The 288,358-nt window shown below is 46.3% G+C and overlaps 13 protein-coding genes across 29 annotated transcripts; 4 read left to right on the top strand and 9 right to left on the bottom strand.

The window, feature by feature from the left end:
* Window positions 1-16,014: 16,014 nt before the first annotated feature.
* LOC143776934 (E3 ubiquitin/ISG15 ligase TRIM25-like) lies at window positions 16,015-20,031 on the bottom strand. Its single transcript, XM_077266792.1, has one exon. It carries the CDS (start codon window positions 19,965-19,967, stop codon window positions 18,636-18,638), a length of 1,332 nt encoding a protein of 443 aa, XP_077122907.1. The 5' UTR covers window positions 19,968-20,031; the 3' UTR covers window positions 16,015-18,635.
* A 5,042-nt stretch (window positions 20,032-25,073) lies between these two features.
* LOC143776933 (E3 ubiquitin-protein ligase TRIM17-like) lies at window positions 25,074-26,611 on the bottom strand. Its single transcript, XM_077266791.1, has one exon. It carries the CDS (start codon window positions 26,595-26,597, stop codon window positions 25,383-25,385), a length of 1,215 nt encoding a protein of 404 aa, XP_077122906.1. The 5' UTR covers window positions 26,598-26,611; the 3' UTR covers window positions 25,074-25,382.
* An 8,145-nt stretch (window positions 26,612-34,756) lies between these two features.
* Window positions 34,757-36,320, bottom strand: LOC143776932 (E3 ubiquitin/ISG15 ligase TRIM25-like). The gene has a single exon (XM_077266789.1). It carries the CDS (start codon window positions 36,301-36,303, stop codon window positions 35,077-35,079), a length of 1,227 nt encoding a protein of 408 aa, XP_077122904.1. The 5' UTR covers window positions 36,304-36,320; the 3' UTR covers window positions 34,757-35,076.
* Window positions 36,321-39,360: 3,040 nt separating this feature from the next.
* CYREN (cell cycle regulator of NHEJ) lies at window positions 39,361-40,828 on the bottom strand. Its single transcript, XM_077266788.1, has 4 exons — window positions 40,679-40,828; window positions 40,081-40,200; window positions 39,923-40,004; window positions 39,361-39,595 (listed from the first exon to the last, which is right to left on the bottom strand). The coding sequence occupies exons 2-4, from the start codon at window positions 40,194-40,196 to the stop codon at window positions 39,407-39,409; spliced, it is 387 nt and encodes a 128-aa protein (XP_077122903.1). The 5' UTR covers window positions 40,197-40,200; window positions 40,679-40,828; the 3' UTR covers window positions 39,361-39,406.
* An 885-nt stretch (window positions 40,829-41,713) lies between these two features.
* WDR91 (WD repeat domain 91) lies at window positions 41,714-52,121 on the bottom strand. Its single transcript, XM_077266787.1, has 16 exons — window positions 51,906-52,121; window positions 49,715-49,846; window positions 48,791-48,970; window positions 48,423-48,630; window positions 47,921-48,003; window positions 47,695-47,813; window positions 46,475-46,658; window positions 46,217-46,372; window positions 45,836-46,035; window positions 45,589-45,739; window positions 45,418-45,512; window positions 45,180-45,342; window positions 43,767-43,875; window positions 43,500-43,612; window positions 43,005-43,202; window positions 41,714-42,110 (listed from the first exon to the last, which is right to left on the bottom strand). Exons 2-16 carry the CDS (start codon window positions 49,835-49,837, stop codon window positions 41,949-41,951), a joined length of 2,244 nt encoding a protein of 747 aa, XP_077122902.1. The 5' UTR covers window positions 49,838-49,846; window positions 51,906-52,121; the 3' UTR covers window positions 41,714-41,948.
* A 5,805-nt stretch (window positions 52,122-57,926) lies between these two features.
* STRA8 (stimulated by retinoic acid 8) lies at window positions 57,927-65,199 on the top strand. 4 transcript variants are annotated; one of them, XM_077266784.1, is made up of 9 exons: window positions 57,927-58,111; window positions 60,556-60,748; window positions 60,842-60,917; window positions 61,872-61,956; window positions 62,187-62,345; window positions 62,929-63,217; window positions 63,295-63,371; window positions 64,215-64,320; window positions 64,409-65,198. In XM_077266784.1, the coding sequence occupies exons 2-9, from the start codon at window positions 60,584-60,586 to the stop codon at window positions 64,484-64,486; spliced, it is 1,035 nt and encodes a 344-aa protein (XP_077122899.1). In that variant the 5' UTR covers window positions 57,927-58,111; window positions 60,556-60,583; the 3' UTR covers window positions 64,487-65,198. The 4 variants fall into 4 exon arrangements, with proteins under 4 accessions (XP_077122899.1, XP_077122898.1, XP_077122900.1 ...); XM_077266783.1 differs by having other exon boundaries at window positions 58,036-58,134; window positions 64,409-65,199; XM_077266785.1 differs by having other exon boundaries at window positions 58,036-58,134; window positions 64,218-64,320; window positions 64,409-64,546.
* Window positions 65,200-67,126: 1,927 nt separating this feature from the next.
* LOC143776926 (solute carrier family 23 member 1-like) lies at window positions 67,127-79,543 on the bottom strand. Of its 2 annotated transcripts, none has more exons than XM_077266778.1 (12): window positions 79,389-79,543; window positions 75,779-75,940; window positions 75,515-75,672; window positions 74,194-74,353; window positions 72,697-72,878; window positions 72,449-72,572; window positions 72,013-72,169; window positions 71,127-71,380; window positions 70,758-70,922; window positions 69,755-69,863; window positions 68,989-69,084; window positions 67,127-67,960 (listed from the first exon to the last, which is right to left on the bottom strand). In XM_077266778.1, exons 1-12 carry the CDS (start codon window positions 79,440-79,442, stop codon window positions 67,734-67,736), a joined length of 1,848 nt encoding a protein of 615 aa, XP_077122893.1. In that variant the 5' UTR covers window positions 79,443-79,543; the 3' UTR covers window positions 67,127-67,733. The 2 variants fall into 2 exon arrangements, with proteins under 2 accessions (XP_077122893.1, XP_077122894.1); XM_077266779.1 differs by having other exon boundaries at window positions 79,367-79,541.
* On the top strand, window positions 74,302-103,239 carry LOC143776927 (uncharacterized). Of its 2 annotated transcripts, none has more exons than XR_013215948.1 (4): window positions 74,302-74,374; window positions 99,601-99,795; window positions 100,279-100,429; window positions 103,058-103,239. XR_013215948.1 is itself a non-coding variant. In XM_077266780.1 (4 exons), exons 1-4 carry the CDS (start codon window positions 98,746-98,748, stop codon window positions 103,206-103,208), a joined length of 618 nt encoding a protein of 205 aa, XP_077122895.1. In that variant the 5' UTR covers window positions 98,558-98,745; the 3' UTR covers window positions 103,209-103,239. The 2 variants fall into 2 exon arrangements, 1 of the variants encoding a protein (XP_077122895.1); XM_077266780.1 differs by lacking the exon at window positions 74,302-74,374 and adding an exon at window positions 98,558-98,866.
* Window positions 103,240-107,021: 3,782 nt separating this feature from the next.
* On the bottom strand, window positions 107,022-159,813 carry CNOT4 (CCR4-NOT transcription complex subunit 4). 10 transcript variants are annotated; one of them, XM_077266774.1, is made up of 14 exons: window positions 159,460-159,813; window positions 144,732-145,018; window positions 144,341-144,538; window positions 143,509-143,595; window positions 142,948-143,049; window positions 142,517-142,642; window positions 140,817-140,950; window positions 138,340-138,495; window positions 137,026-137,091; window positions 133,274-133,331; window positions 131,663-131,912; window positions 129,585-130,076; window positions 110,707-110,919; window positions 107,022-108,843 (listed from the first exon to the last, which is right to left on the bottom strand). In XM_077266774.1, exons 1-14 carry the CDS (start codon window positions 159,743-159,745, stop codon window positions 108,539-108,541), a joined length of 2,760 nt encoding a protein of 919 aa, XP_077122889.1. In that variant the 5' UTR covers window positions 159,746-159,813; the 3' UTR covers window positions 107,022-108,538. The 10 variants fall into 10 exon arrangements, with proteins under 10 accessions (XP_077122889.1, XP_077122885.1, XP_077122882.1 ...); XM_077266770.1 differs by having other exon boundaries at window positions 144,732-144,909; window positions 159,460-159,599; XM_077266767.1 differs by lacking the exon at window positions 138,340-138,495 and having other exon boundaries at window positions 159,460-159,784.
* A 605-nt stretch (window positions 159,814-160,418) lies between these two features.
* NUP205 (nucleoporin 205) lies at window positions 160,419-183,466 on the top strand. Of its 3 annotated transcripts, none has more exons than XM_077266764.1 (43): window positions 160,419-160,602; window positions 160,987-161,129; window positions 163,127-163,298; window positions 163,479-163,623; window positions 163,752-163,911; window positions 164,090-164,318; window positions 165,763-165,927; window positions 166,019-166,194; window positions 166,573-166,689; window positions 167,099-167,236; window positions 167,527-167,677; window positions 167,964-168,163; window positions 168,404-168,586; window positions 168,659-168,709; window positions 168,843-169,052; window positions 169,134-169,233; window positions 169,431-169,568; window positions 169,731-169,920; window positions 170,015-170,135; window positions 170,361-170,442; window positions 170,523-170,687; window positions 170,771-170,895; window positions 171,032-171,146; window positions 171,498-171,647; window positions 173,108-173,182; window positions 173,798-173,955; window positions 174,031-174,111; window positions 174,253-174,444; window positions 174,536-174,806; window positions 175,478-175,576; window positions 175,768-175,916; window positions 176,311-176,502; window positions 176,730-176,851; window positions 177,108-177,246; window positions 177,549-177,675; window positions 178,158-178,234; window positions 178,409-178,537; window positions 178,651-178,786; window positions 179,331-179,497; window positions 179,583-179,706; window positions 180,015-180,140; window positions 181,537-181,607; window positions 183,166-183,466. In XM_077266764.1, the coding sequence occupies exons 1-43, from the start codon at window positions 160,575-160,577 to the stop codon at window positions 183,316-183,318; spliced, it is 6,042 nt and encodes a 2,013-aa protein (XP_077122879.1). In that variant the 5' UTR covers window positions 160,419-160,574; the 3' UTR covers window positions 183,319-183,466. The 3 variants fall into 3 exon arrangements, with proteins under 3 accessions (XP_077122879.1, XP_077122880.1, XP_077122881.1); XM_077266765.1 differs by having other exon boundaries at window positions 160,442-160,602; window positions 167,967-168,163; XM_077266766.1 differs by having other exon boundaries at window positions 160,589-160,750.
* An 18,904-nt stretch (window positions 183,467-202,370) lies between these two features.
* On the top strand, window positions 202,371-205,868 carry STMP1 (short transmembrane mitochondrial protein 1). Its single transcript, XM_077266763.1, has 3 exons — window positions 202,371-202,471; window positions 203,962-204,015; window positions 205,506-205,868. The coding sequence occupies exons 1-3, from the start codon at window positions 202,457-202,459 to the stop codon at window positions 205,578-205,580; spliced, it is 144 nt and encodes a 47-aa protein (XP_077122878.1). The 5' UTR covers window positions 202,371-202,456; the 3' UTR covers window positions 205,581-205,868.
* Window positions 205,869-206,246: 378 nt separating this feature from the next.
* On the bottom strand, window positions 206,247-241,617 carry SLC13A4 (solute carrier family 13 member 4). Its single transcript, XM_077266760.1, has 16 exons — window positions 241,369-241,617; window positions 238,073-238,201; window positions 227,043-227,179; window positions 224,285-224,466; window positions 223,959-224,013; window positions 221,967-222,006; window positions 221,789-221,866; window positions 221,504-221,691; window positions 215,403-215,522; window positions 215,216-215,317; window positions 212,958-213,059; window positions 212,664-212,770; window positions 212,382-212,518; window positions 210,742-210,903; window positions 210,512-210,649; window positions 206,247-209,260 (listed from the first exon to the last, which is right to left on the bottom strand). The coding sequence occupies exons 1-16, from the start codon at window positions 241,510-241,512 to the stop codon at window positions 209,123-209,125; spliced, it is 1,959 nt and encodes a 652-aa protein (XP_077122875.1). The 5' UTR covers window positions 241,513-241,617; the 3' UTR covers window positions 206,247-209,122.
* A 1,846-nt stretch (window positions 241,618-243,463) lies between these two features.
* Window positions 243,464-264,700, bottom strand: FAM180A (family with sequence similarity 180 member A). Its single transcript, XM_077266761.1, has 3 exons — window positions 264,421-264,700; window positions 252,188-252,288; window positions 243,464-245,502 (listed from the first exon to the last, which is right to left on the bottom strand). Exons 1-3 carry the CDS (start codon window positions 264,494-264,496, stop codon window positions 245,155-245,157), a joined length of 525 nt encoding a protein of 174 aa, XP_077122876.1. The 5' UTR covers window positions 264,497-264,700; the 3' UTR covers window positions 243,464-245,154.
* Window positions 264,701-288,358: the final 23,658 nt, after the last annotated feature.

The following is a 288,358-nucleotide window of genomic DNA, read 5'->3' as shown; positions in this document are numbered from 1 at the left end:
GCTCGGTCCATTTGACACAACGCCGCTCAGAAATAGTTCAGTAATTAGATCACCCATAGTGTGAGCATACATTTCTACAGGGACAAGTGTTATATTTGGACACTCTATAGATTTATTAAGCCTGGATAGATGCGAATAAACAGGTGGAAGGCTATATTTATTATGTGACATGGTGCCATAACATTAACCCTATACTGGGGTGGCTATGTGCGCAGAGGTGCTGTGTGGATGGAGGCGTGGGTTGTCTTAGCTGTGATGCCCATTGTCCTGTCTTGCTGCGGCGCTGTGTACGCATGCGCAGTAGTACAATATGAAAGCTATGTGACATAGGCGCTAATGTACGGCTCACCGCTCTGCGTTCCGGGGACCGGATATGGCGTAACCGGAAGTGATCACACTCCCGGCGCCTGCTCTCTAAGAGCTTGCGTTCCAAGAAGTGTCACGGTGTGTTTCTGTGACACACCTCTATGTGTGAGGTAAGGCCCGGAAGTGGGTGTATGTTTAGCCTGCTGTGTTGTGCTTTGTATATTAAATCCTTCTGGCCACTATTGGGATGGGTCTAATTAACTGACACCTGCTGGACGCCGAAATTTGATAGGTGATGGATCAGCAGGTAACTGGTGGGAGGGCATTGTTACTGATATTTAAGGGACGCCATTTTAGAATCCACCCATGATAGGCTCTGTGTGAATGCTAATGATGGCTGAGCATTTCATCATCAAGACCACTACGTGACTGTCCTATCCCCTGATGATTGCCCCTTTTTGGGATGAAACGCGTAGGGAGGTGGTCCTGAATAGGAATGGTCTATGGAGCTATGTATCGATTCGTTGGATCTCTGACTAACTGAACAGCAGGGTGCATCCCTTATGTGGCATCTTTATCACCGGTGAGATTGTTCCATATTATATTATGCACCCCCTATTTCTGCTTTTGCAAGTATGTTATGGGGGATTGTCAGTGGTACTGATTTATTTCACATATTTGAGCAAAAGTATACTGGTACAGCAGGGATGAACCTAGCCACACTGCTGCCTGAGGCGAACTTCAAAACGGCGCCCCCCCCAAACACATATACAGCACAGCCCCTATAGGGCTCCCATCTCATATACAGTCCCCCCCAAACATTACATGAGTGATAACTATTGTACATTCTACAATAGGTCATAAATCAGACAGTATAGCCCTCCATACAGTATTATGGGCACCACATAGTCCTCCATACAGTATTCTGCGTACCACAGTGCTCCATACAGAATAATGAGCCCCACATGATGCTCCATACTGTATAATGACTGCACATGATGCTCCATACTGTATAATGACCGCACATGATGTTCCATACTGTATAATGACCGCACATGATGCTCCATACTGTATAATGGCCACACATGATGCTCCATACTGTAATAATGGCCACACATGATGCTCCATACTGTATAATGGCCACACATGATGCTCCATACTGTATAATGGCCACACATGATGCTCCATACTGTAATAATGACCGCACATGATGCTCCATACTGTATAATGACTGCACATGATGCTCCATACTGTATAATGACCGCACATGATCCTCCAAACTGTATAATGACCGCACATGATGCTCCATACTGTATAATGACCGCACATGATGCTCCATACTGTATAATGACCGCACATGATCCTCCAAACTGTATAATGACCGCACATGATGCTCCATACTGTAATAATGGCCACACATGATGCTCCATACTGTATAATGGCCGCACATGATGCTCCATACTGTATAATGGCCACACATGATGCTCCATACTGTATAATGGCCACACATGATGTTCCATACTGTATAATGACCACACATGATGCTCCATACTGTATAATGGCCACACATGATACTCCATACTGTATAATGGCCACACATGATGCTCCATACTGTATAATGGCCACACATGATCCATACTGTATAATGGCCCCAAATGATGCTCCATACCGTATAATGACCGCACATGATGCTCCATACTGTATAATGGCCACACATGATGCTCCATACTGTATAATGGCCACACTGTTATGATCCGGTGGCTTTGGAGCCGAATTAGACTTTCTCAGGAGAAGTGGAATTTATACTGACCGCAGCCCCTGAACTAACACCGCAACTAGAAGTAGCCGTGGGGTGTGCCTAACAAACCCTAGACACCTCAACACAGCCAGAGGACTAAATACCCCTATAGATAGAAATAGGAATACTATCTTGCCTCAGAGCAGAACCCCAAATGATAGGCAGCCCCCCACAAATATTGACTGTGAATAGGAGAGGAAAGACACACACAGGCAGAAAGCAGATTACAGCAAAAGAGGCCACTCTAGCTAAACAGGGAAAGATAGGACAGAATACTAAGCGGTCAGTAATAAAACTCTAAAAATATCCACAGCAGAAAATACAAAAAGTTCCACAATCTAACTAAAGACATGGAATGTATATCTGCAACTCCTGAGAATCCAGCAAGACTAAGTAAATACTGATACAATCTAAGCTGGACAAAAAAACACTGAATAGCACTAAAATGTAAAGCACACAGCATGTGTGCCACAAAAAAACAGACACTTATCTTTGCAGATTTGGCAGCAAGACAGGAAGGAAGCAGGCAAGGACAAAACCTCCAAAAACAATGGACAACTGGCAAGGACTAATGAATCCTGCACGCCTAAATACCCCAGTCAGAACTGCAATTAGCAGAAACACCTGACCAGGGCTGCAATTCAGGGACAACTGCATTACCACCTACAACCACCGGAGGGAGCCCAAGAGCAGAATTCACAACAGTACCCCCCCCCTTGAGGAGGGGTCACCGAACCCTCACCAGAGCCCCCAGGCCGATCAGGACGAGCCAGATGAAAAGCATGAACCAAATCAGCAGCATGGACATCAGAAGCAAAAACCCAAGAATTATCCTCCTGGCCATAACCCTTCCATTTGACAAGATACTGAAGCCTCCGCCTTGAAAAACGAGAATCCAAAATCTTCTCAACCACATACTCCAACTCCCCATCAACCAACACAGGGGCCGGAGGATCAACAGAGGGAATAACGGGCACCACATATTTCCGCAATAAAGATCTATGGAAGACATTATGGATAGCAAAAGAGGCCGGAAGTGCCAATCGAAAAGACACCGGATTAATAATCTCCGAAATCCTATAAGAACCAATAAACCGAGGCTTAAACTTAGGAGAACAAACCTTCATAGGAACATGACGGGAAGACAACCAGACCAGATCCCCAACACGAAGCCGGGAACCAACACCCCGACGACGGTTAGCAACGGTGAGCCTTCTCCTGAGACCACGTCAAATTGTCCACCACATGAGTCCAAATCTGCTGTAACCTGTCAACCACAGAATCCACACCAGGACAGTCAGAAGGCTCAACCTGCCCAGAAGAAAAACGAGGATGAAAACCAGAGTTACAAAAAAAAGGCGAAACCAAAGTAGCTGAACTAGCCCGATTATTAAGGGCAAACTCGGCCAATGGCAAAAAGGTCACCCAATCATCCTGATCAGCAGAAACAAAGCATCTCAAATAAGTCTCCAAAGTCTGATTAGTTTGCTCAGTTTGGCCATTTGTCTGAGGATGAAATGCAGAGGAAAAAGATAAATCAATGCCCAGCCTGGCACAAAAGGCCCGCCAAAACCTAGAAACAAACTGGGAACCTCTGTCAGACACAATATTCTCTGGAATGCCGTGCAAACGAACCACATGCTGAAAAAACAACGAAACCAAATCTGAGGAGGAGGGCAATTTAGGCAAAGGCACCAAATGAACCATTTAAGAGAACCGGTCACAAACAACCCAGATAACCGACATCCTCTGGGAAACCGGAAGATCAGAAATAAAATCCATAGAAATATGCGTCCAGGGCCTCTCAGGGACCGGCAACGGCAAAAGCAACCCACTAGCATGGGAACAACAAGGCTTAGCCCGCGCACAAGTCCCACAGGACTGCACAAAAGAACGCACATCACGTGATAAAGAAGGCCACCAAAAGGACCTACCAACCAAATCTCTGGTACCAAAAATCCCAGGATGACCAGCCAACACAGAACAGTGAACCTCAGAAATCACTCTACTAGTCCATCTGTCAGGAACAAACAGTTTCCCCACTGGACAGCGGTCAGGTCTGTCAGCCTGAAATTCCTGAAGAACCCGTCGTAAATCAGGGGAAATGGCAGAAAGAACCACCCCTTATTTCAGAATGACGACCGGTTCCAGAACCTCAGGAGAATCAGGCAAAAAACTCCTAGAAAGGGCATCAGCCTTAATATTCTTAGAACCCGGAAGATACGAGACCACAAAATCAAAATGGGAAAAAAACAAAGACCATCGAGCCTGTCTAGGATTCAGCCGCTTGGCAGACTCGAGGTAAATCAGATTCTTATGATCGGTCAAGACCACAATACGGTGCTTAGCTCCCTCAAGCCAATGTCGCCACTCTTCAAACGCCCACTTCATAGCCAGCAACTCCCGATTGCATCATAATTGCGTTCAGAAGACGAAAATTTACGGGAAAAGAAGCACACGGTTTCATCAAGGAACCAGCAGGATCCCTCTGAGACAAAATGGCCCCTGCCCCTATCTCAGAAGCGTCAACCTCAACCTGAAACGGAAGAGAAACATCAGGTTGACGCAACACCGGAGCAGACGTAAATCGACGTTTAAGCTCCTGAAAGGCAGAAACAGCCGCAGAGGACCAATTCGCCACTTCAGCGCCTTTCTTAGTCAAATCGGTCAAGGGTTTAACCACGCTGGAAAAGTTAGCAATGAAACGGCGATAAAAATTTGCAAAACCCCAAAATTTCTGAAGGCTCTTTACAGACGTGGGTTGAATCCAATCATGAATGGCCTGAACCTTAACCGGATCCATCTCAATAGATGAAGGAGAAAAAATAAAACCCAAAAAAAGAAACCTTCTGCACCCCAAAGAGACACTTAGACCCGTTCACATACAAAGCATTGTCACGAAGGATCTGAAACACCATCCTGACCTGTTGCACATGAGACTTCCAATCATCAGAAAAAATAAAAATATCGTCCAGATATACAATCATGAATTTATCAATATAAGTCCGGAAGATATCGTGCATGAAAGATTGAAAAACAGATGGAGCATTAGTGAGCCCGAATGGCATCACAAGGTATTCAAAATGGCCTTCGGGCGTATTGAACGCAGTTTTCCATTCATCACCCTGCTTAATACGAACAAGATTATACGCCCCCCGAAGGTCAATCTTTGTAAACCAACTAGCCCCCTTAATCCTGGCAAACAAATCAGAAAGCAGAGGTAAAGGGTATTGAAACTTGACTGTGATCATATTCAAGAGGCGATAATCAATACAGGGTCTCAAGGAGCCATCCTTCTTAGCAACAAAAAAAAAACCTGCTCCCATCGGTGAAGAAGATGGCCGAATATGCCCTTTCTCCAAAGACTCCTTAACATAACTCCGCATAGCAGTATGTTCAGGCACAGACAGGTTGAAGAGTCGGCCCTTAGGAAACTTACTGCCTGGAATCAAGTCAATCGCACAATCACAGTCCCTGTGCGGTGGAAGAGAACTGGACTTGGGCTCATCAAATACATCCTGGAAATCCGACAAAAACTCTGGAATTTCGGAAGAGGAGATGGACATTAAAGGAACATCATTATGAACCCCCTGACAACCCCAACTAGTCACAGACATAGACTTCCAATCCAACACAGGATTATGTACCTGCAACCATGGAAAACCCAGCACGATAGCATCATGCAAATTATGCAACACCAGAAATCGACAATCTTCCTGATGGGCTGGCGCCATGCGCATGGTCACCTGAGTCCAAAACTGGGGCTTATTTTTAGCCAAAGGTGTAGCATCAATGCCCCTTAAAGGAATAAGATTCTGCAAAGGCTGTAAGGGAAAACCACAACGCCTGGTAAACTCAAAGTCCATTAAGTTCAAAGCGGCGCCTGAATCCACAAATGCCATGACAGAAAATGACGACAATGAGCAGATCAAGGACACAGATAACAGAAATTTAGGTTGTACAGTACTGATGGTACATGAACTAGCGTTCCTCTTTGTACGCTTAGGGCAGACTGAAATGACATGAGAAGCATCGCCACAATAATAACACAACTTATTCTGACGTCTGAATCCTTGTCGTTCTGTTCTAGACAGAATCCTATCACACTGCATAGGCTCAGGCATCTGCTCTGAGGACAACGCCACAGCGCGCACAGTTCTGCGCTCCCGCAAGCGCCGATCAATCTGAATGGCCAGAGACATAGAATCACTCAGACCGACAGGCGTGGGAAACCCCACCATAGCATCTTTAACGGATTCAGAAAGACCCTTTCTGAAAATTGCCGCCAAAGCATCATCATTCCATTTAGTCAGCACAGACCATTTTCTAAATTTCTGACAATACAGTTCTGCCACCTCTTGGCCCTGAGACAGAACCAACAAGGTCTTCTCCGCTTGATCTACAGAATTTGGTTCATCATATAATAATCCTAAAGCCTGAAAAAAGGCATCTACATTAAGCAAGGCCGGATTCCCCGATTCCAGGGAAAATGCCCAATCCTGAGGATCGCCACGCAGCAGGGAAATAACGATTTTAACCTGCTGAATGGAATCACCAGAGGATCGAGGTCTCAGAGCAAAAAACAGTTTACAATTGTTTTTAAAACTCAGAAATTTAGACCTGTCACCAAAAAACAAATCAGGAGTAGGAATCTTCGGCTCCAAAACAGGAGTCTGAACAATATAATCAGAAATTCCCTGTACCCTAGCAGCAAGCTGGTCTACACGAGAAGCTAATTCATGAACATCCATGCTAACACAAGACTCCTCAGCCACCCAGGGAAAAAGAGGGAGGAACAGGCAAAACAGACTACAGAAAAAAAAATGACTCAACACCTTTCTTCCCTTCTTCTGAGATGCATTTACCTCATTGTTGGCCAGTTGTACTGTTATGATCCGGTGGCTTTGGAGCTGCATGAGACTTTCTCAGGAGAGGTGGAATCTATACTGACCGCAGCCCCTGAACTAACACCGCAACTAGAAGTAGCCGTGGGGTGTGCCTAACAAACCCTAGACACCTCGACACAGCCAGAGAACTAAATACCCCTATAGATGGAAATAGGAATACTATCTTGCTTCAGAGCAGAACCCCAAAGGATAGGCAGCCCCCCACGAATATTGACTGTGAATAGGAGAGGAAAGACACACGCAGGCAGAAAACAGAATTCAGCAAAAGAGGCCACTCTAGCTAAATAGGGAAAGATAGGACAGAATACTAAGCGGTCAGTATTAAAACTCTAAAAATATCCACAGCAGAAAATACAAAAAGTTCCACAATCTAACTAAAGACATGGAATGTATATCTGCAGCTCCTGAGAATCCAGCAAGACTAAGGGTACCGTCTCACAGAGGCACTTTTGTCGCTACGACGGTACGATCCGTGACGTTCCAGCGGTATCCATACGATCTCGCAGTGTCTGACACGCAGCAGCGATCAGGGACCCTGCTGAGAATCGTACGTCGTAGCAGATCGTTTGGAACTTTCTTTCGTCGCTGGATCTCCCGCTGTCATTGCTGGATCGTTGTGTGTGACAGCGATCCAGCGATGCGTTCGCTTGTAACCAGGGTAAACATCGGGTTACTAAGCGCAGGGCCGCGCTTAGTAACCCGATGTTTACCGTGGTTACCAGCGTAAAAGTAAAAAAAAACGTACATACTCACATTCCGGTGTCCTTCAGGTCCCTTGCCGTCTGCTTCCCGCTCTGACTGTCTGCCGGCCGGAAAGTGAGAGCAGATCACAGCGGTGATGTCGCCGCTGTGATCTGCTTTCACTTTACGGCGGCACTCAGTCAGAGCGGGAAGCAGACTGCGAGGGACCTGGCGGACACCGGAATGTGAGTATGTACGGTTTGTTTTTTTTTACTTTTACGCTGGTAACCACGGTAAACATCGGGTTACTAAGCGCGGCCCTGCGCTTAGTAACCCGATGTTTACCCTGGTTACCCGGGACCTCGGCATCGTTGGTCGCTGGAGAGCTGTCTGTGTGACAGCTCCCCAGCGACCATACAACGACTTTCCAACGATCACTGCCAGGTCGTGTCGCTGGTCGTGATTGTTGGTAAATCGTTATGTGAGACGGTACCCTAAGTAAATACTGATACAATCTAAGCTGGACAAAAAAACACTGAATAGCACTAAATTGTAAAGCACACAGCATGTGTGCCACAAAAACCAGACACTTATCTTTGCAGATTAAGCAGCAAGGCAGGAAGGAACCAGGCAAGGACAAAACCTCCAAAAACAATGGACAACTGGCAAGGACCAATGAATCCTGCACGCCTAAATACCCCAGTCAGAGCTGCAATTAGCAGAAACACCTGACCAGGACTGCAACTCAGGGACAACTGCATTACCACCTACAACCACCGGAGGGAGCCCAAGAGCAGAATTCACAACACTACACATGATGCTCCATACTGTATAATGGCCACACATGATGCTCCATACTGTATAATGGCCGCACATGATGCTCCATACTGTATAATGGCCGCACATGATGCTCCATACTGTATAATGGCCGCACATGATGCTCCATACTGTATAATGACCGCACATGATGCTCCATACTGTATAATGACCGCACATGATGCTCCATACTGTATAATGACCGCACATGATGCTCCATACTGTATAATGACCGCACATAGTTACTTCTACACACGTGGCTGCGCTCCGTACACCTTGCACACACGGCTCCACTCCGCAGTCACGTGGCTCCACTCTGTACACCTCGCACACACCCAGCTCTGCTCCATACACCTCATACACACACGGCTCCTCTCCGTACACCTCACTGATACACACACGGCTCCGCTCCATACACCTTGTACACACGGCTCCGCTCCGTACACCTCATACACACACGGCTCCGCTCCATACACCTCATACACACACGGCTCCGCTCCGTACACCTCGTACACACAGCTCCGCTCTGTACACCTCGTATACACACACGGCTCCGCTCCATACACCTTGTACACACGGCTCCGCTCCGTACACCTCATACGAACACGGCTCCGCTCCATACACCTCATACACACACGGCTCTGCTCCATACACCTCATACACACACACGGCTCTGCTCCATACACCTCGTACACACAGCTCCGCTCTGTACACCTCGTATACACACACGGCTCCGCTCCATACACCTTGTACACACGGCTCCGCTCCGTACACCTCATACGAACACGGCTCTGCTCCATACACCTCATACACACACGGCTCTGCTCTGTACACCTCGTACACACACGGCTCTGCTCTGTACACCTCGTACACATTCAACTCCACTCCATACACCTCGTACACACAGCTGCGCTCTGTACACCTCGTATACACACATGGCTCCGCTCCGTACACCTCGTACACATTCAACTCCGCTTTTCCGTAAAAAGTTAGGCCCCAACCCCCCTACTTTCATGCAAAGTTGCGCGAGCCATGCCCACTCAATTTTATTGTACATTTCTGTGAAATAATGGTCCATTTTGGGGTGAGGGTCCGGCTTCGGAGCAGTCATCAATATAAGATAGCAGGGGGTCTGACTCTTGTCCCCCAATGATCAGATGACGGAGGCGTCTGTGTCGCTCTGGCGAGCTGTCTTACCTCTTTATGGTGCATCAGATACAGCGCCGCTCTTTAACAAGTGGCCATGCCGGGTATTGCAACCCAGTCCCATTTACTTTAATAGGGGTTAGGTGGTGTAATACCAGGCACAGCCACTGCACAGACCACCCTGTACAGAGGCAGCAAGGGGTCACAGGAGACCACCCTGTGCAGAGGCAGTGAGGGGCCACAGGAGACCACCCTGTGCGGAGGCAGTGAGGGGCCACAGGAGACCACCCTGTACGGAGGCAGCGAGGGGTCACAGGAGACCACCCTGTGCAGAGGCAGTGAGGGGCCACAGGAGACCACCCTGTGCGGAGGCAGTGAGGGGTCACAGGAGACCACCCTGTACGGAGGCAGCGAGGGGTCACAGGAGACCACCCTGTGCGGAGGCAGTGAGGGGCCACAGGAGACCACCCTGTGCGGAGGCAGTGAGGGGTCACAGGAGACCACCCTGTGCGGAGGCAGCGAGGGGCCACAGGAGACCACCCTGTGCGGAGGCAGCGAGGGGCCACAGGAGACCACCCTGTGCGGAGGCAGCGAGGGGCCACAGGAGACCACCCTGTGCGGAGGCAGCGAGGGGCCACAGGAGACCACCCTGTGCGGAGGCAGCGAGGGGCCACAGGAGACCACCCTGTGCGGAGGCAGTGAGGGGTCACAGGAGACCACCCTGTGCGGAGGCAGCGAGGGGCCACAGGAGACCACCCTGTGCGGAGGCAGTGAGGGGTCACAGGAGACCACCCTGTGCGGAGGCAGCGAGGGGCCACAGGAGACCACCCTGTGCGGAGGCAGCGAGGGGCCACAGGAGACCACCCTGTGCGGAGGCAGTGAGGGGACACAGGAGACCACCCTGTGCGGAGGCAGCGAGGGGCCACAGGAGACCACCCTGTGCGGAGGCAGTGAGGGGACACAGGAGACCACCCTGTGCGGAGGCAGTGAGGGGTCACAGGAGACCACCCTGTGTGGAGGCAGTGAGGGGTCACAGGAGACCACCCTGTGCGGAGGCAGTGAGGGGACACAGGAGACCACCCTGTGCGGAGGCAGTGAGGGGTCACAGGAGACCACCCTGTGCGGAGGCAGTGAGGGGTCACAGGAGAGCACCCTGTGCGGAGGCAGCGAGGGGCCACAGGAGACCACCCTGTGCGGAGGCAGTAAGGGGTTACAGGAGACCACCCTGTGCGGAGGCAGTGAGGGGTTACAGGAGACCACCCTGTGCGGAGGCAGTGAGGGGTCACAGGAGACCACCCTGTGCGGAGGCAGTAAGGGGTCACAGGAGACCACCCTGTGCGGAGGCAGTAAGGGGTCACAGGAGACCACCCTGTGCAGAGTTGCGCTCCTGACTCTTTGCTGCAAACCTGGGAAAGGAGATGACTGTACCCTCAGCGGCGCCATGATTATTATTATCATTATTATTATATTACTGATCCGGCATCTGGGAGGTTTTAGAACTAAAAAAAAAAGGAAAAATCAGATGATATTTTATTTAGTTTTATAGAAAAATAAAAGGGAACATGAAAGACAGAAAACACCAGAGCCAAACTGGGAGGTGACACCATGGGGGGCGGCTGAGGGTCTGCTGAAGTGGGACTTCTTATCTTCACCTCCGGGTGTGTGTGTGGCCCCGGGGTCAGGGTCCTGGTCGGGGGTCGGGGGTCCAGACAGGGAGGGGGGAGGATTGGCCAAATCTCAAGTCTCTTCAGATATAAACAGAAAGTAGCAAAACACCAGAGGAGAGAAGAGACGGCGAGGAGGAGCCGGGGCCACAGGAGACCACCCTATACAGAGGGGCCACAGGAGACCACCCTGTACAGAGGGGCCACAGGAGACCACCCTATACAGAGGGGCCACAGGAGACCGCATTATACAGAGGTGAGAGGGGCCACAGGAGACCACCCTATACAGAGGGGCCACAGGAGACCACCCTGTACAGAGGAGCCACAGGAGACCACCCTGTACAGAGGGGCCACAGGAGACCACCCTGTACAGAGGAGCCACAGGAGACCACCCTGTACAGAGGTGAGAGGGGCCACAGGAGACCACCCTGTACAGAGGTGAGAGGGGCCACAGGAGACCACCCTATACAGAGGTGAGAGGGGCCACAGGAGACCGCGCTATACTGAGGGGCCACAGGAGACCGCACTATACTGAGGGGCCACAAAAGACCGCACTATACAGAGGGGCCACAGGAGACCACCCTGTACAGAGGGGCCACAGGAGACCGCACTATACAGAGGGGCCACAGGAGACCGCACTATACAGAGGGGACACCGGAGACCACCCTGTACAGAGGGGCCACAGGAGACCGCACTATACAGAGGGGACACCGGAGACCGCACTATACAGAGGGGACACCGGAGACCACCCTGCAGTCTGCCCCAGCCTCATGCAGATCCATTTTCTGGGGTCTTTTTCCAGTCTGCCCGGTGATTCACCGGTTCACGTTAACTCTTTCTTCCCCGCAGCCGGCCGCGTCTCCTGTGACATAGAACTTGGGTCTTGTATCGCTGAGCTCGTGCACTCAGGTAGGCAGTCCTGTGCAAATCACATGACATATAACCCCCATGTAAGTCGCTGCGGACTGTGGGTTTCAGTTTCTCGGAAGCCGAGTCACAACAACCTATAATAACCTTCCCGGGACCCGTCCATCTCCTGCTGAAATCACAATGCGCCCATGTAGTTTTACATAGGACTGCAGGTAACCGGTCCTGTGTCTGCCTGAGCCACGACTCCTCAGTTCCATCAGGTGCCTCAGAGCTGCATTCACAGTGCTGCTGCCCCCCGGTGGTTGCTCTGCTGTGATGCACGTTGGCAGATGTGACTGTGTCTTTGTTGTTCCTTGGGGGCAAATACTTACTGTCTGAGTGGTCACCTATTTACTACACAGGGACATTTTATGTATTTCTGTCCTCTAGGTGGCGCTGTGTACAGTTTCAATGTATCATCAGAACGTGACATTCTATAAAGGGGTCTTCTAACCCGAACCAATAGCGACATCTCCCCAGAATATGACATTAATGATTAGTAGTTGTGGGTCCCACCTCTTCTATTGGGAGAAAAGGGGTCCGTGAAGGAAATGGGGTCAACAGCATCCTCTCCTTATAATTAGCGAGTGAAGACTTGATTGACCGGTGACAGCTGCAGCTCCTGGGTCTCCTTGGGAGGGGTTGTCCTCCATCTATGAAGACTACTCATTTTCCACCTATTCCTTCTGGTCACCACCATGGGTTCTTCTGGTCACCACCATGGGTTCTTCTGGTCACCACCATGGCTTCTTCTGGTCACCACCATGGCTTCTTCTGGTCACCACCATGGGTTGGGTGGTTGGACAGGGATTTGCGGAGGTTGCGTTCATGCAGAGTATTGACTTTGTATGGGACCCGTTGACTCCAAAAGTTTTTAAGATTTTCTGTTTTCTCCACAGTGTTTGGACCTTCTTAGAGGATGGAGGACAAGATAGTCAAGGAGCAGAAGACGAGTCCGAGCCTTCAATATCTGGCATACACAATCGTGGTAGCGCAGACCCTAATCTGCGTTCTCCTCTCCTACTCCTTGTTCATCGGGGCTGGGAACTTCCTTATCGATGGCTGCAAAAAGATCGGCTTTTACAACTTGTGCATACACAATGCCAATAACGATGGCGGCTGCCACTGCATCACCCAATTGGACGAGCTGAACTCAAAACTCTTCGTCTACGAAGCCAACTTGTCCCTCATTTTAGTGTATTCTTCGCTGGTATTCGTCCTCATGGGTCTCTTAAGCATGGTCATAGCTCAGAGCCTCAAGGATGAAACGCTGTGGCGCTTTGAACTGACTCTAAACGTCTTAAGCCTGGTAGGACTTTTCGTAGGAACAAGCATCCACCTCTTTCTTAACTGGGATCACTATGACTTTTTCCAAATGACTCCTGGTTTCTGGGCATTGCTGTTGGCCATTGGGGGGTTAGCTCTCCAGACTTGTCTCTTAAGTCGTTACATAAGACTGGACCATGTGTTGTCAGAGTGTAAAACTGAGGACCACGAGGCAAAGGAGCTCAAAATCTTGGTGGCCTAGTGGGGAACTGGTGACGTCCATCATGACCTCAACGTCTAGGTGGCCTAGTGGGGAACTGGTGACGTCCATGATGATTTCTCCTTTTGCGAACTGTTGTTTGAGGTGTCCACTGGAATACTCACCAGAGACTTTGAGCTGCACTGGTGACTACGTCTTCATGCTACACGGATGAGTGGGGAACGAGGGAGGAACATGGAGGATGGAGAGTTGCGTAGTGTCAGGGTCTACCTCCTTCTACTGTATTTTACTACTCCATTGATTTACTATAACTTTGTATTGCACTTTAAATCAAAATGTGTCTCGAATTGCGGAATATTTGTAATCCTCATCCCACCTGGCTCCTTGTATTGGAATCACCAGATATCGCACAATATGTAGTGCCTAATTACTACACTATATAGTGCCCTGTATGTGTACACTACTGGGGAGCCTCACCGATCCCGAAAATGGGGTCCACTCACTATTGCGGGCCTTATCTGAACATCATTCAGTCCTAAAGAAGAGAATAGAGTGGTGGCCGAGCGTCCGGCACTACCCTTTCATTTAGTCCGTTTTTAGGCTTGGAGGGGGTCCTAACGATGATGTATGTTTAGTGGGTCAACCCCTGTAACTGTACCGTGGAGAGGCCCGATAATAGTCCCAGATATGGGACTTACCAGCGGCTTTCAAAGGTGGGCAGGCTTATGAAAATGTGTCCAAAAATTATCCATTAGGGTGATGCTTGAAATGTCCCATAACTGGGGTTGAAATGATGGGAGGTGTGTTGACAATACAGTCACTTGACTCCATCACCATATAGAGAAGCATCATGCCTCCCCCAGACTCTGGACAACCCCTTTAAGTGTTTTGCAAATTTTGCTATTTTTTTTTTTGTGTGTGTTTTTTTTAGATGATTGTCTACTTTTTTTGTGTGAACTTGTAGTTACTGGGGAAGGTTATGTTTTATATACTGAATAAGTTTAGAAAGTATTAAGTGAAAACAAATTTGCACTCAAATTTAGAATTTGCCGATAATAATCGCCACGTGAATCTGTGTTATTGGTATTTTGTTTACAATAAATGATATTTTGGTGGTTTGATGACTCTTTGTGTCTCCTAACTGGGAGAAACCTGTAGACTGAGTATTGCCTCTTTGAAAAACTAAGTGGTTAATCTCCAAATCCTCCTCAAAAGTGCCAAATTCTCTAAAAATTTGGAAATTCTGCTCAGTTTCCTCTATAAAAAAAATAAATAAATAAATAAATAAAATTCAGGAAAAAGACTCCGTGTTCACATAGCCACCGAGCAGAACCTCTAACTTTTGAGGAGTTGTGAGTTATTGAGTAAAATTCGAAGAGTTTCCGATCATTTTCTACTCCAAAAACTTCTAAAACAAAAACCCTGAGTGCATATAGCCTTAGAGTTTGAAGTTTTTTGCTGAGTTTTCAGAGCAGAAACTCTCTAAAAATCACAAGGAGTTCACAAAACACCAGTTTTGATTTGAGTTTCTGTTCTTGAAAACTCAGCAAAAAAAACTGCGTGAAACAAATTCTAAAGGTTTATTCAGACATCAGCGATTTGTCTGGTACGAGAAAACCGGTGAGTTCCATCAGTGTTTTTGATCAGATTGTCATAGGAGAACGGTCAGAATTTCATTAGTTTTTCAAACTTTTGCTCTTACTATCGGGTCAATATTTTGTCCGAGGACAAAAGTCAGAAGTGAACAACACCATAGACTATCATAGGCTTAAGTGTGAAAAACTCAGATTGCACTTGTACGTAGAACATGGAAGTCTGAACAAACCCTTAGGGCTTGTTCACATGATGCGGAATTTGCTGCGGATTTTTCCGCAGCGGATTTGCAAAAACCGCAGTGCAAAACTGCGGTGGTTTTCACTGCGGTTTTTTGTGCGGATTCTACTGCAGATTCCACTGCGGTTTTCCAACTGCACTTTCCTATTGGTGCAGGTGGAAAACCGCTGCGGAATCCGCAGAAAGAATTGACATGGTACTTCTTTTTTTCCGCAGAAAATCTGCACGGATTTTCCAGCGGAAAAACGCAGCGTGGGCACAGCGGTTTTTGTTTTCCATAGGGTAACATTGTACTGTACCCTGCATGGAAAACGGCTGCGGATCCGCAGTGTCAAATCCGCAGCGTGTGAACATAGCCTTAGGTTGATTTTTTTTCTTGGTTTTCAAAGCAGAAACTCAAATCAAAACTGGTTGTTTTTTTTTAATTTCTTGTGATTTTCGGAGAGGATTTCCTCCAAAAATGCAGCAAAAACGCCAAATGTCTCATTCAAGTGTATTACACCTGAAAAAGCCTTCACAAATCAGATGCAGAAAATGAGCATAATATATGTTCAGTCTTTTGTTACTTCTTGGAAATAGTGAAGAGGTTTTTATATATTTAGTTATGGTCCAAGTTACAGAAAAAAGACGCTGGCAGAAGAGTCTCTGCAAAAACCATGGCAAAACCTCACGCAAAGACTGTTGGCTTTTTCCTGAAGCGTTTTCGCTTGGAAAACCTTGGCGGGTCTCACTAGCATCTTAAAATATGACGTGTGCACAGACACATCTTATGGTTATGTTCACACTGAGTATTTTGTTGAGTTTTTGGAGAAAACTCTCCAAAATCCTCCTAAAAAATCTGGAGTTATTGCTCAGTTTTCGCTCCAAAAACTCAGCAAAAAGACTCATTTCCTATTGTAGGTATTGGTGCTCTCCGTGAAATACACGAAGCGATGTCTGAATGAGCCCTTAGGGGGGGTGAAGACAATCGTCACTCACATCTGATGTCGCTTTTGTGGGAACAAAGGATTGAACACAAAAAAAAAGCATCCAGAATCAGCCTGCAGTTTTTCAAGCAGAAAATGCTCCTTTTTGAACAGTTTCTGGAGGATTTTGGAGAAGATTTGCTCTATAAAAAAAAGAAAAACATGATTGCATTATTCTCAGAAGCGGAGCCACAGGTTTCTACGAGTTGCGCGTTCACTTAAACTGTTGACATAAGTGGCCAATTTTCTGGAAGAAAGCAGCCATGTTTTCCTAATCCTGGATTACCTCCATTAATTCGTACACAACCAATCCTTGTTTTCCCCAGGAGCAGATAGTCTGGGCTATAATTAAAGGGGTTGTCCAGGTTTATGATATTGATGGACCCGTTCCTTGGACAGTTCAGATCTATGGGGGTCCATCACCCGGTACACCTATTCTTGAGCAATTTTCTGCTCCAGATGTAAAAATAGTGAACAGAGCCGAAAAAGCAGTAAAATTCTCTGGTACAGACGTATGACATACATCCTGAAAATGGCAAAGAATTATAAAAAAATAAATTACAAATTTTTAGAATTTTTTTTTATCATACACAGATTGGGGTTCTTTTAGGCAGATCGGCGAAGCAATTACAACATATTTTAAGATCAATTCTAGAAATATTAATATTAATTGTAAAATGTTATCAATGTAAATGAGGCACAGAACATTATCGATAGGCTTCAATCCTTCCGTCCTTGCACTAGGCCCGTTTCCCATAGCAACCAATCAGAGTCCTGCTTTCATTGCTCCAGGACAGTGTGAGGAATGAAAGGTGAGCTCTGATTGGTTGCTATGTGTAACAGGGAAAGTTGTGATAAATGAGGCCTAGTGTAGGAGTTTTAGCCATCGTATTACCTTAAATACAGTTAATAAAACTTCAGGAAGCCAAGGTGCGGCCCTGTACAGTTGGTCACAGTGTTTGCTTTTTGGGCTGAGACTATAACATAATTGCAAGGAGAAAAGTAATATTTATATATAAACCCTAATTTATATCATTTACAACCCCAAACTATGGCACGGGAATCCAAAGTAGCACACACCCCAAAATAAATGTAAATCCAGGACCAGCCCACTAAACACACATACACTCCTACACGGATACAGAACCTAGCCCCCTCAAAAAAAAGGAACCCAAACCCGTGAAATATTTTAAGATCCAGACAAGACTCCCTAAGGTGTAGTGATTAGAGATGGTGTCAATAGAATGGACCAGGTCCAGCAGCAAGGTCAGTTTTCTGCAGCCACCGCACGCTGTGTCCGATGCTACAGGTACTCCCAGAGGGGACAGGGACAGGATTGCTAGGAGGGCTGTGTGAGAACGACCAGCACTAATAATGATAGCGGGGAACCCACTAAAAAGCTTGCTGTGGGACCCTGATCTAGATATACCACTGATCCCTTAATCAATTCAGATCCCAGATAGACCCTGAACTAATGCAGACCTCTGATGGCCTTCTCGTAAATAGAGACCCCAGAACTAAAATCATATTGGTCAACAACCCAATATTATTTAACTGGGACAGTCCCAATGAAACAAAGTGCAAACCTAGTGCAAAAGTGGGTATTTTTAGGCATTTGGGGGCAGGCTTGGTGGTTTAGGAGGGCTTTAACATCCTAGGTTTAACTATTTAAACCTTGATAATTATTCTAAATTCACATTAGATCCTTCTAAAAAACTTTAGACTCAAGACGCTCTAAATACAAACCCCAGACAGGCCCACCTAAACTAATGCCGACGTCATCCCACTTAAATATATTCCAATCCAGATCCACTGAACATTTACAGATCCCCTAAAAACAACCACAGACAAGGTTCCCATCATTGACTACGAAGCCAAGACCAGACTCTACAGATACTTTCCTCATCTCGCTGCTGTAGCTTGCAGTGTTGAACCCTTGGTGGCCCTACAAGGCCCGAGGGTGGGGAGAACTTCAGGAATGAGCAGAGGGGAGTATGTAGAATATGGCTCCTGGATCGCAACAAATCCTATGGAAATCTATACGGCCTCCCCGATTGCGAGGAGAATCGCCAAGTATGCATTACATAATTCTAGTCAACTTGTCTTCGTGTTCATCTGCTCACGTTATTTTTTCAGCCAATTCTCCCACGTTGGCAATGTAACGTCTGGGATGTTGCTGAATAAACCTTTGTTTTCTGACCTGGAGGAAGCAGAGGGGCTTTCAATTATCATAAATGGCTCCCGAGCTACAGATGGTGCAGGGACAGAAGGAGCTGTCTGTTGTTCTCTGGACGGGAACAAGCTCCACCTGTCTCTGTCACCATGAAATAGCCGATTTATTGGCAAGAAACTAAAGAATGAGGTATTGGCTCGTTCCTCAGGTCCCATCTTGGTCGGATCTGTTAAATCATCAGATTTCTTTTCCACGCAAAACATTTTCTTCACTCCAGATACGATATCATCTAAATCTTTGTGCAAAGTGTCCGAGATCAAACCATCATCCAGATCAGATACAATATGTGACGTCACGTCACCTTCTGACTTATCTTCCCATAGTTTCCAGCTGACCGATTCTCTTAAAAAATCCAAAGAGTCTTGTACGTTACATGTCATCTCTAAATGGCGGATCTTCTCTGTCAACTCCTCTGTCTTTGTCTCCAGGTTCTTGATTGCATCCGAGACTGACAGTGACACCTGCTCTTCCTGCCTGGAGATCTCACTCAGGACCTTCTTCTCCAAGTCGTCCAGTTGGGTCCTCATGTCTGCGAACAAGGTGGTAACTGTCCCTGTTAAATGACTTGCTTTTCCCTGTGCCTCTCTTCTGTGATCCTGTAGACACTGGACCCTTTTGTCAGTCTCCTTCCTTTTTATGGTCAGTTCCTGCAGAACACTCCTCAGGAGATCTTTCTCCTTCTTATAGGCCTCATCCAACATCTCCACCTGGTGTTTTCTGTGGCAACCAAAGAAGTAGCAGCTGGAACAGATTGGTGTAGCATCTTCAAAGCAGTAATACTCCAAGAGCTCCTTATGGATGGAGCATTTTCTATTCTGCAGAGAGGTGATGGGATCAGATAAGACGTGTTCTGCTGATTTGCTGTGAACTCTCAGGTGTTTCTCACACAGAGAAGCCTCACACATCAGACAGGATTTAACAGCAGGTACAGGAGAGTCCACACAGTAAGTGCAGAAGATCCCGATTTCTGTCTGCGTCGGTGGAGTAAACAAGAAATTCTCCATGATGTTACGTAGAGCTATGTTCCTCATCAGTGCCGGCCGCTCCTGAAACTCTTCTCTGCAATCAGGACAGGAATAAACTCCAGACTCGTCCTGTGTATCCAGCACACGATCAATACAGACCCGGCAGAAGTTGTGTCCACATCTCAGCGTTACAGGGTCTCTAAAAATGTCCAAGCAGATGGAACAGTCGAGCTCGTCTCTCAGAACAGCAGACGCCATTACTTCCAGTGTGAAGGAAAACACTGCACCTTAGGTGCACACCCTATTCCACGCCTGTGTGGTTTCCAAATAAATCTCCTGACCTTTGTTCTGTGCTCAGCTCACAAAAAAACCTGTTTGTCCGCCTGCAAGATTTGTCTGTGGATCTCTTGGTGAGAACATAAATGATTGTTTCCTTCTGATCTACTTGATTTAAGGTTCATACAGACATCTGTGCAACTCGGTCCTATCTTGGACTGCAAGGCCCGAATTCGCTGTGGGTCTCCCGACCTGAGTGTGACAACCTCATAGACATATGTCTGGACTTTCACTTACTCAGCAGCGCAGAGTGAATCCACGTCTACACATATTTTTTAACCTCATAGAAAGACATGAAGCCATCATGCTCTGGTCGGGGGCCAGTCCATGCATTGTGATCTGAGAACATACGGACTGGCATGGAGGTCTGCATGAGCCCTTAGGTTGGCACACAATTGAGGGGCTGAATTTAATTAAAGGGGCAAAATATAATATTCCCTGGGGTCTGTTTATTTAAAAAAAAAAATGCGTTTTATTCACTGTCCCCAAGTCTAGTACAGAGTGTCCGCTCCCAGTGTCGAAGCTCTGATGTTACGTGGACAGCGAGGCAGCTAATCGGTGGTCTCAGTGGCTCCGAGCAGAGCTCTCCGTCTACATGAGCAGACCAGCTGAGCTCACGGACTGGCTGCAGCGCTGTCGACTTGACGTTAGTAGTGATGAGCGAGTGTACTCGTTGCTCGGGTGGTCTCCGAGTATTTGTAACTGCTCGGAGATTTAGTTTTCATCGCCTCAGCTGAATGATTTACAGCTGCAACCCAGCCTGAGTACATGTGGGGTTGCCTGGTTACTAGGGAATCCCCACATGTGTTCAAGCTGTCTAGTAGCTGCAAATCATGCTGCTGAGGCAATGAAAACTTAATCTCCGAGCACTCATAAATACTCGGGGACCACTCGAGTGTGCTAGGGAAAACCCGAACAAGTACACTCGCTCATCACTAGTGGAGACTCATCGCAGAACAGTTGGGTTGAGCTCCTGCTGTAGTTAGTTGTTTTATGCCCTAGGTGGAGGACAATCTCTATAAAGGGCAGTGTAAATGGGATGGAGATCAGAACGCAATGTTCGGACTGGCCAGACCCGAGTGTGACAGCAGCATAGAATATTATAAATCTGTCATGCTCGATTAGGGAGGCTCACCGGCCAGTCCGAGCATTGCCTTCTGATCTCTGTCCAATTTATATATCTGTCTGACTGAGCCCTAAGAGTGTAAAAGCCTCCAAAAATTATCCCAGACATTGGCTGCAGAGTTTCAGGTTTGTTTGGAACCCCAACACAACATGTTGGTGTTTTGCAAAGATGACCTCAAAGTCTAGACACCTGCTGAAGTAACCGTACACAAATAATCTCCGATAACCCCATTGTGGCCCATTGTTGAGGAGCCAACAGCAGAGACCTTCAGGAAAGTTTGAGCACGTCGACCTACTAGTTATCTGCCTTTTCCAATCCTATACTTCCCTTTTCCTCCCGGTCTGAGATCTTTGAGGACCTCAACATCCAGGATTTAAAGGGATTGTCCCAGAAACTATTACTTGTCACTGTAGCCTAATAACCTCTCTAAAAGGAACCATCCAAGCCTTCAGACATTTTCTTACTCCAGCTCCTCCATAATTGTGTCTCTCTGCCCACGGTGAGGTGGGCGACGGTCCTTCAGTGCTTCCCATGTGACCACTGTGAACTACATTTCCCACAAACACCTGCTTCTTCTCCATCCTCCCTGCACAAACATCATTAGCTGTTCACAGTGTCTAATACTATACTAATAAATGTAATTCATGTCTGTCCCCCACCGCCCTGTGTTTAGTTTCCTAATCCTCCATTTGAGAATATGTGTCCTCCCGTCGTTCCACAACTTGTCGTTCTTGCCCATAGCAACCAATCAAAGGGCAGCTTTCATTTTACCAGAGCTGTTTGAAAAATGAAAGCTGATTTCTGATTGGTTGCAATGGGAAATAAAAGACAAGTTTCTGGATTAGATAGCACGGATGGAGGCCTAGTTGTATTTACATTGTATTTATAGGTCGGTGTCGGCCATTATAACACATACTGACAGAAATATTCACCCTTTTAATGAGAAAAACCATTGCTGGTTTAGTCGCCGGTACTTCTGAGCAGGGACGGACCTCCATATTGTTTAAACTTGACCTCGTGTGGTAGTCAAAAGCCCATTATTTGTCTGTATTCATAATTCTGAGCTATGTCAACATCTTACAAAGACAAAATGGTGGCAAAGAAAGCGCAAGGGTCATGTAACCTGAGGGAAGACAAAATGGTGGCAAAGAAAGCGCAAGTGTCATGTAACCTGAGGGAAGACAAAATGGTGGCAAAGAAAGCGCAAGGGTCATGTAACCTGAGGGAAGCATGATGGTGGTCACATGTGGGCAACCCTCAGACTGGCAGATATCGGTTCACTTGTTTCCAATTTTCTAATTTTCAGAAAACCTTAAGATAAAAAAAAAATCACTTATAGGGCGCAGTCAGACGGCCATATAACATGGACGACGATCAAATTGCAATGCTCGGACTGGCCGGCGACTCTCGGGACACAAGCATGACGGCTGCATAGAAATACTGGCTGTCACGCTGGAGTCAGAAGAGCCGCCAGCCAGTCTGAACATTGCGATGCGAGCGTCCTCCATGTTATACGGCCGTCTGACTGCGCCCATAGGGTGAGTACATACCACCATTTTCTCTACATTCGAGAAAAATATTCTGATTATGCTGATCAATTTTTCGTGAAGGCGAAGAGAAAAAAAACCCAAAACGTTTCTCCACCTTCTCTGTTTTGTCAGTCCATGAAAATCGGATGTCATCTGAGTGCAGTCCGATATTTTCCATGGAAACATAGACTCGCATTGCCGATTTTGATCCGACACCGAGGAAAAAATTGGACACGTGCATAGAATAACGTAGGTACGAATGAGAATCACGGAGAGCACTCATCCGATATAATCGGGGCACGCACCAGCCCTTATGGTGACTTTTCTTGGTCAGCAGTTGCCAAAAATATGTGAAAAAGGAGTAATCAGCTCTCCTGTCCAGGTACACAGCAAAATAATACAGGTATAGTAATAGTCCAAACAATCGCCGGCATTGCTTTATTCATCCAGTAGTATAAAAGGCACGAAAAATGGTTGAACACAACAGCACAAAAACTGACATGACGAAGGACCATGAAGGTCTGAAAGATGTTCCTTGCGAGCGCAGCAGATACAGTTAGGTCCATATATATTTGGACAGAGACGACATTTGTCTAATTTTGGTTATAGACATTACCACAATGAATTTTAAGCAAAACAATTCAGATGCAGTTGAAGTTCAGACTTTCCGCTTTCATTTGAGGGTATCCACATTAAAATTGGATGAAGAGTTTAGGAGTTTCAGCTCCTTAACCTGTGCCACCCTGTTTTTAAAGGGACCAAAAGTAATTGGACAATTGACTCCAAAGCTATTTCATGGACAGTTGTGGGCAATCCCTTCGTTATGTAATTCTAAATTAAGCAGATAAAAGGCCTGGAGTTGTGTTTGCATTTGGAAGGTTTTGCTGTGAAGTAAACATGAGGTCAAAGGAGCTCTCCATGCAGGTGAAACAAACCATCCTTAAGCTGCGAAAACAGAAAAAAAACCCATCCGAGAAATTGCTACAATATTAGGAGTGGCAAAATCTACAGTTTGGTACATCCTGAGAAAGAAAGAAAGCACTGGTGAACTCATCAATGCAAAAAGACCTGGGCGTCCACGGAAGACAACAGTGGTGGGTGATGGCAGAATAATCTCCATGGTGAAGAGAAACCCCTTCACAACAGCAACCAAGTGACTAACACTCTCCAGGAGGTCGGCGTATCAATATCCAAATCTACCATAAAGAGAAGACTGCATGAAAGTAACTACAGAGGGTTCACTGCACGGTGCAGCCACTCATAAGCATCAAGAATAAAAAGGCTAGACTGGACTTTGCTAAAAAAATCTAAAAAAGCCAGCACAGTTCTGGAAGAACATTCTTTGGACAGATGAAACCAAGATCAACCTCTACCAGAATGATGGAAAGAGAAAAGTATGGCGAAGGCGTGGTACAGCTCATGATCCAAAGCATACCACATCATCTGTAAAACACGGCGGAGGCAGTGTGATGGCTTGGGCATGCATGGCTGCCAGTGGCACTGGGTCACTAGTGTTTATTGATGATGTGACACAGGAATGAATTCTGAGGTATTCAGAGCCGCCATACTGTGTGCTCAGATCCAGCCAAATGCAGCCAAACTGGTTGGTCGTCGTTTCATACTACAGATGGACAATGACCCAAAACATAAAGCCAAAGCAACCCAGGAGTTTATTAAAGCAAAGAAGTGGAATATTCCTGAATGGCCAAGTCAGTCACCTGATCTCAGCCCAATTGAGCAGCATTTCACTTGTTAAAGACTAAACTTCAGACAGAAAGGCCACAAACAAACAGCAACTGAAAACCACCGCAGTGAAGGCCGAGCATCAAAAAGGAGGAAACACAGCGTCTGGTGATGTCCATGAGTTCAAGACTTCAGGCAGTCATTGCCAACAGAGGGTTTTCAGCCAAGTACTAGAAATGAACATTTTATTTAAAATTATTTAATCTGTCCAATTACTTTTGGTCCCTTTAAAAACAGGGAGGCACATGTTAAGCAGTTGAAACTCCTAAACCCTTCATCCAATTTTAATGTGGATACCCTCAAATAAAAGCTGAAAGTCTGAACTTCAACTGCATCGGAATTGTTTTGTTTAAAATTCATTGTGGTAATGTCTATAACCAAAATTAGAAAAATGTTGTCTGTGTCCAAATATATATGGACCTAACTATTCATTTTCTGCTTTTTTAATTTTTGCGCTGTTGTGTTCAACTATTTTTTGTGCATTTTATACTACTGGATCAATAAAGAAATTCATTTAAGAAGATGTGAGTGCCGGCTATCGTTTGGACTGCTGCTTAAAAAGACGTTTATAGCAAATTTATTTAAAAATTGCTGAAAATTAGAAGCAAAAAATACAGCAAAATGCTTAGCTTTTATTTATGATTAAACACAACACATCAGAAATTACATTCAATAGTGAATATTACCGGCATGGTCAATTACAGCCAGTGTGAATGTCCACGTACGATCTACAGTTGGCCCCGGCATCAGGAGAGGTGAGGACCCGTACACCTGCTCTGTATAAATGAGGGCCCTGGTCTGGGGTCTACACTAATTTTTAGGGCTATGTTATTGAAATTATACAAATGGTCTATATAAATGGGCAGCATGGTAAAAAAAAACAAAGCAATTTTATTGCTATTTATAAACACAATAAAAATTACCATCTAGATTAGGTTCTCATAGAGCATAGTGCAAGTCCATAGGAATATAGGCTATGTATGGGGCTGGTGGTTTTTGCGCAATAGTAACCTTTTTCGGTTTGGCTTCAGTCCTCTTCTCATTTTCGACAGCTGAAGCCAAAGACAATTTGTCTAATCTTATACTAAGATCCTTACTTCCCTTCACATAAAATTTAGACATGGATTCTGTCAAAATACTAAGTAATCCCATGTGTAACTTATTAGACATCACCACCATATCCAGGTCATCTCCACCATGAGGCTGTTTATCATGTCCCCCTGTGTCACCATCACCTCCATCCTTCTTAGGATCACACAAGTCACCAATGTTAGGATCCTGTAAGACAGTCAGTGGATCCGTCATGTTACACAGCTCCTCAATGTGTCTCATCTTCCTGGACAGCTCGTCCTTCTTTACTTCCAGCTGATGGATCAGAGCAGACAGTGACATCTTCTCTTCCTGACTGGAGATCTCACTCAGGACTCTCTTCTCCAGGTCATCAAGCCGTCTCCGGATGTCTGTACACAGGGCAGTCACTTTTCCCGCTTGTACAGCTGCTTTTTCTTGAGCTTTTCTCCTTTGCTCCTCCAGATTCTTGACTTGTTCCTCAGTCTTCTCTCTCTTTGTGGTCAATTTCTGGAGAACATTTCTGAGTTTCTCCTTCTTCTTCTCAGAGGCCTCATCCAGCGTCTCCACCCGATGTCCCCGATGTTCTCCGGCCAAACTGCAGGTCACACAGATACATGAATCGTCCTTAGTGCAGTAATATTCTAGGATCTTCTTATGGACAGAACATTTCCTTTTCTCCAGAGAAGTGCTGGGATCAGATAAGACGTGTTCTGGTGCCTTATTGTGAACTCTCAGGTGTTTATCACACAGAGAAGCCTCACACAGCAGACAGGACTTAACAGCAGGTACCGGAGAGTCCACACAGTAGGTGCAGCAGATCTTGGTGGCCTCCTTACTTGCTTCAACACGCAGAAAATTCTTCATGATCTTACACAGAGCTAAACATCTCATCAGTGTCGGCCGCTCCTGAAACTCTTCTCTGCATTCAGGACAGGAATAAACTCCAGACCCTTCCTGTGTATCCAGCACACGATCAATACAGACCCGGCAGAAGTTGTGTCCACATCTCAGCATTACAGGATCTGTATAAGTGCTCAGGCAGATGGAGCAGAGCAGCTCTTCTCTCAGATCAGCAGACGCCATGGCTGACAGAGGAACAGAACTCAAACAGGAAGTGTTTTTTTTTGTGCCTCTGCAAAATGGGAGGTTAAGCGGAGGGAATACTCCCATTAGTCTCCACCCTTGTCAGCCGTGCTGCTACATTGAGAACTGTGCCTTTTTTCTTGGTTGACAAAGCAACTATCACATCAGACTTAAGGGGGCGGCCTTTTGACTAAGATCAAGTATAGTATCTTCCGAAGAGGTGGCCTGCTCCTTGATACACAATACACACTGGGTTGCTGCACTGGCCAGTATGCCAGGTGGCTGATACAGTCATCTGGTGGAAACCATGGCCCCCCAGGATCGAAGTTACTAGACTGGGTAAGGCTGAGTTCACACTTCGTTATCGGCGTCCGTTAGACGGACTACGTTACACCGCGGCATAACGCGGTGTAACGTAGTCCATTAACGCCGCCATTAATTCCTATGTCGGACGCATCGCTAGCGCACGCCCACAATGGGCGTGCGCTAGCGATGTGCCTTCATTGAGTGACGGACCCTGGGATGCGGGCTGCAGCGTTTGTGGGTCCGTCACTGCTAGCGCAGATAGAGCATCTGCTAGCTCAATGTCACATTGACACTTGCGTTAACAGCAGCCCGTTAACATATGTGTTGAACGGGCTTGTGAGGAGGGAGCAGCTGCCATCTTGGATACGGGGCATACTAACAGAGATTGGCGTGACTCCATTTTGTCTCCTATCAGAGTTCGCCTGGTCACAGGTCTGCAGGAAGGAGCGCTCCTGGCCCCCACCTTTTCCCTTACCTATATAAAGTTCCTTTTAGTATGGTAATGGACTGAGCACAGTGTAGCAGGCAGATGGCATTTCAAAGCCTGAGTGAGGAAGCCACACCAGCAGGGGACATAGAGGTGCCTGAGGGGCTCAATTAAAGCATGCATGTCAGGTGGTTCCAGGAGCCTAAGTCTATTATCTGCCCTAGCCGAACCGTCTCCAACATGAAATCATGAATTATGGTCGCATCGTCCGAGGTACAGGCTCATAAAAAATATCCCCCTCGCCCAAAAGAAATTACGCATCTGACAGTGCAACTCCCGGGTCCGTGGGAGTTCTGGAACCTGAGATATGGAGATCAGCCTCCTACAGCGACCGAATGGGTCCGGGTTTGGTCCCTGTGCGACCGGCAGAACAAACCTCGTGGGCTGGTACCACCCGTGTGCTGATCCGATCACCCTGGGAGCAGTTATCCCATAAATTAGATATTGGATACAGATCTTGCAGGGAACCTGAGGGGTGGAGATTGCTAGCCCACCCAGTTACAGAGGGGAGGGACACGGAAGGTTTAAGAGCTGGGACCCTTGGAGAGTGGGTCAGAACTCAGAGAACAGAAGATGACTAACTGAGGAACTACGAAAGAGGGCAGGCCAGTCAGAGGGGGGCAAGCACATGCTTTCTGGGGGCTGCCCGGAAACTAAGCTGTCTACCTGTGGAGCGCAGAGCCCCCCGGCTTCCACAAGCGACCTTCAACCTAGTAAATTGACCTCCAGCTATATACCTTTAAGCCTTGTATTATTATTGTTATATTTTACTCTGACTGTAACTCTTGATATATTTTGACTGTATATTTCTTGTAATTACCTAGTGCGCGCTTAAGGCAATTAAATCATAAATTAATTTTGGGATGATCCTTTTACTCTGATTGCGAATCTTAGAATACCCAGCGTGGGTAACAGGGCAGTCTCACCGGCGGTCATTTGCTCTAGGTGCAGTTCCCTTATTGACCTGAGAGACAAAGGGGGCGCCGGAGAGCTGTGCCTGTGTAGTGACGTCACGGATTGGTGACGTGGGAGGAACGGGTGTCTTTCACAGGGCTGCTATTAACGCAATGTGAACCTGGCCTAAGTGTGAAGGCTTATGGTGCAATGTGCGCCAGGAGTGGTCGCCCTGGTGCGAATCTGAACTTAATTGGAGTGAGACCCCAGATAAGTCTTGGACTCCATAGCACGCCGCACCTGGCCTTTCATACTTTCTTGAGCACCTTACCTATTCCTGGCCTTTGGGTAAGGAAGGGGAATTTTTATAAACCCGGTCGAAGGTCCGGTCAGCTTTGGGCTGAGAAACCAACACGACACAGGGTTCCCAGTTCCACTAGGGTGAGAGTCTGGTTGGATGCTGGGAGCACGAAAAGGTCTCTACCCTGGCCTTGGCTAGGGAGAGCATCGAAGACCCGTGACTCTTGCTGTGGCCTTCTGGCTTGATTTATTGGTGACCCTCTCCTCCGGTCCACATGAATACTCGCCTTGTGCGCTGTTTTGGTGTGACTTCGGTCACATTTTTCACAGCCTTGGATATTGCTTCAATCAAAAAATCAGACTTCAGGGGACAGCGACCTGGTGTATGTAGAGAAGAAGATTGCACCAGATGAAAGCCAGAGCGGCCATTACAGTTAGAGGGAATCTGTACTTTGTTAGTTGTAATCACACACAGCTCTGCAGTGAGATCAGGAGAGCAGACTGTCAGTCACTACATGTCTCACACTGGTAACTCTCCCTTTCATTTACAATAATCTCTGGATGCAGATTCTCAGGGAGATCTATGTCCGGCCCATAGATCTTAGCTCATTTACATATAAGAAAAACGTGAATTTCTCTGGAATTAAAAATCTGATCGCAGATATCAAGGTGTCATTGTATTCAGCTTCTATGACCTCCATGCTCTTAGACGGCTTCAGACTGATGGTGAGAAGTGTGCGATTCCTCCTCCCTCCCTGCAGATCCAGTCGTGAATGCTTTCTTCTCTCTGTACGAACACCACTTGCGTCCTTTACCCTCCCTGGTACTTTCCTCCCTATAGCTTGATCTGTGTTATTCGGCTTTCCCTCTTCTCTTCACTTTATACTAGACTGGGGCAAAATGTAACCTGCAGGCCCCTCTGGATGTTACCCATGGGTCGTACCATACAACCATCCTCCCCCACCCGGCACCCCGATGTCACCATTATATACGTCCTCAGGATACAGGGAGTGGTGAATGCAATGGTGGCTCATTCCATAATTCAGAGTGTGAGACAGACGGCAGAAGTCACTACATTGCGTCTGCTGTGTGGAGCGCCAGAGAACACAGCAAAGACGGGAGCAGAGCGCCAGAGCACACAGCAAAGTCTGGAGCAGAGCGTCAGAGCACACAGCAAAGTCCGGAGCAGAGCGCCAGAGCACACAGCAAAGTCCGGAGCAGAGCGCCAGAGCACACAGCAAAGTCCGGAGCAGAGCGTCAGAGCACACAGGCACACAGCAAAGTCCAGAGCAGAGCGCCAGAGCACACAGCCACACAGCAAAGTCCAGAGCAGAGCACCAGAGCACACAGCAAAGTCTGGAGCAGAGCGCCAGAGCACACAGCGAAGTCCGGAACAGAGCGTCAGAGCGCATGGCGAAGTCCGGAACAGAGCGCCAGAGCACACAGCGAAGTCGGGAGCAGAGCGTCAGAGCACACGGCGAAGTCCGAAACAGAGCGTCAGACGCTGTAAATGGGACGAGATCGAAACACAATGCTCGGACTGGCCAGACCCGAGCATGACAGCAGCATAGAATATTATAAATCTGTCACGCTCGAGTAGGGAGGCTCACCGGCCAGTCCGAGCATTGTCTTCTGATATCTGTCCAATTTATATGTCTGTCCAGTGGAGCCATAACAGTGTAAAGGCCTCCAAAAATGATCCCAAACATTGGCTGCAGAGTTTCATGTTTGTACAGAGCCCCAACACAACATGTTTTGCAATTTTGCAAAGATTACCTCAAAGTGTAGACACCTGCTGAAGTAATCGGTACACAAATGATCTCTGATGACCCCATTGTGGCCCATTGTTGAGGAGCCAACAGCAGAGACCTTCAGGAAAGTTTGAGCAGGTCGACCTACTAGTTATCTGCCTTTTCCCATCGTGTACTTCCCTTTTCCTCCCGGTCTGAGATCTTTGAGGACCTCAACATCCAGGATGTAAAGGGATTGTCCCAGAATCTATTAATTGTCACTGTAGCCTAATAACCTCTCTAAAACTAACATCCAAGCCTTCAGACATTTTCTTACTCCAGCTCCTCCATAACTGTGTCTCTCTGCCCACAGTGAGGTGGGCGACGGTCCTTCAGTGCTTCCATTGTGACCACTGTGAACTACATTTCCCACACCCACCTGCTTCATCTCCATTCTCCCTGCAAAAACATCATTAGCTGTTCACAGTGTCTAATACTATACTAATAAATGTAATTCATGTCTGTCCCCCACCGCCCTGTGTGTAGTTTCCTAATCCTCCAGTTCAGAATGTGTGTCTTCCCGTCGCTCCACAACTTGTCGTTCTTGCCCATAGCAACCAATCAAAGGGCAGCTTTCATTTTACCAGAGTTGTTTGAAAAATGAAAGCTGATTTCTGATTGGTTGCTATGGGAAACAAAAGACAAGTTTCTGAATTAGATAGCACGGATGGAGGCCTAGTTGTATTTACATTGTATTTATAGGTCGGTGTCGGCCATTATAACACATACTGACAGAAATATTCACCCTTTTAATGAGAAAAACCATTGCTGGTTTAGTCACCGGTACTTCTGAGCAGGGACGGACCTTCATATTGATTGAACTTGACCTCGTGTGGTAGTCAAAAGCCCATTATTTGTCTGTATTCGTTAGGCCGGGGACACACTTAACGTATAAAAAAACGGTCCGTTTTTCACGGCCGAGAATCGCACAAATGTTTCAAAAACAGTGATCCGTGTGCAGTGCGAGGATGCGATTTCCTCGCATCAAATGATCCGTGTGTCATCCGTATGGCATCCGTACTGCGAGATTTTCTCGCAAGCTTGCAAAACCGACATCTAATGGATTTATGTGCTCAAATGTTCGGGAAAACATATATACAGTATATATATATATATATGTCATTGAGACACATATATATATATATATATTCTGTATTTATATTTCATTCAGCGCGATATCTGTGAACAGTCGGTAATTCAATTGCCGGCTTTTCATTTCTCCTGCACAAACCCGACAGGATATGAGACATGATTACATACAGTAAACCATCTCATATCCCCTTTTTTTGCATATTCCACACTACTAACGTTAGTAGTGTGTATGTGCAAAATTTGGCCGCTGTAGCTGCTAAAATAAAGGGTTAAATGGCGGAAAAAATTGGCGTGGGCTCCCGCGCAATTTTCTCCGCCAGAATGGTAAAGCCAGTGACTGAGGGCAGATATTAATAGCCTAGAGAGGGTCCATGGTTATTGGCCCCCCCGTGGCTAAAAACATCTGCCCCCAGCCACCCCAGAAAAGGCACATCTGGAAGATGCACCTATTCTGGCACTTGGCCACTCTCTTCCCACTCCCTGTAGCGGTGGGATATGGGGTAATGAAGGGTTAATGTCACCTTGCTATTGTAAGGTGACATTAAGCCAGATTAATAATGGAGAGGCGTCAATTATGTCACCTATCCATTATTAATCCAATTGTATGAAAGGGTTAAAAAACACACACACACACATGATTTAAAAGTAGTTTAATGAAATAAACACAGCGGTTGTTGTAATAATTTATTGTTCTCTCAATCCATCAGGAACACCCTCGCTTGGAAAAATAATAAACGCACAATATACATACCTTCTGGTGAACCGTCACGTCCCACGAAGTAATCCATCTGAAGGGGTTAACTAATATTACAGGCAGGAGCCCTGCTAAATGCAGCTGTGCTCCGTGCCTGTAATTCCCCGGCGAATGAATGAAATGTAGGTCAATGACCTACATTTCCTTCAGTCGCGGTGATGCGCCCCCTGGTGGATGTCCTCATATGACCTGGAGCGTGGGAAAAAGTTCCCAGGCTGCAGTTCATGAGAACATCCACCAGAGGGCGCCTCACCGCGACTGAATGTAAGTACAGATCCAGCTTTCCTTTCAGCACCCGGGGATTACAGGTACGAGCGAGTGGTTTATCGCAGCTCTGCCTGTAATATTAGTTAACCCCTTCAGATGGATTACTTCGTGGGACCTGATCTGACATCAGAAGGTATGTATCTTGTGCGTTTATTATTTTGCCAAGCGAGGGTCTGAAAATGGATTGAGAGATCAATAAATTATTAAAACAACCGCTGTGTTTATTGCATTAAAATACTTTTAAATCATGTGTGTGTGTTTTTTAACCCTTTCATACAATTGGATTAATAATGGATAGGTGACATAATTGACGCCTCTCCATTATTAATCTGGCTTAATGTCACCTTCCAATAGCAAGGTGGCATTAACCCTTCATTACCCCATATCCCACCGCTACAGGGAGTGGGAAGAGAGTGGCCAAGTGCCAGAATAGGCGCATCTTCCAGATGTGCCTTTTCTGGGGTGGCTGGGGGCAGATGTTTGTAGCCAGGGGGGGCCAATAACCATGGTCCCTCTCCTGGCTATTAATATCTGCCCTCAGTCACTGGCTTTACCACTCTGGCGGAGAAAATTGCGCGGGAGCCCACGCCAATTTTTTCCGCCATTTAACCCTTTATTTTAGCAGCTACAGCGGCCAAATTTTGCACATACACACTACTAACATTAGTAGTGTGGAATATGCAAAAAAAAGGGGATATGAGATGGTTTACTGTATGTAATCATGTCTCATATCCTGTCGGGTTTCGGAAGGAGAAATGAGAAGCCGGCAATTGAATTACCGGCTTTTCTATAGAACACCGCTGCGTATTTCTCGCAATGCACACGCATGGTCCGTGTGTAATCCGATTTTTTCTCGCACCCATAGACTTGCATTGGCGAGTCTCGGCCGAGATACGCTGACAATCGCAGCATGCTGCGATTTCACTCGGATCCTGAATACGGCGGAGAAAATATCGGATGATGGGAGCTGAACCATAGATTAACATTGGGCTGAGTGCTATGCGATTTTTTATCGCATAGCACTCGTCCGTATTACGGTCTAGTGTGACCCCGGCCTAATTCTGAGCTATGTCAACATCTTACAAAGACAAAATGGTGGCAAAGAAAGCGCAAGGGTCATGTAACCTGAGGGAAGACAAAGTGGTGGCAAAGAAAGCGCAAGGGTCATGTAACCTGAGGGAAGACAAAATGGTGGCAAATAAAGCGCAAGGGTCATGTAACCTGAGGGAAGCATGATGGTGGTCACATGTGGGCAACCCTCAGACTGGCAGATATCGGTTCACTTGTTTCCAATTTTCTAATTTTCAGAAAACCTTAAGATATAAAAAATCACTTATAGGGCACAGTCAGCCGGCCATATAACATGGACGACGATCAAATTGCAATGCTCGGACTGGCCGGCGACTCTCGGGACACAAGCGTGACGGCTGCATAGAAATACTGGCTGTCACGCTGGAGTCAGAAGAGCCGCCGGCCAGTCCGAGCATTGCGATGCGAGCGTCCTCCATGTTATACGGCCGTCTGACTGCACCCATAGGGTGAGTACATACCACCGTTTTCTCTACATTCGAGAAAAATATTCTGATTATGCTGATCAATTTTTCTGGAAGGTGAAGAGAGAAAAACACGAAACGTTTCTCCACCTTCTCTGTTTTGACAGTCAATGAAAATCGGATGTCATCTGAGTGCGGTCCGATATTTTCCATGGAAACATAGACTCTCATTGCCGATTTTGATCAGACACTGAGGAAAAAATTGGACACGTGCATAGAATAACGTAGCTACGAATGAGAATCACGGAGAGCACTCATCCGATATAATCGGGGCACGCACCAGCCCTTATGGTGACTTTTCTTGGTCAGCAGTTGCCAAAAATATGTCAAAAAGGAGTAATCAGCTCTCCTGTCCAGGTACACGGCAAAATACTACAGTAATAGTAATAGTCCAAACAATCGCCGGTATTGCTTTATTCATCCAGTAGTATAAAAGGCACGAAAAATGGTTGAACACAACAGCACAAAAACTGACATGACGAAGGACCCTGAAGGCCTGAAACATGTTCCTTATGAGCGCAGCGGATATTCATTTTCTGCTTTTTTAATTTTTGCGCTGTTGTGTTCAACTATTTATTTTGTGCCTTTTATACCACTGGATGAATAAAGAAATTCATTTAAGAAGATGTGAGTGCCGGCTATCGTTTGGACTGTTGCTTAAAAAGAGGTTTATAGCAAATTTACTTAAAAATTGCTGAAAATTAGAAACAAAAAAATACAGCAAATTACTTAACTTTTATTTATGATCAAATACAACAGATCAGAAATTACATTCAATAGTGAATATTACCGGCATGGTCAATTACAGCTAGTGTGAATGTCCACGTATGATCTACAGTTGGCCCCGGCATCAGGAGAGGTGAGGACCCGTACACCTGCTCTGTATAAATGAGGGCCCTGGTCTGGGGTCTACACTAATTTTTAGGGCTATGTTATTGAAATTATACAAATGGTCTATATAAATGGGCAGCATGGCAAAAAAAAACAAAGCAATTTTTATTGCTATTTATAAACCCGAAAAAAATTACCATCTAGATTAGTTTTCATACCATAGTCCATAGTCCATAGGAGTATAGGCTATGTATGGGGCTGGTGGTTTTTGCGCAATAGTAACCATTTTCGGTTTGGCTTCAGTCCTCTTCTCATTTTCGACAGCTGAAGCCAAAGACAATTTGTCTAATCTTATACTAAGATCCTTACTTCCCTTCACATAAAATTTAGACATGGATTCTGTCAAAATACTAAGTAATCCCATGTGTAACTTATTAGACATCACCGCCATATCCAGGTCATCTCCACCATGAGGCTGTTTATCATGTCCCCCTGTGTCACCATCACCTCCATCCTTCTTAGGATCACACAAGTCACCAATGTCAGGATCCTGTAAGACAGTCAGTGGATCCGTCATGTTACACAGCTCCTCAATGTGTCTCATCTTCCTGGACAGCTCGTCCTTCTTTATTTCCAGCTGATGGATCAGAGCAGACAGTGACAGTGACATCTTCTCTTCCTGACTGGAGATCTCACTCAGGACTCTCTTCTCCAGGTCATCAAGCCGTCTCCGGATGTCTGTACACAGGGCAGTCACTTTTCCCGCTTGTACAGCTGCTTTTTCTTGAGCTTTTCTCATTTGCTCCTCCAGATTCTTGACTTGTTCCTCATTCTTCTCTCTCTGTGTGGTCAATTTCTGGAGAACATTTCTGAGTTTCTCCTTCTTCTTCTCAGAGGCCTCATCCAGCGTCTCCACCCGATGTCCCCGATGTTGTCCGGCCAAACTGCAGGTCACACAGATACAAGAATCGTCCTCCGTGCAGTAATATTCCAGGATCTTCTTATGGACAGAACATTTCCTTTTCTCCAGAGAAGTGCTGGGATCAGATAAGACGTGTTCTGGTGCCTTATTGTGAGATCTCAGGTGTTTATCACACAGAGAAGCCTCACACAGCAGGCAGGATCTAACAGCAGGTACCGGAGAGTCCACACAGTAGGTGCAGCAGATCTTGGTGGCCTCCTTACTTGGTTCAACACGCAGAAAATTCTTCATGATCTTACACAGAGCTAAACATCTCATCAGTGTCGGCCGCTCCTGAAACTCTTCTCTGCATTCAGGACAGGAATAAACTCCAGACCCGTCCTGTGTATCCAGCACATGATCTATACAGACCCGGCAGAAGTTGTGTCCACATCTCAGCATTACAGGATCTGTATAAGTGCTCAGACAGATGGAGCAGAGCAGCTCTTCTCTCAGATCAGCGGACGCCATGGCTGACAAGAGGAAGAGAACCCAGACAGGAAGTCTTTTTTTTTTTTTGTGCCTCTGCGAAATGGGAGGTTGGGCGGAGGGAATACTCCCATTAGTCTCCACCCTTGTCAGTTGTGCTCTTCATTGAGAACTGTCCCATTTTTTCTTGGTTGACAAAGCAACTAACACATCAGACTTACGGGGGCGGCCTTTTGACTAAGATCAAGTATAGTATCTTCCGAAGAGGTGGCCTGCTCCTTGATACACAATACACACTGGGTTGGTGCACTTGCCAGTAAGCCAGGTGGCTGATACAGTCATCTGGGGGAAACCATGGCCCCCCAGGATCGAAGTTACGACAACAATCCGTGACGTTGCAGCGTCCTGGATAGCGATCTCGTTGTGTTTGACACGCAGCAGCGATCTGGATCCCGCTGTGCCATCGCTGGTCGGAGCTAAAAGTCCAGAACTTTATTTCGTCGCCAGGTCGGCGTGTATTGTCATGTTTGACATCAAAAGCAACGACGCCAGCAACGAGCATAGGGGGCGTCGCAGCGTCTCCTTCTAGCCAGTCGGTACAGTCCGGCTGTTTGACATGGTGCTAACAACCAGCGAGAACGAGAAGTGAGTCGCCGTTACGTCACAGGATCGCTCCTGCATCGTTCTGGAGCTGCTGTGTTTGACTCTCTACAGCGACGCTCCTGCGATCTAGTTTAGATCGGCTCGTTGTTTATATCGCCGCAGCGTCGCTGAGTATGACGGTACCTCTAGACTGGGTAAGTGTGAAGGCTATGGTGCAATGTGATCCTGGCCTAAGTGTGAAGGCTTATGGTGCAATGTGCCCCAGGAGTGGTCACCCTGGTGGGAATCTGAGCTTAATTGGAGCGAGATCCCAGATAAATCTTGGACTCCGTAGCACGCCGCACCTGGCCTTTCATACTTTCTTGAGCACCTTATCTATTCCTGGCCTTTGGGTCAGGAAGGGGAATTTTTATAAAGCCGGTCAAAGGTCCGGTCAGCTTTGGGCTGAGAAACCAACACGACACAGGGTTCCCAGCTCCACTAGGGTGAGAGTCTGGTTGGATGCTGGGAGCACGAAAAGGTCTCTACCCCGGCCTTGGCTAGAGAGAGCATCGAAGACCCGTGACTCTTGCTGTGGCCTTCTGGCTTGGAGGGAAGGGGATGATTTATTGGTGACCCTCTCCTCCGGTCCACACGAATCCTCGCCTTGTGCGCTGTTTTGGTGTGACTTCGGTCACATTTTTCAGAGCCTTGGATATTGCTTCAATCAAAAAATCAGACTTCAGGGAACAGCGACTTGGTGTATGTAGAGGAGAAGATTGCAGAGGACGAAAGCCAGAGCGGCCATTATAGTTAGAGGGAATCTGTACTTTGTTAGTTGTAATCACACACAGCTCTGCAGTGAGATCAGACTGTCAGTCACTACATGTCTCACACTGGTAACTCTGCCTTTCATTTACTATAATCTCTGGACGCAGATTCTCAGGGAGATCTATGTCCGGCCCATAGATCTTAACAGCTCATTTACATATAAGAAAAATGTGAATTTCTCTGGAATTAAACATTGGATCGCAGATATGAAGGTGTCAATTTATTCAGCTTCTATGACCTCCATGCTCTTAGACGGCTTCAGACTGATGCTGAGAAGTGTGTGATTCATGAATGCTTTCTTCTCTCTGTACAAACACCACCTGCGTCCTTTACCCTCCCTGGTACTTTCCTCCCTATAGCTTGGTCTGTGTTATTCGGCTTTCCCTCCTCTCTTCACTTTAGGGTATGTCTCCACGGTCCGTTTAGCCGGCGGGATCGCCGCAGCGGCAAAGCCGCTCGGCACTAGCCCCGCCCCCTTTCTGGGACGCGATGGTGCCGGATGTGTACAGTACACATCCGGGATCATCGCACCCCTCGCCATAGGGCCCTGTGATATACCTTGCGGGGACGCTGCGTCCCCGCAAGGTGTACGGACATGCTGCGTTCTGAAAAGACGCGCAGCATGTCCGGAGTCGCAGGGCCGCCGCGTGCGGGTTTCCACGCATAGTGGAGACGGGATTTCATAAAATCCCCTCCACTATGCTGGAACATAGTCAAACAAGCAGCGTTTACGTACCGTGGAAACATACCCTTATACTAGACTGGGGCAAAATGTAACCTGCAGGCCCCTCTGGATGTTACCCATGGGTCGTACCATACAACCACCCTCCCCCACCCGGCACCCCGATGTCACCATTATATACGTCCTTAGGATACAAGAAGCGGTGAATACAATGGTGGCTCCTTCCATAATTCAGAGTGTGCGACAGACGGCAGAAGTCACTACATTGCGTCTGCTGTGCGGAGCGCCAGAGAACACAGCGAAGTCCGGAGCAGAGCGCCAGAGCACACGGCAAAGTCCGGAGCGCCAGGTGTTTGATTTTTAATGGGTAAATGTATGCGGGATGTTTGCCTGTAGGCTTTGTGGGGGCTTATACCTCATATAGGGGGCTATGTGAGTGCTTATACTATATAGGGGACTGTGTCTGTGGTGTCTATGTGATGTCTTATCGTGTATACAGGGGGCTCTGTGGGGCCTCGTACTGTATATAGGAAAGCTATGTGGGGGCCCATAGTGAATATAGAGGACTCCTACTGTATACAGGGAGGCCCTGAGGGCTCATACTATAAATAGGGGGTGCTGTGTGGCAGCTCATGCTGTATATAGGGGGATATATGATTGTCCATACTGTAAATAAGGGGGCTATGTGCGTGTCATACTGTATATGGGGGCTGTGTGTGGGATACTGTATTATAGGGGTGTAGTGTGGGTTCATACTGTATAACGAGGGACTGTGTGTGGGGGCTTTTACAATATTTAGGGGGTACCGTGTGTGGACTCATACTGTATATAGGGCGCAGCATACTTATTAATGATATAATTATTATATGCTAATGAGGGACATCCAGGGCTGTGACCCCGGTAGCGGCCGGTGCGAGGCACGAGGTCTGCGCAGGTTTCAGCCGTGGGATATAATCAGTAACATTTCTATTCACCGACAACAAGCAGAGATCCTGACAACTGAGGACGTTACAGACCCGTTTATTACAAATATGAAACGTTATTCTCTCCTCAGCTGAAGAAAATCTCCCGGACGTATTTTAGGGGGTCGTTGTCCGGGTCGTCAGAGTCATTACATGATGGCGGCTTAGTCCGCGGTTTCTCGGATCCGGCGGCGGTCGGGGGCGTCTCCTCACGGCCGGCAGCGGGGGAGGCCGCCTCTTTTTTGCTCTTCTCCTCATCTTCTCTCTGTACTTTACTCTAGAACAGAGGAGAAATGAAAAGCCTCTTTAACAGCAGGAGCAATATTGGGGGTTGTAGTAGGTGTGAAATTGCTTGAGAAAACCTCAGTGACTACAATCAGCTGGACGGAGGCAGAGACCGTGTGGGATGATGCGCCCCCTGCTGGCGGCTCGGGGTGGTGACTCCCATCACACCATCATGTACAGCAGCGCCCCCTGCTGGAGCCTCAGTTCACACCATTATGTAGAGCAGCGCCCCCTGCTGGCGGCTCGGGGTGGTGACTCCCATCACACCATCATGTACAGCAGCGCCCCCCAGTGGCTCGGACCCCTCACGGCGCAGTACCTGGCTCAGCACCTCCAGGGCGCACTCCACCAGCTCCCGCTCATTCATACAATACACCGTCCTCTTCCTGGAAGAAACCGAACTAAAACAGAAAAAAAGCAAAAAGTCAGAACAGCGCCGGCAGAGGCCCCCTATAGTCAGAGACCCCCATATCTCACACTTCTTTCTTCCTCTTCCGCGGTTCTGCGCTGTGCGGCTTCTTGGGCGCAGAGTTATCAGCTGTCATCCAGGAGGGGAGCAGCCGCCTCTTCACTGCGGAGCCAGCGGCGTCCATGTCACTAACAGACGACTGTAATTAATGCCTCGCCCACAACAATGGCGGCCGCAGCGCCCCCATAATAACTACAGCACCCCCATAATTACTGCACCTCCGTAACTACAGCACCCTCATAATAATTACAGCAATCCCATATTAACCAGCGCCCTCATAATAGCACCCCCATAATTACTGCACCCCCGTAACTACAACACTCAATTACAGCGCCCCATAATTATTACAGTGCCCCCATAACTACAGCATCCCCATAATTAGAGCGCCCCCATAACTACAGCACCCAATAATTATTACAGCGTCCCCATATTTACAGTGCACCCCCATAATTACAGCATCTTCCTCCATCATTACCACAGCGCTCCATAATTACAGTGCCCCTATTATAAGCACAGCACCCCATCACTGCTATAGTGCCCCCATCTTAATCCCCCTGCTCCAGCCACAGCGCCCCCACCAGGCCCCCTCCCATCACCGCCGTGTACCTGTAATTAACCAGTTCGCTGCCTCATACTGTATGACTTATGTCTCCACAGGTTAGTGAGCGCGCACAGGGTCAGTCCGTGCAGGACCCGCAGCCTCACAGCTGGAGACCCTCATGCTCACACCCGGATGGGCCGACTTCCTCAATTTACCAAGAACTACATTTCCCAAAGTGCAGCGCGCTACCAGCCGGAAGGCGGCACCAGTACGTTATTACAGCCGCAGTAACAACGGGTGACCGCTAGATGGCGCTGCTGCACTAGGAACTTATGAAAGGCTCTATTATTCACTGCACAGCACGCCTATTTACCACCAGGTGGCGCTGGCTGCAATAGAAAGTCCTCAGGAGTTCACCACTTACTGCTCTTATTGTGGGGGGCAGCTTCATACTGGGGGGTCCCTGGTGGTCAGGAGGAGCTGGCTGGTAAGTTCTGCCGGACTGTAACATTATTTTTCCAATATTTGTCCTGTGTAGCTGCTCCGTTAGCACCCGGGACCCTATTCTGGCACAGGTGGGTACTCCTAGCAGGGGCCTAACTACAGCGGGGGCAGCGCACAAAGCCTTAAACGAGACCCTCTATGAGGAGAGAAATACTGTTACAGATCCTTATAGTTGTGGCCAGGGTGGAGAGTTTCCGCGAGGGTCAGGCAGGGACATTCCCTTTAAGAAGCTCCTCCCTTTAAGAGGCAAGGTCTATTCTTCTATAAGCCCCTCCTGCCTTCGGTAGGTGGTCCCTTGATTAAGCTGCACCCTTTAGCAGATAAGCTCCTCCCTACCATCTCACCTTTTGATGAGCCCCTCCTCCCAGCACTGACTCCTCCTCCCAGCACTGACTCCTCCTCCCAGCACTGACTCCTCCTCCCAGCACTGATCTGCCGGTTGTCAGCGCGCGTTTTATCACCATTGTTGTCAGATTGCAGGAATTTACCACACACTTTGTGATTCTCTTGGATGCGTCGTGAGCAGACGTCCCAGTATAACCCTCATCACCACCGCCCCTTTAAGGACATCTATAAATAAGAGGCAGAGTCAGGACCGGGGGAGGGGAACACCACATTTGGGTTTATTGGAGTAATACGGTAACACATTAATACTGCGCTCGGTGCTGGACTGTGCGGCGGCCATGATGGCGTCTGCTCCGCCCTGAGAGGGGTCCTGGAGCACGCTATGTACCGGAGCTTACGATTGGTCCCGGGTGGTCGTCCATTGTGTCGTCTAAATATATCGGACCCTCGGACTTAAGGAAAATTCACAGGTGGCCGGATCCCCCACTATTTCTGGGCCAGCAGGGTCGTCAGCCGGATTTTTCCGTCCATGGAGGCCGTTAAGCAGGTGCCACATTCCACGGCCGTGCTCCAGTCCACAGTGACCACCGGGGCCCGGTGCCCCCCGAGGGACAGACAGTTCTCCAGCGTGCTGCCGTCACTGTTCAGCTGCAGGAAACGGAGAGCAAAGCGTGAGGACGGAGCACGAAGAGCAGCACAGTCGGCTCTGCTACACCAGCGTCTATACAGAGCAAAAAGCGGCACAGTCGGCTCTGCTACACCGGCGTCTATACAAAGCAAAAAGCGTCACAGTCGGCTCTGCTACACTGGCGTCTGAGGAGTATATACGGAGCAAAGAGGGGCACAGTCGGCTCTGCTACACCAGCGTGAGGAGTCTATAGGAACCAGAGAGCAGCACAGTCGGCTCTGCTACACCGGCGTGTGAGGAGACTATAGGGACCAGAGAGCGGCACCGTCGGCTCTGCTACACCGGCGTGTGAGGAGACTATAGGGACCAGAGAGCGGCACCGTCGGCTCTGCTACACCGGCGTGTGAGGAGACTATAGGGAGCAGAGAGCAGCACAGTCGGCTCTGCTACACCGGCGTGTGACGAGACTATAGAGAGCAGCACAGTCGGCTCTGCTACACCGGCGTGTGACGAGACTATAGGGACCAGAGAGCGGCACAGTCGGCTCTGCTGAACCGGCGTGTGAGGAGACTATAGGGACCAGAGAGCAGCACAGTCGGCTCTGCTACACCGGCGTGTGAGGAGACTATAGGGACCAGAGAGCGGCACCGTCGGCTCTGCTACACCGGCGTGTGAGGAGTCTATAGGGACCAGAGAGCGGCACAGTCGGCTCTGCTGAACCGGCGTGTGAGGAGACTATAGGGACCAGAGAGCGGCACAGTCGGCTCTGCTACACCGGCGTGAGGAGACTATAGGGACCAGAGAGCGGCACAGTCGGCTCTGCTACATCAGCGTGTGAGGAGACTATACGGCTTTGCTCTCACACCCCGTGGGTACCGCACATGCTCCCGGCCGCGATCCTCGGACCCTCTCACCTTGTATATGACCCCGCCGGTGCCGGAGCACGTCAGCATGTAGTTTCCTTCCGAGTCGAAAGCGAAGAGTCGTCCGCGAGGAAACTGCACCTGTTTGTAGCCCGAGTAGCCGGACAGCATGAAGGGCCCCGTGGCGTCGGGGGGCAGCGAGTACTCCGACACCTTCTGGCCGCTCTTGTGAATGTTCCACTGAATAAACTGGGGAGAAAAAAAAAATGTTATTCCCCGACGTCAGGAAGCGGAAACCGTCAGCAGCCGGTGGAGGCCGGACACTTAGCGATCAGCCGGGGACAGTGTTCAGACGCGTTTATATGGAAAACGCAACTTAGCGACTCGTCCTCATTAAAATACAGTGATACTCGTTTTGTGTATGCAGCTCCTGTGCAGATCTATGTGTATCCATGGTAACAGACAACAAAAAAACCTGTGTAGTCAGAGCCTGCAGTTATAGGACAGCGCAGGATAGGACTACAACCCCCAGCAGGCGCCGCTCACCTTCCCGTCCTCTCCGATGCTGTACACGGCGTTCTCATCGTAGCTGAAGTCTACAGAGTACACCTCCCCGCGGTGCGCCTCCCAGCTCATCGCACACTGGTGCTGCTGCATGTCTGCGGAGCAAAGACACCGACTGTACGGCCAGCATGCACAAGGACACGCCACTTAAAGGGACAGTGCACCCGAGCATGAAGAGGAAAAAACCAAGAAAGACAGCGCCCTCTACTGATGAGAAGGAAATAGAACACCACACACTGCGCCACTTACCAAAGAGCCGGATCACACCGTCAGCGGCACCGGTCACCAGAAGATTGCCGTTATGGTTGAATGAGGTGCAGTTCACAGCGATGGGAACGGGCTCCAGAGAGAACTGCAGCTGTGGAGGGAAAAACGGGGACGTAATAATGTAATGTATGTACACAGTGACTGCACCAGCAGAATAGTGAGTGCAGCTCTGGAGTATAATACAGGATGTAACTCAGGATCAGTAATGTAATGTATGTACACAGTGACTGCACCAGCAGAATAGTGAGTGCAGCTCTGGGGTATAATACAGGATATAACTCAGGATCAGTAATGTATGTACACAGTGACTGCACCAGCAGAATAGTGAGTGCAGCTCTGGGGTATAATACAGGATGTAACTCAGGATCAGTAATGTAATGTATGTACACAGTGACTGCACCAGCAGAATAGTGAGTGCAGCTCTGGAGTATAATACAGGATGTAACTCAGGATCAGTAATGTAATGTATGTACACAGTGACTGCACCAGCAGAATAGTGAGTGCAGCTCTGGGGTATAATACAGGACGTAACTCAGGATCAGTAATGTAATGTATGTACACAGTGACTGCACCAGCAGAATAGTGAGTGCAGCTCTGGAGTATAATACAGGATGTAACTCAGGATCAGTAATGTAATGTATGTACACAGTGACTGCACCAGCAGAATAGTGAGTGCAGCTCTGGGGTATAATACAGGAGGTAACTCAGGATCAGTAATGTAATGTATGTACACAGTGACTGCACCAGCAGAATAGTGAGTGCAGCTCTGGAGTATAATACAGGACGTTACTCAGGATCAGTAATGTAATGTATGTACACAGTGACTGCACCAGCAGAATAGTGAGTGCAGCTCTGGAGTATAATACAGGAGGTAACTCAGGATCAGTAATGTAATGTATGTACACAGTGACTGCACCAGCAGAATAGTGAGTGCAGCTCTGGGGTATAATACAGGGTGTAATCAGGATCAGTAATGTAATGTATGTACACAGTGACTGCACCAGCAGAATAGTGAGTGCAGCTCTGGGGTATAATACAGGGTGTAATCAGGATCAGTAATGTAATGTATGTACACAGTGACTGCACCAGCAGAATAGTGAGTGCAGCTCTGGGGTATAATACAGGAGGTAACTCAGGATCAGTAATGTAACGTATGTACACAGTGACTGCACCAGCAGAATAGTGAGTGCAGCTCTGGGGTATAATACAGGAGGTAACTCAGGATCAGTAATGTAACGTATGTACACAGTGACTGCACCAGCAGAATAGTGAGTGCAGCTCTGGAGTATAATACAGGATGTAACTCCGGATCAGTAATGTAATGTATGTACACAGTGACTGCACCAGCAGAATAGTGAGTGCAGCTCTGGAGTAACACTTTACCAGGCTCCTTACTTGCTGTTTCATGGTCTTGGTGTCCCACAGTAGCAGTCGTCCCGGCACTTGGTTGCCGCCGTTCTCTCCTGTCCCGGGGATGGGAAGCTCTGGGGCCGATGATGGCGCTGCGGCTGAGCACACGAAGGACGTCCCGCTGGGGTTACAGGCCAGTGAGAGGATCCTAGGAGCGCAGAGACCCTCGGTGTCACATACCGCACAGGTCCGTGATCCCGGACCCCCGTCGGGCGGCGCTCACCTCGGCATGTCGTCACAGATCCCGATCTCGCAGAGGTTTTTCTTGGCTTCGGTGTCATACAGGCGAACGGTGCCGACCTCACTGCCCAGCAAGAGCTGCGCTCGGGGAGAAGAACATAGTGGTGACGTGGTCTCCGCGGGTGCGGGCCCCCTGTACGCTGCCCGTACTCACCAGTCTGTCCCGCTTAGTCGCCCACTCCAGGGACAGGAGCGCAGATTTGGATATGGCCGACGCCTTGGTCTGCATGATACCGTCGATGGACCAAACCTTGATAACCCCGTCCACGTCCAGGCTGGCGACACGTCGGCCCGAGCAGTCGACCCTGGAAGGCAAGACAACAGCGGAGTCAGCGCGACCACCCATAAACCTCCGTCCGCTGCTGACAGTTTGTTACAGTGTATCAGGAAGTCCTGAGGACCTGCAGTGCATGATGGAGGAGTGGTGCTCTCCATACTCGTCCTGGCTGAGCACGATGAACGGCTGCTCCGCTTTCTCCCCTCCTCCGCCTGACGAGACCCCCTTCACCCCTCTCGTCAGAGCGTCCACCGGGTCATGCGGCGTCTCGGGGCGAAGCTCGGACTCGGTGTCTGATGTCTCCGACTTCTTGTCCAGGCTTTGCTGTAAGAGACGACACAAATTCACATTTTCAGGTTTCCTCTCGTGCTGCCCCTGCTCTCTAGAATGCTCTTTCTAGGCTCAGACTTGCCCAAATTCAATTCAATAGTCCTTCAAAGCCGACCTGTCCACGTCCCTCCCCCATTAAGAGTCTCATTCCCTCTTTTCGTAAATGTCTCCTCACCTGTGACTGCGTCTTGGAGAACAGCTCCTTCCTCTCCTGGAGGCGCCGCTGCCTCTGCTGCACCATACTGACCTCAGTGACGGCCGGGGCGCCGAGGACACTGGTCACACTCTTCACTTCCTTAGTCACACACAGGGTCTCTTTCGTTTTCTGGGCCTGAAAAAAGAAACATTTAATTAGTATTGTTCTCTGTTATCAGCCATGTCAGGCTACAAAGAGGCCGAGATCACAGTCCGGACACAAATGGCAAATCTATACCTGACTGTTCCCCGGATCTTTCTTCAGGGGAAGAACAGCGGCGCTCTGTGTCGGAGAGGAGATGGCGGCCTGGGGAGGCTTGGGGACTACCTTCTTACTCTGTGGCAGCAAAGAGGAGAGGAACCCGGTGGTCTTCTGGGACTGGACAGCGGATCCGGAGGTCCTCTGACTGGAGATCATGGTACTGCGAATGTGAGCACAACATTACCGTCACAGCAGTATTATAGCAGTTATATTCCTGTACATAGAGGCAGTATTATAGTAGTTATATTCCTGTACATAGGGGCAGTATTATAGTAGTTATATTCTTGTACATAGGGGCAGTATTATAGTAGTTATATTACCGTACATAGGGGGCAGTATTATAGTAGTTATATTCCTGTACATAGGGGCAGTATTATAGTAGTTATATTCTTGTACATAGGAGCAGTATTATAGTAGTTATATTCTTGTACATAGGGGCAGTATTATAGTAGTTATATTCTTGTACATAGGGGGCAGTATTATAGTAGTTATATTCTTGTACATAGGAGCAGTATTATAGTAGTTATATTCTTGTACATAGGGGGCAGTATTATAGTAGTTATATTCTTGTACATAGGGGCAGTATTATAGTAGTTATATTCTTGTACATAGGAGCAGTATTATAGTAGTTATATTCTTGTACATAGGGGGCAGTATTATAGTAGTTATATTCTTGTACATAGGGGGCAGTATTATAGTAGTTATATTCTTGTACATAGGGGCAGTATTATAGTAGTTATATTCTTGTACATAGGGGGCAGTATTATAGTAGTTATATTCTTGTACATAGGGGGCAGTATTATAGTAGTTATATTCTTGTACATAGGGGCAGTATTATAGTAGTTATATTCTTGTACATAGGGAGCAGTATTATAGTAGTTATATTCTTGTACATAGGGGCAGTATTATAGTAGTTATATTCTTGTACATAGGGACAGTATTATAGTAGTTATATTCTTGTACATAGGGGCAGTATTATAGTAGTTATATTCTTGTGCATAGGAGCAGTATTATAGTAGTTATATTCTTGTACATAGGGAGCAGTATTATAGTAGTTATATTGTTGTACATAGGGGGCAGTATTATAGTAGTTATATTCTTGTACATAGAGGGCAGTATTATAGTAGTTGTATTCTTGTACATAGGGGCAGTATTACAGCAGTTATATGTATTGGTGTTGTCCTGAAGTCACTCACAGCTCGGAGTCTCCCAGACGATCCATGTTGGAGACGTAGTGCGGCAGCTTATGGTGAACCATAGGGCCATCTTCACCTTCTTTTTTCAGCCGGTGCGCCTCTGCCTGAAGAGCAAAGAGCTAAGAAAACAACAGATGAAGTAATCATGGAAAGAAGAAGAGAAAAAAAAAGTAACATTTCCCTCTAGACCCTGGCCCTCGCCCTTCTTTCGCTCCTCCTCACCCACCTTCTGTCTCAGCGCCTCGTTCTCCTCTTGGACATGGAAGATTCTCTGACATTCTGCATCAAAGTTCAGGATAGTTGGGATAGGTGCAGGATAAAGTTAAAGGAAAACTCAGTTTCTAATAAACTTACATCATTACATTTCTAATTCATACAATATGGAACATTCTGTACTGGTTTTACATTATATTATGTTTTTCTTCTCTTTTCGGTCCCAAAGCTAAATTTTGGATTTAACAGGTTCGTTTTACCAAGGTACAAACGGCATTGTGGGAGTCTGTTACATTACACAACATGACATTCAATGTGCAGACCCTGAACAAGCAGGAATACTGGGGGATCTGCATATTTGTATCCGCAGACACTGAACAAGCAGGAATACTGGGGGATTTGTATATTTGTATCCATAGACACTGAACAAGCAGGAATACTGGGGGATCTGCAGAATTGCTGATTTCGGGAGAGTTTATCTTGCACCCTACATTTTGCTTTCCCGATAAGGATATGCATGCACTGGAAGAGGACGCTGAGGAAGTTGTGCAGAGACACGGTGAAGGTGTCTGCCCACTGCCGGGAGAAGTACGTGGAGAAGGTCGGGTTGACGTCGGGCGCAGGAAGAAAAGGAAGAGCGAACCATTCCTTCCATTCGGCCTGGTTCTGCAGCTCCGGCGCCTGCTTCTGGAAGAAGTCGTGCGCTTTGTCCGTCCGGCTGCTCTGTAATATAATATTACGTACGGAGGGATTAACAGTTGTACGCCGCTGACACCTAGTGGCCAAAGTGGCGCAACTACAGACAGGTTTAAAAAAAGTCTCACTTTACAGCCTACAGCAAAGCGTCTTAGGAGGATTAAGGAATATGTGTCCAGCCCCGTACCTGTATGGTGCACACCAGGTAATAGCGGAACAGGCTGGTCTTCAGCTTGATAACCGTCGGCCGATAGACGTCTTCCAATCGGCTGAAGAGCCGCCGCTCCAGGTAACTCCAATAATCCACCAGCCCGTTCAGGTCATAACTCTGGATAAACTGCAGTAATTGCTCCACAATGCGATCCACCTTAAGAAAAAAAAAAGTCATATTTGACCAGGTGCCATGTCCCTCCCCCATACTTTATACTGCAGCAATTACAGATTTTGCAAACCTTTATGGACAATTAAATACCAGATTAATGGAAGATAAATGAAGCAATGGGACGTAAAATGATTAGGTTTACAGGCGAACTACATCAAGATCCCATCTGGCTCCATTATGTGGTGTTTTCTCAAGACTGGGTCCAGGCACATGAAGGATCTTGAGGGACAGGGTGGATAGTAAAGTCAATGAATCAACCACTGCTCAAAAAGCATGTGATAAAGCTTTTATATATAGTAATTTTGACTTGACCTCCCCTTTAAGGAGGACCTGTCACTTGCCATAAATATTTAATTATTTACCCTGTGGAAATGTCACTGTTCTCCTGAATCCGGAGATGTTTTTATTTTGTTCCTGCGCCTCTCCGTTCCTGAGATACGGCCTCCTCTTACCAGTATTTAAATCGCGTCTTGGTACAAATGTGGGTGTGGCCCTAAGAGAAGTGTCAGGAATCACGCCCACTTGCCTTATAAGGCCAGATTTATATACAGGGAAAAGGGGCCGTTTCTCAGGATTGGAGAGGCGCAGAAAGAAAAAAAAAACATCGCCGGATTCAGGAGGACGGAGGCATTTACACCAGGTTAAAAAAAAATATTAAGTGCAAGTGACAGGAAATGTAAAAGAACCTATAGAACGATAAGACAAGGAAAAGCCCAGACTGTAACTTACACGGAAACCTTTCTCCTTATCTACTTTAATATCCGCCTCAAAATGCTTCAAGGTGTTGGTGAAGCCCCTGAAGGTCAGGTACTCCCGCACCAGGTCATCAGTGCGCTCCACCGCCGACGTCATTACTAACGTCTTAACATAGGAGAAACAAAAAAATAAGTATTAAAGAACAATAACAGATGGGAGGGTCCGCAACGATGGATCCATCACACGCCGATCCCCAGCGGTGACTTATAACGCCGTCCACCGGGGCCCGGGTCTGCTCCGCCATACTATGCACAGATGCTCCACTGTATGTGATCCGCCTCCGCGGTACATGATGGCGGTTATATCCCTAGAGGTTAGATCACAGCACTGGCCATTATTAGCTGCTGCTGCTAATCAGTGACATCTAAGGGGTTAAACTGCTGCGATCACAGCTGGATGGGTTACACTCCGGTGCCGGCTGTAGGACGCAGCTTCCATACATGTACAGAGGATGTTGCCCACTGATACCGGAGCGCTCCCTGCTACATGCCCAGGCGTGATCACACTGTGTGGGCTGCAAAAAAAGACATTATGCTGGGTGTACAAGTCAGGAGGTGGTCCCGTATGTCAGCCCCCCTCACATCACAATGGGACCCCTATAGTTTTGGCGCAAAGAACAGGGGGCTCCAGTTTATGGGACCTTCACTGGAAAGTGTTCAGTCTCCTGACCAATCGTTGGGGGGTTGACCCATACGATTTGGATGCGGGGGGCCCATATGAATTGGATGCGGGGGCCCCATACGGTGTGGATGCGGGGGCCCCATACGGTGTGGATGTGGGGGCCCTCATACGGTGTTGATGTGGGGGCCCTCATACGGTGTGGATGCGGGGGCCCTCATACGGTGTGGATGCGGGGGCCCTCATACGGTGTGGATGTGGGGGCCCTCATACGGTGTGGATGTGGGGGCCCTCATACGGTGTGGATGTGGGGGCCCTCATACGGTGTGGATGTGGGGGCCCTCATACGGTGTGGATGTGGGGGCCCTCATACGGTGTGGATGTGGGGGCCCTCATACGGTGTGGATGTGGGGGCCCTCATACGGTGTGGATGTGGGGGCCCTCATACGGTGTGGATGTGGGGGCCCTCATACGGTGTGGATGTGGGGGCCCTCATACGGTGTGGATGTGGGGGCCCTCATACGGTGTGGATGTGGGGGCCCTCATACGGTGTGGATGTGGGGGCCCCATACGGTGTGGATGTGGAGGGCCCCATACGGTGTGGATGTGGGGGGCCCCATACGGTGTGGATGTGGGGGGCCCCATACGGTGTGGATGTGGGGGCCCCATACGGTGTGGATGTGGGGGCCCCATACGGTGTGGATGTGGGGGCCCCATACGGTGTGGATGTGGGGGCCCCATACGGTGTAGGGGCCCCATATGATGTAGATGTGGGGGCCCCATATGATGTAGATGTGGGGGCCCCATACCGTGTGGATGTGGGGGCCCCATACGGTGTGGATGTGGGGGACCCATACGGTGTGGATGTGGGGGCCCCGTATGGTGTGGATGTGGGGGCCCCATACGGTGTGGATGTGGGGGGCCCCATATGAATTGGATGTGGGGGGCCCCATATGATGTGGATGTGGGGGCCCCATATGATGTAGATGTGGGGGGCCCCATACGGTGTGGAGGCCCCATATGTTATGGATGTGGAGGCTTCATATGATGTGGATGTGGGGGCCCCATGCGGTGTGGATGTGGGGGCCCCGTATGGTGTGGATGTGGGGGCCCCATACAGTGTGGATGTGGGGGGCCCCATATGAATTGGATGTGGGGGGCCCCATATGATGTGGATGTGGGGGCCCCATATAATGTAGATGTGGGGGGCCCCATATGATGTAGATGTGGGGGCCCCATATGATGTAGATGTCGGGGGCCCCATACGGTGTGGAGGCCCCATATGTTATGGATGTGGAGGCTTCATATGATGTGGATGTGGGGGCCCCATACAGTGTGGACGTGGGGGCCCAGCAGTGTGATCCCAGGGCTTCCCCTGCATTGGATGGCTCTCTGTGCACTACGTCCCTGGATCACACAACGTTCCATCAGATTCTCTTCGCCCCGCCCACGTTCCATCCCCCACGTGCAGTCACCCAACGTTCCATCCGCGCTTCCCCCACGGACACATCTACCAGAAGCCTGCCGCCCCCCAGCCGGCTCTTACCTCCCGGGACCCCCGCTCTGCCGCTGTCACTGTGGCTAATGCAGGCGGTCTGGTCACATGACAAAGCAGGAAGCGCCGGTCACGAGGGGATGTGAAAGTCCCCTATACAGCAGCAGAGTGTGCGCCACAGATAGAGCCTTTTCACATCCGCCATGTTGGAATGAAAGCGAGGCTGACACTCCCCAACCGCTTATTCCGCTGTTCTCTGCGGCCGTAATCCGCCTCCTGTCGTTAGGAAGTGTTTACAAAGCTGATTATACTGTGTGATGTGTTTATACAGCAATTACAATAAAACAAGCTTTATTGAAAGTGACGTTGTAATACAGTGTAGTCCGTACCGTACATAACGTCTCACCATGTGTTCCATTACCTTGCATTAGGCCGCGTTCACATGTTCAGTATTTGGTCAGTATTTTGTAGACACTTGCCATGACAGCTGGGGGTCTGCTGATGACCAGTCCGCCGTACCTGTTATGATCTTCCTGTGAACGTCAGCCCGTAGCCGACGTTCATAGGAGACCGTGTTTTTCACTATACATAGCTGCCCTGATGCCCCGCGGCCGCTACGTCTAGCACAAGTAATCAGACGATCGCAGCTACAAGTCCCCTAAGGGGACTATTAAATACCGTAAAAATTTTAAAAAAATATTAAAAAAATACAAAGTTCAAATCACCCCCCTTTTGACCCTTTATTTATTTTTTTTAAATACACATATTTGGTATCAGCGCGTTCAGAAACTCTCGATCTATAAAAATATAAAATAGATTAATCCGATCGGTAAATGGTGTAACAAGAAAAAAATCAAAAACATCGGAATTAAGTTTTTTTTGGTCGCGGCAATATTGCAATTAAATGCGATAACAAGCCATCAAAACATTGTCTCTATACCAAGATGGTATCAATCAAAACTTCAGCTCAGGGCGCAAAAAACAAGACGTCACCCGGCCCCAGATCTCAGAAAACGGAGACGCTATGGGTCTCGGAAAATGGCGACATAGGCAAAAACTTTTTTTTTTTTTAATTTTCTAACTTTTTTTCACCCTTAAATAAAGAAATAACTATACACGTTTGGTGTCTGTGACCTCGCACTGACCTGGAGAGTCATATTATCCGGTCAGATTTACCATATAGTGTCCATGGTAAATAAAATAAAAAAATGGGGGATTGCACTTTTTTGCAACGTCAATGCACTGGGATTTATTTCCTGCTTTCCAGTTCATCACATGATAAAATGAATGGTGTCGTTCAAAAGTACAACTCGTCCCGCAAAAAAACAAAGCCCCCATAAGGCTATGGGGAGGGAAAGATAAAAAGGTTATAGCTTGTGGAAGAAGGAGAGAAAAAAACGAAAACACATAAAATCGGCTGGTCACGAAGGGTTAATGTCCTTATCATTGACACACAGGGGCTTATTACTGCCTAAAACAGCGCCACGTCTGTCCATGTCTGGTACTGCAGCTCAATCCCATTGATGAGGATGAGGTGCAGTACCAGACATGGCCTGTGGACAGCTGTGGTGCTGTTTCTGGAAAAAGCTGCTCTTGGCATTGCTGGTTGGGGAAGGAATGCTGCTGAAAATAAAAATACAGGTTACCGCCTGGTACTGTCATAGTTACACTAGAGCAGGTAGCGTCATGGTGACACTGTGGTTGGTACTGTCATGGTGACACTGTGGTCGGTACTGTCATGGCGACACTGTGGTCGGTACTGTCATGGCGACACTGTGGTCGGTACTGTCATAGGGACACTGGTCAGTACTGTCATTGTGACACTGTGGTTGGTACTGTCATAGTTAAAATAGAACAGGTACAGTCATGGTGACACTGCTCGGTACTGTCATGGCGACACTGTGGTTGGTACTGTCATGGCGACACTGTGGTCGGTACTGTCATAGGGACACTGGTTGGTACTGTCATGGCAACACTGGGGTCGGTCCTGTCATAGGGACACTGTGGTCGGTACTGTCATATGGACACTGTGGTTGGTACTGTCATGGTGACACTGGAGTTGGTCCTGTCATACGTACACTAGAGCAGGTACTGTCACAGCGACACTGTGGTCAGTACTGTCATAGGGACACTGCTTGGTACTGTCATGGCGACACTGTGGTTGGTACTGTCATGGGGACACTGTGGTCGGTACTGTCATAGGGACACTGTGGTCGGTACTGTCATATGGACACTGTGGTTGGTACTGTCATGGTGACACTGGAGTTGGTCCTGTCATACGTACACTAGAGCAGGTACTGTCACAGCGACACTGTGGTCAGTACTGTCATAGGGACACTGCTTGGTACTGTCATGGCGACACTGTGGTTGGTACTGTCATGGTGACACTGGAGTTGGTCCTGTCATACGTACACTAGAGCAGGTACTGTCACAGCGACACTGTGGTCAGTACTGTCATAGGGACACTGCTTGGTACTGTCATGGCGACACTGTGCTTGGTACTGTCATGGCGACACTGTGGTTGGTACTGTCATGGGGACACTGTGGTCGGTACTGTCATGGCGACACTGTGGTCGGTTCTGTCACAGTTACAATAGAACAGGTACTGTCATATCGACACTGTGGTCGGTACTGTCATGGTGACACTGTGCTCGGTACTCTCATGACGACACTGGGGTCGGTTCTGTCATACTTACACTAGAGCAGGCACTGTCATAGCGACACTGTGGTCGGTACTGTCATAGGGACACTGTGGTTGGTACTGTCATGGCGACACTGGGGTTGGTCCTGTCATACGTACACTAGAGCAGGTACTGTCATAGCGACACTGTGGTCATTACTGTCATAAGGATACTGCTTGGTACTGTCATGGCGACACTGTGGTTGGTACTGTCATGGTGACACTGCGTTCGGTACTGTCATGGCGACACTGTGGTCGGTTCTGTCACAGTTACAATAGAACAGGTACTGTCATATCGACACTGTGGTCGGTACTGTCATGGTGACACTGTGCTCGGTACTGTCATGGTGACACTGTGCTCGGTACTGTCATGACGACACTGGGGTCGGTTCTGTCATACTTACACTAGAGCAGGTACTGTCATAGCGACACTGTGGTCGGTACTGTCATAGGGACACTGGTTGGTACTGTCATGGCGACACTGGGGTCGGTCCTGTCATAGGGACACTGTGGTCGGTACTGTCATATGGACACTGTGGTTGATACTGTCATGGCGACACTGGGGTTGGTCCTGTCATACGTACACTAGAGCAGGTACTGTCATAGCGACACTGTGGTCAGTACTGTCATAGGGACACTGCTTGGTACTGTCATGGCGACACTGTGGTTGGTACTGTCATGGGGACACTGTGGTCGGTACTGTAATAGGGACACTATAATCGGTACTGTCATAGTGACACTGTGGTCAGTACTGTCATGGCGACACTGTGGTCGGTACTGTCATTGCGACACTGTGGTCGGTACTGTCATGTCGACACTGTGGTCGGTACAGTCATGGCGACAGTGTGATCAGTATTGTCATAATGACACTGCAGTCGGTACTGTCATGGTGACACTGTGGTCGGTACTGTCATAGTTACACTAGAGCAGGTATTGTCATAGTGACACTGTGGTCGGTACTGTCATGGTGACACTGTGGTCGGTACTGTCATAGGGACACTATGGTCGGTACTGTCATGGCGACACTGTGCTCGGTACTGTCATAGCGACACTGTGCTCGGTACTGTCATAGCAACACTGTGGTCGGTACTGTCACAGAGACACTGTGCTCGGTACTGTTATAGTGACACTGTGGTCGGTACTGTCACGGCGATACTGTGGTCGGTAGTGTCACGGTGACACTGTGGTCAGTACTGTCATTGGGACACTGGTCGGTACTGTCATAGCGACACTGTGGTCGGTACTGTCATTGCGACACTGTGCTCAGTACTGTCACTGCGACACTGTGGTCGGATCTGTCATACTTACACTAGAGCAGGTACTGTCATAGCGACACTATGGTCGGTACTGTCATAGGGACACTGTGGTCGGTACTGTCATGGCAACACTGTGGTTGGTACTGTCATAGGGACACTGTGGTCGGTACTGTCATGGCGACACTGTGGTCGGTACTGTCATAGTTAAAATAAAACAAGTACAGTCATGGTGACACTGTGCTCGGTACTGTCATTGCGACACTGTGGTTGGTACTGTCATAGGGACACTGTGATCGGTACTGTCATCGTAGCACTGTGTTCGGTACTGTCATGGTGACACTGTGGTCGGTTCTGTCATAGTTACAGTAGAGCAGGTACTGTCATAGCGACACTGTGGTCGGTACCGTCATGGTGACACTGTGGTTGGTACTGTCATAGGGACACTGTGATCGGTACTGTCATGGCAACACTGTGTTCGGTACTGTCATGGCGACACTGTGGTCGGTTCTGTCATACACTAGAGCAGGTACTGTCATAGGGACACTGTGGTCGGTACTGTCATGGCGTACACTGTGGTCGGTACTGTCATAGGGACACTGTGGTCTGTACTGTCATAGGGACACTATAGTCGGTACTGTCATAGTGACACTGTGGTCAGTACTGTCATGACGACACTGTGGTTGGTACTGTCATGGCGACACTGTGGTTGGTACTGTCATGGCGACACTGTGGTCAGTACTGTCATGGCGACAGTGTGATCAGTATTGTTATAGCGACACTGCGGTCGGTACTGTCATGGCGACACGGTGGTCGGTACTGTCATAGTTACACTAGAGCAGGTACTGTCATAGCGACACTTTGGTCTGTACTGTCATAGCGACACTGTGCTCGCTACTGTCATAGCGACACTGTGGTTGATACTGTCACGGCGACACTCTGCTCGGTACTGTCATAGCGACACTGGTCGGTACTGTCATAGCAACACTGTGGTCGGTACTGTCATGGCGACACTGTGGTCGGTACTGTCATAGAGACACTGTGGTCGGTACTGTCATAGAGACACTGTGGTCGGTACTGTCATGGCGACACTGTGCTCTGTACTGTCATAGCGACACTGTGCTCGGTACTGTCACTGCAACACTGTGCTCGGTACTGTCACGGCGACACTGTGGTCGGTACTGTCATGGCGACACTGTGGTCGGTACTGTCACGGCGACACTGTGCTCGGTACTGTCACGGCGACACTGTGGTCGGTACTGTCACGGCGACACTGTGGTCGGTACTGTCACGGCGACACTGTGCTCGGTACTGTCACTGCGACACTGTGCTCGGTACTGTCACGGCGACACTGTGCTCGGTACTGTCACTGCGACACTGTGCTCGGTACTGTCACTGCGACACTGTGGTCGGTACTGTCACGGCGACACTGTGCTCGGTACTGTCACTGCGACACTGTGCTCGATACTGTCACGGCGACACTGTGGTCGGTACTGTCACGGCGACACTGTGCTCGGTACTGTCACGGCGACACTGTGCTCGGTACTGTCACGGCGACACTGTGGTCGGTACTGTCACGGCGACACTGTGGCTAAGTGTACAGCACCATAGTTGTCGCTGGCGTGTTCTCTGACAATGTTGCCCTTTGTTGAGGAATATGGCGCACAGTACGGCAGACACCCTGCGCATTACAGTGCCTGGCAGGACTGTCTCAGACCCTTGTGCCCGTCAGGTGTGGGCAGGATCGGTGCCAGCACCCGCCGACCGTGGACCAACCGCACCAAAAGGCAGAATCAAAATGGCGATGATAAAACACATCCTGAACAGGATGAGGAAAAATCGAAAGCGAACAGGGGCCCCAAGGGGCCACATAAACCTGGGTATGGCACTGGCTATAGGGTTGAACCTAATATGGTGAGTACTTTCTTGGGGTCACTGTGTCAGCAATTATAGGACTTTCACATAAGATTTATTTGGACACTTATAGGCCAATGGCCGCCTGTTCTGGGCCCCTGTATGGGGGGAGGTCACAGCAGCCTCCTGTCTGTGAGGAGGAGGGGGCTCCTATTATTTTACTTCATGTCCAGTCACGTTCTCCCGCCCTTTTTCCCTTTAGAATCCTGCCCTCCTGGCCTCCGCAGTACTGATACAGGTCTCCTCATTTCCTCTCATCTGATTGGTTGCCGAGAACGCCGATTGGGTTCTTCTTCCTTCCGATTGGTCAGAATCGTTGCTGGAGCGTAAAGTGATTGGTCTCCGCTGCAGCAGCTTCTAGTCAGCTGTAGATGGAATTCCGCGGCCTGAGGAGTCGGGAGAGCGACCAGGTGTGCGGGCAGGTCCTAGCGCAGTGAGTTGTGGGGAGACCCCCGGCATGTTACCTGTGCGGGGTCAGGAAGACCCCTTCATCTAGGAGTGCACTGATAGCCATCAACAAGCCAAGGGAAAACTCCTATGGAAGCCCCCTTCAAGGGGAAGCTACCCAGGAGAGTGGAGACCAGAAGTGTTGTCAGTTCAGTCCGAGTGCGACAACACCAAATATATTTAGTACTTTCTTTTCAGGCCATGTTTTATTTATTTTTTAAATTTAATGGTATTTTTTGGGGGGGGTATTTTTCTCTCATGTTTTTTTTTTACATTCACCATGTGGTATAAACAAAGCGGATAACGTTATTCCCTTTATTCCACGGCTCGATCAGAGTGCGACAACAACAAATCTGTTTATTTTTTTATTTTACATTAAAAAAAAAATCCTTTGATTTTGTGTTGTTTTTTTTAGTATTATTTTGGGGGGATTAAATATGACTTTTTTAAATCACTATTTATTATTTTGAATAGGGGAATACAAAAATCTATAATTTTTTTTATTCACTTTTTTACTGTGTTCCACATGTGTGTGTGAATTACCAACATCAATTTATACTTTGAGTCATTGCGGGTTTTTTTATTTTATTTTTTCCTTTTTTATTTTTAGTCCTTTTTTCTCCTATAATTTTTTTTTTACTTTTTTCTTATTTTTTAGTACTTCTTTCATCTATAAAGATTTTTTTTTTACTTTTCCCTTATTTTTTTAGTCCTTTGATCTAAAGGTTTTTTTTACTTTTTCTTATTTTTTTAGTCCTTTCATCTATAAATTTTTTTTTTACTTTTCTTTTAATTTTTAGTCCTTTCATCTATAAAGATTTTTTTTTTCACTTTCTTATTTTTTTTAGTCCTTCTTTTATTTATAAAGATTTTTTTTTTACTTTTTCTTATTTTTTTTTAGTCCTTTCTCTAAGGGCTCATTGCACGTCCTGATATTTCCGCTACTGTGAAAACCAGTACTGGAGATGTCCGTGTCTGTGTGTTTAATACTTGTGCCGTATCAGTATCACACATATCGGCGCCTGGGAATCAGCTGTCCTGTTCGTGCTGTTCCCCGGCGCCGGGTGCTGAAGACGGCTCACATCACCGCCCACTGCTCGCACTTGCAGGGAAGAATGTTGAGAGTTGTATTCAACTGATAACAGCGAGAGCAGGCGGTAGCTGATGGAGCCGTCGCCTGCGCATTAAATAATTTTACAAAAATGATGTGGGGTTCCTTTGTATTATTGATAACCAGCCAGGCAAAACTGACAGCTGCGGGATGCAACCTTCAGCTGTCAGCTTCAACAAGGCTGGTTATCAAGAATAGAGGGGTCCCCACACTGATTTTTTAAATTAGTTAAATAATTTTAAAAAATGGTGTGGGGTCTCCCCCCATTTTTGATAACCAGCCAAGCTAAAGCAGACAGCAGGGGGCTGGTATTCTCAGGCTGGTAAGGGGCCATGGATATTGGCTCCCACATCCTAAATAAAGCAGCCTGCAGCCTCCTAGAAAAGGCGCATCTATTAGACCCGTCAATTCTGGCACTTAGCCTCGCTCTTCCCACTTGCCCTGTATCAGTAGCAAGTGGGGTTCATATTTGTGGGGTTGATGTCACCTTTATATTGACTGGTGACATCAAGCCCACGGCTTAGTAATGGAGACTGGTGACTGAGTGTCAGTGACCGGCGGTGATGTCATTGAGGTTACCCCCAGTCACTGAGGCCAGTTTTTTCCCCTATAAACCTTTTTTTTACTTATTTTTTTTCAGGCCTTTCTCTTATAAAGCTGTTTTGTCTATAATTTTTTTAGTCCTTTCTCCTATAAAGCTTTTTTTTTTACTTTATTATTTTTTCATTTTTTTGTCCTATAAACCTTTTTTTTTTCTTTTTTTACTTTTTCTGTCTCCTATACTTTTATTTTCACTTTTTTATTATTTTTTTTAACTCCTTTCACCTATAAAGCTTGTATTTTTCTTTTTTATTTCTTCTGTCTCCTATAATGTTATTTTGACTTTTTTGTTATTTTTTTAGTCCTTTTTTCTCCTATAATACCATACTTGTATATTATGCCTCTCACAGATCAGAATAGGTAAAAGATGGCCTATTCTGGCATTATTAGGTCCCCGTACCCTGTCAGGGGCTTATGAGGCGACACAAAACTTCTTCCGCCCGTCTAACCGCTTAGATGCTGCAGTTGGTTTTCACAGCTGCATCTAAGGGGGTTAAATGACTGGGATTGGAGATATCTCTGATCCTGACCACAGTCAGCTGTCATAGACATTCTTATGTGCCATTCACTAACGGGTTAAAGGATTACTCTTAGGTAAGCGGCAAGTGACAAGTGGGCGGGGCATAACACAAGCTCCGCCCCTTTAGTAAGGAATGGATTCCGGTGTACTATGCTATGTGTTATCATTTGATCCAGATATACATGAAGGACGTGTGCGGTCTGGATGGACGCGGCAGGTGAAGGCGGCAGCCAAAAAGGGAGAAACAGCGGCAAGAGACCAGCAGCGAGAAAGCGGAAAGCGAGAACCCCGAGCTCCACATCTGTCCCGCAGCTCATCCAGAAACTACGGGACCTCGTGTTCCCCGAACCCGATACAAAAGCCACCAGGGTAGGGGAGCAAAGATTCCTCGCCCTAGGGCGCAATTCACACCCCCCACCTCAATTGTGATGTGTTGTTTTATGGACATTTCTCATAATCCAGAAAGAGGTTCTGCAGCAGGCGAAGCAGTACATCCTGCAGCTGGAGAGCACTCTGGACTCCCTGCTGAAAATGAAAGGTGAGCGTACAAAGATTGAAGCAGGACACAACGTTTTCTTATTTTTTATTTTTTTTGGGGGGGGGGAACCTTTTTTTTTTTTTTTTTGTACTATTAAAACTAGAAAACTTTTTGAGTCGCCAGAACTTTTATTTTTATATTAATTTAATTTTAATTTTTTTTTTAAGTTGACATAGCGACAGGACAGATTATTTAATTTGCAGGTTAAATTGATGTTTTCATTGGAGACATCCAAAACTTGATACCAAGTTTTTATATATTTTTTATTTTTTGTTTTTCCGTAATAACAAAAAAAATATTGTGGAGACTGAAAAATATAGATGATCAGCTACAGTATTTAAAAAAAAACAAAAACAATGTTAGAGGCCCCAGTGCTGACCCTGGGGACATGACTTTTAATCATTTTTTTTTTTTTTTTCTGAAAATAGCAATTCTTTTTTTTTTTTTGTGATCCCAGCTCTGTATATATACACCCAATAGAGCAAAGTGTCAGGAATAAAAAATAGATGTATTTAGCAATTTTTCATTGTTTTTTTACATTCCCCGGGATGTGACCGTACATCATAAGGAGGGTGCAGATATATTAAGGTCTCGCCACCATCTTGGCGCTGTGGCTTGGACATGATTACAAAATATTTTATATAGTACAAGAGATCAAAAAGGAAAATTAAAAAAAATATATATAGTAATAAAAAAAAAGGTTTTAAAAATATTTATAAAAAAATTAAGAAAACATAAAAATTGGAATCACCCATACAAAAAGAAATAAAGTGTTAAAAAAGTATATTAGAAGTGAAAAAAAAAAGTTATGGCTCTTGGAAGAAGGAGAGGAAAAAAGGAAAAGCGCAAAAATGAAAATTGTCCCAGTCTTTAAGGGGTTAATGTTAATGCAATGGTTGATTGGTGCATGTGCCATGGCCCGGTGTGTTATAATGTGGCCGCCTTGTCCCTCAGCTGACATTTTCCTGGAGCACAGCGCCCCCTACACCCTGGAGGACGTCAGGGAGGAATTCTTACAGCTGGTCAGTAGCGAGGAGGGGTAAGTGACAGAGACTAATGCAACCCATTTGGCCACCAGAGTAATGTATGGACAGGAGGCTATTTTTTTTGGTTGCTCTCCATTCTGGATGATAGAGGGGTGTCCCGGATGTTGGTCACCTTTTAAAAGATGTCATACGACAGAAAATAAAGGAGGACACATTGAGTACAACCCACTGTGAGGTTTTGTTTTGCCACTGACCTTTCACAAACTTATAATTTCAATGTTAGAGGCCCCACTGCTGACCCTGTGGATATCGATAACATCGACCCTGTGCTCCTGTACATGCAACCGGAAATTCAAGAAGACCTGGATGAAACAGTGGAAGAATTGAAAATCGAAAATACTGGAGAGCCTTTTTCCTCACCAGAGCTGATGGAATTCGAAAAGTAAGTATCATTTACAGTATGTAAAGCAGCTGTATTATACTCCAGAGCTGCACTCACTACTCTGCTGGGGCAGTCACTGTGTACATACATTACATTACTGATCCTGAGTTACATCCTGTATTATACTCCAGAGCTGCACTCACTATTCTGCTGGTGCAGTCACTGTGTACATACATTACATTACTGATCCTGAGTTACATCCTGTATTATACCCCAGAGCTGCACTCACTATTCTGCTGGTGCAGTCACTGTGTACATACATTACATTACTGATCCTGAGTTACCTCCTGTATTATACCCCAGAGCTGCACTCACTGTTCTGCTGGTGCAGTCACTGTGTACATACATTACATTACTGATCCTGAGTTACATCCTGTATTATACCCCAGAGCTGCACTCACTATTCTGCTGGTGCAGTCACTGTGTACATACATTACATTACTGATCCTGAGTTGCATCCTGTATTATACCCCAGAGCTGCACTCACTATTCTGCTGGTGCAGTCACTGTGTACATACATTACATTCCTGTATTATACTCCGGAGCTGCGCTCTATATCACAAATATATATATTTCCCCTCAGGTATCTGCGCTTCTACAAGCAGACGGTGGACCTTCTGGTGGAGAGCAGGGTGGTGTCTCAGGCGCAGGTCACGCTTCCTGTGGTGTCCAAGGCCATCTCCAATCTGTGGCAGGAGCTTCTCCAGAGCGGGAAAACCAACAATTATCAGAATTACTTTTCCCAAGACCGGACCGCCGCCTCGTGCTCCTTCTCCTCCCCGGACACCAGCTGCCCCAATGGGCGCATAAGAGACAGCGGGGCGGAGAGTCAGGAGGCCACCAGCTCGTTCCTGTCCTCCACCCCTGAAGATGTGAGTGATGGAGGTGGTCGGGCTCCGGGGAGACTCCTCGTCCGCCGCTGATCATCGCTTCCCTTTTCTGTCTTTAGATCCTGTTGGACGATGCGTTCGAATTGGCGGCTGTATTTCTAGATCAAGGAGCTAACCGGATGACGTCCAGCCCGGGGTAAGACGCCATCACTGCAGACGTGGAGCCCAGGTGTATGAGGAACGTGGGGGACACAAGCCTTACTCCAATCACAGCCAAAGCTGCAACAGCCCCTGCAATACAAGTGCATTTGTCTTTCGTTTACCTCTTAAAATCAAACAAAAAGTAATTATGTATAAAGTTACTGCACCAGCAGAATAGTGAGTGCAGCTCTGGGGTATAATACAGGATGTAACTCAGGATCAGTAATGTAATGTATGTACACAGTGACTGCACCAGCAGAATAGTGAGTGCAGCTCTGGGGTATAATACAGGAGGTAACTCAGGATCAGTAATGTAATGTATGTACACAGGGACTGCACCAGCAGAATAGTGAGTGCAGCTCTGGGGTATAATACAGGATGTAACTCAGGATCAGTAATGTAATGTATGTACACAGTGACTGCACCAGCAGAATAGTGAGTGCAGCTCTGGGGTATAATACAGGATGTAACTCAGGATCAGTAATGTATGTACACAGTGACTGCACCAGCAGAATAGTGAGTGCAGCTCTGGGGTATAATACAGGAGGTAACTCAGGATCAGTAATGTAATGTATGTACACAGTGATTGCACCAGCAGAATAGTGAGTGCAGCTCTGGGGTATAATACAGGATGTAACTCAGGATCAGTAATGTAATGTATGTGCACAGTGACTGCACCAGCAGAATAGTGAGTGCAGCTCTGGAGTATAATACAGGATGTAACTCAGGATCAGTAATGTAATGTATGTACACAGTGACTGCACCAGCAGAATAGTGAGTGCAGCTCTGGGGTATAATGCAGCCGGTAACCTACGACACCTGGTTTCTCGCGTTGCAGCAGTCCTACACCTGACGTTTCCCTATGGAGCAGTCCACAAGGTGAGGAGCAGCTGCACCAATATGTCTCTGATTTCTTGAGGAGGAAGTTCTCTCTTTGCCCGCAGGTAGGGGTGTGTATAGTGGGGTGTCAGTGTGGCCGGCGCAGTGCCCGTGACTCATACAGGAATATAACGCTTCCTTTCTGTTATTTAGGCCTCCGCTCCGCAGTACGATTACGAGACGCTGATGCTGAGATGCACAGAGAACTTCGATGACTTGGACGACCTCTGAGGATCGCTGCGCCGCCGTCCCGTACTGTTTGCCACTTCTGCCTCCTGAATAGGTCAACGTTTCCGTCCATCGTCTTGGGGAAGTTCGCTTATTTCTTAGTTATATAATTTATCTGGGAAAGCCGAGTGACGACCTCTGTCCGGGGATTCGTATCCGTTATCGCCCGGCTTTCCTAGAGGCAGACATTGCGCCAAATACCCCACAGCGTATAGCCAGTGTGAGCGGGAAATGCAAGGGTTAAAAGAACATGGAGAAGGACGGAATCCGGTCACATGACCTCCGACAACCATCCGTCACATGCGTCCCTGTAGTTGTCGGTCAGTTAAAGAGTATTATTATTATTTATTATTATTGGAGATCGGATTATTTTTGTGATTTATGGGAAAAATAAGAAAAACTTTTAAGATAAATATTTATTAAAAAAAAAAGTTTATATTTGTTACACTGTTATTAATGTTCAGTATTTTAATCACTCCCCCTAAAAATATTTTAAAAAAATTAATGCTGCACAAGTAGGCAGATTTGCCTTTCAGAGTCTGGAAAAGCTGGGTAGGAACCCAGATCAGTCATCCATCTTTTCACCCCAAAAAGAAACTGTAAGCAAGATTTGTGATGTCTGGGGAGCGACGATCTTAAATATTTGTGATGGTTTTTTTTTCGTGTTGTCTCGTTCACACTTTGTTACATATTATAATAAAATCTATTTATTGAGGAAATGTTCCGAGATTATTGTTTTATAATGGACTTTTACTAGATCCGGTGCGAAAAAGTCGACTTCTGCAATCACCCACATCCTGTCATTCCTGCAAAGAATGGAAATGGACTGTGAAGCTATATGTTCCCCAAGAGAGGACATTTTTAGTAGTCGCCTATTTTTTCTATTCACCTTTTTGATTTTTTTTTTTAAACATTTTTGCCGTTTTTTTTCATGACATTCATAGTATGGGTTAAGGTACAGTTTTATAGCTGGGATCAATAGAAACAGCATTTTTAGTGGTCAAATATTTTTCGTTTATTTTTTAATACTTTTATTTTGAATTTTGTGTTTACTTTTTTTTTTTTTTTTATCCCCCAATTGGCCCCATACAGTAATATTGTCTAACAATTAGCGCCAGTAAAGTAATTCTGGCCAACGTCTTGAAGTAATACCGGTTTTTATACTGTTATAATTTTCCCATCCTGATCCCTATTTTTGTAGTAATGTCCCTGTCTTGTAATAATGTCCCAACCTCATAGTAATGTCCCCATCCGGGTCCCTATATTGTAGTAGTGTCCCCCACACTGGTTCTCAGCTTGTTGTAGTGTCCCCATCTTGTAGTAATGTCCTCATCTTGTAGTAATGCCCCCATCCTGGTCCCCATCTTGTAGTAATATCTCCATCCTGGTCCCCATCTTGTAGTAATGCCCCCATCCTGGTCCCCATCTTGTAGTAATGCCCCCATCCTGGTCCCCATCTTGTAGTAATATCCCCATCCTGGTCCCTATCTTGTAATATCCCCATCCTGGTTCTCATCTTGTAGTAATATCTCCATCCTGGTCCCCATCTTGTAGTAATATCTCCATCCTTGTCCCCATCTTGTAGTAATATCCCCATCCTGGTCCCTATCTTGTAATATCCCCATCCTGGCTCTCATCTTGTAGTAATATCTCCATCCTGGTCCCCATCTTGTAGTAATATCCCCATCCTGGTCCCCATCTTGTAGTAATATCCCCATCTTGGTCCCTATCTTGTAATATCCCCATCCTGGTCCCTATCTTGTAGTAATATCTCCATCTTGGTCCCTAACTTGTAGTAATATCCCCATCCTATTCCTCATCTTTTAGTAATATCCCCATTCTGGTCCCCATCTTGTAGTAATATCCCCATCTTGGTCCCTATCTTGTAGTAATATCCCCATCCTATTCCTCATCTTGTAGTAATATCCCCATCCTGGTCCTTACCTTGTAGTAATGTCCCCATTGGCCTGCTCTTCACATACACATTAAAAAAAATTGAATTAATCCTTCTCGGTTGTCCTCGGTGAACAGCGTTTTCTTCTCTTCCACAGTCAGGGTGGTGCATGGTACGCCGACATCCGCTGCTGGCCACTGGCGGGTCGATGGCTGCTATTGCCCCGCATTACATTTCCATTGAATGTGCGCCCGCATCTTTTCCGGCATGTGATGGCGGTGTTAAGCCATCATCTGCATTTAACAGATGCAGCTGCTAACCTGTCCACCTGTGATGCCTGCACAGCGCGAGTCATCGATATGTTCACATGATGGCCAGGGGTCTTCAGAAGACCACCGTGCCTGTCATGAAGGTAGTCCTATGACACCCAACCTGGGGCTAGTGTTCATAGGAGACATGATTTTTGTGGTGGCATCCCTATGTCCACAAAAGGCTGATCTTTAACAAAATGTAATTAACTCAATCGTATGCTTTTCGCCACCACCAATTCTGCCATCGCCCAGTTGGTGGAGACGTCATGGAAATCGTAGATGCTCGTAATCTCGGGGACTTTGGAATGAAGTCTTTCATTGAGCTCTTGTGTTTAACACCAGTTTACGTGCAGGTACGGACTTTCTGGTCTAAGCTACTGGTCTACCCATGACGACTTCCGTTAATCTGAACAATAAACACCGGAGAAGAGACTTGGATCGGGAGGTTTCTCCAGCACAGATGGTTTAATAAACTCCTTACAAGAAGAATCACAGTATCGTAATGACCGTTATTGAGAACGCATGTAACAGGAAGACAGATCAAGGCTTTCACCTGAAGGAAAGGGATGATGGAAAGCACCCCCTTCGGTCACGAATTGAGGTCGTATTTGGCTTTTGCATTATCTGAAGGTCTTCAAGTCAAGGATTTTGGTGCTGAATATTTCATCCTTTCAAAGGAATCCATTTTGTTCGAAAAACGTCGGCGACGTAAAAAAAAGTGATGAATTCACGAATCATATTGTTCTCCTTAGCACCAATACATGAAAATAATTGGTCTTCAGATGTGTTCTTCAATCTAAATGACTTCGTGTAGGCCATTCTCTTGGAAGTGGAGAATTGGAGGTCCTTCCATGGGGAGACCGTTCCCATCAGTTGTATACAAAAGAGGAAATATGAAAAACCGTGACAAGATGCCCATTGCCATCCAATGTCTACAACAACCAGGTTTGCAGTCCTCAAGTCATAATGAAAGAGGTCCTGAGAAGGTCCTGAACATACTCATGTGTTGTGGATTGTCCTTGATTATAGGGCTCTTTGGTATAATTCAGTGGTTAGTTTCCGTGTAGCTATTACAATGGTTGTTCTCATGATCGACAAGAGGTAGTTTTCTGGGTTTCGGACAAAAAGGAATGTATCGGAGCCAAGAAGAAGTGCAGAATTTTGTGCCGATGCCAAATGGAAGGTCGTAGACGTCTTCAATGTCGGAGCAGTTCTCCTCGGCTTCAACATTGACCTTGTTCCATGACGCTATTCCTCTTTCTTCTTTTGTGCCTATCAAGTCATAATCAAAAGGCAAGGAAGATACTTCAGTCAACACCTCACGTTCTCAAGCCTTACTTTTACCGTAAGGAATAATGTAGAGGGAGTCCAGAGAAGAAGAAAAAGAACATGGAGCTCCATCATAGAGTAAGCTCTCACATATGCAGAAAAGGTGGCATTATGCTGTTAAATAGCAGGCAAAGCATTAGTAATGGCATGTAGAGAATGTTATAAGAGTCTTTCTTCTTGCGGCTCAACAATATTTGGAGAGCTGGTAGAGAGGACAAGTGAAGGAATCGAAAGTAAGGAGTGGTGGTGCATTCTCCACAGTTCTGCACTGCCCTAAATCTCTTCTCCCATCTCTGTCTACCACCCTACCAATACTCTACGTTCCGCTATTGACCTAAGACTTACATCCTCCATAATCCTAACCTCCCACTCTCATCTCCAAGACTTCTCATGTGCTGCTCCAGTTCTCTTGAATGCACTACCTTGGACAATCCGGTGAGCTCCTAGTATCCATGGTTTTAAGCAGAGTCGGTAAGCCAAACCTCCGACTCATCAATTTCCATGACACAGATTCCGACTCCACCAAAATGGGCTCCGACTCCACGACTACGACTCCACAGCCCTGCCAGGGCTGTGGGGTCGATAAGCCAAACCTCCGCCTCAATTTCAATGACTCCGACTCCACCAAAATGGGCTCCGACTCCACAGTCCTGGTTTTAAGCGTGCTCGACTGGCTCAATACCTCACTAATCTAACTCTTACCTGTTCTCCCTTCTTAAATTTGCCCCAGAATCTGGTCCTTCCTATTGTCCGTTTGCACACCCTCCATATATTATATTGTGTTGACAACCAACATCTTTGACTCTTGTTACTAAATTCTTTGTTTCGAGGAAAAATGGTGGAGAAGGAAAAGGAGAATATATCGAAAGAAGAAAAAAACAGTATGGATTGCCCAGTATTAGATGTTGTCCATGTTTTAGATAGACTATCTTCTCTTCTGGAGATCATTCTAGCTTGATGACCATCATTACCTGGTATGGTGTTGTCTAGGAAAAATCCAAGGAACCCGCCGACGAACATTCCCGTGGTCAACAGCACCATGATGATTTGGTCTAGTTGAAGAATACCTGTGTCAAAAATGGAAATATAAGAAGTAATCGACGTATCTGACTCTACTTGATGTAACAACAAATTGCCCTGGAACCCCAACAGAAGGAAAAGAGAATGTCCCCATTCTGGACTCATTCAGTAGGGTTCAATTCAATCCCAAACGTGACGGCGCCCATACACCTTAGGTCAGGTTCAGACCGTGACAATTCTCCCATTTCTGACTTTGTCAGGGACTTCCACTATATTTACCGAAAGACGGGGTTTACGAAATTGAAGTCCAAAAGATGAAACTTTACACTCCAGTTTATCTTCTTTTCGACGGAGCCAGTCTTTTTTGCCATACTCTGTAAGGTAGTCTACCATGGAATTAAGACCATATCCCCCCAAAAAATTAATGAACAAGGGCACTGACGTGGACTGAACCCATAGCCAAGATTCTTTTTTTTTTCAACCCCACCTCCTCTTCAGCCCATCATGCACATGTTCTCTAGGAAAAGAGTATGACGTTGCGAGACACCTCGGATGGCTAATCCTCCCCCATGAGAAAAAAAGGATGGAGCATGTTGACATCCAACATGTTCAACCTTTCTTTTTACGCAACACTGCTGGTTGGGGGAGAGTATATATTAATTGAATGAACATGCATGGCCACCTCAAAAACAGCGATTGTCAGCTTTTGCTTCTTACCGGTTTCCAGAAGTTCTGCATTATTGTTCACCCAGTTTGGGATAGAAAGGCCACAGAATATAGAGAAACCAATAATGAATATGTTCCTGGAGGAATTCATGTCAGCGTACTGCGAGTATAAAAACACAAAAAATGTTAATTTCGAAAAACTATTACCTTGTGTATAGCCGGATCCTGCAGTCATATAACTGAAAGACGAGGACAGAATGTCACATCCTCCTTGGAGATCTGGGGTTAGAAGATCACTATTTATTGTGAATCGCAGATCTTCCATTTAGCCTGTGTGTTTGTCTTTCATATTCAATGGATTTAATTTTCTTTCATGCTGAAAAGGTTAACGACACATCCTATGCTGGTTAGAAACGTGCATCTCCATCTCACAGTTGATCCTGACCTGGTCATTTCCTCTCCCTGTAAAATCTGGCCAGACCTTCTCTTCCTTGCCAGTTAAAGTTTTACTTCCTAGCTCCTTGGAGTCTCTGTGCTGAGTTGGAGGTCATCGTTGCTGCTGGAGATTGTTGCATGCTGTTTTTGGGTGTATGCTTTCCTCATTGTCCTATTCCCATTTGGTTTGTACATTTCTATCCATCCCTTTATCCCTTTCTTCCTTTGGGTGAGTGTTTATATGTTAGTTGCCTTCTGTTATCTCTGTTTGTCTTATGCGTTTATACATTAGCATTTCTGTCTCAGACCTCCTGGGGAAGGGGAGAACAGTAAGGCTGGTGACCCAAGCCTCCTCACCTTTAGAGGTACCTTTGAGAGCAGGGATAGTTAGGGCCCTAGCCCTAGGAACAGTGCAGGGCCCCTTTTGCTATTTATGTACAGTCACAGCGTGAGACAGAAACACAGACTAACAGGACGGCAGGATCAAACTTACAGACTATTGGATGACTCTAGGACTATTTCCTGCAGATGGCGCTACTTTTGGCTTACCAGACTAAAGGTGTATGAGTATACGGGAACAAATCAGTTGACCTCCATATGTGAAAGCGATATCATTTACCTGCAAATTGGACATCCCGACAGCAGCTATTACTCCAAACATCACCAGAAACATCCCACCGATCACCGGAGTTGGGATAGTAGCAAAAACAGCACCGATTTTACTGAACACGCCCAAGAGGAGCATCAGTACCCCGCCGGTAATGATCACCATCCGGCTCCCAACCTGGAAGACAATGATCAACATCGTATTGCTTGCTCGATCACCACTCCATCCAAACTTCTCTTGGTCTTCTAATTTGGAGTAAAGATGATTAGGGGGTCATCACTTTTGGCAATCGGACCGACCAGTGTTGCTGGTTGGAATTCCTCTTTAGAATCAATGTTCCATTTCTAATTCGGATCGGAACAATAGTGCGAGAACACTTACCTTTGTGATTCCCAGGGCGCCGACATTCTCACTGTACGATGTGGTCCCATTCCCGGTGCCCCATGCCCCGGCCAGTAAGCAACCGATCCCTTCTATACCAATTCCTCTGTTAATGGCATGCTTCGGTGGGGGTGGTGCCCCAGAAAGTCGTGCGCACGCATGGTAATCACCCACCGACTCCACCATGGATGAGATGACTCCGGCCAGGATCCCAAACACGCCCTCCAGACTGACGGTAGGCGTACCCCATTGGCCTAAAAGACAAAGACTGCCATAGTTTGATGTCATATACTGACTAATAGAAGGTACTCTCAACAATGCCCTTTACCAGTGTGCTGCCCTTTAACTAGGTCCCTCCCTCCAAAAAACCTCCTTTATTAGTCAAAGCCTCATCATTCTATATGTCATTTATCTTAATAGGTGATAATTTTTTGTCACCTGGAGACGCCATTAATTTAGAGTCTCAGTTTTGTGCCGTCCACTATTTACATATAGAAGTAGAAGAAGAGGTCTGTTCCAGGCTTGTTAGACCTCATCAGTGCAAGATATGAAAACCAGGGGTCTAAGAAAAGAAACCTGGCAAAAAAAGACTCGATATCCAGTCATATCATAAAGAAATGGGATAAATGGAACCAAAAAAACACCCTAAAGAGCCCTGACTCAATATAGCCATTTTTCTTATCTTGCCCTGATGAGGAGCAAAAAGACAGGAGCACAGAGCCGTACAATTATCAAAGATTTCCACACCGCACCATTGCGAGGCTGGTACACCTAACAATGAAGTCAAAGATAGGTTATATATAGTGTATGCAGTCATAATAATATGACCTCAGCTGCTGCAGAACGTCATAATACACAAACATGACACATGTGAAATGTTTCTTACCTGGATACGGAAAGCGGAACCACGGAGCCCGAAACAAGACATCCCCTTTGACGTCGGTACGAGCGAAATACCCATAAGTCTCGGGCTTGGTTGGGAAGACATTGGTGATGGTGAGAATGTAACAGATCAACCAAGAAATGGAAATGCCAAGAAGAACCTTAAGCAGAAAAGATGGAAGAAGTAAGGAATATGGATCCACACCCATTGGACTGTCAGAATGAGCTCACTGATGGATCCTCAGTTAACTCATTCTGCACTCAGTGATAGACAGTACAGCTCAGAGACAATAAAAAGCATTTTTTTTTGTAAAGAGACCTAATGGTAAAAATTATTTTTAGCCAAAAGTATTTAAGAAGAAAAAAAAAATTATCGGAAAAGGTGGAGATGGACAACCCCTTTAAATCTGGGCTGTATAGATAAAATCATAAGACATTACCGGAAAGATCTGGAAGACATATGTTCTGGAGTACTGCCACTTCCGGTTACTTTTTGAGTAGTACGGGATAAGGAGAGGAATGTTCCGTAAGTATTGGGAAAACAATATGATGAAGAAAGTTGTCCTGGAAGACAAGAAGTGAAGAAATCAATATTTAAAGGGGAACTCCACAATAAAATACAGAGTAACCTGAAAATCAGGCTCAGATCTTTAATTTTATTTGGATTTTTTTTTTCTTAGTTATTTACATGATGGATATCCCCCAGTGGGTTCCCGCGTCGTTACCAGCAGACTCGAAGAGGGGGAGAGCGATGAGCGTAATCGTAGGAGCGATCGTTAAGGGTCCAATGAATCTCATAAGGAAGCCAATCAATCCGGAAAATCCAACTAGGATTTGGAAGCAGGACGCGACCATAATGGCTCCTTGAACCTGGAAAAATAGGAGATTATATAGTTCATTAAAATGTCTATGTAATATATATATATTTTTTAAAAACATTACATTTATAATATAAATATGTAAAAAAATGAAAAATTTGAATCGCTGCAGTCTTCACATTGGCCACTAGATGTCAGTACAGCATCTGTAGAATCCAATTTAAACCATCTCGCTTTACACTATGCTGTGAAACTGAGTGGTACCGCTTTATTTTGCCTACAACGTGAAAGTTTAGTGACAAAATGACCCCAATTTGCACAAAAAGCCAAAAGCTCAACGACAACAACAGACGAGACAGAACGAGGGAGATGTTCAGTGGTCGCCGTATGGAGAAACATTTATCTGCAACTTTGGGGGAGGGTCCGGCTGTGTATGGAGACTAATTGGCATCATTCCATAGGGGAAAAAAAAAGTGTAAAAATTAGCTAACGGCGTATAAGAAAAGTTTCTCACTAGTGCCGCCTAGTGGACGTTGAACCCAATAAATCATTAGTATTACTTGTGTTTATAGACCGGTGATGACCAAACTCACAGAAATATCAAGATCATTCATGATGTTTTCGTATTGAAGAACGGACTCTGGACTTTGTCACAAGTTTCCTTAGTTGTAATAACTGAATTCCATTACTGCACGGCGGGTGTACGACGCTGTTCACATTGTATGTCTAACTGGTGGAGGCGTGATCAATACCATAATGATTAAAGAAGGGAAAACGTATAGCAGACTGGCAACCATCTCTACTGACTGGAGGTACCTGATCTACAGCTGCCATGTATAAGTACCAGTAGAATAGTGAGTGCAGCTCCGGAGTATAATACAGGAGGTAACTCAGGAACAGTAATGTAATGTATGTACATAGTGACTGCACCAGCAGAATAGTGAGTGCAGCTCTGGGGTATAATACATGATGTAACTCAGGATCAGTAATGTATGTATACAGTGACTGCACCAGCAGAATAGTGAGTGCAGCTCTGGGGTATAATACAGGATGTAACTCAGGATCAGTAATGTATGTACACAAGGACTGCACCAGCAGAATAGTGAGTGCAGCTCCGGAGTATAATACAGGATGTAACTCAGGATCAGTAATGTATGTACACAGTGACTGCACCAGCAGAATAGTGAGTGCAGCTCTGGAGTATAATACAGGATGTAACTCAGGATCAGTAATGTAATGTATGTACACAGTGACTGCACCAGCAGAATAGTGAGTGCAGCTCTGGAGTATAATATCTGATATAATGCATGAAATTTTCAGTTTGGACCATGATTTTTCCATCTGGTCAGAGTCTTATACCACATTACCTCCCGTAACCGTGATTGCCAAACTTCCACAAATTCTGGCGACGTTGCATTCACGAGGCTGGCATTTTGGGTCCATTCTGGGCATCTCCACTTGGGAAGCGATAACATGGCAAGGGTTGGGGTCAAGAAGGCAAAAGTTCCTCCTTGTAAGATTGGTAACCTATAAGAGACCGAACATCGGGTAAGCGACCCCAACATTACTTTACATCTACAGTACTTATCTGTTTTCTTAAAGAGATATTCTGAGTATAGACATTTTTTGGAACATCATGATATTTGCCTAATCTCCTGAGATATATGAAGGCTCCCAGATAAAGTTGAGGCCTCCCTGATTCCTGGAGAGAGTTAGCAAATTTCCAGGAAACCTTTGTTTTTCAGACTTTGGCGGTCCCTTGAACGCATATTAAGGGGGCATGAAGGAGGTGTGGTGAAAGTTTGCAAGCGGTGTGGCCAGAAGAGTCGATCTTGTTGTCCATAGCAACCAGACCTGAGCTTTTATTTTGTGTTTTTATTGGTTGCTATGGGCAACGAGGCCTAGTTTCCCAACACTTTTGATGCCTCGGGCCTATAATATGTCATCCAGTAACTCCTGTTTTTCCTTGTCGGATTTTTCTTCATCAGTTAATGACCTTGCGGCAAACCAGGGGAGTGAAACATTAAATATCTGTAAGGACGGTCTCTCTCAGACACAGCAGATAACAGGAGATAAGAGGACGCTCCATTTTGTTATTTTGCAGCATAACATATCTGTCATTTATCTATTTTTATGACTTGATGAGTAAAATATATATATGTGTGTATGTTTACGGTTGTAAAACAGTGAAATACTAAAATGCCAGAACGAGCGCCAAATCATGTCAGCAGATTGTCCATAGCAACCAATCACGGTGCAGCTTTCATTTCTGAGAGGGCTTAGGAAAGATGAAAGCTGCGCTGTGATTCGTTGTGATGGGAGGGAAGACATAACAAACATGTCCGCCAATAATCCAATAAGGCGTTTCACATCTTTTCTCTTGAATAATCTGTCAAGTGGAGTTGCTCAAAGTTGACAACGCCTTCCGAAACCGCCCCCATAACGCCACCAACAAGGAGGCCTGTCGCCCAGAAAGCCCCCGTTTCCTGTCCCCTAAACCATCCAAGATGACTTGGTCATAAAGGGGTTGTCCTGAATTGGAAAAAAAAACATGGCCGCTTTCCTTAGCAAATAGCGCCACCCCTAGCGATGGGTTGTTTCTGGTATTACAACTCAGCCCCATTGAAGTGAATGGATTAGAGCTATGATACGTGGACAGGGATGGCGCCGTCTCTTCTATGAACTTACCTGACCCCGAAGAGAACCTGCAGTAGAGTACAAATCCCAGAGACGAAAAAGATGGTGCTGATTAGGTGACTTTGGGTCAAGGGGTCGTAGGTCAAGCACAAGTCTTTGGATAGGATCAATGGAATAGCAACAATCCCTCCGAGGGCGGTCAAGTAATGCTGCGAAAGCAGGGAGAAAAAAAGTCAATGAGAAAAATGGCTGCCAACTAAGATGGCCGCCATCGGCTTGGTCGACCATTTTAAGGGTAACGTCGACCCCCATTACCTGAATGCCTAGGAAGATGCACAAGTACCAGGAGGGCACGTCCGTCACCGTATACGCCAGCTTGTTCCTGTCCTTGTCGCTCTGACTGATTTTCGTCTTTTCTTGGCCGGGGAGTTTTGTATCAGATGAAGATGTGATGTTATAATGATTAACATCTTCTACCTGTCAAAATGAAGGAACTTTGATTAGAGGTCAACGGGCCGCTGGCGCCAAATGGAACCATATTACATATTCGGTGGGTGTTTTACGGATTCCTAAACATTCCGCTCTTACTTGTTACAGCTGCAGTTTGTGCTCCAGAGCTGCTCTTCCTGCTCTAACCGGTAACAGAAAAGTCAACGCTTTTTGGGGCCTTGGAGTGAAAAGGGCCCATCCCTAGTAGGAATCTAATATTGGCACTCGGCTGGTGGTGTAGCCAGAGACAGATTTTGCAGTAGGACATGGGCGCTTCCCGTTACCTCTCCGGGATACACAGGATTCGCAGTGAGGAGCGCCAGCTCCGAGGTTTATTATAATGATTAACGATTGCAGAGCTGACACCAAGGGACAATTTCAGGAAGCATTAATCAGATCAAAACGAAATCTGTACCAGCCCCCAGGCCAGCCCCCATGCCAGCCCCAGGCCATTGTGCAATAACTTCACACATTGCAGGATCTGTACATATTCTATATGGGAGTAAAAATCCATTTAGGCTACTTTCACACTTGCGTCGCTTGACCTCCGTCGCAATGCGTCGTTTTGGAGAAAAAACGCATACTGCAAAGTTGCCCACAGGATGCGTTTTTTCCCCATAGACTTGTATTACCGACACATCGCGACTTATGGCCACACGTTCCATACGTTGTGCACTGGATGCGTCGGTATTTGGCGGACCGTCGTAGCGAAAAAACGTTCAAGGGAACGTTTTTTCGTACGTCAGGTCTTGCATTTTGAACTGCGCAGGCGCACCGGAAGTCCACCCCCTCCTCCCTGGGACTTCACAATGGGCAGCGGACGAGTTGAAACACTGCGTCCGCTGCCCACGTTGTGCAAAAAATCACCACTGTCCGTCGGTACGTCGCGCCGACGCTTTGTGATGGCCCCGTACCGACGGAAGTGTGAAAGAAGCCGGCAGCAATAACTGACTGCAGTGTGAACCTTTACTGATCGGTGGTTGCATAACAGTCTATTTATACAGAAAAACCGCAGTAAACAATGTGCACAGAGTGATCTGTGATGGATCCCTCAGCGAGCACAGGCTGCCATAGTGCTTGGCAGTGCGAGTCTTGTTTACACAGGATGATGCACTGCCGAGAACAAGGATCTATCATGCTGCTCAAAAGTTAATTTTACCCGATGAATGAGCATTTTATAGGCTAAAAGCAGATTAAGTTACATCCTGTATTATCCCCCAGAGCTGCACTCACTATTCTGCTGGTGCAGTCACTGTGTACATACATTACATTACTGATCCTGAGTTACCTCCTGTATTATACTCCAGAGCTGCACTCTTCTGCTGGTGCAGTCACTGTGTACATACATTACATTGCTGATCCTGAGTTACATGCTGTATTATTCCCCAGAGCTGCACTCACTATTCTGCTGGTGCAGTCACTGTGTACATACATTACATTACTGATCCTGAGTTACATCATGTATTATACCCCAGAGCTGCACTCACTATTCTGCTGGTGCAGTCACTGTGTACATACATTACATTAATGATCCTGAGTTACATCCTGTATTATACCCCAGAGCTGCACTCACTATTCTGCTGGTGCAGTCACTGTGTACATACATTACATTACTGATCCTGAGTTACATCCTGTATTATACCCGAGAGCTGCGCTCACTATTCTGCTGGTTCAGTCACTGTGTACATACATTACATTACTGATCCTGAGTTACATCCTGTATTATACCCCAGAGCTGCGCTCACTATTCTGCTGGTGCAGTCACTGTGTACATACATTACATTACTGATTCTGAGTTACATCCTGTATTATACTCCAGAGCTGCACTCACTATTCTGCTGGTGCAGAATAGCCAGATCAGAGGAAAGAGCTCTGTTTTGCACTAATCTTATTTTCGATTATATCTCTGGTTCTTGTAGTGCACCCTTTACTTTTAGACTTTTTTTCCTCTGTATTGTTTATCTGCTTTTGCAGCATCTTTTTTTTCTTCCTCAGTTTCAGGCTGCATTCAAGACTTTTGTAAATGTTTGCAGAATTGACCCAAAATGTCAATGTTTTGCTTCCTGAGCCTCTTCATTATCACTTTTTGCTTATGACATGGTCTCTGTCATGCTGGAAAAAGCCTCGTTCATCACCAATTGTTCCTGGATTATTGGGAGAAGTTGCTCTTGGGGGAGGCTTAGATCTCATTCTTTATTCATGGTCGTGTTCTTCAGCAAAATCGCAGTCTGATTCCTTGTTTCCTGCAAATTTATTTTCTCTGATGAAGCACAGTGCCCAAATAATGCCGCCATCTATTGAACACATAACAAAACAAACAGTGCCTACATAAAGCAGCCATATAGTCCCCTTACAAAGTACCCAACAGTGAAAACAAACTGATACCATACAGTGCCCAAATAATACCTCTATATAATGCCCTATATAAAAGTATCACAAAATGATCACATAACAGACCATGTAGTGTTCAAATAATGCAGCCAAATAGTGAACAAGTTGCACACCAAAAAGTACTCAAATAAAACAGCCATACAGTATTCTTACAAAGTACCCAACAGTGAAAACAAACTGATACATTAGAGTGCCCAAATAATACAGCTATATAATGTCCTACATAAAAGAATCACAGTGAACACATAACAGACCATGTGGTATCCAAAAAATGCAGCCATATGGTCTCCTTACAAAGTACCCAACAGTGAAAGCAAACTGATACCATAGAGTGTCCAAATAATAGTTATATAATGCCCTACATAAAAGAATCACATTGAGCACATAACAGACCATGTGGTGTCCAAATAATGCAGCCATATAGTGAACACATTGCAGAACAAAAAGTGCCCAAATAAAGCAGCCATATAGTCTCCTTACAAAGTACCCAACAGTGAAAATAAACTGATACATGGAGTGCCCAAATAATACAGCTATATAATGCCTTATATAAAAGTATCACACAATGAACACTTATCAGACCATGCAGCGTTCAAATAATGCGGCCATATAGTGAACACATTGCAGAACAAAAAGAGCCCAAATAAAGGAGCCATATAGTCTCCTTACAAAGTACACAACAGTGAAAACAAACTGATACCATAGAGTGCCCAAATAATAGAGCTATATAATGCGCTATATAAAAGTATCACACAGTGAACACTTATCAGACCATGCAGCGTTCAAATAATGCAGCCATAAAGTGAACTCATCGCAGACCAAAAAGTACCGAAATAAAGCAGCCATATAGTCTCCTTACAAAAGTGAAAATTCAATCCAATGGAAAGGGGAAAACTTGATATTTTGGGAATAACCCTATAAATAAAAACCCTAGATGGGTACATAAGGGGCCAATGACCCTAATTTCCCAGAATATATAAACATAGTGCCCCTTTTTCCTGAAAGTAAATGTCCATATGTTACATTGGTGACGCGTTGTTGTGACCTGGAATGTGGGGTTGTCCACGCCGCCATCGTTACCACTGCTCTCCTTCTCCATCTCTTTGGTTGCAGGTGATAGACTGAGCTCCGCGGAGTTACCTGCCCATCCCCAGGTTGGCAGGAGGCACCGGCTCGACCAACGCCTCACTGAGGTCTGACGGTTTCCCAACATCACAAGTCAATAAGTAATGAAGGAAGGAGACGAAGTGTGAGACTTATGTAAATCAGCAGAGCTCGGCCCCTCCCCAGTCACGGCCCGCCATCACTATACCAAATGGCACAATTATTATTGTTTATTGCCCAGGATTCACAACTATTTTAGGGAGCGGCGAGAAGATGTCGTAGGCACTTAAAGGGAACGACATGATGGCGGCATTATTTTATTACAATATTATATTGGTTACTGATCAATCCTCTCTTAAAGGGAGCTCATCCAGGATCTCGGCCCCTAAGAAAAATCTACAAATGTGCCCCCATTGGTTATGTACCATTTATAATACGGGTGTCTTCCTATGTGGCAGAGGGGCTCCTCTGTACCCCACAATGTTACCCTCACTTCTGTGAACCCGATCCGTAGGTCTCGCACATTTACGCATTCCCAGAAAATCAAATCCAAAAGGAATTAGCAATTTGGCGCCGTCCCTTTAAGGAATGATTGACTTAGGAAAAAAAACCTAAAAATAAGTTCTGGGGGGCCGTGTTGGGTGGGCTTTCTGGAGCTGAAGATAAGCAGGCCATATTTTATCACTATTCAGGCAATGGAGATGGTAAAATAAAGCAGCATATTTAAAGGGCCGGTACTACGACAATAGAGGGGACCTGACTTCATATATATAGTGCCGCAATACCGCCACCTGCTGGCACAAGAGCTTACACTTCTATTAGGTTCTGTTCAAGCTAGAAAGCAGAGACATAGGAAACAAAAAAAAAAAAAACATCTTTCTTACCTGCACCGAGACAGTGTCACAAACCCTCAGCTGTGAGCCGATGCATTTTACCTGCACTGATACATTGTAACAAACTATCAGCACCGCTGATGTGTTTAGCTACCATAGGACTGTTCACACTGGATGCAATGGTAACAAACCCTCAGCTGTGAGAAATATCAAGTCTGTAGAGGTTTGGGATGGAAAGAAGAACGGTTTTCAATTCACTGACAGCAAGCGGAGATGTTGAAAATTAATAGACAATGTCAAAAGTTGGGGTTCCCCTTTAAGCACGGAGTCACACGCAGGAGGGCTAGCTAGAATGAATAGCACTTGCCTTGAATAGTGACTTGTCCGGGTCGTTGTAGCCCTTGAGCCCCTCCGCGGCCGTCATCATCATCCTCCGGGCAGCTGACAGGCACGGCGCACCGTCAGCTCTGCTGTATCCTGCCACATGAAATGACAAGCGGCTGCGGTGGGCTGGGAACTTATCTGAGACTCATGTGAGTGGAATTATCACAATCTCATCCTAATTTGCCGAGGGATCGTCTCTTCCTGGCATTAAGGAGAAAGGGTAACGAAGGGTTAATGCCGCCAAGCTCTTATAGACTGCCACCTAGTGGTCTAGAAATCCTGAAAAAAACTGACTGCCTAGAACTGGAGGGCGACAATTGAGGGGAACGCCTGGGGTTCAGCTCCTACATTGGCAAAAGAGGTGCAAATTTCAGTGATAAGGCTACAGAGTTGCAGAATTAGCATCTGCGGGGGCCAAAAGGCCCCTCTGTCATATAGGAAGACCCCAGTATTATAAATGTCATATGGTTGGTGGGGACCCCATACAGATTTTGCATTGGGACCATAGAGCTTTTAATTAGCTCTATTCTATAAAAAAAAGGTTGTGACATCACTGTGTGTATTATCTCTGTACTATGACATCACTGTGTGCATTATCCCTATACTGTGACATCACTGTGTGCATTATCCCTGTACTGTGACATCACTGTGTGTATTATCTCTGTACTATGACATCACTGTGTGCATTATCCCTATACTGTGACATCACTGTGTGCATTATCTCTGTACTGTGACATCACTGTGTGTATTATCCCTGTACTGTGACATCACTGTGTGCATTATCCCTATACTGTGACATCACTGTGTGTATTATCCCTGTACTGTAACATCACTGTGTGTATTATCTCTATACTGTGACATCACTGTGTGTATTATCCCTGTACTGTGACATCACTGTGTGCATTATCCCTGTACTGTGACATCACTGTGTGTATTATCCCTGTACTGTGACATCACTGTGTGCATTATCCCTGTACTGTGACATCACTGTGTGCATTATCCCTGTACTGTAACATCACTGTGTGTATTATCCCTGTACTGTGACATCACTGTGTGTATTATCCCTATACTGTGACATCACTGTGTGTATTATCTCTGTACTGTGACATCACTGTGTGCATTATCTCTGTACTGTGACATCACTGTGTGTATTATCCCTGTACTGTGACATCACTGTGTGCATTATCCCTATACTGTGACATCACTGTGTGCATTATCCCTGTACTGTAACTTCACTGTGTGTATTATCCCTGTACTGTAACATCACTGTGTGCATTATCCCTGTACTGTGACATCACTGTGTGTATTATCCCTGTACTGTGACATCACTGTGTGTATTATTCCTGTACTGTGACATCACTGTGTGTATTATCCCTGTACTGTAACATCACTGTGTGTATTATCCCTGTACTGTGACATCACTGTGTGTATTATCCCTATACTGTGACATCACTTTGTGTGTTATCCCTGTACTGTAACATCACTGTGTGTATTATCCCTGTACTGTGACATCACTGTGTGCATTATCCCTGTACTGTAACATCACTGTGTGTATTATCCCTGTACTGTAACATCACTGTGTGTATTATCCCTGTACTGTGACATCACTGTGTGTATTATCCCTGTACTGTAACATCACTGTGTGTATTATCCCTGTTCTGTGACATCACTGTGTGCATTATCCCTGTACTGTAACATCACTGTGTGTATTATCCCTGTACTGTGACATCACTGTGTGTATTATCCCTGTACTGTAACATCACTGTGTGTATTATCCCTGTACTGTAACATCACTGTGTGTATTATCCCTGTACTGTGACATCACTGTGTGTATTATCTCTGTACTATGACATCACTGTGTGCATTATCCCTATACTGTGACATCACTGTGTGCATTATCTCTGTACTGTGACATCACTGTGTGTATTATCCCTGTACTGTGACATCACTGTGTGCATTATCCCTATACTGTGACATCACTGTGTGTATTATCCCTGTACTGTAACATCACTGTGTGTATTATCTCTATACTGTGACATCACTGTGTGTATTATCCCTGTACTGTGACATCACTGTGTGCATTATCCCTGTACTGTGACATCACTGTGTGTATTATCCCTGTACTGTAACATCACTGTGTGCATTATCCCTGTACTGTGACATCACTGTGTGCATTATCCCTGTACTGTAACATCACTGTGTGTATTATCCCTGTACTGTGACATCACTGTGTGTATTATCCCTATACTGTGACATCACTGTGTGTATTATCTCTGTACTGTGACATCACTGTGTGCATTATCTCTGTACTGTGACATCACTGTGTGTATTATCCCTGTACTGTGACATCACTGTGTGCATTATCCCTATACTGTGACATCACTGTGTGCATTATCCCTGTACTGTAACATCACTGTGTGTATTATCCCTGTACTGTAACATCACTGTGTGCATTATCCCTGTACTGCAACATCACTGTGTGCATTATCCCTGTACTGTAACATCACTGTGTGTATTATCCCTGTACTGTGACATCACTGTGTGTATTATCCCTGTACTGTAACATCACTGTGTGTATTATCCCTGTACTGTGACATCACTGTGTGTATTATCCCTATACTGTGACATCACTGTGTGCATTATCCCTGTACTGTAACATCACTGTGTATATTATCCCTGTACTGTGACATCACTGTGTGTATTATCCCTATATTGTGACATCACTTTGTGTATTATCCCTGTACTGTGAAATCACTGTGTGCATTATCCCTGTACTGTAACATCACTGTGTGTATTATCCCTGTACTGTGACATCACTGTGTGTATTATCCCTGTACTGTAACATCACTGTGTGTATTATTCCTGTACTGTGACATCACTGTGTGTATTATCCCTGTACTGTAACATCACTGTGTGTATTATCCCTGTACTGTGACATCACTGTGTGTATTATCCCTATACTGTGACATCACTTTGTGTGTTATCCCTGTACTGTAACATCACTGTGTGTATTATCCCTGTACTGTGACATCACTGTGTGTATTATCCCTGTACTGTAACATCACTGTGTGTATTATCCCTGTACTGTAACATCACTGTGTGTATTATCCCTGTACTGTGACATCACTGTGTGTATTATCCCTGTACTGTAACATCACTGTGTGTATTATCCCTGTTCTGTGACATCACTGTGTGCATTATCCCTGTACTGTAACATCACTGTGTGTATTATCCCTGTACTGTGACATCACTGTGTGTATTATCCCTGTACTGTAACATCACTGTGTGTATTATCCCTGTACTGTAACATCACTGTGTGTATTATCCCTGTACTGTGACATCACTGTGTGCATTATCCCTGTACTCTGACATCACTGTGTGCATTATCCCTGTACTGTGACATCACTGTGTGCATTATCCCTGTACTGTGACATCACTGTGTGCATTATCTCTGTACTGTGACATCACTGTGTGCATTATCCCTGTACTCTGACATCACTGTTTATTATTGTTGGCAGCGGATTAATCTCTGTACTGTCTTCATAGTTGCAGTGTAGAGACGTGCCCTCACTGCCTGTCTGTCACTAGGATGGTTCCTTTGGGGTTGATTTACCTTCGACTTCTGACATTCCAATCTGATTCTGAACTGAGTTGATTTTTGCATTTTGGTTGAGGAGAAGCCGTCCATCTTCTTCTCTTTGGACCTGGATTCCTAGATAAGATGTCCCATTTCCAATGCTGATTCAGAATTTTATTCATCTTTGCAATTTCCGTTTCCTCTTGATGAACCGTAATCACATCGTCCACATGTAAGAGAATATACATCCACTTTCCTTCTGTACATTTTCTGTATATACATGGATCTGCTTGACCTCTTTTATATTCTTCTTCCAATAATACTTTGCTCATTTTGGTGATCCGCGCTCTTGGCAATAGTTTACAACCATAGAGAGAATTTTAGTGGTTTGTCAATGAGATTCTCTTCACCCTCTTTGATGTAACCCTCAGGTTGTGTCTTGTCCATGTTCTCTTCAATGTCACCATTTAACAAGGCAGGTTTTCATGGACAGGTAGTTGTTGCATCTCATCCCATGACTGCGGTTCTGACTCAGGTAGTGTTTTGACAACTTAGGATAGACGCTTAGCTGGTATACCCTTGTTTGATCATACGCATTAGACCTATCTTCATCAAAATCTGCTCCTATCTAACCTCACTTTTCCTCCCATCTACTCACTTTCTAATCCCTGTCCTCCTCACCTGTCCTCCATGATCAGAAACTAGCACACTCCTAAAGAAACCTCACACATCTAGTTACTCAGACGCTGTCTGACTCTATTCGACCACTGTCCTCCACATCTTCACTCCATGATGCAGACAGTGCCACTGTTTTCTACACTACACTGGCATCAGCTATTGGCTCTGTCATCCCTCTCTTGCTTGGCAGAGTACGAAGAATCAACAGACAACCCTGGCACAACAACCTCACTAAAAAGCTTTGACAAGTATCCGGGGTTACGGAGCATCGTTGGAGGTAAACACATTCTCAAGAAGACTTCACCGCATTCGAAACAGCCACTTTCACCTGCAAATGAGCCCTCATCTCTGCTAAACTACACGACTTCACAGCCCTCGTATCTTCTTTATCCCACAGTTATTAAAAACTTGTAATTTCCTCCCCCGCCCTCCACTGCTCCATCTGACCACCCTCATCTCTGGAGAAGACTTCACCACACATTTAAAAAGTAAGGTTGACCAAGCAAGGCAAGTCTTTACTGCCCATCCACCACACACCACATCCCCTAAGTGTAAAAGACCACTGCTCCTCCCCCACAACCTTCCTCCCCACCATCACTGAAGGAGACCTCACTCATCTCTTCTCCAAATTGCACCTCACCACTTGTTCACTTTACTCCATCCCATCCCACCTTCTCCCTAACCTCACCACCAGGCTTATCCCAGCTTTAACCCATCTCTTCAACCTATCGTTAACCTCTTTTACCTTCCCCTCTGCTTTCAAACTTGCCACTATGACATCTACCCTTAAGAAGCCATCCCTTGATCCAAACTCTACGTCCAGCTATTGACCCATATCACTGCTCCCGTTCACCTCCAAACTCCTCGAACACCATGTCCATGCTGAACTTTCCTCCTATCTCTCATTTAACCTACTCTTTGACAACCTACAATCTGTCTTCCATCCCCAACATCCCACCGAAAATACCCTGTCCAAAATTACTAAGGACTTACTGCCAAAGCTAAAAGACTATACTCAATACTCCTCCTTCTAGACCTGTCCTCTGCCTTCGACACAGTTGACCACTGCCTCCTACTACAAATCCTCTCTTGGCATCAAAGACCTCGCCCTCTCCTGGATCTTCTCATACCTCTCCAACCGTACATTTAGTGCCTCCCACTCCCACACTACCTCCTCACCCGGCCCTGTCTGGGTCAGAGTCCCTCAAGGCTCTGTTCTGGGACCCCTACTCTTCTCCTTCTCCATCTATACTTTTGGCCTGGGCATCTCCTAAAATTCCATCGCTTCCAGTACCATCTATGCTGATGATACTCAGATCTACCTCTCTTGTCCAGACGTCACCTCTCTCCTGTCCAGAATCCCAGAGTATCTATCAGCCATGTCCTCCTTCCTTCACCACGCTTCTTAAAACTCAATGTGGACAAAACAGAACTCATCATCTTTTCTCCATCTCGCCTAACTCCCCTCCCTGATATGTAGTATTATATCATACTTTCCCCTGTACTGCAAGTCTGCCGCCCCCATTGGGGCTCACAATCTAACCAGGCTTTGTGAGCTAATTACCAAGGTGTGTTTTAATTAAGGTGATGAGAAACATTGGTTGGTATTAACCAGACCTCGAAGGAATCAATGTTCATAATATCTCAGAAGTGAGATCGAGAGACCAGAAGTTGGAAAAGGCTGGAACATCAATCACTAAGTCTCACATCACATATATCCTCTTCTTCAGGACCTCAGCCTGGAGCCCAGACTGTTGTAAAACCAATTCGGATGAATTCTGGGAGACGCGCCCATCTGTAGTCACGCGGCTCCTCCGCTAATTACGTGGCTGCATTTTAATTACATTTTCTTCTTTTCAGACCGGATGAAAATGTAAAGAGAAATGTCATTGATCCACCCCCAAGATTTGGCAGATCATCTGGTCACTAATGTGCACAGAGGGGAGAACAGTAAAAAAAGAACATAAGTGTGTGTGGCCTCATCTGGTGTCGGCGTTCTTATATGTGCAGGAAGTACAGTTCTTCTTATGAACAAATATGTGTTTCTTCCGGTGACTGAATGAAACAGAAAGTTCTGATCAAAGAAAGATAATATCTACTCCTCACAACCTGGGCATCCTCTGTATATAATAATATATGTACTGCCGATATAACCTGGGCATCTCCTGTATAAAATTACCGTATATATGTACAGCTGGTATAACCTGGGCATCCTCTGTATATAACTATATATGTACTGCCGGTATAACCTGGGCATCTCCTGTATATAATTATATATGTACTGCCGATATAACCTGGGCATCCTCTGTATATAATTATATATGTACTGCCGATATAACCTGGGCATCCTCTGTATATAATTATATATGTACTGCCGATATAACCTGGGCATCCTCTGTATATAATTATATATGTACTGCCGATATAACCTGGGCATCCACTGTAAATAATTATATATGTACTGCCGATATAACCTGGGCATCCTCTGTATATAATTATATATGTACTGCCGATATAACCTGGGCATCCTCTGTATATAATTATATATGTACTGCCGATATAACCTGGGCATCCTCTGTATATAATTATATATGTACTGCCGATATAACCTGGGCATCCTCTGTAAATAATTATATATGTACTGCCGGTATAACCTGGGCATCCTCTGTATATAATTATATATGTACTGCCGGTATAACCTGAGCATCCTCTGTATATAATTATATATATACTGCCGATATAACCTGGGCATCCTCTGTATATAATTATATATGTACTGCCGATATAACCTGGGCATCCTCTGTATATAATTATATATGTACTGCCGATATAACCTGGGCATCCTCTGTAAATAATTATATATGTACTGCCGGTATAACCTGGGCATCCTCTGTATATAATTATATATGTACTGCCGGTATAACCTGGGCATCCTCTGTATATAATTATATATATACTGCCGATATAACCTGGGCATCCTCTGTATATAATTATATATGTACTGCCGATATAACCTGGGCATCCTCTGTATATAATTATATATGTACTGCCGATATAACCTGGGCATCCTCTGAATATAATTATATATGTACTGCCGATATAACCTGGGCATCCTCTGTATATAATTATATATGTACTGCCGGTATAACCTGGGCATCTCCTGTATATAATTATATATGTACAGCTGGTATAACCTGGGCATCCTCTGTATATAACTATATATGTACTGCCGGTATAACCGGGGCATCTCCTGTATACAATTATATATGTACTGCCGGTATAACCTAGGTATCTCCGGTATATAATTATATATGTACAGCTGGTATAACCTGGGCATCTCCTGTATATAGCTATATATGTACAGCTGGTATTAACCTGGGCATCTCCTGTATATAATTATATATGTACAGCTGGTATAACCTGGGCATCTCCTGTATATAATTATATATGTACAGCTGGTATAACCTGGGCATCTCCTGTATATAATTATATATGTACAGGTGGTATAACCTGGGCATCTCCTGTATATAATTATATATGTACAGCTGGTATAACCTGGGCATCTCCTGTATATAATTATATATGTACAGCTGGTATTACCTGGGCATCTCCTGTATATAATTATATATCTGCAGCTGGTATAACCTGGGCATCTCCTGTATATATTTATATATGTACAGCTGTTATAACCCGGGCATCTCCTGTATATAATTATATATGTACAGCTGGTATAACCTGGGCATCCTCTGTAAATAATTATATATGTACTGCCGATATAGCCTGGGCATCCTCTGTAAATAATTATATATGTACTGCCGGTATAACCTGGGCATCCTCTGTATATAATTATATATGTACTGCCGGTATAACCTGGGCATCTCCTGTATATAATTATATATGTACAGCTGGTATAACCTGGGTATCTCCTGTATATAATTATATATGTACAGCTGGTATAACTTGGGCATCTCCTGTATATAATTATATATGTACTGCCGATATAACCTGGGCATCCTCTGTATATAATTATATATGTACTGCCGGTATAACCTGGGCATCTCCTGTATATAATTATATATGTACAGCTGGTATAACCTGGGCATCCTCTGTATATAACTATATATGTACTGCCGGTATAACCTGGGCATCTCCTGTATACAATTATATATGTACTGCCGGTATAACCTAGGTATCTCCGGTATATAATTATATATGTACAGCTGGTACAACCTGGACATCTCCTGTAAATAATTATATATGTACAGCTGGTATAACCTGGGCATCTCCTGTATATAGCTATATATGTACAGCTGGTATTAACCTGGGCATCTCCTGTATATAATTATATATGTACAGCTGGTATAACCTGGGCATCTCCTGTATATAATTATATATGTACAGCTGGTATTACCTGGGCATCTCCTGTATATAATTATATATCTGCAGCTGGTATAACCTGGGCATCTCCTGTATATAATTATATATGTACAGCTGGTATAACCTGGGCATCTCCTGTATATAATTATATATGTACAGCTGGTATAACCTGGGCATCTCCTGTATATAATTATATATGTACAGCTGGTATAACCTGGGCATCTCCTGTATATAATTATATATGTACAGCTGGTATAACCTGCGCATCTCTTGTATATAATTATATATGTACAGCTGCTATAACCTGGGCATCTCCTGTATATAATTATACATGTACAGCTGCTATAACCTGGGCATCTCCTGTATATATTTATATATGTACAGCTGTTATAACCCGGGCATCTCCTGTATATAATTATATATGTACATCTGGTATAACCTGGGCATCTCCTGTATATAATTATATATGTACAGCTGGTATAACCTGGGCATCTCTTGTATATAATTACAGTATATATGTACAGCTGGTATAACCTGGGCATCTCTTGTATATAATTATATATGTACAGCTGGTATAACCTGGACATCTCCTGTATATAATTATACATGTACAGCTGGTATAACCTGGGTATCTCCTGTATATAATTATACATGTGCAGCTGGTATAACCTGGGTATCTCCTGTATATAATTATATATGTACAGCTGGTATAACCTGGGCATCTCCTGTATATAATTATATATGTACAGCTGGTATAACCTGGACATCTCCTGTATATAATTATATATGTACAGCTGGTATAACCTGGGTATTTCCTGTATATAATTATATATGTACAGCTGGTATAACCTGGGCATCTCCTGTATATAATTATATATGTACAGCTGGTACAACCTGGGTATCTCCTGTATATAATTATATATGTACAGCTGGTATAACCTGGGTATCTCCTGTATATAATTATATATGTACAGCTGGTATAACCTGGGCATCTCCTGTATATAATTATATATGTACAGCTGGTATAACCTGGACATCTCCTGTATATAATTATATATGTACAGCTGGTATAACCTGGGTATTTCCCGTATATAATTATATATGTACAGCTGGTATAACCTGGGCATCTCCTGTATATAATTATATATGTACAGCTGGTACCACCTGGGTATCTCCTGTATATAATTATATATGTACAGCTGGTATAACTTGGGTATCTCCTGTATATAATTATACATGTGCAGCTGGTATAACCTGGGTATCTCCTGTATATAATTATATATGTACAGCTGGTATAACCTGGACATCTCCTGTATATAATTATATATGTACAGCTGGTATAACCTGGGTATCTCCTGTATATAATTATATATGTACAGCTGGTATAACCTGGGTATCTCCTGTATATAATTATACATGTGCAGCTGGTATAACCTGGGTATCTCCTGTATATAATTATATATGTACAGCTGGTATAACCTGGGCATCTCCTGTATATAATTATATATGTACAGCTGGTATAACCTGGGTATTTCCTGTATATAATTATATATGTACAGCTGGTATAACCTGGGCATCTCCTGTATATAATTATATATGTACAGCTGGTACAACCTGGGCATCTCCTGTGTATAATTATATATGTACAGCTGCTATAACCTGGGTATCTCCTGTATATAATTATATATGTACAGCTGATATAACCTGGGTATCCCCTGTATATAATGATATATGTACAGCTGGTATAACCTGGGCATCTCCTGTATATAATTATATATGTACAGCTGGTATAACTTGGGCATCTCCTGTATATAGTTATATATGTATAGCTGGTATAACCTGGGCATCTCCTGTATATAATGATATATGTACAGCGGGTATAACCTGGGCATCTCTGGTATATAATTATATATGTACAGCTGGTATAACCTGGGCATCTCCTGTATATAATTATATATGCACAGCTGGTATAACCTGGGCATCTCCTGTATATAGTTATATATGTATAGATGGTATAACCTGGGCATCTCCTGTATATAACTATATATGTACAGCTGGTATAACCTGGGCATCTCCTGTATATAATTATATATGCACAGCTGGTATAACCTGGGCATCTCCTGTATATAATTATATATGTACAGCTGGTATAACCTGGGCATCTCCTGTATATAATTATATATGTACAGCTGGTATAACCTGGACATCTCCTGTATATAATTATATATGTATAGCTGCTATAACCTGGGTATTTCCTGTATATAATTATATATGTACAGCTGGTATAACCTGGGCATCTCCTGTATATAATTATATATGGACAGCCGGTATAACCTGGTATCTCCTGTATATAATTATATATGTACAGCTGGTATAACCTGGTTATCTCCTGTATATACTTATATATGTACAGCTTGTATAACCTGGGCATCTCATGTATATAATTTTATATGTACAGCTGGTATAATCTGGGCATCTCCTGTATATAATTATATATGTACAGCCGGTATAACCTGAGCATCTCCTGTATATAGTTATATATGTACAGCTGGTATAACCTGGGTATCTCCTGTATATAATTATATATGTACAGCCGGTATAACCTGAGCATCTCCTGTATATAATTACATATGTACAGCCGGTATAACCTGAGCATCTCCTGTATATAGTTATATATGTACAGCTGGTATAACCTGAGCATCTCCTGTATATAGTTATATATGTACAGCTGGTATAACCTGAGCATCTCCTGTATATAGTTATATATGTATAGCTGGTATAACCTGGGCATCTCCTGTATATAATTATATATGTACAGCTGGTATAACCTGAGCATCTCCTGTATATAGTTATATATGTACAGCTGGTATAACCTGGGTATTTCCTGTATATAATTATATATGTACAGCTGGTATAACCTGGGCATCTCCTGTATATAATTATATATGTACAGCTGGTACAACCTGGGTATCTCCTGTATATAATTATATATGTACAGCTGGTATAACCTGGGTATCTCCTGTATATAATTATATATGTACAGCTGGTATAACCTGGGCATCTCCTGTATATAATTATATATGTACAGCTGGTATAACCTGGGCATCTCCTGTATATAGTTATATATGTATAGATGGTATAACCTGGGCATCTCCTGTATATAACTATATATGTACAGCTGGTATAACCTGGGCATCTCCTGTATATAATTATATATGCACAGCTGGTATAACCTGGGCATCTCCTGTATATAATTATATATGTACAGCTGGTATAACCTGGGCATCTCCTGTATATAATTATATATGTACAGCTGGTATAACCTGGACATCTCCTGTATATAATTATATATGTATAGCTGCTATAACCTGGGTATTTCCTGTATATAATTATATATGTACAGCTGGTATAACCTGGGCATCTCCTGTATATAATTATATATGTACAGCCGGTATAACCTGGGCATCTCCTGTATATACTTATATATGTACAGCTTGTATAACCTGGGCATCTCATGTATATAATTTTATATGTACAGCTGGTATAATCTGGGCATCTCCTGTATATAATTATATATGTACAGCCGGTATAACCTGAGCATCTCCTGTATATAGTTATATATGTACAGCTGGTATAACCTGGGTATCTCCTGTATATAATTATATATGTACAGCCGGTATAACCTGAGCATCTCCTGTATATAATTACATATGTACAGCCGGTATAACCTGAGCATCTCCTGTATATAGTTATATATGTACAGCTGGTATAACCTGAGCATCTCCTGTATATAGTTATATATGTACAGCTGGTATAACCTGAGCATCTCCTGTATATAGTTATATATGTATAGCTGGTATAACCTGACCACCTTTTGAATATAATTATATATGTACAGCGGGTATAACTTGGGTATCCAGGCTGGTGGTTTTAATGTTATGGCTGATTATCGTAAACTTCATCATATAGGAAACGTAGTGTCCGTCCGTAGTGAATTTTAGGAGTTCTGGACGTGATAAAGCTCATATTATACCAGACGTGGCTAATATTTTGTGCAGAGAGCAGGCTGGAATCAATAAATCATATAACAGGGTCAGGAAATACGCGTTATCTAATAATCTGCAGTTATCTAATTACTACTGGTGGTGCTGAGATTCTCTCACTCTCCGCAATCACATGATCTGTAGATCTGACAGGTTAAGTGCATAGTCCATCATGTTCTGCCGAGGAATGGTGAAGATGAAGGGAAGGGACATTCGCTGCAAATGCACCCCGCCTGCCCTAAAAAGCACGGATTCCATTCTGATCCCGAGTGTTGATCAACTGGAGCTGATCACAAGAGTTTCACATATTTATCTTATTTTATTCTCTTTTGAAACCGACTATTCTCACTGTGACGAGCTCCAGAGGTCATCTGTTCATAGAGTCAAAGCTCTTACAGTAAAGAACCAGCTACTGAGGTCGTCTGTTCATATAGTCAAAGCTCTTACAGTAAAGAACCAGCTCCTGAGGTCATCTGTTCATATAGTTAAAACTCTTACAGTAAAGAGCCAGCTCCTTAGGTCGTCTGTTCATATAGTCAAAGCTCTTACAGTAAAGAACCAGCTACTGAGGTCGTCTGTTTGTATAACCACTGCTCTTACAGTAAAGGACCAGCGCCTGAGGTCGTCAGTTCATATAGTCACTGCTCTTACAGTAGAGAACCAGCTCCTGAGGTCGTCTGTTCATATAGTTAAAACTCTTACAGTAAAGAGCCAGCTCCTTAGGTCGTCTGTTCATATAGTCATTGCTCTTACAGTAAAGGACCAGCGCCTGAGGTCGTCAGTTCATATAGTCACTGCTCTTACAGTAAAGGACCAGCGCCTGAGGTCGTCTGTTCATATAGTCACTGCTCTTACAGTAGAGAACCAGCTCCTGAGGTCGTCTGTTCATAAAGTCACAGCTCTTACAGTAAAGAACCAGTTCCTGAGGTCGTCTGTTCATAAAGTCACAGCTCTTACAGTAAAGGACCAGCGCCTGAGGTCGTCAGTTCATATAGTCACTGCTCTTACAGTAGAGAACCAGCTCCTGAGGTCGTCTGTTCATAAAGTCACAGCTCTTACAGTAAAGAACCAGTTCCTGAGGTCGTCTGTTCATAAAGTCACAGCTCTTACAGTAAAGGACCAGCGCCTGAGGTCGTCAGTTCATATAGTCACTGCTCTTACAGTAGAGAACCAGCTCCTGAGGTCGTCTGTTCATAAAGTCACAGCTCTTACAGTAGAGAACCAGCGCCTGAGGTCGTCAGTTCATATAGTCACTGCTCTTACAGTAGAGAACCAGCGCCTGAGGTCGTCAGTTCATATAATCACTGCTCTTACAGTAAAGGACCAGCGCCTGAGGTCGTCTGTTCATATAATCACTGCTCTTACAGTAAAGAACCAGCTCCTGAGGTCGTCTGTTCATATAGTCATTGCTCTTACAGTAAAGGACCAGCTCCTGAGGTCGTCTGTTCATATAATCACTGCTCTTACAGTACACTGCTGTTTTCTACATGACAGTACCCTGCATAGAAGACGCTGATTGACATTTCATGCTGTGATTTAGTCTGTGATCTACAAATCTCACCCGGATCCTTCTCTACAAGTGTCTCTCCTAGTTTCATTCCTCCTAGATCGGATTTCCTGCACATTTTTCTGCAGCTGCAAAATTTCCATCGAATGGTGCAGAAATTGCTTGGGCTCTGAAAATCCACGGTGAATATCGGCAGCTGAAATTGACATTCTGCTGCGTTTGTTTTTGGATTTTCTTTTTATAAAATCCGCATAATGCCATTTTTTCCTTTCGTGGATTTTATCAGTAGATTTAACTCTTTGCTATGACAATGGGAGATTTCACTGCAGATCAGCCACAGAACCTGTAATGGATTTTTACCATCTCCTGCAGTTATCATCCATTTCTAACGCTATAATGGCTCTCACAACTCATAATTGCCATTCTGGACTTTGGAATAGATGGGTCGCCCCTCCACACTCCCCCCTCCTTTGTCTATTAAGCAACTTCCCAAAGTTCCTCTGTATTTTCCCAGTCTCCTAGATCATATCCCACGGCATTGGTGTAGCTGGGCAGTACATGGGTTAAGCAGAGAGTAATCACATTGCGGTGGCTCAGTGGGAGCGTGCGCAATCTGAGCATGTGATACAAACTCTTGTGAGTGTAGTAAGGCAGCACATGCTTCTCATTGACTGGCAGACTCGTGCCCCGTAGTATCGACCCTCACGTGTCACATCCGTGTGGCCAATGCTTCGTACAAAGTTCCTGCATGGAGGCAATTTACTTTCTCACAGGAGGGTCTATTGTAAAAGCCAAGACGAGCAATTACCACTCATGTATGTAATGAACGGGACTTCCCCTTTAAGAATAAAGTTTAGTTGGATTCATGTCTCCTTTAACTGCGTACACTCGGTTCTAATGGAAAGGCTCTTCTCCGATCCTGGATTATATCCCATTAATAGGATTACTTTCGATGCAAAAACTCAAAATGAAATCTCTTTAAATCTGGCCGAGAAAAACAAGCGGAGAGTTCTAATTCTCACTTCGTCCCCCCCCGGCCCATAATCTGGTGCGAGGCAGAACGAGGCTCTATATAACACCCGAGATTAAGACTAATCCCGCTGCACGTTCTCACTGAGAGAAGTCTAAAAATCTGCCATCACCGACTGCGTTCATGGAGCGTCTCTTACACCATCCCCAAAACAACGGATGAAAAAAACAGGACTGGCACGGTGTAATACTTCTTTTCTCCTGTTGGAGTGCTGTGGGGAAACTGAACACTTACTGCTGATCCTTCCTCCAGATGATCTCAGATTGAGATTGGTAAAATTTAGAGACAAACATCACCTTTATCTCTTTGTCATGTCATGTTGATAAACAGGTTTCACCATGTATGGGGACTCTGGATAATCCAGAGTTAAGAATCGGGAATGTCCCATTTCATACTGCTGATTTCTTTGTGATAGACCACTGTCAGAGACATCCAGCAGCGGCTGTCATAGAGAAAACAGGAGCACTCGGCCCAAGTGAGCGCTCTTGTGTATGGGAGAGGCAACCGAGATGATAGCTTGAGTGAGAACCATGTATTATGTATGGGGGGGCCCCAAATCAATTGTCAGGGAAGTTAAGGAACCAAGATGTCCCAACGATTCCCAGAGTAAGACCACCGTCAAAGATGTCTGACAGTGGCTCTCAGAGAACACAGGAGCTTTTGGGCCAAGCGAGCGCTCCTGTGTTTGGGAGAGGCAACCGAGATTGCATAGCTTGAGCGACAACCATGTATACTGTATGGAGGGCCCCAAATCAATTGTCAGGGGAGTTAAGGAACCAACATGTCCCAACGATTCCAAGAGAAAGACCACCGTCAAAGACGTCTGACAGTGGCTCTCTCATAGAGAACACAGGAGTTTTTGGGCCAAGCGAGCGCTCTGGTATTTGGGAGAGAAGGACGAAATCGCAAACCTTGAAAAACCATCATATACTGTGTGGGGACCCTGGTCAATTGTTGGGGTAGTTAAGGAACCAGAGTGTCCCATTTTGGACTGGTGATCCCCAGAGTTAGAGCACCATCAAAGACGTTCAGCTGTGGCTCTCTCATAAACAACACAGGAGCACTTGGGCCAAGCGAGCGCTCCCGTGTATGGGAGAGACGGCTGAGATTGCAAAGCTCGGGCGACAACCATATACTGTGTGGGGGCCCTGGACAATTGTCGGGGGAGTTAAGGAACCGGTGTGTCCCATCTTAGACTGGCGATTCCTGAGAATAGACCACTGTCAAAGAGAGACAGCAGCGGCTCTCTCATATGTAACAAGCGAGCGCTCTTGTGTATAGGAGAGATGTCCGAGATCGCATAGCTTGAGCAACAACCATCTAATAGGTATGGGGGGGGGGGCCGAAAACAATTGTCAGGGGAGTTAAGGAACCAACGTGTCCCAGTAATTCTTGGAGCTAGACCACCGACGAAGATGTCTGGCAGCGGATCTCTCATAAAGAGCACAGGAGCGCTTGGACCATGTGAGGCTCCTGTGTATGGGAGAGACGACTGTGCTCACAAAGCTCCAGTGAAAACCATATAATGTGTGGGGGCCCTGGACAATTGTTGGGGGAGTTAAGGAAACTACATGTCCTAGCGATTCCCATAGTTAGACCACCATCAAGTATGTCCGGCAGCTGCTCTCTCATAAAGAACACAGGAGCGCTTGGGCCAAGCGAGCGCTCCTGTGTATGGGAGAGACGGCTGTGAGCGCAAGGCTCTGGTGACAACCATATAATGTGTGGGGGCCCTGGACAATTGTTGAGGGAGTTAAGGAAACAACATGTCCTAGCGATTCCAGGAGTTAGACCACCATCAAGTATGTCCGGCAGCTGCTCTCTCATAAAGAACACAGGAGCGCTTGGGCCAAGCAAGCGCTCCTGTGTATGGGAGAGACGGCTGTGAGCGCAAGGCTCTGGTGACAACCATATAATGTGTGGGGGCCCTGGACAATTGTTGAGGGAGTTAAGGAAACTACATGTCCTAGCGATTCCCGGAGTTAGACCACCATCAAGTATGTCCGGCAGCTGCTCTCTCATAAAGAACACAGGAGCGCTTGGACCAAGCAAGCGCTCCTGTGTATGGGAGAGACGGCTGTGAGCGCAAGGCTCTGGTGACAACCATATAATGTGTGGGGGCCCTGGACAATTGTTGAGGGAGTTAAGGAAACAACATGTCCTAGCGATTCCAGGAGTTAGGCAGCCATCAAAGATATCTGGAAGCGGCTCTCTCATAAAGAACACAGGAGCGCTTGGGCCAAGCGAGCACTCCCGCGTATGGGAGAAATGACTGTGCTCACAAAGCTCCAGTGACAACCATATAATGTGTGGGGGCCCTGGACAATTGTCGGGGATTTAAAGGATTGGCGTGTTCCATTTCAGACTCTTGGAGACAGACAGCCGTCTGAGGCTCTCTCATAGAGAACGCAGGAGCGCTCACTAAAATAATCGCTCCTGTGTCTGGGAGAGTCAGCTGCCAACCAGACGATCTAGGACCATCAGCCTCGGCGACCTTCTTCCATCGCTCCATGATCGGGTTGTGGGAAAACCGCAGCGTACGTTTATGGCACAATGAGTCTGACTTGTGCATACCCCTTTAAGACTCTCCATCCATATGTGAGCATTATAAAGGCAGCTGCACTTTATAAGCCTTCGGCTTTAGGTCTAATGGCCCTTTATCATTGTGAATTAAAAGGGATATCTGGTGGGCAGCGGCCTTTATTAAGGAGCTGGAATTAGAAGGTGGCGGATTACAGCAGAGGGAGAATTTGGGCGGATAACGGCACGGCTGGAACAGACATCACCGAGATATCAGGGCTGTCCGCACGGACATAGGACACGATCGTCGGTTCCAGGTCCGGGCGAAAATGGGAAAAGCTGAAATAATATGATTCCGATAATGTTCTATACGTTCTACATCATTCTACCCGGGATCAACACGTCCGGAGACGCGGAGGGTGGAAACAAGACACTGGACGCAGAAATCCCGCCCGCTCCCAATTCCTCAGGTAAGGGTCGCTCCACTAAGGTAATAGCATTTCTGCTAACAATCTTGATCATTTACCTAAAATTTGTCATTACTCCAATTTTTTTTCCCCAAATTTTGAAAAAAAAAACCCAAAACAAACAAAAACCCCCAAACAATAAAAAGTATCATCAATAAAAATATAAAAAGTTAATGAATAACCTATTATTTTTAATTACAACTGTAATATTTTCTAATTCCATCCGTGTCCTAGTGTTTTTTTTTAGTAGCAAAAATACTGTAAATCCTGATCCGACCCAAAATACGTTACATAAGTTTTTATGCAATCATAAAAAGTACAAAAAAAACTAAAAAATTGTAAAACTGCAAAGAAATTTTACATAGAAAATACAATAATGAAAAATTTGAAACCTAAATTAGAAAGCTACAAAAATATGAAAAAAACAGTTTTTTTAAAATCTAAACTAGAATTGAAAAAAAAAAAAAATCCCCCAGTTTTACAATATTTTTTTCTAAACCCAAATCAGAGGGTCTTTTTTTTTTTAAATTAAAGAAAATTCAGAGTTTTTTTTAACCTTGTTGAGGGGGAATATTGCAGATTATGTCTTATAAATATATATAAAAAACAAAAAAAATTAAAATTTAAAAATTGCAAACAAAGGAATTAAAATTCTAGAAGTTTAGGCTTCTTCTGTAGATGACACAAGATGTTCGAAACTATACACGTAAAAACCCAAAACTTCCATTGTGTTCTAGCTGCGGCGCTGTGTCCAGTTCTCGTAGCGCCACCTGGTGGATCGTTCCACATGTCTGATGCTGAAGAACGTTTCTTGGGCTCAGTAGCCATATTTAGCTGCCAAGACGGCTTCCAATTACTGGGATTTTATAAGCTCAGATGTCAGAAGAAAGGAGACGACCTCCAGTGGAATCATCAGGAACCCCAGTGTCAGGGTAAGGAGGGGAACACTAGGGTTACTCTCTGAATTATGTCATTCACTTAGCACCACCTGGTGTTCAGAGTGTGTAATAACGCTCACGTCCACTAAGCTCATGGTCGCACATGCTCAGTCACACTCTCGGCAGCCAAGTTCCTAGGCCGTGATTCTTTGCCAATAGAAAGTCTCCTGCCCTGTTTGTCAGGACAGGAGCAAAGGAGTCTGTGTCAGCTGCCAGAGGTGGAAGGAGACCGATTCCGTCTAGTTCTCACCCCTACAATAAGGGAGACACTTTACATAGAAGGCTGGCAATAAACAAATAGGACTCCTAATCCTAGAGTAGGACTTTAGACCAGTAAATGACAGCACAACCCCATTCACTTCAATCAGAGTTGCAAATCACACACAACCTATGGAGAAAAGTGGCGCTATTTTATTATAAAAGCTTTTTGACTTTTCCAGTCACATCCCGCCTGCATTTCTCATTTTCTGCTCACAGCCGTCTCGCTGACTCCAAATAAAGGTTTTCGCCTTGCGCTCATCATCTCGCTGGTCAGCTGCTTCATCATCATCACAATGTTTGTCGCATTCACCGTCTGTTGTGTGCGGGAGCGACAGCTGAGCCTGCAGCGAGAGGCAGCCTGGGGCAGGTGAGTGGCGTCCAATAATCTTTACGCTTAGAACAGGAATATTGGGCACGTGCATTTTGCCCTTTAAGGTCCGATCCATGAGACTGTCTGTATAATTAAAGGTCCAGGCTTTAAAAGGGAGGGTGTCAGAACATAAGACTATTTCCTGTTCAGTGCATACGCCAGTACCTAGATAATCGGTGCAAGCGCAAGATTTTGGTGCCGACTGACCCGGCTCTTGTTAAAGCTGGTGTGGTAGTGATGGGAGAAGGGCGGGAGGGAAACGGGAGGGATGCGGGAGAGACATGGGAGACACATGGGAGGAGACGGGAGAGACATGGGCGGGAGAGAGAAGGGCGGGAGACGGGAGAGAGAAGGGAGGAGACGGGAGAGAGAAGGGAGGAGACGGGAGGGAGGAGACGGGAGAGAGAAGGGAGGAGACGGGAGGGAGGAGAAGGGAGGAGACGGGAGGGAGGAGAAGGGAGGAGACGGGAGGGAGGAGAAGGGAGGAGACGGGAGAGAGAAGGGAGGAGACGGGAGAGAGAAGGGAGGAGACGGGAGAGAGAAGGGAGGAGACGGGAGGGAGGAGACGGGAGAGAGGAGAAGGGAGGAGACGGGAGAGAAGGGAGGAGACGGGAGAGAGAAGGGAGGAGACGGGAGAGAGAAGGGAGGAGACGGGAGGGAGGAGACGGGAGAGAGAAGGGAGGAGACGGGAGAGAGATGGGAGGAGACGGGAGAGATGGGAGGAAACGGGAGAGAGATGGGAGGAGACGGGAGAGAGATGGGAGGAGACGGGAGAGACATGGGCGGAGACGGGAGAGACATGGGCGGAGACGGGAGAGACATGGGAGGAGACGGGAGAGAGATGGGAGGAGACGGGAGAGAGATGGGAGGAGACGGGAGAGACATGGGCGGAGACGGGAGAGAGAAGGGCGGGAGAGAGAAGGGAGGAGACGGGAGACATGGGAGGGAGACGGGAGAGAGAAGGGAGGAGACGGGAGAGAGAAGGGAGGAGACGGGAGAGAGATGGGAGGAGACGGGAGAGAGATGGGAGGAGACGGGAGAGACATGGGAGGAGACGGGAGAGACATGGGAGGAGACGGGAGAGACATGGGAGGGAGACAGGAGAGAGAAGGGAGGAGACGGGAGAGACATGGGAGGAGACGGGAGAGACATGGGAGGGAGACAGGAGAGAGAAGGGAGGAGACGGGAGACATGGGAGGAGACGGGAGACATGGGAGGAGACGGGAGACATGGGAGGAGACGGGAGAAGGGGGAGATGGGAGGGAGATGCGAGATAGAAGGGAGTGGAGAGGGGAGGGAGACGGAAGGGGTGGAGACGGGAGTGAAGATGGGAGAAGTGGGGGAGGAGATGGGAGAGGAGAGGGAGACAGAATGGGGTGGAGAGGGGAGGGAGATGGGAGTGGATATGGGAGAAGGGGGTGGAGACGCGAGAAGGGGGGGGGAAACCGGAAGGGAGACGGGAAAAGGAGATGGGAGAAGGGGGTGAAGCCGGGAGAAGGGGATGAGACAGCTGACGGGAAGGTGCACCACACGACTTGACTGCGCATCTCAATTTCTTAGGACTAACGTGCATGAAGTTGTTGCAAATTATTTTCCATGATCTTCAAACGCAAATTTAAAAAAAAAAAAAAAAAAAACCTGCAATCTGTGGGGGATTTTGCTGCAGATCCATAGGAAAATTGACAAATTAAAATATTTTGGAAAATGTATAGGTTTCTTCTTCTTAATCTTCTGCCAGCCCCACATGGTCACGTAATTGACCGATCATCGTAGGCATCTAATGTAACATCAGCATAGGGGGAAGCAGAAAATTTATTGCTTGAAAAATCTACAACATTTAGGGCAGATTTGGGTGTGGATTATTTCCAGAGCAAACCAGATCTATGTGAACTTGGACTACAAGGTTTTAGAGAGAAAGAGAAAAAAAAAAAAGAATTTCTCTCCATGGTCAGAGTTAGAGGAAATCTGTCAACAGGTATATAGGTTTTTGCTATGATATCTTCAAGCTGCATACTGTAGGGGCTGAAACCCTGATTCCAGCGATGTGTCACTTACTGGGCTGCTTGGTGAAATTTTTTTTTTTTTATAGCATCCCTGTTTTCTCTGCTCAGAATGCAGTTATGTACAACCCCGCCCACACCACTGATTGGTAGCTTCCGGTGTACACTGCCAATCAGTGATGTGGGCAGAGTTTAACAGATTAGCAGGACTCCCTGGCACGTGACACCTAGTCTTGTAGTGATAATTTCCTGCTGATAAAACCCTTATTGTACTGAAACTACAACACACACCCTAGTAAGTGATACATCACTGGAATCAGGGTCTCTTGCTCTACATCATGCTTCCCTCAGATTAACTAAAATCTGCTGTCAGATTCCCTTTAAGCTGGGCCTAAGCGAGGCAGAATCCTGAGCCTGCATCACGATTACTCAATACAACCTGACATGAGGACAGGGAGGAATCACTGCAGGTGTGTTATGTACAGGACACAAGGTGGTAAAGTAGGACCCGTCTACCAATGGGAATGAGTCAGGGGCAGGTCCTGCAGCGCTCTAGGCCCCCACTACGAGCATGGCTGACCAAGAAAAGGCGCAAAGATGCAAATGATTTTTTTTTTCTCTGCAGGAGTGCACCCAATCCAGGGTTCTTCATGGAGACCCCAGTGCGGTTCGGCGGTAACAGTTTCCATCCTGACCCCCCGCAAGAGTCCGGCCTTTACCGCTCCGTCTACTTCAAAGGCCCAAATGGATTAGAAAATTGCGGTTTTCAAACATAAAAAAAATCAGCTATGTAATTTTATTGCTTACTCGTACTACAAGGATTTCATCGCAAAAAGTATGTTTTTGTAAAAATTAAAAAAAATGTAATAAAGAAAAAAAAAAAAAAAAGGACGTGTATTGCAGTGATGAGGACACATCGTCACAAACACTGCAGATCTCTATTCGGGGAAGGAGGTTCCGTCAAAAACAAAAATCCTGTTTACAGCAAAGCAAACTTACAGGTTTCAGAAAACATCCATTGCCAGACCATAAAGAGGTGAAACCCAGAGCAGCATTGTAAAAAAAAAAAAATAATAATAGATTGCTTCTATTCTGAATTTTTTTTTGTAATCGTTCATCCTTCGGGTAGGACATCAATATCTGATCGGTGGGGGTAGTGGTTGCTATGATGTCTCCCATACACAAAGACATAAGGGATTCTTGCTCTCTTTTTTATGTACCACATGTTCAAAAGCAGCAGCAGCAGCATGGAGGATGTTACAGACGTACTGAGCGGTATAGCTGCGAATCCAGCTCTTGGGTGACAAAACACTAATAGAGCAGCACAATCCGTGTGCGTGTTTCTGACTCTCCTCCTCCTCCTCCTCAGCTGTAATCACAAACCTCTGGGAACTTGCAGCCTGTTCCTCTGACAACATATAAGACAGTTTCCTATTTGCCGGTTCTGCTGCTTTACGCTAAACTTGCTGAAACCATAGTGACCATTTAAGCCATTTTTTTTTCTAATGGTGGTCACTATACTTTCAGAGTCTGGTCTTAATTGACATCCTAAATAGACAATCTGCAAATCACTAAGAAGCAGAAAACACTGAAGTGGTGAGTCCTGGCCCCTCTACAGGAAGTGTGTGTGGGGGGACGAGTCCTGGCCCCTCTACAGGAAGTGGGTGGGGGGGTGAGTCCTGGCCCCTCTACAGGAAGTGTGTGTGGGGGGGGGGTGAGTCCTGGCCCCTCTACAGGAAGTGGGTGGGGGGGTGAGTCCTGGCCCCTCTACAGGAAGTGTGTGTGGGGGGGGGGTGAGTCCTGGCCCCTCTACAGGAAGTGGGTGGGGGGGTGAGTCCTGGCCCCTCTACAGGAAGTGTGTGTGGGGGGACGAGTCCTGGCCCCTCTACAGGAAGTGGGTGGGGGGGTGAGTCCTGGCCCCTCTACAGGAAGTGTGTGTGTGTGGGGGGGTGAGTCCTGGCCCCTCTACAGGAAGTGTGTGTGTGGGGGGGTGAGTCCTGGCCCCTCTACAGGAAGTGGGTGGGGGGGTGAGTCCTGGCCCCTCTACAGGAAGTGTGTGTGGGGGGACGAGTCCTGGCCCCTCTACAGGAAGTGGGTGGGGGGGTGAGTCCTGGCCCCTCTACAGGAAGTGTGTGGGGGGGGTGAGTCCTGGCCCCTCTACAGGAAGTGGGTGGGGGGGTGAGTCCTGGCCCCTCTACAGGAAGTGTGTGTGGGGGGACGAGTCCTGGCCCCTCTACAGGAAGTGGGTGGGGGGGGTGAGTCCTGGCCCCTCTACAGGAAGTGTGTGTGTGTGGGGGGTGAGTCCTGGCCCCTCTACAGGAAGTGGGTGGGGGGCGGGTCCTGGCCCCTCTACAGGAAGTGGGTGGGGGGGTGAGTCCTGGCCCCTCTACAGGAAGTGTGTGTGGGGGGACGAGTCCTGGCCCCTCTACAGGAAGTGGGTGGGGGGGTGAGTCCTGGCCCCTCTACAGGAAGTGTGTGTGTGGGGGGGGTGAGTCCTGGCCCCTCTACAGGAAGTGTGTGTGTGGGGGGGTGAGTCCTGGCCCCTCTACAGGAAGTGGGTGGGGGGGTGAGTCCTGGCCCCTCTACAGGAAGTGTGTGTGGGGGGACGAGTCCTGGCCCCTCTACAGGAAGTGGGTGGGGGGGTGAGTCCTGGCCCCTCTACAGGAAGTGTGTGGGGGGGGTGAGTCCTGGCCCCTCTACAGGAAGTGGGTGGGGGGGTGAGTCCTGGCCCCTCTACAGGAAGTGTGTGTGGGGGGACGAGTCCTGGCCCCTCTACAGGAAGTGGGTGGGGGGGGTGAGTCCTGGCCCCTCTACAGGAAGTGTGTGTGTGTGGGGGGTGAGTCCTGGCCCCTCTACAGGAAGTGGGTGGGGGGCGGGTCCTGGCCCCTCTACAGGAAGTGTGTGTGGGGGGCGGGTCCTGGCCCCTCTACAGGAAGTGTGTGTGGGGGGACGGTCCTGGCCCCTCTACAGGAAGTGTGTGTGGGGGGACGAGTCCTGGCCCCTCTACAGGAAGTGTGTGTGGGGGGACGAGTCCTGGCCCCTCTACAGGAAGTGTGTGTGGGGGGGACGAGTCCTGGCCCCTCTACAGGAAGTGTGTGTGGGGGGACGGTCCTGGCCCCTCTACAGGAAGTGTGTGTGGGGGGGACGAGTCCTGGCCCCTCTACAGGAAGTGTGTGTGGGGGGACGGTCCTGGCCCCTCTACAGGAAGTGTGTGTGGGGGGACGAGTCCTGGCCCCTCTACAGGAAGTGTGTGTGGGGGGACGAGTCCTGGCCCCTCTACAGGAAGTGTGTGTGGGGGGACGAGTCCTGGCCCCTCTACAGGAAGTGTGTGTGGGGGGACGAGTCCTGGCCCCTCTACAGGAAGTGTGTGTGGGGGGGACGAGTCCTGGCCCCTCTACAGGAAGTGTGTGTGGGGGGACGGTCCTGGCCCCTCTACAGGAAGTGTGTGTGGGGGGACGAGTCCTGGCCCCTCTACAGGAAGTGTGTGTGGGGGGACGAGTCCTGGCCCCTCTACAGGAAGTGTGTGTGGGGGGACGAGTCCTGGCCCCTCTACAGGAAGTGTGTGTGTGGGGGGGTGAGTCCTGGCCCCTCTACAGGAAGTGTGTGTGTGGGGGGACGAGTCCTGGCCCTTCTACAGGAAGTGGGGGGGGGGGGCGAGTCCTGGCCCTTCTACAGGAAGTTTGGGGGGGGGTCCTAGCTCCTCTACAGGAAGTGTGTGTTTGGGGGAAGGGGGGCGAGTCCTGGCCCCTCTACAGGAAGTGGGTGGGGGGCGGGTCCTGGACCCTCTACAGGAAGCTGGGGGGGGGAGAGAAGGTCCCTCCATAGAAATTGGGGGACAGGTGCTGGCCCCTCAGCAGAAGTGTGTGCTTGGGAGGTGAGTCCTGGCCCCTCTACAGGAAGTATGGGGGGGCGGGTCCTAGCCCCTCAACAGGAAGTTTGGGAGGGGGGGGGGAAGAGGTCCCTCCACAAAATCGGGGGACAGTTCCTGGCCCCTCAACAGAAGTGTGTGGGTGTGACAGATCCTGGAACCACTACAGGAAGACGGGTTGAGTCCTGACCGCTCTACAGGAAACAGGGGAGGGAGTTGTGACAGGTCCTGGCCCCTCTACAGAAAGTTGAAGGGGGCTGGTCCTGGCCCCTCTACAGGAAGCAGGGAGGGTGTTTAGAGGGGCGAGACTGGTCTTGGAAGTGGGGGGGGGGCAGAGAGGGGAGTGATGGGTCCTTTTCCCTCCTCTACTGGACGCCGTGGGGTGGGTGAGGTGTGTGAAGGGTCGCAGGAGGGTTATGGGTGCTGGCCGCCCTACAGGGAGTTGAGGTGTGATGGATCCTGGACCCCCACAGTAAGGGGAGGCTTGGCGGGTCCTGATACCTCTACAGGGGGGGGGCAGGGGTATGATGGGTCTTGGCCCCTCTACACGAAGAAGGGGGGGAGCAGGTTCTGGCCCCCTACAGGTGCGGAGGGCGGGCGAGGGGAGTGATGGGTCCTGCCCCCCTACGGCAGGTCCTCATCTCTCTACAGGAAGCAAAGGTGTTTGTGCAGATTCCTTTAAATTCACATCCAATAGCCAAAAAAAAAATCCATCACAGAATTTATCATCAAGTTTTCTGTTTTATTTAAGATTTTAGTTTTAATTCTGTAGACAGAGGTACATTTTCTTGGTTTAGTTTTAGCGTCAGGTTATAACCAGGTTTTAATTAATCATATTTTATGTATTTTTTCTCCCCCCCCTCGTTGGCTTATCCTTTAATTTCTCTCAATACTGCAGATAATAATGCCAGAAATATTATAACATTTCAGTAGACGGGTAGTAAAGCCTGGAAATGAATTGTTTTGGGGGAAAAAAAAAAAAAAGATTAAATTTTTCACTTGATACTGAAATTGTTAACGCCTCTGAACCTCCCGATTGTTATGAAGGACGAAGAGAAAAAAAAATGGCCTCCTTTTCCCAAATTTCCATCAGGTAGTGACTTGAGAAGAAAGCAGAAAATCCACGTATGTGCAAAAGACAGGAACACGAGTCCAGGGAAGCAGCAGAGATACAGATCCATAATTATTTGATTTTTGGGGGATTAGAAAAAAAAAAAACGGATTTTTTTCTTCCGAGACGACCGAGAGTGACTCAATGATGGGAAGCGATCGCACCAACACCTTCCCAGATCTTCAAAGAACAAATGAAATCAAGCTTGCACTGATGAAGAGAAAATGCGCAGTAAAAAAATAAATAAAAAAAAAAGCCATTTTATTTTTTTTCCCCTCCAGAAGAGAAAAAAGTTAATTTTAATTTTTTTTTTTTTTTACTAAATCGCAAAAACTGCCTGAACATCATGGCCTGCTGCTGCTCATACCCAGGAAAGCACCCTAAAATCTAGCAAACATTACAAATAAAAAAAAAAAAAAAAATCAAATTTGCAACAAATTTTCCAAAAGTTGCCAAATTTGTTAATTTTGCCTTAACCCCCTTCAAACGTCAGAGGGGCACTAACATATATATTAATTTGTAAATCCAGCCCCCCTTTGGTCCTGAAGACAAAAAGCATGAAATGGTATACTTTATTAAAAAAAAAAAATTGCAAAAATTACTACTTTTTTTGTGGTGCTTTCCCCCCATTATCTTATAATTACGGATCAGGGTAGGGTTTCTAATTTACCCAATTTAACGTCTTACGATTACATTTTTGCTGTTAAATCACATTTTATATTAAGCTATTATTATTTTATTAAGAAAAAAAAAAAAAAAAAATTCATGCAGCAGACCACTGATCGTCCAGACTTGCAAAAAAATAAAAAAATAAAATATATATTTTTATTTTTTTAAAGTCATCTGATTTTTTTTTTTTTGTAGGAGGGTCTTTCCCTTATCTCTCACTTTCGTGGTTGGTGCATTCGAGATGGGAATAAAACGAGTCGCTTTATCAAAGGAACTGGCGAAATCTCGGATCGTCGGCTGTTAGTTTCGGAAATGCGTGCGAGGTATCGGGGGTCCAACTTCCAAGATTCTTGAGAATTCCAGAGAAGGACTTCTATGAGAAGGAAACATTGACATTGGATAGTTGGAGGGGAGGGGAAGAATTTCCCAAAAATTTTCTAAACTGTCCCTTGAAATTTTCAATGGCGGTCCAGGGCTGAGCTCTGTAGTAGATCTGTGGGGGTTTTGTTTGGGGGTCTGAAGGCTGTCTGAAAGCCTGGGGGAGGGGAGTGGAAACTGGCGGGGTTTGTCGGGGGAGGGTAGGGGCTCCAATTTGCTCTGTGGAGGGGGATCTGTGTGCTGAAGAGATTGTTATGGGGGTGGTGGGGAGGTATAGAGCTGCTGGGGCCGTCCATCTCTGTCAGGGCTTGTAGTGATTTTAACCAGTGTGGCGGATTGTCATCTTGCAGAGGTTCTAAACCATTTCCGGTGGATGATGGGATACCTACGGGAACAAAAAAAAAAAAAAAAAGTAAAAAAATACAATTAGAAAAAAAAATAGATTTTGCCAATTTTACAGTAAAAAGTGGAGAAAAAAAAATAATTTTAAATCAATATATTTTTATTTAACATATTTAGTGTCAGGTGGACAGCCTAAAGCCGCCTTTTTCCTCCGTTACAGACACTCAGGCGACCACAAGCACCAAAAAAATAATGTTTTATACACAAGACGACTTTATAAGACTTTCCTTTGAGTGAAGGACCAGTTAAGACTCTAGAATGACATTTTAGGCTGTGTTCACGTGGAGGTTGTGTGAACACAGCCTATAACTATAGAATTTGTTTTTTCCTCAGAACTTTACACATTCCTGCAGTCTTCTCTAACATGCCAAACTATGCGCTAGTAAAATAAACTTTTTATGGCACCAAAATATTACAGAGCCATGGGAGGTAGTAAGGCGAGTAAATACCATTCCACAATACATTTTTCTGCCCTTTATCCCCAAACTCAACGTAGATTGTATTGTCAGTAAAAGGAGGACCCATTGCTTGATCTGAAAACTTAAATACCTTGTGAAAATCCCTGTGCTCCCTCGATTTTGAAGCTCTTTTCAGTTTTGCTCTGCGACGCTCCATTGCAGAGATATTCACATTTGTTTCTTCTGGAGTGCAGTATGTGAAATCTTTTTCAAGTGTTTCTTCAGTCTTCCCGGGGGGCCGTGCACGTTCATCTCTCCTTCCCAGATGTGGCCAATCGCAGCTCGGCAGCTGATCTAGCAGTTACTAGTGATAGGCAGAATCTGGGAATGAGGGGTAAAAGTGTACGCCCCCAGACTAGGCTGAAGAAACACCCACGTTGGACTACAGGCAGGGATTTCACATAGCGATACAGTAACAACAAATGTTAATATCTCTGCACAGGAGTGATGAAGAGCAAAACGGAAAAAAAGTGGCAGAATCAGTGGAGCGCATGGATTTTTGCAAGGTAGTTAATTTTTTTGAGCTAGTGACAAATCCTCTTTATCGGGGTGGTCTGGGATTTTTCAAAAATGGACTTGGGGGGGGCCGAAAACTAAAATGCCTACTCAACCTCACTTTTGAGGACATGTGCCGTACATACCAGCATAACCACAGAAGCAAATGATTCGCTATTATCGGTCAAATGACGCCATCGCGGTTTCTTTAATCATTTTTATACCATTTCTTGCCCTTTTGAAAAATCCCAGACAACCCCTTTAAATCATCGTATAAATCCTCGGTCACTTAAAATCCAGTGTAGACAATGCCCTGAATCCAGACCGACAACGTAACAAACCAGTAGAGATTTGTTCGGCTCACAGAGCATTGTGTATAATGCTCTGTGAGTATAAACCAGCAGAGAGGTGCTCCGCTCACAGAGCATTGTGGCTACCAAGTTCCTACTAATAAAATTTAAAATATTGAAAAACTAAAACTCTGAGTTTGAGAAAAAAAAAAAAAAAAATCCCCCCCCCTAAAAAAAAATATATTTCATACAAGCAATCCTTTCATTCTACTGAACAAATGTGGAGTATGGTTTGAGAGTTCAAATAATTTGGCCCACACCCCACTTAATATTTTATTTTTAAATAATTTACTTAATTTTTAAGTAAAAAAAAAAAAAAAAAATCTAAAAAAAAAATTCTGTGAAGGTAGCTAAACTAAAATGCATCTTTTGCTCCTGAGGAAGGTCGACAAAACGAATTCAGCGGAACGAGGAGAGTTCTTCAGCTCACTGTGGCCGACCATTCACAACATGTAACGGAGGGGGGTCGCCGATGGCGGAGAATGCGGCCGTCATGTCCTCCGCCCGGGATGAGATGTCAATGAAGGAGGAAGAAACGGTTACCTGTGATTATGGCGGGATCCATCCAGCTGCTCGGGCAGTCCCAGTTCAGGCTGTTAGGTGTGGCATGGTTGGACGTTGGCGCACTGTGGGTGGCGTTTGAAGGGGAAGAAGCATTTTGCAGCCCACCAAAGTTGATGTTTATGTTGGGCAGAAGCGCCCTTAGCCCGTCCTGCCATTCCTTCACATTTATACTCTCTACTGAATTGCTGTGGTCTGGGAGATTTATTCAAAATAAAAAAATAAAAATAAAAAAAAATAAAAACAAAAATATATAAAAAAGTTGTTGTTAGAATTTTCTGCTTTAAGGATTAAATTATAATAAAATTCTTTTCTTTTTTTTTTTTAAATTTCTAATTTTAATATATAAGATTGGATTTTGAATGAAGGGGAACTTTATACGGCTTCAACTCACTGCATGAAAAGTAATATGTAAACGTATAAATTAAAATCAAAATTGCTTATATATATAAAAAAATATTTCTAAAAATTTACATTAAATTTAGTGCAATTTTTTTATGGTTTATTTATAATTCACTAGACAATTATTAATAAAAAAAAAAAATGTATACAATTATTTATGGCTAAAAAGGACCCTTCACCAAATTTTTCATGTTGAACTGAACACAATTGTAAGTGCGGCTGCAGAGCTGAATAATTTTCTTTTTTATTATTTTGCCTCCATTGCGGAGATATAAGAGACGTATTAGGCACATAATGAGTTAAAAAAAAGTCCAAATAAGTGAGGTTAGTTTTTCTACTGGGGGGGGTACTTATTCTCCCTGTATAAGTTGCCCAATCATAAGCAGGTAGCAACACAGTGAACAAGGAAGAACACGCCCCCACCGTAACCTAGGTTTCTTGTGTTTGTTGTAAGTTTTCTACTGGGGGCGTGTACTTATTCTCCCTGTACGAGTTGCCCAATCATAAGCAGGCACCAACACAGTGAAAGAAGAACACGCCCCCACCGTAACTTAGGCTTCTTAGTGTTTGATGTAAGATTTAAGGATACAACTCTGATCTCCTGGTCTCACCTCCAGTAGGATTAGACAGTTCTGGTATCAGGCACAGATGAATAACGCCTTGAAGATATGGTCACATTACAAACCCTGTTATCAGCTCTCCTCATCTCGTAGCACTGTCAGCTCAGCTAGACAGCCCCTGATACGTAGGCCGGTGGCTTATCTCCAGGAGAACAATGTGAACGACTGAAATCATTGGGAAAGATGTCATTTGGACATGTTCAATCAGTTGGCTTGCTCCCCCATACACAGTAGAAATTAAACCGTTCCCATCGATATCCACATATTCAGCCAACATTAGTACAATGTGCATGGGGGCCTTGAGTTGTGCCATCCTTTCCCCAATATTGACATTATATTAACAGTGTGAAGCATCTGTGCTCTATACCCAGCACTGGCTAATCATGCAGGAGGTTAGACCAGGAGATCAGAGCTGTATCCGTATATCTCACGCACTGAGAAACCTGCTCTAAGCTATGAAGTGGGTGTGTTCTTTCTCCACTGTGTTGCTGCCTGCTTATGATTGGATAGCTCACACATGGCAAAGAAGTGCACGCCCCCCAGTGAAAAACTAACAAAACTTTTATGTAATTTTTATGTGGGGGAACACAGATCTCAATCTGGCGATATCAACGAGTTCAGCCGACTGTCTAATGTGTATTGAGGACCATGCCGACTGATCGTCTAGAAAGATGTCAATGGGTCATATCCTTTTTAAAGACTGTTGATTGAATTTTGCCGTGTCACGGACAGTGCTATGAGACCTGATAAAAGGGTTTACAGCTACACATTGATCTAATCTGAAAAGGTGTTTGTCATCTGTGCCCGAAGCCCAGAACGGTCTAATCACGCAGGAAGTGAGACCAGGAGATCAGAGTTGTATCCTTCCATCTCACACACTGAGAAACCTAACCTGTGATAACTTCTTTATCCAGTGTGTAGCTGCTTGCTTATGATTGGGCAACGTATACAGGGAGAAGAAGTACACGCCCCCACTGAATAAACTACCACCATCCAATGGCCTTAACTTTTTTTTTTTAAACTAATTATGTGCCAATACTTTGATTGGTAATCTCTTTGCAACGGACAGACGAAGTTGAAAAATAAAAAACACGTTTTATACCTCTCTACAATCACTATTACATTGTGCCCAATTCACCTTGAAAAATTTGGCCCTCTAATAAACGTTACATAGAAAACATTTTTGTGTTGTCCAAGGTTGGTTTGGTACCAGGAAAAAAAGCCTAAAGATGTAGATTAGTCACCTCTTGATTTTGCAAAATACCATATGTGGAAGTTTTTGCACACTTAGGTGTGATCAGGTTTTGAAAATCACACCTTTTTTTATTACTACAACATAAAAAAAATTCTGGACTACATAATTGTATTTTACAAAGAAGCAGCATACTCCACATTTATTCCTAAATTCATTCTCAAAAGTCCAGAGATTCCCAACTCGAGGGGTTCTCTCTGTGGTTCACCTTCAGCACACAAACATTACACAAAGGCTTTTTTGAGAGTCCTTTCTTTGACCTCCTGTCAAATGAGCGAGTTGAAAAACATCACAACTCCTTAGTAAACCAAATATTTTTGATATCCGTCCCCATATACGGTAGTTTTTTCGGAAGGGTGTACAAAGAAAAAACAAACAAATAAAAAAAAAAACAGAAAAAAAACAGTACAGCTAAAAAATAAAATGTAGTAAATGAAGATGCATAAAAGGTAATAAAAATATCTCCACATATGATTTATTCAAGGATTCCGGTCACTAGATGGTTAAAAGAAAATTTTGAAAAAAATTCTACAAAATGTGAGGTCCTACATACAACAACTATATAGAGAGAAGTGTTGGCCCCTTGTCTTAATCATTGACTTCCATTTTTTCATTCAGCCCCACTGTAAAACATTCTGCACCATTCTTACCCCACCACCTTGTGAGTAGCATCCAGACCAATTGCCGTCCCCATCCCACCTCCATGTATAACATCCCGCCCCATCCCACCTCCGTGTATAACATCCCGCCCCATCCCACCTCCGTGTATAACATCCCGCCCCATCCCACCTCCGTGTATAACATCCTGCCCCATCCCACCTCCGTGTATAACATCCCGCCCCATCCCACCTCCGTGTATAACATCCCGCCCCATCCCACCTCCGTGTATAACATCCCGCCCCATCCCACCTCCGTGTATAACATCCCGCCCCATCCCACCTCCGTGTATAACATCCCGCCCCATCCCACCTCCGTGTATAACATCCCGCCCCATCCCACCTCCGTGTATAACATCCCGCCCCATCCCACCTCCATGTATAACATCCCGCCCCATCCCACCTCCGTGTATAACATCCCGCCCCATCCCACCTCCGTGTATAACATCCCGCCCCATCCCACCTCCGTGTATAACATCCCGCCCCATCCCACCTCCATGTATAACATCCCGCCCCATCCCACCTCCGTGTATAACATCCCGCCCCATCCCACCTCCGTGTATAACATCCCGCCCCATCCCACCTCCGTGTATAACATCCCGCCCCATCCCACCTCCGTGTATAACATCCCGCCCCATCCCACCTCCGTGTATAACATCCCGCCCCATCCCACCTCCGTGTATAACACCCCGCCCCATCCCACCTCCGTGTATAACATCCCGCCCCATCCCACCTCCGTGTATAACATCCCGCCCCATCCCACCTCCGTGTATAACATCCCGCCCCATCCCACCTCCGTGTATAACATCCCGCCCCATCCCACCTCCGTGTATAACATCCCGCCCCATCCCACCTCCGTGTATAACATCCCGCCCCATCCCACCTCCGTGTATAACATCCCGCCCCATCCCACCTCCGTGTATAACATCCCGCCCCATCCCACCTCCGTGTATAACATCCCGCCCCATCCCACCTCCGTGTATAACATCCCGCCCCATCCCACCTCCGTGTATAACATCCTGCCCCATCCCACCTCCATGTATAACATCCTGCCCCATTGCCGCCCCCATCCCACCTCTGTACCATTCTGCCCCATTGCCGTCCCCATCCCACCTCCGTGTATAACATCCCGCCCCATCCCACCTCCGTGTATAACATCCCGCCCCATCCCACCTCCGTGTATAACATCCTGCCCCATCCCACCTCCGTGTATAACATCCCGCCCCATCCCACCTCCTTGTATAACATCCTGCCCCATTGCCGCCCCCATCCCACCTCTGTACCATTCTGCCCCATTGCCGTCCCCATCCCACCTCCGTGTATAACATCCCGCCCCATCCCACCTCCGTGTATAACATCCTGCCCCATCCCACCTCCTTGTATAACATCCTGCCCCATTGCCGCCCCCATCCCACCTGCGTGTATAACATCCTGCCCCATTGCCGCCCCCATCCCACCTCCGTGTATAACATCCTGCCCCATCCCACCTCCTTGTATAACATCCTGCCCCATTGCCGCCCCCATCCCACCTCCGTGTATAACATCCTGCCCCATTGCCGCCCCCATCCCACCTCCGTGTATAACATCCTGCCCCATCCCACCTCCGTGTATAACATCCTGCCCCATTGCCGCCCCCATCCCACCTCCGTGTATAACATCCTGCCCCATCCCACCTCAGTGTATAACATCCTGCCCCATTGCCGCCCCCATCCCACCTCCATGTATAACATCCCGCCCCATCCCACCTCCGTGTATAACATCCTGCTCCATTGCCGCCCCCATCCCACCTCCGTGTATAACATCCTGCCCCATTGCCGCCCCCATCCCACCTCCATGTATAACATCCCGCCCCATCCCACCTCCGTGTATAACATCCTGCTCCATTGCCGCCCCCATCCCACCTCCGTGTATAACATCCTGCCCCATCCCACCTCCATGTATAACATCCTGCCCCATTGCCGCCCCCATCCCACCTCTGTACCATTCTGCCCCATTGCCGTCCCCATCCCACCTCCGTGTATAACATCCCGCCCCATCCCACCTCCGTGTATAACATCCCGCCCCATCCCACCTCCGTGTATAACATCCTGCCCCATCCCACCTCCTTGTATAACATCCTGCCCCATTGCCGCCCCCATCCCACCTGCGTGTATAACATCCTGCCCCATTGCCGCCCCCATCCCACCTCCGTGTATAACATCCTGCCCCATCCCACCTCCGTGTATAACATCCTGCCCCATTGCCGCCCCCATCCCACCTCCGTGTATAACATCCTGCCCCATCCCACCTCAGTGTATAACATCCTGCCCCATTGCCGCCCCCATCCCACCTCCATGTATAACATCCCGCCCCATCCCACCTCCGTGTATAACATCCTGCTCCATTGCCGCCCCCATCCCACCTCCGTGTATAACATCCCGCCCCATCCCACCTCCATGTATAACATCCCGCCCCATCCCACCTCCATGTATAACATCCCGCCCCATCCCACCTCCATGTATAACATCCCGCCCCATCCCACCTCCATGTATAACATCCCGCCCCATCCCACCTCCATGTATAACATCCCGCCCCATCCCACCTCCATGTATAACATCCCGCCCTATCCCACCTCCGTGTATAACATCCCGCCCCATCCCACCTCCGTGTATAACATCCCGCCCCATCCCACCTCCGTGTATAACATCCCGCCCCATCCCACCTCCATGTATAACATCCCGCCCCATCCCACCTCCATGTATAACATCCCGCCCCATCCCACCTCCATGTATAACATCCTGCCCCATTGCCGCCCCCATCCCACCTCCTTGTATAACATCCTGCCCCATTGCCGCCCCCATCCCACCTCTGTGTATAACATCCTGCCCCATTGTCGCCCCAAACCCACCTCCGTGTACAACATCCGGCCCCTTTGTCTCTCCTCAGTGTATAAGGTCCAGCCACACTGAGCCCCTCTCTCCCCCATGTATAACATCCTGCCCCATTGCATCTCCACACCATCCTCCAACCACCCTTTCCCAAGTGCACGACGGGCCCTGCACCCCCACCCTCAGCTTACGACGACGGTCCTGCGCCCCCAGCTTACAACGATGGGCCCGGCACCCCCAACCCCCCAGCTCACGACGAGGGGCTCCGCGCCCCCCAGTCCCAGCTTAGGACGAGAGGCCCCGAGACCACCCTCGTCAATGTACAATGTTGGGTCTCACACCCCCAGTGTACAACGATGGGCATCGTGCCCTCCCCACGCCCAGTGTACAAAGTCCAGCCCCATGTGCCTCCCCACCCCCAGCTTACGATGAGGGGCCCCATGCCCCCCCCCTAGCTTACGACGAGAGGCCCCGAGACCACCCTCGTCAATGTACAATGTTGGGTCTCACACCCCCAGTGTACAACGATGGGCATCGTGCCCTCCATACGCCCAGTGTACAAAGTCCAACCCCATGTGCCTCCCCACTCCCAGCTTACAATGAGGGGCCCCATGCACCCCCAGCTTACGAGGGGCCCCAAGACCACTCTCTTCGATGTTGTGTCCACCCCCCACCCCCACTGTACAACGATGGGCCCCGCACCCTTCCCACGCCCAGGGTACTACATAGGGCCGCAAGCTCCCCACCCCCAGTGTATAAAGTCCGGCAGCGTGTGCATCCCCACGCCCCCATTTACAAAGTCCAGCCCCATTGCCCCGCTGCTCCTCCCCCTGTGTACAGAAAGCAGCCCCAGTCCCCTCCCCAGTGTATAGCCTCTGGCCCCCCGCCATGCAGTCTGCCTTTACTAACTTAGCTGAACGGCCGGTGGTGAAGAGCTCACTGGTACCAGCGCAGTCCTATAATAGGAGCCACCAGGGTAACAAGTCCGTCCATGACATTTCTTCTCTCCTAAGTCTTTCCCCATCACCTGTGAGCGATATTATTGAGAAGTGGAAGGAACCGCAGCAACTCAGCCACGAAGTGTAAAGTTAGTGAGCAGGGTCACAGAGTGCGGAGGTGTAAAGAGCAGAAAAGTCAGCAACGCTCTTCTAACTTCACCAATCTCGACCACGTAGGTCCTGAAGCGGTAATGAGCTTGTGGGACCTCGACTGCATTCACGGTTTATAGAGGTGGCGATTGCACATGCTCACTACTGCTCACACAATTGACGCGGAGCCCCTCATTCTCAGTCTCCGCAGCTGGACCATCTTTAAAGGAGTATTCTCAAGTTATGAAATGGATTTAGTTAGCCAGCATAAAAATAGGTTTATGTCTGAGGTCATGCTGCGGCTATGAAAGATTTTATCTTACGTAGTGTAGAGCTGGATTTCATACAGTTCGGCCACCTGAGCCTGGCTATGTGCCCGCCGTAGTTAAATTAGAGGCTGAAGAGTTATTAAAATGTCTATACAGCAGTTATTAGGTTAGGATCTGAGAGGGAGGTGTGCAGCTATTAGTCCTGCTCCCACTGCAGTTTCCAAAGCAGTTCTCAATCGTTGCTCTCACTTTTTGAGATTGTTCAAAGTCCCAGTTATCTGTACATGGAAACATGGGATAACGGTGGATTTCAGAACAAGCATTGACAGATCATTAATAGGTCACAGTAGCATAAAGTTTAGCACTAGGAGGAAGCTACTAGACTAGAACTGTCAAAGAGAAGAGCTCGTCCCCACCGCAACTAGGAAGTGAAGGGCCTGGAAAGATGTGAGCTGCTCGAAACGCAATCTCAGCAGCTGGTCCATCTTTAAAGGAGAACTCTCAAGTTATGAAATTGATTTAGTTAGCCAGCATTAAAAAAAGATTTATGTCTGCGGTCATTCTGCTTCAAACCACGTATCCAAGCCCTTTCCACTTCCTGCCGACTTCAACTCAAAAATATTGCACGAATCCGTTCATTCCTCAACCAAGAATCTGCAAAAACCCTAGTCCATGCCCTCATCATCTCTCGCCTTGACTACTGCAACCTCCTGCTCTGTGGCCTCCCCTCAAACACTCTCGCACCCCTCCAATCTATTCTAAACTCTGCTGCCCGACTAATCCACCTGTCCCCCCGCTATTCTCCGGCCTCTCCCCTCTGTCAATCCCTTCACTGGCTCCCCATTGCCCAGAGACTCCAGTACAAAACCCTAACCATGACGTACAAAGCCATCCACAACCTGTCTCCTCCTTACATCTGTGACCTCGTCTCCCGGTACTTACCTACACGCAACCTCCGATCGTCACAAGATCTCCTTCTCTACTCCCCTCTTATCTCCTCTTCCCACAATCGCATACAAGATTTCTCTCGCGTATCACCCCTACTCTGGAACCCTCTACCACAACACATCAGACTCTCGCCCACCATCGAAACCTTCAAAAAGAATCTGAAGACCCACCTCTTCCGACAAGCCTACAACCTGCAGTAACCACCGATCGACCAAACCGCTGCATGACCAGCTCTATCCTCACCTACTGTATTCTCACCCATCCCTTGTAGATTGTGAGCCTTCGCGGGCAGGGTCCTCACTCCTCCTGTACCAGTTATGACTTGTATTGTTCAAGATTATTGTACTTGTTATTATGTATACCCCTCCTCACTTGTAAAGCGCCATGGAATAAATGGCGCTATAACAATAAATAATAATAATAATAATAATAATAATAATAATTCTGCTGCTATGAAAGCTTTTATCTTACGTAGTGGAGAGCTGGATTTCATACAGTTCAGACACCTGAGCCTGGCCGTGTACGCGTAGTAGTTATATTAGAGGCTGAAAAGCTATTAAAATGTCTATACACTTAAAAAAGGAGTGCTCATCACCACTGTCACAAGGATGTGAAGGGACTGGAAAGCTGTGAGCTGCTCGAGACACAAACTGAGAATACATAACGCAAAAGAACAGCGCCACACTGGATGGTGAAAAAAAATAAAGGCTTACGTATTTTATTCTGCCTCCTGTAGCGACATTTCGGTCACAAGACCTTTTTCAAGCACAGTACACAGCGTTCTAACCACCATTATATACATGAAACCCCAGCCACCCCACTAACATAGCACCAATAGGGTGTAGATACAAAAGTGAAAAAAAAAAACATTACAATCACAATAGATATACAAAAATTAAAAACAGATCCAGAGTCACTGTAGAACTGGCCCCTCACCACAGATAATTAATAGCTGATTGTTCTTTTTAGAGAAATAACATTCTATTAGAGCTCCCATCCCTACATTTGTAAACAATAACGTACCACCAATCAATACATAGCATTGCCACCCCCACAGGCGATCGCCACCCCCCACAGGCGTGCCCATACAAGACACAAGCCAATCCCAATAGTAATATCCCCACACATAGAACGCCCCCATAACAGCACCAATAACTCATAGATGTGCATATAGAAGAACAGACTTCTATAGTATAGTGGGCGCAGAACGCACTCCGGGTCCACCATGGAGGGCACATGACCCCATAGAGTTAGTCCTCGAGCACCTAACTAATCTCACAATACTACACAATAGTGGGATGTATATGCCACATAGATCCAGAGGTGCACATTTAAGATCCTATCATTATAAAATCCTGCAATGTGTTACCGCACACCCCTCCATCTCCGGTCCTACAGTATCAATAGTCTCCTTAATATTCAGGCTTATCAAGATTAAATCAGGACCGAGGGGAATGTACAACAGTTGACACATTAAATGTAAGTAATTAATATGTAGAAACGCATACATGACTAGATAGACCCCCAAAAAAGGAAATCATAAAATAAATAATACCCGAGGGATATCATACCCTATGATTACAGAGGACAGACCATAAACGCATATGGAACCAGGTACGTATATAATAGACAATAAAAAACAATATACTGGTAAGGAGCTACACAGAACCACAGAATCCTACAGACAACAATTCTGCTGATAATCAATATTCAGCCCCTTTGGGTAAAGGATATCAAGTTCAAAAATCCATCTTCGTTCTTTTCTCTTTAAGAGGGAAACACGATCACCCCAAAACAATTCTAGCTCAGCCCTGTCTCCGTCCCACACCAGGAAGATGTCGTCGATGTAACGCCACCAGCCCCTAACATGGCCCCAAAACCTGGAGCTGAGCTAGAATTGTTTTTCCTGTATTTGAGTGGTATTTACCCAGAACTTGGGTTTACCAAGTTTTTGGATACATGTGTGTATAAGGAGGGGGGAGGCTACACACGGATTTATATGTAAAATGTACAGATAGGAATAGCATTCTACATTTCTCTAGAGAACATCCGCGGAAGATGGTGGAATCCCTTCCATGGAGTCAGTTATTAAGAGTGAGAAGAATTTTCTCATGTGAGACACTTATTGATGAGAGACTTGATGAAATGTGTAAAAAATTCCTATGTAGGGGGTATCCGGGTGCTGAGCTTGATAAATTTAAAGAACGTGCCCTTAACATAGATCGAGACGAACTTTTGGTTCCAAAGAGGCCTGTACAATCCCAGACGAGGGTTCCTTTTGTTACCACCTTTAATGGAATGAGCAAGCAGGTCTCTAACATCATACGGAAACATTGGCCTCTTCTGGGTCGGGGCCATTCTAATATTATGGAGTTCCAATTGCCCCCATTATTCTCCTACAGACGTAACAGAAATTTGAAGGATCAATTGGTAGTATCGGACATAGGCAGCATGAAGGGGATATACAAACTACTTTCAGCCGCCCTAGCCTGGGTAGTTTCCCGTGCTTGGGCTGCAATAACAGGATTAAGGGTTCCTCGTTTTGTCATCCGCATACGGGGAAGAAGTATGAGATACATAAAAGGTTTACGTGCACAAGCAGCTTCGTAGTCTATGTCCTGAGCTGCCTGTGTGGTCTCTTCTATGTGGGGGAGACCACTATGGAGATTAAAGCGAGAATTAGTAAACATATAAGTACCATTAGGACTGGACTGACGGAACTCCCGGGGCCTAGACATTTCTGAGTGTGGGTCATTGGGTTAACCAACTGCGATTCACAGTAATAGATGATGTCCCGTCCGTGAGACGAGGGGGTGATCGTGTTTCCCTCTTAAAGAGGAAAGAACTAAGATGGATTTTTGAACTTGATACCCTTTACCCAAAGGGGTTGAATATTGATTATCAGCAGAATTGTTGTCTGTAGGATTCTGTGGTTCTGTGTAGCTCCTTACCAGTATATAGTTTTTTATTTTCTATTATATACGTACCTGGCTCCATAAGCGTTTTTGGTCTGTCCTCTTTAATCATAGGGTATGATATCCCTCGGGTATTATTTATTTTATGATTTCCTTTTTTGGGGGTCTATCTAGTCATGTATGTGTTTCTACATATTAATTACTTACACTTAATGTGTCAACTGTTGTAGATTCCCCTCGGTCCTGATTTAATCTTGATAAGCCTGAATATTAAGGAGACTATTGATATACTGTAGGATCGGAGATGGAGGGGTGTGCGGTAAACACATTGCAGGATTTTATAATGATAGGATCCTAAATGTGGATATATGTGGCATATACATCCCACTACTGGATAGTACTGTGAGATTAGTTAGGTGCTCGAGGACTAACTATGGGGTCATGTGCCCTCCATGGTGGACCCCGAATGCGTTCTGCGCCCACTATACTATACAAGTCTGTTCTTCTATATGCACATCTATGAGTTATTGGTGCGGTTATGGGGGCGTTCCATCTATCTGGACCACCCTTGATGGTAGATATATATATATATATGCAGCGCCCCAGAGTCCTGGTCGTTGCAGTACTGTGGCTCCGCCAATAAGGGGAGCCATGGTGCGTTCGATGGCACTGAAGGAGTTCCTCTAATCAGGTATCACAGACACCAATATGTTTCACAGCTGGGCCTCCGGGGGGAGCTAAGGGTGCTATTCACTAGTCCACTCCCCACCAATGTGGGTAAACTGGGGGTCAGGCAGGAAGTTAGAAGAGAAAGCTGACTGGATTAGACCAGACAACACCTTGTGGCAGAGGGTGTTGTGGGGGAAGAGACAGTAGGGTCTCTGCCAGGGGTGGGATCCTGGCAGAGGCTTGGCATTGGAAAGAACGTAACGGGACCGTGCCTGCTCTGCATAGCGGCGGTGCCCTAAGAAAGGATTAGAAGCGAGATAGATTGTGCTGAGTGAGAAACGGGATCAAGCAGAAGGAGAAATACCAGTAGGGGTCATGCTGTAAGACCGGAGCAACATCCTACTGAGGCGCACTACCGGTGGCCGGAACGCCGAGGGAGTGGAATAGCATACAGCTTCAAGCCATACTCCAAACAGCGGCAGGGCAGTCAGTTTAAGGCGGGCTGTCTACCACATATCACCTATGAAGTCTTGGGGGGCAATTGCGGGAGAGGGGCGTCTCTAGGGTCCCGGAAGAACTCCATGCCTACCTGACAAACGGGTGCCGTTCCAACCTGAATAACAGGGAGGGACGGAATACGAGAAGAACATCTATTAATCGAGTTGTGAGGGAACTTAAGAAACAGACACAACCGTTGTGGGGTACTTTCCGTGAGCACAGCAGGGAAGGACTACAACACATAGCGCTAGTAGGAAGGCACTGATTTCCTCCTGTGAAGAGAACTCTGGAGGTGCCATTGGACCGGCCGGACTTGCGCAGCCTGGTGAACCGGATTCTGGACTGAGGACCGAGAGATCTCCAGTAAAGAGGTAAAGAGACTGCAACCTGGTGTCCTTGTTATTTACCGCGACTTGCACCCCACAACTGCACCGCTACACCACCGCTATAACATCACCTATTTGCACCGGACGTCCCCCACTGACAGACAGGGCCACGGACCGGGTCTAGCCACCGTGACAACCCCAGGACTGAGATCCCTGAGGCCCGGCTCCGGGTACCCCTCGGCCCTGCGGCGGTGTGGGGGCGCTCCGCAACTTGGCGTCACGAACAGGATCTACTTAAGCCTGAAGAATCAGGTCATGTGTGCCTAGAGACTGTGATTTATTGTGCTTGGACTGTGTGTTGTGCCATTTGCCGCCAAAATCCGCCGCCATTGCAGCGCTGAGGAGAGCGCAGGAAGAGAAGAGGGGCGTGGAGTGGGCGTAGACAAGCTGGAGAGCGCGAACAGCAATGGCCGCCCAGTCTAAATATTTCTGCACGGTGAGGACGTGTCCGTCAGCAGCAGAGATCCGCCTCCTAATCCTTAATGGGGGGCGGAGGCAGAGAAAACGAAACCGCTCCCGAAGGAGAGAGCGGGAAAAAGACCAGGAAGTGACCCACGTGGAGGACGCTATGGCCAGCAGCTCCGAACCCGACAGTGGGGTTGAAGTGGAAATCTCCCCCGACTACCCGGATGAGCCCGGCAGCCCGTCCTCCGTGGATAACACCAGATTCCTGAGAGCCGAGATGGAGGACTTATATAACCAGCTCCTCCAACTGAATGTGAGAGTCCAGGCTCCGCACCCGGTGGAGCCGGTAGAGGGTTCCCGGACATCGGAGTTCTCACCGGAAGAACCAGCGGGACCTGCTGCGGAAAGTGAACTCGTACCAGTTGGTGAGTCCGCCGATCCTGCCCCGCCAGCCGAGGGTGTGTTAGTGGGTCCTGTAGCGGCACCACCTCTCCCGGGAACCCATAGACTCCAGCGCCTGCTACCATGGGAGGAAGCCACGGGCATGGAACACCGTATGCGAGCCCCAATCACCCCTACTCCCTTGCTGTGTGAGGTCCACGCGGAGCGCACGGTGTGCCGCTGGGTGAACCCCGGATCCAATCTTATGGGGTTCCCCGGGGTGGAGACCCAGAAGGGGGAGATGGTACAGGCCCTAAGCTGGGAGGAATACCGAATCCAGCTAGAACACCGGTGGCGAGAGGAGGAGAAAGTACATCAGGCTGGGCGGGAGGCTCACCATCAAAAGGATTTGGCGGTCAAGGATCGGGCCCGCAAGGACCCCACCACTCACCAGGCCCCGCGCAGGCAGGGCATCGTCACCACCTTTAAGCTCCGAGGAGGCTGGGGCTTTATTAAGGAACCGGGGCTATACGCGGAGATCTTTGTCAACCGACGAGATGTCGAGTCACACCTTAGAGAGGGCCACCCCGATCGGGACCTCTACCCGGGGGACAGCGTTACTTACACCCGGCATTTTGGGGAAAAGGGGTGGTTCGCTCTGAACGTCTACAAGAAAGAGAAACCAGCCCCTGTAGCCAAAGTGCCACCGTGTGACCGATCCGTAACCACCCCGGTCGCTCCCACCTGTCTGATCACAGAATCTGCAATCTGCCGCATGACCCCCGCAACCACCGTAGTGGCCAAGGAAGTGCCTTTCCAAGTAACCGATGTTCCTGATGTACCAGCGCAGAAAGACGTGGGAACGCAGACCCTCATCACCGCACACGATCTGGTTGTGCAACAGACCCGCACCCATGGGGTGTACCTGGCCGCGGGAGTGAACTTGGAACCTGAACTGCCTGTATTGCAGGGGTTCCCCCGCCAGGTGGCGCAACGTGGGGAATTCTGAAATTGAATGCTTCAAGAATGTAAATAGTTTTCCAGTTAACTGTTTATGTACTGTTTACCGCTAAACCCGTCCAGGGTTAACTCCTTATGGATCCCTTTGTTGACCCGGGATCCTTATTGTTTGTTTTTCCTGAAGTTTTGCATGAAGTTTTACAAACTGTGAAATCATGAACATTGCATGATTCAAACTTTCCTGTAAATAGTTTGCACCTTCTTAAAGGTGCTTCCTACTGGTTTTATTTAAAGACACTTTGCGAAGATGCCATTCCGGAGCCCTGGTATGGACTGGTAGGCTGAGAAGAAGAGCTACCTCAGAAAGACTTGATCTCCTCTTAAAGGGGAGGTTAGAATTGAACTTGAAAGTGATACTGTTTTAGAACAGTAATGTCATGATGATGCTCCGAAGGAAATGTAACTGTTTTACATGAAAAAGTTATGTGTGTTTAATTTGTTTAAAATGTGGAATCTAGATAATGTTCTCTTAAAGAAAAAGATGCAGAAAGCCCGTAGAGGTAGATGTAGAGTTCCGTTTAGCTGAAAGTGAAGAAGTAATAATGAAGGTGAGGATAGAAGGTAAACCCTGCGTCCCCATAGAAAGTTAGTTCGTTACTAAGGACAGAAAGTAGACCCGTAGGGGTTAGTGAGTGAGTCCTTATAGGAGCCAAGCAGAGTGTGCTCCATGCTCTCAAACTGAAAGGAATGTTATGTCTATACTATGTATAGTAGAGAAAGGCAGTAGGCCCTGGCTGAACGGGGCGGTCCTGTAAAAGAAAGGAGAGGCAGTAGGTCTGGTGCCATAGGGACAGGCGGTCCTGCAGGTTCAAAGTAGGAGAATGAAAAGTTAACTTGCCCTGTAATGTGATTATGGGAAGGCCTTTAGCGAGCTAGGAGTGTATGTTCCTTGAAGGCAATGTTAAATTATTGTTCATTAAATTGCACTTAGTAGAATACCCGGTTGGGTAATGAGAGTTAATTGTAGCCTGTTGCTATGATATTTAATTATGTTTTGTAACGTTAAAGTGTCCTCACCTCCCATAAAGGGAAGCCTGTTCAAGTATGCTTATTGTTTTGCACTCAACAAATTTGTATGTCTTTTTGCTAACCTGTATTGTTGTTTTCTTCCCAGTCCCGGAGTACTGTGTTTAACCAGGGGGGAGTGCAGCGCCCCAGAGTCCTGGTCGTTGCAGTACTGTGGCTCCGCCACTAAGGGGAGCCATGGTGCGTTCGATGGCACTGAAGGAGTTCATCTGATCAGGTATCACAGACACCAATACATTTCACAGCCGGGCCTCCGGGGGGAGCTAAGGGTGCTATTCATTAGGCCACTCCCCACCATAGTGGGTAAACTGGGGGTCAGGCAGGAAGTTAGTAGAGAAAGCTGACTGGATTGAACGAAGCAACACCTTGTGGCAGAGGGTGTTGTGGAGGAAGAGACAGTAGGGTCTCTGTCAGGGGTGGGATCCTGACAGAGGCTTGGCATTGGAAAGAACGTAACGGGACCGTGCCTGCTCTGCATAGCGGCGGTGCCCAAGAAAGGACTAGAAGCGAGATAGATTGTGCTGAGTGAGAAACGAGATCAAGCAGAAGGAGAATACCAGCAGGGGTTTTGTTGAAAGAGGCAGCACCTTACTGAGGCGCACTACCGGTGGCCGGAACGCCGAGGGAGTGGAATATTATACAGCTTTAAGCCATACTCCAAACAGCGGCAGGACAGTCAGTTTGAGGCGGGCTGTCTACCACATATCACCTATGAAGTCTTGGGGGGCAATTGCGGGAGAGGGGCGTCTCTAGGGTCCCGGAAGAACTCCAGGCCTACCTGACAAACGGGTGCCGTTCCAACCTGAATAACAGGGAGGGACGGAATACGAGAAGAACATCTATTAATCGAGTTGTGAGGGAACTTAAGAAACAGACACAACCGTTGTGGGGTACTTTCCGTGAGCACAGCAGGGAAGGACTACAACACACAGCGCTAGAAGGAAGGCACTGATTTCCATCTGTGAGGAGAACTCTGGAAGTGCCATTGGACCGGCCGGACTTGCGCAGCCTGGTGAACCGGATTCTGGACTGAGGACCGAGAGATCTCCAGTAAAGAGACTGCAACCTGGTGTCCTTGTTATTTACCGCGACTTGCACCCCACAACTGCACCACCGCTATAACATCACCTATTTGCACCGGACGTCCCCCACTGACAGACAGGGCCACGGACCGGGTCTAGCCACCGTGACAACCCCAGGACTGAGATCCCCCGGAAGAAGGCTCATAGCGCCGAAACGCGCGTTGGGGAGGGTGGCACCGCAGAATCTCGGCACCCCTTCAGGTAATATAACTTCAATACTTATGACCTATTGGTTTCTGTTTGCTCCTTGGTTTTGGGATGGTTTACAGCTCTCCCTATATACCTTCACTGTCTGTAACTTTTGCATGATTATTTGGGAATCTCAGAGCATACTGTTAGTATTATGTGGTAAGCTTGTTTGGGTCCTGCGGTTCTGTGGTGCCATCCACTCATGGTTATCCCTGTCAAAACCCTATTTTTATCTCTTGTATTTGTCTATTTGGTACTGTGTCCAATAAACTTTTGTTATATTATTTTTCTATGGTGTTTTGTTCTTGTATGATTTCTTGTTAATTTCTGGCACCTAATGTGATTATTTTCTGCACCGCCCTTGGATATTCTGGGGTGCAGGTCGTGTATTTTCTGATATTTTAATTCTTATATACTGATGTTAACGAATGCTGTTATCTCCTCTGTAATTAAGTCGGTATATGTATAATATTTTGGATTTTTTCCGAGTATATCCCTGGATGTGCAGCTTCATTGTTATGGAAATAAACAAAAGGAAGACCCCACATTTGAGGTGAAATAGACGGCTGAATAAGGGCCTTTTATCTGGAGCATGCGCTTTGAATATCCCTTGCCGGCCGAGAAGGACTCCTGCTGTTATGTGCGGCGAATTTCGCTGCAGATTTAGATCTCGCCGACCGTGAAGGACCTCAGCTGACATGTGCAATAGAGACTTGTGAGAAGCGCAGACCGGAGGGGATCTGGACATGCGCGGTATGGTTAATTGTGCGCCTACCGGAGGTCTGTTTAATGGACGCACATGGATGTACGTAGGATACACAGCGGCACCGCGGTCGCTTATCAACGTTGGAAGGACACAGCCCGGACGCTGCGAGCCGACATAGATGTGTGGGGATATTACTATTAGGATTGGCTTGTCTTGTATGGGCACGCCTGTGGGGGGTGGCGATCGCCTGTGGGGGTGGCGATCGCCTGTGGGGGTGGCAATGCTATGTATTGATTGGTGGTACGTTATTGTTTACAAATGTAGGGATGGGAGCTCTAATAGAATGTTATTTCTCTAAAAAGAACGATCAGAGCTATTAATTATCTGTGGCGTGAGGGGCCAGGTTTACAGTGACTCTCTGGATCTGTTTTTAATGATTTTTGTATATCTATTGTGATTGTAACGTTTTTTATTCACTTTTGTATCTACACCCTATTGGTGCTATGTTAGTGGGGTGGCTGGGGTTTCATGTATATAATGGTGGTTAGAACGCTGGGTACTGTGCTTGAAAAAGGTCTTGTGACCGAAACGTCGCTACAGGAGGCAGAATAAATTATGTAAGCCTTTATTTTTTTCACCGTCCAGTGTGGCGCTGTTCTTTTGCGTTTTTTGGTCTTGGTACATGTCCAGGTTGGGCTCCCTGGTATTGAACGTGCGCCCCTGTGTCCGCTGAGACATTATTACCTATAAAGGAAACACAAGGGTGCGGCTTTGATTTTTTCTCTGCTTTTGACAAACTGAGAATAATCTTTTCAACGTACAATAATCATATACATATGATGATCCAGCTCTCCACTACAGGAAATAAGGACAACGGTAAAACGGTTATGTACAAAAACCTTATAGAACAAGGCCTTCCGTTCAATCAAGCAGAAAAATCACAAGGTCATCCAGAACGTAGGAAGACATTGTTGTCGGACCTTCATAGGTCACTGCCGCTACGAAGGTGAAGGCCAGGAGATGGGGAACTAAAATTTTATGAACTAATGAGAAAGTAGTCTTTCCATAAAGGGGTAATCCCATCACTAATGATAGGCAGGTTGAGCGCTACATACCACCGCTCCTGACCAAGGACTTGAAGCATGGCCCTACAGGAGCTCACTACGCATGCCCTTTACTCTCCTTTTTGTGAGAAGAGGCGCTGGGATGGCAACACACGATATTTGGGCAGCGATCTCCATTCTTCAGAAAAAAGCCGTAAAACAAATAGTATGAGAATCATCTGACTTTTTGGTTGACACCTTTGAGAACAGCCAACCTAGAAGATAAATCTGTTGTGTGTGGAGACTCTTCCACGATGGTCTACGTAAGGGCCCAGGTTGCCCAGTAATACCAAAACTCCCCCCCCCCCCCAAAAAAAAAAAAAATCAACTCTATCCCAAAGCATCACCCCGTAATTGAGAACTTTGGTAAAAACCTACCTGAAATGGGAATCCCTCCTAGGCCCGTGTTGTGTTGTGAAGGGTGACTCAAGTCCATGAAGTTACTGTTGGGCGTCGGGTTTGCCGTGTGGTTCAAGTGCATGAGGTTATTGCGTGGAAAGGCCATCCACGGATACCGTGCTGCCTGGCCCGGGAAACTGAACGAGTTATAAACTGCTCTGTGTTGAAAGGGTGGGAACCGCTGTGGCAAGACAGGAAAGGTGCTAGAGATAGAGTTGGCATTGGTGACTGCGGTCGGGTGGAGGAAGCCCGATCCTGGCCCTTTGGCAGTACTGTGAGGAGAAGGGTTCTGGAGAGACGTGGGGGACAACGCAGGCTGGTCCTGGACAGAGAGTTCTTTCTCGATCAAGTCTGCTAAGGCTTTGCGGGTGATATCGAACGGATCGAAACCTAGGTCGTCCTCTTGCTGTTTAGAAGAGCCAAAGCCAAATGCAGCTTGCCAGTCTGTAGATGAGGAAACCGGGATCGTTTCTGGGTGAAAACAAACAAAAATTTAGACTTAGATAGTTTCTTTTGTACTTTAATCATTCACGCCATGTAGTAAACCATAATACAATACTGAGCCAAGCACACCACCAACGAGAGGTCGACTCCGCAGCTCCTCACCTCTTAACATCTAAGGACACTTAATTTTTTTTGGATAATTTTTTCATTGCAAAATTAAAAGCATTTTCTACCAATTTGCCAACGTAGAGCCTGTGCAAACTCCTGTACGTTGTCGGCTGTGCTGCTGCCTTTTGAAACATGAAATAACCACATTCTTATGGAGTCTTGGATCAAGTGTGATGTTATTATAGTGGCAGGCAGAAACAAGGTGTCAAAATGCTGAAACATATGCATCGGGACAACCCTTCCCTGGTTTCTATCATGCAGTCGCCTGTGTCAAGGTCGGTAGGAAATGCACGTAGTGTGTGTAAATGTATATACTTTTGAATTAATCTTCTTTTTGGTTCATTTACTTTCTAATTGCACAGCTAAGCAGCTTTCGGAATAGAATTATTCAATGATTTTCTACCAATTTGCAGATGTAGAGTCTGTGCAACTCCTGTATATAGTCGGCTGTGCTGCTGCTTCTTACATAGGACCAGTGTGCGGCTCTCACCAGCTCCCTTCCGCCAGGGTTAGAGACTACAGAAGGGAGGAGGTGGCGGCAAAGAGCAAATGTAAGAAGCGAGGGAGAAAGCATCTAAGTCTTTAGAAAGGGAAGATTAATCTCAGGAATGAAGCTGTGCTGATATACTAGAGCTAATGGATAAGGAAAGCACACACACTCTGCCAGAGGAAGGGATGAAAGACACAAGCTTGAGAGGACAGCACCCATGAAAGACTACTGTTGAGGGGAATCTTCTCCCTCACTCCCATAGCAGTGTTTATTGGCACAGGGTAGAGTCAATTCCTCTTAAGTTGTAAAAGGATAAAGTCAATCCAGGAATGAAGCTGTGCTGATACAGGAGCTAGTGGATAAAAAAAAGAAAGCACACACACTGCCAGGAGGAAAGCCCTCATGGAAGACTGTGCTGCTTAGGAGTATCTTATTCTCTTTCACTACCCCAGCAATGTCTACTAGCATAATGGAGAGTCAATCCCTCCAGGAATGAAGCTATGCTGATACATAAGAGCTGATGGCGAGGTAAGAAAGCACACATAAGCTACCAAGAGGTAATAAATACAAGCCGCATATCAGTGTAGAGAGGAAAGCATCTAGGGGAAGGTCGCACACTCCTCAGCATCATGTCTATCAGCACAAGAGAGAAAATGCCTTGAGCTGAAGGAGAAAATCAGATCAGGAATGAAGCTGTGCCGCTACATTAGAACTAGTGCATAGGGAGGAAATTACACAGTGTGCCAAAGACACAGAGCGAATCAGACTGTTGCTGAGGAGTGTCTCGTTCTCCCTCACTCCCACCCGGCAGTGAAGAGGTCAATCTCGCAACATAATCTGTAGAAGAAGTCAGCCCAGGAATGAAGCTGTGCTGATACATAAGAGCTGGTGTATGAAGCAGCATCCTTACATCCAAGCATGCATTACTGGGAGGGTAAAAAGACATTCTAGATACCTGATGTGAAAAGACTTTGTGGTTCCGGAGCTGTGGGCCATTCACTGGATGTCTGTGGGGAACTAGGAAACGTCGGGAGACCGCTGGGGATGGGGTTTGGATGCCTGAAGTTGTCCGAGAAAAGAGATTGCGATTCTGTCATGGTGTCTTCGAAAGGAGACCTCGCACTGTGATTGGCTGGACTGATGGGGACGGTGGGGTTGGGTTTTGACAAACCTGGCGGAGGTGACGGGGTGTCGCTTGGTAATATCTGGAGACAAATAAGACAAAAAAAAAAATCAAGATTAGATACTGGCAAAAAAAAAAAGGTTTGTTAATTTAGCAATGTTTTTGTTTTTTTGGTTATTTATTGCCAACATAATCCGCAGTGCTGTACAGAGCAGGTCTCTGTGTCCCCATCACCAATGAGGCTCACAATCTATTTTTTCTTTATTAGACACATATCATGCATTTCTCACACCTTTTCACCTCTGTAGAATCTCTCGCGAATTTTCAGCTTTCGATGAGCTCCATTGAGGAAACTGTACAGCAAAACTGAACAGTATAGCTGTGAATCCAGCTTCCACATGCTGCACACACTGACATCGAGTACTGCTCCCGTGTCTCTATTTAGCAGCATAAAAGGATTTTGTATAATAGTACTGAGCAGTATAGCTGAGAATCAAGCTCTTATAAACTGCACAGAGACAGTGGAGCAATACTCCCTCATGTTTATTTAGCAGAAGCAGTGAAAGCATGGAACACATCATACATCAGTACTGAGCAGTGTGTGATTCCAGTTCCTATGCACTGCACACTGACATGACAGATTTTTGCTCCCTTGTCTCTATGTAGCAGAAGCAGCATGAAGGATTTTATACAGCAGTACTGAGCACTTTAACTGTGAATCCCATAAACTGCAGACATGAGGGAGTCTTGCTCCACTGTCTATCTACCAGAAGCAGTGGAAGCATGGAAGACATTATATACAATACTCAGCAGTGTAGCTGTGATTCCAGCTGCCATAAACTGCACACAAAAATGGAATCCTGCTCTAGTTTTTAATTTGCAGAAGCAACGACAGCATAGATTACATCAAACAACAGTAATGAGAAGTGTCTCTGTGAATCAAGCTCCCTTAAACTGCATACACACGAGGGAGTCTTGCTTCCCTGTCTCTATTTTCCAGAAACAGTGGAAGTATGGAAGTCTTTATAAAGCATGTAGCTGTGAATCCAGCTGCCATACACTACACACAAAGACATGAGATTCCTGCTCTCCAGTCCATTTAGCAGAAGCAGCTTTATATAGCAGTACTGAGCAGTGTAGCTGTGAATTCATCTCGGATATGAAACACTTACTAGAAAGCAGTATGATTTGACATTATGTTGTGAAACGAGTGGGAAGTTTTGAAAGGTCAGATGGCAAAGGTAGCTTTGCACCAAATCAGTTTACCTATGTGTAGCATTGCTATATCTCCGTTATATGACATGCAGTGAACCTGTGTGCGCTTCCCTCCCCTACATATACTCAGAGGTACAGTATGGGCCCATAGACTTCCATAGGCAGCCCAATACGAATCTCTAATACTATCGGACGCTCTTTGACCCCTTTGCTCCATTTTTTACTCACCTGTTGAAGGTTATCGCCGTTCCCTATACTCAATGACTCTGATGATTTGTCGACAGAACTGGAAATAAAAAAAACATTTATTTTTTAGAAAAATGACGCTTACAATTTACAGGCAGAGATCAAACTTCGTCCTGTAGAAATATATTGACCAAATGGCAATAACAATGATGTAACGGCACAGATTCTTAGAAACAACATCTGAAAACATTTAAAGGGGAAGTCCACAAAGAATCTACCCAAGAAACCTTTTCCTCACCTTGAACTTTCCTTCTCTATTCACATCTAAAGCTGATTTCAAAGTTTACCGCCCGGTGTCTGACGGCGGGGAGGAGCTGGTTTGCAGGCGGTCTCTAAGGGAGACTTTAGAAAATTTGAAGGCAGCTTTGGAGGTGAATGGAGAAATCCTGATTGAGTGATCTTTGTACTCGCCGTGTTTATTAAGAGACACAAAAGCCGATGCCAAGAAAGCCGTCTCCTCCTACGCAGGCTATACCGGCCCTACAGGCACCAAGCTGACCGGGGAGCCTCACCCCCACTGTAGGAAAATGGAGGGGGGATTCGCCCACCAATTACGGGAGCTCATTAAGATTATGTCCGAATGGAGGAAAGGGTCAGAGGGCAACGTACAAGTTGAGACTTTTCAGGTCCAATTAAAAAAAAAAAAAAAAGAGGAGCGCAAATAGCTTGCTTGGAACCGGAAGCTGGAGATTGGGGAGGCAGAATCTCAAAGAATCGGTTATCGGGGGTAAAAGATATCGCTTTTTCGCACCCACTGCACTGACTCAGGCCTCCTCTGCCACAGATGGCCAAATGACCTGGATGAGAAGGAGCCAGGCTTGCACCCCAGGGGGGACTTAGAAGAAAGCAGACCTGGAAGATGTGTGTGACCTTGGAGGTAGCATGGTGCCTTAGTGTTTTGCAATGCTGGGTTGATCCAGGATTCCACTCCCACCAGAGGACAGGTCTGCAGTGTGTGGGCTGCGGGGTAGACGAGGGGACCCATGCTCCTCTTGCTCCAGAGGAAAGAGAAAGCCTGCAGGGAGGGATTTTTCGTAATGTGACAAAGCTAAGTTAGCAGGGGATGATTGACGTCTGTCCCTGCCCAATCACCTGTCCGGTGGAGCGAGGGAGCCATCATACTCACCTGTCCGGTGGAGCGAGGGAGCCATCATACTCACCTGTCCGGTGGAGCGAGGGAGCCATCATACTCGCCTGTCCGGTGGAGCCATCATACTCACCTGTCCGGTGCAGCGAGGGAGCCATCATACTCGCCTGTCCGGTGGAGCGAGGGAGCCATCATACTCACCTGTCCGGTGGAGCGAGGGAACCAACATACTCGCCTGTCCGGTGGAGCCATCATACTCACCTGTCCGGTGCAGCGAGGGAGCCATCATACTCACCTGTCCGGTGGAGCGAGGGAACCAACATACTCGCCTGTCCGGTGGAGCCATCATACTCACCTGTCCGGTGCAGCGAGGGAGCCATCATACTCGCCTGTCCGGTGGAGCGAGGGAACCAACATACTCGCCTGTCCGGTGGAGCCATCATACTCACCTGTCCGGTGCAGCGAGGGAGCCATCATACTCACCTGTCCGGTGCAGCGAGGGAGCCATCATACTCACCTGTCCGGTGGAGCGAGGGAGCCATCATACTCACCTGTCCGGTGGAGCGAGGGAGCCATCATACTCACCTGTCCGGTGGAGCCATCATACTCACCTGTCCAGTGCAGCGAGGGAGCCATCATACTCACCTGTCCGGTGGAGCGAGGGAGCCATCATACTCACCTGTCCGGTGGAGCGAGGGAGCCATCATACTCACCTGTCCGGTGGAGCGAGGGAGCCATCATACTCACATGTCTGGTAGGGCGAGGGAGCCATCATACTCACCTGTCCAGTGAAGCCATCGATCATACTCACCTGTCCGGTGGAGCAAGGGAGCCATCATACTCACCTGTCCAGTGGAGCGAGAAAGCCATCATACTCACCTGTCCGGTGAAGCCATCATATTTACCTGTCCAGTGGAGCGAGGGAGCCATCATACTCACCTGTCCGGTAGAGCAAGGGAGCCATCATACTCACCTGTCTGGTAGAGCGAGGGAGCCATCATACTCACCTGTCCAATGGTATGAGCGAGTCATCATACTCACCTTGTCCAGTGGTGTGAACGAGTCATCATACCCACCTGTCTGGTGGCGAGAGGGAGCCATCAATCATCTGTCCGGTGGAGCGAGCGAGCCATCACACCTGTCTGGTAGAGCGATGGAGCCATCTGTACCAGTGTGGTCACCTCTCGCTTCGCACTGGAGATTTAGAGTGGACCCAATCATCCTCTGTGAGGAAACAGGGAAGCAATACCAGCCTGCTTCCATGTGGTCCAGTTGTCGGTGGCAAGCAGAAAACCACTTGTGCCTGCCTACTGGCAAGAAGCTAAAGAGGAGTCAGAGTGTCTGAAGTCAGGTATAGCCTACACAGGAGAAGAGGACTCTGCTTCTTATTAGGCACCTATAGTCCAGGTTACTCCTGTCCCCCATCCCAATGAAACAACCGAGAAATTACAACAAGCGAGCACGGCGTAGGAAAAAAAAAAAGCCAAGAATACTTATTAAGCACATAAAAGTTCAGAGAAAAAAAAATAAAAATAAAAATACTGTTACATTCCTTCTGTCCAGAATTCTGATAATCTGCAATTTACAAGCCTCCACAGATGTGACTGACACATTCATACAGATTAATACTCCTAAAAAAAACTCACCGAGAAGTCGGCAGAAATGATCGATGGTTTGAAAGGAAAAAAAAACCACAAAGATGTATAAGAAGGTATAAAGTCTGCTATATCGGACAGGAGGTCACGGTCGCGCCAGTTGTTGGCATCGTACGAGGGTCCGGGATGAACGTGGGCTGTGCCCCGAGACTACGAGAGCAGGTCCAGGCACCCGATCACTTACGGTCAGGTTTGTGAAAGATAGACATCACATGGGCCGGCAGATTTAGGAGAAGGGGCTCAGAGCAGAACTCCTAAATGCTGCCCGTGCATGGTAATATGGTGGTAAATGTGGGAAGAAGAGGCCCTCCGGGCAGAACACCGACTGAAGGGGATACTTCCAGATTATAAAGATGGTCCTCAGGATAAGAAATAAACATCTGCTGGCTGAGGGGAGCTGCAGAGCTCCGGGGGTACCTCGCCACGTTCTTAGCCCAATATTACAGCTCAAATCGCTGTGCTTTTGAGATGTAATACCAGGCACCACCACTACTGGAGGAACGGCGCTGTGCTTGTGGTGAGCAATGAAGGAGATCCTCTGCTCCTTTAATTAGCGATAGTGAGGCTTATGGAGGTATTGAGAGACAGACCCTCGCCGGACTAATAGCGACGGCCTATCCAAGGGTTAATCAGCTTTCATTCTGTCATATTCAAGAAAATCATGTTTTTTCCCCACTTTTTTTTTTTTTTTTTTAAGGGATCTGTGGCAACAGAAAAATGGAAATTCTGGCTTTTCGTCCCACCCCCCTCTTTACATTTTTTTTTATATTACTTTGAGAATGTTTACATTTATTATTTTTTTTTAACCTGTGATAATTCTAATATACTGCAATAAAGAAATAAGAAAGTAATGTTCTTTGAAGCCCAGCAGCATGTAAATAGTTAACAGCAGCGAACGGAGCGAGCTAATGCTAAACACCTTGATCTAGGGGTAATAACTCAGATCCATGAAAGAAAAAAAAAGAAAAAAAAATTAGATCATCTGTACGTACCTTGTATCGTCCTCTATGACCCTGCCAAATTTGGAAACATTATGCTCTGCGGATTCCCACAACAGCCTAAAAAGTTGCGAGAAACAGGATTTTTAAGCGGCAAAATGTGGATTAAAAAAAGCAAAAACAAAAAAACAAAAACAGGTGGAGGTGAAGGAATAAAAAACTACTTCAATGAGGGTAAACTACACCTAAAAGTAAAGATAAGTGGTCAGAAAGTCAGAAATAAAGAAAGTCAGGAAACTGGCATTCAGCTCAAAAGGACTGGCAGCAGCTCTCAGCAATGCTGATTGGTTGAGAAAAGTAGGATTACTTCACCAAGCTCCTCCCATAATGTCCTTTTCAGCTGGATGCCAGGCACAGTTTTTAGCATCCCAAGCTCTGGTTCTGGGTCTTGAATTGAGCTCCTTTATGGGTCAATATTCACAAAAATGTGGGGGTCCCTGGTGTGAATGGAGGGCTAGTGAGAATTTGCGACAGCCAGTCCTATAAACTGCACGTGCCCATTAGCACTTCATTCTTGTGTTTGGTGGGGGGAGTGGTGCTGAACAATTTCTACGAGTTTATCTTATTGAAAGCGTGATAAAGGATGTTACCTTAAGGAATTACTCCTTCAATAAAAGTAAACTGGATATTTACTACAATACTGGCATCTCATGAGATTTCTGCCAGCACTATATGTACAAGACTACGCAGATTTGGAAAAAAACATGATTAGCATTATGAGCTGGGGAAAAGGAGGGCATAGTTATATGATGTCCACAGGCTGCCTACTATTATGGAGCAAAGCAATCTAATTCTGGCATCTAATGGGCTTTCTGACAGCACTATATGTACCAGACTAGGCATATTTGGAAAAGCCATGATTAGCAGCTTTCAGCTGGGGAGAAGGGCATACTTTTAGGATCCTTGGGGTTTGGCTACTATTATGGAGCAAAGCAATTACAATCTAAGTCAGTCATGGTGCAAAAATTGAACAATGCCTATTGCAGTCAAAGGGCAACCATGAGAGACTTTCTTGCAGAAAGTGAGCCACACTGGTAAAGGTAAGGTCCGGGTCTACCCCCTACCTAATACCGCCATATGTCCACCCTCCAGGGAAAAATTTAGAAGCAAAGTCACTTAAAAAAAAAGAAAAAAAAAAGTGAAATGGAACAATGGAACAAGGCAAGATGGAAGACCAGAGGACGAAGACAGGAAGCCGAATCAAGGGAGGTGATGGTGGGGAGCAGGAGGGAGGGTTTATAAGAATGGTGAACCGCCCCCCTAAAAAATTAGAAAAAAAAAAGGAGGAGGAGGAGGAAGCTCAATTACCCAAAGTCTGAGTCTGGCCCGTCTGGAGTCAAATGATCTGGATCTAAGCCATTGTCTAATATGGGAGGCGATTTCCTGTGTTCCAGTGTTAAACCATTGCTGGATCGGCCCGAGCTCTGTAATGATGGCCACGCGTCTTTGTTATTACTGTTGGGTCTAAAAAAAAATTAAAAAAATAAAATAAAAAAAGGGGGAGGGGGAAGGTACAAAAGAGAAAAGAAAAAAAAAAAAAGCGATGAAGAAATTAAACCAGAATGTGCAAAAAATAAAAGCAAAAAAAAACACAACAGTGAAAAAAAAAAAGGACGAAAAGTCTCAGGTCACAGAGGTCATAAAACACGATAGACCGTGTGACCAGAAATCCACAGAGCCACCCGAGGTCACGCTGAAACACTGTGCTGCTGGTGAAGGCCCCAACTCTTGAAATCTTTATTGTCTCCATTCCCCCTTTACCAACATCATCCCTTGAGCGGACAGATATGTGCTCCCCTTTCCTGAAATCCTCTGTGCTGCTCAAATAATATCCATTACACTGTCCCATTCTTCCAAGTCTATACTCGACTCTTTCCCCCTCCAGCAGGGCAGTCACATGCCCCTCCTGAAATCCTCTGTGCTGCTTAAGTAATCTCCTTCATTACTTTGTCCCATTCTTCCAAGTCTCTACTTCACTCTTACCCCCCTCCAGCAGGGCAGTCACACGCCCCTCCTGAAATCCTCTGTGCTGCTTAAGTAATCTCCATTACATCGCCCCATTCTTCCAAGTCTTTACTCCACTCTTTCCACCTCCAGCAGGGCAGTCACACTCCCCTCCTGAAATCCTCAGTGCTGCTGAAGTAGCCTGCCTCCCTTCATTTTCAGTTTCTACTCTCTTGCTAGGCTCCGATCCTCTTCTGCACTATACCATGGACCCCCTCCAGGCAGTGGACTCTATATCCACTCCTGAAATACTCTGTGCTGCTGTTAAGCCTCTAACCTTAGCTGCTAATGGGTCTGTCGAGATTTAACAGATCCGCTGGTGGACAAAGGAAGATTGTGTTGCCGTATTATCCATACACACACGCAGCGATACAGGACAGGCGCCGGATTATTAGACGTCGGGACAAAGCCGAAGATAATAGTCTCTCTTGGCTCAGTCTTCCACTTTACATTGCAGATTATCAGAATCTCTGAATTATAGAAATCTCATTTTTTCCTCTTTTTCTGATCCTGGATAAACCCCCCCTTCCCCCCCAAAAAAAAGGGCCAGTAGCTTGTAATTCTAAGCATTTGTGGCTGCTTAAAGGAGAGCTTCTGCAGGACTTCCCACAAGTCAGATGCGTTCTTACCCTTTTTTTTGTAAAAATGTGGAAAGTTTTTGCTTTCTGTTCACACCCAAAGGTAAAAAAAATAATTAAAAAAACCCCAAATTCTGCTGGTTATCCCTGTTACCGCTGGGAGCAAAGCATTGTGGGAGCTCAGCAGTTGGATCACATGACCCTCTGCAGATAAGCATTCCGAGACGGAACCCTCCTAACATTCACTGTTACTCTGGGTGAGAACGCAGAAAAATAAAATTAGTGATCTGTCCAGTCTATCTAATTTCACTGGTAAACCAACTCGAGTTTATACATATTGGAATTTTTTTTTTCTCCATTTTTTTTTTTTTTGTTAGTGAAATGTCACACGATCTATAAAAAGTTTTTGCTAAGCCAGGGTTAATTATTTTTATAGATCGGACTTTACTGAATGCAGCAATACCACAAGTGGATTTTTTATCATCTTTATTTTTAATGGGGGACTTGAACTTTTATTTTTTTTCCATATTTTTGACAACTTTCCCCTCCCACTGACAAAAGGAAAGCTTTTACAAAAGTTCCAAAACTTTTAAGCTACTTTTCAAAAGTAGAGTTTTACTGGTTCCAGGTCCTTCTAACATGACGTTAAGATATTAAAATCATCCCAATAAGCAGATGAAGAAAGAAGCGTGACCTTTATATTAGGAGGGTGGATCGGGCACCCAGGAACGGCGGCAGTGTTTTCACTAATGACACGAGCCCCGAGCTCTATGAAACATGTCAGACAGGCTTGGCAGGAATGAGTTTCAAGTACCCAATTGTTGCCTCTTTGGACGAGGGTCCGGCAAAGCCGAGTGATCACAGAGTCGCATATGATTCAATATATTGCTCCCTGAGAAGCCCTAAACTAAAAAGGTATGAGGATGTAATACCGTTGATGGCCTGCAGGGGTCAGCAAGACACTACTGTGTATACAAACTCTTAAAGGAGCCACAAACTGCCATCTGACGGGTTATTTGCAATGACTAAAAAACAACGTCCCTTTAACCCACGGGTCACTGGAACAGACTATCAGAAGTGCCTGACAAGCCACAATAATAACACCACAAAATACCCTATAACCCCCCAAAAATACAGGAGGGACAACCATCCCGTCTATCACATGGGACGGGCCGACATGGGAACGCAGTTACCAGTACTTACACATCGGACCTCTGCAGGGGCGTTACTTTGTTTTTGTTCTTGTCGACTGTACCCGTAGACAACTGTAAGAAGTTCGGATTTAGTTTGTAGAGTTCCTGAAGCAACTTCTGCTCGTATTCCTGATGTTTACCCGCCTGCGGAAAGAAGAGGGTCAGGAAATTAGCAATTTAATAAACGATCAACCATTCTCCCCCATGGGTGCCAATTGTGAATATTCTCCCTCAATAAGAAGCCAGAAGAAAAAGGAGGGTTAAGGGTATGTGCACACGTAGATTTGAGAAATCCGCAGATAAAAGGCACTGCGTTTTTACCTGCAGATTTTGTGCGGATTCCACCTGTGGATTCCTATTATGGAGCAGGTGTAAACCGCTGTGGAATCCACACAAAGAATTTACATGCTGCAGAATGTAACTCGCTGCGTTTCAGCGCGATTTTTTCCACAGCATGTGCACTGCGGATTGCTTTTTCCATAGGTTTACAATGTACTGTAAACGCATGGAAAACAGCTGCAGACTCGCAGCTGCAGATCCGCTGCGGATCAGCAGCAAAATCCGCAACGTGTGCACATAGCCTTAGGGTTCAGCACATCTGGTACACGCACGGTGTGCTGAGGGTTTAGTCAGCGAGGACGCATCGTAACCAGGGGCAAAAGATTGGAAATGGGCTAAAAATTCCTGTACTAAAGAGGGAAGGAACTCGGGATCAGAAGAAGAAAAAAGAAAAATGGAGAAGGAAAAAAAAAAGGAAAAAAAGAGCAAAGAAAAAAAGAAAGGAGAGAAAGAATATTATTATATATATATATATATATATATATATATATATATATATATATATATATATATATATATATATATATATACACATACACATACATATACACACACATACATATACACACACACACATATATATATATATATATATATATATATATATATATATATACACACACACACACACATATATATATATATATATATATATATATATACACATACACATACATATACACACACACATATATATATATATACACACACACACATATATATATATATATATATATATATATACATATATATACATACACACGCATATATTATAAAGATATGTAAAATAAAAAGGCACATAATGAAAAATATAAAAAGAAAAAAGCGGAAGGAGAAAGAAAGGGAGGGTGGGAAGATGGAAAGAAAGGGGAGAGGGTATAAAAAATATTAAAAAAGTAAGAATGAAGATCTATAAAGAAAAAAAAAAAACACATGAGAGAAAGGAAGAGAGAAAGGGAAAAAAAAGGAAAGGGGAGAGGAACAAAAAAATAAAATAAAAAAATAAAATAGAAAGAAAAAAAGGAAGAAAGAGTAAGGAAAGGAGGAAGAGTAAAACATAAGGCAAAGGTCTCAGTATCTGTGGGAGAGTTTGCCAGGACTTGTTGTTTTGGCCAGTATGACCCTCAGCGACGGTACTGATCACACAGCGGCGCCGGCACAACTGGTCACATCTCCGGCCACTCGCAGGTTGCGTGATTAGTACTGTGCTAATGGCCTCATTACATATAATTACAGGAGCAATTAGCAGTTCCATGGCCTCGGGCCGCACATCTCGCTCTGCCAGTTTATAAGCCTCCATAAACCAAGCCCATAAGCAGAATCACCGCCGACACCTCACCCTCCACGTCCTGACGCCGTCCGCTCACTCACCTGCATTTCCTCTTTTGTAAAGCTGGCCGCCTCGTCCCCCAGCTCGTGCAGATACATACAGTCTGGCTTTGGGCACTGCATGTTTTTTAAGAAGTAACTGCAGTATTTTGTGGTGCCTAAAGATGCCTTTAAGATAAAAAGAAAGTTGGTGATGTCAGAAGAAGCAGAGACGAGCTGCAGACGGGGCCTCACTAAGAGACGACTATCCGTGGTGGCTGAGAATGAAGACCTGGCACCAATTTAGGGCTCCCGGCCATCGTCAGTAATTTAACCCTTCCTGTTAGCAGGAGATGTGCAGCTACAGCCGCTATTAAAGACATCGAAAAACTGAATTCTGGGACTACAAAAAAAAGAGGAGAAGGTGGCAAATAAAGGAAAAAAAATAGAAAGGGGCAGGGTTTTGCTTTCCAGCTGCTGAGCTACGCCATTACCTTGAGCGTTCTGCCGTCGACCACCACGTTGTTGACACACTGTATCGCCCTAAGTGCGTCTTCTGACCGGATGTACGTTACATACGCACTGGCACTTGGACCCTGGGAATGAACAAGGAAAGAGAAATATTTGAAAACTTTTTACAAACTTCTCACAACTTTTAACTCCTAGTTTTATGTGCAGAGATTTGGGCGCTCCCCTGAACCAAACTATATGTGCCCACAAGTGATCTTTCAGATCCCCCAGCCCCTCCAATCTTATATTTTGTAGATTAGCGATCAGATGATTGGTGGGAGCGCCACCAATCCTAAAGGATAAACCATTGACACATTTTTTTGAAAACCCCTATAATAACCAAGGGCTCCTTTGGCTTTTCTCCTTAGCATTATTTACAAAGTTAAGACACTGATCATACATGGAGACTAGAAAGCCGGGTGACGACGACCACATGTGGGGCTGGTCATAACAGCAGCCATGTTGGTGGCCACACAGCTTTCACCCCCCCCCCCCAAATATAAGAAAAGGAGTCATTCTTTCAGACTCCACGGAGCGGTACTGACCTGTGAGCCTGCATAGGACGTGCTGTTGTTGATGACGACTTTGTGTATTTTACCGAACTTCCCAAAATATTCCGGCCGTTTTAAAACCTAGAAATGGAGAGAAATCATTTAAAAAAAAAAATCTGCACCTTTTTCTGTCCAAGCAAAAAAAAAATAAAAAATGGCTAAACACTTCAGCAATTCTTTCATAAGAAGGCTCAAAAATTAAAAGAAGTCTTTCTCCTGCCGCTACAGCCTTTACCTTCTGGAACCCTCAGCCAATCACAGGCCACATCAGAGACACACCTCAGCCAATGATTGGCTGCAGGAGTCACATGCCCCCTGAATCGTGAGGTCAACACTGTAGCAGGAAGTCGAGAGGAGCAACAGCGTCAGCATAGGAACGCCTGGGGGTGGTGGGGCCATTTGAAGGAGGGGGGTATCCATGGATTAATTTTTTTTCTATTTTTACCAATTTAGAGCCTCTTTAGAAAAAGAATTAAAAAAAAAAAAAAAAAAAGGACATCCTCTTTAAGAAGAATGAAATATTAAAGTATAGCTTTATCTATGTTGATATAAATTCTTTACTCGATTATTTTTTATTAATTTTACAACAAGGTTAAACCCCCTGAGGGGGTGGAGCATGACAGATTATTAGCTCCGCCCACCGAGACGTAATACGGTATTCGTGCTTCCCACGCGTTTCTGAACATCTGTCCGTCCACAAAGCCTGATGACCATGACAACTCAATGCAGACGTTTCCCATTGTGGCTTTGGATGGGAAAAAAACCACATTTAAAAGGGGTCCTCACTTCGAGACGTTTATGGCACCTCCTGGGAGGGGTCACTCACCTCTGGGTCTGCGAGGCGTTGTGAAAGGCCGACTACAAAGACTAAGTTTTTCTGCACCACGCGGACACTGGCCAAGTGTTTGCGGTTTTCTGATATTTTCTGTTTGCGTTCGTTCTGTTTTTGTTTCTTTTCGTTCTTTATCCTCTGCAGCTCTTCCTGGGAGAGAGGTTTGTAGACGGCGGGGTCTTCTGGATATGGCTGAGGAGGAGTAACAGACAACATAAGACACCCCGCGGCTACTCACGACGCTTCCCGTGCAGAAACCGCAGCTCGGCTTCTACTGAAGTCAATCATCTGAGCTGCAGTACCAGGAACGGCCACTACTCAGTGAACGGCGCTGTGCTGTACATCGCGGAAACCCCCTCCCCCGGGTAATTTTGGCGCCTCTAACCTTTCTGCATGCGGGACAGAGCCCGTTCTCGTCTGTGCGTATACGGTGCCAACAGAAGCGGCAAATCTGATACCCGCATGTGCAAGGGAAAAAATTGATGTCGTCGATTTCCAAAGGCTCCATGCAAAGGGGGCATTCCACGGGGTCCTCCTTCACCTCGGGGCTGCGGGACATCTTTCTGCGATCCCAACGGAGGGGAAAAAAAAAAAAAAAAACAGAAAGAAAAAAAAAATAGATTTTCCAGGCTGAGAATAATTTAGTGGAATTAAAATCTGTGATGCCGCTATCTGTAAGAGAAAAAAAAAAAGGAAGGGAAAAAATGGGAAGGTCAGTCACGTCATTGTTGCATGTTAAAAAACAAAAACAGTCATGAAACACAAACTCCGATTACTAAAGCAGTGAGAGCAGTTAGCCAGCCAGTGGATACACTGTAACATGCCGTCTCCTAGCAACCAACATTCAAAAACTGCCAGAGTTCCGAGAGAACGGTCACATGACCTGTGCTTTAGTAATCAGATTTTTTTAAAAAACATTTTAGATGGAAAACTCATCAAAATTAATGCTTTCTTGAAAATAATCGGTGAATCTGGCTTCTAAACACGTGAACATGTATATTGGGGCGATTGGGACTAACTTGGGACTATTATACCCCTCCCAACCTCTCCAAGACCGGAGCAAAGGGGTCCGATATGATAATGCTGAGAACTTGTGGCCCCCCAATGTAGAGAGAAGTGAAGACGACGGGCACAATTGAAGCTACCATGCACCGTCCCCCCGCCATCCGCCAGTGGTTAATGTGACACAGATTCGGGCCCTCGCTTTTCTCGCTGCTTCGCCTGGAGTCATGGCAACCAGTTCTACAATGGAGGACACTTGTGAAGACACAGAAAGAGCCTTTTCACAGCGCTGGCTGGCAAATCTGCAGATCCCCACAAGCTTATTAATAGCAATGCTGCGGCCAGACGGGCGGGGAAAGGGTTAAATCCCAAGACGGACCCTTTCAATAATTGCTGGGGGGTTATAGAGCTGAGAATCGCCCACAAACCCAAGAGACAAATCCCACACCGCTACTTCAGTGCTGCACCCTACCTGCAGAGCGACCCCCTCTGCCACCTGGCTGTGCAAGGTACTGCAGGCGACCCACAGAGGGGAAAAAGTGAGGGGCCCCGACTTCTAGTTATGCTATAACACAGGGGCAAGTGATGGGGCACTAACTGCAGCCCACGGCTCTCCAAGAATTGGGAAGAACTTTACCTCAATGACCTACTGTCTGTGCATTAGGCTTTGGCAGAGGGGTCTCGCAGAGTGGGCCGGCCACCATCCCGGGCTTCAGTGACCAACTGCCCGACCTCGTATGACCGGCTCCATTATAAGACCTGAGAAACTGGTGCAGGATGGGGGGCAACACAGACAGGATGATGGGAAGCAGCAACCGATGTGCAGCCGCTTATCCCACGCCGCCTTATGGGGGTCTCAAGACCATCCAGTAGCCATGCAGGTGCCTTCACTAGACCACTAGATAAAGGAAAAAGTTGCACCTCCAAGACCACCTTATACCGCACTGTATGAATGACCCGACTTGTAGCCCCCACTGACATCTGTACCACAGCTCCGAGACCACCTTATACCGCGCTGTATGATCGACCATACCTGTAGCCCCAGTGACATCACTACCACACCTCCGAGACCACGTTATACCGCGCTGTATGATCGACCACACCTACAGCCCCTAGTGACATCACTACCACAGCTCAGAGACCACCTTCTACCCCGCTGTATGATTGACCAGACTTGTAGCCCCCACTGACATCTGTACCACAGCTCCGAGACCACCTTATACCGCGCTGTATGATCAACCATACCTGTAGCCCCAGTGACATCTGTACCAAGACCACCTTAACGATCGAGCAGGCCTTGGGCCCCCAGTGATATCACTACCACACCTCCGAGACCACCTTATACCCCGCTGTATGATCGACCACACATGTACCCCCAGTGACATCTGTACCACAGTTCGAGACCACCTTGTACCACGCTGTATGATCGACCACACCTGTAGCCCCCACTGACATCACTACCGCTGCACCAAGACCACCTTATAGAACGAGCAGGCCTTGGGTCCCCAGTGACAGCATTACCACAGCTCAGAGACCACCTTTATAATGTGCGAGCAGACCTGTAGCCCCCAGTGACATCACTACCACAGAAAGGAGACCACCTTACAGTAGCTTGCGAAAGTAAACCCGCTTTGGCTTTTTACCTATTTTATTACATTACAGCCTGTGTAAATATCTGTGTCATCTGATTTGTGTGTGATGCATCAGCACTAAATAGCCTAAGTTGGTGAAGTGCTAAAAATAAAGACAAATTACATTTATGGGATCAAATAACTAAAAATTGTCATGTGCATATGTATTCACCCTTTTTGAGATGAAGCCCCTAAAAATTTCTGGTGCAAGCAATTACCTTCATAAGTCCCATGCTTAGGACGTACCCATGTGTGCCAAGGGTCACCTGGCTGTCAGTATATGCACTTTACCTTTTCTGAAAGGCCACAGAGGCTGCAACACCATTAACAAGAGACACCACTAACCAAACATCACCATGAAGGCCAGGGAGATCTGCCAACACCACCATGAAGGCCAAGGAGATCTCCAAACATCACCATGAAGGCCAAGGAGATCTCCAAACACCACCATGAGGGCCAAGGAGATCTGCCAACACCACCATGAAGGTCAAGGAGATCTGCCAACACCACCATGAAGGCCAAGGAGATCTGCCAACACCACCATGAAGGCCAAGGAGATCTGCCAACACCACCATGAAGGTCAAGGAGATCTGCCAACACCACCATGAAGGCCAAGATCTGCCAACACCACCATGAAGGCCAAGGAGATCTCCAAACATCACCATGAAGGCCAAGGAGATCTCCAAACATCACCATGAAGGCCAAGGAGATCTCCAAACATCACCATGAAGGCCAAGGAGATCTCCAACCACCACCATAAAGGCAACGGAGACCTCCTAACAAGTCAGTGACAAAGTTGTTGAGACGTACAAGTCAGGGTTGTGATATATAAAATTATCCTAAACTTTGATGATTCCCCGAATCACCATCAAATCCATTATCATCAAATGGAAAGGACATGGCAACACAATACACCTGCCAAGAGAGGGCGCCCCCAAAATCTCTCAGCCCGGGCAAGGAGGACATTAATCAGAGAGGCAGCAGAGACCAAAGGCCACCCTGAAGTAGCTGCAGAGTTCCCAAGCAGAGACTGGAGTATCTGTCCATAAGAGCACAATAAGCCAAAAACTCCATAGAAGTGGTCTATATGTAAGAGTAGGCAGGAAAAGCCTTTGCTTACACACTAAACTTGTAAGGCTCATTTTGAGTTTGGAAGGTGCTGTAGTCAGATGAGACCAAAATTTAACTTTGGGCCACTAAAAGGTAAACGCTATGTCTGGTGCCAAACCAACATAGCTCATCACCCCCAAGAACACCATCCCCACAGTGAAACATGGTGGCAGCAGCATCATCATCATGTTGTGGGGATGTTTTTCGACAGCAGGGACAGGGAAAATAGTCCGAGTTGAGGGGAAGATGGATGGTGCGAAATACAGGGATATTCTTGAGCAAAACCTGTTTCAGTCTGTCACTGATCTGAGACTGGGATGGAAGTTCACCTTCCAACAAGAAAATGAGTCAAAGCATACTGCTAAAGCAACACTCAAGTTGTTTAAGGGGACACATGTAAATGTTTTGGAGTGGCCTAGCCAAAGCCCAGACCTTAATCCAATGGAGAATCTGTGGTCAGACTTGAAGAGGAAACATCTAACGTGAAGGAGCTGGAGCAGTTTTGCCTTGAGGAATGTGCAAAAATCCCAGTGACCAGATGTGGAAAGCTCATAGAGACTTATCCAAAGCGACTTGCAGCTGTAATTGCCACAAAAGGAGGCTCTACATAGTACTGACTTTAGGGGGATGAATAGGTATGCACATTTAAGTTTTCAGTTATTTTTTCCTGTTAACTTCATAATAATGTCGGCATGTTCTTTACATGAACTGACGCAAACCCTCAGGAAAAAAGTGAAAACCCAGGTTGTGAGGTAGCAAAACACAGACAATGCTAAGGGGGTGAATACTTATGCAAACGACCAAGTAGAAGCCGAGGTCTAACATTGGGTGGGATATTAGAGACCCATGATGAGGACGGGGCGTGCTCGCTGCTGGATTCTAATCGAGCGGCACATAATGCACTGGCATCAGCCCTGGCATCCAGCGGGGGCTTCCGGGGAGATATTTATAGTTCTACATTTTTTTCCCCTGACGGTGCAGTTAATGCCGTTAACTCTGCTGACGAAGCAAATCAGGAGCGAATGAATGGAGCTGGGAAAACACTTCCCAGGTCCCCGGAGAGCGCCGGCTCTTCATTTACCATCATGGAGGAGCACAAGGTTTAAGGGACGAGCTTACAGTTTACACTTGCACCACTTTGGGGTACACGCTTCTTTTCCACCACTTTTTCTGTAAGGTGAAGTTGTATTGATATTATATTTAACTTTTTGCAGTGAAAGCTGCCCGGCCATGAAGACATTACATTTGCGGCCCCAAATGACGGTGTTATCTGGGAAATATCGCAGTGGCGGCTTACTAAGAAAGCCCTATTATACGCGGCGGATGCAGAGGTCGGCGGGCTGCGCAGGAAACGCTTCGACTGACAAGTGGCTCACGCCAGGCGCTGCTCGGTTGCCGTGGCCTAAGTAACGGTACTGAGGAAAGCACAACTTTGGGGAGGTTACATAAACCGGGTGCAGCCTCCGACTAAATCCTTTCTAGGACACTTAGCGAATGGTTTCACTAGCGCCAAAGTTAATAGGGTTATCCAGGATTAAAAAAAGAAAACAAAAAAGATACCTCTTCTGACCCTCCATGCACGCTCCAATGGATGACCGCTACCTCTCCTGACCCTCCGTACACATGCACGCTCCAATGGGTGACAGCTACCTCTCCTGACCCTCCGTACACATGCACCCTCCAATGGGTGACCGCTACCTCTCCTGACCCTCCGTACACATGCACGCTCCAATGGATGACCACTACCTCTCCTGACCCTCCATACACATGCACCCTCCAATGGGTGACAGCTACCTCTCCTGATCCTCCAAACACATGCACCCTCCAATGGGTGACAGCTACCTCTCCTGACCCTCCGTACACATGCACCCTCCAATGGGTGACCGCTACCTCTCCTGACCCTCCGTACACATGCACGCTCCAATGGATGACCACTACCTCTCCTGACCCTCCATACACATGCACCCTCCAATGGGTGACAGCTACCTCTCCTGATCCTCCAAACACATGCACCCTCCAATGGGTGACAGCTACCTCTCCTGATCCTCCAAACACATGCACCCTCCAATGGGTGACAGCTACCTCTCCTGATCCTCCAAACACATGCACGCTCCAATGGATGACCGCTACCTCTCCTGACCCTCCATACACATGCACGCTCCAATGGATGACCGCTACCTCTCCTGACCCTCCATACACATGCACGCTCCAATGGATGACCGCTACCTCTCCTGACCCTCCATACACATGCACCCTCCAATGGATGACCGCTACCTCTCCTGACCCTCCCGTACACATGCACGCTCCAATGGATGACCGCTACCTCTCCTGATCCTCTAAACACATGCACACACCTTTGGATGACAGCTACCTCTCTCCACCAAAAGATGGGGGAGAGTCAGACAGCTGCGATCCCCACCAATCACCAAGTAGCAGCTGAGGATTTAAAGTGTCGGTAACATCAACAATCTAAGGGTGGGAGCCTTTTTTCGAGGTATGAAGAGGGCCAAAGGGAACCCTGTTATAGTCAATAGGGTCCGTCGGGCACAAGACAAATCCCACAGTATAAGACTTATAAAGGTTGTGCGGGATTTTGAGGTTGATGTGACGACTCTTAAGATAGGTGATTTCATGGAGGGACCCCCTCTGACCTATTAGCAGGAATGTAGGCTGCGGTACCTGATAACAGCCACTACCAAGTGTACGGCGCCATGGTGTTCTGTACAACCTATAGCTAATCGCTGGGGGGTGCCGGGTTTTGGACCCCAAAGATGTGATTTTAAGGTTAGATCATCAACCCCTTCAAATGCACACGAAAACAAGCGCTTATCCATCCCCAAATATGGCTGCCAGCAGGTATTCAGAAGTCCAGTGGAAGCCTCAATCACACCGTCGTGGCAACCATACTTGTGTCACCCAGCTTTTCTAGGACCCAGTGCCGACACAGCGGGTGCAGTAGCTCCGGGGATAGGTGCACTGAGGTGTGCAAAGGTCAGCGGAGCGTCTAGTTGTCATGAGCCGGGACATGACGGTGTTTGCACCGAGGAAGTGTCTATGATTGGAAACCAGCATGTCTGCAATAATGTGTCACCGCTGTACTTCCCAAAAATAGAAGAGGCAACCAGGGAGTACGAAGGAGGAGGTTGACGGCCAGGGAGTACGAAGAAGGAGGAGGAAGATCACAAGGGCAAGGGAGTACGAAGGAGGAAGATTAGATGGGCCAGGGAGTACGGAGGAGGAGGACGATCAGATGGGCCAGGGACTACGAAGGAGGAGCACAATCAGATGGGCCAGGGAGTACGGAGCAGGACGATCAAATGGCCTAGGAAGTACGAATGAGGAGGACGATCTGATGGGCAAGGGGGGAACAAAGGAGGAGGACGATCAGATGGCCCAGGAAGTATGAATGAGGAGGACGATCAGATGGGCCAGGAAGTACGAATGAGGAGGAGGACGACGATCAGATGGGCCAGGAAGTACGGAGGAGGAGGACGATCAGATGGGCCAGGAAGTACGGAGGACGATCAGATGGGCCAGGGAGTACAAAGGAGGGGGACGATCAGATGGGCCAGGGAGTACAAAGGAGGAGGAGGATCAGATGGGCCAGGGAGTACAAAGGAGGAGGACGCAGATCAGATGGGCCAGGGAGTACAAAGGAGGAGGATGCAGATCAGATGGGCCAGGGAGGAAGGAGGAGGTCGCCAATTAGATGGGCCAGGAGGTACAAAAGGAGTAGGACACAGATCAGATGGGCTAGGGAGTACGGAGGAGGATGATCAGGGGGGCCAGGGAGTACGGAGGACGAAGACCATCGGGGGGCCAGGGAGTACAGAGGAGGAAGTGTTAAAAAGGACCAATAACCCTACAATGGGCGGGACGGAGACCAAGGTAGAAGCAACAACTCCAGACTTCCTTCCTGTGGTTCATTCCAAAGAAAACAAAAACCCCACAACTGTCATCGTTAGCTGGCTGATAATAGAAAGCAGAGGAATTTTTCTTTACCGTCCCTTTAAGAATCATGACGGCAGTAACCTGTCCCGCATCAGCTATTGTGAAACTACAACTAACAGAATGAGCAGGGAGATATCAGGAGAGGCGACGACTCCCATGGAAAAAGGTATAACAAATTCTGCAATTAAACAAAACCAAACGTTACTCTCCCCCCATCAATCACGTGATCAACGCAACCAATCACAGGCCTCAATGGTGACACGACACCAGAGATCAGTGATTGTCTGCAGCAGTCACGTGATTGATAGATGCAGCGGTATCATCATTGACAGTGAGTAAGGATTTCTGTTTTTTTAAAGCATTTCCATAATATCACTTTAAAAAAAGGAAATAATTAAGGGCCAGAGAGGCTGGCGGGTGAGACGGGGAGCTGATCTCAATCTGCGATCACAAGACGGAAGAAATCTCCACCCCGGCATCAGATAGCTGCTAATTTGCTCCCCCATGCTTTACACTGCAGCATATTAGATTGTTGTGTACAGACTGAAGGGAACCCACCCAGAGATAAGGATGGATGGCGGCAGAGGCTCGTACCCCCAATGTAACTGAAAGCAACAAGGAGAAGTAATGACAGAGGCAAAAAGTGACTACGCCCCAGCAAAAATCAAAACTACAACTCCTATCATCGGCCTGACAGCAACAGGCAGGAAAAGCGATTGCATACTGTGCACAACAGAGACAAACTAGAGCCAAGGTACAGGATTATAGGAGGAGGGTCCGCAGACTCCGGGGGGGCTCAGTAGGTCCAGGCGTTACGGATAGATATATATATATATATATATATATATATATATATATATATATATATATATATATATATATATATATATATATATATATAGATATATATATAGATATATATATATATATATATAGATATATATATATATATATATATATAGATATATATATAGATATATATATATATATATATATATATAGAGATATATATAGAGATATATATAGAGATATATATAGAGATATATATAGAGATATATATAGAGATATATATAGAGATATATATAGAGATATATATAGAGATATATATAGAGATATATATAGAGATATATATAGAGATATATATAGAGATATATATAGAGATATATATAGAGATATATATATATATATATATATATATATATATATATATATATATATATATATATATATATCCATCCGTATGTGGTCAGCTAAGGATTAATGAAGGAAATTGGAAGGATGGAAAGCTACTGGTAAAGAGGGAGAAAAGTAGGCCATGTACAGGACAGAGCAGAGAGGAAAAAGGCAGGGAAGAAGGAAGGAAAAATAGAGGACAGAAGGCTGAATGCCTACAGCAAATATGAAAGAAAGAAAGAAAAGTGAGGCAGTCTAGAGGGAAAGAAATACAGTTGTGCTCAAAAGTTTACACACCCCGGCAGAATTCTTGCTTTCTTGGCCTTTTTTCAGAGAATATGAATGATAACACCAAAACTTTTCCTCCACTCATGGTTCGTGGTTGGGTGAAGCCATTTATTGTCACTACTCTGTTTTCGCTTTGTAAATCATAATGACAACCCAAAACATCCAAATGACCCTGATATAAGTTCACACACCCCATTTCCTAATACCGTGTATTTCCCCCTCTAACATCAATGACAGCTTGAAGTCTTTTGTGGTAGTTGTGGATGAGGGTCTTTATTTTTTCGGATGGTAAAACTGCCCTCTCTTCTTGGCATAAAGCCTCCGGTTCCTGTAAATTCCTGGGCTGTCTAGCATGAACTGCGCGCTTGAGATCTCCCCAGAGTGGCTCAATGATATTGAGGTCAGGAGACTGAGATGGCCTCTCCAGAACCTTCACTGTGTTCTGCTGTAGCCAATGACAGGTCAACTTGGCCTTGTGTTTTGGATCGTTGTCATGTTGGAACGTCCAAGTACGTCCCATGAGCAGCTTCTGGGTTGATGATTGCAAATATGCCTCCAGTATTTGCTGATAACGCGCTGCATTCATCTTTCCTTCAACTTTGACCCAGTTTCCTGTGCCTTTGTGGCTCACACATCCCAAAACATCAGTGATCAACCTCCATGCTTTACAGTAGGAATGGTGTTCCTTTCATCATTGGCCTTGTTGACCTGTCTCCAAATGTAACGTTTATGGTTGTGGCCAAAAAGTTCAATTTTGGTCTCATCACTCCAAATTATCTTGTTCCAGAAGTTTTGAGGCTTGTCTCTGTGCTGTTTTGTGTATTGTAGGAGAGATACTTTGTGGCATTTGCATAGTATGGGTTTCTTCTGGCCACTCGACCATGCAGCCCATTTTTCTTCACGTGCCTCCTTATTGTGCATCTTGAAACAGCCACACCGCTAGTTCTCAGAGAGTCCAGTATTTCAGCTGATGTTATTTGTAGTTGTTCTTTGCATCCTGAACAATTTTCCTGGCAGTTGTGGATGACATTTTTGTTGGTCTCACTGACTGTGGTTTTGTTCTTACAGAGCCCCTGATTTTCCATTTGTTAATCACAGATTGAACGCTGCTGTCTGGCATTATCAATTCCTTGGATATCTTTCTGTATCCCTTTCCTGTTTTATACAGTCCAACTACCTTTTCCCGTAGATCCGTTGACAATTCTTTTTCTTTCCCCATGACTCACAATCCAGAAACGTCAGTGGCTGGATGAAAGATGCAAGAGTCTGTCTGGATCCCAAAAACTCACTCAGCTTTTATGCACACACACTGATTACAAGCAAACAGGTCACAGGTGAGGATGTTACCTTTAGTAGCCATTCACACCCATTTGGGTTAACTTCTGTGCATGTTATCAGGCCAAAATCACCAGGGGATGTGAACTTTTGATCAGGGTCATTTGGATGTTTTGGGTTGTCATTATGATTTAAAAAGAGAAAACACAGTAGTCTGAAAATAAATGGCTTCACCCAACCACTAACCATGAGTGGAGGAAAAGATCTGGAGTCATCATTCATATTCTCTGAAAAAAGGACAAGAAAGCAAAAATTCTGCCGGGGTATGTAAACTTTTGAACACAACTGTAGGACAAAAAGGGAGTCAAGAAAGAAAAGAGGCAGTAGGAGGCCGGGAAGAAGGAAGGAGGCTGTCTGCATAGTGTTCACTGATGGGAAGATCAATACAGAGAGCAGTGAACACAGAGGTGAGGCTGGTGGAGGCTGTGACTAAGGAAAGTAGAGCCTTGGTGTGATGAGGTAAGGCCTGGAGAGGAGCAGAAGTGAGTGGGGCAGGAGGCCGGGCTGTGTGGACATGGTGCGGTTCCGGTAGAGGCCGGGCTGTGTGGACATGGTGCGGTTCCGGTAGAGGCCGGGCTGTGTGGACATGGTGCGGTTCCGGTAGAGGCCGGGCTGTGTGGACATGGTGCGGTTCCGGTAGAGGCCGGGCTGTGTGGACATGGTGCGGTTCCGGTAGAGGCCGGGCTGTGTGGACATGGTGCGGTTCCGGTAGAGGCCGGGCTGTGTGGACATGGTGCGGTTCCGGTAGAGGCCGGGCTGTGTGGACATGGTGCGGTTCCGGTAGAGGCCGGGCTGTGTGGACATGGTGCGGTTCCGGTAGAGGCCGGGCTGTGTGGACATGGTGCGGTTCCGGTAGAGGCCGGGCTGTGTGGACATGGTGCGGTTCCGGTAGAGGCCGGGCTGTGTGGACATGGTGCGGTTCCGGTAGAGGCCGGGCTGTGTGGACATGGTGCGGTTTAGTAGAGGCCGGGCTGTGTGGACATGGTGCGGTTCTGGAAGAGGCCGGGCTGTGTGGACATGGTGCGGTTTAGTAGAGGCCGGGCTGTGTGGACATGGTGCGGTTTAGTAGAGGCCGGGCTGTGTGGACATGGTGCGGTTCTGGAAGAGGCCGGGCTGTGTGGACATGGTGCGGTTCCGGTAGAGGCCGGGCTGTGTGTACATGGTGCGGTTCTGGTAGAGGCCGGGCTGTGTGGACATGGTGCGGTTCCGGGCTGTATACATGGTGCGGTTCTGGTAGAGGCCGGGCTGTGTGGACATGGTGCGGTTCTGGTAGATGCCGGGCTGTGTACATGGTGCGGTTCTGGTAGAGGCCGGGCTGTGTGGACATGGTGCGGTTCTGGTAGAGGCCGGGCTGTGTACATGGTGCGGTTCCGGTAGAGGCCGGGCTGTGTGGACATGGTGCGGTTCCGGTAGAGGCCGGGCTGTGTGGACATGGTGCGGTTCTGGTAGAGGCCGGGCTGTGTGGACATGGTGCGGTTCCGGGCTGTGTACATGGTGCGGTTCTGGTAGAGACCGGGCTGTGTGGACATGGTGCGGTTCTGGTAGAGGCCGGGCTGTGTGGACATGGTGCGGTTCCGGTAGAGGCCGGGCTGTGTGGACATGGTGCGGTTCCGGTAGAGGCCGGGCTGTGTGGACATGGTGCGGTTCCGGGCTGTGTGGACATGGTGCGGTTCCGGGCTGTGTGGACATGGTGCGGTTCCGGGCTGTGTGGACATGGTGCGGTTCCGGGCTGTGTGGACATGGTGCGGTTCCGGGCTGTGTGGACATGGTGCGGTTCCGGGCTGTGTGGACATGGTGCGGTTCCGGGCTGTGTGGACATGGTGCGGTTCCGGGCTGTGTATACATGGTGCGGTTCCGGGCTGTGTACATGGTGCGGTTCTGGGCTGTGTGGACATGGTGCGGTTCCGGCACAGGCCGGGCTGTGTATACATGGTGCGATTTTGGGCTGTGTACATGGTGCGGTTCTGGGCTGTGTGGACATGGTGCGGTTCCGGGCTGTATACATGGTGCGGTTCCGGCACAGGCCGGGCTGTGTATACATGGTGCGGTTCCGGGCTGTGTGGACATGGTGCGGTTCCGGGCTGTGTGGACATGGTGCGGTTCCGGGCTGTATACATGGTGCGGTTCCGGGACAGGCCGGGCTGTGTATACATGGTGCGGTTCCGGGCTGTGTACATGGTGCGGTTCCGGTAGAGGCCGGGCTGTGTGTACATGGTGCGGTTCCGGTAGAGGCCGGGCTGTGTGGACATGGTGCGGTTCCGGTAGAGGCCGGGCTGTGTGGACATGGTGCGGTTCCGGTAGAGGCCGGGCTGTGTGGACATGGTGCGGTTCCGGTAGAGGCCGGGCTGTGTGGACATGGTGCGGTTCCGGTAGAGGCCGGGCTGTGTGGACATGGTGCGGTTCCGGTAGAGGCCGGGCTGTGTGGACATGGTGCGGTTCCGGTAGAGGCCGGGCTGTGTGGACATGGTGCGGTTTAGTAGAGGCCGGGCTGTGTGGACATGGTGCGGTTCTGGAAGAGGCCGGGCTGTGTGGACATGGTGCGGTTTAGTAGAGGCCGGGCTGTGTGGACATGGTGCGGTTTAGTAGAGGCCGGGCTGTGTGGACATGGTGCGGTTCTGGAAGAGGCCGGGCTGTGTGGACATGGTGCGGTTCCGGTAGAGGCCGGGCTGTGTGTACATGGTGCGGTTCTGGTAGAGGCCGGGCTGTGTGGACATGGTGCGGTTCCGGGCTGTATACATGGTGCGGTTCTGGTAGAGGCCGGGCTGTGTGGACATGGTGCGGTTCTGGTAGATGCCGGGCTGTGTACATGGTGCGGTTCTGGTAGAGGCCGGGCTGTGTGGACATGGTGCGGTTCTGGTAGAGGCCGGGCTGTGTACATGGTGCGGTTCCGGTAGAGGCCGGGCTGTGTGGACATGGTGCGGTTCCGGTAGAGGCCGGGCTGTGTGGACATGGTGCGGTTCTGGTAGAGGCCGGGCTGTGTGGACATGGTGCGGTTCCGGGCTGTGTACATGGTGCGGTTCTGGTAGAGACCGGGCTGTGTGGACATGGTGCGGTTCTGGTAGAGGCCGGGCTGTGTGGACATGGTGCGGTTCCGGTAGAGGCCGGGCTGTGTGGACATGGTGCGGTTCCGGGCTGTGTGGACATGGTGCGGTTCCGGGCTGTGTGGACATGGTGCGGTTCCGGGCTGTGTGGACATGGTGCGGTTCCGGGCTGTGTGGACATGGTGCGGTTCCGGGCTGTGTGGACATGGTGCGGTTCCGGGCTGTGTGGACATGGTGCGGTTCCGGGCTGTGTGGACATGGTGCGGTTCCGGGCTGTGTGGACATGGTGCGGTTCCGGGCTGTGTGGACATGGTGCGGTTCCGGGCTGTGTGGACATGGTGCGGTTCCGGGCTGTGTGGACATGGTGCGGTTCCGGGCTGTGTGGACATGGTGCGGTTCCGGGCTGTGTGGACATGGTGCGGTTCCGGGACAGGCCGGGCTGTGTATACATGGTGCGGTTCCGGGCTGTGTGGACATGGTGCGGTTCCGGCACAGGCCGGGCTGTGTACATGGTGCGGTTCCGGCACAGGCCGGGCTGTATACATGGTGCGGTTCCGGTAGAGGCCGGGCTGTGTGTACATGGTGCGGTTCCGGTAGAGGCTGGGCTGTGTGGACATGGTGCGGTTCCGGGCTGTGTGGACATGGTGCGGTTCCGGGCTGTGTGGACATGGTGCGGTTCCGGGCTGTGTGGACATGGTGCGGTTCCGGGACAGGCCGGGCTGTGTATACATGGTGCGGTTCCGGGCTGTGTACATGGTGCGGTTCCGGGCTGTGTGGACATGGTGCGGTTCCGGCACAGGCCGGGCTGTGTACATGGTGCGGTTCTGGTAGAGGCCGGGCTGTGTGGACATGGTGCGGTTCCGGGCTGTGTACATGGTGCGGTTCTGGTAGAGGCCGGGCTGTGTGTACATGGTGCGGTTCTGGTAGAGGCCGGGCTGTGTGGACATGGTGCGGTTCCGGGCTGTGTACATGGTGCGGTTCTGGTAGAGGCCGGGCTGTGTGAACATGGTGCGGTTCTGGTAGAGGCCGGGCTGTGTACATGGTGCGGTTCTGGTAGAGGCCGGGCTGTGTATACATGGTGCGGTTCCGGGCTGTGTACATGGTGCGGTTCCGGCACAGGCCGGGCTGTGTACATGGTGCGGTTCCGGGCTGTGTATACATGGTGCGGCTCTGGGCTGTATACATGGTGCGGTTCCGGCACAGGCCGGGCTGTGTATACATGGTGCGGTTCCGGGCTGTGTATACATGGTGCGGTTCTGGGCTGTGTACATGGTGCGGTTCTGGGCTGTGTACATGGTGCGGTTCCGGGACAGGCCGGGCTGTGTGTACATGGTGCGGTTCTGGTAGAGGCCGGGCTGTGTGGACATGGTGCGGTTCCGGGCTGTGTGGACATGGTGCGGTTCCGGCACAGGCCGGGCTGTGTATACATGGTGCGGTTCCGGCACAGGCCGGGCTGTGTATACATGGTGCGGTTCCGGCACAGGCCGCATGTGTGCGCACAGGAGTCTGGAGGCCGCTCCCAGGCCCGGACATAACGTGACAGAGGCTGCGGCCTGTGACAGGATCCCCCCGCTCCTCTTACCCTCGCACCGCCTCCTGCGCCGCTCTGGCCGCTCACACTGGGTGCTGCTGGGATGGTAATGGCGGGCACTAGGGGGCGGACCAGCGGCTCCTCCTCCTTCTGTGGCAGTTTGTCGTTGCTCGGCGGATACGATCCGTGTGTGACCGACTTGATTCCGGGAGAACGCTAGAAATACCCGGGGCCTGGCTGCTCCTGTCCGGGGATCTTCACAACCAGACGGCCACCATCTTACATTGGGGGGGGATACTGTTCTGGCAGCTGAGGGAGGGGAAAACGAAATGCGCATGCGCAAAGTGTTCCAAACGCTAAAAACGAGGCCGAAGCATGCGGCGCAGTGCACGATGGGAATTGTAGTCGTGACTGGAGCCGAAGCCGACGTATGGCAGAACTTTCCCTTCACTCTCCAGATCTGGCCACAGTCAGGAGTGTTCGCATAATCCTGCGACATCTTTGCAAACAATACTATCTACTAATTCTAAAGTATAAGGCTGCAATCTTCCGTATTGTAACGAAAAAGAACTACATATCCCGAAAATCATAGCGCAAAGTTTCATAGACAGCTTTACCGTAACAGAAAATGCTCCTTATTGCAACAGAGAATTAATTTCGACTTTCTCGTCATGAAATGATGTGACGAGTCAGTCTCCTCAACTCTGCTTTACGTAGAAGTACCTGTGGCAATGACTTATGGGACGTGTAGTTTTTGTCAGACTGTAATAAATACAGCTCTATGTCATTACGACTACATCTCCCATAATCCGGAGCGCTGCTGTCACGTGTTACAAAGTACGCTGAAAGGAAACGAAGCCTTAAAAAGTAATGCCGCTGGGAAATGTAGTTTTTCACGTCCAAATTTTAAATGACACAATTCAGCTGACTACATCTCCCAGAAGCGCTTTCGCGCCGTCCTTTTGCGACAAAACGCTAAATAGCATATCAAAACCGAAGTATCGCTCTACATTCGGTAATCGTCTCACAGTCCAGCTCCGGTAAGGAGCTTTAAGTTTTATTTTAAGAAGGAGTTGGACTTTTATTTGTGGTGCTGTCCGCACAGGCATTGGTGAAGACAGCCTAAAGTGAGCAGGCGGGTTCTGGCTGGGAAGTTTGGTCCCAAGATGGCAGCGCCGTTGGCGGTAAATTCAGGTAACATGGGAAAAGAAGGTTCTGGTTTGTTGTTCGGTGTCCGTGTACGTGACAGATGTTCTTATCAGAGACCCGGTGACCCCGGATGTGGATGAGATGTGGGGTCCTAGCGCCGGGAGACTCACGTGCTGACCACAGCGGCAGAACAGTGAGTGCAGCTCTGCAGGGTAATGCAGCAGGGTAATGCCGGGGCTGGCCTCACACCCGCGACACATACCTCTGCATAGGAGCTGTGTACACGGGCAATGGTAGGAGACGTGTGAAGGGGTTTCCCTTCTATCCAATGTGGTGATCCTCGTGGCGTACAACAACTCCCAGGCTGCCCTGCAGTGTTGTGGGTCTGTGGTGTATAAATGATAACGTAAGATTTCTCATCGGTTCCAGGCGCCAGTCTGTGGGGTCCGTACAAGAACATCTGGACGACGGTGGAGAACGCGCTGCTCAAAAGGCAACCGGAGGCCGCGCACGTCCTGGACCTGCTGCTGAAGAAGCACAAGCCGGACTTCATCTCCCTGTTCAAGAACCCGGTAAGTCTCAGTGCGATCTGCATTATACCCCAGAGCTGCACTCACTATTCTGCTGGTGCAGTCACTGTGTACATACATTACATTACTGACCCTGAGTTACCTCCTGTATTATACTCCAGAGCTGCACTCACTATTCTGCTGGTGCAGTCACTGTGTACATACATTACTGATCCTGAGTTACATCCTGTATTATACCCCAGAGCTGCACTCACTATTCTGCTGGTGCAGTCACTGTGTACATACATTACATTACTGATCCTGAGTTACATCCTGTATTATACCCCAGAGCTGCACTCACTATTCTGCTGGTGCAGTCACTGTGTACATACATTACATTACAGATCCTGAGTTACATCCTGTATTATACCCCAGAGCTACACTCACTATTCTGCTGGTGCAGTCACTGTGTACATACATTACTGATCCTGAGTTACATCCTGTATTATACCCCAGAGCTGCACTCACTATTCTGCTGGTGCAGTCACTGTGTACATACATTACATTACTGATCCTGAGTTACATCCTGTATTATACCCCAGAGCTGCACTCACTATTCTGCTGGTGCAGTCACTGTGTGCATACATTACATTACTGATCCTGAGTTACCTCCTGTATTATACCCCAGAGCTGCACTCACTATTCTGCTGGTGCAGTCACTGTGTACATACATTACATTACTGATCCTGAGTTACAGCCTGTATTATACCCCAGAGCTGCACTCACTGTTCTGCTGGTTCAGTCACTGTGTACATACATTACATTACTGATCCTGAGTTACATCCTGTATTATACCCCAGAGCTGCACTCACTATTCTGCTGGTGCAGTCACTGTGTACATACATTACATTACTGATCCTGAGTTACTTCCTGTATTATACTCCAGAGCTGCACTCACTATTCTGCTGGTGCAGTCACTGTGTACATACATTACATTACTGATCCTGAGTTACCTCCTGTATTATACTCCAGAGCTGCATTCACTATTCTGCTGGTGCAGTCACTGTGTACATACATTACATTACTGATCCTGAGTTACATCCTGTATTATACCCCAGAGCTGCACTCACTATTCTGCTGGTGCAGTCACTGTGTACATACATTACTGATCGTGTATTATCCTCCAGAGCTGCACTCACTATTCTGCTGGTGCAGTCACTGTGTACATACATTACATTACTGACCCTGAGTTACATCCTGTATTATACTCCGGAGCTGCACTCACTATTCTGCTGGTGCAGTCACTGTGTACATACATTACATTACTGACCCTGAGTTACATCCTGTATTATACTCCGGAGCTGCACTCACTATTCTGCTGGTGCAGTCACTGTGTACATACATTACATTACTGATCCTGAGTTACCTCCTGTATTCTACTCCAGAGCTGCACTCACTATTCTGCTGGTGCAGTCACTGTGTACATACATTACATTACTGATCCTGAGTTACATCCTGTATTATACTCCAGAGCTGATCTCACTATTCTGCTGGTGCAGTCACTGTGTACATACATTACATTACTGATCCTGAGTTACATCCTGTATTATACTCCAGAGCTGCACTCACTATTCTGCTGGTGCAGTCACTGTGTACATACATTACATTACTGATCCTGAGTTACACCCTGTATTATACCCCAGAGCTGCACTCACTATTCTGCTGGTGCAGTCACTGTGTACATACATTACTGATCCTGAGTCACATCCTGTATTATACTCCAGAGCTGCACTCACTATTCTGCTGGTGCAGTCACTGTGTACATACATTACATTACTGATCCTGAGTTACATCCAGTATTATACCCCAGAGCTGATCTCACTATTCTGCTGGTGCAGTCACTGTGTACATACATTACATTACTGATCCTGAGTTACTTCCTGTATTATACTCCAGAGCTGCACTCACTATTCTGCTGGTGCAGTCACTGTGTACAGACATTACTGATTGTGTATTATCCTCCAGAGCTGCGCTCATTTTTCTCCCTTTTCTCCCTTTAGGCCAAGAATCCCCAGCAACATGAGAAGATCCAGAAGGCCGGCACTGAGGGCATCGCCATGAAGGGGCAGCAGGGAACCCGCCTTCTGCCCGAGTCTCTCATTAAGGAGACCTTCATCCTGAGCGACCTGTTCGGTATCGGGGAGGTGGCCGCAGTGGAGCTTCTGCTCGCAGGTGATTTCGGGGCACTGTCTTCTCGCAGCTGCGGCTTTGTTACAGTGAGATGAAACCTCCGGTCTCTTTCCCGCCATCTGTACGTTTTGTGTCCGACTCCTCTCCCCTGGCAGGGCGGGGGGCTTCTGGGGACCCCCTGATTCTGTGGACGTCTTACTGACCGGCCGCCTTACATTTCAGGGGAGCACCAGCAGCCCCATTTCCCCGGCCTCACGCGGGGTCTGGTTGCCGTGCTCTTGTACTGGGACGGGAAGCGATGTATCGCCAACTCCTTGTGCACCCTCATCCAGTCCCGGAAGGGCAAGACCTTCACCATGGACCTCAGGTATGGTCGCCAGCGTCTTGTGATTACTTAAAGGGGTGGGCACTTTTTTGGGGTTAGACTTTTCTCCCATCAGGATGACCCGTCTCTGTCCATTTTGGGGTGTTCATGGGGTGTTTTCTCCCACTCAGCCCGGAGGTGGAGGCCATGACGACGCGTTTCACCGACGACCTGATGGACAGCGGCCTCACCCAGAAGATCCTCACCCTGCTGTCCCAGATCGACGTGAACAATGAATTCGACAAGCTGCAGAAGGAGCGAGGTCTGGGCAACGAGAAGCACCGCAAGGAGGTAGGAAGCCAGGGGCAATGCCGCCATTGGGGGGTCCGATCCTCGCTGCCATCATGGTCCTGCCATCCAGAAGGGGAGGAAGATCGCAGGGGTCTGGCCGTGCCGCTGAGATGCCGGATTGTAGTAGACCCCGGTCGGCTTATGTCTTACACCCCGTAATCACTGTTACCTTTCATAGGTCTCGGATCTTATTAAGGAAAGTCGCCAGTCACTTGCAGAAAGTCTCTTCTCCTGGGCCTGTCAGACCCCGCTGGGCAAGGACGACACGCTGCTACTGATCGCACACCTGGAGAAAGTGTCCGTGGAGGCAGACGGCACCCTGGACAGCGTCAACCTCTTCCTGCTCATGGCGCTCCTGTACTGCTTTGATGTGAGCTTTTTGGAGCAGGGGACAGAGGACAGAGATGGTAGGTCGTGTATCTCTGTGTACAGGGAGCTCCCCCTAGTGGTGGCTGCAGACAGGATCTTCTCATGTATCTCTGTATACAGGGAGCTCCCCCTAGTGGTGGCTGCAGACAGGATCTTCTCATGTATCTCTGTATACAGGGAGCTCCCCCTAGTGGTGGCTGCAGACAGGATCTTATCATGTATCTCTGTATACAGGGAGCTCCCCCTAGTGGTGGCTGCAGACAGTATCTTATGTATCTCTGTGTACAGGGAGCTCCCCCTAGTGGTGGCTGCAGACAGGATCTTATCATGTATCTCTGTATACAGGGAGCTCCCCCTAGTGGTGGCTGCAGACAGGATCTTATCATGTATCTCTGTATACAGGGAGCTCCCCCTAGTGGTGGCTGCAGACAGGATCTTATCATGTATCTCTGTATACAGGGAGCTCCCCCTAGTGGTGGCTGCAGACAGGATCTTATCATGTATCTCTGCATACAGGGAGCTCCCCCTAGTGGTGGCTGCAGACAGGATCTTTTCATGTATCTCTGTATACAGGGAGCTCCCCCTAGTGGTGGCTGCAGACAGGATCTTATCATGTATCTCTGTATACAGGAAGCTCCCCCTAGTGGTGGCTGCAGACAGGATCTTATCATGTATCTCTGTATACAGGGAGCTCCCCCTAGTGGCGGCTGCAGACAGGATCTTATCATGTATCTCTGTATACAGGGAGCTCCCCCTAGTGGTGGCTGCAGACAGGATCTTATCATGTATCTCTGTATACAGAGAGCTCCCCCTAGTGGTGGCTGCAGACAGGATCTTATCATGTATCTCTGTATACAGGAAGCTCCCCCTAGTGGTGGCTGCAGACAGGATCTTATCATGTATCTCTGTATACAGGGAGCTCCCCCTAGTGGTGGCTGCAGACAGGATCTTATGTATCTCTGTATACAGGGAGCTCCCCCTAGTGGTGGCTGCAGACAGGATCTTATCATGTATCTCTGTATACAGGGAGCTCCCCCTAGTGGTGACTGCAGACAGGATCTTATCATGTATCTCTGTATACAGGGAGCTCTCCCTAGTGGTGACTGCAGACAGGATCTTATCATGTATCTCTGTATACAGGGAGCTCCCCCTAGTGGTGACTGCAGACAGGATCTTATCATGTATCTCTGTATACAGGGAGCTCTCCCTAGTGGTGACTGCAGACAGGATCTTATCATGTATCTCTGTATACAGGGAGCTCCCCCTAGTGGTGACTGCAGACAGGATCTTATCATGTATCTCTGTATACAGGGAGCTCCCCCTAGTGGTGGCTGCAGACAGGATCTTATGTATCTCTGTATACAGGGAGCTCCCCCTAGTGGTGACAGGAGGCACACAATATTTTAATATTTGTATTAGACCCAGTTGCATAATTCCTGCATATTCTTACATTAATAGATCCTTTTATTTCCTAAATTCCAGAATTAATGCGGCAGACGCCTCTTTTGACTGAAAAGCAGTATGTGGCTTCCATTCACCAGAGGCTGCAGGACTCCCAGCCGTGGAAGTTATCGGGTCTGCAGGCCACAGTGCGGCTGGCCTGGGCACTTGCCCTTCGTGGTGTATCTCAGCTCCCTGATGTTACAGGTGTGGGGTCGATGCCTTGTTTTATCTTGTTTTTTTTTTGCCCTGCATATTTTTGGTTTTGGATTAATGCCACCTTTCCGTCTTTTCTCAGCGTTGGCGGAGTTCACAGAGGCAGATGAAGCCCTGGCGGAGATGGCCATCGGCGGCAATGCTTTCCTCTTCCTTACAGATGCTGTGGTGGCCGCTGAGCTCTTTCCCCAGGAGGAATTCTTCATCCGCAGGATTCACACCCTGGTCACTGATTTCCTCACTCGGATGCCTATGAAGGTTGGTTCATTGTTTGATTTCTGCCCTGGTGGAAAATAAAAAATAAAAAATCACATCCTCTGCGTAGGTGATAATTTTTAGACAGGTAAAATTCCTTTCCCTGGGACTCCGTACAAAAAATGAAAAACTTATCGCGAAGGGGTTAAACGCCTCCTGCGATCTTGCGACCTGGATGTTTGATTTTAGAAATGTATCGTTTATGCTCTGCGTAGGGGATAATTTTTAGACCGGTTAATGTGCAATCCCTGTCACTCCAAACTATAAAAGGAAAAACGTATAGCAAAAAGGTTAATATTGCAACCTGGATGGGCAAAGATTACAGATTAGTGGGGTCTTGGCGGTTTCACCATTACAGGGCTCTTTCTACTGTTCTCATAGGTGAAGCAGCTACGAAACCGAGCTGAGGAGGACGCCCGTCTGATCCATATGAGCCTGCAAATGGGGAGCGAGCCGCCGTCCTCGCTGCGTCGTGATCTGGAGCACCTCATGCTGCTGGTAAGACCATGCCTGAGTCTTATGTTGCTGTTGTATCCATGCTGTGCTGCTGTTGTATCCATGCTGTGCTGCTGTTGTATCCATGCTGTGCTGCTGTTGTATCCATGCTGTGCTGCTGTTGTATCCATGCTGTGCTGCTGTTGTATCCATGCTGTGCTGCTGTTTGTATCCATGCTGTGCTGCTGTTTGTATCCATGCTGTGCTGCTGTTTGTATCCATGCTGTGCTGCTGTTTGTATCCATGCTGTGCTGCTGTTGTATCCATGCTGTGCTGCTGTTTGTATCCATGCTGTGCTGCTGTTTGTATCCATGCTGTGCTGCTGTTGTATCCATGCTGTGCTGCTGTTTTATCCATGCTGTGCCGCTGTTTTTGCTTCTTTTAGCTTTTCTTTACTTTTTGTTGTGCTTAGATCGGCGAGCTCTACAAGAACGACGCCTTCCATCTGGAGCTGGCGCTGGAGTTTTGGTGCCCGACCGAACCCCTCCAGAGCACCACAATGATGGGCTCCTACCTTGGAGTTGCTCACCAGAGGCCTCCGCAGCGCCAGGTAAAGGAGTGTCCCCTCACCGGCAGCCTTTTTGGTTGCTCTGTGCAGGTGAATGGGCTCATATTTCTTCCCCATGGGTGGAAAAAGAGTCAGAATCGGTTGGAATTTTTGGGACTTTTTGACCCAGTTCACCTGGGATCAGTAGGAGTCCCAGTGGTCTGACACCCCCCAATAAGTGCTGCTAATGGACAGGGGTGTTCAGATATTGATATGTTGGGGGTGCCCTGTCCCGGGGATGATCAGAGCTGTGTATTCTGTGCATTTATCGGTCTCCCGTCCTCATGTTTCAGGTTTTGTTGTCCAAGTTTGTGAGACAGATGAGCGACCTGCTGCCGCCCACCCTGTATATTCCTTACCTGAAGATGCTGCGGGGTCTGACTGACGGGCCGCAGTGCGCCCATTACTGCTTCAACTTCCTCAAAGCCAATGGCAGCAGCCATGGTAAGTCCACGGTCCGAGACTGTAAGAGGGATGGTGTTCCCCCTGTTTGTACCCCCCGTCCATACGCCCTACCCCGGTCTATTAGCCGGGGCGGAGAGCCTCAATAAAAAGTGACTTCTACTCTGGAGGACCTGACATGTAATGCTGCATTCCTCCTGCGGGGGCAGTGTGTGGCAGCCGGCATCCCCCCCCGGGGGGTTATCTGTCAGACGTGTGACCATAGATCGACACTTTTCCTGCATGTTAAATACTCGCCATCACCAGATCCTAATTTTCTATATCTCAGCAGAGAACCTGCAGGCCGGCAGCCCCGTGTCCTGGGATCACTTCTTCCACTCGCTGATGCTGTACCACGAGCACCTGAGGAGGGACATACCGAGCACCGACCTCATCCACCATCGTCACCTGCCACTGAGGGGCATCACCCAGCGGGAGATGGACGGACTCGTGGCATTCCTGCAGCTCACCACCACAGTCATAGAATGGGTAAGATGTGGAAAGCAGCAGAATCGTGAGTGCAGCTCTGGGGTATAATACAGGAGGTAACTCAGGATCAGTAATGCAATGTATGTACACAGTGACTGCACCAGCAGAATAGTGAGTGCAGCTCTGGAGTATAATCTAGAATTCATGTATGTATACAGTGAGTTCAGCAGCAGAATAGTGGGCGCAGCTCTGCAGTATAATGCAGGGTATGTGACTGCAGCCTCATTTCTTCCTGTGCAGAGTGAGAGTGCCCGTCTGGCCCTGTGTGAACACGTGCAGTGGACGCCGGTCATCGTGATCCTGGGGCTCCTGCAGTGCAGTATTCCTCCAGCCCTGAAGGCGGAGCTGCTGAAGGTGCTGACGGCTTTCGGGAAGTCTCCGGAGGTGGCGGCTTCTCTCTGGCAGTCCCTGGAGCACACTCAGGTACACTGACCCTTCGGCCCCTTCTATTATCACCTTTCTCTTATTTCACAAATAATCCATCTTTTTCTGCAGATTTTGCAAACCGTCAGACCCACCGGACAGAGGCAGGCGGCTGGAATAGAGGTAGTCCCATTTCCTGGGGTTGTCCCATTTCCTGGGGTTGTCCCCTTTCCTAATCATGTTCCTTAACCATATCCCTTTAAGTCTAGATTTTGCAGCAGTGCCATAAAGCGATACCTAATTCCTTGTTTTTGAGGTGGAGCTGAATGAAATCGAGTCCCGGGCGGAGGAGTACCCGCTCACCAGAGCCTTCTGCGGCCTCATCGGCACGCTGGTGGAGAGCTATTTTCCCGCCAACCTCGGGGCCGGATTAAGAGCCCCCGGATTTGAGCCGTACTTGCAGTTCCTCCGCGACACCGTCTTCCTCCGCATCCGCACCAGAGCGTACAGGAGAGCGGCAGAGAAGGTAGGACCCTATAGAACCGACCCAACCGCTGCTCATACTTAACCCTTTGTGTCACCATCCTCTTTTCTAACGTCCCGACAGTGGGAAGTGGCCGAGGCGGTCCTCGACGTCTTCTACAAACTCCTGAGAGATTATGAGCCGCAACCCGAAGACTTTGTGGAGCAGTACGTGGAGATGCAGGGTGAGCAGACGGCGCACTTAATGCATCATTATCCGGCCTGCAGTACTGCATTTCACCTGTAGTGGCCGCTGCGGCGAATCTCGCACAGATCCCTCCGGTTGATCGGAGCCGATCACTGAGGATTTCTTACAAATTTATCGTCAGTTTTTTATGATATTTTACCGAGGGAATTATTTCTGATGATCTGCACTTCACAGGGGAGGAAAAGGCCGCTTACAAGCTGCCCGGCTTCAGTTTAATGCATCACTTACTGAACGAGTCCCCCATGTTGGAGCTGTGTCTGAGCCTCCTGGAAGAGGGCGTCGTGCAGCTGGACACTTACGCCCCATTTCCAGGTACCGTGTACAGAGTCGGGCACATTGGGAGATGTTAAAGGGACCCGTCGGCAATAGATTACTGCAGATGGACCTGGGAGAGCACCACTAAGGAGCGGATGTGGTGTCCCTGTAGACATGATGGGGTTAAAAATGGTTATCCGTTTTTTTTGTACGTCCCAGGTAAAAAACATTTGGAGAAGGCGGTGACGTGCTGCTTCATGCTCCTCAACCTGACGCTGCAGAAGGAGAACCTCTACATGGACCTTCTGCGGAAGAGCCACCTCTCACTGATCGTGACCCCCCTGGAGCAGTTACTGCAGGGCATCAACCCGCGATCCAAAAAGGCCGATCACGTGGTCAACATCGCCAGGTCAGTTCCTCCGTTCCCCCTTCCTGAATCCACGAGAGGTTTGGGTAAATTCAGCCATGGGGTTTCACCAGATATCACTCCTCCGGTTCCTCAGGTATTTGTACCACGGCTCCGGGAATCCAGAATTGGCTTTCGAAAGCGCGAAGATCTTGTGCAGCATCTCCAGCAACGCCAACATCCAAGCCAAAATCGTGGGAGATTTTACCCAGGACCCGGTAGGCCTTACAGCGCCCCCATGTGATCTAACAAAGCGTATGGGCAAAGGTCATCTTCATCCTTTTAACGGGTCATTCCCCCCACGTTAAATGTTGTCACCTACTCGGCTGTCGTACCCCACTGGTCCTTGCATTCGTTGTATACGGGGCTTCTGGCACATGGCGTTAACCCTACATATTCGCTTCCATGAATCCTATGTTCATTAATTTTTTTTCCTCTGGCAGAAAATTAGTCAGAAACTTATGGCCGGCTTTGTGGAGTGTCTGGACAGCGAGGACTCGGAGGAGGTGGTGAACCCCCTTGAAGGTGAGCTGCGTTCTTCTCCTCGTGGTCTGGGATAGACCGGGTGTTTATATCCCAGAGTTTCATGTTCCTCGTGATTGTAGACATCCTGGAAGAGAGGAGATTGGCCGCGGTTCATCACGAGACCAAAATCCACATCCTCAACCTGCTGATCACCTCCCTGGAGATGAAGCCCCACAATCTGGCCCTGTACCTCCTGGGGTTCGAGCTGAAGAAACCAGTCAGTACGACCAACCTCCAAGACTCGGGTACGGAGACGTTACCCCTCCATGTAGTGACGGGTGCGGCACATCGGCCATCGGCTACACTGATCGTCTGCTTTACACTGTAGGAGTTCTAGGCTTCCCCCGGACCTGTCTACACTCCATCTTGGATGTCCTGAAGAAGGGAACTGATGGAAGAACGGGGCCGGTGGCTGTGGTGGAGTCCCCGCATCTTGCTGAGCTTTGCTATCAGGTGGGTTCAGTGGGAGTCTTAGATTTGGCCCCCTCACTAATCAGTAGCTCATCATGAAGTGCAGAGCTCTGGTCACAGTCCACATTATGGTTAGTTTTGGTGCAACGTCTCGCTGAACGATGTGTTGTTTCCTCAGGTCATCTATCAGCTGTGTGCCTGCGCCGACACCTCCGGCCCGACCATGCGATACCTGCGCACCAGTCAAGATTTCCTGGTCACCCAGCTCCACCACCTGCCCTTCTCTGTGAAAGGTAAAGGATTCGACAGGACACCGGAGAACTCGACCGATGGTGGCCACGATCCTGCGTCTCAGTAGTGTGCTCCGCCCCGGCCGTAGTGTGTGCGCCTCCCCGGCCTTAGTGTGTGTCTGTGTGTGTCTGTGTGTGTGTGTGTGTGTGGCGCCACCCAGCCGTAGTGTGTGCGCCCCCCGGCCGTAGTGTGTGTGTGTGTGTGTGCGCCACCCAGCCGTAGTGTGCCGCCCCGGCCGTAGTGTGTGTGCCGCCCCGGCCGTAGTGTGTGTGTGTGTGTGTGTGTGTGTGTGTGTACGCCGCCCTGCAAGCATCCCGTGATCGCAGATTGACAAGTGTACTTTTACTCTGTAGGACATGAAATCTCCATCCTCAATCAGATGTCCTGGTTGATGAAGACGGCGTCCATTGAGCTGCGCATCACGTCTCTGAACCGCCAGCGCTCCCACACACAGAGACTGCTGAACCTCCTGCTGGACGATGTCCCTGTCCGTCCCTACATAGGTGAGAAGGGTGCGGGTATAGTGAGTGCAGCTCTTGGGTATAATACAGGATGTAACTCAGGATCAGTAATGTAATGTATGTACACAGTGACTGCACCAGCAGAATAGTGAGTGCAGCTCTTGGGTATAATACAGGATGTAACACAGGATCAGTAATGTACTGTATGTACACAGTGACTGCACCAGCAGAATAGTGAGTGCAGCTCTGGGGTATAATACAGGATGTAACTCCGGATCAGTAATGTAATGTATGTACACAGTGACTGCACCAGCAGAATAGTGAGTGCAGCTCTGGGGTATAATACAGGATGTAACTCAGGATCAGTAATGTAATGTATGTACACTGTGACTGCACCAGCAGAATAGTGAGTGCAGCTCTTGGGTATAATACAGGATGTAACACAGGATCAGTAATGTAATGTATGTACACAGTGACTGCACCAGCAGAATAGTGAGTGCAGCTCTGGGGTATAATACAGGATGTAACTCAGGATCAGTAATGTAATGTATGTACACAGTGACTGCACCAGCAGAATAGTGAGTGCAGCTCTGGGGTATAATACAGGATGTAACTCAGGATCAGTAATGTAATGTATGTACACAGTGACTGCACCAGTAGAATAGTGAGTGCAGCTCTGGAGTATAATACAGGATGTAACTCAGGATCAGTAATGTAATGTATGTACACAGTGACTGCACCAGCAGAATAGTGAGTGCAGCTCTGGGGTATAATACAGGATGTGACTCCGGATCAGTAATGTAATGTATGTACACAGTGACTGCACCAGCAGAATAGTGAGTGCAGCTCTGGAGTATAATACAGGATGTAACTCAGGATCAGTAATGTAATGTATGTACACAGTGACTGCACCAGCAGAATAGTGAGTGCAGCTCTGGGGTATAATACAGGATGTAACTCAGGATCAGTAATGTAATGCATGTACACAGTGACTGCACCAGCAGAATAGTGAGTGCAGCTCTGGAGTATAATACAGGATGTAACTCAGGATCAGTAATGTAATGTATGTACACAGTGACTGCACCAGCAGAATAGTGAGTGCAGCTCTGGGGTATAATACAGGATGTGACTCCGGATCAGTAATGTAATGTATGTACACAGTGACTGCACCAGCAGAATAGTGAGTGCAGCTCTGGAGTATAATACAGGATGTAACTCAGGATCAGTAATGTAATGTATGTACACAGTGACTGCACCAGCAGAATAGTGAGTGCAGCTCTGGGGTATAATACAGGATGTGACTCCGGATCAGTAATGTAATGTATGTACACAGTGACTGCACCAGCAGAATAGTGAGTGCAGCTCTGGGGTATAATACAGGATGTGACTCCGGATCAGTAATGTAATGTATGTACACAGTGACTGCACCAGCAGAATAGTGAATGCAGCTCTGGGGTATAATACAAGATAATTTATGTATTTTTCTTTTTTCCGCTCTGTAGCCGACGGTGAAGCTGGTATAGAGGATGATAACCGGAGCATCAATGCGTTTCTTCACTTTGATATGTCCTCAAAAGGTAACGCCGACATATTTTGTCCCTATCACATGTATAGATAGATGTGCTTAGTGTTCTGTAGGTGTAGAACAATCAGTGCCATTGTGGATTCCGAACCCTAAACCGCCGGTTCTGTAAAGTTTTTTTTTCGCAATTAGAAGCATTTCAGGACCTATTGATTTTACTCCTTTATATGGCGCCATTAATTCCGCAGTGCTTTACAGACGTTATCCTCACTGTCCCCATTGGGGCTCACAATCTAAATTCCCTATCAGTATGTCTTTGGAATGTGGGAGGAAACCGGTGAAGACGGAGGAAACCCATGGAATCACGGGGAGAACATACAAACTCCTTGCAGATGTTGTCCTTGGTTCTTGAACCCAGGGCCCCAACGCTGCAAGGTTACAGTGCTGACCACTGAGCCACCGTGCCGTGCTGACCACCGAGCCGCTGTGCCGTGCTGAGCCGCTGTGCCGTGCTGACCACTGAGCCACTGTGCCGTGCTGACCACTGAGCCACTGTGCCGTGCTGACCACTGAGCCACTGTGATGACCACTGAACCACTGTGCTGACCACTGAGCCACCGTGCGGTGACGATCCACTGCAGTATAATATACGCATGTCGCATTTTTCTAGTTCGCAGGAAAGTCTTGAGCATCTTGGACGCCATCGAGTTCGCGCAGGAGATCCCGGAGCAGCTGCAGCTGGACTTCTTTGATCGCATCCAGATAGAACAGCTCATCACCGACTGCGAGCACAAGAACCGCAGCATCGAAACGGTCTGCAACGTCAAGGTGAGCGCGGGGTCTCGGGAGTTTATACCTGGGGGGGGTCCGGTCTGTTTACTGATTGTTCTCTGCCCGTTACAGCTCCTCCGGCGAGTCCTGGTCGCAGAAGTCAATGCTCTTCAGGGGATGGCTGCCATTGGACAGAGGCCTTTACTATTAGAGGTAGAGTATGTGGCGATTTGGGGTCCTTAAAGGGATGGTGCAGGGCTTGGATATTTAAAGCGTATCAGTGCCATACGCACCGTAGTGGCCGTTTTCGGGTACTGCAGCGCTGATGCCGTAGTATTCAATGTCTTTTTCCAGGAAATCAACACCATCCTGCAGCACGCGGTGGAAAGAAACAAGATGTTCCAGTGTCTTCACGCCAAACGTCTCGCCCTGGAGTCCTGGCGGCAGCTGGTGGAGATCATTCTGACCGCCTGTCCTCAGGACCTGATCCCGGCGGAGCAGAGACAGTTGATCATCCGTGATCTGCTCCAGGATCTGCACGACAAGGTATTGTATATATGGTGGGTGGTCTGCGTCCTCTCTAGGATATGGGGCCAGAGTAACCCTTTACCTTCTCTCTGACCTTCGCTCTTTGCAGATCCTGGACGACGAGGCGACTAAGGACCTGATGCCGGTGGTGGCCGGGGCCGTGTTCACGCTCACCGTGCACCTGAGCCAGTGCATACGCACCGAGCAGAAGCAGCCGCTGAGCGCCCGGGCCGGCGGGCAGTCACAGTACGTGCTCCTGTTGGACGGATCCTTCGCTGCCCCTACAGGAACGGACACCCTGTCTGCAGGATTCGCCTCCATTGGAGACTCCTCGCTCCATATCATCCTCAGGAAACTGCTGGAATTCATTCTGAAGACCGGTCAGTGCTCAGTGGGCTACCTAGATGCTTGCGATGGCTAGCTGCCCTGACCCCAGCCCGGCCCTGGGCATTTCTTCATCATAGTCTTCAGACATGGCGGTGCCACTGTCGGCTGCATTTGGCAGCACATGCTCAGTATAAAGAGGGTCTGGCTCCTCCCCTTATTAGGTCTCCGCCTCCAGAACCAGCCGTGTGCGGGATCAAGGTGCTGAGTCATTAGCCAATCACAAAGATAGGTGGGATCAAGGCCCAAAAAAGGTGGGTTAGGGGCTCAAGTCATCAGCCAATCACTGGTGGACAAAGGTCAAGGCATTTGAGTCATCAGCCAATCACAAAGATGGGCTGGTTCAAAGTGCTGAGTTTTCAACCAATCACAGTGATGGGTTAGGGTTAAGGCACTGAGTCATCTGCCAATGACAAAGATGGGGTGGGGTCAAGGCGCTGAGTCATCAGCCAATGAAAAAGATGGAGTGGGGTCAAGGCGCTGAGTCATCAGCCAATCACGAGTGGGTGAAGGACACAGCATCACAAAGATTGACACTTGGTACATAAGCACCGCTATCGCCCGTTTCGCCCCGGAGGATGTGGCGCACATATTAGGAAGCTGCAGAACGTTACTCTTATGCAGTGATGACGTTTCATGAAGTCTCTCTCTGATGTTGTACGCGCAGGCGGAGGATTGCAGAGGGTGCGGACACATCTCTACGGAGCCCTGCTGTATTATTTGCAGATTGCCCAGAGACCAGATGAGCCGGACACTCTGGAAGCAGGTAGGTGCAAAAAAAAAAAGATAAAACTCACAGAAATGGCGCCACTCGTGTCCATGGACGTCATTTGGTATTGCAGCTCAGCCCCCATTTACTTGAATGTTGACGCGCTCCAATAGTAGATACAGTCCATGGATAGGAGTCGCGCACCACCGCGCCTCTTTATTTTCTTACGTCTTGTTTTTTTTTTTAAGCTAATAAGACCATGTGGGAGAGGCTGACCGCCCCAGAAGACGTGTTTAGTAAGCTCCAGAGGGACAACCTCTCTATATTTGAGACTTACGGGGCGGCACTAATGGAGGTGATCTGCAGAGACTCCTGTGATGGGCGCGAAATCGGCAGAGTAAGATTTATTCACACAGCATTTAAAGGGAGTTATTCCCACGTTTCCCATATTTATATTGTTGGATAGAGCTTGCAAAAACAAGCACTTTTGCAATTTGCTGCTTATTAAAATTTTCAGCTGTTTTTGAGATATGAACACTTTTCTGTTGTTTAGTCAGTTGCTGCGGTGGTCGGTCTCCTTGGCAACGACCTGGAAGAAAAAGAAAAGTGTTAATATCTCAAGAACGACTAAAAATTTTAACAAGCAGCAAATTACAAAAGTGCTTATTTTTGCAAGCTCTATCCAATAATGTCAATTTATGAGGATGGGGAAAAATCCCTTTAAGTGTCAATTGCTTAAAGGGAAATTGCGGAAATTTCAATGTGTTTTTATATTTCTTTTTTTCTTCCAGATGTTGGCTCTCGCCCTGTTAGACCGAATCGTCTGCATAGACAAGCAGCAGCAGTGGCTGGCGTATCTGTGTAACAGCGGATACCTGCAGGCTCTGGTGGACAGCCTGGCACAGGACGACGCCGTCTTACAGAATCTGCTGAATCCGCAGCCGCCGTTGCTGAAGGCGCTGTACATCTATGAATCCAAAATGGTAGGGGGGCCAGTATTCCATATAATACTGATTAAACTAGGAAAGGTTTAGCCTTTCCACACCTTAAAGGGATGTTTGAAGACGCGCTACAGATGCCCGACGCCTGTTCTTCTGCATGGCTGGCTGGAATCTGGCGCGGGGGGGTTTCAATAGGGAAGTGAGATGCGCTGAAGGATCCCTTTAATCATTTGCGATGCGTCTTGGTATTAATGATGGTCTATCTGCAGGCATTCTTAACCCGTGTGGCGAAAAGTCAGCAAGGAGCCCTGGAACTGTTGCGGGCAGGAGTCATCCTCCGACTGGCACAGTGCCAAGTATATGACATGCGTCCGGACACCGATCAGCAGGGGTAATGGCAGAAAACGTAAAAAAAAAAAAATTGCTCTGTCACCACTAGGGGGAGCTCCCTGCATGCGGTCTAATGCCTCCATAATGGCACTCTGCAGTAAGCTCTTCAGCTCCACCTAGTGGATAGTGAAGGAAACTGCTGATTTTTACCATATAGTCTCTGTGCTGGGGATTTGGAGCTATGTATCAGAGAACTGAGGCCTCAGTCCATATAAAGGTGTTTTATTACATTTACTCATGTTTCCTCCTTTTCTTAGACTGTACGGAATGAGAGATACCTCCGTCTTCATCCCGTCGCCGCTAGATAGGTACAGACAGATCCTGTTATCCGCCCTACATCTCTGCCAAGTGATTCTCACCTCGAGCACCGCGCAGCATCTACAGGTGGCAGGACAGGTGGGTGCAAGGCTGCAGCGAGGGTCACGTATAACCCTTAAGGCTTGTTTAAAGGGACTGTCCAGAAAGAATCTATGGATGGCCTGACTCCAGCACTGCTAGTGGCCGTTCTCAGGTACTGCAGCTCGTCTCCTATTGGAGTGAATATGATCTGGGCTGCAGTACCCTAAAATGGCCACTATACGCTGATGCTGACCCAGCAGATCAGTAATATCTGCCTTTAGTGGAAGAATTCTGCCCCAACGCACATCTGCTCTGGGACAGGAAGAGTTGTCACAGGACACTTTTGCTTTCTCCACTAGGTGCTACAGTTCCTGATCGCTCATTCGGATACGATCCATGCCATTCTCAGAAGCAAAGAGGGCAGCCTTGGTTCCCTGCAGGAGATGGCACTGCTGACGGGCATTATCAGCAAAGCAGCACTTCCAGGTAGGTGTCTCTCGCATTTATACCTAACCTGATTCCTTTAGGCTAGAGCTACTTTTTTTTTTTTCTTTTTTTTTTTTTTCAGCACAGAACTCCCAAAATTCTCAAATTGAAATGATAAAATCTTGTCTACTTGCAGCCGCCACTAGAGGGAGCTCAAGGCATTGCAGTAAACTGAAGCTCCCTCTAGTGGCAGCTATAGGTAAATCACAAATAAGCTCCCTCTAGTGGCAGCTATAGGTAAATCACAAATAAGCTCCCTCTAGTGGCAGCTAAAGGTAAATCACAAATAAGCTCCCTCTAGTGGCAGCTAAAGGTAAACTGCAAATGTTGCACTGTATTCTACGTATTCCCGCAGGATAATTTTGAGAATCTGGACCGTTCTTGATCCCATTGTCCTCTCGGGTGCCTCTTTGCTCAGCGGAAATCCTTCACCCTCTTTATGCCACAAGTAACCTTATTAATGTCACATTCTCCTTCTGCAGAGGTTGTGAATGATCTGGCTTCTGTCCTAGACGAGGGTCCTACTGTCGAGTTGCACGGACACTTGGGTCGATTCCAGGTAATATTGTTGTTTCCCTGTTTGTTTTTTTTAAAGGGGTACACACCACATACTCCCCCTTGTCATTGGGAAATTTGAAAAGTGATGTGCGTTCTACAGCTATTTAGGTTTTTTTTTAGCAGATCCCTCCAATAAGAAAATCTTATTTTTATTTTTTTTTTATTTTTTTTTTAGCGCCTTTGCCTTTTTTTATTAAACCGTTTCGGGGGGTCGGACAAAGCGCGGCAGCTGAGCTTACAGGACGAGGGCGCCCACGCGGACGGGGTGAGCGCGAAGGACGACATGGAGCTGGCGATGCAGCAGGTGAGGCCGGAGCTCTCGGTGTGCGACTTTTTTTTTTTTTCTTGTGGGTTATTACCGGTGTTTATGCAGGTTTTTTTTTTATTTATTTTTTTTTTTATTTTTTTAACTCCTAGATCTGCTCCAATGTGATGGAGTACTGCCATACTCTGATGCTGCAGAATTCCCCCAACCTCCAGCAGATGGTTTGTCTCTTCACCCCGAACCTGACAGAGGGCAGCAGCGGAGGCAGCAGAGAGGCCTCCAGATTAGGTCAGTAGTTGGGCATGCTTTCCTCATGTCCGCATGCACCATCCAATCAGAATGCAGGACTGGAAAGACAGAACAGCGCCACACCTGTCTACAGGATATGTGTGGTACTGCAGCCTTAACTGAACAGAGCTACAGGCAGCTTATAGATGGTGGTGGTTTTATTTATTTTTTAAAGGGTTTGTCCGTGCCGTCCAGTTGAGATATTACATCTCCAAATACCTGCCTGTTCATTAGAATAGTAAGCGGCCCTGAGTAACCCCTTTAATCTTGATGCCAGGCCATAAATATCAGATTGTTGGGGGTCCAACTCATGAACTGTAAAGCACTGCGGAATATGTTAGCGCTATATAAAAATAAAGATTATTATTATTATGGCAGGTGTCGGGCACAGCGCCATATTTTCACAGTGGACATACCTGGTACTGCACCCTTCTGAGCTGCAATACCAGGTATGGCCACTATAAAATATTTGGCGCTGTGCCATATTAAACATGGATGCTCCCCATCATCTAATCTTTTTTTGTTTTTTCCATGCCCATTATAGAAACCCAGCCTTCACTGTTCCCGTCCAGGTGGCTACCCAGTCTGGGCATCGTATTTTCCCTTTTGAAGCAATGCTCCAGCGACTTCTTCGTCTACTACGACATCCACCGGCAGAGCGTCAGCAAATTGCAGAACGTGGAGCAGCTCCCCCCGGATGAGATCAAGGAGGTATCGGACGAGCTCATACCTCCTCCCCTCCTTGTTAGCGCCCCCCTCTGTTTCCTTCCTTAATTATTTTCCCCCTTCCTCCTAGCTGTGCCAGTCTGAGACGCCCGTCGGAGTGGATAAAATCTCCACCACTCAGAAGTATCTGCTGACGCGACGCAGGCTGGTGAAACTTATCAACAGCAGAGCCAAGCTGCTGTCCGTCTGCTGCTGTATCCTTTCCGGGAAGGGGTTGGAGAGCAAGCTGTTGTGCTCTGTTATCAGCCATATCAGACTTAGTAGTGGTCTTTTAATGGGGCACTTTGTATTAGATCTAATGCGGGGCCGATACGTGGACCCCCGGGTCGTTCCCGCTCTCTTTTTCTCTACACTCAGCATTACATAGTATATTCTTTCTGCTCTCACCTTAGCGCAGGGGTTTGCATTCATGATTAGTCTGCAGTTCTTTGGTGGTCCTGTGAACCCCTAGGGGTCACTGCCCCCTTCTGGAGAAATTGTCCTTGACCACTTGGTAAACTAGATATCATAGAAACTTGCCTCTTCGTTCTATGGCGCCACCTTGAGTATTACCTGCTGCAGTGCACCCCCAGTGACAGCCAGGACTCGTTATTCTCCAGTACATCCTTTACCAGCAGGAGATTTCAGGGTAAATCCTTATAATCGGCTCATAACAGGGCTGGGTGTGGATTTGGGAAATTTGCAGGCCTTGGCTGGTGTGGATCTGGGAAATTTGCAGGCCGGGGCTGGTGCAGATCTGGGAACTTGCAGGCTGGCGCTCGTGCGGATCTGGGAAACTTGCAGGCCGGGGTTGGTGCGGATCTGGGAAACTTGCAGGCCGGGGCTGGTGCAGATCTGGGAAACTTGCAGGCCAGGGTTGGTGCGGATCTGGGAAACTTGCAGGCCGGGGTTGGTGCTGATCTGGGAAACTTGCAGGCCGGGGCAGGTGCGGATCTGGGAAACTTGCAGGCCTTGGCTGGTGCAGATCTGGGAAACTTGCAGGTCGGGGCTGGTGCGGATCTGGCAAGTTTGCAGACAGTGGCTGGTGCGGATCTGGGAAACTTGCAGGCCGGGGTTGGTGCTGATCTGGGAAACTTGCAGGCCGAGGCAGGTGCGGATCTGGGAAACTTGCAGGCCTTGGCTGGTGCAGATCTGGGAAACTTGCAGGCCTTGGCTGGTGCAGATTTGGGAAACTTGCAGGCCGGGGCTGGTGTGGATCTGGGAAGCTTGCTGACAGTGGCTGGTGCGGATCTGGGAAACTTGCAGGCCTTGGCTGGTACGAATCTGGGGAAATTGCAAGCTGGGGCTGGTGCGGATATGGGAAACTTGCAGGCCGGGGCAGGTGGGGATCTGGGAAACTTGCAGTCCGGGGCTGGTGAGGATCTGGGAAACTTGCAGGCGGGGGCTGGTGCGGATCTGGGAAACTTGCAGGCCGGGGCTGGTGCGGATCTGGGAAACTTGCAGGTCGGGGCTGGTGCGGATCTGGGAAACTTGCAGGCCGGGGCCGGTGGGGATCTGGGAAACTTGCAGGCCGGGGCTGGTGAGGATCTGGGAAACTTGCAGGCGGGGGCTGGTGCGGATCTGGGAAACTTGCAGGCCGGGGCTGGTGCGGATCTGGGAAACTTGCAGGCAGGGGCTGGTGCGGATCTGGGAAACTTGCAGGCCGGGGCTGGTGTGGATTTGGAAAACTTGCAGGCCGGGGCTGGTGCGGATCTGGGAAACTTGCAGGCCGGGGCTGGTGCGGATCTGGGAAATTTGCAGGCCGGGGCTGGTGTGGATCTGGGAAACTCGCAGGCCGGGGCTGGTGCGGATCTGGGAAACTCGCAGGCCGGGGCTGGTGCGGATCTGGGAAACTCGCAGGCCGGGGCTGGTGGGGATCTGGGAAACTCGCAGGCCGGGGCTAGTGCGGATCTGGGAAACTTGCAGGCCGGGGCTGGTGCGGATCTGGGAAACTCGCAGGCCGGGGCTAGTGCGGATTTGGGAAACTTGCTGACAGTGGCTGGTGCTGATCTGGGAAACATGAACTTTTTGCTTTTTCTCGGCAGACACACTAAACAGCGACCGTAACACTGACCTCAGGACGCTGAACAGACTGAGCCAGCAAGATAAGGAAATGGTGAGACCGATATTTAATTTTTATTCTCTTCCCCTTTATTGTGACTAAAGGGCTACTAACTCCTAAAATTTAGTTTTCTAAGCGTTTTTTTTCCCCCATACTGCATTTATCTTACAGCCTTTTTATCTGCATGTCCACTATAGCCTTTATAGAGTCATGTGACCGCCTGTCCAGAACAAGATATAACATGACCCATGGCCTCCCCACATGTCTCTCTCTGCCCTATAGTTCTGCAGATCGAGCTCTTTGGCCTCCGATTACATATAGCCGTCCATTCAATAACTTATAACAACAAGGTATTTCTAGCTGAACGTCCAACCTGGTCTTGAAACTTGGAATTGCTGCGTCCCTTTACTTCCTCCCTGCTGTTGGAAATGCAGGAGCTGAAGGAAAGGATCAAGATATGGCTGAAATAACTTGAATGTGTAACCATCCAGGAGATAAGCGGTCTGCGTGGTCTGTTTTCAGGGCCCGTGATCATGTGGCAGGAGCTAGTGACGCGTTTCTGGCATGATCAGGTGTAATACCGCTGTCAAAGATTGACAGCAGCATTTAAGATGTTAATAGCCGCGGGTGGATCGCAATTCCACCCGTGGCTGACAAATCTGCTGCCTTCTCCTTTCATGAGCTGCCGGTTTTCCTCTCCCCGCCTCCTGATCTCATCATCCGTTAGCTCACTGAGGGATCATATCACATCTGCTTATTAAAATCTATGGGGCAGATAGTTGAAATCAGCAGTATAATCTGTCTAAGTGTTTTATCTCATCCCAGAGTTGGATTCACAGCTACACTGCTCATTACTGATGTATAATCCCCTCAGCTAGATTCACAACTACACTGCTCAGTAGGTGTTGTATAATACCCTCTAAAATTGGAATCAGCTACACTGCTCAGTACTGCAGGATTCACAGCTACACTGCTCAGTACTGCTGTATAATGCCCTTCATAGCTGGATTCACAACTTTACTGCTGTATAATGCCCCCCCATAGCTGAATTTGCAACTACACTGCTCAGTACTGCTGTGTAATGCCCTCCAGAGCTAGATTCACAGCTTCACTGCTCAGTACTGTTGTATAATGCCCTCCCTAGCTGGATTCACAACTACACTGCTCAGTACTACTGTTTAATGCCCTCCAGGGCTAGATTTACAGCTATACTGCTCAGTGCTACAGTATAATGTACCCCCTAGCTGGATTCACAGGTACACTGCTCAGTATGGTTGAATAATGTCCTCCAGAGTTGGATTCACAGCTATACAGCTCAGTGCTACAGTACAATGTCCTAAATTCTGCTGCTGCGTCTTAACACTTTCTACGTAGAGAAAAGAGATCAGGAATCCCTCACCTCTGTGTATGAGAGACCTCATAGCTTCCAGTCTCTATCCAATAGCTCAGAGACAACTGCAAATTAGAGCCTGCAAAGGAGAAAACTGGTGAAACGTACAGGATACATGTCATGTAATGGCCAGAAGTGGTGAGATTCCTCATGTATGCAAACGCCTGAAATGACCGGTTCGCTTTTTTAAGGTCACTTAATGGTCGTTTTTTTTGCCTACAGCTTCAGAGGGAAGGTGCCAACCTGTTTGGGGAGTCCCTGCAGAAGAGACTGCTGGAGATCGAGAGCATGTACTGCAAGGTGCGGTCCCGGCACAGCTTCATCCAGGCGCTGCAGCGCAGGATAAGAGGCCTCCTACGTGTATCCAGAGCCTGAGCCGCAGGGAGAAAAGGAAAAAACCAAAACATTAAAATATAAATTCTAAACATGTGCACAATACATTTTGTACTTTCTAAGTTATGGACTGATTTTTTCAACTTTTTCCAAATTGTAAGAAAAATTAAATGTCACTTTTTTTATTGTCTCTCAGAAATCATTAAAAAAAATTGTCGTTTTCATACGGATGTAATATTGTTTGTGTGTTTTATTAAAAAATGGGAGTGCACGCAAATTCCGTTATTTCAGCATCCAGTAATCCAGAAAATGATCAACCAGCACATGGGAGCATATCAAGGCCAGGAGCAAAAAAACCTGAAGAATGGGACGACATCTGCAAGGAGTTTGTATGTTCTCCCGCACTCCAAAGGCTGTGAGCCCCAATGGGGACAGTGACGATAATGTCTGTAAAGCGCTGCGGAATATTACGGCGATATTTTAAGTGCATAAAATAAATGGAAAGTAAAATTTTGCACTGATTCACTTTAATAGTTTACCTTTTCTAGTGGTCAGAATTCTCATTTTCTGATACAAAGCTCCAAATCCTCTGCATAGTCAGTTTCAAATTAAATCCAGTTACCTTTGCTCACCATTAGAGCTAAGTAGTTAACAAATTCTACTACCTGCGCTCACCACTAGAGGGAGCACATTGAACAAGGTTTCTAAAATTCTGCTACCCGAGCTCACCACTAGAGGGAGCACATTGAACAAGGTTTCTAAAATTCTGCTACCCGAGCTCACCACTAGAGGGAGCACATTGAACAAGGTTTCTAAAATTCTGCTACCCGAGCTCACCACTAGAGGGAGCACAATGAACAAGGTTTCTAAAATTCTGCTACCCGAGCTCACCACTAGAGGGAGCACATTGAACAAGGTTTCTATAATTCTACCTGCGCTCACCACTAGAGGGGAGCACATTGAACAAGGTTTCTAAAATTCTGCTACCTGCGCTCACCACTAGAGGGAGCGCATTGAAGAACTAGGGTACTAAAATGCTGCTACGTGCATTCACCACTAGAGGGAGCACATAGAAGAGCTAGGATTCTAAAATTCCGCTACCTGCGCTCACCACTAGAGGGAGCACATTGAACTAGGATTCTAAAATTCTACCTGCGCTCACCACTAGAGGGAGCACATTGAACAAGGTTACTAAAATTCTGCTACCTGCGCTCACCACTAGAGGGAGCACATTGAACTAGGTTTCTAAAATTCTGTTAGCAGCGCTCACCACTAGAGGGAGCACATTGAACTAGGTTTCTAAAATTCTGCTACCTGCGCTCACCACTAGAGGGAGCACATTGAAGAACTAGGATTCTAAAATTCTGCTACCTGCGCTCACCACTAGAGGGAGCGCATTGAAGAATTAGTTGTACGGGATGAGCAAATGTGTACTCTGATATCATTCCAGTATCTGGTTGCTCAGATGTGCGGTGAGCATTAGCCGATACTCAAATTTGACACTCGAATCCCCACCACGCAAGTTTGCGCTTGTTACACAGCTAATAAGCATGTAGGGACTGCCTGTGAGTAACTGTAAAGCTGTAGCCATCTATTGTGATTGGCTGGCTGCATGACCTCATCACAGGTTATAAAAGGGATGCCGCCACGCTCCGCACACTCACGCCATTGCACCGCTCAGGAAAAGCTGGTGGAGGGAGAGCGTACTCGTCTAGGTCTGTGTGTGAACAGTATAGTGAATCCGAGGCCTGTAGGGCTGATACTGGGGCTGAAGCTGAGCCACCATGCTAACAGCCCTTCTAAGGGTTAATCTTTTGCTTTGCTCTTTGTATCAGATACATTCTGCATTTAGTCTAGGGACAGTTGCAGGAGCAGGGAGAGTGGCACAATACAGTCTCTAGGCAGGGATTAGGGCTTAACAGTGTTGCAAAATAAATAGCTGCCTCAGTTGACCTTTTTTTTTTTTTGTTGGGGCGGTTGGAAAAATTTGATTATGCTGTCATCCATAGAGCATGACGTGCTTTGCGGTACATTTTGGTGGTATATAGCGCTCCCACAAAAGTGTCTGATTTTTTTTTTTCTGGATTTAATTGCTCATCCTTAGAGTATTATGTGCTTAGTAGGTGACAAAGATAGAAGAATCCGGCAAGAGATCGGAGGAATATTGGAGCCAGACCAAGGTGATGCGACAGCAGAGGTGACGGGAGTCTGTAATCTGGAATCTTCCTCGCTGCGGTTCTTGCGCACTGCAGACGGAAGAGCCAGGATCCAGCAACTTGTGAGCGGACTGCGTGGCCTAGACTGGACGGAAGAGAGGAGGCGAGGGCTGTAGACATGCTAGAAGGCCCGCTATCCGCATGCTACCGAGAGTTGGAATCGCGGGGGTCATACAATCAGCAGCAGAGATGGGGGTCCATTGAAGAGTTTAGTACCTGTCGTCACATCTTGTTTGACCAGTGGCAGAAGAGACGGAAGCCTTGCCGAGAAGGCTACAAGAACTGACGGCTAGAATCAGGGTGACCAGGGTATCTCTGTATACAGGGAGCTCCCCCTAGTGGTGGCTGCAGACAGGATCTTATCATGTATCAGTATACAGGGAGCTCCCCCTAGTGGTGGCTGCAGACAGGATCTTATCATGTATCAGTATACAGGGAGCTCCCCCTAGTGGTGGCTGCAGACAGGAGCTTATCATGTATCTCTGTATACAGGGAGCTCCCCCTAGTGGTGACTGCAGACAGGATCTTATCATGTATCTCTGTATACAGGGAGCTCCCCCTAGTGGTGACTGCAGACAGGATCTTATCATGTATCTCTGTATACAGGGAGCTCCCCCTAGTGGTGGCTGCAGACAGGATCTTATCATGTATCTCTGTATACAGGGAGCTCCCCCTAGTGGTGGCTGCAGACTGGAGCTTATCATGTATCTCTGTATACAGGGAGCTCCCCCTAGTGGTGGCTGCAGACAGGAGCTTATCATGTATCTCTGTATACAGGGAGCTCCCCCTAGTGGTGACTGCAGACAGGATCTTATCATGTATCTCTGTATACAGGGAGCTCCCCCTAGTGGTGGCTGCAGACAGGAGCTTATCATGTATCTCTGTATACAGGGAGCTCCCCCTAGTGGTGGCTGCAGACAGGAGCTTATCATGTATCTCTGTATACAGGGAGCTCCCCCTAGTGGTGGCAGCAGACGGGATCTTATCATGTATCTCTGTATACAGGGAGCTCCCCCTAGTGGTGGCTGCAGACTGGATCTTATCATGTATCTCTGTATACAGGGAGCTCCCCCTAGTGGTGGCTGCAGACAGAATCTTATGATGTATCTCTGTATACAGGGAGCTCCCCCTAGTGGTGGCTGCTGACAGGATCTTATCATGTATCTCTGTATACAGGGAGCTCCCCCTAGTGGTGGCTGCTGACAGGATCTTATGATGTATCTCTGTATACAGGGAGCTCCCCCTAGTGGTGGCTGCAGACAGGATCTTATCATGTATCTCTGTATACAGAGAGCTCCCCCTACTGGTGACTGCAGACAGGATCTTATCATGTATCTCTGTATACAGGGAGCTCCCTCTAGTGGTGACTGCAGACAGGATCTTATCATGTATCTCTGTATACAGGGAGCTCCCCCTAGTGGTGGCCGCAGACAGGATCTTATCATGTATCTCTGTATACAGGGAGCTCCCCCTAGTGGTGACTGCAGACAGGATCTTATCATGTATCTCTGTATACAGGGAACTCCCCCTAGTGGTGACTGCAGACAGGATCTTATCATGTATCTCTGTATACAGGGAGCTCCCCCTAGTGGTGGCTGCAGACAGGATCTTATCATGTATCTCTGTATACAGGGAGCTCCCCCTAGTGGTGGCTGCAGACAGGATCTTATCATGTATCTCTGTATACAGGGAGCTCCCCCTAGTGGTGGCTGCAGACAGGATCTTATCATGTATCTCTGTATACAGGGAGCTCCCCCTAGTGGTGGCTGCAGACAGGATCTTATCATGTATCTCTGTATACAGGGAGCTCCCCCTAGTGGTGGCTGCAGACAGGATCTTATCATGTATCTCTGTATACAGGGAGCTCCCCCTAGTGGTGGCTGCAGACAGGATCTTATCATGTATCTCTGTATACAGGGAGCTCCCCCTAGTGGTGGCTGCAGACAGGATCTTATCATGTATCTCTGTATACAGGGAGCTCCCCCTAGTGGTGGCTGCAGACAGGATCTTATCATGTATCTCTGTATACAGGGAGCTCCCCCTAGTGGTGGCTGCAGACAGGATCTTATCATGTATCTCTGTATACAGGGAGCTCCCCCTAGTGGTGACTGCAGACAGGATCTTATCATGTATCTCTGTATACAGGGAGCTCCCCCTAGTGGTGGCTGCAGACAGGATCTTATCATGTATCTCTGTATACAGGGAGCTCCCCCTAGTGGTGGCTGCAGACAGGATCTTATCATGTATCTCTGTATACAGGGAGCTCCCCCTAGTGGTGACTGCAGACAGGATCTTATCATGTATCTCTGTATACAGGGAGCTCCCCCTAGTGGTGGCTGCAGACAGGATCTTATCATGTATCTCTGTATACAGGGAGCTCCCCCTAGTGGTGGCTGCAGACAGGATCTTATCATGTATCTCTGTATACAGGGAGCTCCCCCTAGTGGTGACTGCAGACAGGATCTTATCATGTATCTCTGTATACAGGGAGCTCCCCCTAGTGGTGGCTGCAGACAGGATCTTATCATGTATCTCTGTATACAGGGAGCTCCCCCTAGTGGTGGCTGCAGACAGGATCTTATCATGTATCTCTGTATACAGGGAGCTCCCCCTAGTGGTGGCTGCAGACAGGATCTTATCATGTATCTCTGTATACAGGGAGCTCCCCCTAGTGGTGGCTGCAGACAGGATCTTATCATGTATCTCTGTATACAGGGAGCTCCCCCTAGTGGTGGCTGCAGACAGGAGCTTATCATGTATCTCTGTATACAGGGAGCTCCCCCTAGTGGTGGCTGCAGACAGGATCTTATCATGTATCTCTGTATACAGGGAGCTCCCCCTAGTGGTGACTGCAGACAGGATCTTATCATGTATCTCTGTATACAGGGAGCTCCCCCTAGTGGTGGCTGCAGACAGGATCTTATCATGTATCTCTGTATACAGGGAGCTCCCCCTAGTGGTGGCTGCAGACAGGATCTTATCATGTATCTCTGTATACAGGGAGCTCCCCCTAGTGGTGACTGCAGACAGGATCTTATCATGTATCTCTGTATACAGGGAGCTCCCCCTAGTGGTGCCTGCAGACAGGATCTTATCATGTATCTCTGTATACAGGGAGCTCCCCCTAGTGGTGACTGTGCATCATAGAAAAAATAGGTTGGCGCACCACAATGATATCAAATAAATATATACTGGGGGTGCAAAACAATGGCTAATACGCAGAGCAGATAATAAACAAGAAAAAGAGAGCCATTATACTGTATGCACACCACCAGAAATTATAATGAATCAAACAAGCTTTATTGGTAACATATATAAAAACAATTAAAACCATATATACAAAACTCCCTTCATATACGTGTGCCCAACACTGCCCAATACACAATATTCATACATCAAATATGGCAGATAATCAAATAGTATACACATATAAATAATTACTGGCAAAAGCCGCCCTGTCCTGATCAGCAAAAGATATATCTGTTGATAGCAAAACTCTGTCAGGCTCCAGCTTACCCCCAGCAAATAGTCCTCCTGGTATGTAATGGGTAGGGCACAAGCAAATGCGGCCAAATAATTACCCCAAATAGGAAGAGGGAGCACGGTTGTCACCCGTCCTGAGCATAAGAGGGGAACATGCTGCAGCAGCTAGAAGGTGATCCAGACAGAAAGCTCACAGAATATGGAGAAAATGTAGCAAGAACTGGGCAGCCAGCAAGTGAAGGGCAATGGAGGGAGAGCCCAACGCGTATCGCTGTTCAAGACAGCTTCGTCAGGGGAAGTGAGCTCTCCAAGCACCAACAGCGCTTGTATATACCTGATCTAATGAAGCAGATCGCAGTCTGGTGTGCAGGAAATCAGGAACCATGGCATCAGAGGCTGTAGTAAGAGGATATTGCACTGACCCCTGGTGGATGAACAGCGCATGTGCCGGCCTGCCAGAACGAGGAATCGCACAGGAAAAAAAAACAAAAAAAAAAACAAACAAAAAAAAAAAACACCAGAGCAAAGGAAGACAAATAAATAGGAAATGCTAAAGCGCACGCGCGGCTCCCGGGAGCGGGCGATGTGACAATCAAACATGCTCGACTGTCACAGTGCCACAGAGAACCCACTGAGAAATGAAAAGATAAATTGTTTGTGCACATATGTAAGAAGAGGAAAAAAAGGTTAAGTCCTATTGCTATAAGTCCTGTTGTCGCAGGGAGCTCCCCCTAGTGGTGACTGCAGACAGGATCTTATCATGTATCTCTGTATACAGGGAGCTCCCCCTAGTGGTGACTGCAGTCAGGATCTTATCATGTATCTCTGTATACAGGGAGCTCCCCCTAGTGGTGACTGCAGTCAGGATCTTATCATGTATCTCTGTATACAGGGAGCTCCCCCTAGTGGTGGCTGTTGACAGGATCTTATGATGTATCTCTGTATACAGGGAGCTCCCCCTAGTGGTGGCTGCTGACAGGATCTTATCATGTATCTCTGTATACAGGGAGCTCCCCCTAGTGGTGACTGCAGACAGGATCTTATCATGTATCTCTGTATACAGGGAGCTCCCCCTAGTGGTGACTGCAGACAGGATCTTATCATGTATCTCTGTATACAGGGAGCTCCCCCTAGTGGTGGCTGCAGACAGGATCTTATCATGTATCTCTGTATACAGGGAGCTCCCCCTAGTGGTGACTGCAGACAGGATCTTATCATGTATCTCTGTATACAGGGAGCTCCCCCTAGTGGTGACTGCAGACAGGATCTTATCATGTATCTCTGTATACAGGGAGCTCCCCCTAGTGGTGGCTGCAGACAGGATCTTATCATGTATCTCTGTATACAGGGAGCTCCCCCTAGTGGTGACTGCAGACAGGATCTTATCATGTATCTCTGTATACAGGGAGCTCCCCCTAGTGGTGCTGCAGACTGGATCTTATCATGTATCTCTGTATACAGGGAGCTCCCCCTAGTGGTGCTGCAGACTGGATCTTATCATGTATCTCTGTATACAGGGAGCTCCCCCTAGTGGTGGCTGCAGACAGAATCTTATGATGTATCTCTGTATACAGGGAGCTCCCCCTAGTGGTGGCTGCTGACAGGATCTTATCATGTATCTCTGTATACAGGAAGCTCCCCCTAGTGGTGGCTGCAGACTGGATCTTATCATGTATCTCTGTATACAGGAAGCTCCCCCTAGTGGTGACTGCAGACAGGATCTTATCATGTATCTCTGTATACAGGGAGCTCTCCCTAGTGGTGGCTGCAGACAGGATCTTATCATGTATCTCTGTATACAGGGAGCTCCCCCTAGTGGTGGCTGCAGACTGGATCTTATCATGTATCTCTGTATACAGGGAGCTCCCCCTAGTGGTGGCTGCAGACAGAATCTTATGATGTATCTCTGTATACAGGGAGCTCCCCCTAGTGGTGGCTGCTGACAGGATCTTATGATGTATCTCTGTATACAGGGAGCTCCCCCTACTGGTGACTGCAGACGGGATCTTATCATGTATCTCTGTATACAGGGAGCTCCCCCTACTGGTGACTGCAGACGGGATCTTATCATGTATCTCTGTATACAGGGAGCTCCCCCTAGTGGTGCTGCAGACTGGATCTTATCATGTATCTCTGTATACAGGGAGCTCCCCCTAGTGGTGGCTGCAGACAGAATCTTATGATGTATCTCTGTATACAGGGAGCTCCCCCTAGTGGTGGCTGCTGACAGGATCTTATCATGTATCTCTGTATACAGGAAGCTCCCCCTAGTGGTGACTGCAGACAGGATCTTATCATGTATCTCTGTATACAGGGAGCTCTCCCTAGTGGTGGCTGCAGACAGGATCTTATCATGTATCTCTGTATACAGGGAGCTCCCCCTAGTGGTGGCTGCAGACTGGATCTTATCATGTATCTCTGTATACAGGGAGCTCCCCCTAGTGGTGGCTGCAGACAGAATCTTATGATGTATCTCTGTATACAGGGAGCTCCCCCTAGTGGTGACTGCAGACAGGATCTTATCATGTATCTCTGTATACAGGGAGCTCCCCCTAGTGGTGGCTGCTGACAGGATCTTATCATGTATCTCTGTATACAGGGAGCTCCCCCTAGTGGTGTCTGCTGACAGGATCTTATGATGTATCTCTGTATACAGGGAGCTCCCCCTACTGGTGACTGCAGACGGGATCTTATCATGTATCTCTGTATACAGGGAGCTCCCCCTACTGGTGACTGCAGACGGGATCTTATCATGTATCTCTGTATACAGGGAGCTCCCCCTAGTGGTGCTGCAGACTGGATCTTATCATGTATCTCTGTATACAGGGAGCTCCCCCTAGTGGTGGCTGCAGACAGAATCTTATGATGTATCTCTGTATACAGGGAGCTCCCCCTAGTGGTGGCTGCAGACTGGATCTTATCATGTATCTCTGTATACAGGAAGCTCCCCCTAGTGGTGACTGCAGACAGGATCTTATCATGTATCTCTGTATACAGGGAGCTCTCCCTAGTGGTGGCTGCAGACAGGATCTTATCATGTATCTCTGTATACAGGGAGCTCCCCCTAGTGGTGGCTGCAGACTGGATCTTATCATGTATCTCTGTATACAGGGAGCTCCCCCTAGTGGTGGCTGCAGACAGAATCTTATGATGTATCTCTGTATACAGGGAGCTCCCCCTAGTGGTGGCTGCAGACAGGATCTTATGATGTATCTCTGTATACAGGGAGCTCCCCCTACTGGTGACTGCAGACGGGATCTTATCATGTATCTCTGTATACAGGGAGCTCCCCCTACTGGTGACTGCAGACGGGATCTTATCATGTATCTCTGTATACAGGGAGCTCCCCCTAGTGGTGGCTGCAGACGGGATCTTATCATGTATCTCTGTATACAGGGAGCTCCCCCTAGTGGTGGCTGCAGACAGGATCTTATCATGTATCTCTGTATACAGAGAGCTCCCCCTACTGGTGACTGCAGACGGGATCTTATCATGTATCTCTGTATACAGGGAGCTCCCCCTACTGGTGACTGCAGACGGGATCTTATCATGTATCTCTGTATACAGGGAGCTCCCCCTACTGGTGACTGCAGACGGGATCTTATCATGTATCTCTGTATACAGGGAGCTCCCCCTAGTGGTGGCTGCAGACGGGATCTTATCATGTATCTCTGTATACAGGGAGCTCCCCCTAGTGGTGGCTGCAGACAGGATCTTATCATGTATCTCTGTATACAGAGAGCTCCCCCTACTGGTGACTGCAGACGGGATCTTATCATGTATCTCTGTATACAGGGAGCTCCCCCTAGTGGTGGCTGCAGACGGGATCTTATCATGTATCTCTGTATACAGGGAGCTCCCCCTAGTGGAGGCTGCAGACAGGATCTTATCATGTATCTCTGTATACAGGGAGCTCCCCCTAGTGGTGGCTGCAGACAGGATCTTATCATGTATCTCTGTATACAGGGAGCTCCCCCTAGTGGTGGCTGCAGACAGGATCTTATCATGTATCTCTGTATACAGGGAGCTCCCCCTAGTGGTGGCTGCAGACAGGATCTTATCATATATCTCTGTATACAGGGAGCTCCCCCTAGTGGTGGCTGCAGACTGGATCTTATCATGTATCTCTGTATACAGGGAGCTCCCCCTAGTGGTGGCTGCAGACAGAATCTTATGATGTATCTCTGTATACAGGGAGCTCCCCCTAGTGGTGGCTGCAGACAGGATCTTATCATGTATCTCTGTATACAGGGAGCTCCCCCTAGTGGTGGCTGCTGACAGGATCTTATGATGTATCTCTGTATACAGGGAGCTCCCCCTAGTGGTGGCTGCAGACAGGATCTTATCATGTATCTCTGTATACAGAGAGCTCCCCCTACTGGTGACTGCAGACAGGATCTTATCATGTATCTCTGTATACAGGGAGCTCCCCCTAGTGGTGGCTGCAGACAGGATCTTATCATATATCTCTGTATACAGGGAGCTCCCCCTAGTGGTGGCTGCAGACTGGATCTTATCATGTATCTCTGTATACAGGGAGCTCCCCCTAGTGGTGGCTGCAGACAGAATCTTATGATGTATCTCTGTATACAGGGAGCTCCCCCTAGTGGTGGCTGCAGACAGGATCTTATCATGTATCTCTGTATACAGGGAGCTCCCCCTAGTGGTGGCTGCTGACAGGATCTTATGATGTATCTCTGTATACAGGGAGCTCCCCCTAGTGGTGGCTGCAGACAGGATCTTATCATGTATCTCTGTATACAGAGAGCTCCCCCTACTGGTGACTGCAGACAGGATCTTATCATGTATCTCTGTATACAGGGAGCTCCCCCTAGTGGTGGCTGCAGACAGAATCTTATGATGTATCTCTGTATACAGGGAGCTCCCCCTAGTGGTGGCTGCAGACAGGATCTTATCATGTATCTCTGTATACAGAGAGCTCCCCCTACTGGTGACTGCAGACAGGATCTTATCATGTATCTCTGTATACAGGGAGCTCCCCCTAGTGGTGGCTGCAGACGGGATCTTATCATGTATCTCTGTATACAGGGAGCTCCCCCTAGTGGTGCCTGCAGACAGGATCTTATCATGTATCTCTGTATACAGGGAGCTCCCCCTAGTGGTGACTGCAGCCAGGATCTTATCATGTATCTCTGTATACAGGGAGCTCCCCCTAGTGGTGCTGTTTGGGGACACTTGTGAGTATTGTGTGTTGTATAAAGGGTCTTCAGCTTCCGTTGTGCGCGCTTTCTATTACATAGTCTTATAATATACTGTAGCAGGTGCAGGAAAATTCAATATTTCTATCGGTGACATTCCCACGAACTGAGGACCAGGGATTTTGAAAAAGAAAGGCGTAGGCTCATTTCCTACGACCTTCATTGCACAACCCTAGCCGAATACTATAGGCAGAACAGAATACCCAGGGGCCTTAGGTGCAACTTGCACCCCACTTTATTCTCGGATATTCCGGAATACTGTGAAAAATTTAAGAAGATTCTTAACAAGTGTTCTTTAGATATTATTATACTAACAATAGAGTTCCTCCAGAAAGCAATTATAGAAACCAAACAGAATATTCAGAATATAGAGACATAACTTTCATCAACTCTGTCCTCAACGGAGTGGTCTACTTTGAAAACAAAGACAGAGAAAACCTTGGCAGAGCATCAGAGGGTCCTACAGGAACGCAAGAGAGCCAAATTCCAACGTGACACCGAAGATTATTCCAACAACAGGATCTACAAATGGACCGACTCCTCTACCTCCACCAGGCGCCAATCACGCTATCCGCGCAGAGATGGATACTACAGCTCCGGCAGCGACTCCTCAACCAACTCCAATTTCAACCGGCGACGTTTTTTATCCAAGGGACGGAGGGGAGGGTATCACGAAGGAGACCCACAAGGAGAGCAAGGCGAAAGAATGACAACAAGATCTCAGGTGAGACCACCAACCTAGTAATTAACATATCAGATCATCTTCTTTCCCCCACAGAATTCGCGGTTCTCCAAAAGGGACTCTCATTCTGTCCCACACCAAATTGGGACGCTTTGCAATTGAAAAAGGATTTGGAAAACTTCTACCGGACGATTAGACTAAAAACTCATTTTGGCCTGCTTACGGACAATTTGCATACCCCGGTACCTACAAGGGGAGATGACATACCATCAGCGCTATCAATCACTACCCTTGGACTTCGTAACCGAAGCAATTTTTGTCCACCGAGAACCTATCACGCGGCCGAAACATTTATCTCCTTGGTAGATAAAGAAATCGATTCTCTTATTCACCAGCAACGCCTTGGTTTTTTTCCTCTGCACTCTAACCTCTCTACCACTGAAAAACAAGCTCTGTCCTCTCTTCACACTAACAACTCAATTGTAGTTAAACCGGCAGACAAAGGGGGAGCGATTGTGGTAATGAATCGTACACAGTATATTGGCGAAGTGTATCGCCAACTGGCGGATACCAACACCTACGGTATCATACCTAGAGATCCGGTGATAGCCATTAGTCGCAAAATCCAAAATGTGATTGACACATATCTAGTCAAACACACTATTGATAATAAGACAGCGACCTTTCTGGTTAATCCCCACCCGATAACACCTGTATTTTACGTGTTACCAAAAATCCACAAATCCCTACTAAATCCACCTGGTCGCCCCATTGTGGCTTCCACAGACTCTGTCCTGTCCCCTTTGTCTATCTTCTTGGAGAGGATCGTGACACCCATGGTCAAAACTACCCAATCTTTTCTCCTCGACACCGGTCACTTTTTGGACATTATCAAACAACTGGGCACAGTACCATCTCACAGTACCCTTGTTACACTTGATGTGAATAGCCTCTATACGGCTATTCAACACACAAAAGGTATCGAGGCCACTAAACTACTGTTACACCAATCCACAATACCAGATGATGCTATCCAATTTTGCCTAGACCTACTTACCTTAGTGCTATATGAGAACTATTTTTTGTTTGAGGACACCTTTTACATCCAGAAGTGCGGGACTGCGATGGGTTCGAATGTAGCGCCAGCTTATGCAAATGCATTCATGAACCACTTTGAGACAACCCATGTATTTACCAACGAACTCTATTTACAACACGCATTATGTTATCACCGCTACATTGATGACATCTTTCTTATCTGGACAGGCCCCCCTAACACATTAGTGGCCTTTCACTCCTATCTGAATTCCATCCTCCCAGAGCTCCAGTTCACCATCCATTACAACACTGATTCGGTGCCCTTCCTAGATACTACTGTCATTAAGGGCCCCTTCACACTGTGCAATCAAAGTCTGAACGAGCGTTCGATTTGTGACGTTTATCCGTCCTCGTTCCGAGGTTGCAAAGTGTGACATGGCGTTACGATTTGCGACGCAGCCCAGCATCGTACGATGTGAAAGAAAGAGCAGAACTTTCTTTCGTCGTAAATGTCTCGCTGTGGCGGTCGAAATCGTAGTATGTGACGGCGGTCATACGAGCTCGTAATGCGACTACGTGGGTTGGGCTTCCGCATACCTGTCTCCTGATTGGGCGTGACGTTTTAGCACGCCCATGCTGGTAATACGTCACGCTCGGAGTCGTAGGACTATGGCGGTGTGAAGGGTAGCGTACGATTGCGACGCGTGACGTTCACATCGCAACTACGTCAGAAAAAGCGTTAACATCGTAGAGTGTGACCGCTGGCTACGAGCTCGTACTGCGATGTCGAATATGACGCAAATGCGTCGTAATCGTAGCAGAATCGACCAGTGTGAAGGGGCCCTAAGAATACCAATGGAGATCTCTCTACAGATATGTACTGTAAACCCACCGACTGCAACAGCCTCCTGCACTATACTAGCTGCCACCCCCGCTCACTTAAAAACAGCTTACCACGCTCCCAACTCAACAGAGTAGCTCGCATTGTCTCTGATCCCACCAAACTCAACGATAGATTGGACACTATGTCATGTAAATTTCAAGCACGATGCTATCCCTCCAAACTTCTCACCGATGAGAAAGCACGCATTCTGTCACCTCCACCTCCTCGGCCCCCGAGAAATACAATGGAGAGGGTCCCATTCGTTCATAGATTCCATCCATTGGTTCCTAAAGTCCATTCGATCATCAAGAGGCACTGGCCACTTTTAGCCAGAGCGTATCCGAACGTACCTTCCTTCAAAGAACCAGCCCTGATGTGTAATAAGAGACCACCCAATATCAAGGATCAACTTGTGAGAGCAGATATTGGCAGTAAGCGACCTGTCACCACACAGAGACTACTGAGCACTCAACGCAATGGCACCTTTCCATGCCTTAATTGTGCATCATGTTCGAATGTGATTAAGTCCAGCACCATAACTCACCCTAGAACTGGCAAAACTTATCCAGTACGCGGCTTCCATACCTGTGATTCAAATTTTGTCGTATACTTAATCAAATGTCCGTGTGGTCTCCTCTATATAGGGGAGACTACCCAACACATAAAAGACAGAATCTCCAGTCACAAATCCACCATCAGGTGTGGCAAGAACTGGTTGCCTTTACCGGATCATTTCACCAAATTTAAACACACTGTGGCACAGCTTAAATTTCAGGTAATTGAAAAAGTCCCCCGCCCTAGGAGAGGGGGTGACCATGTGAAATTGCTCAGAGCACGTGAAACTTTCTGGATCTATAAGCTGGATACCCTGGCCCCCAAAGGATTGAACAGGGAAATTGATTGGTTAATATGAGCCCTTGTTAACAACTTAATAACTACATTTTCTTTTCACAGATTCGCTAAAACATGAGCCCGGGTTATTAACCTAACTACTTTATTCTCTTTCTACAGACCCGTTAAAATATTACCCCGTAGGACTCAGTATACTTAGGTGGGTGAGTTGCCCCAGGTCCCCTGATCTGCTCTGCCCCAGGTTTTACGTTTCCTTTTTTGGTTCTCATTTTCTTATTTTCCTATTTTTTACATCCATATATTATATTTTATTTAATTCCCCCTGGTATCCTGTGAATGTAATTTAGTGTACACCATATAACACGTAGACATCGGTATCAGTGCTCACACCGACTTTTGCGACCTCTGTCCGGTCCCCAGATCACCAGATACCTTACACAGCGCTCTTATCACAGCGCTTAGTTACAAGGTTGCTACAACTAGCCCCTGACATGCGCACTCTGCCCTGGTCCCAGGTTTCCGCCCTGATCTTAGCCACTGACAAGCGCTGAGTTACAAGATTTCCACAATATGCTCCAGACATGCGCATTCAGGCTACACACAGTGGCGCTACGTCACTTCCGGTTTGCGCCGTCCACTTCCGGTACGGCGCTATTAAACCAGCACACACGGTCCCTACAACTCACCCATACCTCCCAACTTTTGAAGATGGGAAAGAGGGACAAAGTTTGCGGCGCGCTTTGCGCGCCGCGGCAAATTTTAGGCCACGCCTCTGACCACACCCATTCATAATTAGTCACACCCATATCCACATCCCAACCACACCCATTTAGCACTGCCGATCACACTGTTTCATATACAATAATTATAAACAAAAAAATATGGCCACACAGTGCCCCATACTGTATAATGGCCACACATGATGCTCCATACTGTACGATGACCACACATGACGCTCCATAATATATAATGAACACACATGACGCTCCATACTGTATAATGAACACACATGATGCTCCATACTGTATGACCGCACATGATGCTCCATAGTGTATAATGACCGCACATGATGCTCCATAGTGTATAATGACCGCACATGATGCTCCATACTGTATAATGACCGCACATGATGCTCCATAGTGTATAATGACCGCACATGATGCTCCATAGTGTATAATGACCGCACATGATGTTCCATACTGTATGACCGCACATGATGCTCCATAGTGTATAATGACCGCACATGATGCTCCATACTGTATAATGACTGCACATGATGCTCCATACTGTATAATGACCGCACATGATGCTCCATACTGTATGACCGCAAATGATGCTCCATACTGTATAATGACCGCACATGATGCTCCAGACTGTATAATGACCGCACATGATGCTCCATACTGTATAATGACCGCACATGATGCTCCATACTGTATGACCGCAAATGATGCTCCATACTGTATAATGACCGCACATGATGCTCCATATTGTATAATGACCACACATGATGCTCCATACTGTATAATGACCGCACATGATGCTCAATACTGTATAATGACTGCACATGGTGCTCCATACTGTATACTGGCTGCACATGATGCTCCATACTGTATAATGACCGCACATGATGCTCCATACTGTATAATGACCGCACATGATGCTCCATACTGTATAATGACTGCACATGATGCTCCATACTGTATACTGGCTGCACATGATGCTCCATACTGTATAATGGCCACACATGATGTTCCATACTGTATAATGACTGCACATGATGCTCCATACTGTATAATGACCGCACATGATGCTCCATACTGTATAATGGCCACACATGATGCTCCATACTGTATAATGACCGCACATGATGCTCCATACTGTATAATGACCGCACATGATGCTCCATACTGTATAATGGCCGCACATGATGCTCCATACTGTCTAATGACCGCACATGATGCTCCATACTGTATAATGACCGCACATGATGCTCCATATTGTATAATGACCGCACATGATGCTCCATACTGTCTAATGGCCGCACATGATGCTCCATACTGTCTAATGACCGCACATGATGCTCCAGACTGTATAATGACCGCACATGATGCTCCATACTGTATAATGACCGCACATGATGCTCCATACTGTATAATGACCGCACATGATGCTCCATATTGTATAATGACCACACATGATGCTCCATACTGTATAATGACATACAGGCACGCAGCTCACACACAGGCACGCAGCTCACACACGCACGCAGCTCACAAACACATGCAGCTTTGACACAAATGCATCACACACGCAGCCATCACACACACACGCAGCCATCACACATACACACGCAGCCATCACACACACACACACACGCAGCCATCACACACACACACACACGCAGCCATCACACACACACACACGCAGCCATCACACACACACGCAGCCATCACACACACACGCAGCCATCACACACACACGCAGCCATCACACACACACACGCAGCCATCACACACACACACGCAGCCATCACACACACACACGCAGCCATCACACACACGCAGCCATCACACACACACACACACAGCCATCACACACACGCAGCCATCACACACACACACACACGCAGCCATCACACACACACGCAGCCATCACACACACACACGCGTGCAGCCATCACACACGCAGCCATCACACACGCAGCCATCACACACGCAGCCATCACACACGCAGCCATCACACACACACAGCCATCACACACACACAGCCATCACACACACACAGCCATCACACACACACACGCAGCCATCACACACACACACGCAGCCATCACACACACACACACGCAGCCATCACACACACACAGCCATCACACACACACACCCAGCCATCACACACACACACGCAGCCATCACACACACACACACACGCAGCCATCACACACACACACACGCAGCCATCACACACACACACACGCAGCCATCACACACACACACGCAGCCATCACACACACACAGCCATCACACACACACCCAGCCATCACACACACACACGCAGCCATCACACACACACACACACACACGCAGCCATCACACACACACGCAGCCATCACACACACACACGCAGCCATTACACACATCACACACACACAATCTCCTCTGTGATGCAGGGGCGGCTGATGTCCATGTGCAGCTCTCTGCTGAAGTCTTCAGTCTCCTGCTCACAGCTCTGCACTATCCCGGCACCTCCCCCGTCTCTCCTTCTCTGCCGGGATAGCAGCTAAGAGCAGAAGCCGGAGCTCCGTGCACACACAGCCAGAGGTAGTGAATCGCTGACCTTTCTTCTTGATTGCTGCAGGCTCTCTCCTTCAGCGTGGCAGCGCCGCACAGGGGGCGGGAGGGGGGGGGTGTTGCGCGGGCGGTCAGGAGGCAGCTTTTATTAAAAAAAAAAAAAAAACAGGCTGGCTCTCTCTACGTCCCGGAAGTGGGCGGGGCTTCACCGGCGGCCGCAAATTCGGGATTTTAAATGCCCGAAGCGGGACAGCGGGACCCCGGTGCCAAAGCGGGACTGTCCCGCTGAAATCGGGACGGTTGGGAGGTATGACTCACCTGACACACGCTGACACTGAGCACAGCGCGGGAGCGCCGCTCTCCATCCTGATTCTCAAGGTAAACGCCAGTACTGTGGGTTTCCACTTCTATTTCTCACAATGGGCATCCATATGAATATGTATTATTTACTTCCCAATAGGTCCATACCCTTTACAAGGGGAACCTCTGTTTACATACCTGTCCATTAGCATACCAGTGTATTACTGAAAGGTAAACATACAACATTATGGGCACTGTTATGATTTTCACTGGCTAACCCTTGTTCACTATTCTCTGTAGAATCTACTGCACCATTGGGACTTATCCCTCCTCACACACTATCTTCTATTGGAATAAGGTAAACCCTCTGTGCCATGATCTCTGACAGTAATGTCTCTTCTGTATTATGCTATACTAATGTGACCGATGTCCATGTGTGTTGCCTATTATGTACCTGGATTTATCCTCCTCCCTACCATCTCGACCTATCATGTTATGCTCTGTAATGCCATGTTTTACCAGTGCAATGTTATGACTCCACATATACATTATGTTGTTGTGTTATGTTGCTATGTTTGTTCTTACTCACTCTACCGTCCCTACTTACAGGATACATGAGATTCTCTTCACCCTACTCAGACTCTCAATCCTTGATTCCTCACCTTCCTGGACTCCCTCCAATGTCCCGATCGGTGGACCTATTCAGTGTTTTGCTACTCTGCTACTCTCCTATCTTTTACCTAGGATTTTATTTTTTGTTTCTTTATAATCTACCATTGGATGTATGCTATTTATTTATTTTTGTTTGTTTATGTATTTTCTTCACAGCGATAACGTGATAAAGGCTCAGGTTGAGCCGAAACGTTGTTAATCGCATATGCTGTAATATTCTGTTACGCTCCCATCAGGTTGAATAAACTGTTAAAAAAATTTTTCACATATCCAAAGAGAGTGCGGTGAATTTGATTAATTGCTAATTCAGGGCCTCCAGGTCCATTACACCAGCACCTCGTTCCATTAGGCCGAGTGCACGCCAAATAACCCCCCTCTATTCCCACTACTGACCACAAGAGGTCACTATACAGCCACACATCTGCGGACTCTTTAGCCGATGTAAACATGGCCGCCCGAGCACTTCCTGTTTCTGCGCAGCTACTTCCGGTTCCTCTGGAGGCGGTGAGCCCTGTGTTCCGGGAGGAGAAGCTGCAGCCACAATGTTGCAGTTCATAGTAAGTTACAAGGACGGAGGACAGGACGGGGGGCGCAGAGATTGGGGGCAGGGGCAGCTTAATGTCCCTTATACATAGGACCTACATGTCCCCTCTCTGAGTATTGGGGGCGTTAGTCTCGGGATACTTAAAGGAAAGTTCCATTTTGAAAAACAAAAGTTAGCTGCTGGGGGGTTGTGTTATAGTGAGGCCTGTGTAAAAGTATTAACCCCTTCAGTGTGAGGCGAAGTGTTTTATAAGCATGCTGGTACTTGTAGTTCCTCCATGTTTGACGGTTGCTCTACAGCCTGAGGGCCCCTGCAAACAGCCCGGCCGACGAGCTGCGGCCTTTATCATTAGCGGTTCGGGGTCCGGACGACTTTATCTCTCGCTTTTGTTAAAAACATAACGGAGCATCTGTGTCAAAGTGATTATTATTATTTTTCTCAATAATTTTATTTTTATTTTTTCTGATTATTTTTCGGTGTTCACCATTGGGGATAATTATACGGTTCGGTCAGATCGTTCTCTATGTGGTGATACCAAGTATGTCATTTTAACTTTTACTGTTCAGGCAAAAATCTGTATTAAAAAAAAAAAAAAAAAAAAAAACCTGAATAAATCTACATATACTTATTCTTTCTTTCATATAAAAAGGTCTCAGGAAAACTTGTATGTGCATAAAAAATAATTACATACATATACTTTTTTCCTTAGGCGTATGTGTGTGTGTGTGTATATATATATATATATATATATATATATATATATATATATATATATATATATATATATATATATATATATTTATATTTATATTTTTATTTATATTTTTTTCTATTTGAAAAAAGAAGTTTATAAACAAAAAAATAAATAGAAATTTTTTTTTTTTAACTGCGCATCTGTATGTAAAAATATATTATATATATATATATATATATATATATATATATATATATATATATATATATATATATCAGTACAGACACGCACACATATACACTTACATTTTTTTTTTTATTTTATGTATATTTTTTCCCTCATCCCTTTATACTCTTTCCAGGAATGTAAATAAAATGTAAAAATTAAAATTACATATTTGGTGTATGTATGTATGTATGTATGTATATATATATATATATATATATATATATATATATATATATATATATATATATATATATATATATATATATATACATACATGATGATGGACGTCCTTACTTTCCCCCCCATTTCCAACCTCATAGATTCTGCTGTCTTGATTGATGACATTTAAAGGGTTAATCTGCTGCAATCAGAGCATGCGAGAAGCGCAATGGACCCGGGCATTGTGACATCCCTGACACCAGTGCCGGCGCTGACCTTGTTTGCATCTCATTTTTTTTTCTTTTTCATTGATCCGCACAGGAGCTGCGTACACAGAACAATTTGTGTAAATATACATGAAGCTGCTTCCTCGCCGTGTGTGTGATGGTGACCGTTGTGTTCTGTTGTTTTGTTTTTGGCAGTTGGGATTCGCGTTCGGAAACGTGGTGGGGATGTACTTGGCACAGAACTATGAGGTGAGTGCTGCGGAGCGCGGCGCACGGGGCGGTGGAAAAGAGGAACAACCACAGAATAACCCCTTCACCCCTGGGCGATTTTCTGTTTTTGCTTTTCTGTTTTTCGCTCCCCTCCTTCCCAGAGCCAGAACGTCTTTACTTTTCTATCAATATGGCCATATGAGGTCTTATTTTTTGCGGGACAAGTTGTACTTTTGAACGACACCATTGGTGTTAACATACTGGGTACAAGAAAACAGGAAAACAAATTCAAGTGCGGTGAAATAACAAAAAAAAGTGCAATTCCAGTTATTTTTATTTATTTTTTTTTGCCATGTTTACGAAATGCTAAAACTGACCGGCCATTATGATTCTCCAGGTCATTAGGAGTTCATAGACACCAAACATGTCTAGGTTCTTTTTTATCTAAGTGGTGAAAAAAAATTCCAAAATTTGTTAAAAAAAAGCGCCATTTTCCGATACCTGTAGCGTCTCCCTTTTTTGTGATCTGGTGTCAGTTGAGGGCTTATTTTTTGCGCGCCGAGCTGACTTTTTTAATGATACCACATTAGTGTAGATACGTTTTTTTGATTGTTCATTATTGCATTTTATTGCCAAGTAGCAGCAACCAAAAAAAAATCATATTTCTAGCGTTTTGAGTTTTTTTCTCGTTACGCCGTTTAGCGTTAATTCTTTTTTTATATTGATAGATCGGGCGATTCTGAATGCGGTGATACCAAATATGTGTATTCTTTTTTTTTTTTCTGTTTTTAATTGCTTTATTTTGAATGGGGCGAAATGGGGGGGATTTGGTGGTTTCAACTTTTATTTTCTATTTTTTTTTTTTTTTTTGTAGTTTTTGCATGCTTCAATATTCTCCATGGCAGACTAGAAGCTGCAGTTGTCTGATCGGCTCTGCTACATACAGGCGACAATCAGATCGCCTGTATGTAGCAGAAATGCTCACTTGTTATGAGCGCCAAACACTGGGCGGCGCTCATAGCAATCCGGCAGTGAAAACCAAAGGGGTCTGCTCCAGACCTCTGGTTGTCATGCCAACCCATCGGTGACCCGCGATCATGTGACGGGGTCACCGATGGGTGGGATTGGTGACGCGCTTTCAGTAAGCGTGAGTTATATGCAGCTGTCAGAGATTGACAGTGGCATTTAACATGTTAACAGCCACGGGTGGATCACGATTCCACCCGCGGCTGTTAGAGGCACATGTCAGCTGTTCAAATCAGCTGACATGTGCCGTAAAATATGTGCCGGAGCCCACATCAAAGAGGAAGACCCAACATGCGCAACAGCAACGTGTATGAGACGGTAACAAATCTCATCTGCACACTGCAAAAAGAGGAAAGTAATTTTTTGTGGGAACTGATTAAGACTCTGCTCCAAATAACCCAGACTCCGCTTGGCCCTTTTTCTTTTTTGTCTGGTCCGTCATAGACCCTCCCCCTTAATCCACTTTCCTCATGAGCCCATCTTATATCCTCCTCCTCCTCTAGGTGCCCGATATCGGAAAAAAAGTTGAAAACTTCAAAAAGGATTTGGAAGCCAAGAAGAAACCTCCGAGCGAGTGACAACCGGTCGCCGTGACGCCCGCCCTCCTCTGTGTAGTAGCCGCGGTGTGTATATATATATCTCTATATCTGTGCGCTGGAGCGGACCACCAGCCACGAGGATTGAGCTCGGACCCCAGGCTCTGGACACCTGGACCTGTCACCCGTGGGAAGATTCCTTCCTCCTGATGGTTTCCATTCTCCCGGACGGCTGGAGAAACTCCAGACTGCACCACGGGGTTAATCCGGTCACTGACGCTTTTAGGTTTTGAAGGGTTTAATAAAAACATGTTTATTCTACTATGGAAATATTTTGGCTGCTGGTAATGTGGCTCTCGGGGGCCCTCAGGGGCGATAAGTCTGACATTCACTATTCTTTAAAAAAAGAAGAAACGTTTTCAAAACTTTTTAGAATTGTCCCAAACTTTACCTGAGATGTCCTTAGGTGTAACCTTTGACCTGATGACTAGTCATAAGATAGTCGGTGCCCCCCATGGTCAGTTTTTCGAGTCATGGCATCACACTTTAAATATTGCTGTGGGGTCATTTTTTTGCTCTATATGCTCCTCACTATTGTCCAGCGGCATTCATTGATTTCTCCAAAAACAGCGCCACCCTTGTCCATGTGTCTGTTATTGGTATTACATCTCTATATGTGAACGGGGCTGAGCTAATGGACGTCCCATACGGTCGTCTAATCTTTACCTGCTCTTAGTTTGTCAGTTTACAAAACTAGTCCGATGGCTCGTAATTTACATTTAATTACAGTCAAACATGTGTGATGTGAAGTTTTACAAAATGTTACACAATATTTATATTCTTTTTAATACTGAGAACTATTAATAATGTTGCAGTGATTATCTGGACTTGCATAATCTCTTATACTTTAGTCACACCCAGAGCTGCATTCAAACTTCTGCTGGTTTCCTAATCACACCCAGAGCTGCATTCAAACTTCTGCTTGTTTCCTAGTCCCACCTAGAGCTGCATTCAAACTGCTTCTGGTTTCCTTGTCCCACCCAGAGCTGCATTCAAACTTCTTCTGGTTTCCTAGTCCCACCCAGAGCTGCATTCAAACTGCTTCTGGTTTCCTAGTCCCAGCCAGAGCTGCATTCAAACTGCTTCTGGTTTCCTAGTCCCACCAAGAGCTGCATTCAAACTTCTGCTGGTTTCCTAGTCCCACCCAGAGCTGCATTCAAACTGCTTCTGGTTTCCTAGTCCCAGCCAGAGCTGCATTCAAACTGCTTCTGGTTTCCTAGTCCCACCAAGAGCTGCATTCAAACTTCTGCTGGTTTCCTAGTCCCACCCAGAGCTGCATTCAAACTTCTGCTAGTTTCCTAGTCCCACCCAGAGCAGCATTCAAACTGCTTCTGGTTTCCTAGTCCCACCCAGAGCTGCATTCAAACTTCTGCTGGTTTCATTGTCCCACCCAGAGCTGCATTCAAACTTCTGCTGGTTTCATTGTCCCACCCAGAGCTGCATTCAAACTTCTGCTAGTTTCCTTGTCCCACCCAGAGCTGCATTCAAACTTCTGCTGGTTTCCTTGTCCCACCCAGAGCTGCATTCAAACTTCTGCTGGTTTCCTAATCACACCCAGAGCTGCGTTCAAACTTCTTCTGGTTTCCTAGTCCCACCCAGAGCTGCATTCAAACTTCTTCTGGTTTCCTAGTGCCACCCAGAGCTGCATTCAAACTTCTGCTGGTTTCCCATTAGCTCCCATTCACACACTCACAAAAGGAGGTGTAGGACTCCAAAGAGAGACTGGGAAGCCAGCAGAAATGTGATTGTAGGTTAAAGCTGGGCCAAAAAATAAGTTATTTTCATACATTTGCCATGTGTCGTCATCAGACATGGTAAAGAATAGAGAGGAGGCCGCACGTGCATTGCTGTCTCTATTGAAGCTCCAAAAATTGCCGCGCATGCTCATCTTTCCTTTTACTTTCTATAGGAAATCCAAAAATTGCTAAGTGAGCAGCATGAAGAGGTGGCCGGGCATGCGCTGCGCTCTCTATTCAGTTCAATTGGGGCTCCAAAAATTGTCAAGCAGTCTGGCAGGGAGTAATTTCTATGAGAAGGCCAATAATTGCTAAGCAAGTGGGATAGAAGAGGGGACACGCATGCCCAGCTCGTTACTTTTTATTGTCGCTCCAACAATGATAGAGCGAGCAGGAACAGACATGTGGCTGCACATGTGCACATCTCTTCATTTGTGAGGCATCTCAGAAAATTGCTGAGCAATTAAGACTAGAGAGGAGGGCGCGCATGCTCATCTCTTCATTAAATTCTGTAGGCGGTCTAAAAATTACTAGGCATGAAGAAATAGTGAGGAAGGCGTGTATGCTCTTCCTTAAACTATAGGCGGTCTAAAAATTACTAGGCGAGAAGGAATAGAGAGAAGGGTGCGTCTGCTCATCTCATTAAATTCTATAGGCGGTCTAAAAATTACTAGGCAAGAAGAAACAGGAAGGCGTGTATGCTCTTCTCTTCCTTAAACTCTATAGGCGGTCTAAAAATTACTAGGCAAGAAGGACTAGTGAGGATGGCGCGTATGCTCATCTCGCGGTCTAAAAATTACTAGGCAAGAAGGACTAGTGAGGATGGCGCGTATGCTCTTCTCTTCCTTAAATTCTATAGGCTGTCCAAAAATTACTATGCAAGAAGGAATAGAGAGGAAGGTGCACATGCTTATCTCTTGATTAAATTCTATAGGTGGTCTAAAAATTACTAGGCAAGAAGGAATAGAGAGGAGGGCGCATATGCTTATCTCTTCATTAAATTCTATAGGCGGTCTAAAAATTACTAGGCAAGAAGGACTAGTGAGGAGGGTGTGCATGCTCTTGTCTTCCTAAAATTCTATTGGCGGTCTAAAAATTACTAGGCAAGAAGGAATAGAGAGGAAGGCTCGCATGCTTATATCTCTTCATTAAATTCTATAGGTTGTCCAAAAATTACTAGGCAAGCAGGAATAGAGATGAGGGCGCGTATGCTCATCTCCATCATTTTCTATCCAAGGTACAGCATTCAAATTTAAGACCACAAGGAAAATTCCTAAGCAAGCAGCAATGGGGCGAATGAGCGTTGCAAACTTTTGGAACTTCCATAGAAATCCCTGCTTTGCTTAGCACTTGTCAGAGCTCCCATAGAAATGAATGGACCGAGATGCGCATGTGTTCCAGGTGAGAGCGCCCTTCTAACCAACACATGCCCGGCTGGGTTCACAAGGTGCCCTCAATGATTGACCGGGTCTGTGCCATCCAATCACTGCAATAAATATTCATCCTGGGGGTTATGGAGAGTATTTACAGGTGGAGAAGGCTTTGGTTTCTGATCAGGGGTTTCCATAGGTGTGGGGGGCTCTATAATGCTATGCCAAGTATAGAGGGTCTCGCGCAGGGGCTTATGAGGCGGGGTTGTCCAAAGAGTGGTGCTGCCCCTTTAAATACATCCATCACGTAGAAGTAATACTGAGCGCTGGTTATGTCCTTTGGTGCAAAATTCGGCCTCCTGCCGCCATGTTCCTGCCCCCCTCCGAAAGTTCAGAGTCCCCCCCCCAAACCCTCGGATCACAGGTGCTGAGTGCTGTTCTGGATCACGGCCCAGTCCGGAAACGTGTTCAGCTGAAAGAGGCTGATGCCCCACGTGTTAATGGCGACCATGATGATGCCCAGACCGATCACGTTCACTCCCAGACCGGCCTTCACCTTGGGGGGAAAAGAAGGAAATGATTAGTACTGATGACATGTGCTCTAGTCACAGCCGGAGCTGCACTCAAAATTCTCCTGCTTTTTGCAATTGCTGTCAGGCTGTGGCACTGTGCATCTCCCTTCACCCTCTGCTGTTTTTTTTTTAGGTGGATGAACCATTTCACTACCTCTAGACCACCAGGGATTGTACAATTAACCATTTCACTACCTCTAGACCACCAGGGATTTTACAATGAACCATTTCACTATCCCTAGACCACCAGGGATTGTACAATGAACCATTTCACTACCTCTAGACCACCAGGGATTGTACAATTAACCATTTCACTACCTCTAGACCACCAGGGATTTTACAGTGAACCATTTCAGTACCTCTAGACCACCAGGGATTTTACAATGAACCATTTCACTACCTCTAGACCACCAGGGATTTTACAGTGAACCATTTCACTACCCCTAGACCACCAGGGATTGTACAATTAACCATTTCACTACCCCTAGACCACCAGGGATTTTACAGTAAAACATTTCACTACCTCTAGACCACCAGGGATTTTACAGTGAACCATTTCACTACCCCTAGACCACCAGGGATTGTACAATTAACCATTTCACTACCCCTAGACCACCAGGCATTTTACAGTAAAACATTTCACTACCTCTAGACCACCAGGGATTTTACAGTGAACCATTTCACTACCCCTAGACCACCAGGGATTGTACAATTAACCATCTCAATACCTCTAGACCACCAGGGATTTTGCAATGCACCTTTTCACTATCCCTAGACCACCAGGGATTTTACAGTGAACCATTTCACTACCCCTAGACCACCAGGAATTTTACAGTGAACCATTTCACTACCTCTAGACCACCAGGGATTTTACAATGAACCATTTCACTACCCCTAGACCACCAGGGATTGTACAATTAACCATTTCACTACCTCTAGACCACCAGGGATTTTACAATGAACCATTTCACTACCCCTAGACCACCAGGGATTGTACAATTAACCATTTCACTACCTCTAGACCACCAGGGATTTTACAATGACCCATTTCACTACCTCTAGACCCCTAGACCACCAGGTATTTACCAACAACTATTTATCTAATAATTTTTTTTAGGTGGATCTCTGCCCCTTTTAGGAGTTCAGCTGCTGGTTGTGATGGATATTTCCATTCTGTGACAACAAGCTGAGGTATTGATCTGTTAGCCGAGTGCAGATGTTTTTCCATCTCTTACCATATCTTTGATCTGGCAGTGCCCGTAGTTATATACGATGGCGTTCGGCGGGTTCCCGACAGGTAACATCACAGCGAAGGAGATGCACATGGCGACCGGAATCAGGGTGTATAAAGGGTTAATGTGAAGAGCTTCAGACTGCAAGATTGGGGGAGAGAAAGTCAGGAGTCATCCATAGGGAACGGATCTTCTCGTTTTCTGCCCGTGATCCCCATTGGGTCATTGCATACCAGGCTGCACAGGATGGGCAGGAATATCGTGATGGTGGCCGGGTTACTGACGAACTCCGTCACCGCAGACACCAGGACACAAGCGAGGAGGCTGACGGCCCAGGACGGGAGGCTGCTCAGACACTCCATCTGATGGCCGATCCAAGTGGAGAGGCCGGAGGTCTGACAGAGAAACAAAAAAAAAAACACTTGCCCACCAGGGAATTTAAAATGACCCATTTTGCTACCTCCTAGATGCCCTGGGATTTTACAATGAGCATTTTTTGGACCTCTATATCATCTGGAATTTTGCACTACACCCCCTTCACTACCTCTAGACCACCAGGAATTTTACCATGACTTATTTCACTACCCCTAGACCACCAGGTGTTTTACAATAATCCACATGCCTTGGACCACCAGGTATTTTGCAAAGACTGATTTTCCTACCCCTAAGCATCAGATAATTTACAATATATCTTTTCACTACCTCTAGACCACCAGGGATCTTGCGATAAACCATTTCACTACTAGGCGCCATGGATTTTACAATTAGCCATTTTACTATTCGTAGTCCACATGGCATTTCACAAAAAATCATTTCACAACCCTTAGAGACTTAGAAGTTCACAATACACTTTTTTCACTTCCACTAGACCACCAGGGATTTTACTACGAACCATTTCACTACCTCAAGGCCACCATGGGTTTTACGATGAATCAAGGCACTACTCATTGTCCACTTGGAATTTCACAATAATCCATTTCACTCTAGACTAGCAGTGATTTTACTATAAACCATTTCACTACCCCTAGACCACCAGGGATTATACAATGAACCATTTCACTACCCATAGACCACCAGTGATTTTACAATGAGTCATTTCATCAGCCCTAGAACATCAGGGCTTTTACAATAAAGCATTTAAATTCCCCTAGACCACCAGGAACTTTACAAAGAACTATTTCACTACCCCAAGATCACCAGGGATTTTACAATGAACCATTTTACTACCCATAAACCACCAGGAATTTTACAAAGAACCATTTATCTACCCTTAGACCACCATGGATTTTGCAAACAACCATGTCACTACTCTTAAACCACCAGGAATTTTTACAGTGAACCATTTTACTACCCCTAGACCACCAGGGATTTTTTTTTATAAAGGACCATTTCACTACCCCTAGACCACCAAGGATTTTTACAAAGAACCATTTGACTAACCTTGGGTTCCAGGGGTTTATAAAGTACTATTTCACTACCCCCTAGGCCACCAGGGATTTAAAAGAAAATAATAATCCACCACCTCTAGACCACCAGGGATTTTAAAATAAACCATTTTACTACTACAGAGCACCTTTACAATAAATCAATTCACTACCTCTTGACCACCAGGGATATTAAATTCTGAGAGTAAGTAGAAATGATGAGTGGGGTGGTTGTGCCTTATTTAATTACTGCCTTGGGCCTCATTTTCTATAAACCTGGCCCTGCCAGCTGTTAATCCTGGCCAACCGGTTATAGGCACCATTCACATGACTTGGAATAGGATTTCAATAGCACCAATGACAGAAGGGTGCCTCTGACCCTATGACAACTCTTCCTGGTCATGCCGTCATTACCAGCTGCAGTCCCTCCTTATTCTGAGAAATCTTACCTTACACCCAGCAGCCAGGGCGTAGCCGCCTCCAACCAGCACCACGATCTCCCAGGGCATGTGCTTCTGGAATTCGTGCCAGGTCAGCATGGGTCCTCCCAGGTGCGGCCCGTCTTCTTCTTTGTTCTCACCCCGTCCTAGGGGCAAAATCACATGAGGAGAGTGTAACCATTCACCCAAAGAAGTACCAGAGTCCCAGGAGCACAGGAGGCATCACACAGAAACTCACACATTGCCCTCATTATCAGTGCCGGACTTTATCCTTCCTCTGCGAATTCTCACCTGACTCCCTTTTTCCAGTGCAGAAAAATTGAGGTTTCTTAGATGGAATCAGGAACAAAAGGAATCCGAGGAACACCGAGACCGTCGCGTCCGTCCTAAAACCATTCCTGAAACAAAAGCAGATGGTAGGATTGGCAAGCGAGGCTGCAGCCTAAGGGCGCTGAATGGTATGGGCTCCTTACAGCATACCCCTTACCACTACAGTCAGGAAGCTTATCGAAGAGAAACTCAGTCAGGCCGGAATAGCAGATAATAGGAAACAATAGACTGTAGTCTCAAGTTTTAATAACTTACTTTTCAAATAGCGATTCCCAACCAGGAACAAACCCAGGTTCCCGTGTAAACCACAGCAGGGTCATCAGTACAAAGAAGACGACCGTGACCTTTTCTGGGTAACTACAAAAGGAAATACAAATGCTGAAATAAGTGAGAAATTCATGACTGAATCTTTTGCTTCTGTGATCACCAAAATATTAGACCTAGATTGCACTGATTACAGTCACATATAATACATATACACTAACTGTAACCAGACATAGTAACCTTACAGCACTGACTGCAACCGGACATAGTAACCTTACAGCACTGACTGCAACTGGACATAGTAACCTTACAGCACTGACTGCAACTGGACGTAGTAACCTTACAGCACTGACTGCACCTTCACTTATTAACCTTGCAGCAATGACAGTTAGTAATATTACAGTACTGACTGTAACCTCATAACACTGGCTGTAACTATACTTAGTAATCTTATAGCACAGGCTGCGACTACACATAATATTACAGCTCTGACTGCAGGCAACTACACATAGTAACCTTACAGCACTGACTGCAGCTGGGCACAGTAACCTTACAGCACTGACTGCATCTTCACTTATTATCCTTACAGCACTGGCTGCAACTATACTTAGTAATCTTATAGCACAGGCTGCGACTACACATAATATTACAGCTCTGACTGCAGACAACTACACATAGTAACCTTACAGCACTGACTGCAGCTGGGCACAGTAACCTTACAGCACTGACTGCATCTTCACTTATTATCCTTACAGCACTGGCTGCAACTACTGTATACTTAGTAACCTTACAGCTCTGAGTGCAATTAAACATAATCACCTTACAGCTCTGACTGCAACTACACATAATAATCTTACAGCTCTGACTGCAACACTTAGTAATCTTATAATACTGACAGAAACTACACATAGTAACCTTACAAGACTCACTGCAACTACACTTAGTAACCTTACAGCGCTGACTGCAATGACACAGTAACCTTATAACACTGGCTGCAAATATAAATAGTAACCTCGCAGCACTGATTACAATTTCACAAAGTAATCTTATGACACTGACAACTACACATTAACTTTTCATAATTGACTGCAACTACATTTAGTAACCTTACAGCACTGACTGCAACTACACTTTGTAATCTTATAACACTAACAACAGCTACACATAGTAACATTACAGCACTGGCTGCAACTACACTTTGTAATTTTGCAGCACAGACAGTGACTACACATAATGCCCTTACAGTTCTGGCTGCAACTAAACATAGCAACCTTGTAACACTGACTGCAACTACACTTAGTAATCTTATAACACTGACAGCAACTACACATAATAACCTTACAGCACTGACTGCAACTACACTTAGTAATCTTATAGCTCTGATAGCAACTACACATAGTAACCTTACAGCACTGACTACAACTAAATATAATAATCTTATAACAGTGACAGCAACTACACAACATAACCTTACAGTAATGGCTGCAACTGTACTTAGTAACCTTACTGCAGTGACTGCAATTACACTTAGTAACCTTACAGCACTGACTGCAATGACAAATAGTAACCTTATAGAACTGGCTGCATCTATAAATAGTAACGTTAGAGCACTGACTACAATTACACTTAGTAATCTTATAACACTGTAAACAACTACACATAGTAACCTTACATCATTGACTGCAACTACACTTTTAGTCTTCTTATAACACTGACAGCAACTATACAACCTTACAGTACTGACTGCAACTAAACATAGTAACCTTACAGCACTGGCTGCAACTAAACATAGTAACCTTACAGCACTGGCTGCAACTAAACATAGTAACCTTACAGCATTGACTGCAACTAAACATAGTAACCTTACAGCACTGGCTGCAACTAAACATAGTAACCTTACAGCACTGGCTGCAACTAAACATAGTAACCTTACAGCACTGGCTGCAACTAAACATAGTAACCTTACAGCACTGGCTGCAACTAAACATAGTAACCTTACAGCACTGGCTGCAACTAAACATAGTAACCTTACAGCACTGGCTGCAACTAAACATAGTAACCTTACAGCATTGACTGCAACTACACTTAGTAACCTTATAGCTCTGGTAGTCATGCTCCTCCTTCTCTGATTGTGTTTGGTAATGAAGATCTCTAATTCACGAGACAAATAGTATTATATGTTTAGTGTCAGTCAAAACTGTAAAATTAGAATCAGTGACTTTTGATGACGTGTTTAGCTAATCTTGTACCTCATTTTCCCCAACTGCTCGTATTCCTCCTGGATGCGTCGCTCTGATAACTCCTCCTGTTTGGTCTTCTTATTCTTACTGAGGGAACAGGTTTCCCTAAAACTAAAAATTTAATAAAGTCCAAATCATAAACAACGGAAGTAAAAATGGGTCAAATATTGTCCTCTAGTCTCAGAGTGTCACTTACTTGCAGCCAAGAAATAACCAATGCAGCCAGACCCAGGTCAGAAATAGGACGATGACTGTAATGGGCAAACTAAACACAAACCAGGTACCAAAGTTCACAACCTCAGCGTCCGGGTACCGACTACAATGTAAAAAAAAAAAATATATATATATATATGTAGTTCCATGTTCTTGTGCCTGGGGGCAGCATTATAGTAGTTATATTCTTGTACATAGGGGCAGTATTATAGTAGTTATATTCTTGTACATAGGGGGCAATATTATAGTAGTTATATTCTTCTACATAGGGGGCAGTATTATAGTAGTTATATTCTTGTACATAGGGGCAGTATTATAGTAGTTATATTCTTGTACATAGGGGCAGTATTATAGTAGTTATATTCTTGTACATAGGAGCAGTATTATAGTAGTTATATTCTTGTACATAGGGGGCAGTATTATAGTAGTTATATTCTGTACATAGGGGCAGTATTATAGTAGTTATATTCTTGCACATAGGAGCAGTATTATAGTACTTATATTCTTGTACAAAAGAGCAGCATTATAGTAGTTATATTCTACATAGGGGGCAGTATTATAGTAGTTATATTCTTGTACATGGGTAGCACTATGATAGCACCTATATTCTTGTATATAGGGAGCAGTATTATAGTAGTTATATTCTTGTACATACGGGCAGTATTATAGTAGTTATATTCTTGTACATAGGGGCAGTATTATAGTAGCTATATTCTTGTACATAGGGGCAGTATTATAGTAGTTATATTCTTGTACAAAAGAGCAGCATTATAGTAGTTATATTCTTGTACATAGGGGTAGTATTATAGTAGTTATATTCTTGTATATAGGGGCAGTATTATAGTAGTTATATTCTTGTACATAGAGGCAGTATTATAGTAGTTATATTCTTGTACATAGGGGCAGTATTATAGTAGTTATATTCCTGTACATACGGGCAGTATTATAGTAGTTATATTCTTGTACATAGGGGCAGTATTATAGTAGCTATATTCTTGTACATAGGGGCAGTATTATAGTAGTTATATTCTTGTACAAAAGAGCAGCATTATAGTAGTTATATTCTTGTACATAGGAGCAGTATTATAGTAGTTATATTCTTGTACATAGGGGCAGTATTATAGTAGTTATATTCTTGTACAAAAGAGCAGCATTATAGTAGTTATATTCTTGTACAAAAGAGCAGCATTATAGTAGTTATATTCTTGTACATAGGGGTAGTATTATAGTAGTTATATTCTTGTATATAGGGGCAGTATTATAGTAGTTATATTCTTGTACATAGAGGCAGTATTATAGTAGTTATATTCTTGTACATAGGGGCAGTATTATAGTAGTTATATTCTTGTACATACGGGCAGTATTATAGTAGTTATATTCTTGTACATAGGGGCAGTATTATAGTAGCTATATTCTTGTACATAGGGGCAGTATTATAGTAGTTATATTCTTGTACAAAAGAGCAGCATTATAGTAGTTATATTCTTGTACAAAAGAGCAGCATTATAGTAGTTATATTCTTGTACATAGGGGTAGTATTATAGTAGTTATATTCTTGTATATAGGGGCAGTATTATAGTAGTTATATTCTTGTACATAGAGGCAGTATTATAGTAGTTATATTCTTGTACATAGGGGCAGTATTATAGTAGTTATATTCTTGTACATAGGAGCAGTATTATAGTAGTTATATTCTTGTACATAGGGGCAGTATTATAGTAGTTATATTCTTGTACAAAAGAGCAGCATTATAGTAGTTATATTCTTGTACAAAAGAGCAGCATTATAGTAGTTATATTCTTGTACATAGGGGTAGTATTATAGTAGTTATATTCTTGTATATAGGGGCAGTATTATAGTAGTTATATTCTTGTACATAGAGGCAGTATTATAGTAGTTATATTCTTGTACATAGGGGCAGTATTATAGTAGTTATATTCTTGTACATAGGAGCAGTATTATAGTAGTTATATTCTTGTACATAGGGGCAGTATTATAGTAGTTATATTCTTGTACATAGGAGCAGTATTATAGTAGTTATATTCTTGTACATAGGAGCAGTATTATAGTAGTTATATTCTTGTACATAGGGGCAGTATTATAGTAGTTATATTCTTGTACATAGGAGCAGTATTATAGTAGTTATATTCTTGTACATAGGGGCAGTATTATAGTAGTTATATTCTTGTACATAGGAGCAGTATTATAGTAGTTATATTCTTGTACATAGGAGCAGTATTATAGTAGTTATATTCTTGTACATAGGGGACATTATTATAGTAGTTATATTCTTCTACATAGGAGCAGAATTATAGTAGTTATATTCTTGTACATAGGGGCAGTATTATAGTAGTTATATTCTTGTACATAGGGGCAGTATTATAGTAGTTATATTCTTGTACATAGGGGCAGTATTATAGTAGTTATATTCTTGTACATAGGAGCAGTATTATAGTAGTTATATTCTTGTATATAGGGGCAGTATTATAGTAGTTATATTCTTGTACATAGGAGCAGTATTATAGTAGTTATATTCTTGTATATAGGGGCAGTATTATAGTAGTTATATTCTTGTACATAGGGGCAGTATTATAGTAGTTATATTCTTGTACATAGGGGCAGTATTATAGTAGTTATATTCCTGTACATAGGAGCAGTATTATAGTAGTTATATTCTTGTACATAGGGGCAGTATTATAGTAGTTATATTCTTGTACATAGGGGCAGTATTATAGTAGTTATATTCCTGTACATAGGAGCAGTATTATAGTAGTTATATTCTTGTACATAGGGGGCAGTATTATAGTAGTTATATTCTTGTATATAGGGGCAGTATTATAGTAGTTATATTCTTGTACATAGGGGCAGTATTATAGTAGTTATATTCCTGTACATAGGAGCAGTATTATAGTAGTTATATTCTTGTACATAGGGGGCAGTATTATAGTAGTTATATTCTTGTATATAGGGGCAGTATTATAGTAGTTATATTCTTGTACATAGGGGCAGTATTATAGTAGTTATATTCCTGTACATACGGGCAGTATTATAGTAGTTATATTCTTGTACATAGGGGCAGTATTATAGTAGCTATATTCTTGTACATAGGGGCAGTATTATAGTAGTTATATTCTTGTACAAAAGAGCAGCATTATAGTAGTTATATTCTTGTACATAGGAGCAGTATTATAGTAGTTATATTCTTGTACATAGGGGCAGTATTATAGTAGTTATATTCTTGTACAAAAGAGCAGCATTATAGTAGTTATATTCTTGTACAAAAGAGCAGCATTATAGTAGTTATATTCTTGTACATAGGGGTAGTATTATAGTAGTTATATTCTTGTATATAGGGGCAGTATTATAGTAGTTATATTCTTGTACATAGAGGCAGTATTATAGTAGTTATATTCTTGTACATAGGGGCAGTATTATAGTAGTTATATTCTTGTACATACGGGCAGTATTATAGTAGTTATATTCTTGTACATAGGGGCAGTATTATAGTAGCTATATTCTTGTACATAGGGGCAGTATTATAGTAGTTATATTCTTGTACAAAAGAGCAGCATTATAGTAGTTATATTCTTGTACAAAAGAGCAGCATTATAGTAGTTATATTCTTGTACATAGGGGTAGTATTATAGTAGTTATATTCTTGTATATAGGGGCAGTATTATAGTAGTTATATTCTTGTACATAGAGGCAGTATTATAGTAGTTATATTCTTGTACATAGGGGCAGTATTATAGTAGTTATATTCTTGTACATAGGAGCAGTATTATAGTAGTTATATTCTTGTACATAGGGGCAGTATTATAGTAGTTATATTCTTGTACAAAAGAGCAGCATTATAGTAGTTATATTCTTGTACAAAAGAGCAGCATTATAGTAGTTATATTCTTGTACATAGGGGTAGTATTATAGTAGTTATATTCTTGTATATAGGGGCAGTATTATAGTAGTTATATTCTTGTACATAGAGGCAGTATTATAGTAGTTATATTCTTGTACATAGGGGCAGTATTATAGTAGTTATATTCTTGTACATAGGAGCAGTATTATAGTAGTTATATTCTTGTACATAGGGGCAGTATTATAGTAGTTATATTCTTGTACATAGGGGACATTATTATAGTAGTTATATTCTTCTACATAGGAGCAGAATTATAGTAGTTATATTCTTGTACATAGGGGCAGTATTATAGTAGTTATATTCTTGTACATAGGGGCAGTATTATAGTAGTTATATTCTTGTACATAGGGGCAGTATTATAGTAGTTATATTCTTGTACATAGGAGCAGTATTATAGTAGTTATATTCTTGTATATAGGGGCAGTATTATAGTAGTTATATTCTTGTACATAGGAGCAGTATTATAGTAGTTATATTCTTGTATATAGGGGCAGTATTATAGTAGTTATATTCTTGTACATAGGGGCAGTATTATAGTAGTTATATTCTTGTACATAGGGGCAGTATTATAGTAGTTATATTCCTGTACATAGGAGCAGTATTATAGTAGTTATATTCTTGTATATAGGGGCAGTATTATAGTAGTTATATTCTTGTACATAGGAGCAGTATTATAGTAGTTATATTCTTGTATATAGGGGCAGTATTATAGTAGTTATATTCTTGTACATAGGGGCAGTATTATAGTAGTTATATTCTTGTACATAGGGGCAGTATTATAGTAGTTATATTCCTGTACATAGGAGCAGTATTATAGTAGTTATATTCTTGTACATAGGGGGCAGTATTATAGTAGTTATATTCTTGTACATAGAGGCAGTATTATAGTAGTTATATTCTTGTACATAGGGGCAGTATTATAGTAGTTATATTCTTGTACATAGGAGCAGTATTATAGTAGCTATATTCTTGTACATAGGGGCAGTATTATAGTAGTTATATTCTTGTACATAGGAGCAGTATTATAGTAGTTATATTCTTGTACATAGGGGCAGTATTATAGTAGTTATATTCTTGTACATAGGAGCAGTATTATAGTAGTTATATTCTTGTATATAGGGGCAGTATTATAGTAGTTATATTCTTGTACATAGGAGCAGTATTATAGTAGTTATATTCTTGTACACAGGAGCAGTATTATAGTAGTTATATTCTTGTACATAGGGGCAGTATTATAGTAGTTATATTCTTGTACATAGGGGCAGTATTATAGTAGTTATATTCTTGTACATAGGGGCAGTATTATAGTAGTTATATTCTTGTACATAGGAGCAGTATTATAGTAGTTATATTCTTGTATATAGGGGCAGTATTATAGTAGTTATATTCTTGTACATAGGAGCAGTATTATAGTAGTTATATTCTTGTATATAGGGGCAGTATTATAGTAGTTATATTCTTGTACATAGGGGCAGTATTATAGTAGTTATATTCTTGTACATAGGGGCAGTATTATAGTAGTTATATTCCTGTACATAGGAGCAGTATTATAGTAGTTATATTCTTGTATATAGGGGCAGTATTATAGTAGTTATATTCTTGTACATAGGAGCAGTATTATAGTAGTTATATTCTTGTATATAGGGGCAGTATTATAGTAGTTATATTCTTGTACATAGGGGCAGTATTATAGTAGTTATATTCTTGTACATAGGGGCAGTATTATAGTAGTTATATTCCTGTACATAGGAGCAGTATTATAGTAGTTATATTCTTGTACATAGGGGGCAGTATTATAGTAGTTATATTCTTGTACATAGAGGCAGTATTATAGTAGTTATATTCTTGTACATAGGGGCAGTATTATAGTAGTTATATTCTTGTACATAGGGGCAGTATTATAGTTGTTATATTCTTGTACATAGGAGCAGTATTATAGTAGTTATATTCTTGTACATAGGGGCAGTATTATAGTAGTTATATTCTTGTACATAGGGGGCAGTATTATAGTAGTTATATTCTTGTACATAGGGGCAGTATTATAGTAGTTATATTCTTGTACATAGGGGCAGTATTATAGTAGTTATATTCTTCTACGCATGTGGCAATATTATAATAGTTCTATACTTGCACATTGATATAATAGGGGAAACAGCTCCAGTTCTTACTTCTTAAAGTGCTCTAGAAAAATGAGGCTGGTGGAGGTCCCAATAATGGTTGTGAGCCCACCGATGGTCGCTGCATAGGAGATGCTTAGTGACAGGCACTTGCAGATCATATGGTCATGTTTAGATCTATATTTTCCTTGTGTCTTTGGATCTTTGGACTCAGTGGATGGAAGAACTAGAATTTGGGTCTATGAAGGAAAATGAAAATTATACTTGGATTCCATTTCTTGTGCCGTACGCTGTGGGGTCTCTGTGTGCCGCCATTAGGAGACTTCACTGCTCTACCTGAGGAAGTGACTGCCCATTAGTTGGGGTCTTGACTATTCTCATTGGGTTGGCAATCATATGAACGCCATTCAGATTCTGATGGTAGAAAGGAAAGAAATATATGAAGATCTGTCAGAGCTGTGACATTCTCTGCATCCACGCTCCTCATGCTGATATTGTATAGCAGTAAGTTTACCTTGCTTTGTATAAGTTTGCTGAGATCCTTAGCTGTTGCCCTAGGATAAAAAAAGTATATGTGAAGTAGTTAATCAATTCACCTGAAATATAAGTAATGATATGGATTTAATTAAGATTTTTGTCATTGTATGTGCCCTATGAATCCATCCCCCTACACTCAGTGTCCATTGTGCAACCTTTGGGAACCCGTGATTATATTGAACTAGGCTCATCGAAATACCTGCCGATTATTTTTTATGCTAATACATTGACAAAAAAAGAAGCATATTTGCAAATAGTAATAATTAAAGATGTGATATTATTTGAGCTATACAGCTTTTATGCAGAACTACGTGCTTCAGGTTGGAGCTTAATCATGTTTACATACTAAAAACAAACCCTGTGTTTAGTCTTATCGTACAGTCATGTATTTACTACCTGCTTCCTGCTATCCTTCTCCTTTGCACTGTGGAGATATCTGAAGAAAATACAGGTATAGAGGCTACCAGGGTAAAGTCAGAAGTATTGCAGAGAGAATGCCCACTGAGCTCTGAACTTGGAGCTCCAAAAGTAGGAAACGTCCACTGAGCTCTGAACTTGGAGCTCCAAAAGTAGGAAACATCCACTGAGCTCTGAACTTGAAGCTTCAAAAGTAGGAAACATCCACTGAGCTCTGAACTTGAAGCTCCAAAAGTAGGACACATCCACTGAGCTCTGAACTTGCCGCTTCAAGAGTAGGAAACATCCACTTAGCTCTGAACTTGCCGCTTCAAGAGTAGGAAATAGTCACTGAGCTCTAAACTTGCAGCCCCAAAAGTATAAAACGCCCAGTGAGCTCTAAACTTGCAGCTTTAAATGTAGGAAACACCCACTGAGTCCTGAATTTGCAATTCCACAAGTACAAGTAGGAAATACCCACTGAGATTGAAACTTGCGGTTCTACACGTAGGAAGCATTCACTGAGCTCTGTACTTGCAGCTTCTAGAGTAGGAAATGGCCACTGAGCTCTGATCTTGCAGCCCCAAAAGTATAAAATGCGAAGTGAGCTCTGAACTTGCAACTTTACAAGTAGGAAACACCCACTGAGTCAAGAATTTGCAATTCCACAAGTAGGAAATGCCCACTGGGTTTGAAACTTGCTGTTCTACAAGAAGCATCCACTGAGCTCTGAACTTGCAGCTTCAAGAGATGGAAATGGCCACTGAGCTCTGAACTTGTAGCTTCACAAGTAGGAAACTTGCAGCTCCAAAAGTAGAAAATGCCCAGTGAGCTCTGAAATTGTGACTCTACAATAGGAAGTGTCCACTGATCTCTGAACTTTCTGCTCCATATGTAGGGAACCCAATCAGTTCTGAACTTGTAGCTCCACAAGTATGAATTGCCCTCTGAATTCAAAACTTGCAGCTCTACAAAAAGGAAACGTCACTGAGCTCTGAGCTTCCAGCTCCACGTGTAGGAAACTCCCAATGAACTCTTAACTTGCATGTCAACAAGTAGGAAACACTCAATGAGCTCTGAATTTGCAACTCCAAAACAATAAAACGCCAACTGAGCTCTGAACTTGCAGCTGCAGAAGTAGAGTACACCAACCGAGCACTAAACTTTAAATCCACCATTAGGAAATTCCCATTCACTTTGGAACCTGTATCTTCACAGCTAAAAAATGCCCACTGAACTCTGAACTTGCAGCTCCACAAGTAGGAAACACTTAATGAACTTTTAACTTCCAACCAAACAAGTAGGAAACTCTCACTGAGCTCCGAACTTTCTTCTCCAAAACGAGGAAACGCCAACTGAGTTCTGAACTTGCAGCTTCACAAGTAGAAAATGCCCACTGAACTCTAAACTTGCAGCCCGATCAGTAGGAAATGCCCACTAACTTTGGAATGTGCAGCCCTACAAAAATGAACTGTTAAAGATACATAGTAACAAAACTAAAATCTATTTGTTGTATGAAAGTGCTCATATACTTTCTACATTTATTGTGATTCATCTGTTGAGTTTTACTTACTCCTCATTGATGAATATGAGTTCAATTGAAGGTTGGTTCTGCTTCTCCTTCCCACCTGCAAAGTCCAAAAATTATTTGGTCTATATATATGAAGTGAAACTTACAGATGTTACATTATTGTTCTATCATCAGTGGAAATCTTGGAGACCTCTGGGGGCTTTTATGAGTGATTGTTATATAGAGGGGCAACTTGGCAATGTCAAGGATCGGTTACTTAGAACATAACTTAATGTATAGGGTGGTCTACTATAGTGGAGGGGTTAAAGGAATTTCTGAGGTATAAGATACTAAAAAGTGAAACATTTATTTTTGTAGGTGACAGTGACCTTTCTGCTGTGTATTATCTGATGCAGTAGAGCCATTGACTACAGTTCCTTCATGCTCCTCATCAGCACTTGTCAGCTGCTGCAGAACTGCATCAACAATGGGCATCACCATAGCAGTGGATGACGTATTAGAAAGCCACATGGACAGCAGAGCAGTGCAGCACATAAAGCACATTAACAGCCTGGAAAAAAAACCAAAAGTCACTAAGACACTTCTTATCCATCCAAAATTCACCAAAACTACAACATTGTTTCATATTCTTGTACATAGGAGCAGTATTATAGTAGTTATATTCTTGTACATAGGGCAGTATTATAGTAGTTATATTCTTGTACATAGGAGCAGTATTATAGTAGTTATATTCTTGTACATAGGGGGCAGTATTATAGTAGTTATATTCTTATATATAGGAGGCAGTATTATAGTAGTTATATTCTTGTACATAGGGGCAGTATTATAGTAGTTATATTCTTGTACATAGGGGCAGTAATATAGTAGTTATATTCTTGTACATAGGAGCAGTATTATAGTAGTTATATTCTTGTACATAGGAGCAGTATTATAGCAGTTATATTCTTGTACTTAGGAGCAGTATTATAGCAGTTATATTCTTGTACATAGGAGCAGTATTATAGTAGTTATATTCTTGTACATAGGGGCAGTAATATAGTAGTTATATTCTTGTACATAGGGGCAGTAATATAGTAGTTATATTCTTGAAAATAGGAGCAGTATTATAGTAGTTATATTCTTGTACATAGGGGCAGTATTACAGTAGTTATATTCTTATACATAGGAGCAGTATTATAGTAGTTATATTCTTGTACATAGGGGCAGTATTATAGTAGTTATATTCTTGTACATAGAGGCAGTATTATAGTAGTTATATTCTTGTACATAGGGGCAGTATTATAGTAGTTATATTCTTGTACATAGGGGCAGTATTACAGTAGTTATATTCTTATACATAGGAGCAGTATTATAGTAGTTATATTCTTGTACATAGGGACAGTATTATAGTAGTTATATTCTTGTACATAGAGGCAGTATTATAGTAGTTATATTCTTGTACATAGGGGCAGTATTATAGTAGTTATATTCTTGTACATAGGGGCAGTAATATAGTAGTTATATTCTTGTACATAGGAGCAGTATTATAGTAGTTATATTCTTGTACATAGGAGCAGTATTATAGTAGATATATTCTTGTACATAGGAGCAGTATTATAGCAGTTATATTCTTGTACATAGGAGCAGTATTATAGTAGTTATATTCTTGTACATAGAGGCAGTATTATAGTAGTTATATTCTTGTACATAGGGGCAGTATTATAGTAGTTATATTCTTGTACATAGGGGCAGTATTATAGTAGTTATATTCTTGTACATAGGGGCAGTAATATAGTAGTTATATTCTTGTACATAGGAGCAGTATTATAGTAGTTATATTCTTGTACATAGGAGCAGTATTATAGTAGTTATATTCTTGTACATAGGAGCAGTATTATAGTAGTTATATTCTTGTACATAGGAGCAGTATTATAGTAGTTATATTCTTGTACATAGGGGCAGTATTATAGCAGTTATATTCTTGTACATAGGGGCAGTATTATAGTAGCTATATTCTTGTACATAGGAGCAGTATTATAGTAGTTATATTCTTGTACATAGGGGCAGTATTATAGTAGTTAAATTCCTGTACATAGGGGCAGTATTATAGTAGTTATATTCTTGTACATAGGAGCAGTATTATAGTAGTTATATTCTTGTACATAGGGGGCAGTATTATAGTAGTTATATTCTTGTACATAGGGGGCAGTATTATAGTAGTTATATTCCTGTACATAGGGGCAGTATTATAGTAGTTATATTCCTGTACATAGGGGCAGTATTATAGTAGTTATATTCTGTACATAGGGGCAGTATTATAGTAGTTATATTCTTGTACATAGGGGGCAGTATTATAGTAGTTATATTATTGTATATAGGAGCAGTATTATAGTAGTTATATTCTTGTACATAGCGGGCAGTATTATAGTAGTTATATTCTTGTACATAGGGGCAGTATTATAGTAGTTATATTCTTGTACATAGGAGCAGTATTATAGTAGTTATATTCTTGTACATAGGAGCAGTATTATAGTAGTTATATTCTTGCACATAGGGGCAGTATTATAGTAGTTATATTCTTGTACATAGGGGCAGTATTATAGTAGTTATATTCTTGTACATAGGAGCAGTATTATAGTAGTTATATTCTTGTACATAGGGGCAGTAATATAGTAGTTATATTCTTGTACATAGGGGCAGTATTATAGTAGTTATATTCTTGTACATAGGGGGCAGTATTATAGTAGTTATATTCTTGTACATAGGGGGCAGTATTATAGTAGTTATATTCCTGTACATAGGGGCAGTATTATAGTAGTTATATTCCTGTACATAGGGGCAGTATTATAGTAGGTATATTCTTGTATATAGGAGCAGTATTATAGTAGTTATATTCTTGTACATAGGGGCAGTATTATAGTAGTTATATTCTTGTACATAGGGGCAGTATTATAGTAGTTATATTCTTGCACATAGGGGCAGTATTATAGTAGTTATATTCTTGTACATAGGAGCAGTATTATAGTAGTTATGTTCTTGTACATAGGGGCAGTATTATAGTAGTTATATTCTTGTACATAGGGGCAGTATTATAGTAATTATGGACTTGTACATAGGGGCAGTATTATAGTAGTTTTTTGCACATACATTCCCGGTTTGGCTCCAGACACCATGACCATCCTTAGAGCAATTCTCCTATGAAGATTCCATTTTTCCACTGAAGCTGCCAAGCAGATGACCCCCATGAGCAGAAGTGTTGTGTTCTTCACATATTCTGCAGCCACCTGTAAAGAAAATTGCCATAAATCCCTTTTTTTAATACATTGATGTTTCAAAATTATTGCAAAGGTATGACAAAAAGCGATTTTACACATCCGGATGAAAAGCACTTGTTTTTTTATGCAATCCAGTATTATAGATCTGGAACAATCCTTTTTGCAGCTGCTGTAAGGCGAGAGAGTCCTGGTTTATTTGTGCTGACATCTAGTGGTCGATATGGGTATTACAATATTTTTTAATCGATTTTGTACAACCGGGACTTTAAAAATAAGTCTTTTGGGAGTTAGGACCACCTGATGTGACTAGTTGCTTATTGATTTGATAGTCCAGTTGCTGGTAAATTCGCATGTGTTGTGTGGCATTAGTCTTTATAGCCGGAGAAGTCACGATTTCTCGCAGATCATGATTTTTTCAGACATCAGAAAACCATTATCTTAGCCGAATTTTGTGATCAGTGAGAACAATAAATTTCAAGGCGATGGGAGGTCAGAGGAAAAAAATGTGGGACCATATGTGAAAATAAGAGTGAGGAATGTACAAGTCTGTTCATTTCTATGGATCGCCGCCATCATTAACACCCCAGACTCCAATCTGCTCATATTTAGTCAGTTGGCGGTGGAGTGGGGTTACATAACTACATCCAAAATACACAATCCTCATGTATTGGTTAAGCTGGAGTAGCAGCACTTTCTTCCCTGACAACCGACATTCTTTCTTCAGGAGAAGTTGTCAGGCTCCGCCCCATTGTCGATTAGTTTTACACCTGAGTGACACCATCGCCTACTCCTACAGTTATACCCTCCAAATCCTCCCCCTAGTTACACAACTGTCTAAAAATACTTTGTGTTTCAACTTTTCACCATTTTTAAGATCTGTGCTTCCTGTCGGTGAATAGAATCGTTCACTGTTTCCATCCAGAAGACCGAAAAAAAATTAGGGTTTAGGTAAATGAAACTGGAAAATGTAGTTAACTCTTCCCCGTTTCAGCTATTTCTCTGCAGTATCCCATGTATCGTCCATTATATTTAGTGAAAATATCTTAAGAATGCTAAATAATGCCGCCATATAGTGCAGAATATCAGATTTGGGCAGTGCTAACATATACCAATCCTGGCATAAAAAAAAAAACTTTTAAAAGTCAAAATGGCACTAAATAATGCCACCTCACAGACCCTGTGTAGTACTGCTTACAGTGAACAGATAATAACGCCATATAGTGCAAACAGGACAGTGATATACGGCAACAATATGCATACCCTATATAGTAGTGTTTATTGGAACACATAATAGTGCCATATAGTGCAAATGTGACAGTAATATATGGTAACACTATACATATCCTACATAGTAGTGTTTACAGTGAACACTAAATAGTGCCATATAGTGCAAATGTAACAGTAATATATGGTAACAGTATACATATCCTATATAGTAGTGTTTACAGTGAACACTAAATAGTGCCATATAGTGCAAAAGGGACAGTGACAACATTATACACAACCCCATACAGTAGTATTTACTGTGAACACATAATAGTGCCATATAGTGCAAATGTGACAGTAATATATGGTAACACTATACATATCCTATATAGTAGTGTTTACAGTGAACACATAATAGTGCCATCAGAAAAACATACACAGTGTATAATGCCAAAGTAACAGAGGTATATATTAATTTGATATATACCTTACATAGTAGTGAACACATAGCAGTGCCATACAGTGCCAAAGTAAAAATGAGATACAATGATATATATTAACATCACGCAGAAACTACATGGTAGTGCTTACAGTGAACAAATACTAGTGCCAAAGTAACAGCATAAAGTACCCAAGATAATGATGACTACAGTGAATACATAATAGTGCAATGGAGTGCCAAAGTAAAAATGATACATAGTGACCAAGTAAAAGTGATAGACATTAGCACAATACAGACCAGACACAGTAGTGCTTACAGTGAACACATAATAGTGCCAGACAGTGCCAACGTAATAATGACATACTGTGCTCAAATAACAGTGATACAGGCCCCACATAGTAGTGTTAGCGGTGAACATATAATGGTGCCATACAGTGGCAAAGAAACAGCGATATATGTTAATTCTACATGGATACTATGTAATGGCTATAGTGAATATATAACAGTGTCATATAGTGCCAAAGTAACAACAAGATATAATGCCAAATGTAGGAAGAAAACACCCAATGAGTTCGGAACTTCCAGCTCCACAAGTAGGAAACACTCACTTAGCTCTGAATTTGCAGCTTCACTACAAGGAAACGCCAACTGAGCTCTGAACTTGCAGCTGCAGAAGTAGAAAACACCCACTGAACTCTAAACTTTCAGATCCGCCATTAGAAAATTTCCACAGGTAGGAAATCCCCACTGAGTTCTGAACTTGCAGCTCCAAAAATAGGACGTGCTCACTGAGCTCACTGATCTTATGGCTCTACAAGAATGAAGCGTCCACTGATCGCTGAACTTTCAGCTCCAAATGTAGGAAGGAAACACCCAATGAGTTCTGAACTTCCAGCTCTACAAGTAGGAAACACCCAATGAACTCTTAACTTGCAGCTTCACAAGTAGGAAACACTCACTGAGCTCTGAATCTGTAGCTCCAAAACAAGGAAACGCCAACTGAGCTCTGAACTTGCAGCTGCAGAAGTAGAAAATGTCCACTGAACTCTAAACTTTCAGATCCGCCATTAGAAAATTTCCACAGGTAGGAAATCCCCACTGAGTTCTGAACTTGCAGCTCCAAAAATAGGAAGTGCTCACTGAGCTCACTGATCTTATGGCTCTACAAGAATGAAGCGTCCACTGATCGCTGAACTTTCAGCTCCAAATGTAGGAAGGAAACACCCAATGAGTTCTGAACTTCCAGCTCTACAAGTAGGAAACACCCAATGAACTCTTAACTTGCAGCTTCACAAGTAGGAAACACTCACTGAGCTCTGAATCTGTAGCTCCAAAACAAGGAAACGCCAACTGAGCTCTGAACTTGCAGCTGCAGAAGTAGAAAATGTCCACTGAACTCTAAACTTTCAGATCCACCATTAGAAAATTTCCACAGGTAGGAAATGCCCCACTGAGTTCTGAACTTGCAGCTCCAAATGTAGGAAGGAAACACCCAATGAGTTCAGCACTACCAGCTCCACAAGTAGGAAACACTCACTGAACTCTGAACTTGCAGCTCCAAAAATAGGAAATGCCCACTGAGCTCTGATCTTATGGCTCTACAACTAGGAAGCGTTCGCTGATCGCTAAACTTGCAGCTCCAAATGTAGGAAGGAAACACCCAATGAGTTCTGAACTTCCAGCTCCACAAGTAGGAAACACCTAATTAACTCTTAACTTGCAGGTCAACAAGTGGGAAACACTAACTGAGCTCTGAATTTGCAGCTCCACAACAAGGAAACGCCAACTGAGCTCTGAACGTGCAGCTGCAGAAGTAGAAAACACCCACTGAACTCTAAACTTCAGATCCGCCATTAGAAAATATCCACAGGTAAGTAATGCCTACTGAGCTCTGAACTTCTAGCTCCACAAGTAGGAAACACCCAATGAACTCTTAACTTGCAGCTCCACAAGTAGGAAACACTCACTGAGTTCTGAATTTGCAGCTCCAAAACAGTGAAACGCCAACTGAGCTCTGAACGTGCATCTGCAAAAGTAGAAAACGTCCACTGAACTCCATACTTTCAGATCTGCCATTAGAAAATCTCCACAGGTAGGAAATGCCCACTGAGCTCTGAACTTGCAGCTCCACAAGCAGGAAACACCCAATGAACTTAGTGTCATATATAATACTGCTATACATCTCAATAATAATAGTGCCGCACAGGACGTAGGGTTACAGAGTGGTGGTGCAGGACACATATGGTAAAGATGAAGGAGGGCAGGGCTATTGAATTGATACGTTCCATTTTTGGACTTTACGCTTTATTGTTCTCTGTTTTTGTATATGATCTGTATGGACTTTAGACTTTTTATTCACCTACATCGGAAATTATTCTCTCACTTTTCATGGATGATGATGCAATTATGGAATAATTACACCATAAGGCAGATGTAGAACACCTTAGGGTAGAGAATACCGCCCTAGAGGGCACCTTCGTAACCTTGGTGCCCACTGTGCCACCTTTGCCCCACTGGGATGACCTCATTACCAGCCTCCCCCTCCCCACAATACATGGGTAGCTATTTCTAATAAAAAACTTCTTATTCAGGTGGGCAGGAGTCCCGTGGCCTGGAGCTCAAAGGCTGCATTGTTTTCTGTGATCCGTCTGCCGCCCCACTGAGGAAGGAAAAGTTCTGCAAACTAATTCTCTGCCTTCTCTTCCAGATTCCACATGTTCTCCCTGTAATGTTACAGAATATCGCTGATCATGGCTGTGGGGACTAGGAATCATCAAAAATATATCACACCATCAAATCCAGACTAGCACACACCTCATTGACAGTATATAGCAGTACTATGCATATTACGGCACTATTATTTGTGCACTATATGGCACTCTTAATGCGGAGAAAACAATAATAAAAGACAAATAATATAGTATAAACACGTTTCTAAAATAAAGGCATTTATTATTACATTGACATTATATAAAGCGCGTCATACTGCTATACACTGTACAAATAATAGCGCCATATAGAATCAGTGTAATAACGAGCCACTGATATTGTCCTGGTCTTACCTCGAAAACATAAGTGGCTCTATACAGTCCTGGTTTTACCCTTGCGATATAAGTGGCTCATTATTACATTGATTCTATATGGCATTATTATTTGTGCAGTGTATAGCAGTATAATGCTGTGTATCATGGACGGTATTATTTACATAGAAAGCCAGTAGTTTTGACATTGGCTTTATATGGCATTTTATTGTAGGTCAGTATTATATTTTTATTTATAGGATTCATTATATTCATTATTACATTGATGTCATATGGCGGCATTATTTGTACATGATAAAAAAATAAAACAATGCAGCGCATTGATTGGAAATGTGTGCGTGTGGATGAGGTGTCTCAGTGATTATATCATCGGTACATGGCTCTTTGACTGTATATAGCAGTATTATTCACTTTATTGCAGCATAACTTGTGCACTATATGGCAGTTACTTATGGATGTCATTGGTTCAACACAGAACTGAACATCTTTCATTATTATAGTGACATTATATGAAGTGTATTGTTAGGCGGTATTATCTTCATTAAAATGTGTTGATTACGCTGACAGTATTACTTCTGCACTATATGGCACGGCATGGTATTGTACTTTATGATGGTATTATTTGTTCACCGTATTAATGATGATATTATCTCTGCACAGGCAGCCATTTATTATTACACTGATTTTATATATTTCAGTACTGAAGGGCAGTATTATCTCAGCATTATTACATTGATGCTATATGGCGCTATTATTTGAACATCATTAAATAATAATAATGCAGCACACTGATTGAAAATATGTGTGTGTTAGTGTATGTGTGTTTGGGACTGGGGTTAGTCTGAATGCCAAAGTTACCGGCACAGTCCGCATTGATATTATATAGCAGCATTAAGCACTTCATGGCGGTATTATTTGGGCACTGTATGACACTGTGCTGCAAACTGTATTAACTCTGCTCAGAATCTCATTAATTATTACATTGACTTTGTTAACTGGGTGGTACTATGCCTGAATTGAAAACTGTTCATTATTACATTGACGTTATATGGCGGCATTATTTTTCTAAAATAATTTAACAAAAATAGCAGAAAATGAATCAAAAGTGTGTCTTGTGGGCGGGATTATTGTCAATGCCTATGTCATCAGCTCGCAGATCATTGACAGTGTATAGCTGCATTATGCACTTTATGGCGGTACTATCGGTGTATTATGGATGCTATTATCCCTACAAAGAATGTCATTCATTATTATTTGGGCATTGTGCAGCACTATATTGAACAATGTTTCATCTACAGTGAAGGGTGTTCATTATTATATTGGCATCATATGGCGGTTTTATTTATATTGCACCACATTTGTATATAGGGACAACATGGCTCCGTAATGCTGAGGTCTTCTTTTCCCCACCTGCTTTTCTCCAACCCCATCTATACGCTCACATTTTTGTGGTCACCACCAGTTGCCCCCTTTATTTGTATACTTTTCCTGCAGGTCATTCTGGGTAATATAATTCTATGGTTTATGACATTGTTTAGACTGGGAATCCTGGTGGAGGTTACGCATCGGTAGCTGGATTTAATAATCTCATCTGCGGAGCTGGAAACAGGAGGGAATAAAGCCAAAGAGGCGGAGCCGAGATCTGTCTGTAGCAAGGAAGTCGCCAGATCTACGGAACATTGCCAGAAATCCGTATTCTCAGTTCTCGCCATCATATCCCAATGCTCAGAAATGCATCCTGGGTAATTCCGCTGTTTAATGTATACGTATATACAGTGGGGAAAATAAGTATTTGATCCGCTGCCGATTTTGCACATTTTCCCACCTACAAAGAATGGAGACTTCTGTAATTTTTATCGAAGATACACTTCACCTGTGAGAGACAGAATCTAAAAATAAAATCCAGAAAATCACATTGTAGGAGTTTTACATAATTAATTTGCATTTTATTACATTAAATAAGTATTTGATCACTGACCAACCTGTAAGAAGCCTCCTACTCTGCACTCATTACTTAATTGTTCCTGTTTGACCTCGTTACCTGTATAAAAGACACCTGTCCACACACTCAATCACACTCCAACCTCTCCACCATGGCCAGGACCAAAGAGTTGTCTAAGGACACCGGGGACAACATTGTAGACCTGCACAAGGCTGGGATGGGCTACAGGACAATAGGCAAGAAGCGTGGTGAGAAGGCAACAACTGATGACACAACATTAGAAAAGGGAAGAAACACAAGATGACTGTCAATCTTACTCGGTCTCCATGCAGGATCTCGCCTCGTGGGGTAAGGATGATTCTGAGAAAGGTCAGGAATCAGCCCAGAACTACAAGGAAGGACCTGGTCAATGACCTGAAGAGAGCTGGGACCACAGTCTCAAACATTACCATTAGTAGCACACTACGTCATCATGGAGTAAAATCCTGCAGGGCACACAAGATCCTCCTGCTCACACCAGCACATGTCCAGGCCCATTTGAAGTTCACCAATGACCATCTGGATGATCCAGAGGAGGCATGGGAGAAGGTCATGTGGTCAGATGAGACAAAATAGATCTTTTTGGTATCAACTCCTCTCCCGTGTTTGGAGGAAGAAGGAGGATAAGTACAACCCCAAGAACACCATCCCAACCGTGAAGCATGGTGGGGGAAACATCATATTTTTGGGGTGCTTTTCTGCAAAGGGGACAGGTCAACTGCACTGTACTGAAGGGAGGATGGATGGGATCATGTATTGTGAGATTTTGGCCAACAACCTCCTTCCCTCAGTAAGAGCATTGAAGATGGGTCATGGCCGGGTCTTCCAGCATGATATTGACCCGAAACACACAACCAGGGCAACTAAGGAGTGGCTCTGTAAGAAGCATTTCAAGGTCCTGGAGTGGCCTAGCCAGTGTACAGACCTGAACCCAATAGAAAATATTTGGAGTGAGCTGAAACTCAATGTTGCCCACCTGAAAGATCTGGATCTTGTAATTACAAATAAAGGTTTCTACCAAATATTAAGTTCTGTTTTTCTATTGTATCAAATACTTATTTCATGCAATAAAATGCTAATTAATTATGTAAAGATCCTACAATGTGATTTTCTGGATTTTATTTTTAGATCCTGTCTCTCACAGGTGAAGTGTACCTACGATAAAAATGTCAGACCTCTCCAATAGTGATGAGTGAGTGTGCTCATTTCTCGAGTTTTCCGAGCATGCTCGGGTGGTCTCTGAGTATTTTTGGCATGCTCGCAGATTGTTTGTGTCCCCACAGCTGCATGATTTGCGGCTGCTAGACAGCCTGAATACATGTGGGAATTCCCTAACCAACACCCAATCCCTGCATGTGTTCAGGTTGTAATAATCTACAAGCACGCCAAAAATACTCAGAGACCACCCGAGCATGCTCGGAAAACTGAGTAATGAGCACACTCGCTCATCACTACTCTCCATTCTTTGTAGGTGGGAAAACTTGCACAATCGGCAGCGGATCAAATACTTATTTTCCCCACTGTATATATATATATATATACACAGTACAGATCAAAAGTTTGGACACACCTTCTCATTTAAAGATTTTTATGTATTTTCATGACTATGAGAATTGTACATTCACACTGAAGGCATCAAAACTATGAATTAACACATGTGGAATTATATACTTAACACAAAAGTGTGAAACAACTGAAATTATGTCTCATATTCTAGGTTCTTCAAAGTAGCCACCTTTTGCTTTGATGACTGCTTTGCACACTCTTGGCATTCTCTTGATGAGCTCCAAGAGGTAGTCACCGTTAATGGTTTTCACTTCACAGGTGTGCCCTGTCAGGTTTAATAAGTGGGATTTCTTGCCTTATAAATGGGGCTGGGACCATTAGTTGTGTTGTGCAGAAGTCTGGTGGATACACAGCTGATAGTCCTACTGAATAGACTGTTAGAATTTGTATTATGGCAAGAAAAAAGCAGCTAAGTAAAGAAAAATGAGTGGCCATCATTACTTTAAGAAATGAAGGTCAGTCAGTCCGAAAAATTGGGAGAACTTTGAAAGTGTTCCCAAGTGCAGTGGCAAAAACCATCAAGCGCTACAAAGAAACTGGCTCACATGAGGACCGCCCCAGGAAAGGAAGACCAAGAGTCACCTCTGCTTCTGAGGATAAGTTTATCCGAGTCACCAGCCTCAGAAATCGCAGGTTAACAGCAGCTCAGATTAGAGACCAGGTCAATGCCAGACAGAGTTCTAGCAGCAGACACATCTCTACAACAACTGTTAAGAGGAGACTTTGTGCAGCAGGCCTTCATGGTAAAATAGCTGATAGGAAACCACTGCTAAGGACAGGCAACAAGCAGAAGAGACTTGTTTGGGTTAAAGAACCCAAGGAATGGACATTAGACCAGTGGAAATCTGTGCTTTGGTCTGATGAGTCCAAATTTGAGATCTTTGTTTCCAACCACCGTGTCCTTGTGCGACGCAGAAAAGGTGAACGGATGGACTCTACATGCCTGGTTCCCACAGTGAAGCATGGAGCAGGAGGTGTGATGGTGTGGAGGCTTTGCTGGTGACACTATTGGGGATTTATTCAAAACTGAAGGCATACTGAACCAGCATGGCTACCACGGCATCTTGCAGCGGCATTTAGTTGGACCATCATTTATTTTTCAACAGGACAATGACCCCAAACACACCTCCAGGCTGTGTAAGGGCTATTTGACCGAGAAGGAGAGTGAGGGGTGCCAAGCCAGATGTCCTGGCCTCCACAGTCACCAGACCCGAACCCAATCGAGATGGTTTGGGGTGAGCTGGACCGCAGAGTGAAGGCAAAAGGGCCAACAAGTGCTAAGCATCTCTGGGAACTCCTTCAAGATTGTTGGAAGACCATTCCTGATGACTACCTCTTGAAGCTCATCAAGAGAATGCCAAGAGTGTGCAAAGCAGTCATCAAAGCAAAAGGTGGCTACTCTGAAGAACCTAGAATATAAGACATATTTTCAGCTGTTTCACACTTTTTTGTTAAGTATATAATTCCACATGTGTTAATTCATAGTTTTGATGCCTTCAGTGTGAATGTACAATGTTCATAGTCGTGAAAATACAGAAAAATCTTTACATGAGAAGGTGTGTCCAAACTTTTGGTCTGTACTGTGTGTGTATATATATATATATATATATATATATATACACTCACCGGCCACTTTATTAGGTACACCATGCTAGTAACGGGTTGGACCCCCTTTTGCCTTCAGAACTGCCTCAATTCTTCGTGGCATAGATTCAACAAGGTGCTGGAAGCATTCCTCAGAGATTTTGGTCTATAATGACATGATGGCATCACACAGTTGCCGCAGATTTGTCGGCTGCACATCCCAAAGATGCTCCATACAAGGCAGGATGGATCCATGCTTTCATGTTGTTTACGCCAAATTCTGACCCTACCATCCGAATGTCGCAGCAGAAATCGAGACTCATCAGACCAAGCAACGTTTTTCCAATCTTCTACTGTCCAATTTCGATGAGCTTGTACAAATTGTAGCCTCAGTTTCCTGTTCTTAGCTGAAAGGAGTGGTACCCGGTGTGGTCTTCTGCTGCTGTAGCCCATCTGCCTCAAAGTTCGACGCACTGTGCGTTCAGAGATGCTCTTAGGCCTACCTTGGTTGTAACGGGTGGCGATTTGAGTCACTGTTGCCTTTCTATCAGCTCGAACCAGTTTGCCCATTCTCCTCTGACCTCTGGCATCAACAAGGCATTTCCGCCCACAGAACTGCCGCTCACTGGATTTTTTTTCTTTTTCGGACCATTCTCTGTAAACCCTAGAGATGGTTGTGCGTGAAAATCCCAGTAGATCAGCAGTTTCTGAAATACTCAGACCAGCCCTTCTGGCACCAACAACCATGCCACGTTCAAAGGCACTCAAATCACCTTTCTTCCCCATACTGATGCTCGGTTTGAACTGCAGGAGATTGTCTTGACCATGTCTACATGCCTAAATGCACTGAGTTGCCGCCATGTGATTGGCTGATTAGAAATTAAGTGTTAACAAGAAGTTGGACAGGTGTACCTAATAAAGTGGCCAGTGAGTGTATATATATATATATATATATATATACAGTATATATATATATATATATATATATATATATATATATATATATATATATATATATATATACACACACACCTATGAAATATGATTTGACCTGTCTTTATCAGTGCCTGAATATATCTGACCTCACTAGATTTTAGGACTCCAAAAAGTGGGAAGAGGAACGCAGGAACCAGGGCAGCAGCTCCAAGGGGAACGGCCTCCGACACCCAATAGACGGCGGTGACTATAAGGACATAGGCGCAGGAAGATTCCTAAAAAAGAAGAAAAACCTTTTTTGGAGATTCAAAAATACACAATTGTGGGTCAAAATCACTACTGATTGCTGTTTCTAACTACGTGGTATATAAGGAGTTAATGATGATGTATGGTGTATGGACAGCCATGGATGGAAGATCAGATGTGTTACCTATGGCACATGTACCCAGCCTATGTCCGCCTGACAGACACCCCTCAGGACTGTAATATCAAGGATACATAACCCAATTCTCACCTAGTTGTAATATTGAGTCATTATAGAAGGCCATGTGTGGTCAGCCGAAAGGGAAAGTGTGAACAGTGCCATTCACAATGCCCCATCACAATGCCATCTAAATTGTGACCATTACAGTGCCATCTACAATGCTCCATTACAGTGCCATCTACAATGCCCTATTGCACTGCCATTCACAATACAACCATTACAGTGCCATCCACAATGCCCCATTACAGTGCCATCTACAATGATCCATTACAGTGCCATCCACAATACGACCATTGCAGTGCCATCCTGTCATGTCGGATGCTATTCACACTAGGGCGTCTGACAGACAGCGGTGATTCCACATTCGTCCACTATATGCTCAGTGGCGTCAGCTAGACTTTATCCAGGTTGTCCGGGGTTAATCTAGCTGGTAATCGGGTTGGAGGCTGGGTCACGCCCGTGGCCTTCAAATAGTCATTCTGGACTTTGGGCGTCGTCGATTATAGCTTGTGTCTTGTGCCTGGTGATCTCGGTCTGGAGTGGTGGTCTAGGAGAAATAATATCGTATCTGGTGGTGTATTATCCTTTGTCATATTTCTCCTTCCTATATTTGTATTTGTTTTGCCCTGTGCACATTTTAGTATTTTCCTGTGTGTCTGCGGCGTGGTGCGTTTTTAGTTTTCCCTGTCTGTGCTTTCTGTAGGGGTTGGTGTGTGGTCTTATCACTGGGTGGCGGGTGGAGGTTTCAGCATAGGACTGAAACAGGAGTCAGGGTCAGGCCTGGCGGCCCAGACAAGCACACCATCAGTGTAAATTCTGGGAGAGGGACAGACAGGGTCTCCCTAATCTGAGGGATATCGCAGGGGCCCGGGTAATCAGCTGTAGTCTACTCAGTACCCGCATGGACAAAGGATAATACACCACCAGATACGATATTATTTCTCCTAGACCACCACTCCAGACCGAGATCACCAGGCACAAGACACAAGCTATAATCGGCGACGCCTAAAGTGCAGAATGACTATTTAAAGGCCACGGGCGTGACTCAGCCTCCAACCCGATTACCAGCTAGATTAACCCCCGACAACCTGGATAAAGTCTAGCCGGCGCCACTGAGCGTATAGTGGACGAATGTGGAATCACCGCTGTCTGTCGGACGCCCTAGTGTGAATAGCGTCCGACATGACACATCCACAATGCCCCATTACAGTGCCATCTACAATGCCCTATTGCACTGCCAGTCACAATACAACCATTGTGCCATTTACATTGCCCCATTACAGTGGTATCCACAATGAAACCATTACAGTGCAATCCACTATGCCCTATTGCTGTGTCTTCCACAAAACGACCATTACAGTACCATCCACAATACCCCATTACAGTGCTATCCACAATGCCACCATTACAGTGCCATCTACAATGTCCCATAAGTTTCACCCACAATGTCACCATAACAGTGCCATCCACAATGTCCCCATAACAGTGTCAACCACAATGTCCCCATTACAGTGTCATCCACAATGTCCCCATAACAGTGCCATCCACAATGTCCCCATAACAGTGCCATGTGCAATGTCCCTATAACAGTGCCATCCACAATGTCCCCATAAGTGTCATCCAGTGTCCCCATAACAGTGCCATCCACAATGTCCCCATAACAGTGCCAACCACAATGTCCCCATAACAGTGCCATCCACAATGTCCCCATAACAGTGCCAACCACAATGTCCCCATAACAGTGCCATCCACAATGTCCCCATAACAGTGCAATCCACAATGTCCCCATAACAGTGTCAACCACAATGTCCCCATTACAGTGTCATCCACAATGTCCCCATAACAGTGCCATGCACAATGTCCCCATAACAGTGCCATGCACAATGTCCCCATAACAGTGCCATGCACAATGTCCCCATAACAGTGCCATCCACAATGTCCTCATAACAGTGCCATCCACAATGTCACCATAACAGTGCCATGCGCAATGTCCCCATAACAGTGCCATCCACAATGTCCTCATAACAGTGCCATCCACAATGTCCCCATAACAGTGCCATCCACAATGTCACCATAACAGTGCCATCCACAGTGTCCCCATAACAGTGCCATCCACAGTGTCCCTATAACAGTGCCATCCACAATGTCCCCATAACAGTGCCAACCACAATGTCCCCATAACAGTGCCATCCACAATGTCCTCATTGTAGTGCCATTCAGAATGTAATGATTATAGTGTCATCCATAATGTTCCCCTAACTGTACCATCCACTGGGTCCCCATAGCTGTGCGATTTAAAAAAAATCAAAACAGAACCATCCACAACATTCTTATAACAGTACAGTGCATAATATCCTCCTAATAGTGCCATTTATGCCTTCATAACAGTGCCATCTACAATACCCTCATAATAGTGCTATCTACATTACCATCATAACAGTATCATCTATAATACCTTCCTAAAAGTGTCATCCATAACCCCATCATAATAGTGCCATGTACAATTCTGTTATAACAGTGACATAATATAACACCTTTCTAAAAGTGCCATCCACAATAACCCCATAGCGGTACCATCTATAATACTCACATAACAGTGTTGACCAAAGTGTCCCTAGAATAATGTCGTCTCCATTACAGTGCTTTTATAAAATTGCCATCTATAATGGTCAAGAAAAATGTCAGACACCTTGTCCAATAACAGTGTCAGTCTGAACATTACAGCCACAGTTGCACCTATAATGCCCCCATTGCGGTGCCATGCAATCACACAGTGACTTTATAAAATTGTCATCCATAAAGCCCCATAATTGTGCTTGTCAGTCACTATTAATGTTAATGTAACTTTCTTTATTGTGGTGACGCACCTGATTATGTGCCCCCTTATTGCGGTCATGGTTGGGGGGAGCAGGTCATGATCCAGTAGCAAAAAGTGTTAGTAAGTCCTATAATACTTACACTGCTGGGGTGCAGAAGGGGAAGGGGAAGCAGTAGAAGGGGGATAGAGATGACCAGGACTAGGTTCTTGGATCGCATTAATTGGGTCCACACCCCTGCCATCCTGGTCCGGAGGTAGCTGAATAGGCGTCTGTCCAAACTCATGAAGGTTTGCTGATGGATTTTCTTCTAAGTCTCCCTCTTCCAGAAATCCTGTGACGCCCATTAATCCTTCGTTCATTTCTCCCCCACAAACTCTGACTTAGGTGGCACTTGTTAGCATTTTGTTAAATACATTGTCAAGGTTACTATTCTTAGGGATTAAAAAAACAAAAAAATTTTAAAAAATCCGATAATCCTAAATTAACCGCTCCCTTAATGTATGGAAAGGAACGTGGTGATCTTGACTTTTGAGTTTTCCGGCTTCATAGCTGATTAAGCATATTACGTTACAACTTTTTGATAAGTTTAGACTTTATAATAAAATAAAAAAAGGAAAAGGTAAAAAAAAAATAGACAACCTAAAATAAATTTAAAAAAACCCCAAATGAAGTAAAGTCTATAAAAATTCCCAAATTACAACAAATAATTAGAAAAACCTGTAAATAACAGTAAAGTGGAAATAAACAAAATGCAATAAATGGGTAGTCATAAAAAAGAATAAAAATAATAATAAAAGAAAACCCTAGAAAAATTAACTAAAATCACAAATATTTGAAAAAAATATATAGCAAATACAGTAAACCTAAAAAACAAGAGGAAAAAAATTAAAAAAAACTATATAGAATGGACTTTGGCTATCTGGACATTTAGTTTTTCAGCATATTAAGTTATAACCGTGTATAAAAAGTGTAAGTTATAGTAAATAGAAAGGGAAAGCCTAAAAAAAATTGACAATCAAAACCATAAAAACCTAACATAATAAAAGAATAAAGAGGGCGCAAAAAAACCTAAAATAAAAAAAGAAATGCACAACCTAAAAATGTACAACCTAAAACAACAAGAAAAAAAAACTAAAGCAATGGACAACTTAAAAATAATAAACCTACAGAAATAAAAAGCAAAAAGTATATCAAAGATGTAAAAACACAAAAGGGTAAAAACAAAAAAAATGAAATAAAATAGGCAACGTAAAAAAATAAATTCTAAAAAAATAAAAACTAAAAGAAAATGAAGAACCTTAAAATAAGAAAGTGAAAAATCTAAAAAAAAGATAAATAAATGTAACAACCTTGAAGTAATAAAAAGTTATAATAAAAAAATGTAAAAATTTACATAAACTAAAATGACATGAAACAGACAATCTAAAATGTAATAACCTAAGAAAACATAAGAATAAAAAGCAAAAATGGACAACCTATGTGTAGTAGATGCTCATAGCAGATCTGGAATGACAAGCACGGGGGTCTTCTGCAGACCCCCAGTTGTCATGCCAACCCATCGGCGCCCGCGATCATGTGACAGGCGCTGATGGGCGGGGTTAGTGACTCGCTTCCGGACGCGACCATGTCAGAAATTGACAGCGGCATTTAACATGTTAACAGTCGCGGGTGCATCGCGATTCTACCCGCGGCTGTTAGGGGCACATGTGATTAAATCAGCTGTCATGTGCCTGAAAATAGCGTCGGAATAGGTCGTAAGGGGTTAATCATTTACAAGAGAAGATGTTGGTGTTCACAACTTTAGATTTTTGGCTGCAATGAGGCAGATTTATCAAAACTGTCTTCATTGCCCATAGCAACCAGTGCAGGTTTCATTTTACTTTCATTTCCCAGAGCAACCAATCACAGCTCAGGTTTCATTTTAACTGAGCTGTTTAAAAAATGAAAGCTGTCCTGTGGTTGGTTGCTATGGACAAACGTTTTGATAAATGAGGCCTAGTTAGGTTGATTGCAGCCAGCACCCACCAGGGGGCGTTCTACACCTACTTATTATTATAATATCGTCCAATTACTGGGGAGAAGAAGGAAATAAACGGCCATTGCTGTAATGGGATAAAATGAGCCCGAAAGTGTCACACTGCAATGTCACCGCACATAAGTCACCACATGGCGAACGCTCTGCTCCTGGACGACCTGATAAGGAATCCTGTGATCACAAGAAAAGATGGCGGAAACACCTATAACAATTTATTAAAGGCATAAAACAATGCAGAATGAGGCCGGGGCCACACGTCTGTGCTGCAATAGTGGGACCGAGGAGCACACGGAGTTAAGAGACTGATGTTTCCATAAATCGACAGCGTTTCACGACATCGAATAACAAGACCGTGTTACAGTTGTGCTCAAAAGTTTACACACCCCGGCAGAATTTTTGATTTCTTGGCCTTTTTTCAGAGAATGTGAATGATAACACCAAAACTTTTCCTCCACTCATGGTCAGTGGTTGGGTGAAGCCATTTATTGTGTTTTCTCTTTTTAAATCATAATGACAACCCAAAACATCCAAATGACCCTGATCAAAAGTTCACATACCCCATTTCTTAATACCGTGTGTTGCCCCCTCTAACATCAATGACAGCTTGAAGTCTTTTGTGGTAGTTGTGGATGAGGGTCTTTATTTTCTCAGATGGGAAAGCTGCCCACTCTTCTTGACAAAAAGCCTTCAGTTCCTGTAAATTCCTGGGCTGTCTAGCATGAACTGTGCGCTTGAGATCTCCCCAGAGTGGCTCAATGATATTGAGGTCAGTAGACTGAGATGGCCACTCCAGAACCTTCACTTTGTTCTGCTGTAGCCAATGACAGGTTGACTTGGCCTCGTGTTTTGGATCGTTGTCATGTTGGAACGTCCAAGTACGTCCCATGCGCAGCTTCTGGGCTGATGATTGCAAATTTGCCTCCAGTATTTTCTGATAACGCACTGCATTCATCTTTCTTTCAACTTTGACCAAGTTTCCTGTGCCTTTGTAGCTCACACATCCCCAAAACATCAGTGATCCACCTCTGTGCTTTACAGTAGGAATGATGTTCCTTTCATCATAGGCCTTGTTGACCTCTCTCCAAATGTAACGTTTATGGTTGTGGCCAAAAAGTTCAATTTTGGTCTCATCACTCCAAATTACCTTGTTCCAGAAGTTTTGAGGCTTGTTTATGTGCTGTTTTGTGTATTGTAGGTGAGATACTTTGTGGCATTTGCGCAGTAATAACTTTCTTCTGGCAACTCGACCATGCAGCCCATGTTTTGGTGTCATCATTCATATTCTCTGATAAAAGGCCAAGAAAGCAAAAATTCTGCCGGGGTATGTAAACTTTGAACACAACTGTATACTCCAGAGCTGCACTGACTATTCTGCTGGTGCAGTCACTATGTAGATACATTACTGATCCTGTACTGATCCTCAGTTACATCCCATATTATACTCCAGAGCTGCGCTCACTACTTCAGTAGTTGTTTTTGTAAGCTAGTCAGATCTGTACAATACCAGGTCTAAAGATAACACTTTTCAGAATGAAAATCATCAAAACAAGTTATGTTCTTCTGAAGTCTGCAGAACTGCGAATACAGCTCTGGAGGTGGGTCTCTTTTCCAAATTTTGGGATGTTCCCAGGCTTCCCAGAGTGGTAGCAGGTGGCATTTCATATGCAGTGCTGTAATTGTACAGGGTCGTTTAATCCCTTTAGATGCCTCTGGTTTCGGTGGTTGTCATGTCAGTCATTGATGTGACCACGGACCATTTCGGACACTTCTCTGCAGTCTGTGGATCTATCTGCATTGCATTAGGTACAATAAATAACATTCTCTGATATACTGTTGGGCGTATGATAACATGCAGGGCTTGGTGGGGGATGGTGAAGACCTCCACCCAACTCAGCGATAACTCCCCCTATTGTATGGAAACATCAAGTCTCTCCTCAGGGCTACGAAGAGCTTGGTTAGGCTTTGCATCCAGAACTTCTGCTGGTGGCTGTTTTCTGTCTGTGATGTCTTCAGGGCCCCGTAGGCCATGGTCAGGAGTGTTCTCTCAAAGTCATCAACCTTTAGGGGTCCAGGAACATGAGATAATTTATCTCCCAACCGGAGGATCTCAGATATCGACTTTGGAATTACATCATTGCACACAACGTCAAAGGTGGAGGCCTTCCTTAGAGAAGACAACTCCGGGTCCCGGAGAGTCAGACGGTCATCCTGGTCAATGCGGACTCCAGTAGACAAGAACTAGAAGAAGAAGGATAGAGTTCATTTTATTTTTTAAAGATATATCGATATGTCTACCTTTCTATATCTATCTCATATTTAGTTACTCAACTCTCAATATCTATCGCAATGGGGGTATCTAGGTGGGCACGTGGGGCATTTGCCCTTAGTGCAGCTGGCAGGGCATGTCGTTCGGCTTCCTAATGTGGCAGCCTTTTGCCACCCTCTGAGAGCGAGATTCTGCTGTTTTTCATATGGAGGAGAAAAGTGTGAAGAGACAGTATGGGGGAGAAAAGCGTGATGGGACAGTACAAGGGGGAGAATTGTATGAAGGGGCATTGTAGGGGGAAGTGTAACAGGACAGTATGGGGGTGACAAGTGTGAGGTGACAGTATCGGGGTGAACAGTGTAAGGGGACCCAGTATGGGGGGGTGGTAGTGTAAGAGGAAGTATGGGGAGTAAAGAGTGAGGTGACAATATGGTGGAGTGTAAGGGGACAGTATGGGGGTGAGAAGTGTGAGGCGACAGTATCGGGGTGAACAGTGTAAGGGGACCCAGTATGGGGGGGAAGTGTAATGGGAAGTATGGGGAGTAAAGAGTGAGGTGACAATATGGCAGAGTGCAAGGGGACAGTATGGGGGTGAGAAGTGTGAGGCGACAGTATCGGGGTGAACAGTGTAAGGGGACCCAGTATGGGGGGGTGGTAGTGTAAGAGGAAGTATGGGGAGTAAAGAGTGAGGTGACAATATGGTGGAGTGTAAGGGGACAGTATGGGGGTGAGAAGTGTGAGGCGACAGTATCGGGGTGAACAGTGTAAGGGGACCCAGTATGGGGGGAAGTGTAATGGGAAGTATGGGGAGTAAAGAGTGAGGTGGCAATATGGCGGAGTGCAAGGGGACAGTATGGGGGTGAGTGTGAGGAGGCACAGTATAGAGACTGGCTAGTCTAAAGGAGCAGTATAGAGAGGGAACAGTATGAGAGGACAGCGTGAGAGCACAGCAAGGAAGGGACAATATGCAGAGCGGGAGTTTGAGGAGGGTGCACAGTATAAAGGGCAGTATAAGGGAGACTCATTGTAATAAGACAGTGTGAAGAATAGAAAGGGGGCAGCAAGGTGGTTGACGCTTAACCCCTTTACCCCCAAGGGTGGTTTGCACGTTAATGACGGGGCCAATTTTTACAATTCTGACCACTGTCCCTTTATGAGGTTATAACTCTGGAACGCTTCAACAGATCTTAGCGATTCTGACACTGTTTTCTCGTGACATATTGTACTTCATGATAGTGGTAAAATTTCTTCGATATAACTTGCATTTATTTGTGAAAATAACGGAAATTTGGTGAAAATTTTGAAAATTTCGCAATTTTCCAACTTTGAATTTTTATGCCCTTAAATCACAGACATATGTCAAACAAAATACTTAATAAGTAACATTTCCCACATGTCTACTTTACATCAGCACAATTTTGGAACCAACATTTTTTTTGTTAGGGAGTTATAAGGGTTAAAAGTTGACCAGCAATTTCTCATTTTTACAACACCATTTTTATTATATGATAGAAAATACCCAAGTGTGACACCATTCTAAAAACTGCACCCCTCAAGGTGCTCAAAACCACATTCAGGGTATGTTCACACGTTCCTGATTTCCCTCCTTTTTTTTCAGGACTAAAAACCGCAGCTCTTGGCAGAAAACGCAGGTGCGGTTTTTGGTGTGTTTTTGGTGCGGTTTTTGGTGCGGTTTTTAGTGCGGTTTTTTATGCAGTTTTCTCTGCAGATTGTCTGTGTTTGACACAAATAAAGCTTTAACTGCAGTGGGGGAAAAAAAAAAAGAAATGATGTCATTTCCTTGTCCAACCCTTTTCTTCTTCCATCCTCCATTTTGGGACTAAACACCAAAATGAGTGGACGTGTTTTGAATGACAGCGCTCCGCAGAGTGCTGAGCGTAGGCCAGATCACAGCCCGCGGATCCAGCTCTATCCAGCTATTTAAGTCTACGTTCACATTTGCGGTCTGCGCCGCTGCGTCGGGCGCCGCAGCGTCGCCGCATGCGTCATGCGCCCCTATATTTAACATGGGGGCGCATGGACATGCGTCGCACTTGCGTTTTGCGCCGCATGTGTCACTGCAGCGCACGCATCCGGGCGCAGAGGACGCAGCAAGTTGCATTTTTGCTGCGTCCAAAATCAATAAAAAAAAGGACGCATGCGGCGCAAAACGCAGTGTTGTGCATGCGTTTTGCTGCGTTTTTGTTTGCGTTGTGTGTTGCGGCGCCGACACTGCGGCGCACAACGCAAATGTGAACATAGCCTAAGTGCCACGTATTTCAGTGCCACGTATTTAAGTGCCACGTATTTCAGTGCCACGTATTTCAGTGCCACGTATTTCAGTGCCACGTATTTAAGTGCCACGTATTTCAGTGCCACGTATTTAAGTGCCACGTATCACGTATTTCAGTGCCATGTATTTAAGTGCTACGTATTGTACTGTACCCTGCATGGAAAAAAGCTGCGGAACCGCAGCGGCAAAACCGCTGCGGTTCCGCGGTAAAAAATGCACTGTGTGAACATGGCCTCAAGGAGTTTATTAACCCTTCAGGTGTTTCACAGGAATTTTTGGAATGTTTAAATAAAAATGAACATTTAACTTTTTTTCACAAAAAATTTACTTCAGCTCCAATTTGTTTTATTTTACCAAGGGTAACAGGAGAAAATGGACCCCAAAAGTTGTTGTACAATTTGTGCTGAGTACGCTGATACCCCATATGTGGGGGTAAACCACTGTTTGGGCGCATGACAGAGCTCGGAAGCGAAGGAGCGCCGTTTGACTTTTCAATGCAAAATTGACTGGAATTGAGATGGGACGCCATGTTGCGTTTGCAGAGCCCCTGATGTGCCTAAACATTGAAACCCCCCACAAGTGACACCATTTTGGAAAGTAGACCCCCTAAGGAACTTATCTAGATGTGTGGTGAGCACTTTGACCCATTAAGTGATTCACAGAAGTTTATAATGCAGAGCCGTAAAAATAAAATATATTTTTTCACAAAAATGATCTTTTCGCCCCCAATTTTTTATTTTCCCAAGGGTAAGAGAAGAAATTGGACCCTGAAAGTTGTTGTCCAATTTGTCCCGAGTACGACGATACCCCATATGTTGGGGTAAACCCCTGTTTGGGCGCACGGGAGAGCTCGGAAGGGAAGGAGCACTGTTTTACTTTTTCAACGCAGAATTGGCTGGAATTGAGATGGGACGCCATGTCGCATTTGGAGAGCCCCTGATGTGCCTAAACAGTGGAAACCCCCAATTATAACTGAAACACTAATCCAAACACACCCCTAATCCTAATCCCAATGGTAACCCTAACCACACCCCTAACCCAGACACACCCCTAATCCCAACCCTATTCCCAACCGTAAATGTAATCCAAACTCTAACCCTAACTTTAGCCCCAACCCTAACTGTAGCCCCAACCCTAACCCTAACCCTAATGGGAAAATGGAAATAAATTTTTTAAAATGTTTTAATTTTTCGCTAACTAAGGGGGTGATGAAGGGGGGTTTGATTTACTTTTATAGCGGGTTATTTAGCGGATTTTTATGATTGGCAGCCGTCACACACTGAAAGACGCTTTTTATTGCAAAAAATATTTTTTGCGTTACCACATTTTGAGAGCTATAATTTTTCCATATTTTGGTCCACAGAGTCATGTGAGGTCTTGTTTTTTGCGGGATGAGTTGACGTTTTTATTTGTAACATTTTCGGGCACGTGACATTTTTAATCGCTTTTTATTCCGATTTTTGTGAGGCAGAATTACCAAAAACCAGCTATTCATGAATTTCTTTTGGGGGAGGCGTTTATACCGTTCCACATTTGGTAAAATTGATAAAGCAGTTTTATTCTTCGGGTCAGTACGATTACAGCGATACCTCATTTATATCATTTTTTAATGTTTTGGTGCTTTTATACGATAAAAACTATTTTATAGAAAAAATAATTATTTTTGCATCGCTTTATTCTCAGGACTATAACTTTTTTATTTTTCCTTTGATGATGCTGTATGGCAGCTCGTTTTTTGCGGGACAAGATGACGTTTTCAGCGGTACCATGGTTATTTATATCCGTTTTTTTGATCGCGTGTTATTCCACTTTTTATTTGGCGGTATGATAATAAAGCGTTGTTTTTGCCTCTTTTTTTTTTTACGGTGTCCACTGAAGGGGTTAACTAGTGGGACAGTTTTATAGGTCGGGTCGCTACTGACGCGGCGATACTAAATATGTGTACTTTTATTGTTTTTTTTATGATTTAGATAAAGAAATGTATTTATAGGAACAATATATATTTTTTTTTTTTTGCATTTTTTTTGGAATTATTATTATTTTTTTTTACACTCTAACATTGCCCCAGGGGGAAGGCATGATGTTATAGTGTAAGATCGCCGATCTGACACTTTGCTGTGCACTGTGTCAGATCGGCGATCTGACGTGCACAGCTCCTGGAGGCTTCCCGGTGCCTGCTCTAAGCAGGCGCAGTGAAGCCACCTCCCTGCAGGACCCGGATGCCGTGGCCATCTTGGATCCGGGCCTGCTGCAGGGAGGAGGAGGTAAGAGACCCTCGGAGCAACGCGATCACATCGCGTTGCTCCGGGGGTCTCGGGGAAGCACGCAGGGAGCCCCCTCCCTGTGCGATGCTTCCCTATACCGCCGGAACACTGCGATCATCTTTGATCGCAGTGTCCCGGGGTTAATGTGCCGGGGGTGGTCCGTGACCGCTCCTGGCACATAGTGTCGGATGTCAGCTGCGGTAGTCAGCTGACACCCGGCCGCGATCGGCCGCGCTCCCCCCGTGAACGCGGCCGATCGCGCTGGACGTACTATCCCGTCGGTGGTCATACGGGCCCACCCCACCTCGACGGGATAGTACGTCCAATGTCAGAAAGGGGTTAAGATAGCGACAGTGTGGTTGTTATAGATAATAAGGGCGGACAGTGGTTGTTACAGATAATAAGGGCGGACAGTGTGGAGGTTATATTGTATAGGAGAGGACAGTGTGGTGGCCATGTACAATAGGACAGTGTGGTGGTCATATTTGTGAAGGGAGCAGAGTGAGGCACCATTATTCGGGGGCACAGTGTACCGTAGGGCAGATAATTCTATTCAGGGACATTATAATGGCATTTATTTTTAAGGGCAGTGCGTCGGAATGTGCTGCAGAAGACTGAAGAAGTCTGTAGAGATGAGCTGTTGATTATGAAAAATCATCATGACATCTGGACAAGATGGAGAAGAAAAGAAAGATAACGTCTCCAATTTTATGAAGATGTCACCTATAAGGCACCTGGAGGTAAATGTTTGTGATCTCGACTACGTCTCATCAGTACTGCGGTTGCTGTATGGTCCACAGCAACCCAGCCTATCCTTACCATCACAAGTCCTAGTGAAGACCCAATAGACAATTAGTCACCCCCTTCCTAGGTAAGCCCGGCCTGTGGCATAGTGGATCCACACCCACCAGCATTACAGCTGTACTAAGCTTGTCGATGTATTCCTGTACTGATGGTGGTTCTGGTGTTGTATTCCTGTACTGATGGTGGTTCTGGTGTTGTATTCCTGTACTGATGGTGGTTCTGGTGTTGTATTCCTGTACTGATGGTGGTTCTGGTGTTGTATTCCTGTACTGATGGTGGTTCTGGTGATGTATTCCTGTACTGATGGTGGTTCTGGTGTTGTATTCCTGTACTGATGGTGGTTCTGGTGATGTATTCCTGTACTGATGGTGGTTCTGGTGTTGTATTCCTGTACTGATGGTGGTTCTGGTGATGTATTTATGTAGTGATGGTAGTTTTGGAGATGTATTCCTGTACTGATGGTGGTTCTGGTGTTGTATTCCTGTACTGATGATGGCAATGGTGATGTATTTATGTAGTGATGGTAGTTTTGGAGATGTATTCATGTACTGATAGTGGTTCCGGTGATTCACGTCTTCAAAATTTACCAAAAGCTGATGACTTCCTAAAATATCAGATTTTTATTTTAAATTCATTAAAATTTCATGATAGCAGAGGGAGATGAAAGTTGATGCTTTTCGACACACAGGTCTTAATCGTAACGTTATATTAATAGTCTGTGATCATAAAGCAGAGGAGAAGAGCTCAGAAAAAAATAGACTAAAGAGCTGCAAACTCACCTGTCAGCCCATCAGAATGAGATCACTGACAGATTCTTAGTTAACTCATTCTGCAGTCAGCAATAGACAACGCAGTGCCGGCTACGGAAGGCAAATCGTGCAAAGTAACAAGTGCATGTCCCAAACACGTTAATAATGTATTGATTTTTTTATGAAACACTTTTTATATGGATCTTGTATTCTAATTTTTAAAAATGCTGCTAAAATAAAATAGTGACGTTTTTATCCATATGGGCGGGACTGTTCTCATTTCTGGCACATTACCTGGCCTGGTTTGTCATATATGGCCACTTATGCACTATGCTGCTATCTCACCACACAGACAGATTTACCCATCAGGTGTCTGGGAAAGCTGAGTGACCATCCTGGTGGGCGCTGTACTACATATATAATGTAAACGGCAGCATCTCCTCGGAGAAGGTCGTCCTCTGAGCCCGATCAGCCCACGCTGCCCCAGCAATAGGACATTCCCTGCCATCGGCCCATCCTGGAAAGATTCTATAGATTTTCCACTGACCTCATAGAGCAGCTCCACCTCCGGCAGCGACATCTGAAAAACGGGGTCCAGGAACTCTGCCGAAGAGCGACGCACACGATGGGCGGATGGAAAAAACACAGCTGCGGGTACAAAAGAACAGGTTGTACAGTGTATATATTGTTCCTGGCGCCTATACTCAAGTTATACCAGCCAAACACATACCTCTATATACAACTCATACCGTTTGTACATGTATAATTATATACAGGAGATACCCAGGTTATACCAGCTGTACATATATCATATACAGGAGATGCCCAGGTTATACCAACTGTACATATATAATTATATACAGGAGATACCCAGGTTATACCAGCTGTACATATATCATATACAGGAGATGCCCAGGTTATACCGGCTGTACATATATAATTATATACAGGAGATACCCAGGTTATACCAGTTGTACATATATAATTATATACAGGAGATGCCCAGGTTATACCAGCTGTACATATATAACTATATACAGGACATACCCAGGTTATACCAGCTGTACATATATAATTATATACAGGAGATACCCAGGTTATACCACATGTACATTTATCATATACAAGAGATGCCCAGGTTATACCAGCTGTACATATATAATTATATACAGGAGATGCCCAGGTTATATCAGCTGTACATACATAATTATATACAGGAGATGCCCAGGTTATACCAGCTGTACATATATAATTATATACAAGAGATGCCCAGGTTATACCAGCTGTGCATATATAATTATATACAGGAGATGTCCAGGTTATACCAGCTATACATATATAACTATATACAGGAGATGCCCAGGTTATACCAGCTGTACATATATAATTATATACAAGAGATGCCCAGGTTATACCGGCTGTACATATATAATTATATGCAGGAGATGCCCAGGTTATACCAGCTGTACATATATAATACAGGAGATGCCCAGGTTATACCAGCTGTACATATATAATTATATACAGGAGATGCCCAGGTTATACCGGCTGTACATATATAATTATATGCAGGAGATGCCCAGGTTATACCAGCTGTACATATATAATACAGGAGATGCCCAGGTTATACCAGCTGTACATATATGATTATATACAGGAGATGCCCAGGTTATACCAGCTGTACATATATAATTATATACAGGAGATGTCCAGGTTATACCAGCTATACATATATAACTATATACAGGAGATGCCCAGGTTATACCAGCTGTACATATATATTTATATACAGAGGATACCCAGGTTATACCAGCTGTACATGTATAATTATATACAGGAGATACCCAGGTTATACCAGCTGTATATATATAATACAGGAGATGCCCAGGTTATACCAGCTGTACATATATAATTATATACAGGAGATACCCAGGTTACACCAGCTGTACATATAGAATTATATACAGGTGATACCCAGGTTATACCAGCTGTACATATATAACTATATACAGGAGATGCCCAGGTTATACCAGCTGTACATATATAATTATATACAGGAGATGCTCAGGTTATACCAGCTGTACATATATAAATATATACCGGAGATGCCCAGGTTATACCAGCTGTACATATATAATTATATACAGGAGATGCCCAGGTTATACCGGCTGTACATATATAACTATATACAGGAGATGCCCAGGTTATACCAGCTGTACATATATAATTATATACAGGAGATGCTCAGGTTATACCAGCTGTACATGTATAGTTATATACAGGAGATACCCAGGTTATAGCAGCTGTACATATATAATTATATACAGGAGATGCCCAGGCTATACCAGCTGTACATATATAATTATATACAGGAGATGCCCAGGTTATACCAGCTGTACATATATAATTATATACAGGAGATGCCCAGGTTATACCAGCATGCTCTAAATCACTATATAGAATAATATGTATCCCTTTTATAGGCGTTCTATGGAGTTATATCAATGTATCACAAGCTGCCTCCATACAGCGGGGTCCTGGCGAGGGTCCTGGAATGTGTCGGGGCTGGAGCGGGCGGTGTCAGTGCTGTGTATCTTGGACACTAGTGTGTATACACTGTGTAATGGAGTGTGCGGTGTGCGGAGCCCTGAGGACGTGCGGGCGTCCGCTGTACGAGGGTCTACGGCACTGTCAGCTCTACGGAGCCTACTGTGTATGATTGATTGATAATTATTCTCTAATGATAAATGAACATTCTCCTTTCCGTCATTCTGATCATCTTCTATAATGGACAGGACAGTGATAATTAAAGGGATAGTCCCATCTAGTCCCTTCTATCCCTTGAGACAATGTGAATCAGCCAACTGTAAGCCTGATCAGCTGCAATCACTAAGAGAGGCTGCAGGCTACTGTCTGTTTTCCTAACAGCGGCCACTGCTGGAGAAATGTGGTATTACACTGTGCCCATTCACATTAATCGCAGACCATAGTCTACATATTTCGCTGAGTCCTCCAGCTCAGGATGAGTCTTTGCATCTGTCCGGTACTTTGGCTCATAGATGGGAGTCTTGAGTAGGGGTCCCCCTTTATGATGTCAGGAGTGGCCTTTTTGCTGTAAAAAGTTGCCGATTCACTAACCTATAAATGGCAATCCTAAAATTACTACAAGAGTCCATAAAAAGAAGGTGTGAGTCAGCGAGCAAATGTCACATTTCCAAACCTCGCCCAGAGATGTGACTGGTGCCAGTGTGTTATAAATACATTTGTGGATCCTGGCACGACCACGGGCACGACCACGTCCTGAAAGAAGCCGGTCAGTGTGTTACTGGGTGGAGATGCAGCTAAATGGGGTCATTGTACGCTGCCTGCCAGGGGTCTCCCCACACGATTCCATGGATAAAGTCCAGCTGGCCTGTTATTAACCTCTGTTTGCCCAGACCCCATGAGTGCCGTACATCTCAACGCCCCCTCTCACCTCATCAGCAGTGTACTTCTTGTGTTTTCCGGTTCATTTCAGGTCATTGTCTTGGGTTTGTCCTGCCAGATTCCCAGTTTGGAGTTACTCAGGTATCTAACAGCTTCACCCAGGGAACAGGATCATGCCAACAATGTGAAGGCACCTCCTGTAATGGGGCATCATACAGAACACCAGGGGGCACAGCTACACGAATTGGGCAAAGATTCCATTATTCACCCTATGTCTTTATACCAACCTAAGAAGGGGTAAGATTCAGGAGGCAACCAACCAGAAGTTCAAGACCCAATATCATTGAATCCTGTCCTTTGGAGCTTGCTCCCCTCTGTTGCAACCAATCATCAGGATGTGAGGGGTTCTTGGTCTTCTGGCTGCTGTGTTGTGTGGTCTACTCTTCATTCTTAATTGTCTAGGTCCCTTTTCCTCTTTCATGCCAAAGTACTCAAGTCCATCAATCAGCAGTCGGATCGACGGTGGCATCTTGCTGCCCATCCAGAGTTGCCTGGGTAGCACATGCACCTTGGACTATGTCCACATTAAATAAAAAAGCGGTGGCACAAAAGGAGTGGGCAGTAAATGATCATCCCTCCTCTCTATAGGGGACAAAGAGTACTTTCTAAAGTTGGGAAATGTACTTTTGGTGTCCCAATAAAAAGATGTTACTGCTGTACACCTAGTGCACTGGATAAAGGTGCAGAACTGAACCAAGGTTGCTCTATCCTTAGACTTTAGTTTTGGATGGCACTCCACTGCATCAAGACTGTTGTGAATTAGACTTTTTTGGCTCCCTCTTGTGGTCACTAGTGGTATGACTCTGAGATTGTCTTTCCCTAGTTTGGCACCCACCTGGGTCGTTAGTCCAGGGGTGTTGCTATATGAACTTCCTGAATTCTTAGTCTGGTGCCTGGCATCGTTGTAATCAGTCCTTTCTGTTTGCTCCTGTCTGGTGGTCCTGGTTCATGCAAAATTAAGCTAAGTCCTGCTTCCTTGTTTTTTGGTTATTTGTATGGCTCTTATTTTTTGTTCAGCTTGTACTAAATGTGATTCCTGATTTTGCTGGAAGCTCTAGGGGGCTGGTATTCTCCCCCCGGGCCGTTAGACGGTTCGGGGGGTTCTTGAATATCCAGCGTGGATATTTTTTATAGGGTTTTTGCTGACCGTATAAGTCATCTTACTATATTCTGCTATTAGTCAGTGGGCCTCTCTTTGCTAAATACCTAGTTCATTCTTACGTTTGTCTTTTCTTCTTACCTCACCGTTATTATTTGTTGGGGGCTTGTATCCAACTTTTGGGGTCTTTTCTCTGGAGGCAAGAAAGGTCTATCTTTTCCCTTCTAGGGTTAGTTAGTTCTCCGGCTGGCGTGAGACGTCTAGAACCAATGTAGGCACGTTCCCCGGCTGCTGCTATTTGTGGTGCTAGGATTAGCTATACGGTCAGCCCCTTTTACCACTGCCCTATGAGCTGTTTTTTTGTGTTTGCAGACTTGGTATTTATTGCAGAGACCCTCTGCCATTGGGGTCATAACACAAGACCACATTCACTGATCGAAAAGTTCCCCTTGCATATAAGTCTTTTTTAATAGTTTTTTTTTAATAGTTTTACCCTCCTTACAATCTACCTGAACTGTTATAACCCAAACCCTGGTAAGTCAAAATGCAATGACACCTATAATGTTACCCAATGTTTACTACCTTTGGGTACCGCCATGGGCACGTAAATCGCCCAATCATATAAATTATTAAATTCTCCTTCTGCTGAAGATCTTGGGGACATATAAAGGCCGATTTTGTCTTCCTTGTGCACATTTGTGATACTTTGTAGCAAACTTTAAGCACAGGACACTGACTTGAGCTGCTGAAGTTTCCAGACCGGATACAATTGTTACAACTCCAACACTGTGAGAAATATTACAGTTTCAACCTCGGGGTTTAGTTATCCATTGGCAGCAAGCAGAGAGATTTTGAAAACTAGAAGTAATTAAAACACATACTGTATAAGAAAGTTACAGAACTTTTCATAGGCAGTGATCTTGCCTTCTGTGTATGTGATTGCTACGGCTGTCATATTACAGGGGTTATGCTTTATTTAGTGCTGACCTCCACGCTCCTCCATTATAAGGGTCTTTGATGCGGCTCTGTATTTAATACACTGCAGCTTAGCTCTCTTTGAACGTTGCCCCTGATAATCAAAGCCACATGTTGATCAAAGGGTCCGCATTTCCCGGTATATTCCGTAGTATTATGAATATGTAAGAGTAAATAGGTCTGACTTTCTGATTTTCCTGAGCACCAGACCAATGAATAAATTGATTAACAGCGTTTTTACTTCACTTTGCCACCAAATTCCTGCCACATCAATTTGCACAATATATGGAAAATATTATATTCCCTGCATACAGCCATCACTAGGGGGAGCTCACTTCACATGGATTTTTACAGGCAGGGGGCATTGAACTCTGTAAGCAGTGAGCTGCCTCTAGTAGAGACTGCATGTAACCCCTATCATAATGTGACAGCAAAAAGTTTACTTCTAAAACACCCATCCAATTAGCAACCTTCATAGGGCTGGCCCTGTAGAAGGCACACCTCTAACCCTCTACCTTATTGTAGGGAGTTGTAGTTTCCTAAAAGCTTTGGAACTATAGCTTGAAGATTACTGCAGTTGTCATTCTACTTCGGAGAAGCCAAGCCCTTCTCATTATGGGTGGCTGTGATCTCTGACCTTGGGTTTGCCATCTGTTTCAAGACTCTGCCTACCAGCATGCCCTGTCACCAGTAAAACATGTTGGTGGTTATAGTTGTGGAATAATTGACCCATATGTGTTTTGCCAGGAAGATCTACGTCACAAAGTCAGCAGTTTAATCCCGTGCATGTTGGGCAGGTCAGCACATGTGCCCAGCATCTGGGTTGACATGGGCCACGGTCCTCATGGCCCATTACATAAATCTGCCGTTGTACTGAGCCTTTGATCAGAAGACTTCACAAGTCTGGAGGGAACACGATCCATATGGACACCTGCGGTAGTTTTGTCCGATGTGCCAGGAATGGAGTCACATAACATCTGCACGTCAATGCGTTTTACTACAGGTTGTTGTGACCGGTAGCAATAACGATAACTGTGACGTTTGGATTGTATCAGAGTCCACATCTGTATACAGCACATGTGGTAGAGACACACAATTTATCAAAAGGACATATGCATTTCCTCGTAATATATGTCCGCTATGGCGATGGTGTAACTAGAAGGGCTGCCAAGATAGTAATCGCAATCTGACCCAACAGTCTTGGTGGCCTATAGACCTCCTAGCACGCGATCTGGTGGTGGTACTTCAAGTTGAGGGAAGAATGGTGTGATGACAGCATGTCACTAGTAATCAAATAGATGAACCCATGTCAAAATAGCAAAAAATACTATAAAATGAGATGTAAATCATATGTGTGGTCCAGGCAAAGTCATAGGTTATTGGGTAGAAGACCTCTTCTAGCTTTTGCATCATGACTCAAAACTTCAAGTTACAACTGCGACCAAGCAACTTTTGCAGCCACTATGGGGTGTGTGAAAAGGTAATTTACTCCAGTTGGCCTCAAGTTCCTTGAGGGTTCACAATGTTCTTCTTTTCTTCATCGTCTAAAGGTTCTTCAATAAGACGTGAAGGTCCCACCACTCTCTTCTTCTTCTAGGCTAAAAGTTCACACCACTTCTTTTCTTTCCAAGACTCGAGAGCTGGAATACACTACTTTCTCTTTTTCAAGGCTCATGGGTCACACCACCTTTCCCTTCTTACTTCATCACATAAAAAACTTCTCAGTCTCAAAGGTTACACCACTTTTTCAATTTTCTCGTCAAAGCTCGAGGGGTCAAACAATTCTTTCTATCTTCTAGGTTTGAGGACTGCACTACTTTTTTGTTCTTCTTCAAGGATTTGGACCCAAATCACTTTCCTTCAAGATTTAAGGACCATGCTATTCTACTCTTTATCAAAGCTTAGCATACCATACATAACATCTTGCTGTTATAGGATAATGGAAGATTACTGTGGTAAGGAGCAGCCCCATCAGAGGATTGTTTTATATTTCATTGTATGAGAGTTACACCACTTTTCCCTTCAAGGATTCAAGGCAACATCACTTTAAGTCAAGGTTGGTGGGTCACGCCACTGTTGACGTTTTCAAGGCCCAAAGGTCACGCCACTTTTATTCAATGTCTGAGAGCTCCACCATTATTCTTCAAAGCTTGAGGTTCACACCACTCTTCTTTAACACTTGAGGACCACGCCACTCAAGAGTCTACTTGCAAGCTCAGGGTTCAGACTAGTGTTCTTCAAGGATCGAGGGTTGCCGCACATTTTTATTCAAGGTTCGAGTTCCATACCATTTTTTTACAAGGCTCACACGATTGTCCTTCAAAATTCAGGTGTCACGCCACTCTTCTTAAAGTCTGAATCGCACCATTCTTCTTCAAGGCTCGAAGATCTCACCATTTTTCTTCAAGGGTTTTAGAGTCATGCCACTCTTCTCCAAAACTCAAGAGCCACACAGTTCTTCTATGCTTAAGGATCAAACCAGTTTTCTTCAAGGCCATGTACTGTACGTAAGTCCTTAATGCTCTTTTTTTACTTAGTTCCCAGTTGTGCTGCATCAAGTTCCATCTTTTGAAACGTCTGAAAAACCTTTCAATGGGTGTAAGGACTGGAGTTTAGGAATAGTTCTTTATGGTGCACATAGTTATAGCCATGTAAATATGAGTAGGAGCCCAATCCTATGTGTATGACCCCCAATGTTGTCAAAAACAGCAAAAAAATGAACTAACAAAGCCCTATGTGTTCCACTAACACTCCCAGTAGGGTTGTCCTCAAATGACTTCTGCATCTCAAGCCCAAGTCTAAGACATTAAATGTCCTGTAGAAGATTCCTGATGTTCTAGGACATCTCCCCATACCGTAAAAACACAATTCTGAAGTCAAAGAGAGAAAAACACGAAGGTTGGAAGAAACTGCAGATAAATTCTGGATTGTAGAGGAAGCTTTGAAACAAATTTAGAGCTGGAAAATCTCTGCCACGCGAAACCTTATGAGACCTTATTAGGTTCTTCACGATTTCTCAACAATAACTTGTTCTCCGCAACGCCAGTACTTATTGTGCTCATTTACATGGTTGTGGTAAGGACTGATCTGACCGTACCTGGAGTCAGGGTAGACATTATGAGCATTGTATGTGTCTTATATGTGTATGATGAAGATGCTGTATATACAGTGGGGGAAATAAGTATTTGATCCTCTGACCATTTTCCCACCTACAAAGAATGGAGAAGGCTGTAATTTTTATCGCAGGTACACTTCACCTGTCAGAGAGAGAATCTAAAAATAAAATCCAGAAAATCACATTGTAGGATTTTTATATAATTAATTTGCATTTTATTGCATCAAATAAGTATTTGATCACCGACCAACCAGCGAGAATTCTGTCTCTCATAGACCTGATAGTTCTTCTGTAAGAAGCCTCCTACTCTGCACTCATTACCTGGATTAATTGCTCCTGTTTGACCTCGTTAAATGTATAAAAGACAACTGTCCACACACTCAATCACACTCCAACCTCTCCACCATGGCCAAGACCAAACAGCTGTCTAAGGACACCGGGGACAAAATTGTAGACCTGCACAAGGCTGGGATGGACTTCAGGGCAATAGGCAAGCAGCTTGGTGAGAAGGCAACAACTGTTGGCACAATTATTAGAAAATGGAAGAAACACAAGACTGTAAATCTTCCTCAGTCTGGGGCTCCATGCAAGATCTCGCCTCGTGGGGTAAGGATGATTCTGACAAAGGGCAGGAATCAGCACAGAACTACACGGGAGGACCTGGTCAATGACCTGAAGAAAGCTGGGACCACAGTCTCAAACATTACCGTTAGTAACACAATACACTGTCATGGAGTAAAATCCTGCAGGACACACAAGATCCTCCTGCTCACACCAGCACATGTCCAGGCCCATTTGAAGTTCGCCAATGACTATCTGGATGATCCAGAGGAAGCATGGGAGTAGGTCATGTGGTCAGATGTGATCAAAGTAGAACTTTTTGGTATCAACTCCACTCGCCGTGTTTGGAGAAAGAAGAAAGATGAGTACAATCTCATTAACATCATCCCAACCGTGAAGCATGGTGGAGGAAACATCATACTTTGGGGTGCCTATCTGCAAAGGGGACAAGACAACTATTGAAGGGAGGATGGATGGGGTCATGTATTTTGACCAACAAACTTTTTCCCTCAGTAAGAGCATTGAAGAAGGGTCGTGGATGGGTCTTCCAGCATGACAATGACCAGAAACACACAGCCAGGGCAACTAAGGAGTGGCTCCGTAAGAAGCATTTCAAGGTCCTGGAGCCTCAAGAGCTCAACCCCATAGAAAATCTTTGGAGGGAGCTGAAACTCAATGTTGACCAACGTCAGCCCCGAAACCTGAAAGATCTGGAGAAGATCTGTATGGAGGAGGGGGCCAATATCCCTGCTGCTGTGTGTGCAAACCTGGTTAAGAACTACAGGAAACGTCTGACCTCTGTAATTGCAAAGAAAGGTTTCTAGTCCAATTATTAAGTTCTGTTTTTCTATTGTATCAAATACTTATTTCATACAATAAAATTCAAATTAATTATGTAAAAATCCTACAATGTGATTTTCTGGATTTTATTTTTAGATTCTGTCTCTCACAGGTGAAGTGTACCTACGACAAAAAATCACAGCCCTCTCCATTCTTTGTAGGTGGGAAAACTTGCAAAATCGGCAGTGTATCAAATACTTATTTTCCCCCCTGTATGCCAATCACTGGGATGTGTATGATGGGGAGACATAAATGATAACATTCTGTATTCCTGTAGGCGCCACTAGAGGGAGCTTAAGAGCACAATCAGTCTGCAGTGAGCGCCCTCTAGTGGTGACAGCAGGTAGTCAGAATTTGATCATGTCTTTGCAGAGGTTTTGTTGCTCCTAATCAGGAAAGTGGTAGAAGAAAATATTAAGGAATTAGTGGATATAGAAGATATGATGGAGATGGACAATCTCATTTTCTTCTAGTCTTGGAGTCCAGATTTTTCCTGCATACTTCTTACATACATACATAAACATTTCCAGCCCCGATCCTGTGAATGTAGTGACGTCATGTGCAGACGCTCGTGGAAGCGAGGGGCGGCGTGAAGACTTGCACGGCTGCCAGTTAGATGGCCTTGATTGAACGCACTAAATGTGTGACATCGATGGATTTTACTTAAAGGGATCGGGCATTTTTATGTAAACAAAATGTATTTAAAAAAAATCAGTAACTTTCTCATAAACTTTGCAAAAGATCATCACAAAAAATCCAGCGATCAGCAGTGATCGGCAGAGGAACCTGGCAGAAAGTGCTCAACTTTCCCACAGTGCCTCCGCAGGTAGAGTCAGGTATTACACCTTTACAGTTTCTGTGTAATGTATGGAGTCCTCCAAAAAGAGACGTCCTAAAGCTAAACCCTAATCTACACCATATCTGTCAACAGATTAGGGTTTCCTATAAAAAGCTTCATAAAATGAAAATGAAAAAAAAAAATTATCCCAAAATTCTTTTGATGGTTGTCAGATCTATGGATTCGCTTCTTATTCTCTCTGTAAAACTAATTATAGACGTCGGCCACAAGTTTATGTCAGCGCTAGATGTGAGTTATATGAACCCGACATTCCAGCTGACGCCTGCCTGGAAATGAGAAAAAGGTGCAAAGTGAATCCGTTGGGATCGGGTGTTTTTTTTTGTTGTTGGATGTAGCAGAGCCGACTTTGTCATTGAGCACCAACAGTCACCTGTCTAACATTATTTTGAGATTTCGTTGGTCTAATGGACAGAAGATTACTGCACCCAGCTAAAAAAAAAAAGCAGCTCTGAGATTGTGTTCATGAACCAGGAGGCGCAGGATGAGCAGATGCAGCAGTGCCGACTTTGTCATTGAGCACCAGAAGTCACCTGTCTAATATAACCCTGAGTTTCCTTGGTCTAATGGATAATTAACATCTAAAAAGCAGCTCTGGCATTGTGTTCATGAACCAGGAGGCACAGTATGAGCAGATGTAGCAGAGCCGACTTCGTCACTGAGCACCAGAAGTTATCCATCTCATATTATTTTGGGTTCCCTTGGTTTAATGGATAATTAACATCTGTCTAAGACCTAACAGCGCCCAGCAAAAAAAAGAAAAAAGCTGCTCTGACACTGTGTTCATGAACCAGGAGGTCCAGTATGAACAGATGTAGCAGGGTCGACTTTGTCATTGAGCACCAGAAGCTACCTGTCTAATATAATTCTGGAGTTTCTTGGTCTAATGGATAATTAAAATCTAAAAAGCAGCTCTGGCATTGTGTTCATGAACCAGGAGGTGCAGTATGAGCAGATGTAGCAGAGCTGACTTTGTCATTGAGAACCAAAAGTCACCTGTCTATTATTTTGGGTTTCCTTGGTCTAATGCATAAGACATTACTGCATCCAGCAGAAAAAAAGCAGGTCTGGCATTGTTATTTATGAACCAGGAGGCTCAGTATGAGCAGATGCAGCAGAGCTGACTTTGTCACTGAGAACCAGAAGTTACCCGTCTAATATTATTTTGGGTTCCTTTGGTTTAATGGATAATTAGCATCTGTCTAAGACATTACTGCGCCCAGCAAAAAAAGAAAAAAGCAACTTTGACACTGTGTACATGAACCAGGAGGTCCAGTATGAACAGGTGTAGCAGAGCCAACTTTGTCATTGAGCACCAGAAGTTACATGTCTAATATAATTTTAGGTTCCCTTGGACTAATGAATAATTACCATCTAACTAAGATATTTCTGCCCCCCCGACAGCTTTGGCATTGTGGTTCATGAAGCAGCAAGCTCAGTATGAGCAGATGTAGCAGAGCTGAATCAGTCACTTTGTACTAATATATGTAACAGTGGTAAGTTTATTCTGCAATTCTAAGGAAAAGAAACAAATCAGAGGTGACCATTTAACATCAGTTCTGTAGCATTTTACAAACTCAGCTCTGCTACATCTAGAAAAAAAAAATATGTCGAATTCCCACTACGATTGGATTATACGGCAATGCATTAAACACAAAGGACGATGTAGCAGGGCTGAGTTTGTTGTGCGGTTCTGCGTTTGCAGTTTGGCACAGATAACATTGGTGGATTTACATAGGACTGCAAGTACAGTAACGAATACGCATAGAGCTTTCTATGACATAGCAAGCAGGAAAAGCGAAAACCTGTCAGTGAATGGGAACCTGCATACACCCCGCGCCCTCTCACCTCGGTGCCACTTGCTGGTGAAGTTGGCATCTACATAGTTGTAGAGCAGCAGCAGCAGGCAGAACTGGATGAACATGACCCGCGCTGGTATAACCTGGGCAGCTTTTTGGGCTGAGGCTTCTCCCCTGTCCTCCTGGGCGCAGCTCCTCTTTCCAGTAGTCGGCTTCTGGGGTCTCTGAAGCTCCTTGTACTTGTCTTATGACTGGAGCAGATTTTTTTTTTTCCTTTCATACATCTGGAATGAGTCAGGAATGCAGCACGTGAAATCTCCACCGCCTGAGGATCCCAGACATCATCCCAAATATCCCCCCCAAAATATACCCTCCCCTGGAAAACCGGACCAGGGCCTCATAGGAAATAATGCCCAATGTCCCTGGTGGTCAGTGGGGCCTAAGTATCTTGTACTTGTTCCCACTCCCTTATGATCAATCGTATACCTGAGTTCTAGTATATACTGTGGTGTCCCCTGGTGGGCTACTAGTATATACTGTGGTGTCCCCTGGTGGGCTAGTGGTATATACTGCGGTGTCCCCTGGTGGGCTAGTGGTATATACTGTGCCCAGTGATCTACCACCATATGCTGTCCCCACTCCATTTTATCCCTGGTGGTATAGTGGAACATAATTTGCCCAATACTATATTCTTTTCCGAGTTTCCTGTGCCAAATCATACTAATTTCATATTATACAATATACATAATGTTAATGGTCTCCATGGTATCTAGTATGTGTTATCCCTGGTGGTATAGTGGAAGACAATTTGGTGAACCAATGTGATACTCCTTGCCCAGTGTATGGGATCCATTGCCATGTACCAAATAATAGTCATTTGACATTATACACCATACGCTGTGCTCAGTGACTCAACAGTATCCAGTATGCTTTATCCCTGGTGGTGTAGGGGAACATATTTTGCCCAGTTTTGGGGAAAACAATACTATATTCCTTTTCCATATATTTCTTTATCACAGTGATTTAATAGTATATAATATATACAATGCCCACCGACTCTATAGTATCTAGAATGTTTCATCCCTGGTGGTATAGTGGAATATGATGTGCCCAGTCCCTGGTGAACAAATACTATATTCCTTTTCAATTTTCTTGGAACCGTTGCCATGTTCCATATCACAGTAATTTAGTATTATATATTATACACAATACCCAGCGACTCTGTGGTATATAGTATGTTTTATCCCTGGTGGTATGGTGGAATGCAACGTGTCCAATACTATATTCCTTGGCCACTTCTTGTGATCCATTGCCATATACCAAATAATATTACTTTAATATTATACTGAATGCTCAGTGACTCCATGGTACCTAGTATGTCTTATCCCTGGTGGTCCAGTGATACACAATGTGCCTGGAGTATATTATTTTATGTCCAGTCCCTAGGGTATCAGTTTCTTGCTACATTGCAAAGTATTCACTGTGCATAATGATTCGGAGGTAGATACTATATGTGACCTGGTGGTCTAGTGGTAATAAATAAGCCCTTTCCCTTGTGATCCATTGTAATGTGGTAACCGGTTATGATTTTTCTATAAGAAACACAACGACCAATGACCAATTCTGTGTTTTATACCTGGTAATCTGGTGGTAAATAAGGTGCCTGAGTCCTGGTGAGCTAGTGGTATGCTAACTGCTTACTCAATAGTGGTCTGAAGTCACATGCTATCCTCAGCACCTATTGATTCACTGTTATATCCACTGTGCACAGTGCTCAATGATCCAGCGGTACATCCTCTATTTACTCCTGCTGGGCTAGTGGTTGTGAAAAATACATTATACTTACATCCTAGTTAGCCATTGATATATTACATACTCAGGTCCTGGTGGTCGACTGCAGTATGATGTGCTGAGAGTTTGATATTTTTATTTATCCCTGGTAGTCTAGTGGGAAATATAATGTGCCCAGTTAGCCATCGGTGTGTTACATGCTTAGTCAATCCTGATCCTAAGCCATATGCTGTTCCCACTGCCTGGGGCTCGAATGTTATATACTATATATGGTCCCTGGTGATCTAGTGGTAAATAAGTTGTATTCTGGTGACCCCAATAACATCTGTGCCTGACCATTGAATGTTATACACAGCCTAGTCCTTGCTGTATATAGTGAGGATCCATACAATGGCCAATTCCTGGTAATCCGGTGATCAATCTGATTCTCTATCCCTGGTGGGCTAGTGTCATATTTTGTTCCCAGTTTTCCTCCATTTTTGGTGATAGCTTGAAAATCCCTCTGGAGGAAAAATCATGGGGATGAAACCAATATTTAAAAAAAATCCCTCTGGAGGACCCAGAGGTGTAATTCCTCACTTCACCAGCGGGGGTGCTGCAGAATAATCAAACGCTTTCTGTTAGGTTTCCCCATAGGTTTTAGCTGATCATTGGTGTCCCAGCAATAGAAAAACCTCCGATCAGACTCTTCTATCACATAGGGATTTTCCGCAGCAGAGAACCCCTTTAAGAAACCTTAGAAAATAAATATTTAAAGGGTATCTTCAGCCCTGAATAGATATTACTAGATTAATATTTTTTTTAACGTCTCACTGTCCCTTTAAGTTATAAACTCCGACCGTCTTCATCATATTATTATGATTTGGGTTTTGAAAGCGACTTAATAAAATGCAGGAAATTCTTCCCATAACTTTGGCTCTTATCTTCTTCTCCTTCCTCCCAGAAGGTTTCGCCGGTTTATCTTCTTCTCTGGAATTCCAGCAATTAGGGACGAATGTGAAGTGTTTCCCACCAGTCCAGGGAGGAATGACCCCGGGGTTATAATCGGGGGCTGCACTGACCTTGTTCTGCTCACACATGAACCAGGAGGGTCAGGATGAGCAGCTCGCTATGAGGATGTCCCAGTACAGGACTGTATACACTGAGGTTTCCGGTGTCATCCGTCGCACCCTGACATCTGTATACATTAGAGCACATGTCTGCACCGAGTACGGGGTCGAATCCTCAGCTACAGCTGTGGGCATAATGGGTTCACGGAAAATGTGTAACTGGGAAAGCTGTACTGGTACTGGGGCAAACACTATACTGGGATCTGAGAGGATCCAGTATAAATGCTATATTAGCATGATACTGACACTGGGGGGGGGGGTCATCTGGTGCTGGTACTGGGGCCACAGCTATACCGGCTAAGGTGGCGGTCGGGTCACTATATACTGTGGGAAATGCCAGTACAGCTTGGTCACCGGGTACTGGCTCTGGTATCCTGGTACTGGTGAGGCGCTGGGTACTGGCTCTGGTATCCTGGTACTGAAGGGGCGCTGAGTACTGACACTGGTATCCTGGTACTGGTGAGGCTCTGGTATCCTGGCACTAGTGGGGAGTTTGGTACTGGCTCTGGTATCCTGGTACTGATGGATCACTGGGTACTGGCTCTGGTATTCTGGCACTGGTTGTGCACTGGGTACTGGCTCTGGTATTCTGGCACTGGTGGTGCGCTGGGTACTGGCTCTGGTATCCTGGTACTGGTGGTGCGCTGGGTACTGGCTCTGGTATCCTGGTACTGGTGGTGCACTGGGTTCTGGCTCTGGTATCCTGGTACTGGTGGTGCACTGGGTACTGGCTCTGGTATTCTGGCACTGGTTGTGCACTGGGTACTGGCTCTGGTATTCTGGTACTGGTGGTGCGCTGGGTACTGGCTCTGGTATTCTGGCACTGGTTGTGCACTGGGTACTGGCTCTGGTATCCTGGCACTGGTGGTGCGCTGGGTACTGGCTCTGGTATCCTGGTACTGGTGGTGCACTGGGTTCTGGCTCTGGTATCCTGGTACTGGTGGTGCACTGGGTACTGGCTCTGGTATTCTGGCACTGGTTGTGCACTGGGTACTGGCTCTGGTATCCTGGTACTGGTGGTGCGCTGGGTTCTGGCTCTGGTATTCTGGCACTGGTGGTGCGCTGGGTTCTGGCTCTGGTATTCTGGCACTGGTTATGCACTGGGTACTGGCTCTGGTATTCTGGCACTGGTGGTGCGCTGGGTACTGGCTCTGGTATCCTGGTACTGGTGGTGCGCTGGGTACTGGTTCTGGTATCCTGGTACTGGTGGTGCACTTGGGTTCTGGCTCTGGTATCCTGGTACTGGTGGTGCACTGGGTACTGGCTCTGGTATTCTGGCACTGGTTGTACACTAGGTACTGGCTCTGGTATCCTGGTACTGGTGGTGCGCTGGGATCTAGCTCTGGTATTCTGCAACTGGTGTTGCGCTGGGTACTGGCTCTGGTATTCTAGTACTGGTGGATCGCTGGGTACTGGCTCTGGTATTCTGGCACTGGTGGTGCGCTGGGTACTGGCTCTGGTATTCTGGTACTGGTGGTACGCTGGGTACTGGCTCTGGTATTCTGGTACTGGTGGTGCGCTGGGTACTGGCTCTGGTATTCTGGTACTGGTGGTACGCTGGGTACTGGCTCTGGTATTCTGGTACTGGTGGTACGCTGGGTACTGGCTCTAGTATTCTGGCACTGGTGATGCGCTGGGTACTGACTCTGGTATTCTGGTACTGGTGGTGCGCTGGGTACTGACTCTGGTATTCTGGTACTGGTGGTACGCTGGGTACTGGCTCTAGTATTCTGGCACTGGTGGTGCGCTGGGTACTGGCTCTAGTATTCTGGCACTGGTGGTGCGCTGGGTACTGGCTCTGGTATTCTGGCACTGGTGGTGCGCTGGGTACTGACTCTGGTATCCTGGTACTGGTGGTGCGCTGGGTTCTGGCTCTGGTATTCTGGCACTGGTGGTGCGCTGGGTTCTGGCTCTGGTATCCTGGTACTGGTGGTGCACTGGGTACTGGCTCTGGTATTCTGGTACTGGTGGTACGCTGGGTACTGGCTCTGGTATTCTGGTACTGGTGGTACGCTGGGTACTGGCTCTAGTATTCTGGCACTGGTGGTGCGCTGGGTACTGACTCTGGTATTCTGGTACTGGTGGTGCGCTGGGTACTGACTCTGGTATTCTGGTACTGGTGGTACGCTGGGTACTGGCTCTAGTATTCTGGCACTGGTGGTGCGCTGGGTACTGGCTCTAGTATTCTGGCACTGGTGGTGCGCTGGGTACTGGCTCTGGTATTCTGGCACTGGTGGTGCGCTGGGTACTGACTCTGGTATCCTGGTACTGGTGGTGCGCTGGGTTCTGGCTCTGGTATTCTGGCACTGGTGGTGCGCTGGGTTCTGGCTCTGGTATCCTGGTACTGGTGGTGCACTGGGTTCTGGCTCTGGTATCCTGGTACTGGTGGTGCACTGGGTACTGGCTCTGGTATTCTGGCACTGGTTGTACACTAGGTACTGGCTCTGGTATCCTGGTACTGGTGGTGCGCTGGGTTCTAGCTCTGGTATTCTGCAACTGGTGTTGCGCTGGGTACTGGCTCTGGTATTCTAGTACTGGTGGATCGCTGGGTACTGGCTCTGGTATTCTGGTACTGGTGGTGCACTGGGTTCTGGCTCTGGTATCCTGGTACTGGTGGTGCGCTGGGTACTGGCTCTGGTATTCTGGTACTGGTGGTACGCTGGGTACTGGCTCTGGTATTCTGGTACTGGTGGTACGCTGGGTACTGGCTCTAGTATTCTGGCACTGGTGGTGCGCTGGGTACTGTCACGATTCACACCGTGACTGTCACCAATTGTCAAGGTCCCTTAGCCGCTGCCCACAATATGTCACGGATTGGGGTGACTTTAGACCAGCAGACGGCTATCACATGTGCAGGGGCTTATCCTAGTTATCCCTCCACTGCCACAATGTGATGAAAAAACACCCACAAGGCTATTGACCTCTTAGTTTACAGCAGGGGCTTATTTTAGGTATCCCACTGCTCTTCAGTATACCATGAACTGCAGGGATTTGTGTCTATCCCGCTTACAGTTCCACTTAACACTTGCAGCTCTCTGGCGCCCCCCTTACTCTCAGGTCAGATTAGGTACTGCACCTGGGGTAATTAGTCGCCAGAAAGGCTGCCTGCTATGTACTGGCTATTGGGCGCACTGCAGCAACGCGATAACTACTCCCACTCAGGCAGGAACAATAATTATCAAGCCGCAGTCGCTACAGTGACCCCCCCAAAAAGCCGGCACACGGTAAGCTGCCACCAGCGCCGATTAAACGGGTTCGGCTGCTAACCCAAAACAGTAGCGTAGATTCCCTTCAAAGACAGGGTACGTTTTTAGAGCATGGAGAACGAACTAGTAATAACTATGATACCCCATAAATGATTTTTAGGCAGTGTTTATAAAATATTTTACAAAGATGTTACAAATGAGACAATTGCAAATATGTACAAGGTAATTATGAAAATAAAAGGATTAAAGGAAGGAACGGTAACACTCACATATTCTCAGATCATTGCATTGCAGGCTAGGCTAGGAGAGCTTTCCATCTATCCCAGTGCATTGGCACTCGCAGTCTGGTCGCTTCAGGTAAAAACTCCCAACTCTCCTCTCTTGGATGCCTGCCAGCACTTAAAACCTACAGTCTGTGACCTCACAGAAAGGGCTTGGTTTTCCAACTCCTCCTACCTCTTTGGTTTCACTAACTGGGCATTAAATATATCTGATGCCCGTAACTTCGCCACCGAACATAAAATAATCGCACCATACCCATCGTTCATCTCATAGTATCGTGGGCATTCCGATGAGATCAAATATGTCCTATTTGTCACGCACACTGACAGAGAAATCCCTACCTCTGTACCAGATGGAGCTACAAGCCTGTGATTAGAGTGATGCGTAGATCCTCCGAGTGTGATTATGACGATATATTTTGGTGTTCGTAACTTAAACGGTTTGCATAATATCTTCCAAAAACAGAACAAAGACCTTCTATGCGTTCTAGAAGTTTCTCTAACAGTTCCTGCTAACACAAATTTCTCTTGCAGCTATGCTAGTCGTAAATACCTTTCGTCAATAAAACTCCCCCCACAAGGCAAGCTCTTCTACACAGACAGATAGAAACACAGGAAAGGAAAGAGAACCAGAGAGAGGGGGGGGGGGTTTAGCCCCCGCATGCTAGCAAGAAAACTAACTTATGATATTTCATACCATATCGTGACACCTCCCCCTTTTGGCGTGCGCTACGGCGGCAGGACCTCTCGGTATGCCTCCATGCGCACCTCCGTGGGTTCACCCTGGCGGGAGAGTCCATCTGCATTACCATGCTCTTTGCCCGCTTTGTGTTTAACGGTGAAGTCAAATTGCTGAAGGGCAAGGCTCCAGCGTAGCAACCTGCTATTGGTTCCACACATGGTGCTTAGCCAGCGCAGAGGGTTGTGGTCGGTCACCACGGTGAAGGTGCGACCGTACAAGTAGGGCTGCAAGCGCTGCAGGGCCCAGACTATGGCCAGGCACTCCTTCTCGATGGTGGAGTAGGCCACTTCCCTCGGCAAAAGTTTCCGGCTCAGGTACAGCACGGGGTGCTCTTGGTCCTCCGAGTCAACCTGGCTGAGCACAGCACCAAGGCCAAACTCACTGGCGTCGGTCTGTACCAAGAACGGTCGACTGCTGTCGACGGCTTTCAACACAGGGGCGTTGCACAGTGCTGTTTTCAACGCCTGGAAGGCCCCCTCACAGCCATCTGTCCAGTTGACGATGTGGGGTAGCTTCTTCCTGGTGAGGTCCGTCAAAGGTTTTGCCAGGCTACTATAGTGCTGCACGAAGCGCCTATAGTACCCTGCAGTGCCCAGGAAGGACATCACCTGTTTCTTGTTCCTGGGAGTGGGCCAGTTCACGATCACGCCCACTTTGTCAGGCTCTGGCTTTAGGGTGTTTCCACCTACCCGGTGCCCCAGGTAGTGAACCTCCCTCATGCCCATCTGGCACTTTCCCGGCTTGATAGTCAGTCCTGCTCGGTGAATTCGCCCGAGCACCTCTTCGAGATGCTGCAGGTGTTCATCCCAGGAGGGACTGAAGATGGCAATGTCATCTAAGTACGCCACGGCGTACTTCTCCAGTCCCTGAAGCAGGAGATTGACCATCCGCTGGAAAGTGGCAGGGGCATTCTTCATGCCGAAGGGCATGACCGTGGACTCGTACAGTCCAAAGGGTGTGATAAAGGCGGACTTCTCCTGCGCCTCGGGGCTCAGGGGAATCTGCCAGTATCCGCGACTCAGATCCATTATTGTCAGGTATTCTGCGCCAGCTAACTTCTCAAGCAGTTCCTCGATGCGCGGCATTGGGTGTGCGTCAGAGGCTGTAATGGCGTTGAGCCCCCTGTAGTCCACGCAGAACCGGGTGGTCCGGTCCTTCTTTGGCACGAGAACTACAGGTGAGGCCCACGCGCTCTTTGACCGTCGAATCACCCCCAACTGTAACATCTCATCGATCTCCTGGCGCATAATCTGCTGCACCTGGTCAGAGATTCGATAGGGTGTTCGCCGTAGTGGGGCGTGGTTCCCGGTGTCCACCTCATGGACCGCTAACTCAGTCCTTCCAGGCCGGTTGGAGAACACGACCCGGAAGGGTTCCAGTGTGGTTTGCAACTGCAACCGCTGTGGTTCATCTAGCGAGGCGCTTACCTCCACGTCCTCAATGGACCCACGGGCCTTGGCTTGGGCCAGCATGTCCAGGAGGGCGTCTTCCTCCCCGTCCTCGGGTGCGCTGCAGACCGGTAGGATGAAAGGTTCACGTTCGTGATGAGCCTTCATCATGTTGACGTGAAAGGCCTTTCGCCTACCCCGAGTGTGGTCAAGGGTGACCACGTAGGTGACCGGGTTGAGCTGTTGGTGGACAACGTACGGGCCGTCCCAGGCTGCCTGAAGCTTATCCGTTGGTACCGGAACCAGCACCCACACCTTTTGACCCACGTGGTAGGTCCGCTCCCGGGCGTTCTGGTCGTACCAGTGCTTCTGATCAGCCTGAGCCTGCGTCATGTTGTCATGCACCAACTGCGTCAAGGTCTGCATCTTGTCACGGAAGCGCATGACATACTCCACTATGGACACTTCGGAAGGGTTCGGCTCCTCTTCCCAGGATTCTCTTACCAACCCAAGGGGTCCCCGGACTCGCCTGCCGTACAGGCGCTCGAAGGGTGAGAACCCCGTCGAGGCCTGCGGAACCTCTCTGTAAGCGAATAGCAGGTGTGGGAGGTACCGCTCCCAGTCGCGCCCTTGTGTCTCAACCAGCATGCGTAGCATCTGTTTGAGGGTACCATTGAAGCGTTCACACAAGCCATTGGTCTGTGGGTGATACGCACTCGATACCAGGTGCTTCACCTGCATTTTCTTACAGAGAGCCTCCATTAGGTGAGACATAAATTGGGTCCCTCGATCAGTAAGCATTTCCCTGGGAAATCCTACACGTGAAAAGATGGCCAACAGGGCATCCGCCACCTTATCTGCCCTAATTGACGACAGAGCTACTGCCTCTGGGTACCGGGTAGCGTAGTCTACCACAGTAAGAATATATTGCTTTCCAGAGCTGCTGGTGACGGCCAGCGGGCCCACAATGTCCACCGCAATCCTCTGGAAAGGCTCCTCTATCACTGGCAAAGGGATCAGGGGAGCCTTAAGAGCAGGCCCCGCCTTCCCCACTCTTTGGCAGGTGACACAAGAGCGGCAGTAGTTTGACACATCTGTCCCCATCTTAGGCCAATAGAAGTGTTGAGACAGCCGGGCCTTAGTTTTGCTGATCCCCAAGTGTCCAGCTAGCGGGATCTCATGGGCAATCCGCAACAACTCACCCCGGAATTGCTGCGGGACGACCAGCTGTCTTTCCCTCAACCACTCCTTTTGTGATTCTCCGGGTACTGTCTCCCGGTACAACCTTCCTCCTTCCCAGAACACCTTCTCCTTATCAGTCTCGGAGAAGCGCGTCTCGGCGAGTTGTCTCAAACTCTCTAGGCTCGCATCTGTGTGCAGAGCGGCCTGAAACTCCTGGCTAGGGGAAGCCAGAAGCGACGTCAGGGTCCCTTCCCCACGGGAGCCCTCTGGGACCTGCACTGGGTCCACCTCTGGTTCAGTCATACTGATGACTGAGGAGGGTCCGGAAGGCAGACAGGTATCTGTGTTCCGGGCACTCTGACTGCGGGTGACAGCAGCTACGTAGGCTGTCTCCCCGGGGATTTCTACAGACCCAACAGCCGACGCTGCTATGGGCTCTACCTCCCCATCCACCCCCGTTACCTCAGGAGCATTGCTACTTATGGGCCAGTTACCTTCCTCGGTGGCACTGGTCAATTTCATGGCGTCACCTGTCTCACGGTTCCCATGTATCTCCCCATTTCTTGTAGCACCGACACTTGCCCCTGCTAGGGGTTCCTCAGCCATCTCACTCCGCAGAGCAACGTGGCTGAGCACTCCTGTACCTATGGACACATCAACTTTTACAGAAACATCATTATCAGATACAGTTGGCACAGGTACAACATTTTCACCATCAATCCTAGGGAAAAAATGGTTAGCAGATGCATCACTACAAGATAAAGCATGGTCAGGTAACACATGCGATTTCCCATCATCATCATCATCATCATCATCCCCAGGGTTAACTTTACCCTCATTAGTAGATTGGGGAGGAGGGTCATCCACGAAGTATGCAACCAACCTCCCCAAATCAGTCCCCAACAAAACATCAGTGGGCAAATTATCAGACAGCCCCACTTCCTTCACCCCGCTCCCAGCACCCCAATCAATAAAAACCCGGGCCATCGGTAAGGGACAGCTGATGCCCCCAATCCCAGTGACAGTTAGGGTTTTCCCCGGAATGATTTCTTCAGGGGCCGCCAGTTCGGGTCGGATGAGGGTTCGTTCAGCCCCGGTGTCCTTGAGGCCTGTAGCAACACGACCTCCCACAGTGACATGCTGTACGTTATCACACCCCCTCCCAACCACACCACCCACCAAAAGAACGGCTGCATTAGGCCCTGGGGCCTGGGATGAGGGGTTCTTCTGCCTGGCTGGACATTGGTGACTGAGGTGTCCAGTCTGCCTGCAGTGGTAACACTGGCGAAGTTCGGTGGTAGGTCTGGTGCTGTTGGCCACGGGGACAGGACCTCTGGTGTGTTGGCTGGCAGGGGTACTGGCGTTGGCTGCAGGCTTACCCCCTCTCCAGCTGGTGGTGACTGGCTTCCGCACTTCCGATCTACGGTTGGCCTCATAGGCATCGGCAATCTGCGCTGCTTTCGTCACGTCTTTGGGTTCTCTGTCCATCACAAACTGTCGCACCTCAGTTGGGCAAAGACGGAAGAACTGGTCTTTGATCATCAGGTCTCGCAGCTGTACAAAGGTGGTCACTGACAGTCCTTGGGTCCACTGGTCAAAGTGGGTCCCCAGTCCATGCACCACATCACTGTAACTGTCGTGTGGGCCACGTTGGAGGGTCCGAAACTTTTTACGGTACACCTCGGGTGTAAGCTGGTACTTGGCTATCAGAGCCTGCTTGATGGCCTCATAGTCACCATCTTGTTCTTGAGGGAGTGCAGCAAACGCCTCCAGAGCTTTTCCTCTCAGCCCTGGTGTCAGGTACCGTGCCCATTCTTGTGTAGGCAGCTGGTACTGTCTGCAGGCTTTCTCAAAGGCCCGCAGAAAAGTGTCCAAGTCCCCATCCTTTTCCATAACAGGAAAGTGGTCGGGTCGGGGTTTTGGTGTCTGAGCGCTGCTGGGCTCACGGCTGGACTGGGACGACCCCTGCATTTGCAGTTGGGCCATCTGCAGCTGGTACTCCCGCTGCGCTTGGGCCTCTCGCTCGGCTCGCTGGGCCTGGGCCTCTCGCTCGGCTCGGGCCTCGGCCTCCTGCCGGTATTGCTGAATCAGCTGCAGACGTCTCTCTAGATCATCTGCGGGGCATTGTTGCAGAGCCAGCTGCAGGAGGAGGTCTGCGCCCCCTTGGTTGCCAGTAGGGCCCGTATTCAGTGGTTGGACCTCTGCGGCAGCACCATGCTCGCTTGTGCCACCTTCTGCGGCCTCTGGGCTCTGTGGCCTGGCTTGGTCTGCTTCAAATTGCACCAGTTCAGCGACCATTTGAGCCTTGGACTTGTCCTGGGGTTTCAGGTACATGCATATCCCAGCAAGAGTGTCGTTCTTCTGCTGGGTGTACCAGGCTTCTCCTTTCGCAGCCATGGTTGCCAAATAAAAGATAGAATAGAAAAACGAAGAGAAAGGGAAGGGATAATTACCAGTACACAATTGTCTCACAACTAATAAACACTGAGTTCGTTCTCCAAACTTATTTGCGCAGAGTTCTCGCAAGAACTTTCTGCAAGTTTTTAGTGAGAGGAATGATTGCTCAAACCAAATCACTAATGCTCTAATATCCCACCGCCTTGCCACCAATATGTCACGATTCACACCGTGACTGTCACCAATTGTCAAGGTCCCTTAGCCGCTGCCCACAATATGTCACGGATTGGGGTGACTTTAGACCAGCAGACGGCTATCACATGTGCAGGGGCTTATCCTAGTTATCCCTCCACTGCCACAATGTGATGAAAAAACACCCACGAGGCTATTGACCTCTTAGTTTACAGCAGGGGCTTATTTTAGGTATCCCACTGCTCTTCAGTATACCATGAACTGCAGGGATTTGTGTCTATCCCGCTTACAGTTCCACTTAACACTTGCAGCTCTCTGGCGCCCCCCTTACTCTCAGGTCAGATTAGGTACTGCACCTGGGGTAATTAGTCGCCAGAAAGGCTGCCTGCTATGTACTGGCTATTGGGCGCACTGCAGCAACGCGATAACTACTCCCACTCAGGCAGGAACAATAATTATCAAGCCGCAGTCGCTACAGTGACCCCCCCAAAAAGCCGGCACACGGTAAGCTGCCACCAGCGCCGATTAAACGGGTTCGGCTGCTAACCCAAAACAGTAGCGTAGATTCCCTTCAAAGACAGGGTACGTTTTTAGAGCATGGAGAACGAACTAGTAATAACTATGATACCCCATAAATGATTTTTAGGCAGTGTTTATAAAATATTTTACAAAGATGTTACAAATGAGACAATTGCAAATATGTACAAGGTAATTATGAAAATAAAAGGATTAAAGGAAGGAACGGTAACACTCACATATTCTCAGATCATTGCATTGCAGGCTAGGCTAGGAGAGCTTTCCATCTATCCCAGTGCATTGGCACTCGCAGTCTGGTCGCTTCAGGTAAAAACTCCCAACTCTCCTCTCTTGGATGCCTGCCAGCACTTAAAACCTACAGTCTGTGACCTCACAGAAAGGGCTTGGTTTTCCAACTCCTCCTACCTCTTTGGTTTCACTAACTGGGCATTAAATATATCTGATGCCCGTAACTTCGCCACCGAACATAAAATAATCGCACCATACCCATCGTTCATCTCATAGTATCGTGGGCATTCCGATGAGATCAAATATGTCCTATTTGTCACGCACACTGACAGAGAAATCCCTACCTCTGTACCAGATGGAGCTACAAGCCTGTGATTAGAGTGATGCGTAGATCCTCCGAGTGTGATTATGACGATATATTTTGGTGTTCGTAACTTAAACGGTTTGCATAATATCTTCCAAAAACAGAACAAAGACCTTCTATGCGTTCCTGCTAACACAAATTTCTCTTGTAGCTATGATAGTCGTAAATACCTTTCGTCAATAAAACTCCCCCCACAAGGCAAGCTCTTCTACACAGACAGATAGAAACACAGGAAAGGAAAGAGAACCAGAGAGAGGGGGGGGGGGTTTAGCCCCCGCATGCTAGCAAGAAAACTAACTTATGATATTTCATACCATATCGTGACAGGTACTGACTCTGGTATTCTGGTACTGGTGGTGCGCTGGGTACTGACTCTGGTATTCTGGTACTGGTGGTACGCTGGGTACTGGCTCTAGTATTCTGGCACTGGTGGTGCGCTGGGTACTGGCTCTGGTATTCTGGCACTGGTGGTGCACTGGGTACTGGCTCTGGTATTCTGTACTGGAGGTGCGCTGGGTACTGGCTCTGGTATCCTGGTACTGGTGGTGCGCTGGGTACTGGCTCTGGTATTCTGGTACTGGTGGTACGCTGGGTACTGGCTCTGGTATTCTGGTACTGGTGGTACGCTGGGTACTGGCTCTAGTATTCTGGCACTGGTGGTGCGCTGGGTACTGGCTCTGGTATTCTGGCACTGGTTGTGCACTGGGTACTGGCTCTGGTATCCTGGCACTGGTGGTGCGCTGGGTACTGGCTCTGGTATCCTGGTACTGGTGGTGCACTGGGTTCTGGCTCTGGTATCCTGGTACTGGTGGTGCACTGGGTACTGGCTCTGGTATTCTGGCGCTGGTTGTGCACTGGGTACTGGCTCTGGTATCCTGGTACTGGTGGTGCGCTGGGTTCTGGCTCTGGTATTCTGGCACTGGTGGTGCGCTGGGTTCTGGCTCTGGTATTCTGGCACTGGTTGTGCACTGGGTACTGGCTCTGGTATTCTGGCACTGGTGGTGCGCTGGGTACTGGCTCTGGTATTCTAGTACTGGTGGATCGCTGGGTACTGGCTCTGGTATTCTGGCACTGGTGGTGCGCTGGGTACTGGCTCTGGTATTCTGGTACTGGTGGTACGCTGGGTACTGGCTCTGGTATTCTGGTACTGGTGGTGCGCTGGGTACTGGCTCTGGTATTCTGGTACTGGTGGTACGCTGGGTACTGGCTCTGGTATTCTGGTACTGGTGGTACGCTGGGTACTGGCTCTAGTATTCTGGCACTGGTGGTGCGCTGGGTACTGACTCTGGTATTCTGGTACTGGTGGTGCGCTGGGTACTGACTCTGGTATTCTGGTACTGGTGGTACGCTGGGTACTGGCTCTAGTATTCTGGCACTGGTGGTGCGCTGGGTACTGGCTCTAGTATTCTGGCACTGGTGGTGCGCTGGGTACTGGCTCTGGTATTCTGGCACTGGTGGTGCGCTGGGTACTGACTCTGGTATCCTGGTACTGGTGGTGCGCTGGGTTCTGGCTCTGGTATTCTGGCACTGGTGGTGCGCTGGGTTCTGGCTCTGGTATCCTGGTACTGGTGGTGCACTGGGTTCTGGCTCTGGTATCCTGGTACTGGTGGTGCACTGGGTACTGGCTCTGGTATTCTGGCACTGGTTGTACACTAGGTACTGGCTCTGGTATCCTGGTACTGGTGGTGCGCTGGGTTCTAGCTCTGGTATTCTGCAACTGGTGTTGCGCTGGGTACTGGCTCTGGTATTCTAGTACTGGTGGATCGCTGGGTACTGGCTCTGGTATTCTGGTACTGGTGGTGCGCTGGGTTCTGGCTCTGGTATCCTGGTACTGGTGGTGCGCTGGGTACTAGCTCTGGTATTCTGGTACTGGTGGTACGCTGGGTACTGGCTCTGGTATTCTGGTACTGGTGGTACGCTGGGTACTGGCTCTAGTATTCTGGCACTGGTGGTGCGCTGGGTACTGACTCTGGTATTCTGGTACTGGTGGTGCGCTGGGTACTGACTCTGGTATTCTGGTACTGGTGGTACGCTGGGTACTGGCTCTAGTATTCTGGCACTGGTGGTGCGCTGGGTACTGGCTCTGGTATTCTGGCACTGGTGGTGCACTGGGTACTGGCTCTGGTATTCTGTACTGGAGGTGCGCTGGGTACTGGCTCTGGTATCCTGGTACTGGTGGGGCGCTGGGTTCTAGCTCTGGTATTCTGGCACTGGAGGTGCGCTGGGTTCTGGCTCTGGTATTCTGGCACTGGTTGTGCACTGGGTACTGGCTCTGGTATTCTATTACTGGTGGATCGCTGGGTACTGGCTCTGGTATTCTGGTACTGGTGGTGCGCTGGGTTCTGGCTCTGGTATCCTGGCACTGGTGGTGCGCTGGGTACTGACCCTGGTATTCTGGTACTGGTGGTACGCTGGGTACTGGCTCTAGTATTCTGGCACTGGTGGTGCGCTGGGTACTGTCTCTGGTATTCTGTACTGGAGGTGTCCTGGGTACTGGCTCTGGTATCCTGGCACTGGTGGGGCGCTGGGTTCTAGCTCTGGTATTCTGGCACTGGTGGTGCGCTGGGTATTGGCTCTGGTATCCTGGCACTGGTGGGGCGCTGGGTTCTAGCTCTGGTATTCTGGCACTGGTAATGCGCTGGGTACTGGCTCTGGTATTCTGGTACTGGTGGTGCGCTGGGTTCTAGCTCTGGTATTCTGGCACTGGTGGTGCGCTGGGTTCTGGCTCTGGTATTCTGGCACTGGTTGTGCACTGGGTACTGGCTCTGGTATTCTGGCACTGGTGGTGCGCTGGGTTCTAGCTCTGGTATTCTGGTACTGGTGGTGCGCTGGGTTCTGGCTCTGGTATTCTGGTACTGGTGGTGCGCTGGGTACTGGCTCTGGTATTCTGGTACTGGTGGTGCGCTGGGTTCTGGCTCTGGTATTCTGGCACTGGTTGTGCACTGGGTACTGGCTCTGGTATTCTGGCACTGGTGGTGCACTGGGTACTGGCTCTGGTATTCTGGCACTGGTGGTGCGCTGGGTACTGGCTCTGGTATTCTGGTACTGGTAGTGCACTGGGTACTGGCTCTGGTATTCTGGCACTGGTGGTGCGCTGGGTTCTGGCTCTGGTATTCTGGCACTGGTGGTGCGCTGGGTACTGGCTCTGGTATCCTGGTACTGAAGGGGCGCTGAGTACTGACACTGGTATCCTGGTACTGGTGAGGCTCTGGTATCCTGGCACTAGTGGGGAGCTTGGTACTGGCTCTGGTATCCTGGTACTGATGGATCACTGGGTACTGGCTCTGGAATTCTGGCACTGGTTGTGCACTGGGTACTGGCTCTGGTATTCTGGCACTGGTGGTGCGCTGGGTACTGGCTCTGGTATCCTGGTACTGGTGGTGCGCTGGGTACTGGCTCTGGTATCCTGGTACTGGTGGTGCACTGGGTTCTGGCTCTGGTATCCTGGTACTGGTGGTGCACTGGGTACTGGCTCTGGTGTTCTGGCACTGGTTGTGCACTGGGTACTGGCTCTGGTATCCTGGTACTGGTGGTGCGCTGGGTTCTGGCTCTGGTATTCTGGTACTGGTGGTGCGCTGGGTTCTGGCTCTGGTATTCTGGCACTGGTTGTGCACTGGGTACTGGCTCTGGTATTCTGGCACTGGTGGTGTGCTGGGTACTGGCTCTGGTATCCTGGTACTGGTGGTGCGCTGGGTACTGGCTCTGGTATCCTGGTACTGGTGGTGCACTGGGTTCTGGCTCTGGTATCCTGGTACTGGTGGTGCACTGGGTACTGGCTCTGGTATTCTGGCACTGGTTGTACACTAGGTACTGGCTCTGGTATCCTGGTACTGGTGGTGCGCTGGGTTCTAGCTGTGGTATTCTGCAACTGGTGTTGCGCTGGGTACTGGCTCTGGTATTCTGGTACTGGTGGTGCGCTGGGTTCTGGCTCTGGTATCCTGGTACTGGTGGTGCGCTGGGTACTGGCTCTGGTATTCTGGTACTGGTGGTACGCTGGGTACTGGCTCTGGTATTCTGGTACTGGTGGTACGCTGGGTACTGGCTCTAGTATTCTGGCACTGGTGGTGCGCTGTGTACTGACTCTGGTATTCTGGTACTGGTGGTGCGCTGGGTACTGACTCTGGTATTCTGGTACTGGTGGTGCACTGGGTTCTGGCTCTGGTATCCTGGTACTGGTGGTGCACTGGGTACTGGCTCTGGTATTCTGGCACTGGTTGTGCACTGGGTACTGGCTCTGGTATCCTGGTACTGGTGGTGCGCTGGGTTCTGGCTCTGGTATTCTGGCACTGGTGGTGCGCTGGGTTCTGGCTCTGGTATTCTGGCACTGGTTGTGCACTGGGTACTGGCTCTGGTATTCTGGCACTGGTGGTGCGCTGGGTACTGGCTCTGGTATGCTGGTACTGGTGGTGCGCTGGGTACTGGTTCTGGTATCCTGGTACTGGTGGTGCACTGGGTTCTGGCTCTGGTATCCTGGTACTGGTGGTGCACTGGGTACTGGCTCTGGTATTCTGGCACTGGTTGTACACTAGGTACTGGCTCTGGTATCCTGGTACTGGTGGTGCGCTGGGTTCTAGCTCTGGTATTCTGCAACTGGTGTTGCGCTGGGTACTGGCTCTGGTATTCTAATACTGGTGGATCGCTGGGTACTGGCTCTGGTATTCTGGTACTGGTGGTGCGCTGGGTTCTGGCTCTGGTATCCTGGTACTGGGGGTGCGCTGGGTACTGGCTCTGGTATTCTGGTACTGGTGGTACGCTGGGTACTGGCTCTGGTATTCTGGTACTGGTGGTACGCTGGGTACAGGCTCTAGTATTCTGGCACTGGTGGTGCGCTGGGTACTGACTCTGGTATTCTGGTACTCGTGGTGCGCTGGGTACTGACTCTGGTATTCTGGTACTGGTGGTACGCTGGGTACTGGCTCTAGTATTCTGGCACTGGTGGTGCGCTGGGTACTGGCTCTAGTATTCTGGCACTGGTGGTGCGCTGGGTACTGGCTCTGGTATTCTGGCACTGGTGGTGCGCTGGGTACTGACTCTGGTATCCTGGTACTGGTGGTGCGCTGGGTTCTGGCTCTGGTATTCTGGCACTGGTGGTGCGCTGGGTTCTGGCTCTGGTATTCTGGCACTTGGTTGTGCACTGGGTACTGGCTCTGGTATTCTGGCACTGGTGGTGCTCTGGGTACTGGCTCTGGTATCCTGGTACTGGTGGTGCGCTGGGTACTGGCTCTGGTATCCTGGTACTGGTGGTGCACTGGGTTCTGGCTCTGGTATCCTGGTACTGGTGGTGCACTAGGTACTGGCTCTGGTATCCTGGTACTGGTGGTGCGCTGGGTTCTAGCTCTGGTATTCTGCAACTGGTGTTGCGCTGGGTACTGGCTCTGGTATTCTAGTACTGGTGGATCGCTGGGTACTGGCTCTGGTATTCTGGTACTGGTGGTGCGCTGGGTTCTGGCTCTGGTATCCTGGTACTGGTGGTGCGCTGGGTACTGGCTCTGGTATTCTGGTACTGGTGGTACGCTGGGTACTGGCTCTAGTATTCTGGCACTGGTTGTGCGCTGGGTACTGGCTCTGGTATTCTGGCACTGGTGGTGCACTGGGTACTGGCTCTGGTATTCTGTACTGGAGGTGCACTGGGTACTGGCTCTGGTATCCTGGTACTGGTGGGGCGCTGGGTTCTAGCTCTGGTATTCTGGCACTGGAGGTGCGCTGGGTTCTGGCTCTGGTATTCTGGCACTGGTTGTGCACTGGGTACTGGCTCTGGTATTCTATTACTGGTGGATCGCTGGGTACTGGCTCTGGTATTCTGGTACTGGTGGTGCGCTGGGTTCTGGCTCTGGTATCCTGGTACTGGTGGTGCGCTGGGTACTGACCCTGGTATTCTGGTACTGGTGGTACGCTGGGTACTGGCTCTGGTATTCTGGTACTGGCGGTACGCTGGGTACTGGCTCTAGTATTCTGGCACTGGTGGTGCGCTGGGTACTGTCTCTGGTATTCTGTACTGGAGGTGTCCTGGGTACTGGCTCTGGTATCCTGGCACTGGTGGGGCGCTGGGTTCTAGCTCTGGTATTTTGGCACTGGTGGTGCGCTGGGTACTGGCTCTGGTATTCTGGTACTGGTAGTGCACTGGGTACTGGCTCTGGTATTCTGGCACTGGTGGTGCGCTGGGTTCTGGCTCTGGTATTCTGGCACTGGTGGTGCGCTGGGTACTGGCTCTGGTATTCTGGCACTGGTGGTGCGCTGGGTTCTGGCTCTGGTATTCTGGCACTGGTGGTGCGCTGGGTACTGGCTCTGGTATCCTGGTACTGAAGGGGCGCTGAGTACTGACACTGGTATCCTGGTACTGGTGAGGCTCTGGTACCCTGGCACTAGTGGGGAGCTTGGTACTGGCTCTGGTATCCTGGTACTGATGGATCACTGGGTACTGGCTCTGGTATTCTGGCACTGGTGGTGCACTGGGTACTGGCTCTGGTATCCTGGTACTGGTGGTGCGCTGGGTACTGGCTCTGGTATCCTGGTACTGGTGGTGCACTGGGTTCTGGCTCTGGTATCCTGGTACTGGTGGTGCACTGGGTACTGGCTCTGGTATTCTGGCACTGGTTGTGCACTGGGTACTGGCTCTGGTATCCTGGTACTGGTGGTGCGCTGGGTTCTGGCTCTGGTATTCTGGCACTGGTGGTGCGCTGGGTTCTAGCTCTGGTATTCTGGCACTGGTGGTGCGCTGGGTACTGGCTCTGGTATTCTGGTACTGGTAGTGCACTGGGTACTGGCTCTGGTATTCTGGCACTGGTGGTGCACTGGGTTCTGGCTCTGGTATTCTGGCACTGGTGGTGCGCTGGGTACTGGCTCTGGTATTCTGGCACTGGTGGTGCGCTGGGTTCTGGCTCTGGTATTCTGGCACTGGTGGTGCGCTGGGTACTGGCTCTGGTATCCTGGTACTGAAGGGGCGCTGAGTACTGACACTGGTATCCTGGTACTGGTGAGGCTCTGGTACCCTGGCACTAGTGGGGAGCTTGGTACTGGCTCTGGTATCCTGGTACTGATGGATCACTGGGTACTGGCTCTGGTATTCTGGCACTGGTTGTGCACTGGGTACTGGCTCTGGTATTCTGGCACTGGTGGTGCACTGGGTACTGGCTGTGGTATCCTGGTACTGGTGGTGCGCTGGGTACTGGCTCTGGTATCCTGGTACTGGTGGTGCACTGGGTTCTGGCTCTGGTATCCTGGTACTGGTGGTGCACTGGGTACTGGCTCTGGTATTCTGGCACTGGTTGTGCACTGGGTACTGGCTCTGGTATCCTGGTACTGGTGGTGCGCTGGGTTCTGGCTCTGGTATTCTGGCACTGGTGGTGCGCTGGGTTCTGGCTCTGGTATTCTGGCACTGGTTGTGCACTGGGTACTGGCTCTGGTATTCTGGCACTGGTGGTGCGCTGGGTACTGGCTCTGGTATCCTGGTACTGCCTCTGGTATCCTGGTACTGGTGGTGCACTGGGTTCTGGCTCTGGTATCCTGGTACTGGTGGTGCACTGGGTACTGGCTCTGGTATTCTGGCACTGGTTGTACACTAGGTACTGGCTCTGGTATCCTGGTACTGGTGGTGCGCTGGGTTCTGGCTCTGGTATTCTGGCACTGGTGGTGCGCTGGGTTCTGGCTCTGGTATTCTGGCACTGGTTGTGCACTGGGTACTGGCTCTGGTATTCTGGCACTGGTGGTGCGCTGGGTACTGGCTCTGGTATCCTGGTACTGGTGGTGCGCTGGGTACTGGCTCTGGTATCCTGGTACTGGTGGTGCACTGGGTTCTGGCTCTGGTATCCTGGTACTGGTGGTGCACTGGGTACTGGCTCTGGTATTCTGGCACTGGTTGTACACTAGGTTCTGGCTCTGGTATCCTGGTACTGGTGGTGCGCTGGGTACTGGCTCTGGTATTCTGGTACTGGTGGTACGCTGGGTACTGGCTCTGGTATTCTGGTACTGGTGGTACGCTGGGTACTGGCTCTAGTATTCTGGCACTGGTGGTGCGCTGGGTACTGACTCTGGTATTCTGGTACTGGTGGTGCGCTGGGTACTGACTCTGGTATTCTGGTACTGGTGTTACGCTGGGTACTGGCTCTAGTATTCTGGCACTGGTGGTGCGCTGGGTACTGGCTCTGGTATTCTGGCACTGGTGGTGCGCTGGGTACTGGCTCTGGTATTCTGTACTGGAGGTGCGCTGGGTATTGGCTCTGGTATCCTGGTACTGGTGGGGCGCTGGGTTCTAGCTCTGGTATTCTGGCACTGGTGGTGCGCTGGGTACTGGCTCTGGTATTCTGGCACTGGTAATGCGCTGGGTACTGGCTCTGGTATTCTGGTACTGGTGGAGCGCTGGGTTCTAGCTCTGGTATTCTGGCACTGGTGGTGCGCTGGGTTCTGGCTCTGGTATTCTGGCACTGGTTGTGCACTGGGTACTGGCTCTGGTATTCTAGTACTGGTGGATCGCTGGGTACTGGCTCTGGTATTCTGGTACTGGTGGTGCGCTGGGTTCTGGCTCTAGTATCCTGGCACTGGTGGTGCGCTGGGTACTGGCTCTGGTATTCTGGTACTGGTGGTACGCTGGGTACTGGCTCTGGTATTCTGGTACTGGTGGTACGCTGGGTACTGGCTCTAGTATTCTGGCACTGGTGGTGCGCTGGGTACTGGCTCTGGTATTCTGGTACTGGTGGTACGCTGGGTACTGGCTCTGGTATTCTGGTACTGGTGGTACGCTGGGTACTGGCTCTGGTATTCTGGTACTGGTGGTACGCTGGGTACTGGCTCTAGTATTCTGGCACTGGTGGTGCGCTGGGTACTGGCTCTGGTATTCTGTACTGGAGGTGCGCTGGGTACTGGCTCTGGTATCCTGGTACTGGTGGGGCGCTGGGTTCTAGCTCTGGTATTCTGGCACTGGGGGTGCGCTGGGTATTGGCTCTGGTATTCTGGCACTGGTAATGCGCTGGGTACTGGCTCTGGTATTCTGGTACTGGTGGTGTGCTGGGTTCTAGCTCTGGTATTCTGGCACTGGTGGTGCGCTGGGTACTGGCTCTGGTATTCTGGCACTGGTGGTGCGCTGGGTTCTAGCTCTGGTATTCTGGCACTGGTGGTGCGCTGGGTTCTGGCTCTGGTATTCTGGCACTGGTTGTGCACTGGGTACTGGCTCTGGTATTCTGGCACTGGTGGTGCGCTGGGTTCTAGCTCTGGTATTCTGGTACTGGTGGTGCGCTGGGTTCTAGCTCTGGTATTCTGCAACTGGTGTTGCGCTGGGTACTGGCTCTGGTATTCTGGTACTGGTGGTGCGCTGGGTTCTGGCTCTGGTATCCTGGTACTGGTGGTGCGCTGGGTACTGGCTCTGGTATTCTGGTACTGGTGGTACGCTGGGTACTGGCTCTGGTATTCTGGTACTGGTGGTACGCTGGGTACTGGCTCTAGTATTCTGGCACTGGTGGTGCGCTGGGTACTGACTCTGGTATTCTGGTACTGGTGGTGCACTGGGTTCTGGCTCTGGTATCCTGGTACTGGTGGTGCACTGGGTACTGGCTCTGGTATTCTGGCACTGGTTGTGCACTGGGTACTGGCTCTGGTATCCTGGTACTGGTGGTGCGCTGGGTTCTGGCTCTGGTATTCTGGCACTGGTGGTGCGCTGGGTTCTGGCTCTGGTATTCTGGCACTGGTTGTGCACTGGGTACTGGCTCTGGTATTCTGGCACTGGTGGTGCGCTGGGTACTGGCTCTGGTATGCTGGTACTGGTGGTGCGCTGGGTACTGGTTCTGGTATCCTGGTACTGGTGGTGCACTGGGTTCTGGCTCTGGTATCCTGGTACTGGTGGTGCACTGGGTACTGGCTCTGGTATTCTGGCACTGGTTGTACACTAGGTACTGGCTCTGGTATCCTGGTACTGGTGGTGCGCTGGGTTCTAGCTCTGGTATTCTGCAACTGGTGTTGCGCTGGGTACTGGCTCTGGTATTCTAGTACTGGTGGATCGCTGGGTACTGGCTCTGGTATTCTGGTACTGGTGGTGCGCTGGGTTCTGGCTCTGGTATCCTGGTACTGGGGGTGCGCTGGGTACTGGCTCTGGTATTCTGGTACTGGTGGTACGCTGGGTACTGGCTCTGGTATTCTGGTACTGGTGGTACGCTGGGTACAGGCTCTAGTATTCTGGCACTGGTGGTGCGCTGGGTACTGACTCTGGTATTCTGGTACTGGTGGTGCGCTGGGTACTGACTCTGGTATTCTGGTACTGGCGGTACGCTGGGTACTGGCTCTAGTATTCTGGCACTGGTGGTGCGCTGGGTACTGGCTCTAGTATTCTGGCACTGGTGGTGCGCTGGGTACTGGCTCTGGTATTCTGGCACTGGTGGTGCGCTGGGTACTGACTCTGGTATCCTGGTACTGGTGGTGCGCTGGGTTCTGGCTCTGGTATTCTGGCACTGGTGGTGCGCTGGGTTCTGGCTCTGGTATTCTGGCACTGGTTGTGCACTGGGTACTGGCTCTGGTATTCTGGCACTGGTGGTGCTCTGGGTACTGGCTCTGGTATCCTGGTACTGGTGGTGCGCTGGGTACTGGC

The sequence above is a fragment of the Ranitomeya variabilis genome, chromosome 5, assembly GCF_051348905.1.
Source record: "Ranitomeya variabilis isolate aRanVar5 chromosome 5, aRanVar5.hap1, whole genome shotgun sequence".
In the NCBI taxonomy this organism is placed as follows: domain Eukaryota; kingdom Metazoa; phylum Chordata; class Amphibia; order Anura; family Dendrobatidae; genus Ranitomeya; species Ranitomeya variabilis.
This window is presented reverse-complemented; position numbering and strand designations above follow the sequence as displayed.

Excerpts from the sequence above, each read along its gene's own strand:
- LOC143776934 (XM_077266792.1), bottom strand. The coding sequence starts at position 19,967 with ATGGCGTCTGCTGTTCTGAGAGACGAGCTCGACTGTTCCATCTGCTTG.
- LOC143776933 (XM_077266791.1), bottom strand. The coding sequence starts at position 26,597 with ATGGCGTCTGCTGATCTGAGAGAAGAGCTGCTCTGCTCCATCTGCCTG.
- LOC143776932 (XM_077266789.1), bottom strand. The coding sequence starts at position 36,303 with ATGGCGTCCGCTGATCTGAGAGAAGAGCTGCTCTGCTCCATCTGTCTG.
- CYREN (XM_077266788.1), bottom strand. The coding sequence starts at position 40,196 with ATGGACGCCGCTGGCTCCGCAGTGAAGAGGCGGCTGCTCCCCTCCTGG. Across the intron at positions 40,005-40,080 it reads CGGAAGAGGAAGAAAGAAGT|TTCGGTTTCTTCCAGGAAGA; the intron begins GTGAGATATGGG and ends TTTCTGTTTTAG. Across the intron at positions 39,596-39,922 it reads CCCTGGAGGTGCTGAGCCAG|AGTAAAGTACAGAGAGAAGA; the intron begins GTACTGCGCCGT and ends CCTCTGTTCTAG.
- WDR91 (XM_077266787.1), bottom strand. The coding sequence starts at position 49,837 with ATGACGTCGGCGGTGGAGCGCACTGATGACCTGGTGCGGGAGTACCTG. Across the intron at positions 48,004-48,422 it reads CGTCCTCTTCCAGTGCATGC|CTATCCCAACTATCCTGAAC; the intron begins ATATCCTTATCG and ends TTTATCCTGCAC. Across the intron at positions 47,814-47,920 it reads ACGAGGCGCTGAGACAGAAG|CTCTTTGCTCTTCAGGCAGA; the intron begins GTGGGTGAGGAG and ends TTGTTTTCTTAG.
- STRA8 (XM_077266783.1), top strand. The coding sequence starts at position 60,584 with ATGGACGCGGCAGGTGAAGGCGGCAGCCAAAAAGGGAGAAACAGCGGC. Across the intron at positions 60,749-60,841 it reads CCGATACAAAAGCCACCAGG|AAAGAGGTTCTGCAGCAGGC; the intron begins GTAGGGGAGCAA and ends CTCATAATCCAG. Across the intron at positions 60,918-61,871 it reads CTCCCTGCTGAAAATGAAAG|CTGACATTTTCCTGGAGCAC; the intron begins GTGAGCGTACAA and ends CTTGTCCCTCAG.
- LOC143776926 (XM_077266778.1), bottom strand. The coding sequence starts at position 79,442 with ATGGAGAAGGAGAGCAGTGGTAACGATGGCGGCGTGGACAACCCCACA. Across the intron at positions 72,573-72,696 it reads CACTGGGGGATATCCATCAT|GACAACTTTCTTCATCATAT; the intron begins GTAAATAACTAA and ends CTTGTCTTCCAG. Across the intron at positions 71,381-72,012 it reads GTTCCGCTTTCCGTATCCAG|GCCAATGGGGTACGCCTACC; the intron begins GTAAGAAACATT and ends TTTGTCTTTTAG.
- LOC143776927 (XM_077266780.1), top strand. The coding sequence starts at position 98,746 with ATGATTCCGATAATGTTCTATACGTTCTACATCATTCTACCCGGGATC. Across the intron at positions 98,867-99,600 it reads GCCCGCTCCCAATTCCTCAG|CTGCGGCGCTGTGTCCAGTT; the intron begins GTAAGGGTCGCT and ends ATTGTGTTCTAG. Across the intron at positions 99,796-100,278 it reads TCAGGAACCCCAGTGTCAGG|CCGTCTCGCTGACTCCAAAT; the intron begins GTAAGGAGGGGA and ends TTCTGCTCACAG.
- CNOT4 (XM_077266774.1), bottom strand. The coding sequence starts at position 159,745 with ATGCGCATTTCGTTTTCCCCTCCCTCAGCTGCCAGAACAGTATCCCCC. Across the intron at positions 145,019-159,459 it reads GCGCAGGAGGCGGTGCGAGG|ATAGCGGCATCACAGATTTT; the intron begins GTAAGAGGAGCG and ends TTTCTCTTACAG. Across the intron at positions 133,332-137,025 it reads GTCATAGAGGACGATACAAG|TTCTGTCGACAAATCATCAG; the intron begins GTACGTACAGAT and ends TTTTATTTCCAG.
- NUP205 (XM_077266764.1), top strand. The coding sequence starts at position 160,575 with ATGGCAGCGCCGTTGGCGGTAAATTCAG. Across the intron at positions 169,234-169,430 it reads GCAGTACGTGGAGATGCAGG|GGGAGGAAAAGGCCGCTTAC; the intron begins GTGAGCAGACGG and ends TGCACTTCACAG. Across the intron at positions 171,648-173,107 it reads CCCTGTCCGTCCCTACATAG|CCGACGGTGAAGCTGGTATA; the intron begins GTGAGAAGGGTG and ends TCCGCTCTGTAG.
- STMP1 (XM_077266763.1), top strand. Across the intron at positions 204,016-205,505 it reads ACTTGGCACAGAACTATGAG|GTGCCCGATATCGGAAAAAA; the intron begins GTGAGTGCTGCG and ends CTCCTCCTCTAG.
- SLC13A4 (XM_077266760.1), bottom strand. The coding sequence starts at position 241,512 with ATGAGTTTGGACAGACGCCTATTCAGCTACCTCCGGACCAGGATGGCA. Across the intron at positions 215,523-221,503 it reads TTTCTAGAGCACTTTAAGAA|TCGGTACCCGGACGCTGAGG; the intron begins GTAAGAACTGGA and ends TTTACATTGTAG. Across the intron at positions 210,650-210,741 it reads TGCCCATCCTGTGCAGCCTG|TCTGAAGCTCTTCACATTAA; the intron begins GTATGCAATGAC and ends CCAATCTTGCAG.
- FAM180A (XM_077266761.1), bottom strand. The coding sequence starts at position 264,496 with ATGTTCATCCAGTTCTGCCTGCTGCTGCTGCTCTACAACTATGTAGAT. Across the intron at positions 252,289-264,420 it reads CACCAGCAAGTGGCACCGAG|CTGTGTTTTTTCCATCCGCC; the intron begins GTGAGAGGGCGC and ends TTGTACCCGCAG. Across the intron at positions 245,503-252,187 it reads AGGTGGAGCTGCTCTATGAG|TTCTTGTCTACTGGAGTCCG; the intron begins GTCAGTGGAAAA and ends TTCTTCTTCTAG.